The 288358-nt window shown below is 41.3% G+C and overlaps 3 protein-coding genes across 6 annotated transcripts in view; 2 read left to right on the forward strand and 1 right to left on the reverse strand.

The window, feature by feature from the left end:
* The first annotated feature begins 23371 nt into the window (after positions 1–23371).
* On the forward strand, positions 23372–170144 carry LHFPL2 (LHFPL tetraspan subfamily member 2). The gene is made up of 3 exons (XM_054987520.1): positions 23372–23422; positions 144091–144852; positions 169516–170144. Exons 2-3 carry the CDS (start codon positions 144423–144425, stop codon positions 169770–169772), a joined length of 687 nt encoding a protein of 228 aa, XP_054843495.1. The 5' UTR covers positions 23372–23422; positions 144091–144422; the 3' UTR covers positions 169773–170144.
* Positions 170145–176228: 6084 nt separating this feature from the next.
* Positions 176229–222160, reverse strand: SCAMP1 (secretory carrier membrane protein 1). Of its 2 annotated transcripts, XM_054986531.1 has the most exons (10): positions 221978–222160; positions 214914–215009; positions 210368–210445; positions 201731–201829; positions 201495–201606; positions 200407–200535; positions 196042–196201; positions 194514–194615; positions 185649–185766; positions 176229–182642 (listed from the first exon to the last, which is right to left on the reverse strand). In XM_054986531.1, the coding sequence occupies exons 1-10, from the start codon at positions 222032–222034 to the stop codon at positions 182478–182480; spliced, it is 1116 nt and encodes a 371-aa protein (XP_054842506.1). In that variant the 5' UTR covers positions 222035–222160; the 3' UTR covers positions 176229–182477. The 2 variants fall into 2 exon arrangements, with proteins under 2 accessions (XP_054842506.1, XP_054842507.1); XM_054986532.1 differs by lacking the exon at positions 214914–215009.
* A 54091-nt stretch (positions 222161–276251) lies between these two features.
* The window catches only part of AP3B1 (adaptor related protein complex 3 subunit beta 1), a 306280-nt gene continuing 294173 nt past the window's right edge, over positions 276252–288358 (forward strand). For all 3 annotated transcript variants that reach the window (XR_008597515.1, XM_054986527.1, XM_054986528.1), the window contains exon 1: positions 276252–276460. Coding sequence is in view for 2 of the 3 variants with exons in the window: in XM_054986527.1 (XP_054842502.1) it covers positions 276330–276460 (131 nt within the window). In the remaining variant the exon portion in view is untranslated. The remainder of the gene's footprint in view (positions 276461–288358) is intronic.

Raw genomic sequence — 288358 nt, forward strand, 5'->3', positions numbered from 1 at the left:
CTGGGCCCTTTAATTTCTTCTTAAACCTCATAGGAGAGGTTTGATGCAGGTCTGAGCCTTACCCCAAGAGGGTAATTATCCAAGATTAAACCTACTGTTCAGCAAGCTAACGATGGCTGTAGAAACTGAGCATGGCATTGTGCTACTTCTTCCATTAGCTAATAGATCATCCAGCCAAAGCTTCTAAGTTCCTCTATAATCTTTGAAAGTGTTTTCTGATTCAAGAATCTTGCTAAGTGTGTTTTGTACTGATGCAACAGTAGCGGTCTTTTACAGCATCTTAAAACTTTGAAATTAAAAATCAAGCCTTAGATCCCATTTTGTTATCCCTCCTTTGCTTTTAGAAATATTAAATTCAAACTTTTGGGAAGGGAGGAAGGACCAAAGATTCTCTAAATGTAATCAGGCAGGTTCCCCCCCCCATGCTTTTACATAGCAGGTTCAATGAGAAAATGGCATTCTGTAAGAGACACCTGCCATAATCCAGCTGTAGTGAGGCTTATAAACAGTATTTATATGAGACTGGTTGTGTGAAGCAGAGCAGATGTCTCCAAATCTATTGAGAGCAAAGAAGGGCAGATCAACACTTGGTTGTACTTCAGATTTACATCTGCAGCTTCCTAATCCAGCAAGCATAAGCATACTAAATGATTTCCCTTTGGTGGACTCTGCTCCTCATGTGTTCCTTACCCTTTAGTAAACTTTTTATATCAGTTGCTAGCCTTTTCAAGCATGAATGTGATGGTGATACCACATCAGAAACAGATAGAGGTGAGAAGGTGGTCAGAACTATTATAGATTTTTGCAGGGGCCATTTCGTAGAACAAGAGTGGCAGGAACTCATTAGCATAACTCATTAGCATATGCCATGCCCCTTGACATCGCTGGAAGTATGGCATTAGCATAACTGGTTTGCATATACCACACCCCCTGACATCACCTATCCTGGCTGATTTGGCCCCAATCCAGATGCAATGGGCCCAAAATGGCTGAAAATCAGGTGGGCTTTGCCACCTGACATGTGAACTCTTTGGAGAACTACCAGAGCTGCGTTCCTGTGCATTCCCCCTCAAAATGAGCCCTGGATTTTCGCCAGCAGCTTTAAATGAAAACAACTAGCTGTCCATGTTTGTTCTTTTTTCTACGCCATAGCTTTTAATAAGCATTGCTTGTTCTTAACTATGAGGCAAATTGCAACAACAGGTCACATTTTTTCAAGGCACCTACATATTCAGGTACTACAGTTCCATGTGACATCACAAAGAGCTTTTGCGATGTCCCAGGTCTAAAAAGCACTGGTGATAATAAGACAAGCAGAGATGATAGTAGGTTGTTGTTCCTTTGAAAGTACAGAAGGATCATCTTCAGGAAATGCAAAATTTTCAGCTCCAAAAGCTTCCCCTCACATAATATGCATGACCAAAGGACTTCACAGAAGTTATGCATACATTTTGGAGATTGTAAATTTCCTACTGCAGCCGCTTTTTCTTTGCCACTCTGAAAACTGCTCCTCAGAGCTACTCCACAGCAACCTTTAATGCAGCATTTGCTGGAACTAGAGGAAATTACCAGTATGCACACACAAACCCTTGATGTATATATGCTGATCTTTTCATAGTGCTTAAGCTGTGAGCTGTTTCTACAAGCCACCCTTGTATCTAAAAAAGTAACAAGGCACTAAGAGCACACTGTCCAACAGTTGTCATTGCAGAATCACCAACAGAATAACATCAGGCTGAGAAGGACCTGGTTCCTCCTCGCTCTTTTCCAGGGAGGGACTGTTGCTGCTACTGCTGGTGGTCCAAGAAACAAACCCAACTCAAAAGGCGCAGTACCCTCAGATATATACAACAAGTAGCCAGGAGGAGGCTACACTTGGCTACGGGACCCTTTCCCAGCACTTGCAGAAGGAAACAGTCTACAGGAGGAGTAGACCAGCATGTGGGGAAGGAACAAGCTCTATCTTCAGCTGCAGGGTACCTTTTTCTTACATTATTTTCTTCTCACCTGCCCTTCTTCTCTTCCGCTACTAGGAATGAGTGCATTTCTGAGTGCTGAAACAAAGATAGGCAGTCTCCTCCCAATACAGAGTCACTTTACACATTACTTCTTTTATGAGTTCTCCATGGAGCCAACCCATGCTCTGCTCAGTCACATCAACTCTGGGGAATGGCTTCTATTTTAAAAGTGCAAGTGGGGAGGGAGGGGGTAGAGCAACATGCAGTGGCAACAGACGCACAGAACTGAAGCTCTGGAACCCTTTTCTCTCCTTAAAAGCATTTTGAAGCGTCTGCCAGCCGAATTCCCCCCCCCCCAAAGGGAAAGACTGCTGGAGTTAAAGCAAGCAAAATGCGCCAGAATCCTCGTTAGTGAAGGCTTTCTTTCCTCCCGGTGAGTCAAATGCAAAGCAGGGACCCAGGAAGCAAAGGGAAGATAAAATGGCAGCTGCGCAGACAGAAAGCCCTGAACAGCAAGCTACTGTAACAAAGAGTGACTTAGCTGAGTTTATGGCGACCTTGGAACAAAAAATAATAATCTTGCCCAACTCATTGATCCACTATCTCAGCAGCTAAAAGAAATAAGAGATGTTTTAAGGTAGCCAGGTCTGCAGTCACTGCCCTGGAGTTGGCAATCACATTGCAGGAAGATTATTAAAAACTTGCAGTCCTCAGAAGAAAGTATGCAGAACAAAATATTAGAGCATGAACTAAAATTGAGACAAAATAATTTGAAATTCAGAGGGATTGGAGAAGCAGCAGAAGAAAACACAGACCTTTCAACCTTTATCTCCTCACGGGTAGCAACGGTCCTAGACTTAGAAGAAGTAGCACCAGTAATAATAAAATTCTTTTGCCAAGACCCACCATCAATTAAAAGCAAATCAAGACTCCCACGAAACGTTAATGTGTAATTTCTTCATTCAAGAACTAAAGAAAATTCTCAATATAGCAGAACATAAAGGTGAAATGAATCAGAAAAAAATGATGTCTTTCAAGATCTTCCACCAGAGATCTTGCAAAAGTGCAGAGAATTAAAAGCAATCACCAAAACTCTGATGGAGGCAAGTGGTGTCGTACTTCGAAGCTACTGGTTCATCACAAAGAAACTTTACATCAAGCCTATAATGAGGAATCAGGAAGAGACCTTCTGCATCAGCTCAACCTACATTCTCCAGCAAAATGAGGGACATCTCCTTCCCACTGCCACCTTCTATACTGCTGTGAGTGTCCGTACAATGAACAATCCTTTCAACCCACCAAGCAAGAACGGGACCTTCTGTCTTGTTCCATACAACTTGGTTAAGCACAGACTAACAAAGAAAGCACAGAATAACAAAGAAGAATAGACATACTATTCCAATGTTCATGACAATAATACTAGAATAGATTTTATTTTGGATTCAAAACCATTGGTTACACAAATTCATAATTCAGAAATAGGCAATAGAGTTATTTCTGATCATTCATGGGTAACATTATTTGGAAAATAGAGTTTTGATAGTAAGGGCCCAAACTGGATCCTTAATAAGTTAACATTGTTGAATGATACTATATGTAAAGAAATGCCTAAAGAAATAGACTATTTTGATATTAATGCAAACTGATACGGTTTGGGATACTTTTAAAGCTGTTATTAGCGGTAAGCTGATCTCTATAGTTACTGCTTATAAGAAATTTAAACCAAATATGGTACTAGAGTTAAAACAAAAAATTGACCAACTGGAAAACAACATATGAAATTTGGAGGGGGGAAATCCTCTTACAAAATTGAATGTTAAACATAAAAAATTAGATATACTTGAATCTTCTAAAATCATCAGAGGAGCTTGGGGCCTCAGCTTGGCAGTCCAAGATGGCTGAGGATGAGGAGGTAGAGATGTGGGCTCCTCCACCACCGTCTCTTCCTCCAGCACCCTCTCACATAGCCATGAGAGACACCTCCTGTGAGGTGCTCGGGACAGACACAGCATGCCTCAGCTTGGCAGTCGAAGATGGCTGAGGATGAAGGGATAGAGATGTGGGCTCCCCCACCACAGTCTCTTCCTCTTCCTCCAGCACCCTCTCCTCCTGTATAGCTATGAGAGGCCTGCTGCTGGCCTCAGAGAACACCGGAGAAGTCCCACCGATGGCAGGGCTCTCTGCCATTTCCTCCAACATCCTCCGGGTCCCTGGGGTGAGCGTGAGGGGTGGAAAAATCACATTCCCCACCTCCACCCCAAAAGATTCCTCATGCTACCCCTCCTGCTGCTGCTGGGTTTCAACAGCTGGAGGAGGGGGAGCCTCGGCAGCAGGCCTCCATCCAATGCAAGCTCCTGCCTCAGACACCTAATTTGGGAATGGTGCTCCAGCAGCTGCCTCAGCAAAGAGAGCCTTGTGAACCCCGTTGCTGTCACCAGAAGCCAGGCTGGTGAATGGCAGCAGTGCTGGGGAGGACCTTCTCTGCTCAAGTGAGGGGATAGCTGCAGCACTCCCCCTCCCCTCCTCTAGTCTTAGCTCTGGCCTTTCCCCTGCGGCCCCTCTCAGGTTTCCTATCGCTCATTCTTATGCCCCCTGGTACCTATACTAACTACCAGCTGGTAACTTTTTTAAACACCCCCACCAAGCACCTAGCCAAAAGGTAGAGTTTGTTTAGTTTCAAAACCTACCTACACACTAGAACTTTACTTTTTATGGCTCTGTTCCTGGAGATGGTCACAGAAATCTCTTTTTAAAAGGCCCTATTTCGTGTACCTACACAATCAAACAGCTGAATTCCTCTTCGGGAATCAAGCTGGCCCTAAACCCCAATATACAGGTAAGCCTATAACAAAAAATGTGCCCGGCCTGGCTCCCAAGGGTGCCAGAGGTGGGCAGGGAAACCCTAGTTAAGTGAGTACTAATGGGCAGCCTATTTATGAATATAATTTGACCAGAACCTGAACTCTCACTAAATCCTTTCCTACACAAGCCTATTAAACAAGGAAAAGTAGCCTTTGGCCCCTAACAATTTAGTTTAAAGGGCAAATGTACAATGACCCAGGCCTACAACTAGCCTACCTTATAAAAACGCTATTTAAAACTAAGTAAGAACAGTACCCTCAGAAACCCAAAGAACACTACCCAAACACCACTATACCTGCAAACACCAGCCCCAACCAACAAAACAACAATTAAAAACAACCTCAAACTGTAAAATACCAACTGTAAACTGAACAACACCAAGTCTTCTCCAAAGTCCAAACTCCAACTTCAAAACTAGCCCACAGCAGCCCCCCAAGAACTTCAAAATCAGCCAACAGCCCCCCCAACAAGAACTTCAAAACTAGCCCACAGCAGTCCCCCCAGAAGACAACTCGCCAAAAAAAAAGCCCCAAAGGAAACAGGAACAATCAAAGCAAGCAGAGTAAATGGCAAAGCCCTCCCCCTCAAACACACAGGCCCAGAATCCTACTCCAAACAACCCAGAGACACAGAAAACTTAAAAAGCAGATACCCAAAAACATCAGTTTTCAACCAAATTAACACACTCTAGACAAGCACAGACAAATAAAGGCCCAGAACGCCCCCCCGAAAACTCAGAGACACAGAAAACTTTAAAAAGCACAGATATCAAAAAACCCACCAGTTTTCAAGCAAATTCATACATTCTAGACAAGCACGGACAAATACAGGCCCAGAAAGCACCCCCCAAACAATCCAGAGACACAGAAAACTTAAAAAGCACAGACAGCAAAAAAACAGTAAACACCAATTTAAAACCAAATTCACACACACTATAGCCAAGCAAAAGCACTGGACCTCAGCAAGCCAAGCCACTCCCCCCAAAAACAAATGCCCCAGCCAGCAGCCACTCAAACCAAAGGCCACCACATACATACACTCACTCAAGGCAGCAACAAACAACTCAATCAGAAAAAAATTAAAGAATAATTAAAATTCAAGCTTTAAAACATTTCCCTTCCCCCTCCCACCAACTCTCTCCCCCCAAAGAGAAAACCCAGTGAGTCAGTGACTTTCCTACCAGTCTCCAGCTGCAGGTCCACTCGGGTCCAGAAGCACAGGTCCAGCGGGGAGTCACCAGAATCCACACAGTCAGCCAGTCAGTCCAGATGCAGGCAGGCAGGCCAACCTAGAGTCCCAGACCACCACAGAGACAGAGAATCCAACAGGAAGTCTCAATGGCTCTCTCTAGGCCAGGAAAAAATGGAAGCTGACCAAAGGCCAAGCCTCCAATTTAAATCCCTGCAGCATTTCAAAAAAGACACTCTCCTTCCAGAGAATCCCCACTGGCTGGAAGGAGAAAAACTGCAAGGATTGGACACTCCTTAACTCCCCCCTCAGATCCCCCTCCCTCCTCCCCCTGGTACTGTTCACCCCTCCTTCCCCCTCCCATCAAGTAAATTCAGGAGGGAATCTCCTAAAAGCAGCACTTTTCTTGCTGCTTCTAACTTTTCAGACAGCAAGGCAAACTTCTGCTTTCAAGTTTCCCACCTTTTTTTTTTACCAGACGGGAGGGGGAAAGAGGAGGTAGTGAGTCACTTACTCCTCCTCCCCCTCCCCTCTGGTAAAAAAAAGGTGGGAAGCTTGAAATCAGAAGCACTTTGCTGGCTGTTTGCAAATGCAAACAGCCTGCAGAGTGCTGCTGGCTGCTTACGAAGCTTTCCGAAGCGACCCAAATTGTTTTGTAAAGCTTTGCTTCGGCATTTCCAAATTGGGCCCGGCATGCTGAGCCTGCTTCGGAAATCCTGAATCTTTCCAAATCGGATCAGATTCGGGTATTTAACCCAAATCTAAAACCCGCATTGTACACCCCTAATCAGGGATTCTTTTACTGGAGGTGCCAGAGACTGATCATGATACCTTCTGCCTAAAAAGAATATTCTCCATCCTTCCGCTGCCTCTCCCACTGTTACAAGGACATAAAATAACATTGGATGCTTCTGAGGAGGTACTACCACCGCAGCTTCAATGCATAATCTCCAGAAAATACTATGTTCGTTGTTGTAAGATCAAAGTTGCATTTTTAAGCCACTGTGAGATCATATGGCAGTACTAGTCTTCATTTTCTCTTGTCTCTCATCTCATCTTTAACTACTAAAGCTGCAAGGCTGCAAGCATAAGCAAGAACTTACTAGGGACAATATTTCTGAATAAACATATATAATATTAGCTGCATGAAATGCACCAAGGTTTCGTCGGACTAGTTGTACCTTTTGTGAACATTGGTTGGGGAGGGGAGCAGAGGTGAGAGATATTGGAAAGATCAATACAAAATCTGCTGGTGCTGTGAAAACTGAACATCTGCTGCAGTCATCAAAGAAACTTCCAGCTGTTAGTTACCCTTTCTTCCGTCTGGGCCCCGTGGTGTAGGGAGCTGCTGTGTTTTGTCTGCAGAGCTATAGTTAGAATTAAGTACAGTCGAACCGAAACTCTTGATTTAGATGCAGAGAACGTACTCTTCAAAAACCACAACAAACTACGCTAGCAAAGCCACAGTTCACTGTGGACAAATGTTGGCATGCAAGGCTATGATAAAAATATGGGCTTGTGTGCCTTTCATTCTTAAAATATCTGGATTCTCTTTATAGAACTATAGGGCAGTCCCCTGTAAAAGACCAATTAGGCATGCTGCAGTTGGGCACAGATTTTTGTCCTTGACAGACATAATTTTTCCTTCCTGTGTCCTGTTTCAGCAACCAGTTCTGAAGATCATCTCAATTGTAAGAAAGTTGTATTGCCTTATGGGAAGATGCGAAGCTAACAGAATATAAAATGGATAAATAGAACTGAGAATAATTTATTGTGATATAAAGATAAGAACTTTACATAGTTTAGAGAGCAATCCTAAGCGGGTCTACTCTGAATCCTACTCAGGTCTGTTCAATGGGGCTTACTCCCAGGAAAGGATTGTACTATTAGAGGCACCCTGCCTACAAGCTCACCATTGGAAAGTACTTAAGGAAGGGGAATCGGACACGTCAGGGTATGGAAACTGACAATAGTTATCTATGACAGAACAGATTGCACATTTATTTGGGTATAATGTCTTCATGAAGTTGGGTATATTTAATAAATATACATAGGCAGAAAGCATGCAAAATATTTTGAGCCCATGGACTTGCGTGGTATAAAAACAACTCAACTGAGTCTAGCCCAGATAATGACAAGTCTAGAATTACACTTAAGGATCTTAATTTTTAATCCTCACAAATCCAGTTGCTAAAGAAATATATCACGCACCCAAATATGGCTGCATTCAGTTCAGACTCATTGTCTAGCATCTTTTCATCCATCTCTTGCAGCAACTACTGGATTCCAAGTTACATTTGGAGATAAAATCCTTTACAAATCAAATGCTAATGGAAATGTAATTTGTGCCTCTCTGATGCTTAACAATTTCATCTAATGAAGATATTGTGAATTATTAAATTAAGTATCTCTCCTAAACAGCTTTTTTGAGTGCTCTCTCTTTTGCTACTTATATATCTCTTTCCTGTTGTTTGCTCTTGAATTAAAAACCATAATTGTCACTGCCCCAATGCTCTGAATGTTATTCATTTGTCTCTCCATGTTCTGCTTCCTAAATATTCTCATTCCTTAAGCTGTATGTATAATAGAGCTACTCAGGTTAAGCCAAATAAATTCTGGGACAGACTTGTGTGCATTGCTAACACTATCCACATAATTACTATTCATCTGAAGCTGCATCACCCAAACAAATGTCCTCCCAAACACCATTTATTTTGTATAGTGTTTCTTAAAAAATTGTTTTGAATTCATTTTGATGGATATACTGTTACATCAATGCTGCTGCCATGTGCTTCCCCCAAACAAGTAGTAATCCCCTGGAGAAATCCATCAGAACTTTAGGTAGGCACAGTATCTCAGCCAGATCAATATAATCACTTTGTTTTGATATAAGAGATAATTTGTGTTAGGGCTGTTTACTGCAGACAGAGGATCAATCAGCAATACATAATTCAGTATTGCTGAGATCTTGATTGCATTGCAATTTTGGCATGCTTCAGAGACAGGACAGAGTAAAACTAAATGTGAGAGCAAAAGGTAATCTTTGTTTATTTAGATACAAATACGCTTTTATAGGCATATGGCTATCATTCAAAACAAACTGCTGGCTATTCCTTTCTGATGAAAGGCTCCAAAACAGCTCAAATAAAGCGTCTTTCGAAATTCTATGGTGTACTGCCACAGATACAATTTCACAAAGGATGCTAATGGAAGTTGGATTCAGAATCTAATTTATCCAGTAAGTTTCTAGGCATTTCGTTCTCTAGGCTATGGTTAGCTGGGCCCTCTGTAGCATCACAATTGCCAGAGTAGCCATATAAGGATAACATTACATATTGCCAGCTAACTAGTGTATGCAGCTGTCTGCCACTTCACCCAGAGTGATTTGCGATCAGGAGGAGGGCGGCTCAGCCCTTTCCTCCATCCTCTGTTTTTAACATGCATCTCCCTCTCCTTAGCTGTTACGTTCCAAATTCCCTGAGTGGATTAAGATACTATAGAGAAGAGGTACCAGCCAAATGTACATTTACTTCCATATCTAGCTGTTGGCAGTTGTCCACAACAACAAAAAGGACACTTGATGTGGAGAAAAACCACCAGCTGGATGCATGAGCTTCAGCTACTGTTCTGCTTTTGCCCAGATGCCCCTGCTGCCTTTCCGTGTAGTTTATATCTGCATTGCCATCCATACTCAGAGGTGCATCCACTGAGTTCAGTTGGCCCTGGATTAACATTGCAATTGCATCCTCACGCACTGACCTGCATGGAGATCTCCCCTCTGGAATTGCGGCTAATGTTTATATTTAAATATATGGAAATCATTGAAGGTCGTTATCATAATTAGTGGTTTGTACAGCCATCACTCAGACAGATATTTAGTATTTTATTAGTTTTCATTAATTGATTAAATTTGCACATATTTGCATATCAACACGAGAAATTATGAGGATAATTTTTTTTCTAAATGATGCAGACATATATTACAACAGAAACCCCCTCAGAAAAGACATTTTCTCCTGTATCAAAGAGAAGGAAGCCTTTTCTAACCAGGGATCCAACGCCACAGATTTATAAAGACTAACAGTAAAAATTATGGACTATTTTTTTTAGAGTCTGCTGCCCAATGAATCAGAATAATATATTTAATCCATCAAAATACTTTGAATTGATTAATCTAGTGATTCCTAAATGTTGCTCTCCCTACTTTATAGGAAACATGTCCCATTGCTATCAGTGTGGTATATTTCTAAGTAAATATATATTTTCATTTTCTTTGAAGTAAAAGCTGGTTTAACTAGTCTTTGGAATCCTGCTTTGTAGAAATAAAGTTTGACGTAGACCAGAATGGTTCATTCATACTAAATGGAGAATAAAAATGAAAGCTTCCATTGTCCCAAAGAGTAGATTAAGGTTTTGTGAATTGTCCTGAAATACATAATTGGGCATCTGTCTGCATGTTACCATAAAAGTTTGTTGTTTCACAGCCAGAGGTTGCATATTAGCAGTTGTTACAGTGCCCATTCTCATAGCATATGTGCTCAAAGCAGCTGTCGGGAACTGTCAACCCAACATTCTAAATGGGTAGCCAGGTCTGTAACTGATTCAGTACTTGTTTCTAAAGCCTTCCAGCACATGGTAGAGTGTTGGTTTATTATTACAAAATTTAAACCCTGTCTTTCTGCCCTCATAGCAACCAGATTAGCCCAGTTTGGCCAAAGGGCTTGGAAGCTCAGCAGGGTCAGCCAGGGTTAGTATTTGGATGAGAGACTACCAAGGAAGACTGGAGATGCTAAGCAGAGGAAGGCAATGGCAACCCACACCTGCTCATCTCATGCCTAGAACACCCTGTAGAAGGAGCCACCATGAGTCAGTTGCAACATGACAGCATGTTCTTCTTTCTGCCCTCAGAAGGCAGCTAAGAAATTTAAAAAATACATAATAAAACCACATCTTAAAAAACATTAGGCCCAACAAGAAACACATAATTAAAACAATTAAAACCAGAGCTAAAATACATACTGAAACATAAAAACAACAATTAAAACATTGGGCAAGAAGGAGAAGGGATCACTAAAGCAATGCCAGATGAAAAATGTCTTCATCTGCTGGCAGAAGATGGTAACAGAAAGGGACAGACAAGCCTCCCTGGGGAGAGAGAATTCCAGAGTTCAGGTGCCATGACTGAGGAGATCTTCTCTCAGATTGCCACTTGCCTAATCTCAGAAGGTGGGGGCATCTAAATGAGGGCCAGTTTGGTGTAGTGGTTAAGAGCATGGACTCTAATCTGGAAAGCCAGGTTTGATTCCCTACTCCTCCACTTGAAGCCAGCTGGGTGACCTTGGGCTAGTCACAGCTCTCTCAGAGCTCTCTCACCCCCACCTACCTCACAGGGTGTTTTGTTGTGGGGATAATAATAGCATGCTTTGTAAACCGCTCTGAGTGGGCATTAAGTTGTCCTGAAGGGCGGTATATAAATCAAATGTTGTTGTTGTCATCACTCCCAGGAGATTGGGGCCCAAATTAGCTCAGTGTGAAGTGTGGGACAGCTACCAGGGCCTGAGTAAGGATGTCACTCCTGCAAGGAAAAGATACAAGGTGAGTGCCGGGCCCCCCTCCACTGCTGCTGGGAGGGTATCTGGCAGTCCTAGGGAGTCAGCAATATACAGTTCACACAAATAAAACAGGTAAGTGTTCTTGAGGTATAGCTCTACCTGAAGTTCTATGCAAGTGGAAATAAATGGAGTGTTGATTGATATCAGGGCCTCTTGTGGCATAAGGTAATGTAAGGAAGAGCTGAAATAAAGGTACAAAGGAAAAGGCTATAAAACAGCAAATCGGTGCAATAACCATATCAACCCACCAGGCTATAAAATCCTGTTGCTAAATTCTAGGTCAGTCACAGGAAAATCAGCAGCCATCTAGGATTGAATACTGGATGACAAGGCTGACCTAGGGTTGCCAGATGGAATCCGGAACCTGGGGAGAAAAGGGACGGGGTTTATGTCTCATGTGCACTCCATTGTAGGAAGTGATGCCATTATGCTGACCTCTCACATTTCCTGGTGGCACTGCTCTGCCTGGGCCCCTGGAGTGGCTGGGTACTTGCACAGCCCAGCAGAAATGCTGTGAAGCTGCCGGAGATTGGATGCTAGTCTGGGCACTGATGGAGGAGGGGTCAGCTCAGGTGTCCAGTATTTGGGGGGATGTTTTTCCTGGACTGTCTGGGCCAAAACAGGGCACCTAGCAACCCTAGGTTGACCTGACATGTATCGCTGAGACACGGCTGGTGGAAACTCTGTCCCCCAGGGTACTCAGTAATACATTGGCATAGTCCGGCTGGTGGTGTAATCTATAAGGACTCTATCCTTGTAGCACTGTGTTCAGCCAGTTATCTTCAAGGCCCTCCTTCAGATGCCCCCACCTTCTGAGATTAGACAAGTGGCGATCTTCTCCTTACCTGGCCTGTTCTTCTTTCACCACCATATCTCCCTGTACCCCACACACTATGAATAGGGTTGCCAGGTATCTGGTTTCCACCCAGACAGTCCAGAATTTCCTTGGACTGTCCAGGGAAAATGTCCTAAAAATACTGGACAGCTGGACTGTCTGGTATTTCCCCAGAGCCCATACGGAAACCCTAACTATGAATAGTGGTGCCCTCTCTCACTTCATTCCACCTCCCAAGCACATCTTTCCCAGCAGCAGGCAAAAGAACCAATAGACATCAGAGTAAACACACACTCTCCACTAATATTCACTATACAAAAATCTAGACCCGCCTCTCACCTCTCATGGAAAACATGGAACATAAAACTAAAGAATTTAGTCTCAACCACAAGATTTTGAGTTTATTTCTCCCCTACATGGATTAAAGATGTTTATGATATTTTTGTTTGTTTGAACTCTCTGTTATGAACAACACTTCAGGTCACAATCCTCCTCTCTTTGTGAAAAGAAACATGTCTACAAGGTGTTAATGTAACTTCCCTTCCCAAATTCAGGACATCATTTTGCCTGGTGTACTCTTAATGGCACAGTGTGGCAAGGACTCTGATTTCTAGATGTAGCTGTCCTAGAATCCTGTACCTCACCTATCAGATAAAGCTCTAAAAAAAGTTGGGCTTAATCATAGCTGTTATTTTGGCTCAGTTTGTCTGCACAAGTAGTGAAAGTTTTGGGTTGATAGGATTATTTTTATTAAAAGGACATTACTAGGTTATCTTTAGCTCAATAATTTTAATAGCATTTAGTGCAGAGAATGTCTAAAACTTTAAAAACAATTTCAGTGCTTATGAAAAGAGCCTAGCATTTTAGGCCAAGCCTTCGATTTATACAATGAGCAGGTGCAACATGAATAGTAGAAGAACTACATTACAACTAAGCTTCCACCTTGAACTTGCCCAGATGGACTCCCAGTGGACCTCTAATGTGTAATTTAAGGTCTGTTTTACAAGGAATCTTCTGCCTGAGCTCTTGGAATAAATGTCTGAGATTGTAGTAAAGTAATGGAAAGGTGGCTCATCTACAACTTTGTACATTAAAAAAGTCATAGGGGGATGCATTTTGTATTTATCTGTCCTATTAACACAGTTCTAAATTAATGTTTATTTAGGCATTGCCTTTCAGTTTACATAATGTTATACAACATGTTATGTATATCCTACCTTTCTTCCATCAAAATGGCATTTGTGACGGACTGCACTTAACAACAGGTTTCCTCATTGCAGCTGGTAGGGGAAGGGTTAACTGTTTCCTAGAATGGAGAGCTTGAGTGGCAGGCTGCTCCTTCTTTTCTGATTGGTCAGTGCCAGCTGAAAAAAACCTATATGATCAACCAAGTGCTGAGAAGTGGGTTGTTGTTGTTGTTGTTGTTGTTGTTGTTGTTGTTGTTGTTGTTGTTGTTGTTGTTGTTGTTGTTGTTTGAGACCAGAGTTTCTGTCAGTTAGAACCAGTCTTAAGGCAGTCAGTTGGTTTCTAACAGAATTTGGAGTCAGAGAGTCTAACAAGAAAAGTCAGATACACCTCTAGAGTGAAGAACGAAGACTCCTTTGGTTGTTGTGGGTTTTCCGGGCTGTATTGCCGTGGTCTTGGCATTGTAGTTCCTGACGTTTCACCAGCAGCTGTGGCTGGCATCTTCAGAGGTGTAGCACCAAAAGACAGAGATCTCTCAGTGTCACAGGGAGACTGTGACACTGAGAGATCTCTGTCTTTTGGTGCTACACCTCTGAAGATGCCAGCCACAGCTGCTGGCGAAATGTCAGGAACTACAATGCCAAGACCACGGCAATATAGCCCGGAAAACCCACAACAACCATTGTTCTCCGGCCGTGAAAGCCTTCGACAATACATCAAAGACTCCTTTGCCTTAACTGTAGTATTACTGTCCTGAGAAACACTTCTATCTAAGAATTCAAAGTAAGTGTCAGCATAAGCTGAAATACACTTTATGCAGGCTCCAGAGAACTGGGAGTGTCTTTTTGGCAAGAGCAATTGGGTAGTGGGTTGAGACTCCCTTTCAAGCCAAAAAGATTATATCTTCTGAGGAAAAAAAGATTAATTCCAGCCCAGGTTTGAAGGGGGTTTAGCTCTGAGGAAGACTCGGGTCTGTTGTGAAGGGAAAATGGTTTTAGACTATTAAGGAGATGGAAATAACCTCTAGATTCAAGAAAGGAAAGGAGTTAGGTACACAAAGAAAGTGACTAACTCCAGAAAACTTGAACTGTCATAGAAAACTTCCTGAAGAAACATTGTTGCTGTACCTAAATTACTAAGTAAAACACCTCTCACAGTTAAGAACCAAGAATATATGAAAATAAGTTTCAAGGATACTATTTTACCTGTTACACAAAGTGTATTCTGTAACACCAACAAAATTTTACCTCCGCATTTCCATCTCCTGACTACACTTACTCAATCCCTGCCTGTTAAATAAAGTTATTTCTTTTTGAATTTTATACAGTCCCTAGTGCCATTTCCAAGCACAAAAGGAAGAGGGCTCCTGTTTTTCCCCATCAAGTTCCCAAGCTGTGCTAAAAGCCAAAATTATATCCATGTGTCAGGGTGGGACAAACAGTTCATTAAATTTAAACCCATTGAACAAGCACTTCTGTTTTTATCAGTTTTGCATCTGTTCTCAAGGGAGGCCCAGCAATCCCTTTTCTGAACCCTAATAGAATCTAACATAGTGCCTTCTCACACAAGGAGCATCAAACCCTTCCCCTTAAATACTCCAATCGCAGAGGGGAAGTAGCCTTATGTGATGCTCCCTTGGCTACTGGTTTTATAGCAGTACTAGGAGGAAATTATTTCACCTTGATTGATTTAGGCCCCAAAGCCTTTCACCCTTCTCCCCACATAATAAAGCACTGTTCCTGGTGATACTTGCTTGGGAGGAGCCTTGGTAGTCACCAGACCTGTGTCATTCCTCCTAAGCCCTATGCAGACTTGGACGGGTGTATCTGCGGGACCGCCTCTCCCTATATGTGCCCCAGAGGACACTTCGATCTGGTGAGAAACATCTCCCTGGGTCCCTGGCCCCGGGGGGCCTGCTTGGCCTCAACCAGAGCCAGGGCCTTTCTGGTCCTGACTCCAACCTAGTGGAATACTCTATCTAATGAGACCAGGGCCCAGTAGGATCTACTATCCACCGGGCCTGTAAGACGGAGCTATTCTGCCAGGCATATGGTTTGGGCTGAGTCGGGTCCCGCCAGCCAGCTTGGAGAAGAACATGACCCTCCCTATCAGAAATATTCACCGCCTGATTGTGCTTTTATTTGGTTACTTGTTCATCTGTTTAAAAAATCAGTGACGGTTGGGTGAGAGATTTATGGATCTCTGTGCTGCTCTTGAAATCTTGTCAATTTGTAACTTTAAATATTTATATTGTATTTTTGTGGTTATAAACTTGTTTTAAATGTAAATTTTATTGGAAGTGTAATCCTCCCTGAGCCTGCTGGCACAGGGAGGTTGGAATATAAATTGAAATAAATAAAATAAATAGTTGTTGTTCAAGTATCATGCAAATAGGCTCTATGTAAGCAGCCGTCCACTTTTAACCAAACATCTTGCAATGTAAACATTTTATGCGCTGCATGACAGTCAGATAAATGAGATTGATCCATAAAACACTTCAGTCTGAAATGTTGACAGTGCCCTTTAGATTTATATACTCACTTGTAAAGTGATGCTTCTGTCATTGTATAGTGAAAATATCTGTACATCAAAGAGAAAGCATAATTGTCTGAACAATGTCATGACCTATTTGTGCACAGTAATATGAATTCGAAGTATGCCATCATCTAATGTACACGGTCCAAATTTCAACCCCAATATGTTCTCCAGCTACTAGCTTATTTTTCATGAATTAGTCATTTCCTAGGAATAAGTCCAAACTGTCTTCTATCTTATTGGCTCTGTTATTAAATGTATAAAAGGAAATAATCTAGTACTATTTCTAGGAATTGTTTACCTTAGAATTATTCCATTTTATGCTGCCCTCAATGTTCACACTCTTAAAGATGGGAAAACTTCTAAAGCTCTTAAGTATTATAGGGGCTGTCATTTTAATTTAGTACTAAAAACTTCAGCAGTTTATAAAATAATAAAAGCTGGCTTGTGTATAAGAAATATAAAAAGTTAAATATTATTTTAGTTGTAATGGATTATTTTTTCCTGAGCTGAAAGAATGAGTTATTGTATACAAAGAAATGCAGGATTCTGAAACAATTGCTTATGTTAATTTTACACATTCAGGATCATCCAACAAGTCTATCCTGTACAGTATAAATGAAAATGGTAAGCCAGCTTGGACTGTATGATATCCTGCTTAGACCATGATTAATCACCTCAGGAGAATTAACTGTCACAAAATTAAGTACTGCAGATAGACTACTGGATATTCTAACAGTTCACTATATAGTGTGTATGTTTATGTTAGGTATATATGTTAAGGATTTGAAACACATTAGCTCATATGATCCTTTCCTGTGTTCTGAAAGATATGTCACTATTATTATTAACAAACACTGTAGGGGAAGGGCTCGGTGACTTACAGTGCCATCCTAAACAGAATTATACCTTTCTAAGTCTATGGCCTTAGAAGGGGGTAACTCTGCTTAGGATTCCAGTGTAAACAAATAGTGGCTTGCCACCAACGTTTTTCAACTGGGGGCTTCTTGCTTCTCAGCTAAATAACCTTATCTATTGTACTATATCAGCTCATAGAACAACAGTATTTCAAAATGCATACATACTGGCATTTATGGCAGCATCAGGTCCCAGGCCCATGCATTTTTGTGGCTAAATGGTGTATTACTTTATAGTCCTCTCTCAATAATATATACTGTTAAAGTGATCCAATGGCTGCATCATCTCCTAGTAACATATACTTTATAGCGCTCTCTCATCAGTATCTTTCACTGACGTGAAATGGATTGTTAGCCAAATAGCCTACACATTTGCCCATTGACTATTGGAGTGTCCCCCTTCAAGCACAAGCATGTGTAACTGGCAAATTATGGAATCCTGCCTATGTATTCCAAGGGTCTCTGATCTGGGAAGTGCCTCATATCAGAGTGGGGAGATTCCCAGAAACTAGCAGGCAGAAGACTGAATAAAATTAAAATCTTTATTGAGAAACTAATATAACACAGAAATATAGAGAGGCACACAAGAACGCAAACACACTTCCAAGTGCGCACATACACACAGTAAAAATGCTAAATGTAACACCGAAACAATAAACAAAGGCGGGGGGGGGGAATGAGAGCATACAACCTGTCCTGTAGAATTTGGAAATCTATAGAGTCCTGATGCAGAGAGCAGAAGAGAGGAGTGTAGAGAGATACCAAGTAGTCTATGCCAAGTCACACAAAGGCAATAACCGGACAATCTGGGAAAACTGCTGCCAAATATTGGGGATCTGGGGGCTATATTTATAATATGCTTTTTTAGCTATTAGTGCTAAAAATCAGCATGACAGAACAGCAGTAACAGTTATAATGCACTAGAACATTTTATGCCAATCCATGCTTTTGATACAGTTTCTATGTGACTATTCTCCTTTGCATGTGGCTTTTTCTGCTTTTATAGTTCTGTATTTATTGTTTTTAATTGGTTTTATCATACATCATTTTTCTGGAAACAACCTTTGACATTTTTTGCAAAGTGTGGAGTATAAATAAATATATTAAAATGCATGTTATTGATGCTAAGATCATGTTGCTCCATGCTCAAGAATTGGTCAGAGCCAAAAAGTTTGAATTCTATTGGATGGGCAGGAATTCTAATGGTTAGGGAGGAGAATGTTCAGGATGGGTCTGTCAACTAGTACAAATGTTCATAATCTTATGCTGGTCATAAGGTGAGGCAGTGATAAGTGAACAAAAGACCAGGAGTGACAAATGGCTGTCTTCAGGAAGATGGAAAACATGATGATATATTAAAGAACTCACAAGAAAACTGAAAGATCAAACAAAACAAGAAAAATTAACCCTTCCCGAGGTGGAGCTTTAAAAAATGTGCTCACCGAAGCTACACTAGACAAAATTAAGCCCAAGGTTTAAAAAAATTAGGGAATTCCATTCTAAGTAGCTTACACTTGCATCCTAAGTACTCAAAGTATTTTCCACTCTTACTTCTTTCCCCCTTTCTCTGCTGCTGATGGTGGCTCTAGTGCTGTCTTGTGATCATATTTTACACCCTAGATCAGCCACTCAGACTTTAGCAACCCCAAACCCCTCATTTTGATCAAAAATTTCACAGAATCCCAAGCCCTTCAATTCTCCTTCATTGGCAACTGCTGTATGCTAGACATGGGCCCAGATACTGATCCAACATGTGAACAGTCACAAAGTCATGCATGACTCGTGTGTTGTCCTCAGTACCTGTGCATGCAGATCCTGCAGAAAAATGACATGTGCAGAAGGAGCTTCATCCTCCCTCTCCCCTGCTATTACCCTGAAAAGAATAGTCTTGGTAGCCACAACTTGAGCTTCCACAACAGGCCAACTAGTTCCTTCCATGGAGCACTTCAGTTCAGGGTAACAGCTCAGGAGGAAGGCTGAAGATCTTTCTGCAAATGGACTATAGCACTAAGTCTGAGGGTGAACGGGTCCACAGTTCCCACTCTTAGAACTCTGTCTTGTGGAAAGTTGCCCTTAGATCCTGCAACTAATCAGAACTTTTCCTGACTAGTGCTCTGGTCTAGAAAATAGGAGACTTCAGGTGGTGGGGGATATATGAGTTCCTGTAGTTTGAAATAGGGGGAAGCCAATTTCATCCCCTTCTCTTAAAGCAGATAATTCCTATTCCCATTCCTAAAAAACTAAGACTGTCCTGTTTTTATGTTAGTTGGATGAGTGTGAGAGACTGTCTTTAGATTGGACTCACATACCTCTAGAATACCTTCATAGATTATTGGATTGCCAGGTGTCCCTACACTCCAGTTTGAGAAATGCTTTTAAATAGATCATGTCTGAAATAGGCCTTCATCGTCTTAATCAATAGAGAGTCAGATTGGGAGTCAGATTACTTCCAAATAACATCTTTAGGACTATCATACAAACCTTTGGCAAGCATTTATAGGCTTTGTACTCATTTTGTACCTTCTCCAAGAAGTCTGAAATAGTTTCCAATAATTGTTCTTTTTCTGTTTCAGACCTTCATTCTGAGCCAAGTAATTTAAAATCAGCCTGAGAAACTGTACATTGTTTTATTATTGAAATATGACAGGCGTTTTGGTTCTAATTTCCAATATCTTATTTTGTCTGCCCTGGTCTACCTTTGGCTACATGCCAATGATTATTTTCTTAGGAATAAGGCTAAATAACACTATAAGGCTTACTTCTGACTAAACATGCATGAGATTGGGATACACATTCTGGATAAACCACAAAGGTAACATGAGTTTACTAACATTCAGTATTTGACTATGTGTTGTAATTTTCACCATTCTGCCAAGTGATGCTAATTTTCTATTGAAGTGAAAATGTATATATATATATATATATTAGTGCCCAACTATTAATTTAATTTCTAGATTGTAGTGTTTTAGATCAGTGCAAAATAAATTTTACTGCTTAAAGTAAATTTCACAAACAAGGGAACTATAAAGTCTCCCTGTTTATCTTCATGTCAAATTTTTCTCCCTTTTCTTTGATGTCTCCAAGTTTAGATGTCAAGGTCCTAGGGGCAGGGAGCCATATTCTTGTTATATTCTTCCACTAGTCCTCATAAGTTGCACTTCCCCAGGCTCCCAACTCTGTTCCTATAGAATGCTGTTCAATTTATATAAAATACTATAGGTAAAAGCATTTACCAACAGCAGCAATCCTCTTTTCCTGTGTTCTCATGATACTTATGTGTGGTGGGGTCCAGAAAGGGAAATATCCTAGAATGTTGAGCTCCCCCAATAAAGACACTCACAATGAAGGATTATCAACTAAGATATAGGGTGGATGGCTAGTAAAATTTCTGCAACAGCCCCACTTTCAACCATGACAAAAATTGTACTGGGCATCTTCTGTTTTGGGCATCTTATCCTCATGCTATCTGCTTAATCCCAGAAGGGAATTTTCAGAAATTGTGAATTGCTTTTATTCTCAATTCTAGATCTTCAAAAACCAAAGAGACCTGCTAAATTACTTTGTTTATTAGAGATCTGTGCTGTTAGATTTAATTTGTTTTTCATATTTTGTAATCCACTTTGAGTGAGGAAGGCAGAATTAAGAACAATAACAAATGAAATTAATAACAATAAGTGGCAGTTCTGCCCCACTCTTCTCCAGCAGGGTCTCTAGCACCTAGAATGCAGCCCTTCTATTTGAGCTGGGCTTTCCCCAAAGGCCTCCTGATCATTTCCCTGCTAGATTTTAACAATGTGCTCTGCTCTGCTTGGGGCTAGCATTGTTTTGGATCTTGACATTTCCCCAGATATAAAAGTTTTAAAGAAGAGAGCATGGCCCTTTCCAGTTAGCTGGAAAGTGTCCTCATTCAACGTATGTAGCAGACACTGGGGAAATGGACTCTTGTAGTGTGGCAAGAGACACTGATGGTCAGGAGATATCTAATCGAACTAAATGTTTGGGGTAGAGGGGAAGAGAGATACTATGATCATAGTATGTGTAGATCTGGATTCAGTAAACAAAGCAATGCAGAGCTGGAGGCCAAACTGCCCAGCTCAGCCAGGCACATAAGTCACAGAGAGAGACTGTGGAATCAGAAAGGGTGGCCAAAAAGGCAGGCACTTTTAGATCCTTACAAAACAGTAACTGGGATCCCATCAAAAGAGGTTGGGGGCCAGCCAGATGCTCTGAAATCACACTTCAAAGCACTTGAAAAGCAGTAACAGCCAGCATTGTGAATGGTTAGAGTACTGGACTAGGATCTGCGAGACCCAGATTCAAATCCCCTCTCTAACATGGAAGTTTTCTGAATTACCTTGGGCCAGTCATACTCTCTCAGCCTAACCTATGTGGCAGAGTTGTTGTGAGGAGGAATTAGAGAATTATGTAAGCCACCTTGAGTCTTCATTGGGGAAATAAAGAAATAAATAGAAGTTGAACCATGCTTTCATTGTTAGCTTCCAACACCAAGTGCCACGTGGTCCTGAGTATGTTTAGATGGAAGTAATTGTCACAAGGTCGATGTGGGTTTTTCCTTTCCAGGGAAATGCTTTGGGGGATGCCGGCTAATTATATTTACTGCAGCAAAGTCTCCAGGAAAGTCACAAGCTTCTTTTACCACCCACGCCCAGCCACAGACTGTGTATCCGGATTCCCTCTATCTGACAGTACTACTTTTGAACACTGTATTCCGTTTTGCATTCTATTTCAAGAAATTATCTTCTTTTAGTACTTAACAGTGTTTTTGGCAGTGAGGCACCTAGTACCATTAACATCGCCCCCCTCCCTTCCTCTCCATCTCTCACACAGACAGCCAAAAAGTAGCTGGGCTTGGCGGGAACTCCCCAGCTACTGCGGCCGCCTTTTCTTCTACCCAGTTTCGGGTTTCCTCAGGGCAGCTTTTTGTCGTGATTCCTCAGCTGCTTTTAGGCTCAGCCTATTCGGCCTCTCTCCCAACGTGCTCCTAATGAGCTGCAGAGACTGAGTCTGGGAGTCCCGTCACTCCCCAAGGGGGAGGCTCTGCTTCCTTTCCCTCCGTGCTCCATCCATGAACCCTTTATTGTGTCTGCCGCGCTCGCTCCTCCCGCCCGTTCGCCGCCCGCTGCTGGGAGCCATGGGGCCTCCCTCCTATCCACACATAGCGGCTGAACTCGTCCTCTGCCCCTCGGGACGTTCCGCCTTGGCTGGAGCGCGGGCCGGCCTGGCTGCGGCCAGCCTCCTCCCCACTGCAAGGCGGAAGCCGAAGGGCTGCCCTCCGACAGTCCTCTTCCGATACACGACTTCTCCTTTCGCATGGGAGGGCAAGAGGGACTACCCCCCACCTCTTAACAGAACCTGCCGCCACCGGCCCCATTCCTTCCTACTTCTTTCCTTTCTCCCGCCCCTTTATGAAATCCCTCAGAAAGAAATCCTGCCCGTTACTGTGCTGCACGTCCATATATCAGTGCTCCTGTCTCCTCTTCCATCAAGATTGTTCTTTTTTTCCATAGAGAAAAACCAAAGCCAAACACCTTCATCTCCGGAGGGAGGGATATATACAGCGTGTATATATCCTATTCTCCACCCCCCCGCCACGTCCTCCTTAATCTCTTGTTCGTGCCTCTAACTCAAAACACACGTCCATCTCAGAACTGCCCGCCCGGTAAACTCTAGGGTGCCCACTGCCTTCCCCGACTCTCCTCCCCGCCCCAAACCCTTTTATTTGTTCCCTTCAGGATATTTCCTATGCAATTCTGCCCTTGCAGTGTGGGACTCGTGCATTACTCCTCCGCCTACCGGCCAAGGAAACCCCCAGACTGCTTGTACGTATCCTTTGGCATTTGTTGTTACCCATTCCCTCCTGCGTGGCCCCCCGCGCAACCACGCACTCCCCTTCCTGCCTCGTGGGTACCACCACATCCCGCCTCCGTTCCTGTCCCCTCGCCATCATCTCTGCCTCTGGGGCTGCTCCCGGCCCCTTGGTTCGGGCGGGAGGAAGGGGGGAGGCAGGCGAGAGGGGAACGTCAGTGTGAGTGGGCTGGTCCAGGGCAGGGCAGGACAGAGCCGGAGAGCCTCCCCGCTCGTCCGCGCCTTCCCTCCCGCGGGAAGTAACAGGCAGGGAAGGTCCCTGTGTGAGGAGCCACTGAGTACTCCTCCTGGACGGGCCACGGGGAGGGGCTGCTGTGGCCGAAGCGGGGGAGATTCCGACCGCGCGCGCTCCAGGGCCGCTTCCTTCCTGGCACGGGGGATTTGCCAGTCCCGGGGAAATCCGCAAAGCAGCAGCGCTGAGGGAGCAGCGCGCTTAGAAGGCGGGTAAGAGAGAGAGAGAGAGAGAGAGTGTGTGTGTTTTTAACAGTTGTGGGGATTCGTTTCCATTCATTGCATATGATAGTGAGGTAAGGAAGGACTGGGAACGAGCGGCGGCGTTTGCATGGCAGACTTCCCTCCAGGTGTTTATCCCGATTCATAACGTTGGATGCGCTGAATCAAGGGGGTGACCCTGTCTGCCTAGGGAAACCTCAGACGAGCCCCAGTGAAGTTAACGTGCGTGCGTATTGTTACGTCTCGTGCAGCGGGAGCCTGCTCACGTTTACTCGGAAGTAAGTCGATAAAGTGTGCTTAGGCTTTCCAATAAAGCTTTAGAGTCACAAGTTCTAGACTCTTGGGGTACTTTACAGGGTTTGGTGTGTATGTTGGTGGGAAAGACAGCACGTATCTTGGGCTCTTTACTTGCTTGTAAAAGCTCCACAAACAGGTTTTGCCGCGGGCGATCAAAAGAGTATCTGGCGCTTTTACAATAAGGGAAAATGTAGGATTTGAGCCCAGTGGCACCTTAGAGACCAAAAAGATTTTCAGGGTATGTACGCTTTCGAGAGTCAAAGCTCCCTTTTTCAGATAACAGGGAAATGTGTACCTTTTCAGACAACGAGAAAACACCCAAACCTGAGTTTTCTGCCGTTAACTGGGAAGATCAAGCCTAGGGAGAAGAAACCCAGAGCACAAAACTTTGTAGTTGATGCATATAGGAGCCACCGAGTATTGTGCAAACCCTGCCTCCTGCGGCCGTTTCGCTCCCATCTTTCTGTGCACGGCCCTTGCGAGCAGATAAATCTGCCACTCGTTTTATTGCTCTGCAGCCTGCTGTGTCTTTCCAATGTGGAAAATGAACGCCGGAATGAGTGCATTGTTCGGTCCTGAGACTCTTAATGGTTGGGGTCGCTGGGAAGGAGCCGTTAGCGTCTCGCATATGCACTCCTTGTTGGGAGGGCAGCGCCTCTTTCTACAGACCTGATAACCTTTCCTCCCGTTCCCCCTTGTGTTGTATGAGAGAAGAATCCTTGCATTCTTTTCGCGCATTCTTGCACACACAAATTATAATGCTTTTAGGATTCTTTTTTAACAAATATCTTTGCCTTCACATAACCCACAAGAAAACCTTTTAAAACGGCTTTTTGTTGCTGTTGAGCCTGTTGCATTTTTGTGGAAAGCCCTGTGATGACATGAGAAGGAAAAACCGCAGATCAGATGGTTGTTCCACTAATTGAGCTTTCCTGAAGGTATCCCGCCCCCTGCACTGCATTCTTAATGTTTGGATTTACTTCCTTGAGGCCTTTGTACTTCTGTTTTGTGGTCTAGCCTTTATTGGTTTTGGAAAAGTGAAAGGCCTCCCCCCCCCCCATTAATAAACAGATAATTATTTCAGGGAGATTATAGGCATTAAACCTAAAAGCTGGTTTTAGGGAAGTAGTGTAGTTCACTAGGCAAACTTAAGAATTGCAGAACAAGAGCAAGAATGTTATCTGTTCTACCTTCAGCATTTTTGTGTGTGCAATCTGATCCTGTATGTGTTTACTCAGAAGTAAGCCTTGCTGAATCCCATGGAACAGTGCCCCTCTAAATGAGCCTAGGAATGCAGCCACAGATACATGGCATTAAGTTATTCACATATTTATTGGCCATTAGACAGGCTGGTCTGTACCTGGGTATGCTGGCAGAGCTATAATTAATAGACTGGACCTGGTCAGTGTTGGATTTTATTATACTGAGATGTACCAGCATTGGTTTGAATTGTTTGTTTGCTTTCTAGGCTTTGCTTTTAAAAAAGGCACCAGTGGTGTTAGGAAGGAAAAAGGAAATGGGTAAAATAGAAGAACAATAAAGGAGCTTTAACAATTGTGGTTGTTCAGAGAAAAATAGGAAGAGCACTTTGACACAGCAAATTTTTGTATTCCCAAGGAAATTGAAAATTGGACCAGTATCAAATAAAACAGTGGTATGAATGCATTCTTTTTATAAGTGCCAACATTGAAATAATGCCATAGTCTGTAAAGTGCTACATAGAGCTACTTAAGAAGGTTAGTGCAATGGCTGGCCATGAGTTCTTCCCAGACACTTTCCAATTACTTTTTGTGTGCATCCCTATTGAACTGGGAAGAGGAATAAATGAACCTACTCCAACATTGCTTTCATATTTTCCTGTATGTTAGGTGGCATGATGTGCATGCACACACTGCTGAGGAAATTCTCTTTTTAATCAGATTGTTCATCTCCAGGATGCCCTTAGGGTCTCCATGAGCAATACAGGGAGGGCAAAGTTCCTGTGCCTTTAGTTGTACACAGAAGAGAGTTCTTCTAACAGGTGCAGCTGCTTTGCAGACATGAGAAAGGTTTACATTGCTGAATGGCTTTCCTGTATAAAAAAGGGACATAATCCCTGTTTTGGTCATCCTTTATGTCCTTAGAGTATGTGTCCCTATACAAGAATTAAACTTAATAGACTGCCATTCTACTTGCATGAGCCGTTGGTGAGATAGAAGCTGGTTTTTATTGATTGAAGAATGGTCATTGTTAAATAATCTTAGGAAGATCTCACCTGCACTGGACTTCTGGAGCTAGCAATTTTGGCTGTTACTTCTACCTTGTTGACTTGAGTAAAGAATCTGATCCCCACAAGACACAGTTTGCTCTGAACTAAGTCTCTAATAGTGCCTTGTCCATCTTCAAAACAGACAAGGGTGAAAGAAGGATCATTATCTGTGTACTCAGCACTTAAAGTTCTGGATCCCACTTTCCAGGCAATTCCAATTCTGCACCAAGAAAATATGTATTCTGTGCCTTGTAGTCATTACATGAAGAGGATTTGCAGCATTTTCTTATTTTGCATTTTTCTTCAGTTTTTATTATTTTGTCAAATTCTGGTTTTGCTAAAGCCCTTGAGGATAGGCAGAGAATGAAATAAGCAGAGCACTCAAATACTTTTGCCAGTGACTAGAAATCACTTTAATTACTTGTTTGACTTCTAAGATTTCAACACTTGTTGCCAACATACTTTCAAGTGATCTCCATGTTTATAAGGGCTAGAAACTTGAGTTTTTTAAAATGAAGATTTAGAGTTTTCAGGAAAATGAATGCTGCCCCCAGTTTTACATTGTGTAAGCCCCCCCACCCCAACTTTCTGAAGAAACAGAAACTTCTGGCTTATTCACACAATCTTGTTCATTATGATCCTCTTTGACCAAACAGCTCATGGTGTAGTTATGGTATAAATTCATTCTGCACATGTTAAGTCAGCTTTTTCAGGTGATTTTTTAAAAAATTACTTGCTTATTTCATTTATATCCTGCCTTTCTCCCCAGTGGGCAAGCAAAGTAACTTACCTCATTTTCCTCTCCTCCATTTTATCCTGACAACAACCAGATTAGGATGAGAGTGTGTGACTGGCTCATGGTCACCAGGTAAGCTTCCATGGCAGAGCAGGGGTTTGAACCTGGATCTTCATTATTCTAGTGTGAATATCTAACCTCTATACCATGCTGGCTTTTGTGGGATGGCTGCTGCTGAACAGTAGCAGGCTGCCAGGCTTGGATGAGTCATGCAAGTTGGGTGGTGGCAGGTTGCCCTGTGGTTGCTGTCGGGCCTTATGAGTCTTCCCTCAAAGGCCAAAACAGCTCTGGTTAAGTCCCCCCCCTTTTTTTTTTAGATTTCTGATTTTTCTGCATACCTGGGGCATTTTTCAAATTTGTAGAAATATCTGTCTTGTCTGTTCATTGCACCAGTCTTCATATTTAAGTATCCACAGAATTGTTGAGAATTAGATATACTGAAATTAAATGTCTAATCAAGACATTTTTAATTACTAGAGTACCTCTAGGCATATATGGTTGTCTCTCTCCACTGCTGTTGATGCTGTCTAAGCTACGTGTTGTATATCTGGAGTGAGGATGCACTCCCCTTTCTGTCTTCTCACTCTCCTCAGCATGAGCCACAGTAGCTCAAGCAAGAGGGTTTGCCAAGATGCCCAGAGGACAGCAGGCTGGCTGTGGAGAAAGTGGAATAAAATCATGCCTCCCATCCAAGCTGCTGTCGTGGTGGTTGGTTTTACTCTCTTTTCTACAGCCAGCTTGTTCTCCTGGCAGCTGCTCAAGTGCTAGGATGAAAATGTGGATGCAGATAAAGGCGGGGTGGGGTGGGGAGGGGGTCAAGAGGATGGGTCCCTTACTTCCATCCCTGGCACTCACCCATCCTCCAGTCCTTCCAACATTTCAAGGTAGGACCCATACTGGAGAATGGAGCTCAGAAGAGCCATAAGTGGCATGTCAAAGAGCCACATGTGGTTCCTAAACTCTAAGTATCACTGCTCGAGGTATGGTGTCTACAGATACTTCTGTGATTGTTACTGGGGAGAATGTGGAGTAGTTGTGTTCAGTTAAAACTCTTGAAACAGAAAGAAGACCCAAACTGGTCGCAGATGTTCTATCTGGTGTTAAATGTGGGTATTATTTTTTATGTATTCTGTATACTGGCATCCTCTTCTTAAAGTCTACAGGTAGCTGATTTGAACTTAATGGCATCTGTACTCTACAAATAAACATGTTTAGAGTTTTGAGATGTTAAGTATGTAATGTTTGTTGAGTCTTCCTTTCTTATAGGTACATATTGAAAACTGAGTTTGTGGAAACCTGTTATGCTCTAATGCAGATTTTTATATTGCTATGTGTTTTGGATTGTATCTCATTGTCCTTGTGCTACTGTTCACTCATCTGCTATATACCCACACTTCTTTCTCCTGGGATTGTGTGTGTTTTTTTTAAAAATCTAAACATATGCAAATAGAGCTATGCTGTGTTTATGTGTGCCTTTTATGTGTCAGTAATACAAAACATGGGGGGCGTTGGGAAGTTTGAGCCTTGGAGTTGAAAAATACATCTTTCCTCAGTAAATTAGTGGTAGAAATTATTAAGGTGTCAGTGTTGACCAGGTGAATAGAAGTGGGGAGGCATGTGAGGAAGACTGACATCCTGAAAAATGCAATCAAGGAGCATTGTGAGACAGTTAGCTTTTTAAAAAGGAGGCAAAGCAAGCACATTTATGCTACTGTCATAAACTAGTTTAATAGAAAACTGTAGCTAAACTTTCAATATTCTTCAGTGTTTTTTGGGGGTGGGGGGCATGATAAACTGTTAGAAAATAGAAAAGCGTACTTGCACTATAAGCATATATTTTTCTAGGAAAGAAATCCCAAACTGGAATAATCATTTGCACAGTTTCATGATGGACTGTGCAAGCCATTTGCAGTGTTTTCCAGTAGCTGATATGGAAACACCCTAACATTATTTTCATTCATTCTGCTAAAATCTCTCATTGAATGTACACAGAAAAATGAAATCATTTATTTCCAGCTATAGGAAATACCAATGAAGGCAATTTTTCTGACTTTCCCCATAAGCTATTCTCCAAAAGCTATCAGTGTATTTTTCTTCTTTTTAGATATGCAGTAAGTAACAGTGGAACCTTTTCCACACCAGTTAATTTTGCCGCTTCATTCCCCAAACTGCATTGATTTATTTGCAACCCCCTGCATCCTATATTGTGCCATCAGTATTTGGTCCTGTTTTTCTGTGGCTTTTCTCCGGATTTTCTGGGAGCATGATTTTCTTGACTTTTTAAAAAGCCGTCTTCCATTTGGTGCTTTCCCCTGTGTATAATCTTTCTGCCCCTCTCCTGCCCTCTGCCAGCTCACTTCTTTATGATTGGCCACTCACATCTATCTAGCCACTCCCTCTTCCCTCCTTTCCACCCCTCCCCTTTCCCCTCTCCCTCCTCCTCTTCCCCCCCCCCGAAATCCAGTGTTAGATCAATGCACCAAAGGTGTGCAAGGGCTGGCACTGTGATGCCATCAATGATGCCATTGGTGACGACAGCACCAGCACTCTTCAATTCCAATTTATTTGGGTACAAAGCAGAAGAAATAAACCATTACATGGAAGAGGTGCAGAGGGAACATGGCCAAGCTGATTGCATTGGTTTCAGCGACTTTTGGAAAAATAGGAGTAAGTCTGGTGTGCAGAAGGTGCTTATATCTTTATGACTTGCAGGTTTATTTATATACTTGCAAGTTGCAAATTAATTTATATATGATTAGAATATCAAATCTCACTGTTACGAACACAACAAAAGTTCATGGTCTCTTGTTATCTCTTGTTTTGAGTTTACAACTTTAGCATGGCTAGACATGACTAGGCCTTATTTAATCTTATTGTGCTGAACAAGAATCTGGAATACTCAGGCGTGAATCACCACTCTGCCAAAGAAGTGTGCTGGGTGACCTTAGGCCAGCCTAACCTACTTCACAAGCTGTTATGAGGATGAAAAGCAGAGCAGCATGCTGCAAGTTGCTTTGGGTCCCCAGTGAGTAGGAGGAGAAAGGCGAGGTATAAATGAAACAAACAAAGAATGAAAAGCCAAGTCCCCCTCACCTGCATTTTGGATACCTACAGGGCTACAGCATAGATTAGGATACAAAGTAACAGCACAGTCCTCTGAGGGTTTACTCAGAAATAGTCACTGTAGTAAGTGGATCTAACTTCCAGGTAAGTGCGTAGGATTGCACTGTAATTCTGCAGCCATTCACAGCTCTTCTATGCACTGTGCAAATCCCAGGCAGGACACCCATATCTCAGATTAACATGAAAAAGCAGCCGGGAAAGTGCAGTACTCCCATGAGCGCTATTACACAGCAGAGCTTAAATGACCTGTTGTACGTATGATGTGCAGTCACTCAAGATTAATGTTCCTGGCAACTAGTAAGTAAAATCTGAGAGTGAGATGTTGGTTCTTATCAATTAGACTCTAGGGAAGAGTTCTCTACGAAAGCTAGCTACAAAAGAATCTCTACAAGAGTCAAATCAGATGAGATGCTGGGAGTTCTGTCTATAAAGTTTGAAAGGTGTCCCCCCCCCCCCAAAAAACACGTCATACAACCTAAGTTTGATATGAGACTATGCATCACAGTGCCTGTGCCATTTACCCAGCCCTAAACAGCTCTACACAACTACTGAATGGCTGCACTGCTAAGGTCATTTCAGGTTGGGAGAGTAATGGGGGAGAAGGCTTTAATCACTCCCCTAGTCCCCTCTTGCTGTAGTTATAGTACCAAATTGAGATCTCACATACCTGCTCATAAAGCCAGTTTGGTGAAGTGGTTAGGAACGGCAGGACTCTAATCTGGAGAGCCGGCTTTGATTCCCCACTCCTCCACTTGAAGCCAGCTAGGTGACCTTGGGTCAGTCACAGCTTCTCTCAGCCCCACCCACCTCACAGAGTGATTGTTGTAGGGATAATAATAACATACTTTGTAAACTGCTCTGAGTGGATGTGAAGTTGTCCTGAAGGCCGGTATATAAATCGAATGTTGTTGTTATGTTATTAAAAGAATCTTCTTGGGAATACTGTACATGAGATTTCCACTTGTACTATCTTGTTCCTAACAGTGTTAGTCCACTGTTTGCAGAATTTGATAAGTGTGGATCCCAAACTGAGAAACCAGAATTCAAAGAGCATGCAAGGCAAACTGCAGAACTGGGACGTAGTTACCTGGATTCCATCTTCACAGTTATTACTTGCCACAGGTAAGACTGGAGCATGAAGTGATAGCCTGAGCTTCAGTATTCAAGAGGTCCTTACAGAGTCCCAACATGATTCTGAAATGTTTGAAAGGTTTTATTAATAAAATGATTCTATTAGTGTTGAGGGAAAGTGACGTCTGAATCCACTTCTAGAGTTTTAATCTGTACGTTTACCTCTTTGACAGAGCCATGTGCCACTATGACATTCCCTCCTTCTCTTTCTCTCTTCTTTGTCTGTAAACAGCAGAAATGGCAGCAGAGGCATTTTTTAAATTCAAAAACAACTAATTGTTTTATTTATTATGGAGGGAAAAGGTTAGGTGAAATCAGGTGTTGAAAATTTCTGAGGTAATTCAGCATAGAAATTTCTGAGGTAAAATCAGAAGATGCACAGACTTTAGTTCTTATGCTCTTCACAGATATTAAATTGTTGTATTTAGAAGCTTTTGTTCCCATGTTTTCCCCAAACACTCTAGTACACTGTCTTTTAGTATTCTCTTTCTCTTTTGTATTTAAGAATGCTGGTACCCCCATTTCTAGTACCCCAAACCCCTTCTCTTTCAACACCAGGGCTTTCCTTCAGTTTTTTTGTTAACTGAATCTTAAGGTCTCCAAGGGCAGTTTCTAACCACATCCAACCAGAGATCTCTTAACTCTCCAAAGCTACCTCCCTGTTTAACTGGGTAGGAAAGTCTCTCCTTAGAAGAGCTATCTCCTTTCTTTGACATGAGTGGGAGTCTGCATCTACATTTCAAACTTCCTTGCCAACTTTTCCCCAGTTCTCCTGCCGTTGTTAAACTGCTCTCAGTTAGGACTCCATCTCCCAACTGTTCACACTGGATTTTTCTCAGCTAGGACAGAAAACAGACCCTCCTCTTTCCAGCTCATGCTACCCAATCAGATTATTTATTTTTATTTATTTGTTGGATTCCTTGGAGTAGCCTGTCACTCAAAGCTCTCTGTGTCTGTGAGGGATTAATGCTTAACAGTCCTTCAGCTGTTTGTACGGCACTTCCAGGCTTTTAAAAAGTATAGTCCATCATAACCACACATTCATAGAGAGGAACCTTGGAATCTAGTCACTGAAAATGGGAATCCTTGCAGTTGTCCAAGGGTCTGTCAGCATGACTCTTTTTAGGAACATAAACTGCATGTGAAGATTTGTAGCCCAGAACATGGGCTAAATCTCTATTGGCCCACATTTTGTTCTGGCAGCATAATGAGTTCACTGTGTTATGTCTGATCACATAGTAGAGCTATGATGTGCACCTATATTGATTTTTAAGTGCACAATGAAGAGTGTGGAAAAAGTAATTCACTTTATTGCAGGCTGAAAACTGATATGATACATTACAAATCAGATTGTTTTTGTCATGCAGCCTTTGATAATGCACATGGAACTCTATGTGACATGTAGTAGAAAGAGGAAAAAACAAATTTGTGTTTCAAGTGAAAATTTGTATATTTGTGGTCAGGTGAATTGGATTATAAATTATGAGAAAAGAGCATATAGTAGCCACTTCTAGTTACAATTATTTCTGCTAGATTGATGGCTGAAGGATGCCAGTAGGATGTGCTTTTTCTTATCAAGAATACATTGTTAATGGGTAATATGGTATGACCTGGATGGTCCAGGCTAGGTCTCAGAAGCTAAGAAGAGTCAGCCCTGGTTAGTACTTGGCTGGAAGACCCCTAAGGAAATCCAGGGTTGTTATGCAGAGGCAGGCAATGGCAAACCACTTCTATCCATCTCTTGCCTTGAACACCCTCCAGGGCCTCTATAAGTCAGCTGTGCCTTGATGGTACTTTATACATACGTAATATCGTAAAATCAGAAATGTGGTAATCTCTACCTGTGAGATTATTTTATTTGGGAAGTTCTGTACGTATTCAGATTCAGCACACAGGATGTCTCCTTTACAGTTTAAAATACATTGCTTAATGCTGCAGTAATAGTTAACTGTGTTTAAGACTTTCTTATCCACTAATATCTAATCCTTGTACAGTTTCATAGAAGAGTATGTCATATAGCATAACCCCAAACATAGTTTGTTGTTATGCTCTTATAAACTCATAGAAGGGTTTAGAAGGGTGTAACTTGTTTAGGATTGCACTGTAACAGTTTTTGTTAATCACATGTTTAGATCAGCATATTTTAGCTGTTGCTTGGGTGCACATTTATAAAATGCAAATTGTACTGAAAAAAACCCCAGTTTCTTTTTGTGTATCTAAATTGTAGAGATGTCTCCAAAGAATTAGTTGTTTGATTCAACATAAACCCAGATATTTAGGTCTACCAAGCCAGAAGCCTTCAATTCATTTTCTTTATAATTTAAGACAGAAAATTCATGCTAGTTGGTGTCTGCTGAAAATTACAGTGTTTTCTTTTTAGCCATCCCAAGCAACTGAATTAGGTTATGCAAGTTGTCTTGTTTAGAGATTCTTTGAGTCTTGATTATTGTTATCTTGATGTGATTGCATCTTCTATTTTCTCTCTTCCTTAAAGGATTACTACTTACCAAAAAGAATTTTTGTTATGACCCTTTTCTTCTCTTGCGTGGATTTTGCCTTTAATCTTTCCCTTACACCCTCTGGGTAGATTGCTGCCACCAGGAATATTATATTCCAAGATATTTTACATTTTCCCTTTAGTAACGGGCCCCAGCGTCAGGCTCCTTCGTGGTTTTATGTGGCCCTGAGGATAGGAATGGGATATAGCAATGACAGATACTCTGGGATATAACAAAAACAAAGTAAACTTTTATTTTTTCAAGAAGCATAACAATTTCATAAGAGTAGTTCTCAATTCTTAAAGTTAGTTCACTTAAACTCATTCACACAGATCTCTTCTAAGGCTTCACACACAGTTTGCCTGCTTTTACCTGACTGAATGTTCTTTCACAAACATACTCAGATCAGGTTTCCACATAGGTTATATTTCTCTCAGTAATACTTAAACATGCTAAGGCAGCACACAGCTAGCCTCTCTTTTCCTCATTCAATATTTCTCTCAGAGGTGCTTAAATTTACACAGGCTGCACACAGCTTTCCTGCTTTCCCTTGACTGAATATTTTTCACAGAAATGCTTAAACCTGCTCAGGCAGCACATAGCTAGTCTCTCCCTGACTGAATGTTCTTTCACAGACATACTCAGTTCAGGTTTCCACACAGGTTATATTTCTCTCAATAATACTTAAACATGCTCAGGCAGCACACAGCTAGCCTCTCTTTCCCTGACTCAATATTTTTCACAGAAATGCTTAAAACTGCTCAGGTAGCACACAGCTTATTCTGCTTTCTCCTGACTGAAACTTTTGCTCTCCACTCTCAGTCTAAAACTGCATTCACTGCGCCCGTACGCTCAGCCATCAACCAATCATATCACTCACTCATCCCTCTCTTTCACCCCCACTCTTCATCTATACCACACCAAGCATTTAAAGACACATGCACACATTTACTTAAAATAATTACAATTTTCTTCTCATTATTTGTTTCCTTCTTCATGGTGAGCACTACTGATGTTGAAGGGAGAATTAAACAAGGTGGGAAAAGTCAGTACTTTAATTTGGGGTGAAGATTAGTGTGGAGGAAGACAAGGCAATAGTATAATTTATTTGTTTACTTCTTTTATACCCTGCCTTTCCCCCCAGTGGGGCCTTATAGCAGCTTACATAATTCTCCTCACCTCCATTTTATCTTCACAACAACTTTGTAAGATAGGTTAGGCTGAAAGTGTGTGAATGGTCCTGGGTAACTAAGTAAACTTCCATGGCCATAATGCTACAGAATGTACATCATTCAATTTTGTACATGAATAAACTATGAATTTATATTATATTTTAATGGATTCCAGTTTCCTTAATATTAAGCTTGTTTCAGGTAGACAGCTGTTTTGGTTTGCAGTAGAACAGCAGGATTAGAAACCAACAAGATCTTCAGGGTATCTGAAGAAGGGAGCTTTGACTCTTGAAAACTTAGGCCCTAAAAATGTTATTGGTCTCTAAGGTGCCACTGGATCCATATCCTGCTGTTAATATTAAGTTAATATTGACAGAAACTATGTTTTATATAACATTTACAATGTAAAAATTAAAACCTATTATAGCCAGCATTCCTGCTGTGGCACATGACAGTCATATCTTTTCATACAAGAAAAAGCTTGAATTATTTCACATGGTGTTGCAACCCTGTTAGTATTTGAACACCCTATATAACAGGAAAGGATAGGCTTATTGCAGACCTTTTGTTCTTTATATACCAATCAGATTAGACCTGTATCTGCTAGAAAGAGAAGTAGACTGTTTGCCTAAACATGGCAATAGTATATTATTTTTATCCGACAAAATCAACAAATGTCCATTACTCAATATATTTTCTGCGCTGGGAGCCAAAGAAATAAGCTCATGTTAAATCACTCATACAGATATATACAGACTCTAGATGGATAAAGGTTAAGACAAATTTTTGTTCTGCTTGATAATAACTGTTAAGGCTATTACCGATGTTAATAGTACATCTACATCTTTCTTGCATCTAACCATGTGCTTTATCTGGATTGTATGATATTCCTTACAAATAAATTCTTATATCAGGCAATATATGACCAAAGACCTGGACAGTTTGTCTTGTACTCTCCCTTTCACCAGTTGTCTTACTGCTTTATGGAGAATGAGCACGATAATACGGGGAAACTTAAGTAGATTGCCATTTGGCACTATGGAAAAATGGTGGGTTGAGTATGATGCAATGTGTTAGATAGTGGCTGCACAAAAAGGGTGTTCAGATAAGATTATTACTTAATTCCAGTTAATGATGATTCATAGGGAAGGGGGATGATGATTGCATTTTCTCCAGGGTAGCAAGTTCTTTTGTTAGCTGTCAGACCCTTCCTCATGCTGAGAGGGCACTTTATAGATGAAATACCATAACCCCCTTCCTCATATTCCATAAGCACAAGGCGCTGCCTGGCCCAAGGCAGAATGGGAGTCTGGAAAATTGCCAGGAGGTGAGTCAGAGAAGGTGGCTGATCAACAGCCCCCCTTCTTGCCCTGGAGAAATGCATAACTTAGAACAATGACACTCCAAGGAGGTCCATGACTCATCCCATTCACACCCAACTGTGCTTTCCCTCACCTGTCCACCCTAATCAAGCAACACCCAAGCTATTCACCAGACTGGGGAGCTTTCCTACCCAGTGTTTACCAGGTCATTGAGCAATATTTGCACCTATAGTCTATCCCAGATAGGAACCATCTAACATCTCCCCATTTATTGTTCTATCTCCGGACAAACCATTAAGCCATTGTTTTTGAGAGCAAGTTGTAAAGCTTGCCCTAGGGAACTTTTTGCTCTCTAATTAGGCTCCTCAGATATGTGCTGTTCTGGGACCCACCCCAAGCACCCCAAAATGCGTCCTTCCCTCTTCTTCTTTCTGTGAAATGTTGGGTGTTTTGCTGCCTTTGTGGACCTCTGCTCTTCAAGACGGGTAACTATTGCCCTCTCTGAAACTGCTTTCTCCAATTTACCTCCCTGATTTTTTTAATGAGCCTTGTATGTGCGCTGTGTATATTTACATTATTGCTTTTTTATTTCTCTTTAATAAAAAACCCCTTTCTGGTTGAATATCTGCCTGACATATTTGAGAGTTCTCTAAGGTAGTAATCCCTGTAAACATTAGTGGAGATTCCTAGTTACCCCCTCTCATTCACCTCCTTAGCAATTTAGTTATATACAATATATTCAACTTTTGTAATAGTTACTAATTTAGCATTAATTTCCTGAAGATGGCAGTAGCTCCCTTCAATTAATATGAAGTGGGGGGTTTTTGGAATTTCTGCTTCAAAGTATAATTCGGCAGTGAAAATTTAAAGAAATTTAAAGAATCTCGTCCTCCTTCAAAATTCTTTCTTTATCCTTAATTTTCCATAGTATAGTCTTAGATAACTGAAATGGAAAGTGTGTAAGATAAGTTTTATTACAACTTTTACATACATTTTATTAATTTTATTTAATCTATACATACACTTTTCATTTTTCAATGAAAATAATATGCAGTTGCAACTGCAGTTTTCACCATGAAAGTGAATGATATCAACCATCAGGCATATTATTTCATTTCTTTCTCTTGCCTTACAGTATCACACTAAGTAATACAATGTAGGAATACAATAAAATGTAGTATGATTTAGCATTACAATAGACAGTTAAAATTTTACATTAAAACAGTCATATGATACAGAATAAATAACAGCAAATATTGTCTATACCTGTTCATCAAAACAGTATTTTAAAAATTGTGTCCTACACTTTCCCCTAAAGTTAGTACAAATACTGTGCTGTGCATTTTCAGGAAGCTAATTCCAAAAATTCACGGTTACAGTAGAAAAGTTTCTGCTCCTACCCACAACTGATCATTCTTATTTGGCATGGAAGGACACACACCTCAGTCCTATCTGGTATCTGCTCTTAACCTGATTTGAAGAGAGGTGTGAGATGGAGGTGGGACCTCCCCGCACACCCCAGTAACGTGGTGCTGCCTCTGCCATATTTCTGGGAATTGGGGTTGGCCAGTCCCTGTGAGTTATAGGCAGGAGCCCAGGCCAGTCTCAGTCACAGTAATTTGCATTCCTCAGCCTCAGTAGTGACTTGATCCAGCTCCAGCAGTGAAGACACACCTCATCTGGCTTATCCTAAAAAGGGCCCACCTATACCCCACTGGGAGCCAAGATGGATAAAAATCAATGATTTTTTTTAAAAAAAAATATTTTTTTAAAATTTAAATTGGATTGTTTTGATTTAAATTGGATTTGTTAATAAAATGTTTTTGAGGAAAAATCTTTCTAAAGATAGTTTTCTATTTAAGATACATTCTAGTTCAAAGTAGAGATGGGCACGATTGGCATTATGATAGAAAAATACCCACGATAATGGCATTCGCGTGATCGGGACCTGGAAGATCGGTGCCGTCCATGGCGACCGATCCAGCGGTGGGGGGGGGGGGCTTGATCAGGCGATCGGTATCTGATCAGGGATCCAGTCACTCCGGCGCCAGCAATCTATTCCCCTGGCAACGGAGCCAGGGGAATGCCTGAGCTGAGTTTCCCCTCCTTCTGTCGCCCTGGAAACCCAAATGGAAGTCCAGCTTTCCTTGATCAGCAGGGCTTCCTTCCAACCACGGAGCAGCAACGCACTCACCAGTTGGGAGAAGACAGCCAGGGGAGGGAGGGGGAAGGGAGTGTTCTGTAGCCATGGGCACTCCAAACTTTTTTGCTTTTTAAAAAAATGGGGCTTTGTAGGAGGAATGGGTGTTTTTCTGTCTGTCACTCTCTGTTTTTAATCTGCTTTTAAAACACTGTATTTTGTGGGAAAACCTCATTCACGGCTCTGTGTGTGTGTTTAAAATATGCTTTTGGAAGACTGGCTGCTTGCTTTTAAAATCGGGTGGGGAGGAATGGAGGATTCTGTCCCTGCTTTTTTTAAAAAGCTGGCTGAAACATGTTGACGGGGTGTCTCTCTCTCTCTCTATTTGGAGAGGCAGGGACGGGTTAAAAACTTCCCCCCCACTCTCCTCTAAGTGTGTGTGAACGTCCCCTCCCTGAGGGGAGGCAGCTCGTCGTCAGGTTAAAAACTTTCCCCCCCTCTGCTCTAAGTGTGTGTGTGTGTGTGCGTGTGCGTGTGTGAATGTGAACGTCCCCTCCCTGTGCCCACCGAGCCCGGCACTCGCCACCACCCATCTTCCACCATATTTGGGGACAGCGGGGCGCCCCACCGCTTTGGCCTCCCCAATCCCCGGATCGGAAATGGGAGATGATCGGTGTGGATCGGTGATGTGGGGTCGTCGCCAGCGCCGATCCCTGATCAGCTTGATCGGTAACTTTTTTTGGATCATGCCCACCTCTAGTCCAAAGGTTATCCTCATGAAATAAGGATTAATTTTTAATTATGTAGCATGAGGCTGTATATTCATGCAATGTTTAAAATTTTTGGTAAATGAATTACATTAATCCTTTCACAATGTCATGCTCTTCCAGAGGTTTCTGTAAGATTACTGGGCGGTTTTTCTATCTAGAAGATATTATCACAGATGCTTGGTTTTACAGTTCTCAAAACTGTGAATTTGTGTCTGCAGAGATCATGTCTCTTCTTCACAGCAAAAAGGTTATAAAATAAACATACACAGTTAAGAAAAGGGCCTTAATCCCATTGTTCCTTGGCAAATCTTTGTACACAGAACCAACCCTTTACACCTCTTAAGTGCTAAGTTTCAAAAAATTCAATGAATAGATTGTTGGGAGTAGACTAGATCTGCACAAGAAGCTAAGCGTGAGGAGTCTTTATGCAGAAAAGAATGAATATTTAGAAAACCATGATTTAAATCTAGTCTTACTGACCTGTGATTTAAATCATGATTTAAATAGATTTGATTTAAATCAAACCCATCAGGGTTTGATGGTAGCATTCTGACATGCTCAGCTCACCTGGAAATAGAAACACGTGGAGAGAGGCAAGGAGCCAATGTTGGTGGGGCAGGGTTCAGCACCTTGTTGGGGAGTGAGGAATATCAGGAGAAGCAGTTGATGGGTGTAGCTGTCTTTCTGTGCCTGCAAGAACCCAAACCCAACATTTTATATTGGGTGTGACTGGAAGCCAGTCCAGTTGCCATAACTGTGAAAAGTAGCTGTTTTCTTTACCAGGATCTTTAGCTAAAGAAGTGAAAGACCTTGGAAACTAAAGCTGGTTCTTGTTTCCTGAGCCACATTTCTCCTTTAAGAAGACACAGTTATCTTGTATCTGCACCAACAGCTTTCTGCCTTTTTCTGCCTCTCTTATGTATGCTAAGTGGGTCTGTCTTTTTCCTGCCAGCAGTGAGGGAACACCGCACAAAACAGAAAGGTTTTCACCCACTGCCAGAAAATGATAAAGGGGGACCGATGAATCTTCTTACAAAGGGAATTCTGTAATTTTGGTGCCACTATTGAGAAGGCCCTTTCTTGGGTTGCCACTCATGTGGCCTCAGACAACAGGCACCCAAAGAATAACAACACACTTTGTAATAATAATAACAACATACTTTGTAAACTTCTCTTAATGTGTCATTAAGTTGTCCTGAAGGGTGGTATATAAATCAAATGTTGTTATTAAGAGCTCCTGAAGATAATCAGAGCAGTTTGGTAGGTTCATATGAAAGTTAGGTAGTCCTTAAGCCCTAAGTCGTCTAGGGCTTTAAAGGTCAATGCCAGCAACTTTAGTAGGGTCTGGAAGCTGACTGGGAGCCAGTGTAAATGGAACAGGACTGTAGTGATATGGTCCCTGTGACCTAATCCAGTCAGCATTCTAGCAGCAGCGTTCTGCACAAATTTATGGACACTCTTCAAAGGCGACCCTATGTACAGCACTTTGCAGTAGTCTAATCTAAAATACAAAATTCTGCCTGTTCTGTTTTATACTCTTCCTGAGGAGGAGCCCCTGTTTTTGGGATCAATGATAACCATTAATCTAGAGTCCAGTAGCACATATAAGATTAACAAAATTTGTGGTAGGGTATGAGCTTTTGTGAGTCACAGCTTACTTCTTCACATAACAATTAACCTATTTATTCTAAGAAAAGTTTCAAAGCATATTTTTAGTTTGAGTAAGTTAACAGTTGATATGAGAGTTGTTTCTTTATGCTGTGGGAATTATCTCTTTTGTTTCTGTATTGCATAGTTGTAGAATTGTACAGATATACTGTTCCATCTGCTAGGATTGTCTCCTGCAAAAATGGCCGAAGGTTGGTTCAGACATTTCTAAACAGATAAATGGTGGGTGACACTATCTTTGTTGATCTAAGAATGCCTTTGATACATTTGATGATGTTGCTGTTTGATACTTTTCCTTTTCTTTCAAGCTTCTTTGATCCAATGATCTTGAGTAGTGGATAAGGAGTCCTTATTTCTTTAAGGAAAATATAGTGGAGAGATACTTGGCCCAGCCAACGAAGTCCATGGGTCTACGTTGAGACAGAAAGGTGAGATAATTTGTCAAAGTGTCTAGAGGAGGGCCAGCTGGCCAAGAAGAAAGGGGAGTAACATCCCCACTGAGGCCACCTGCCATAGTAATGGTGATGATGATTTCTCTCTCCCTTCTCTACAGCCAGCTTCCTCTCCTCCCAGAAGCTGTCTGGGTGCTGGGATAAGAGTGCAGAAGCTCTGAAAAATGGTGCTGGTAGAGTAGTTGTTGAAGGGGATGAGTCCTTTACTTCTTTCCCTGGCAGAAGGACTCACAGCTTACCTGTCCTCTAGCACGGGTTGGCTCAAGTTATGAAGCACCTGCCTACCACAAGCTCTGCTGGCTTGCCCACGACTCAGAAGAGCCACAGGTAGCATGGCAGAGAACCACATGTGGCTCCTGAGCCCTTCAGTGAATATCACTCGAATAAACGTACAAGTATGAGCTTGGGCCATATGTTTTTGCTGCTATTACTCCACTATAGTACAATTAGAATAATTAGAATATGAGAAGAAAGGCTGCATACATGTTTGATTCTTGTTTAATTTTGTCATAAATTATATTGTTTCAAATGGAGCCATGACATGCTATTTCCTCCCACCACAGAGAGACTGTAATTATGTACATTATTATAGGCTGATGATATAGTTCTTCTCTTCCAAAACACAATGCAGTCTTGCTCAAATTATTAATGGCTTTAGAACCTTTTTTGGTAAAAGGGATTTGTTGAGAATTAAATGAAGGTTTGATATGATTCATAAACATAAACAAGTGACATCTTAACAGTGATAGTTTATTTTCTTCCAGTTGAATTTTATTATGGTAAAGCTGAAGTCAGCATCAGCAACAGGGATACTAAAAGTTTAGACAAACTATGGCAGTAAGTAAGTTGCTCATTTTTACAAACTGTAGTATTTAAATTCTGAGACACTGCATGGGAGCAGAGGTACCAATGTTTATATATATATATATTTTCAAAACAGAATTTTGAAGTCTACCTGAGGCTTATCCAAAGGTGGTACTTCAGTTTAATAGTAACAATAAGGAATTTGTGCTTAAAATGAAAGTTCAAATGTGTGTGTGTGTTTTTTTAAGATGATCAAATTAGTGAGAGCCACCATAGATTGCTAAATATCTGTTTAATAAAACAAATACAGTCTGCTTTGGCCAATTGTATTCCATGGTTTCAGACAGTAGAACAAATGATTCATTCTTTTGGCTTCTTAGTTAATTATTTCTGGAGGGTAAGGAAGTCTAGCGCCAAATTGGAATTCAAATGTACAGTAAGTGATGTTTGCATACTGCCTTATCCCTTCTGGCTAAGCCTAAAATCATGTGTTAATTAACTGTGTTAAAATAGGAACTTGCTTCTGATAACTGTTTAACCAACATGATTAATTTAAGTGACAAGGACAGTTGCTTTCCAGAACATATCCTTCCTATAATTTAAGGCAGCAAATAGAAACAGTCATTGTTAGTTTTATAACCCTATAACTGAGGGCCAGCTCAGACACTAAAAATTCCCTGTGTTTGCCATATACCCTGTTTATAGGCATGTTCTGTGCTGGCAGCTTAATTCCAAGGTGTATGGGTGACCCAATTCAATTTGGGACTGTGGTGTGCAGGGAGAGGAGATGAAGCCCACCCCCCACCCCCATTATGTTTTGCTGACTTGAAACAGCTCCTGGGTGCTATTTGCCCCATGGGGGAAACTTACATAAACTGAAGAGTCACATGTACCATTCCCAAAGAGGGCATTGTGCTTTGATGGTTCTATTACCTGATTAGCAAGTTACAGAAAGTGGTGAAGAGGATTTTAGCTCTTCTTCATGGCAGTTATGCTATGGAGTGTCTCAGGGATATATTGCTTCTTCTAAGGTGTTGTAATATTATATTCATATATGCTGAACAAGTGTCTGGAATTGGTAATGGGGTTGATAAGGGCTAAGAACTAGTTTAGTTTTTAGAAGATGGAGGTGTAGGTTTCTTATCCACTAAGAACTAATCCTTGTACAGTTTCCACAGTGTATGTCATATAGCATAACCCCAAACATAGTTTGTCGTTACACCCTCATAAACTCATACACAGAATTTAGAAGGGTGTAGGATTGCACTGTAAAAGTTTTTGTTAATTCCATATTTAGATTAGCATATTTTAGCTGTTGCTGTAGGAAAGTTGTGTTCAGCCAATGTTGATGGGCTTGTAATTGCCCTTAGGGGAGTAGATTCACTTCTTAGGGGTAAGACACAGCCGAGTATTGGTGCCTGAGTTACATCTAGGTCATTCCTTAGCAGTTATGGTAGAAAAAATGTAGTAATAGTTTTTAATTAGTATTCATATTTATGAGTAGAAAACAAGTGGAGGACCCACAAGGACTTGTGGGGGGCATCTCATTTTCCCCTTCTCCTACCATGTCTTCTTTCCCTTCCTGCCCCTCCATAGCCTCTCCTCCCTTTTCCTGCTGCTTTCTTTCCTTCCCACCCAGCTTTGTCTGTCTCTCCTGTTTTCACCTTTCCCCCTCCCCACCAGCAACCTCCGTTGTGGCCCTGTTTCATAGTGCCTTCTGAGTTGGGCCCAGTTGCATGGTGGGGCGCCTTCAAGGACTTGCAGGGGATACTTCATTTTTCCCTGTATCCTTTCCTCACACTATTTTCTCTTCTCCTGGCAGCCTCCATATGCTCATCTTTCTTCTTCAAACTCATCAAACAACTTACCTTTTATCTGCCCCCATGTTCATTTATATTTATTACCTTACTTTATATCTATACTGTCTTTCTCCACAATTGGCACCAAAGCAGCTTACATCACTTTCCTTGCCTCCATATTATCCTCACAACAACCCTGAGAAATAGGTGAGACTGAGAGTGTGTGCCTGATGAAATTCACCCAGTGAACTTTCACAGCTGAGTGGTGATTCAAACCTTGGTCTAACTACTACACAACACTGGCTTTTGGGGGTGGGCCTGCTGTTGAAGAGTAGCAAGCAGCTAGGCCTGAATGAGTCATAAAAGTCATGTGGTATCAGGTTGCCCAGTGATTGCTTTTGGGCCTGCCCCCAGTGAATCCTTCCTCAAAGGCCAAAACAGCCTTAGAAAAGGCCCTGCCTCCTCCCTCTGCCTTTTACTGACCCAAACCAAGCCTGGAATACTGCCTAACTGTTACATTGCGACAACAGCTGCTGAGGGCATCTGGTTAAAGCTCCTTTTATTGTTTTGGGTTTTCATGGGAAGGGACTAACAGAAGTGGTTTGCCATGGCCTGCCTCTGCAACCCTTATCTTTGTTGGAAGTCTCCCATCCAATTACTAACTAAGGCTGACCCTGCTTAGCTTCCAAGATCGTGCTTGCCTAGGCTATCCAGGTCAGGGTATCACAGTACTAAGCCACATAAAAATACTTGTCTGTGAGCAATGAATAAATGTGATGATATAGTGTTTTTCCCCCTTCTTTCTTTGCAACCTCTACTTTCTCTCACCTACAGTGTTCTCTGTCAGCATACATTTCTGATGCGTGGATTGCTTCATATTCTGTGTTGAGAGTGAATTCATGGCATGATATATCTACTGGATTTGGATTATGACTTGTGCCACCAGCTCTACAGTTTCCTGCTGTCCTGTTAAATTGGGCATAAAACATAATCAATGGAAAAGGGTGTTCACTGGGGACAATTGCTGGGGAGAGGCATGTTGAGACTAATGTTGATTACTGTTGATGAGATCTGGCTGCGAAATACAGCCATTCTATTGATGCATTATTGTGTCAAAAGCAGTTTGCAGTACAGCTGCTTCTGTGGAACCATTGATTTAGTCAGCTTTGGAGATGCGTAATCTTCATGAAGTAGAGCTTTCTTTCTACTATATAGTAAGAAAGAGCTTTCTTTCTGTTATAGTAAAACAATGATTAATCTGTATGTTGAATGTTACTATAATATAATTAAATATAACAATTATACTGATTTTTATGGTTCACTTACAATAGACTGATTTTTCACATAGGCTGTGAAATATCTTCTAATAAGGAACAGATTGTATTTGAAAAGGAGTCTCTAAGATCTATAGAGAAAAGAGATTAGTTCTCACATAGTGTATACTGAAACTTGGGAAATCATCTGTATATAGAAGAGCATGTGTTGGCTCTTGTACATCAGTCCTGTTTCTTCTTGAGTAAATACTATTGATTTCAGGTAAACAAGCTTAGGATCTGAGATGGGATGGGAGAATATTAACACAAACACATGCAATAATCCAGATTAAATTATCAAAATGGTAATTTACCTGTGCCGGTCAAATAAAAAACACAGTTAAAGTTCTTATTTATATATCATCTTTCTTAGTCAAAGAGAGGAACTGATCTCATGTGGAACTAACAAGTAATGCAAGTGATGCTACAAGGGGTGACAATGAAACTTGAGGTGAGCCCTTGTAACTTTCATGGAAGAGAGAAATTCTGTTGAAACAGGTACATGGACAACCACTTAAAACTGAATTTAAGTATCTCATTTAAACCACATTTAATTTATTTCTTCCTAATCAAATATTTCAGTTCAGGTATTTAGCTGTGGGGGTATACTAAATACAAATCAAAATAAATATCCTAAACCAACATTGCTTGTAGAAAATGGCACCAAAATGACCTAAGGCAGGAGTCCCCAACCTTTTCGAGCCTGTGGGCATGTTTGGAATTCTGACACATGGTGGTAGGCACAAATACAGAATGGCTGCCAAGGGAGAAAATTGTAGAGAGATAGTTTATGCATAACTCTGATAATAGCTTTTCAGCGTTTCAGGCATAAACCCTGTTTAATGGGATACCTTTTAATCTGCACTACCATTCAGATCTCCAGAAGCCAATCAGAAACCCTGCTGGGCAAAGCCTCACCTGATCCCACCCACTTTCTAAAAACACTTGTGGGTGCCAGGAAAGATGATGCCACATTGGAGACCCCTAACCAAGGGACTGGAGCAGCTTTCCTACATGGCAGTACTTGAGAATTTTTTAGCTTAGAAAAATTACAGCTGAAGGGTATTATGGTTTGAAGAAATAGATGGAGAGGGAAAAAAATCACTTCCTTTCTTACAATACTATAATTTAAAGTTTAAAGTTAACCTTTGAAGTTGACTAGTGGTAAATTAAGGAAGTCCAAAGAAAATACTTTTCATACAATGCATCTTTTAAACATCCCTGCATATTTCCCTCCTAAGCAATGGAAGGAAAAATGTTGAAAATGTGCTAACCTAAGCCTTCAGACAATGCTAGATGTTAGACCCACTTAGAGAAGTGAGGGCCTGAAAAAAAATGGAAACATTAGGGGGGGGATTTTACTTGCCATTTTCCCCGCAAGTCCATTTTTTCAATTTTACCAGAATTGGAAAATTTGGAGGACTAAAATAAACTCTTAAGAAATATTTTATCTTTCAAAATGTGTAAAATGCTTCTTCAGGCAGAGTTTTTTATACTCAGCAGGTATAACATAAAAGAGTTTGAGGACTTTTTCAATTTTTCCAGTGAAAATATTGGGAAATTTGGGGATGCATTGGGAAAAGACCTCCTATAAAATCTTTTCTCTTTTTGAGTGATAAAAACATTGTCTTACAAAACATTTCACTCAATCCAGATGTATAGATGAAAAAAGTCTCAGGACTTTGTGGAGCATTAAAAAAACTCTAATAGTGTAGGCATATGCAGTATTTTCAAGATTGTTTTTGCTTAAATATAAATAATTTTGGCAACAATTCATATGCTATAATGAGTTTAATCATCATACATTATTAAATGTTCATATTCTTCAGTGTTAGAAAGTTTAATTTAATATCCAGGCACTCTGCGAGTCTTACCTATTGTGCCTCTGTGAGAAAGTTGCTTCCCAAATAATAAACTTTCTTTTGTTTCCTAGAGACTGTTTTCTATTTTCAACTTTTATTTTTTTCTTTCTCTCAAGTGGCAAACATTAAAGATACATATGCTGTAGTAGCAAGGGATATGTATTGAATATACTTCCTATTTTTCTTTTAGAAAAAGAATATTATATCCAGATAGGTTTGATAGGGGAGTAAATATTGTATATATTTCAGTTTTTCTTGGTATCCTCCCCCCCAAAACCCTGGAAAAATGTTTTGTTTCTCCTATGACTTCAATATCTCTAAACTCACTGGGAAAAATTTCCTTCTTATTATTAGAAATTCTCCCATTCCAAACTGGGCTTCCTACCTTAGTTTAATTTTACAGTGTGGTTTCCCAGCTATAGCAGAACCAGGTGTACAAAAAGATTATATGTCTCCCCTAGTACATAATATTCTTCTCTATAGATGCTTCTTCTAGTTGCCTGGAAGTGAAAGTTAACAAATCCAGACCTGGTAGATCAAAGGAAAAACTAATTCCACTGAATGAATCTTCCAATCTCATCGCTCCTCCTTTCTGTCTTTGCCCTGACCTACTCCATCCTCTTGTCCATCCTCTTGTATAGAAAAAATAATTCAGCTTCTAGTGAGGTGAACTGCAATTAAAGGGGAAGAAAAAGAGATAATAACCAAAAGTAGAAGAAAAATAGTCTGCTTGGAAGTTCTCTGAATTCCATCTTAAGCTATTGGCCAATTAACAATCCTGATTGTAAGGAAAGCCATAGCTTTTAAAATTAAATTGTACAATCCTCACATTTCAAGATGCCCATGGATTTCTCCAGCTTTAATTAAAGTCCCCGAGGGGGCAAACAAACATTAAAACAGTGTTTAATAAACAGATAAACACACACAATCTTTAAAACAAATAACACATGTAAACAGATAAACATAAATACAGGGATGAGAGCCAATAAAAGTTAGTGAGGGAATGCCAAACAAAACAAGTCTTCACACACTGGCGGAAACCAACATTAGAGGGAGACAAATGAATATCCTTGGGGAGAGAGTTCCAGAGTTTTGGTGCCATAACTGAGAAGACTCTTATCTTGAGTTGCCACATATCTAGCTTTGGATGGTGGGGGCACTCAAAGCAGGGCCTCTGGCGATGACTGGAGGGGTTGGGTAGGTTCATATGGGAGGAGGCAGTCCTTAAGTTATACTGGCCCCAAGCTGTATAAGGCTTTAAATACGTTGAATTGGGAGCCAGAGTAGGTGGAATAAGACAGGAGTGGTATTGTCCCTATAACCTACTCCCGTCACCATTCTGGGTGCAGAATTCTGTATCAATTGTAGCTTGCAGACAGCCTTCAAGGGCAGCCCCATGCAGAGCAAGTTTCAATAGTCTAATGTAGAAGTTACCAGGGCATGCATCACAACCGCAAGATTTTTTTTTCCCCATGTCAAGCCCAGCCATGTCCACCTTGCTGCCCCATTGTTCCTCCATGCTGTCTTCAAACCTGGGGTGTGTGTGGAAGAGTTGTGGTGGGGAAGGGGTTATTTCACCCTCTTCCTCCTTTTACGAGGTTGCACGTGCTCTCTTTCACTCTCTAGCAAAGCCAGCCAACCTCTCCTCCCTGGCCTCACGGGAAGGAAACCCTTTCATCCCCCTCCCAGTTCCCTCCCCCCTTTCCCTTTCCCAATCATCCTCTGTCCCTGGCTTGTCTGTCTCCCTTCCCCTTCCTGGTCCCTGCATGATGGGCCTTCTGGCCTGCCACTCCCCTCTGGTTGGCCTTTCCCTCTGGAACGAGCCTGCCTCCTGAGTTGTGCTCAGCATGCCAAGATTACAGCCACCACCCTTCACCCTCGCCCCCGCTCCCAGACAATGTCCAGGTCTCACTCTGCCCGTCCCTGCCGCTGCTGTGTGCTGGGGTGTTCCTTCTCTCGGTCTCTGCCCAGCTCCTGTTGCTGCCTGGGTAGGTGGGGAAGGCTCTTTGTGCATTGGTCGCTTCATCCTGCTCCTCCTCCACAGCTCCTGCTGAGCTCTGACCTCTGCTGGCTGTCTCTGCTCGAGTAAGAGCTTAGCTGCATTGGGGAGGGGTGGGCCGGGGCTGAGTCCAGTGGAGAGGGCAGCACCAGACAGCCCAAGAAGTACTGCAGCTGTCAGTAAAAGCTGGTAAAAGGTGCCCCTAGCCACTGCTGCCACCTATTTATTCAACAGGAGGCCTGGGTCCAGAAGGACCCCCCAAACTATGAACCTGCTGCGTTAGGGGGAGTGCAACCCCAACCAAAACAGGAGACATCCCAGTTCCCTGGTCAAACTTCTTCCCCAGCATTAGCATCTCATTTTTGTTGGGATTAAGTTTTAGCTTTTTAGCTCTCATCTATCCCAAAACTGTCTTCAGGTACCAGTTCATGGATTCAACAGCCTCTCTGGGACCTGCTGAAAGTGGGAAGTAGAGTTGATCAGCATATTGGTGGTAACTCAGCCTAAATCTCTGGTTGACCTTTCCCATTGGCTTCATGTAGAATAGATGCTGAAAACTGTGGGGGACAAGATGGAGCCTTGCAGAACTCTGCCATTCAGAATTTGTAGGATCCAACCCATTATCAACAATGATATCACTTCCAAAATTCCTGCTAAGAAGTATGCAGGAAGCATATGTCAAACAGAACTTAGAAATAAATGGAAAAGTTCTTCTTAATGGAAATAAAGAAATCAAGCCCCTTGCAGCAGATAGAACTTAAAGATTATCACATTATGATAGATCCTTCTTTCAAGAGGACCAGATAAAATCTCTCAATTGTTTCTAACTGGTAAAATGTTTAAACAGCCTGAAAAAATGGGTGGCAGTTCCCAGCATGTGGCTTAATCAGTTACATTTTCAGACTCTAGCAATTTAAGTTAAACATTTTGGTACTTTAGCTGATTTCCATTTATTTTGATGATAAATGTTCTACTAAATTTTTTTTTAAACTACAATTCAGTTCAACAGAAAAGACAAGTACTTCGTTCTCATCCTGAGGCAGATCGTTTTAAAAATGGTTGAATGATAAAATGGTGATCAATAATTTGTAATTTGTAAATAATTTGTAATTTGTAAACAGTGAGGTATGTATATTCTGTTGCCAGAAGTCCAACAAATCTCTTCAAAGGGCAGCCTGCACAAGGTCTTAGAACTGATCCATTCATCTTCAAAGCCTGCTTTGGACTTGTTTGTTAGAGGTATTCCAGACCAAACGGTAAACCTCTGTTAAGTATTAAGTAAACAGAAAAAGTGCCCATAATGGAAAATGGGATTACTGCAGTAAAAGGAGATAGCACAAATAGCCTCCATTTGGCCCCTAGACATCCTCAATTGCCCTCAGTGAAGAAATAAACTAATATACTTGTATTCTTGATTGATTTTTATATGCTTCCAGAAAAGCATCCTATGGAATTAAGCCCTGCTCAAGAGTAGGCCAGGCAAGCTAGAAGCGGGGGGGGGGGACGTGGCAGGGAAGAGGTGGGTGAAAGACCAAATCAGGAGAAAATGGGGAGAGAAGAGACAGCTAGCTGGTAAGGGCAGAAAGTCTGGAAGTAGGGTAGCCAGCAAGGCCTGGAGTCTGCAGCCTAAAGTGACCTGACCCAGACATGAGGGAGGCGGCATCCCTGGCTGGGAGTGTAACATGCTGCCAGGGATATAGGAGACATAGTTGCCTCAGAGTTTAACCCCAGAGTAAAGGTGCAGGGGCCACTGGCAGTGACTTTGGACCTTGGCCAGACATCCATACATAGGGGCAGACTTGGAGTCTTGGCTGAGGCAGGTAGATGAGGTGATTGGCAAGAGGCTGTAGGGTGGCTATAAGTCCAGGACAATTAAATCAAAATCTCAGCTATCTCCTCATGTCTGGTTATTACTGGTTAGGCTGAAGGAACATCCTGGTGTAGTGGCTCCTCACACTGAGATCTTGATATCTTCCCTGACATTGTTTTAAGAATAAAAAATAATGAACACTGTTGACAGGCTAAATTTAATACACTGTGTAAGGTATGTCATGAACATGTTTTCCAACAGAATTTAATTCTAGTTCTTGTCATTGGGGCATCTCAGTTTCAGTGTCACTTTCTGCAATGTCATTTGTGTTACTTGTTTGTTCCATATTAGATTGGTGCCTTCCAGCAAGTAAAAGAAAACATATAAATAAGAATTTTAGCCTTGGCTGTGCAGATGAAATCGAAACCGATCAGGTGAATTCACCAAATAACTTGGATTTTTAATTTGGTTTATTATACTTATTTGTGCTTTTGTCCTCCCCCTTCCAGTCAGTTTACACATCAATAAAACATACATATACTCCTTTATCCAATTTTAATGGATAACCACCTGAAAAACATTAATTACAACTTTGGAACTGCCAAGTTTGTCTCGTGTTGTATTGGCAATGGTGCCCATTCATTGTTACTAAATTCATGAAACAATGAATCTTCAGGAGCTGAAAATTTCCTGCAGAAAAATAAAGCTCTGGAAAACTTTTCACCCTGCATCTGTTTTCTACACCTTTTTCAGTTTTGTAATATTCTTTCTGAGATGGGGGGAAGCCGGAACTGTAGGCAGTATTCCTACTAAGCTTAAACCATAGATTTATATGTATCTATTTGTTTGCTTCATTTATAATCCATCTTTCTTGCTGACACTCAAGGTGAAATACAAGTATAAAAAATTCAGTCGGACACCATAAAACAGCCAGTAAACAATACAGCAGAACTAGGATTGCAGAAATGGAAAACAAAGCGAACAAAACAAAAAGAAACTTGTCTAAGGAGTGACAAACTATAATGCAGGAAGTGGTTTACAGAGGTTGAAGACCATGCAATAAAAGCCTGGTGATACATACACTAAGCCGTGAAATAGATTACAATCCTATTCCCTTATAAAAGTAACCTCCTGAACTGTTCTATTATACAACAGTTCCAGTCCCTTTATAGAAGTGCCTTCCTGAACATTTCTGTTCTCACTTTCTGTGAAATGATAGAAGGGTGAATTTGCCTTACCTCAAGCAGGCCATTCCACAAGGTGAAGCCATCCCCGAAAATACATGTGAACGGGCAGTTGCCGATCTTGCCCATTTGCTGGATGGTGCCTCCAAAAGGCTTTGCTCAAATGAGTGAAGCAGTCTTGGTGGAACGTAGCAGGAGAAGCAGTCCTGCAACTATGTGGGTCCAAGACAATGAAGAGCTTTGTAGGTGATAACAGAACCTCGAAATGAACCTCGTAACTGATCTGTAACCAGCGGAGTGGCTGTGGAATGCTTGTGAAATGCATGTTCTGCCTAGCACCTGATACTGACCAGACTGCAATATAAAAACAATATGAAACTCACCATTTTATTTTCAGACACTTTCTTAGTATTCTAGCATGGCATTTGCCTTTCTTGTTGCTGCACACAGAGGGTTGATTCACACATTATGAAGTACATTTTCAGCAGACGTGCTCTGAAAGTTCTGCACTGGAACCCAAAAAGCCGCCTTTCCGGCACCACTTCCCTGACCTGAAATATCCCTGAGGAAGTAATGTTTACCCATTTGAGTAAACTTTGCATAGCCAACAGGACAAATAACACTACAAGACCCTTTATTTTATTTATTTTATTGCTGAAGGGGGAATTACAGGATATAAGAACTACAATTGGACATAACAGACCAATCAAAGGACAATGCAGTAGGATTACACAATTAGAGAACAATATGAACAACAAACTCAGGCCAAGTATACTATAAACAATACAGAAAGTAGATTACAAAATGGGAAATGGCAATGGGGGAGGGGAAGGTTTCAGTCCATCCTCATGTGCCTTGGGTGAATGTATGCCTTGAAGTTTGGTTGCCAGTGAAGCAAACATGTCTGATCTAAATTCTGCATGGCCAGCCACTTGTGACTGCCATGTAGACTTATAATGTATAACTCAGCCCTGCGTTGATGTTTTCATCGATCCAGTAATCATGACTACCTCCTTTTGGCCTAATTTCCTTTGCATCTCCTTTTCTTGTTGTGTATATGTGTGTGATATACAAACTGTTAACCATATGACACATAAAGTAAAAGATATTTATTTATTTACTTTATTTATACCCAGGCTTTTCCCCCAGTGGGACCCTAAGTGGCTTACATAATTTTCCTCTCCTCTATTTTATCCTCACAACAGCCCTGTGAGGTAGGTTTAAGCTGACAGAGTGTGGCTAGCCCAGTCACCCAGCATGCTTTCCATGACAGAGTGAGGATTTGAACCCACATCTCTCAAGATCCTAATCCAGCACTGTAACTTCTACACCACACTGGGTATGTGTGTGTGTATGATAAGCATTAATTACTTAGCAGGTCCTTCTAGATAATTATTACAAGCATTGCATTCTTAAAAAGATGGCTGTTAAGGAAGTTCTGGATGCAAAGATACCAAAAACTACAGAATGACATTTCAGACTGCACAAATCAGTTTTTTGACTAATTATTTGGTTATTTCTTTGCATGTGTCTGTTTAACCTCAAGCAAGCGTTTTAATCATTTTCTACTTTAAAAAACAACGTAATATGCACAGTGCTGACTCTGAAGGCAAGGTAAATGACAGAGATAGCTTGATGATGATGATCAAATCCCTTTAAGAGTGTTCTGAATTTATAAACTATTCTTAGATGCTTGAGATCTGTAAAGAGTTGAAATTCTGTTTGCATTCTTCAAACATAAAATTGATTTATAGAAATTAACAGTAATGTTTTAAAAGTTGAGTATTGAGAATACAGAGTCTGATCTAATCCATCAATTGGAATGTTTGCCTGTGGGGTGTAGTTCACAAGACAAAATTTCTGTTTATTGCAGGAGGTGTGTGATAAGTGTTTTGTTTGTGCTGTGGCTAGTATTGTACTCCTACTGGGAAAAAGGCAGATGGAAGTGTTCTTTCTGAAAGAGCAATGGTAAACATTCACCCTTTGCCCAGCTTGTGTTTTTAGAATTCATGATAAGAGACAGCTCTAGTAATTAAACAGGATGCACAAAAAGTGTTGGAGAAAGCTGAATATTGAGAACAGATACAGTGATTCTTTTAATAAATGACTTATTGTAAATATTAAATTGGCTGCTTAAATGAAATAATACAGAATGACAACCTTGTTATTTTAAAACTTTTGGAGTATGTATTTTTCCCCAGAACGAGAAGTTAACAGTAGATAGCGTAACAGTAGATATTAGAGGTAAACCAAGTTAGGTGGTTCTTCAAGACAGTTGGATAAGATATAATGTATGCCTCACACTCTTACAGATGAACCAAAGCCTTTGAACCAGAACTTAAAAAGCCTGCTCATACAGAGTTCCCAGAGAAATCTTGTAGGACATTTGTTTGACAAAGACATGGTGGGATGAGATTGTTTCCTTGAAGCAGTGGGAACAACTCTTTGATACACGATGGAATTTATTTTCCGTGGATATGGAAGTTTTGCTGAATATACTAGTTGATTTTGAGGCTGGCTTATTTTACCCAGCTGTTGGTAGTTAACCAGGCTTCTCTCCTTAGGCTTGTTGTTATTGTCCTAAAGTTGTCGTTCTGTTTTTTGGTTATCCTTGAAATTGTTAATATTCTTCCAAATAAGTCCTTTGTTTGTTTATTCACTTCATTTAAACTCTGCCTCTTTTCCCAGCAAAGACCCAAAGTGGCTTACATCATTCTCCTCTCCTCCCTTTTTACAGTTCATTGCTGCCCTTAGAGTGTCCAGATATATGTCCAAATCACAAAGCCTTATTTCATACTTAAATACAGGACATTTGTTATAACAGAAGTGGGTGGTGAGTTAAAAAGTGATTGTATGTGGTGAGAAATTTGTAGAGAAAGCTATCAAGTTATATCAGCTAACGCCTGTATGTTTGTAGATACTCAGGAACTGCTGTTCTCTTGAATGTAAAAGAAAAGGGGATTATGGTAGCAACTAGAAATACGTTCTGAAGAAAAATATGATTCACTTGGTCCAGCTCTGTTATAAACTATCTCACGGTTCTGAATAGGAGAAACTTGTTGGTGTCACCAAAACAGCTGATGGTTCATGAAGCTTGTCATAGAACAGGGTTCCCCAGTGTGGTGCCCATGGGTGTGCCTGACCCTTTTCCTGGCACCTGCTGAGTGTTTTGAGAAAATGGGTATGGCCAGGTGGGCTTTTGCCCAGCAGGGCTTCTGATTGGCCATTGGAGGTTTGATACACAGATTTTTAATAAGTTGCTTCAGCAGCAGCTACCACCACAGTACAAGGATCTTCACTGTATGACTGAAGATAAACTGTGGGTAAAGGTAAAGGTAGTCCCCTGTACAAGCACCAAGTCATTACTGACCCATGGGGGAATGTCGCATCACGACGTTTTCTTGGCAGACCTTTTATGGGGTGGTTTGCCATTGCCTTCCCCAGTCATCTACACTTTACCCCCAGGAAACTTGGAAGGATGGAAGGCTGAGTCAACCTTGAGCTGGCTATCTGAACCCAGCTTCCGTCAGGATCGAACTCAGGTCGTGAGCAGAACTTGGACTGCAGTACTGCAGCTTACCACTCTGTGCCACGGGGCTCCTGTGGGTATGCAAGAAAATATTCTAAAACAATATGTTCATTTCAAAAGGCATCCTGTTAGAGTGTCTGCCTGAAATGTTGAAGAGTTACTGTTAATGCATGGTTAAGATGTATGTACTAAACAAAATACTATATTACCTCATCCAATAAAAACTTTATATTAAAAAAAAAGAGTTACTGTTAATGCATGATGTCACTCTCTGAGATTTTGTGGTTGGCTCTGCCTCTGTGGCAGCCATTTTGTGGCTGTGCCCACCGTCTAGTGTTAGAATTCCAAAGGTGTCCACAGGCCCTGAAAGGTTGGGAATTCTGTCATAGAGCATGAAAGTAACAACCGTATGTATGTATGTATGTATGTATGTATGTATGTATGTATGTATGTATGTATGTAATTTATAGTCCACCTTTCTTACTGAGACTCATGGCCGACTACATAATGTGAGATTAGTACAATCAGTATCAAGGACATTTCCATACAGTATCAAGGACATTTCCACAAACAATGTCATAGGATTTTACAAAGACATAGCATTAGCAAGGAACCAATACAGAGTTGAAGAATTGCTGAAACAGAACATAATCAGTTCTGGGACTGACATTAGTTAACATGAATCACAGCTAGTATATAGGAGTAAATATTCAAAGCAACATATAATATGCAAGGCAAGCAGTTTTTATTAACAGCTGAGCACTCTAGTATTTCATATTTTTCTTTAATAATGCATAATACTGTTTTACCTCAAAAAGCTAAGGAAATGAAGTGTGATTTTTTTAAAAAAAGTGAAACTAAAAGAAAAAGACCTCATGAGTAATAGAATGTTTGACTCATGTCATTTATTGTTGCTGGACTTGGCTGGACAAAGGCACATACAGAACTCTCAGTTGTACTCTGAATAATATGCTTTGTACTCAAAAGCATTCCTAATTAACTCTTTATTTTAGAAACAATGTTTTGTGTGTAATATGATGACAGGAAAGGATGGTCACAGCTGAGGAGCCTGATTTAAGATTCTGTCAAACAGCAATAAGTGGTTCATCTTAAGTTCTAATGAAGCCTCTGTGGACAGTATGCAACAATGGCTTGACTTCATTGTCTAACATTAAGGCTCAGTTCAAATGTGATGGTTGGTATGCTTTTAAGAGGCTTTTTAAAAGGCTGATATTGAGTCTAAACAGGGCTGTATCACATGCACCTATTTATTGCTTGTCCCTGTAAAACTGGAGATTCTCCAGAAATTTGTAGGCTGGGTTGGTGGTTGTGTGCTAGCTAATGCAACATATGCATCAACTGGTGACCCATTTTAGATGTGATGCTAAGTGCATGGGACTCTTGATTGATAATTTTTTACATGTACCAAAACTGCATTTAAATCAAGCATAATTAATCTTTTAAATTTTATCTGACATGTACAAAAATGAATGCTTTTTAAGACAACATTTTACTATTCCAAATGCTTTCTAAGAACTCTGTAGTATGCTTGTGTTTACATATAACAAATATATAGGATTAGATAATAATTATTACAGTTTAACTAACTTGGCTCCCCTCCTGGTGCAGCACACTGAGCCCCCGATTCATTCCCTGGGGATCAGCGTACTCTCAGTAACAACAAATGAGGCAAAACTGGGGTTTGAGAAATCAGCAGAAATCTCTGCCCTGTCTTCTGAACACTTTTGTGCCTTTAAGACTTTGCAGCTCTGTAGTTGGATGTGTGACACTGCATACATGAAAATGAAAGCAGTAGTTCATTTTTGGTCTTCTGTGCAGTCCCACATGGGACTGCGCATGCACGGGCCTGGTGAGCGGAGGGTTTTTTAAAAACCTTTTTGACCACTAGAGGGCGCCCTTACCTCCCAATGCGCATGCACAGCTGCTTTCCTGCCGAAACAGCCCCTAGGGAGGTGCAGCACCCTTTGGTCCTCAGTTCCTCTTTTCCCACTGGTTAGAGAGGTTCTTAGCGAGATCATGCTTGGAGATAGAGGGAATTTTGTTCATCGCTTTCTTCTTTGAGGAAATTCGTGAGTTAAGATGGCTGAGAAAGCCCTTTTCAAGCGCTGCACACAGTGCAACACTAAAGTCACTAAGATGGACAGGCATGCCCTGTGTCTGATCTGCTTAGGAGAAGGGCATAACACCCAAATTTGCAAGCACTGCCTCAGCTTCACATCCAAAGCCCATGCAGAGAGGACCACCTGACTGAAGGCATCACTATGAGAATGGGCCCTGGGGGTAGCAGAACCCACTACGAAGGCAACTAAGTCAGCATGGCCTGATGACGCCAAGCCATCAGATCCAAGACCGACTTCAACACTGCAACCCAGCTCATTGGGTTCGAGAACACCTTGGAGTCATACCCACTCTGTCTTGCATGAGGCGCCGAGTCTGCCAGATCCAACTCGAAGTCAATCATGTCTGTCAGAACCGAGAGTTCCCACTCAATTGGATTTGATGACCCCTCGGATCCAGCAATTGAAGTCAAGGGATTCGACTAAAATGACATCACCATCATCTCAGGTACTTCAATCAGAACCGAGCAGTAAGGGGCTGCAGAAGGGGAACCCCCTAGAAAAGGGCAAAAAAGTCCAAGTACCTATCTTCAAAGAAGGATGCACTCAGAGCTTCCTCTGATGGGGAATGGATCAACCAAGAGGTATCCATTACTACTGATGCATCCACTAAAGGATGGGGAGCACACTGGGGGGATTTCTATGCCCATGAAACATGTTCAAGTTAAGAGCAATTCATTACTCCTTAATTTCATTCACAGATGTGGCGAGGGGCAGAAACATTCAGATTCTGACTGACAATTGTACTGCCATATTTTACCTCAACAAACAGGGAGGTACCACCTCTAGGGCTCTATGCAAAGAGGCCATGTTGTTATGGAACTGGGCCATCGGACATGGAGTAAACATGAGTACAGTACGCATAGCTGGTACAGACGCCATTGCGGACCAACTCAGCAGGTTAGGGGTGAATTCCCATGAATGGACCATTCAAGATGCATATATAATACCTGTGTTACAAAGGTGGGGAGTTTCCAGACATAGACTTGTTTGCTACAAGAGCAAACCAAAAGACCAACTTGTTTTGCTCAAGAGGTATCTAAGGGCAAGATTCTGTGGGGGATACATTCCAATTAACCTGGTCGGACCACCTCTTATATACTTTCCCACCAATTCCTCTACTAACCAGGGTAGTGAGTAAAATACAATCAGAGGGCACGAGGGTGATTGTGGTGGCCCCATTTTGGCCCAGACAACCCTGGTTCCATAGCCTTCTGAGGTTAGCCAACAACCAAATTCTTCACCTACCCAACGAACCGGATCTCCTGTTACAGCAAGGGATCCTCCATCACAATGTAACCAAACTCAGACTGACGGCGTGGCTGATAACCCTACTGCAATGCTCCCAGATGGTGTAGCACAGGTGATCTTGAATGCCACAATCATATGGATTAAAATGGGACAGATTCGCTGCTTGGGCGATGGAAAAGAATATAAACGCAACTGACTGTACATTGGCCAAAATTCTGGAGTTCCTGTTGGAATTAAAGGGGAAGGGACTATCGAACTCCTCAGTTAAAAGTTTACCTAGCGTCTGTTTCAGCTTTTCATGTATCAATTGTCAATAAAACAGTGTTTTCGCACTACACTTCCAAATTGTTTATGAAAGGACTGAACAATATGTTCCCGCCTTCTAAAAGAATTGTACCCCAGTGGTCCCTACAATTAGTTATGGCTAAGTCATTAACCAAACTGTTTGAGCCAATGGCCACCTGTCATTTAAGATTACTGTCTATGAAAGTGGCACTGTTGGTGGTGATTACAGTTACAGGTCAGTGCAACCCTGTTTTGCGTAGTGAAACCATGACTGCTTCTTCAGCTTAAATAATGTGCTCTTGCTACAGCAGGAGCAGCAAGTGGGTCAATCAGGACTTCATGCAGCTGCTGTTTCTAGTTTTAAAGCCCTGAGAAGAGCCAGTTTTGTACTGTATCTTGGGTCTCATCTAAGTAGACCCTGTGAAAGGTGCGAAAAGTATATTCAATTAAGTTACCTTGGGTTTTCAACACCGCTGTAAAATTTCCTCATTTTTAAAATTGTGGCAACTTTTAAATATTCTTTCAAAGTACATAAATGTTTGATCATGTTTCTTCAAATAGCTGTGTTTCTCTCATTTTGCTTTGTTTTACTGCATTTAAGATTAATACTCCATTTTTGCAGCAGATAGAAATTAATTTAAAAGTTTAATTCTTTATCCTTTTTGCAAATTTTCTGTAGACAGCAGATTCATTGTTCTGCCTGCTTTGTGCTGCAGACCATACTGCTGCAAAGAACAAAGAGAACTTAAGTCTGCTCTCCACCCCATAAAGAGTGGGAGGACTCAACAGATTTGCTATTTCTGCCCGAATGAGACTTCTGCAATGTAGATGGTGAAGACCCCTTCTTACTACCCTCTTACAAACTTCTGCAGCTCCCTCTTCTCTACATAAGATGCATAAGATCCCGTTCTAGTGTGTTTTTCTTAGGTATTGCGTGGTTATCGGTTTTACATTTTTATGTGTTAACGTTTCAAACAATTAGGAATTCCATTTTTGTTTATATGAAAAAAAACATTTTTTTTAAAAAAAAGGAAACACGAGCATCAAGATGCACTGTGTATAGATAGTTGTTTTTCCTTGACATTCATATGAAAACCAATACAAGAAATTACAGATATTGATACAGCAAGAAGAATACTCACTGAGCAAGGGCTTTGCTTTATGATTTTAATCTTGAAACCATAAACTCATTGTATTTCTCTTTTATGAGAAAAAATATTTTAGTTGTTCATTAGTGAGCTTGTTTTAAGTGAGATTATTCATAGAAGGATAAAAGAGTTGAAAATAATAGTTGGTCATATTGTGAGTAAAAAAAAATCCAGTCTGCTTAGAAACAACTGGAAATTGCTCATATATGTGCAGCTGTATAATAACAGTGCATTGTTACTGAGCTATCTCAGAATAGGAAGCTGGAGCCAACAAAGGAAAAATATGAGGAAAACAGAACATCTGGAAAAGATGTTTAAAGCCAAGGCAGTGTAGTTGTTGAAAAAAATAAATTAACTTCTATAAAATAATTGTTGCTTTTGTTTTGTTTTTAAATAAATTGGTATTGTGAGAGCAGACATTAATAATACTGTATTTGTCACTCAATATCCCAAATACACTTATTTGGCATCAATCCCTAGTAAACCCAGCAGCTACTTGCTTCCAAGTCAATATGTAGGGGGTTATCTGTTACCTTGTATCCTAAGAAAATTGAGTGTTTGGGTTGCCTTTCTTTGTGTCACTTATGCCTTGTGAGTAGAGATGGGCACAAAACGAACCACGGAACAAAATTCTGTACAGAATGGCTGGTTCATTTGCACTGAAACACGCATTCCATGGGAACGCTTGTTTACAGAACAAACGAATTTTCCCAGCCGTTCTGTGGCCGGGTTTGGAGTTTCACAGACCCCGCGCCAGTTTTAGCCCATCAGCTGAACCCAGCGCAGGGTCTGAGAAACTGACAGCCCCTGCGCAGGAGAAAGAGGCTGTCAGTTTCACAGACCCCGCACCAGTTCCAGCTTGGGGTCTGTGAAATGACAGCTTTCTTCTGCTGCCAGGTAGCAGAAGAAAGGGGCTGTCTGTTTCAAATGCCCCGCACCGGCTTCAGCAGCCGGTGCAGGTGATTGAAATGCCACGGGACAATGAACCATGAACTGGGAAACGGTGAGAAGTTCATGGTTCGATGTTCCGTGGAATACCACAAATCACGTGGTTCTGGGGGTTTTTTGTTCCATGCCCATCTCTACTTGTGATTCCCTGAAAAGATTCTCCTCAGAGGATCCATGGAATAGTTATGATTTTTGTGTGTGTGTGTGTGTGTGTGTGTGTGTGTGTGTGTGTGTGTGTGTGTGTGTGTGTGTGTGTGTGTGGATGCCACTGAAGCCTCTGCAGCATTCATGCAAGAATTCGAACAAGAGTGGAGGGAAAGCGAGTTTCACTGTGTCTGTCTCCCAGCTCTCCACAATGCTGCTGTGTTTTATGATGTTCTCAAGGGACCCCCAACCAGTGGGAAGAGGAAGGTGGCTGTGTTTACAGTTCTTGGACAACAATTTTATTTTATAATGCAGACTGACAAAGAAGCTACAGTTTCCTCTGTTTTCTTATGTATGTATGTGTGTGTGAGTGAGAGAGAGAGAGAGGAAGAACGAGCTATTCATTTAAGTTTGTTTATTTAGTATATTTCTTTGTTGCCTGCCCAGAACAAAGATGCTGGAGACTCTGAAGTGGCTACTAGTAGTTGTACTACCTTAGATATATGAGATCTGTGTTGAGAAGTTTAATATGTTTGCTCCTTTTTTTAGGCTTTGCTTTTACTACCTCTTTAGGAAGTTTTGTTGCACTTATATTTAAGTAATCAGTCCTATGGCCATGGGCATGCTACGCTTTACCCACATGATTGGTGATGATCATATGATAGGTTTATCTTGAGCAAACTTTCTTTCCATGAACGATAAGGCCCTATGATAGCTGACTTATGACGATAGCCTTTTCTATCATCTGGATTGTGATGCTTGCGGTTATTGCAAGGAAAATATGGTTGTGGAAATCAATCTTAAATCACTACAATCCCTGGATTCTGCGCCCCCCCCCCCCCCCGTCCCCTCATGTACCACCCAAGTAGTTAATTTCAGTTTAAACAGCCTTGTTAAATAAAGAATAATTACTTGGTGCTGTAAAATCACTATAGAACAATAAACCAAAAGTCCCTGCCTGCAGATTTACAATGTAACAATAAAATGGTTGATTAAAAACGGTGTGCCTACCCCATAACACACTCCTCGTTGTCACCGCAAGTCTACCTGCTCCATCTCTCCTGCCATTTTCCATTTCCTGCTTCCTCCTCACAGTCCTTACCCCTGCGGCAATGTTTCCTGGACAAGGCAAGTTAAAAAGGTTGTTGTTTGTAGCCTGGATGGAGCAGGATGTACTCACTGACCCTGCTTCTGATTTTGTGCATTCAGCTGACCTTCTATAATGAGCCATAGCCCTTCCTGATAGCTGGGATACGCAGAGTTCACTTCAGATGTCTGGCTTGAACCTGTGGATGTTGGGGGCTGTGGTTGATCCTTGCTGCCCAGATAGGCACAGCAGCCACACTTGGCACTGGAGGTGGTGAATGTCTGCCAGGCAGAAATAGCACAGGGTGAAAGGAAGCCTGGAGCTGGGGCACTGAGGAAGTGCCAGGAATAAGCAGACTGGATGGTGGTTGATTAGCCCCAGGTGAGGAAGCCAGCATGTTGGGAAGAAGGTTCCAGCTGGAGAGAGATGGGAAGAGAACTGCAGCAATGTGGGTGACTGGCCAGCATACATCATGGTGGGATTTATAAAGAGCCTGGCTGTGCAGCACAGCATAGCTGGAGTACATTTTATCATTACAATAGTCATGTGAGATAGTTTAGGATGAGAGCGAATCACTGTTTCCCTCTCTAAGCACACAGTAATGTATTTAGAATAGATTTACCAGAGTTGTAAGGCTATTGATTTTGAATGATTTTAGTTTTATTACGTTGCTTTATATGCCAAATTTGAAAGCATCTTTCATGTAGGCAAGATATAATTTCAGCTCAAAATTCAAAGACATCTCTAGGCATCTTGTGTTTTGTTTTTGATGCATGCAGCCAAATTCTCTGAGGGTTAACTGTTCAATGGAGAAGCCAGGATGTATTAAAACACCATTATTCATTAGGTCTCTGGTTGTTCACACAGTTAAGTACACATGTCTCATTGATTTTTCAGTGTATGAGAATGTAATTATGTGCAAGATGGCTTAAATAGCCTTCCGTTTAGCTGAATAATTTATACATAGCGCCAAGATTGGAACTTGCTGTATTTCTTCAACATACAACTCATAAATAGTGCTTCTTGCTAAACAGAGTTTAACAACAACAAATCCTTGACCTTTCTTTGCTCTTTCTATTCCTGTACACACAGAGGGAAGGTTTATCAGAAAACTCATTCTTAAAATTAAAACAGGAAAGAAATGGAAATCCCATTTGCATTGTGCTGATCCAGGAAAATTGCACATATCCTTTCTGCTGAATACTGTAATGTGTTTGTTTTGCAAAATTGGAGTTTGTCGCTGAACTTAAAAAGCTGTTTATACTGTGCCAAATACTTAAGTTAAGGAAGTGTGTGTTCTCACTCTGTGTGTGTATGTATATATTTTTTACCTCTAGGGAATTCAATACTGTAGTTATGTGGAGCTAATTTATCTAATAAAACTGCTAAGTTGCATAAACTAGAGAGGGTGAATGGTATTTCTCCCTTATTTCTTCATTGACTTTTATAATATGGCAGTTTTTTGTGTAAGTTACTTACTCTAATCAAACTTGAAAATTGCTTATTTACCATTATTTTTCTAATTGCTGTGATATCCCATATCACTTAGAATCTACTGTGCACAACAAAGTTGCATTTTTAAATTGATACCCATTTGGCGGAAATGTTTTTTCACTGTTGAAGCAAAGTTTAATGTCTGTATAAATTGGCATCAATTCTGATATCAACCATATAGAAGATTTTCCTGTAACTAATATTGGTGGTGGAGAGTGTTGTGAAGTCATAGCTGACTTATGGTGACCCCTGGTGGGGTTTTCATGGCAAGAGACTAACAGGTGGTTTGCCCTTGCCTGCTCCTGCAATGCTGGTCTTCGTTGGAGGTCTCCCATCCAGTTACTAACCCGCTTAGCTTCTAAGATCTGACAAAATCGGGCTTTCCTGGGCTATCCTCGTCAGGGTGTAACTACTATTAAGAAATTTATAGTGAGGATATCAAAAGAATTATCAAAAGAGTGACAGGTTGAGATTGCTTGAACGTTAGTTGCATTGCTAAATTTCAGTGTATGCAGTAAACTATATCTGGGCCAAAAGGGACAAGATGCTGGAAAATCCAAGAAGGGATAACCAGTGCATTTTTTTATTACTGAATAGCAGCCTCAGAGGCCCCTGGTTTGAGTCAGTGATGCAGCATGGAGAGATTGGGAAGGGGGCTGTTAGAGATCAGGACAAACTTTTGCTGATTCTAGGTGTACTGTGTTCATGCCTGAAGTTAGATGCATAGGCTGAGCTCTAGCAAACCCACTTGTGCATACGCACTGAAACTTTTAAACTTGTTTCTGGATAGACCAGTCCAATGTATTTTAAATGTGATATTTAAGAAGTGAGTTAGGATGTTGCAGAGGAGGATGCACATAGAACAACAAATTATATACCACACTGTTCACCCAGACTGGGTAAAGAGTCCCTGGATATTCTCTTGATTACAGGATGCAGTGTCTTTAATCTGAGCATGGTGGCCTGGCAGATGTACAGCACAAGTGTCTAATTGGAATGATGTCAAATGTATTACTGAAATCTTAGTACAGTGTATCAGTTGCACTCCATTGTCTACTTTATCTAACAAGGAAACAAGTGTTTCAATAAGTCCCCCCCCCCCTTTATAAACTATACTAAGTGCTGATACTCATTCTCTTTTCCTCTAGGTACTTGTAAGTTAGTTTTATTATTGGCATTTACTAGGTATTGATGTCTAAGAAAGTCTATAGTTCTCTGGATCATCCATTTTTTGCAAAGGTAGGCATTCTCTCTGTTTTCTAGTCTTCTGGCACTGTATTAATTTTTCATTTGTAATTTTGAAGTGGTAGCGTCTGTAGAATTTACTCATTCATATTCTCTGAGAAATACATGTACCTTCATTATCTTGTTACCCTAACATGGCCTTTCTCCAATTGTTAAATGTCTCTTCATAACTTTCCTCATGCAAAGACTGAAGCTTAGTAGGTACAGAGTTCAGGCCCAGTTTCTCAGCACAGTGTCAGCAGGGTTATGGTTATGGTTCCCAAAAAGTCAATGGGCTTAGAAGGATGTAACTCTGTTTAGGATCACACATCTAGTCTGTTACAGCAAAATTACAAGAGAGCCCAGGTGCATGTTAAGATTATATCTAGGCCTAAACAGTGAGGAATGGACAAAGAACTATCTAGCTGTCCCCTGATTTTGCTTCCTTACAATTGAATTGGAAAGCAGCAAGTATTTTATTTTCATAGGAGTGCTGAGTAGGGCCATAGTTTTAGTAGTACATTAGTATTTTTACTGGACATAAATATTTCACTGTTTCTAAACTAAAACACCCTTCACAATTATTTCAGGTTAATGCTGTCGGCATGAAAAAAAATTACTATAGACTGTCTTTATCCATTACATGCTAGATTACCAATAAAGAGACATGTTGCAAAGGACTGAATTTGCCAGTCTACATGGAAGACAATTGTCTTCAGAGAGATTGCAAAGCAAATGGACTTCTAGCACTGATATCTACAATATTAGTGTGGCCAGTATCTGATTAATAAAACTGTAAGTTGGCACAATTGAATATGAGTGAACCTAAGTTCCACCAAACGATAAACCTACAAAACATTTTAAAGGTAGAATTGAATTTGCCTAAGGTTGACAGTAGTGAAGAGAGCTTGTGCTCTCAACTATTTGTTTTAAATTAAAGATATAATCTTTCTTGCCTCATCAGCTTTCCCAGTTTCCCCTACTTTCTCAATTTCTTTTGATCCTCACTCTGTCTTATCTTCAGACTTACCACATAGCTGCCCTGAGCACTCAGAAGTCAGAATACACCAGCTGCAACAATAACTTCAAAAGGCGTGTTAAACCAGTTTGGGAGAATCACTCATTCATGCACAAACCTCTGCATGTTGCATTTTTTCCTCTTTCTCTGAAGAAAGCTCATAAGATGTGTACAACTAAACTATAACTTTTCATCCTCGAGGTGACTTGTTGCCATCCTATGCAGATTGCACTGTCAATCACCTTTAAATGAGTATCTGAAATATGTTTCAATACAGGCGATATCAGTTAGTTTGAGGTGTTACAGTTACGACTTCGAAACGCAGCTTTGCCCATGATTGGAATATATACTCAATTCAAACAACATTTAGATAATCACTATCAGCTGTTTGCAAAATGTCACGTTGAGGTGGAAAAGAACTTTGTATAAATATACCCCAAAACTTGTTTCTTTTAAGAAGTTCCCTTCTTCTACTTAGAAAGCTTATGTCTGTGAATCATTTTGTGAAAATGTTGGATTGAGTTTCAGACTTCGGGTCCCTCGTGGTGCATTAAATCTTTTCTTGCATTGGCAAGGAAGAAAGGGGGATCCTTTGTTTAGCTAGACAAATGCTCAAACTGTTAAAACACCAGATGTTCTGAGAGAGACTCCAGACAGGACTCACTACAGAGTGGACAATGCCTTTGGGACAATTATGTATGTTGAGTTTTATTTAGTTTTTCAGTGTCATAGTAGCACCTGGAAGGAAAGGTGACAAAGAATCAGTTGAACATGTTGCAGCGATGAGAGATTGCTAGTGAAATATGTTTAGATATCGTTTCTAAATGTACTGATCCAAGGCTCAGTAGCTTTGAAAACCCGTTTCCTTATTAATTGGGCATGAACAACTTGTTTCCATTTCTTCATAGAGAGAGAAGTTATTGAATTAAGATAATGTAATTCTTACACAGCTTGCTTTTGCTTGGGGGCAATTCCACTTGTCCCTGTCATTGTCTCAGGGAATGCAAAGATATTTGCAGTGCGAATGGGGGTCCTGCAAAGGAGACTTGCTTTCCTCTCCTGCCAATCATTCCCTTTCACCACCGGTTTTTTAAAATTAATAGTAGATATATCACTGCTCTGAGCTGGATAGCCCAGGCAAGCCCGATCTCGGAAGATCTCAGAAGCTAAGCAGGGTCACCCCTGGTTAGTAATTGGATGAGAGACCTCCAAAGAAGACCAGGGCTATGAAAAACTGCGAGTGTTAGTCTCTTGTCTTGAAAACCCCAGCAGGGGTCACTGTAAATCAGCTGTGACTTGACAGCACTTTATATATATAAAGTGCAGGCAAGGTAGGCGGTTGCTGTCTTGGGAGGGGCGACCGCACCTTGCCTGGCTGGCCCTGCACTTTTCATTAGAATTATCACTTATATGTGCATAAAATTTGATTTGATTTGATTTGATTTGATTTGATTTGATTTATACCCCGCCCTCCCCACAGATGGGCTCAGGGTGGCTAACAACATTCAAATAATAATAATAATAATAATAATAATAATAACATTCGATTTATATACCGCCCTTCAGGACAACTTAATGCCCACTCAGAGCGGTTTACAAAGTATGCTATTATTACCCCCACAACAATCACCCTGTGAGGTGGGTGGGGCTGAGAGAGCTCCAGAGAACTGTGACTCGCCCAAGGTCACCCAGCTGGCTTCAAGTGGAGGAGTGGGGAATCAAACCCGGCTCTCCAGATTAGAGTCCCATGCTCTTAACCACTACACCACTTAACCACTACACCAAACTGGCTCTCTACATTAAAAGTCACAAAAACATAAAATCAATAATAATTTTTTTAAAGTCATTAAAATAGTCCAGGAGCAGGCTATTTAAACAAAATCTGCAGGAGAAGTGGAGAGAGTGTGGCAGTTGGTGCCAGATGGGGCACCGAGAGTAGAAAGAAGGGGAAATGTGCATTAAAGCACATCTCCCCTGGTTTGGTGGGGCAGTGCAGAGTGGGGACTGTGCAGAAACAAGCACATTCTATCATAAGCTGGAATGTATAAACATTATGTGGGAAAAGCATATTTTGGATGATACTTGTTTTATCTCTGATGCACGTCGGAGAATATCTTAATTAGCAGTACATTCTTGCCCCTGGCTATAGGGTTAGCTGTCCCAAGTTTCATCACTTGGATGTCTTAACATGCTACTTTTACACACTAGCAGGCATAAAACACTCCATAGCCTTGACACAATTTCTGAAAATATAGACAGAGCAGAATATTGTACTCAAAACTGATCTTCTTAAATATTGTTGTCCATGTTAGGATTGATTTCATTAAACTCAGTTTGGTCCCTACTTTTTGTACAAAATAACTATAGTTACAGTGGTTCCAAAACTGCTTAAGAACAACTGATTCATTTCAGTGCATGTTCTTTAGGAACATTGTTTGGCAAAGTGTGAGTTATCATGAAAACTGTGTCTATTATATATTTGCAAGCATCTATAACAGTGTAAGGAAAGGACAGTAGCTCTGCCAGAGGATTCTATTCAGTTACTACAAGTACACTGTTACCAACAGTCGTTGAACACCTTTTTGTGAAGTACTAGAAATATCTATGTTGGAATAATAACAACTGTGCTTCTATTCCACTCTTCTAGACAGATTACAGCCCCATTCAGAGCAGTGAACAAAGTCAGTGTTGTTATTATAATCCTCACAATACATCTGGGGATCTGGGGCTGAGAGGAATGGCTTACCCAAGGCTACCCGCTGAGCTCCTGGCAGTCATAGGATTCAGACCAGCAGATTTGCAATCCAATCACTTAACCAATATGCTACAACAGCTCTCTGTGAACTAAATATACTACTTTTTAGAAAATGGTTTGTCCCCCCACTAACTGTTACTGGGCCTCCTCCCTAATTGTGTTGTGTGATCGTGTGTTAATATGTTTTATTGAATTGTTTGAATATTTTATGTACACTTATATTTTCAATGCTATTTTCATGTCTTGATGTTTTAATATTGAGATGTTCTGATGTTCTCGATTTGGGGAAGGCACGTAGAAATGTTTTAAATAAAATAAATAAAATAATTTTTCATTATACTGCGAAGTGCTGAACCATATTATTATCCTTTGGTCATCTGGAGGTTTTTGCTTTGGAAGCATGTTTTGATTGGATTCATTTGTTCATATTCCTTCTCTGATTGTGACATTCTGTGTGGGCTGCTTCTCAAGAGGCAGGATTCTACTCCACTGAGGCTTATGGGAGCAGATGGAGGCTCTTGGGATTGGGAATGACTGGAAGTCAAACAAGATAATACATATACATGAAGCTGTCTTATAATGATTCAGACCTTTTGGTCCATCAAGTTTAGTTTTGTGTACTCTGACTGGCAGCAGCTGTCCAGGTTATTAGGCTGAGATCTTTCACATCAACTACTACCTAATAATTTTAACTGGAGGTGCTGGAGATTGAACCAAACAACTTCTGCATGCCAAACAGATGTCCCAACATGAAGCCATAGCCTGAATAGGGCAGAGCAGGCCTGCTGAGAGTCTCCAAAGAAAGGACTTCCGGTTTGGGATTCATGGAGGTCTAACGCAGCTCCATTTGCGGAGCTGACCGGACTGCCGTTTTAAGCGGCCGGCGAGGTGAAAATAGCCCACGGCCGACTGCTCTCAGGCGGAGAGCAGGCAAAGAACGCTCAAGACCCTAGGGTGAGTTAGATCTCGGACGAGGGGGGGCTCTATGCAACGGGCCCCCTCCCGATCCTTGAGGTCCCACCTTGTGACGGGTCGGCTACAATCTCTGCGGCAGTTTTGGGGCCAATTCGGCTGGCATAAGACCTACATACCCAAGCTTCGATTGGGGGAAGAAGTGGAAAGGAGAATTTGAAATCGAAACAGTGATTACAACCCGTGGAAAGTGAAGGGAAGGTAAAGATCACTATCTTCCGATACGGGACAGATTGATAAAAACAGAGAGAAAAAAAAGTAGATTTTTAAACTGCAACAGACTAGCGAAAAGGAGGGGAAGCTCCGGCGGGAGTTGTATTTGAAAAGAGACTAAGTTTAAAGAAGTTATTAAAGAAATTGGACTATTGTTTTGAATACCTGTGGCTTTGGAGCTGTGAGAAAAAGATACCATCGCGAGATCTGCTGTGGGAAGACGGGAGACAGGAAGTGCGTAACAACAATAGAGCGGCTGGAGAGAAGCGGCCCTTGCTGGAGGGCAGGAAGAAGGGAATCGCCATCTTTGAGAGGGGAAGGGTCGCGGCCTCAGCGGAAAAGGAAGTAGGCCATATTGGATTATAAAATCATAGAGAGACCATAGAGAAAAGACGCCCGACATTTTGGACCCTTTAAAATTAATTTATGCAAGAAGACCGGGACATTTGAAATAAAAAAGGTACCAAATTTAACGCCACGGAGTTAAGGAAGAGAGCGGACTCGTGGGAGCGAGCCAAAGCAAGCCCCACGATGTCAAAGAAAGAGTGGCAATCGGCAATAGAAAACTTGGATAAAAAACTTTTGGAGGTGATTAAAGAATTTAAAGACATGAAATTGGAGCTGATCAAAGAGGTTAAACAGACAGTAAAATCGGAGCTGTCTGAAGTAAAATCGGAGCTGTCAGAGGTGAAGAAAGGTATGGAAACAATACAAAGTGAATTACAAGGGACGCAGCAGAGAGTTAAAACAGTAGAAGGAGCGATGGAGAACTTAGCAGATACGCAACAAACAGAGATGAGGCTGATGAGGGGAAGGATGGCTGTTGCGGAAAGTAGACATATGGAGAAGCAGCTGAGATTTCGCGGTCTGCCGGAATTGGAAGGAAAGACAGCGCAAGAACAGATGACGGAGGTGTTAGCTGAATACCTGGGGAAGGAGGAGGAGGATGTTGTGGCTATCCTAGATGTGGCATATCGTGTGAACTCGAGAATTGCAACCCAGAGGAAAGTACCAAGGGACGTGATTGTACAATTTACAACAAGAAACATGAAAGAGAAGATTGTGACTAAACAATTTCAAGATCCATTGGAGATCGATGGCAAGACAATCATTATAATGAAGGAACTACCCAGATCAGTGTTACTAGATCGGAAAAAATATAAAGCGCTAATCCAGATGTTGAAGGACATGAAAATCAGGTACAGATGGGAGCTCCCAGAGGGTTTGTCCTTCGAATTTGGAGGTGCCAAAAAGCGTATCAGATCTGAGAGGGAGATGGAGCGATTTATAAGGGACAATGAAAAAGACTTACCAACAAGTTTATGAATATGGAGTGTAAAGTATTATCTTGGAATGTAAATGGACTAAACTCACCGAATAAGAGAAAAAATATTTTTCACTGGCTATTAAAACAAAAATGTGATATTGTTTGTTTGCAAGAGACTCATATTCGAAAACAGGATGTAAAATATTTAAAATTGGGAAAATTGGGCAAGGACTTTGTAGCGGCCTCAAGTAAGAAAAAAAGAGGAGTGGTGTTGTATGTAAAAGAGGAGCTACAACCAAAATTTATAATGAAAGATGTGGAAGCCAGATTTGTAGCAGTGGAATGTACTTGGAACTTAAAGAGAGTGTTGGTAGTCGGAATCTATGCACCTAACGGTGCAAAAGAGAGCTTCTTTGAAGATTTGAGGAAGCATTTAGACGATCTTTCATATGATCAGATAATTCTTGCTGGAGACTTCAATGGAGTGACAGACTTGGAACTGGATAAAAAGACTACAATGGCACAAAAGAAAAGAGGACTATTACCAAAGCTCTTTTTTGAGTTGATTCAACAAGAGACTCTTGAAGATGTATGGAGGAGAGAATATCCTAAAAGTAGACAGTTTACTTTTTATTCTGCAAGGCACTCCACACTATCAAGAATTGACATGATCTGGGCCTCAAAAGATTTGGCGTTATGGACTAAGGATGCAGAAATAATGCCGATGGTAGGCTCAGATCACAACCCAATTATGTGGAAATTAGGGAAAAGGAGAAAAAGGAAAGCATGGAGAATAAATGAGGACTTGCTACAGGAAAAAGAGAATATGGAAATATTGAGAAGAGAGACCAAGTTTTTCATACAATACAACGTGAATAAAGAAGTACCAACTGATAAAGTTTGGGATGCTTATAAGGCGGTTATAAGGGGCATACTAATGGACTTAAATGGTAGAGCAAGAAAGAAGAAAGAGGAGAAGAGACAAGAGATTGAGGAGAAAATAAAAGCTAAGGAAACACAGTTAAAAAAGAGACCAGGGAAAAAGAAATTATATCAGGAAATTAAAATATTGCAAGAACAGCTAACAGCAATGAGTAACAAAGAATTGGAGTGGAATCTCAAAAGGCTGAATCAGAAAGCGTTTGAGGGTGCAAATAAACCTGGGAAGTACCTGGCATGGCAACTGAAGAAGAGAAGGGAAAAGAAAACAATAAACAGAATTTGTGAAGATGACAAAACGTATCTGGAACAGACTACCATTAGTAGAGCCTTTTATAAATTCTACGCTAAATTGTACAACAAGAGAGAAGTAAATAAAGACTCAATAGCGTCATATCTGGAGAAAATGACACTTCCAGAAATTTCGGACGCTTGGAGAAGTAAATTGAACAGTGAGGTAACGGACGAGGAAATAAGTAAGGCAATACAATCTGCAAATCTAGGAAAGGCGCCAGGGCCAGATGGACTTACAGCTAAATTTTATAAGACTATGGCCAATGAGCTGGCACCATTCCTAAAGGAAGTGATCAATGGAGTTCTAAGGGACCAAAGGATCCCAGACACTTGGTCTGAAGCGAACATATCATTGATCCCAAAAGAGGGCCAAGATTTGACTAATGTGAAAAATTACAGACCTATATCGTTACTCAACAATGACTATAAAATTTTTGCGAAGATACTGGCGGAGAGACTGAAGGGGTGGCTTTTGGAAGTTATAGAGGAGGAACAAGCAGGCTTTCTGCCAGACAGAAAAATAAGAGACAATTTAAGGACAGTGATTGATGCTATTGAATATTATGATAAGCGTTGTGATAAAGAGGTTGGTTTCTTCTTTGTTGACGCTGAAAAGGCATTTGACAATTTAAACTGGGACTTTATGTTTGCCACTATGGAAAAGCTACAATTAGGAGAAAGATTCATCAGAGCAATTAAGGAAATTTACAGAGACCAGACTGCAGCAATTGTGGTGAACGATGAACTGACTAAGAAACTGATTATAAGTAAAGGAACAAGACAAGGTTGCCTGTTGTCTCCACTGTTGTTCATTTTAGTATTGGAGATCCTGATGATACAAATACGACAAGACGAGGAAATTCGAGGAATAAAAATAAAGGACTATTCATACAAGGTCAGAGCATTTGCGGACGATATAATGTTAATCGTAGAGGACCCATTGGAGAACATGCCAAAAGTGATAGACAAGATCAAGGAGTTTGGAGACTTGGCAGGTTTCTATATTAACAAAAAGAAGTCAAAGATATTATGTAAAAATATGACTAAGCAGAAACAACAATTGTTAATGGAAACAACGGACTGTGAAGTAACAAGTAAGGTGAAATACTTGGGAATTGAACTGACTGCTAAGAATATTGATTTATTCAAGAATAATTATGAAAAACTATGGACTCAGATAGAGAGAGACTTGATTAAATGGAATAGGCTCAATCTGTCATGGTTGGGTAGGATTGCAGCAGTTAAAATGAATGTGTTACCAAGAGTGATGTTTTTGCTACAGACAATACCAATCATCAGAGACTCTAAACAATTTGAAAAATGGCAGAGGAAAATTTCAGACTTTGTATGGGCAGGCAAGAAGCCTCGAGTGAAAATGAAAGTTTTACAAGATGCAAAGGAAAGAGGCGGAATGACACTGCCCAATCTGAGACTTTACCACGATGCAATCTGCCTAGTTTGGTTGAAAGAGTGGATGACACTAAAGAACAAGAAATTATTAGCCCTAGAGGGATACAAAAAAATATTTGGATGGCACGCATACCTATGGTACGACAAAGTAAAGGTCAACTCGATGTTCCTGCACCATTTTGTACGGAGAAGTCTATACACAATCTGGAAGAAGTATAGAAATTATCTACAAGAAGGAACTCCGTGGTGGGTGGTTCCATATGAGGTGATAGACCCGAGAGCTGTTGATAACGAACGACAATGTTTAACTTACAAAGAAATAACTAAAACTGAAGCAGCTAAACTTAAAATAAAGACGCAAGAGGAACTATCACCTAATTACGATTGGTTCCAGTATAGACAGGTTAGAGACTTGTATAACTCGGACTCTGTAAAGGGAGGTATACGAACAGAGAATTCGGAACTAGAGCAGACCCTTCTTAAAGAGGACAAGAAAAGAATATCCAAGGTATACCAGGTACTGTTGAAATGGTATACCGAGGATGAGACAGTTAAAACACAAATGGTGAAATGGGCTATAAATTTTAATAAAGAAATAACAATGGAGGCATGGGAATACTTGTGGAAGACTACAATGAAGACAACGACATGTACAAATATCAAAGAGAACATCTACAAAATGATCTATCGTTGGTACATGACACCAAAGAAGATTGCGCTAGGGAATTTGAACACTTCTAATAAATGCTGGAAATGTAGGAAGCATGAGGGCTCCCTCTATCATATGTGGTGGTCGTGTGAGGTAGCTAGGCAGTACTGGGGGGTAATAATAAGAGAAATGAGTGAAATTTTACAATTTCAAATCAATAAGAACCCAGAACTCCTGCTACTGAACTTGGGAATGGAGGGAATTCCAGCTCATCACAGGACACTGATATTTTACATGACGGCAGCAGCTAGACTTTTGTATGCGCAAAAATGGAAAGTACAAGAAGTGCCAACTATCGAAGATTGGATCTACAAATTGCTGTATATGGCTGAAATGGACAAGATGACAAGAAAACTGAGAAATCTGGACTCAGGGCAGTTTAACACAGACTGGGAGAAGCTGAAACAATATCTGGAGAAGAAATGGGAGGTGGGAGGAAAACTGTGGCAGTTTGAGAACTACTGAAGTATAATAAAATGTAGAGGGGGGTGACTTTACCGGGGGGGGAGAAGAGATAAATGTGAATTTATAAGCAGTTAGATTAACAGATTGACATATATATAGATATATATAGGCTAATAAACAGAATATTGATAGAAAATAATTAACTATAAGGATTAAATATAAGGATTGAGTAACCAATAATATTTTCTTTCTTTGACAAGATTTGTACAATGCACCAAACTGAATGTCTGAAGGTATAGAGGAGTCAAATTGATTGACTATGTGATGAGAGTTACAGAGAATTATTATAAAAAGACAGAATGAGTAATATATAGAGCATAAGTCAAATTGTTTGATTTAAATGAATGTAAGATTTATATGGTTTATGATATATAGAAATACTTAAAAAATGGAAAATGGGATAAATTGTTTATCTAAGATGGAAACAAAGACTTACAGTTTGGGTATATAATATTAAAAATAGTTAAGGATGTACTGCTTAGAATAATGGAGAATATATATCTGTTCTAGATAGAGGAATCTAATAGAAGTAAGGGAAAAGGGACAAAGGGTTGGAAAACTGTTGGAAGTCAAAAAAGGGGGGGAAAGGGAGGGGGTTAGAAATTGAAAATTGGGGAAAATTGAATGTAAATGTAAAAATAATGGACTCTAACCCAATAAAAAATTTTTCAAAAAAAAAAGAGAGTCTCCAAAGAAAGATTCTCTCTAGGCCCCTTTCATTCCACCTAGCACAACCCAGCTTTGTAGCTCTGTACATCCCACCCCCCGCCATTTTCTTCTTCATCTATAAATAATTCTTTTAACAAAAAACTTCACTTTGTAAAGGTACAGAGACATTCTGCCCAGAAATGAGGCTAGCTTCACTTCTTATGTAATAAGATGCAGTGTGCAATAAATGACATGTCGGGTGGAAGGAAGTGGGGTGGTCTCTCGTGTTCCCTGCAACCCCTTCTGTTGGCTTCAGTTCTGTAGACACTTGGGTTCCCTGGCCTTAGTTGGGGAGAGCAGATAAAGCTGTGCACACCCTGCTCAGTAGAGATCTGAATCTGTAGGAGGTAGAAATACAAATGATGTCATCTATGTGGCTGCTGCTGCAGCAGGCCAGTTTCTTTATGTGTTATCTTCCAAAACAGCGGTAGGGACTTTGCAGATGAATGTTATCATAGAGTTTGTTTATTCCGCCTTGATTTCAGACTTCTTAGCTAGTAGCAGCTGGGTAAAGAGGGTTCCCTCTGGTATAGAGCAAAATCTTCTTCCAGGCTTCCTTCACCTCCATATCTCTCCTGAAAGCCCCAACTTGCTGGATCACATCTCAGGCTGTGTATCGGTAGTGAATGAAAAAGTCTGTGTTTTTAAATCTTTTAAAATTTTAATTAATTTAAAATTTGTATTCTGCTTTCTTTCTGTTTTGGAAACTTTCTCCGTGTGAACTGGTAATTACTTTTTAAAAAGAAAATCTTGTAAATTTTGGCTTGATGACTAATTATCTTAATCTGAGTAATCTAAAACCAACTGCAACTGACTGGGGACCCCTACCTCATATTGTTTGACTTTCTTGTTCTTGCACTTTAGGGCACTGTTAACAGATGCTTATGATTATAATCTTTGTGAAGAATTGTCGGACTCAAAATAACCTAGCTCTGTAAGGACTTCCCAGCGTCACATGTGGAATTAAGTATCAAACAATGTAGCCTTAATTGTTTACATGTGCATACAAACACATGGTGGTAGGTGATTGGCTGCTTCAGAAAACTAAAGTAAATATCTGCCTTTTTCCTTTGGCCTTCTCAGTGTCTTTAAAAGAACAAATAAAATGGGTTTCAGATTATTTGAATCTGTCTGGGAAAATACTGCTTATGTCAAAATTGTGAAGATTGAGGGGTCATGTAATTTGTTGCATATAGAAAGTGCTATTTAACTTTTTGGACATTTATGCAAAAATAATGTCACAGGGAGCATACCTGTGGATTCATATTTACAGAATGGGTCTTTTCTGTCTGTCAACACTCCCTTGTGTCTGCCTACCCCACCACTCCTGAAGTCAGAAGATGGTTTGGAATTATTGTAATACAGCATTGGTGTTTGAAATAGGAAGAAGGAATCAGCAAACACTTGTGGGCCTTTTCCACACATTTGACCCAAGTTTGATGCTGCTAGGAAGATGGATTTTTCCCATGCTTCTCCACAACGTTGTGGTGCATTCACATACCTTCCAGGAGTTCCTTTGCTATTTCTGTAATCTTTCTCAGATCTGCTTTGCTGCAAAGTTTTGGGAATGACTGCAGCAAAATCTAGAGGGCTACAGTGTGGGCGGAAAAGTTTGGATTTTCCTGCTCCTGCCCACACTGCAGTTATTTTCCCTATCCATCCCATTGGTGGCCATTTCCTTCCCTTGCCAACTTGGGGACTTTTTTGTTTCTTTAATTAGTAACTGAATATCATTATATTGTTATAGCTACGTGTCTCTCAGGTTCTCTGAATTCCCAGCTTTCGTTTTTAAAAAGTAAGTCTCCAGCTTCTTTCATTGCAGAGATATAAGAGAAAGATATAACAAAAGGGGATAACTCTAGACGTAATACGTTTTTTAAATATTAAAGCTGGGAATTCAGAGAACCTGAAAGACACACTGTTATAATGCCATGATATTCTACTGCTGATTTATTAAAAAATGAAAAAGCCCTGGGCTGTTTCCACACTACTCACCTTCATCCGGAATGGAGCACAACGTTGCAAAAAAACTGCGGAAGATAGTGTCTTCTCACGTGAGTTTTGTGCGACGTTGCTCAAAACTTGTGCGAGAAGATGCTGTCTTCTGCGGTTTTTTGTGACGTTGTGCCCTGTTCCGGATGAAGGTGAGTAGTGTGGAAACGGTACTGGTGGCCTTTGAGTGGCAAAATCTGCCAGTGAAAGCCCTGTTGCTGCTATGTTGTATTGGCAGCCCTAACAATGGGGAAACCACACAAGCCTGTCTCTGTATAGAGAACACAGTGCAGAAATAGAAATGCCCTTCAGCCATTGAAGAGGGTCTTTGGATCCGGTTCAGTGTGTGCATAATTTAGAGCAGGCTTGCATAGCTTGTAACCATCTGGTCCTGTATCTACAACTTTCAAACATTTGATAATCAGCTGATTTTTGCAGTCCCAAGCAGGCAGCAAGACCACAAATTATATTAAGACCATTGTGGTTCATGGATTACATTCAGCTTGATGGATCATTAACTCTGCAACATTTTCTAAGGGATGTACACATTATGAGTATCATTTAAGCTGATACATTTAGAGACCTGTCTGGGATTGGAGGCTGCCCTGTACCTGGCACCAGGGAGTGCAGTGTTAGCAGCTCACCCTACCCCTCGCAAAGCCACATGTGCCAGACAGGGCCCCAAGAACCTCCACTTACCAGCCCCAGCAGCAGCAGGAGCTGCCACTGAGCTCTGGAGGCAAGCAATGGGGGAGAGTAGGCTTGGTGGCTGGCAGCAGGCCTCTTCTGCTGCCGAGACTGCAGTGCTAGGGAGCGATACCATCATCCAGTACTGCAGTGATGAGGGAAGCTTTGGGCTGGAAAGTGGCCCTGCAGAAAGCATATGGCATATGGTAAATAGCACTGGCAGGAGGGCTTGCAGGGGGCAATGTGGCCTGGCTGCCGGGCATCAGAGCCACAGGGCGCCATGCCAGATCCAGCGCTGGACAAGGCGTTGCACACAGCCCTGGCCAGCCTGACTTAGGTGTTGGAAGTTTCATTGGGGATAGGAAGGTGGGAGACAGGGAGTGGCTGGCCCTGGGAGGGAGGGAATAAAAGGCCTAACTGGGGAGGAGGAGAGAGAGCTGTACCTGCTGCTGTGCTGAGAGCAGCTTCTCTGGTGGAGCAGGGAGATGAGGGGCTTACTACCCCAATCCCATTCACCATTCTGAGGTCAACAGGGCAGGACCTTGATTGGAATGGCAGTCCCCCAGGGGATAGAGGGCACTATGGGTGTTGCAACCTGACCCCTGAATCTGAGAACTGGGGAAACCCCTGTGGGTAACCCAGCAAGATAGCAAAAGACTGGGAGGTGACCCTCAGCTGGGAGGAACCTCTCAAGATCGCTTGTGACTTAGACCTCTGTCTACATGAAGCACAGAGAAGTTATTATACCTGACTGTGCTTAAGATAGGTTAGTTGAAGGCAAACCAAAAGCTGCATTTTTCATTTACTTCCCACAGGCAATTAAAAAAGGAGATTTCAGATAATTAAAAATCACCATTTTCAGTATTGTCATAAAGCTCTTAGGGTCAGATAAACATCCCCTTTTGAATTTTCAGTGAAACTTTCCAGGAAGCCAAGGGTAACTTCCTATATAGAGTGTGTGTAGGAGGGGGGAGGGTGTCTTTTGGAAATTCTTTCTAAAAAGAAAATATTAATCTTCCCATACAAAAAGTAATGTTTTAGTAAAGTGTGTTGGTGTCATGAGTCAGCCAGGGCTGAGTGATAGGGAGGACTCCTCTGGGGAAGAGGTGCCCCATGCAGCCAGCCTTGAACAGCCAGAAGCTAAGGACTCCTCAGAGGAAGGGGAGCTAACAGAAGCTGCTGATCAGCCTGCACCATCAACAGCTGAGGCAGGACCAACGCCCTCTAGCTCTGCTCCAGCAGGTGAAACCAAGTTAGCCAACCCCAGCCCTCCAGATTCACCTCCACCCTTTGAGCACCGCAGTCAGAAGATGAGAACTGAATTGCAGGCAAGGAGGCAAAGTGCACGCCTCCTGGCCAGACGCCAGCTGCTTGTTGAGAGTGATGAGGAGTGAGCACAGGATAGCTCCCAAGCAGCTGGCTGCAAGCCCAGTCTATCTATAAAAGCCTGCCATAGACAACCAGGGAACGTGGAAGCAACACGTCAGCATTCTGTTCTGACTGTGACCACTCTCTGTGCCCTGCCCTGCCCTGCCCTGCCCTGCCCTGCCCTGCCCTGCCCTGCCCTGCCCTGCCCCTGCCCCTGCCCCTGCCCCTGCCCCTGCCCCTGCCCCTGCCCCTGCCCCTGCCCCTGCCCTGCCCCTGCCCTGCCCCTGCCCCTGCCCTGCCCTGCGACCTCTGGACCGTGCCTTGACTCAGCTTTTGGATTCTGGACATTGGACTTGGAACTCCCACTGGGCTTTGAACTTGTGCACTGACCTCGGACCAGGCCAAGACTATCCTGCCTGTGCTGACCCAGCCCATGACAGTTGGGCCTTGAATATTACATTTTTGTAGTAGAACTGAAATATGTAGTTGCTTACAATAGGACTGCATTTCATTTTTGATATAGAAGTGGAATGTATGAACAAAACAGTTGAATCCACAGAGCTAAAACAGCACTCTATTGGATCAGGCTCCATTTGATTTTCTGAAAGTTAAGTGAGAAAGTGCTGTGTTTCCAGATGGATCACAGTTCAGGGTATATACCTTTTTACAAAGACCCGATCTTATTTTGAAATCCTTAGCTTGCCTTTTTTAAAAGAACATTCTATTTCTACTCTGCAGATTGTTACCCAAGAAGATTTACAAACCACCATTAAATCTTGTTTTTGAAGATGATTTTCTAAAATAATTTGACATAAAAAATAGGCTAGTTTTTCTTCTCTAATGTGTCATATTTTCACTGATATTGTGCACATATATGATGACTCGCTCTTTTTAAAATAAACTGTCAGAGTTTCTGGAACAAGAGGCTAGGCAGCAGAAGAACAAAACCTAGAAAAGAATTGCATGTCCTCTGGAGTTCTTCATGCAGCATATTAATTCATACAGAATTACCTTAACTAGCCAAGATGCCCAAACAAATCTATTTCAGAGAATAAGATTTAGCTTGGCAGAATGTCCTGCCACAGCTTTTTAATAAGAATATTTATCTTTACCACCTTTCTAAAGCTGATGACAACGAGCCAATGAAACCATAAAGGTTCTGTTTATTTTATTTCAAGAACAGGCTGCATTTTTTGTGTGAAAATACTGGACAGTGTCTAGCAGTACTTAAAAACTCTAGAGTGATTCTGGAATGACCAAAAAAAAAATTTTAAGTAAAGAAAAGATTCTTTGTAGTGAACTCTAAACCACATTTAACATTTCGTAGTGTTTTTTTTAATTCCCACTTGCCCTGTGGTTGGGTATTTCTCCATCTACCCAAAGTGACTGTAATTTTAACTCATTCTAAACAATGGCAAAATCATCTCCCCTTTCTTTCACAATTTTACAGACTTTTTTTCTGGAAGGATGAAATGAACTCTCTGCTCATCCTGAAAACTGGGGGAAGTTCTCTAGAAGCAGAAGAACCAAAAAGGTAGAAACAGAGAAAATTGCTTTCTTTGTTAAATCTAATTATAACAATAAGAAATTGAGATGTATTTAGAAATTGGTCATTTGAAAGGAAAAAAGACTAAAATGTATATGCAGATTAAAGCGCACTTATGTACTTAATATATAATTTACAGTGTAAATTCTAAACAAAGTTACATGCTTCAAGGTTCATTGATTGAAAAGGGATTTATTTTTAAAATTATTAAGTATATCTATACTCTACCTTTTTCCCCAATGAAGACCCAAGATGGCTTACATCATTCTCCTCTCCTTCATTTTTCTACACAACAGCCCTGTGAAGTAGGTTAGGCTGAGAGTGCGTGACTGGCCCAAGATCACCTAGCACGCTTCCATGGCAGAGCAGGGAATCAAACCTGGGTTGCCTAGATCCTAGTCTGACACTACTAACCACTACACCACACTGACTCTCTTAGAGGGATATAGCTTTGTTTAGGGTTGGCCTGTGAATCCTGTTGCATTGGTATGGTTAAAGTTCAGAAATTTCTGTGTCCTAGGAGATGTGAAAAGGTGTTCAACCCCTCTTGGCCTTTCAGGACGTGTGTGTCAAGGGGGACCTGGAAGACGGCAAGAATAACAAAACCATCACTGGATTTACTAGAACAATTATGGGGATAAAATGGTGATGGTGAAGAAAGGATTCTCATGCATTTTGGCTTCAGGAATCCTGGGGCTGCCTCTTAGGCTGTATGCAAAACTGTAATTTGGCAACCAAGGCACAGTGCACAATGATGTTGCCCTGTCTGTACTTCATAGCATGGATAGGCAGAAATTTAGCTGTGATCATCAGGGTATTTCCTTGCAGGCAGCTCTGATGTACTCTCATGCTTTATATATGTAACAATACCACATAAAGAAATGTTCAGCTGATCGCTAAGTAGCTTTTATATTCTTTTTTTAAATTGTAGCTGGGTTCTGCAAAGGTTACAGAAAGTTCAGTGCACTTTCCTTGCTTGTGAAGTTCTGCATCAGTTGCCTTGCTATATCTCATGGTAGTTCGAGTGAATATGTTTAGTCTGAGGTCCATAGGTAACATTTTCAGACAGATGTTTCCTGTAAACATAGAAACTGAATATTGCTCTTGCTCCTTACTGTGCAGCATGAGGCATAGGTTGTGAAATGATTACCCATGCAAATGGATACTTGTTTAACATTGTCTTTGCTTGTTAGGTGATTGTTTCTTTGCATTATCTACTGCATTGCAATGTCTTATGTTTTATCATATGACTCCTACTTTATTTTGTAAATGGTAGGATGCAAAACAAACAACAGAGAGAAAGGAAAGGAAAGTAAGAAAAGGGGCCCATTTCCCTTATACTTCATTTGGTTGTATTTGTAATGTTTTCTGAATAATAAAAACATATGATCACTTGACGCCTCAGCTGTGTTGTATATCCAAAGATTTTTGAGGTAAAAGTTAAATCTGGCAGTCTGAACTGCCCTTTGGGTTTTCAATTTACTTGTTAACTGGTGTTAAAGTAACAGATACACAGTTAATTTTGATATGGCTCTAAAGGTAAAATGTATGTGTGTGTGTACCAACACCCCCACACACTCACCAGCTGTTTTTCTTCCATTACTGGCATATACTATGTGCTTTTTCAAAGCATGTGCAACAAGCTGTGCATGCCCTGATGAGACTTTCGTCTTCTTGTATACTCAAAATGTTGTCTTTTTCTGTTAAAGGATAATGATACAGCAATTTCTAAAGTGGTTGCAGAGGTTTTAGTGGGTGTGCTTAAGATTCATACAAGTTTTGTATAAATATATTGACTTCTGATATTTTATGTAATTTTATAATGACCTGTTTGCTGTCTTAGATCTCTGTATGCCATTAAAGGTAATTGAATTGTATACTCAAAATGCCTGAAGGTACCCCTGAAGGCCCTGACCAAGCCAATCTCACCCTGTCATTGGAAGGGTGCCAGAGGTGCAACCGATGCCAGTCTTCTGAGTTGGGGAAGCTCATTCGATGGACAGAGGATATGGGCTCCAACTCTAGAGAAATGGAACATCAGTCACTTAGAGCTCTGGTAGATCTTTCTCGGCCTCCTCGCCTTCCAAGACTTGCTGGAAGGAAAACACATGATGGCACAAACAGCGTGACAGCCAAAGGCGACATCAGCAGCCAAGGGTGCACCAAATCAAAGTCTCTAAACTCCTTGGCAAGTCAGTTTCTAAACTGAATGGAGAATCATCTGGCCTCCATCAAAGAAGTCTATATGTCTAGGGTGGACAATATGGTGATCAGCTGGCTAAACTGAAGAAAGCAAGATCAGACAGAGTAGAAGTATCCACAGGAAAGAGAATGGCATTGCTTGGACATAAAGGAAGCCCCTAAGCTATAACATAAATAGAACAAGAACCGTGAAAAAATCGGATTCTCTTGTTTCTTTTAGGAAGTCCTCTGTGGGGTCCAGGGTCTCAGTGTTCACCTTGGGAAAATGAATCTGAGGCTGCATTGATCTGGCATACAAAGCTAGAAGACTGGAAATCCTAGTGGGAGTGACACCTCCCTCTCTGCCTTAGTTATCTGCAGCCTATAGGGCTTTCCCTTCCTTAGTAACAGGGTGGGGCAGTCAGTCCCTCCCTACTGTCAATGGCCTGAAAGGAGAACCTAGGTGCGTGGCCGGTTGCTGTTTCTCCTGTTCTTTATTGGTCTATCTGTTCTAATCTTTGGCTGTTAATATGTTTTTGTGATTACGAGAGTGACATGGCTTCTGCACTGGGCTGGAAGACTGAGGGAGAAGCCCCTCCCACTAGGAATCAGCAAAAGATTACAACTCTGCCTGCCTCTAGGGAGGAGCTTCTTTGCATTGGTTGTCACTGCCCCACCCTAGGACCACTGAGAAAGCAGCTTCACAACAAGTGAACAAACTTTCTGTTCACCATCCCCCCATACATCCTTTGTAGTGAAAATAGAAAATTTCATTTATACTGTAACTAACCATGATAACTGTATTAGGATTGTACTTCCTGGGTGCTACTCAACCAATTAGAGTTCCAAGGACTGAGCTACTTCCCAGCAATCAGTCACTGCTGTTTTCTAACTAGTAGGTTTGGTGATATGGAAGCTAGATTACTGTGGATGACAGCAGCTGTATGAGAGTCCCACACTGCAAAGTAGAGGGAAATGGATTCTGTTCTCTTTCCTTGGAGAGTCCTTGCTCCTATTCTTAGAAATCCAACAAATCTGTTTTTACATACAGATCCGAGAGAGCTCTGTTTTTGCACGATGGGATAGCATGAGAAACTCTCACCTCCCTCTATCCTGACAAAGGTCTTATGGAGCCTCAAGGACCCCCAGGCTGCAGTTGGAGCCTAACATAGGCTATTTGGAAAATCTTATAAAGTTCAAGTACTTTAAAGGGAAGAACCAAGGCATAATTGTGGATTTCACACATGCTGTGAATGGTTCACATTCCCATGTGAAATGGTAATTTTCATTGATATAAACATGATGTGCTGATAAAATATTTAGTTTTATAGCCTGGACTGTAATATTTGACTATTCCAGTTGTCTGGAATTATGAGATTCCTTTGATTACTCTATATGTTTCTTACATTATACTGAAATTATTTCTCCTGGTATAGCCTGAATTCTTCAACAGGTGCCCCAGTTTTCTACATAACTTTGAGCATAATTTATGATTTACCAACTCCAGTGCTAAAGATGTGTAATAAAACATCAGAAATAACAGTTTATGACATGAATGCTGTTGATGTTAGACAAAAAACTGCATCAGGAAATCACTTCACTCTGTATCTCCTTCCCCACACTATTTCCTCTTTCTCTTCCCCTGGCAGCCTACGTATCCTTTCCCTTTTCCTTGCTTCCTTCTCTTCTTCCCACTCACCAACCAATCTTTCTTTTATCTTCCCCACCCCAAGTCTTCAGCTTTATTTATTTACTTCATTTATACTCCACTTTTCTCCCCAGTGGGGACATAAAGAAGCTTACATCATCCATCTCTTTTTCATTTTATCCTCACAACAACCCTGTGAGGTAGATTAGGCTGAGAGTTACTGGTCTGATATCGTCCAGCAAACTTGCATAGAATACTGGGAATTTGAACCTGCTTCTCCTAGAACTTAGTCTGAGGTCTCTTCTGCATGCTTAACTTTACAGAAGGGTTTTCAGGATTGGATACACTTGTTTGTTGATTCTGGCCATCAACAAACTTCAGGTCTTCAGTTCTACTCTTGAGGGAGTCAAACCAAAGTTTTTCATTTCTGCACTAGAAAAATGGGGCTCTGCAGGGTTTCTGCAGTTTTTATGTTAGCCATTGCAGCATTTCTCCCCTTAACATGTCACCCCTCTTTTTTGTTAAAACAATAGTACTGCAACGTTGTTGCTTTAACAAAATAAAGAAATAAAAAAACAGGAGGAACAAACGACTTTTTTGCATGAGGCTTCTTTTGCCTGATTGCTTCTTGTGTTGCGAGAAGACAATTTACTGCCAAGGTTAGCATGCACACACAACACAAAACAAACATTGACAATGTTTTTAAAAAAATGGATGATGGCTGAGAGTAGCAGGGGAAAAGTCATAGCCACCACACCAGAGGAGTGTGCGTGTACTCAGATTGCACAGTAGCAGGTTGCCTAGTGTTGCTACTGGACTTGGTCCTAATGAGTCCTCCCTCCAGGGCAGGAGGGAGGAGAGCAGAGGTACACTGGGAGGCCATGATAGCATTGGAATGGTTGGTCTCCCTCCTCTTCCCTTTTTCATTCCTCTTCTCATTTACAAGTAGACAGTCTTTTTCTTCCATTTCTGCTTGCAGAATTGCTTGCACTGGATCCAGCCCAATGTATTTCTGATACTCTTATATGTAATTCTCTGTATGTAATTCTCTATATATTGGGACAAGGAGGCAGGACATAGAGAGGATGGAAGCTGCAGAAGAATAGTTTAGAAATGTATATGCTGTCTCTCCAGAGACCTGCCTGAGGCTGCTTCTAATTAAAACAAAACCACAGCCATTAAAAAAAACTAAGCCTTTAAAACAAGCCCTTATAAACATGCCAGGACATAAAAACAGTATAATACTCACATCAAACAGCCTATAATGGTATTGATAAAACAGTCCTCTGTCCAGAAGCAAACCATAAGACACTAAAAGATATAAAACATAAAACCCCTTAGTTAAAACATTGTGTAAAAAGGAATGTTTGAGTGTGGCATCTAAAGGAAGGCAATGTAGACACCAGGTGAGCCTCATGGGAGAAGGCATTCCAAAGATGAGGGGTCACCAGTGAAAAAGCCCTGTCTGACATAAATGGGAAAAGCCCTCTAGAGGGCGGGACTCTAATCTGGAGAGCCAGGTTTGATTTCCCCCCTCCTCCGCTTGAAGCCAGCTAGGTGACTTTGGGCTAGTCATGGCTCTTTGGAGCTCTCTCAGCCCCACCAACCTCACAGGGTGTTTTGTTGTGGGGATAATAATGACATACTTTGTAAACCACTCTGAGAGGGCATTAAGTTGTCCTGAAGGGTGGTATATAAATCAAATGTTGTTGTTGTTGTTGTTATGGAAACCTAGAAATGTATTGCCTAATCTGTGACGCCATCCAGCAGCTAGTGTAGACATGCCAGGACACAGCCAGAGAAAAACATCTAGTATAAACACAATCTCAATATAGACAAGGACAAAACTGAAATGAAATCAATTAGACAATTTTACAAAGACTGCCCTAATATGATAGGAACTAAACCATTTTTTCCAGACAACCTTCCTCATAATTTTTGTAAAAGTGTATGTTTTGGCGATATTATTGTTAGCAAATGAAGCAAGAAAATGTAACACTCTGACCCTAAGAATAGTTAAGCTGAAAATAAGTTGCACCGATTTCAGTCAATATGCTTATCATTTGCTTGTAAGTTAGGTGCCTTTTTTTTAAACAAAGAGCACAATAAAATTTTCATATATAATTTCTTTTGTCCTTTTTCTGTTACGTATTTTGATTTCAGTGGAGGAATTTGCTGTTTTCTTGTGTTTATGCTTGCTTTCTTTTGAATATTTATAAAAACATATATCTCACATTGTAAGAACAAATGTTTTGATATTTGGAAAGGACTGACCAGAGCAGTGCACAACGGAGTTGATCTCATCCCTGGACTTTAACCAATCTTTTATGGCTCTAATATTTCAAGCACCCTCCTCCCAAGAGTATATTTCAGGATATGGTCATATGAGATGAGATCAGCATCTTTCAACCAGCAGAAAATTACTGCTTAATTATCTACAATAAATCAGTGTATCTTTTCTTTAAAAAAAACACTCTAAATCATGTTGCCAAAAGCATGCAGAAGGCTTGGGTGATTGATTATTCAATGGCAAATACTGGCTGGTTATTTAATCCATTTGGTGTGCACTGTTGATGCAAGTGATCTATGAAAAGAGTGTACTATTGTGCTGTACACTAGAGATTGTGTGAGGTTTATATTAGGACCAGAACACAGTAATTTTTTATTGTTGTACATCACTGGATTCCAGCATTTGTGCTGACAGGGAACCAGTTTTAAAATGATGTCTCTGCAAAGGAACTTTTGCATGCTACAAATAACATTAGGAATGGGGGTCCGGGGGATATGTGATGAAATATAGTATTAGGACCTTTTAGCACAGGCTTTTTAACTTGGTTGTCATCTGTTGCTGCTCTGACTCCATGTAAAGCAATGTGGGGATGGCAATTTCATACAGCATTAACAACCGTTTAGGAATCATACGTGCATTGCTGTGGCCATTTCAATCAGCACCACTTTTGTTTTGGTGCTGCATCACTTTTTTAATGGTTCAAAGTTTAGTGCAATAGCACAATACTACTGTAACTAGGGATGTGCAATCTGGATCCAGAATTTGTGAAAAAAGTTGGGGGTTTGCCAATGTGGCTAAATCCAGCTTTTCTGAATCAAGTCAGAGAATCTGGGATTCAATTCGATAACCCAGATCCAGACCAGATAAATCCAGGAAACGTGGCTTCAGCTTCTGTCTGGCTCCTCCTGGGCTTCTCTTGCTTTTTTTCCAAGAGGGGAGGAAGAGGGAGTGAAGCAGGGAGGGGGGCAATGAGTGGCTAATTTGTGCAGGAACTCTCCTTGTCTGCCTGGTTTCTGTGGGTGACACTGGTTCAGTTGGGCCAAGTTGCCACAGTGTCCTGTGTTTCATTATGGTTTGGGTGGGATTATCTGTTTTAACATGATTCTCTTGTTTGATGTTGGTCTCCTTGATTCACTTTGGTTCTGGGGGGCGGATTCTATCCATTTCCTTGATTCACTTTGGTTCTGTTGGGCTTTCTCTGGCATTTGAGAGTGTGCCTTTGACCACTGGCAGCTTTGCCCCTGTTTGTTCCTGCCTGAGAGAGTGGCTGGAGACACCATTGTCAGGGGCCCATAGAATTGGACCCCAGGGTCCAATCTTCCAGAAACTTGGGGAGTCTTTAAAGGACAGTCAGGAGAAGTTTCCCTGTAAATGTGGTGGAGTTTCCTTGAAAAATGCCACCCTCTCAGCCCCCTGGATAGGCCTCAGATAGTTTTCCCCATAGGAAATAATAGCCAAATAAATATAGGTTTCTCTGATCTATCTTAAACAAATCAGTGAATCATTCTGAGATTTCAGAAATCCTGGATTTTTTTGAGACCACTGAACCCCCATCTGGATATTCTGGATTTTTTTTTGGTGTATGCCTTTAACAGTTGCTTCAACGCACTAATAGTGTGATACTATAACATAGGTGCAATGCCAGTGTTCACCACTGTAGCGCTTTAGTGCAAATCACTATATGTTCACAAAAAAGGAAAAAGAACGCTCTGGAAATGGACGAGAAATAAATAAGGAGGCTAAAAATGGGCGAGAAAGAAATAAGCACTGCAGACATTTCAAAAAGTGAACTGCAGTGATTCAGAAGCACATAAAACACTTGAGAACAGGAGAAAGGGATTTTCAAAACGGCTCAACCTCACATTGCAGATGGGTCACAAGTGACTGTGTCGGAAAAGGTTAAAAAAAAAACCGTTCGCAACTAGCAGCCAAACTGGTTGTGTCTGAAATGGCACCAAAAATCCACTAGCAACCAGCAGCCAAAACAGTTTACAAAGGCTGTGTGAAAAGGGGTGTAATCAAGTGTGCTATGCAGTTCACCTATGTTTGATATGCAAAGTTTGACTGATTGACTGACGTGTATTTATACAGGATTGATTTCTACGGGGTATGCCAGTGTTCTGTGTATCTATTAACAATGTTTTGTTTAATCAGATCTAGTGTAACCAGATTATTTTAAAATAAAAATTGACTTATTGGCTGGGGAATAATGGGCTTCACTTAGACCCTGGATCAGGTAAATAAACCTCAGTGTCTCCTTTAGAGATTAAGGGCTGTGCCCTGCAAAGACTGAATGTTTTAAGGGAGCATTCAGTTACCAAGTAGCACTGTGATTTAGTAGTTAATGTTTTGCTTTAATTTAGTCGAAGAGGTTTTAATCTCCATTCAACTGTTTAAAGTAATGCCCCTTCATAATTAGGTGAAAGCAACTGCCATCATTCTTCAGATCATCATTTATTTTTCCCTGCTCCATCTGGCAGCAATATACTGAAATATAATAACTTTTCTGGGAACCTTAAATAAAAAATAGGTTGGTAATTAGTTCATTAAATGATTTATTTTCATAACCTTTGCCTTTGGACCTTCAATTCAGCTCCTCCTTACATTACTTTAAACTTATACCTCAGGAGGGCTCTGGTCACAACCAACACTCTTTTTTATTTCCACTCACACACAGCTTCAGATATTCTGTGTTTTACCCAGGCTTTTACCTCAGGAACACCTTCCCTTTTATGTTTGTGTGACCTATATATTGCTGTCACCAAATGCTTTTGCCTTAGACTTCCTAGGTTTAACTGGTAATAAAAGAAGGCTTGTTATAGATGGTGTGACAGAATGGTCAGCATGTAAGGGTGGTTGTGAATTTAAAAAATATCTTAAATAAAATTAGCATTTACAAGTCCATCAGTGTGATGTTTGCAATGTATTGATAAATAAATTGGATTAAGAAAAGTTCTTAAGCTTGATAGTTTAAAAAACAATTATATTTTCTTAAAGGTATATTCTCAGACTTGGTCACACAGACTAATTTTCCACACAGATCTTCACTAACAGAATAAATGTTCATCTCATCCACACAGACATTTTGCCTGACTTAGACAGAATTATTCTCTCAGGCTTCCCCACAGTTTGTCTGTTTTAGCCAGAATATCCTCTTTCTGAGATATACAAAGACTGTCTGAAAACGTGGCCCTCAATGGAGACTGAAAACTGCAGTTCACTCCACCCCTAAGGTACAGCAACTACCCAGTCAGATCACTCTTCATTCATCTATGCATCCCCTCCACCCACTGCCCCTGCTTACCTGGCCAGTGGAGAGGCATGGGCCACCCGGGGGCACAGCGTGCTCCGGCGGGCCCCTGGCCCAGATTGGGCTGCTGTGGAGCACCGGGAGCATTCCCATGCTCCACAGTGGCCCATTCCAGGCAGATTTGGGCCATTGCGGAGCGTGGGAGTGCTCCTGTGCTTTGCAGCTACCTGAACCAGGCTGAATTGGCCCGAATCCGGCCCAATTCGGCCTCCCCACGGAGCATGGGAGCACTCCCGAGGCAGCGGCACCCTGCACAATGATATCACTTCCCAGAAGTGATGTCATCACATGGGCCCAGGAGAGCGTGCGCGAGGAAAAGAAGATAAGGTAGATGCCAGGTTCCCCGCCTCCCACTTGAGAGGACAGGGAAACCTGGCAACCCTAGGTCTGTGTGCATAGAAAGGTGTTAGGAAAATAACTGCCATCTAATAATCTTTGGAGATTAAACATTCATTAAACAAGGGAATAATTTTTTCCAGAAAACACAGTATTGGGACTTTTTTTTGTTTATTTAGAAATGTCAGTGCTGGAAAGAACAAAAGGAAATTCTTGACTTCGAAGTTGACAACATCTTCTGAAATTAACTAGTTTTCCAGATCAAGTTAAGAGGTTTTCTACCTGGAGATTGGATGCACTTCAAATTATTTCTTGAGGCTGTCAAACTCATTATCAATGTGTTAGTAGAAGATTATGGTGGGGGTGGGACACAGATGCTGAGACAACATTTTGTTAAGGAGAAATGTTCAAGAAATTTACTTCAGTAACTTTCTCTCAAGTCTGTCCCCTGATGACTGTGGTTGGTTTGCCTTTCTACAAGACACTGCATTTTAAATTAGTTACTTTTATTTCAGTGAGGAATGAAGGTGTACTCTTTTTCAGTATTTCGGAAAGCTAATACTATCTAAAATGTTAGCTAATTTTGTGAAAGTTTTTGCTTGCTAAAGTGGCATTTTCTGTGAAGCAACATGGTGAAATGGTTGCATTTGGCTCCCTCCTTAAAGCATTGAAGTATCCCTGGTATATATATGCAGAAAAATGTTAGCTTCTCCCTCTGAAGCGGAGGACGTCTTGGGTAATTCCCTTTGCCCAATTAGGGAGGCAGGAAGTCAAACTTTCTTCCTCTTCCTGTTGGAGCTGGAACACCCCTTTCTCTCACTTCTTTCCTGCCTCCAGGGAGAGCAGTGGCTTTGGCAGTTAGCTCTGCCTCACTAACCTTCTTTCTTTGAGCAAGACTTGTTCTTTCCTATTTTTTCTTCTTTCTTCCTAGATTCTACCTAGCCCTTTTCTTGTTCTCTTGCCTCTTTATCCTTCCTCTTCCATCTATCCTATCCCCAAGCTGGGCAGATTATGGAGTCTAGGGACTCCGATAGCAGTTTTATGGAAGAGGAGCAAGAGAGCGTCACTGCTGCCACTTCTGTGGCCAAAGATGGCACCAATGGCGTACAAACCCCAAGAAACGACGTGGGAAGCTGCAAGAACCAGGATCGGTGGCACGACTCCCTCTAGAGGCAGAGATGTGCGTCGATACAGAGCCTGCAAAAAAGGAAGGAAAAGGCAGCAGAGCCCGCACTAAGACCCACGCCACTGGCAACAATGTGCTTGCCAATCTCCTGGTGAGAGATGACACTGCTGATGCTTCAACCTTGGAAGGGTCCTTCCACTTCAACCTTGGAAGGGTCCTTCCAGACATCTGATGGTGACTTATAATAACATAACATTCGATTTATATACCACCCTTCAGGACAACTTAATGCTCACTCAGAGCGGTTTACAAAGTGTTATTATTACCCCACAACAATCACCCTGTGAGGTGGGTGGGGCTAAGAGAGTTCCAGAGAACTGTGACTCACCCAAGGTCACCCAGCTGGCTTCAAGTGGAGGAGTGGGGAATCAAACCCGGCTCTCCAGATTAGAGTCCCGTGCTCTTAACCACTACACCAAACTGGCAGATAGGAACTGGCTATCTGCGACTGGTAACGTACCCAGCGTCACCGAGCTCCCTTTACAGGGTAACCTCCTTTCCCTACTCAGACAGACTATGAGGGAAGAGTTTGCCAGACTGTGCCAACTGCAGCCTGGGGTTGTAAGCGACTCATCCTCTGCCCCCCCTCCCCACAGAAAGCAACGCAGAGCAGAGGGGCAATGGCCCACTAAGGCTGCCAGAAAGACCGTCCCAGATAAGTTCAAGGGTAGAGGACGGCTCTGGGAAGGGGATACATCCTCAGACAGTGAGGGCAGAGAGGAGGGTAAGTTCCTCTCTGAGGAGGAGGAAGAGGAAGAGGAAGAGGTCATCATTCCTGACCAAGCGGATAGACTATTTAAAGCCAAAGATTACCAGTATTTGCTATCCAAAGCTCTAGCTGCCTTAGATCTACAGGAGGCCCCAAAGGGGGAGGAGGAGGAAGCTACGGCAGGCAAAGCCCCCAGGCTCAAAGGGTGTAGATAATTTTTTACCAAGAGCTGATACCCCAGAGAGAATCTTTCTGTTCCCGGAGTATTTCAAAAGGCAAACGAAGGCCAAATGGGCCATCCCTGCAACCAGTAAACCGTACTCCAGTACAGTCAAGAAGTTATATGCCTTACCTTCTTTTGCTAATGAGCTCTTGCAGGTCCCTCAGATTGACGCCCCCGTGGCAGCGCTACAGTCCACTGGACTGCTGGCTAAGGACTGTCAAGGAACAGTGAAAGACAATTTGGACAGAAAGGCTGAATCTGCTCTTATAAGGGCCCATGAAGCTTCTGCTGTGGCCATAAGGGCCTCTGCTACCGCTTCTATCGTTTCAAGGGCTGCGGTGGTGTGGGCCTGCAAATTTATTCAGTTACTTCCAGGAAATCACAAGCGTCTCTTGATGGGGCCAACAGAATTCTGAAGGCTAACACCTTCACAGCAGACTCCACTCTGGATGCCTTGACCTTTTCTTCCAGGACCATAGCTTCGGCAGCGGTGGCTAGGAGGCTCCTGTGGTTGAGCTTGCCAGGCAGATCTTCGCTCCAAGTTCATTCTGATGGCCTATCCTTTCCAAGGAGACAAATTATTCGATGACATTCTGGATAAGGTGCTGGTAGAGACACGTGACAAGAAGAAGGCTCTTCCTGAGACACTCAAGAGGTTGGACAGATGGTTTTCCAATACCTAGTCCTTTCGTACCCACCACTCACTGGCAAGGCCTTGCCAGGAATCCAAACGTCCATCCTGAAACAATGGCAGGCAAAAGAGAGGCTCCTTCGGAAGGTCCAATTGACAGACGCAATCCAGAGGGGACAGACAGGACTTCGAGTCTGAGCCCCCAAAATCCTGACTCTTTTCAGCATCTGGTGGGAGGGAGACTACTTCACTTTCAACAAGCGTTGTCAGACTCAAGGGCAGATGCCTGGACCCTGGAAGTAGTCTCCAAAGGATACTCCATCAAATTCAAGTCCTACCCACTGGATCGATTCGTCATCTCCCCTCTGCACAAGAATCTTCAAAGGTGGCTAATGACGTTAAAGGCCCTCCAACATCTTCTACACATTGAAGCCATAGAAAGTGTTCAGTGAACTTCAGTGAACAAGCCATCCTCCACACTCGAGAGACGATCCTCTTCCTTCAACAACACTGCTTCTTGATAAATCTAAACAAATGCTCTCTGCTTCCTTCTCAAAAGCAAATCCATCGGGCTTACTAATAGACACCAAGGAGGGCTGCCTTTTCCTGCCACAGGAAAAGATTCAGAGAACCAAGGATCTAGTCATGTCGGTGCTTCTAAATGATTTAGCCTCACTCATGACCCTCTCCAAGTTGCTGGGGATGCTGGTGGCAAACAGCGAAGCAGTTTATTGGGGATGCTTCCACACTCGGAAGTGTGCTTCCACACACCTCTCCTTTCTACATCCCTTTCAAGCTCAGATCATATCCAGATCCGACAGACTGGTACATGTCCCCGGGAAGATCAAAGAAGGCCTCAAGTGGTGGACGCAGGGTGCCAATCTGTGTCAGGGGAAGTCCTTCTTCAAGCCCCACAGATTACAACTGTTTACAAACGCCAGCCTGGCAGGATGGGGAGCGACATTGTAGGAAATCTTGTTCCAAGGTCACTGGTTGGAGGAGGAGTCTCAGCTCCCCATCAATCTACTGGAAATGAGAGCAGTCCACCTAACTTTCTCTCATTTTGCCAAGACCGTCGTAGGCCAAAATATTTTAATTTGGACAGACAACACTTCCATCAAAGCCTATGTTAACAAGCAAGGGGGTACCTGATCTTCCAGACTACACAAGGAAGTAGTCAAGATCATATCGTGGGCAGAATCTCTCCTGTCATCCATCCAAGCAGAACATATCAAAGGCACGGACAACTGCCAAGCCGACCGACTGGCTGAGCAGACACACCATACAGCCAGGGAGGTGGGCCCTGAATTGGGACGTATTCTTCCAGGTGATGGCTCACTTTGGGATACCGATAGTGGACCTGTTTGCATCTCACTTGAATCATCAGGTGCTCAGATTCTTCACCAGGTACCATCACCATATAGCGGAGGGGACAGATGCACTGGCCTCGTCCTGGCCGAAGGGTCTCCTCTATGCCTTCCCAACAATTCCAGTCACCCCCAAACTACTAAAGAAAATAGTGGAACAAAATGCAGAGGTCATCATGATCGCCCCATGGTGGCCAAGGAGACTGAGGGAAATGGACTGAGGGACCATGGCTCTCCACCCTACGGTCAATGTCGTCGCTAGCCCCCTTCCATCTCCTGTCCTCTCTGGACCTGCTCCAACAGGGGCCGGTCTGGCATCCACTCCCGGACTGGATGTGTCTGACCGTGTGGAAATTGAGAGGAACTCCTTGACTAATCTGGGTTGCATTCCTTGAGTGATCTGCACACTCTTAGTGTCCAGGAGGAAATCAACAGTCAGGATCTACAATACGGCCTGGAAAGCCTTCATCAGATGGTCCAAAAGAAATAAAACATAGTCTCCATCCATCCATCTCCACGATCTTGAGCTTTCTCCAAGATGGTCTGGACTCAGGTCTCAAGCCTGCTACTCTACTCAAGCAAGTGGCAGCCCTTACTTCGGACACTCAAGGACATGAACTTATCCAGACATCCTCATATACATCAGTTCCTGAGAGGCGCCGCCTTATTAAGCCCCCCAGTTGTTCATAGATTCCCTACTTGGAGACTACACATTGTTCTCTCAGCTCTCACCAGGACACTCTTTGAACCCCTGAGGGACATTTCCTTGAAATGGCTACAGTTGAAGATCATCTTCTTGGTGGCCATCACTTCCACTAGGAGGATCTCTGAAATTGGGGCATTATCAATCAAGCCTAATCTCTGTGTTTTCCATAAGGAGAAGGTTGTTCTCTGAACTGACCCAACCTTCATACCGAAAGCCATTTTCAAGTTCCACAGAACACAGAAGATTAATCCCCTCTCCTTCTGACCCAATCCAAACCACCCCAAAGAAAACGACTGGCATAATTTAGACGTGAGAAGAGCCCTCAAAGCTTATCTGACTAGAACAGCTTCGATTAGGAAATCAGACTCTTTTCATCAAGACAGCTCCAACTAATGCAGGGAAGGGGATGTCGGCAGCGACCATTGGCAAGAACATCAGATCCTGCATAGTAGAAGCCTACAAGTTGTGCAATAGGGAGATTCCCAGTGGGATCACTGCCCACTCGGTAAGCTGCAACCAACACAGCACTGCTCAACAATGCATCTGTAGAGGAAGTTTGTAAAGCAGTCACGTGGTCCTCGGTGTCCATCTTCGTGAAGCACTACGAATGGAATGTATTTGATTCTGCAGATGCAGCCTTCGGGAGGAGAGTTCTCCAACAAGTGGTACTGGACGAGGAACATGACCCACCCTCTAATGAGTAACTGCTTTGAGAGCACCCAAGATGTCCTCCGCTTCAGAGGGAGAACGAACCTTTGGATACTTACCGAGAAGGGTCCTTCTCCTCTGAAGAGCAGAGGACATCTTGCCCCTCCCAGGTTCCTCGTCACCTTCTCCTTCCTCCTTTTGAGATGTTAACTCTTTTTTGTCTGTAAATAACTTTCCTCTGCTGCAAGTTTTCCTCTTAGTTTTTCTCTGTATAGAGCTTAGTTATTATTGTTCTTAACTAGTGTTGATAACAGCGAAACAACTGCTGTTTGGAGTCACCTGAACTGAGAGAAGGGGGGTGTTCCAGCTCCAACAGGAAGAGGAAGAAAGTTTGACTTCCTGCCTCCCTGATTGGGCAAAGGGAATCACCTAAGATGTCCTCCGCTCTTCAGAGGAGAAGGACCCTTCTCGGTAAGTGACCAAAGGTACGTTTTAATTAAAAACTAGTAGGAGAAAATCACCTAAACAGCCTTTCTTACACTGAACATGCTCATCTCCCCCCCACCCCCCAATCCCATAAAGATCAGTTAAAGAAAAATTAGAGAGATGGGAAAACAAGGAAATGGCCTACATGAGTCACTTAGATCCTGGAAAGGGGTGTGTATCTCAGGGCCAAGCTAGACATGCAGGTTTTTAAAGAACTGGGTCTGGGTTCCCTGAACCCAAGTCGACTTTCTTGCAGCCATTCAGCACCTTTGGGGAATGGCTGTTAAAAAATAAAGAGAGCCCAAATAGCCTCGGAATGCCTCCGTGCGAGAAGGAGGGGCTCCTCCCTCCTCCTCAAGCTGTTTCCCCGTGTCAAAATAGCAGGGGAGGAAGGTTTCCCACCTGTTTTTTCTGTTCCATGTGGAGTATCTGTGCACGTGCAACTGTAAAAACAGAGGGGAGGATTCCCCCCTGCTATTGTGACATGGGGAAATGGCTGGGGGGAAGGAGGAGCCTCTCCTAACCCCGCAGAAGAATTCTGAGGCCGCTTAGGCTTTCCTTTAACACCAATTTACTATTTAACTGCTGTATGGCTGCGGAAACCCCAGACCCAACCCTTTAAAAACCTTCACATCTAGAGAGACCCTGACAAAGTGGGCTCTAGTTTACGAAATTGTACGCTAGCATAAAGAGTCTCTAAGATGCAAAAGAATCCCTCCCTGTTAATTTTCTGCAACAAACTGCATGATAAAACACACTGCGCCATTGAAGAGACCTTTGCCTCAACCATAGTCTATGATCCAGCAGTGCCCCCAAGCTATAAACATGCTTAATGGTGGGGGGGGGATCCTCTCCAGGATAGATTGACTGCACAGTTCTTAAGGAGTTTTGTCATTGACCTAAGCACCTCCATCTTGTCTGAATTGAATTGCAGTTTATTGGCCCTCTGCTGTCCTGTGACCTTCTCCAGGCATCTGTTCAGGATTTCCACAGACCCACCCAACTCAGCTGGGTGTCATCTGCATATTGGTGGCACCTCACTCCAGACCATAGATAACCTCTCACAACAGTTTCATGTGGATGTAAAATAGCGTGTTGGATCCCTATGGGACACTGTAGCATAAAATCCAATGAGACCAAGCAGAAGCCCCCTCCCCCCATATCCTCATCTGGAATTTAACAGCAAATGAGGCCGGTGTGTCCATTGAGGCCGGGCCAGCAGCCGCCTTGAGCACTAAGGCGCCGGGGGGGGGGGGGCGTGTGCCACGGAGCTCAATTGCCCCATGCTGCTGCCGCCGCCACTAGCACACAGCTACGGGCCAGGCTCGGCAGGCGGCTGGGGCGGCACGCGGAGCAACTGAGCTGGAAGGCTGGGAGGACACATACGCGCCGCCTTGGCTGCCTGCTGCGCCTGGCTCACAGCTGCTGCGCCCGGCCAGGAGCACATGCTGGCGGCGGCAGTGCGGGCCAATTGAGCAGGCAGCCTCCCAGCCCTCCCATTCAGTTGCCCTGTGCTGCTGCTGCCGCTGCCGGCAGCATACAGCTGCAAGCCAGGCGCAGCAAGCGGCTGGGGCGGCAAGTAGAGAAACTGAGCCAGAGGACTGGGAGGACGCATGCACGCTGTCCCAGCGGCATGCCCTGTGTGTGACATCACATGAAGTGACATCATCTGCCTCAGGCGCCAGAAACCCTGGCACCGGCCCTCACAGCAAAGTAAAAGGAGAACCACCAAAGTATGGTGTCCCCACTGTCAACCCGGTCAGTGTTTCCAGAAGGATCTGGTGGGATATTGAAAGCTGCCAAGAGATCTAGAACACTCAGGACACATGCCTCCTGTCATTCTTTTCTAGCACTCTATTTTTTAGGCTAAGGACTAGATGCTCTCCTAGCTCCAATCCTCAGTAGTCAGAGAGATTGCTGTAGCAGTAGCCTGCTAAATGAGCAGGAAGCTAGTCACAGTACTCAGAAGAATTCTGCTTGTGGCTCTAAGATTGTGTGGTGGGAATTTCCTAATTATTTACCTTGATTCCTCACGGTGTACCAACTTGTTCTCTCTTAATTATAGCAACTAGAATTTCCAAATCTTATTGCTTGTTCCAGATGCTGTAGGAGCTGCTGATGAATCAGTAGCACAGCTCCTACTTTCCAGCCGCTTCATTTAGGCCTCATTCCCACTGTTTAATAATTGGATTTCAAAGAGAGTCATTGCTTCAGATACAGTCCATCTGTTTTGTTAAATGTTTTGTTAAATGGCCAGCTGTAGACATGTGACATCCCCCTTCTTCCCACATTGCTCCCTTCAATAACAGGTTTAATTGTCACAGGTTCCTAAGAAGCAATCTGATTAGCAGATGTTAAAAGGGGGCATTTTCATCAGGTTCTTGGTGTGAAGTGGTAATTTGAGAGACCTTGTGTATGGGTTTGCTGAGATCTGATTGATGGGTTTGCCTCTCTTTGACTCTGCTAGAGCTTTGGAAATTACATCATTTCCTCCACAACCCCCCCCCCCTGTGAGGCCAGGTGGAAATGTTTATGTGGAGAGCAGCCAGAGGGCCATTTGTTCAGCTGGACGGCTGCTGCTTCCCATAGCAAATCAAGACAAACTATAATAACTCCGCCCTTATAAAGCACACCAGCTGCATTTATAGTCAGCTCATCTTAGAAACTGAAGTGGACAAGGGCTATACATTTTATCTGTTAGAATTCTTGCTAAACCTTCATTGTTCCTTTCAGCAAATTATCCAAGAAACTATTGATTTATAATTTATAATAACTATTGATTATTGAACTATTGAACCCCAAAGAAATACTAGATCTCTGTTTTTATTTGTTCTGTTTAACATGGTCCTGCAGTAAAGTTGATTATAAGACAAAGTCTATCTTTTGTGTTTCATTCAACACCTATGTTGAATGTTATGTTAGGAACTTCACAATATTATTAATATTAGGACAGTTTATAAAATTACAGTGAATCGGCTTCAGTCATTTAATTTTGTAAACCTACTAGCAATTAAATTAAAAGAAAGCTTTTAACAATAATGGTATCTCAGAGCCCAAGAACACATATACTCTAGGATTTCTCAGATGAAAATAAGTACACACTTGTACAATAGACATTTCTGTTCTGCTGTACTCTCCTTCACTTTTCAGTACACCAAGTTTTTAAAAAAAGAATGTCCAAGGCCCATCCAAATAGTGATCCAGCCAAATAGGGATAAAGTAGAAACAGTGATTTACCAGGTACAACAACCAGAAAATATTATCAGTCCTGGTTATTTGGGAAAATTGGAATGTACCTAGTGGCGGGCTCAGCTGTGATGCCAGAAGTTTGGTGAATGGAGCTTCCAGCTTTTCTTTAAACAGCAGGCAGATGAGAGCTCAGTTTGGATCAAGACCATGAGGAGGCTGGAGAGGAGATTGAAGCCTTGCTGTCCTGTGCTGTTTTTCTAGTGTGAAGCAGCCCCAGTTTACTCAGATATTGGGGAGGTATTGTTTGCACATGTGGCAGCAGAAATGGGGGGGGCACAGTTTTTGCACAGGTAAAATTGCTTGGGGGAAAGGCAAACGCTTTCCCTCCCCCCGTGGCAGCTTTCCAAGCCCATTTGAGCTCTCTTTTTTAAAAAACAAGCCATTCCCCAAGCTGCTGTGTGTCCGTGCAGTTGGCTCCATGGTGTACTCATGAAGGAAGTAATGTTTAGAGTTGACTTAAGCCTACCTTTTCACTGCAGTTCCAGACCAAACTGGGCCCCTGCGTGCTTGCTGGGTGCTCTGTTTATTGGCATGTCCGGTTTAGCTGTAAGAATAACTAGACAGGTTGAATTTTAAGTTTGCATTTTTAAGGTATTCCAGTTAAATAATAGGGTTATTTTAAAGTGGAGGTAACTTACTATAATCTAGCGAGCAGAATGGTAGTACACTGTGACACTGAGAGATCTCTGTCTTTTGGTGCTACACCTCTGAAGATGCCAGTCACAGCTGCTGGCAAAACATCAGGAACTACAATGCCAAGACCACGGCTATACAGCCTGGAAAACCCACAACCATCGTTCTCCGGCCGTGAAAGCCTTCGACAATACATAGAATGGTAGTATTTTGCATATTTTAAAATAGGCTGCTATAGTAAAAATAGAATAGATACTTAAAATTACAGACTTAAAAGGATAGTCCTTATAAAGATTATTTCATTTGCATAAATGGTTTCACAATTAAGCCAAAGCTTTAAATGGTTTATTCCCTGAAGTCATTGGTTTAGTTTAACTTGAATGATTTGCTTACCTATATGTAACTATTTGTTAAATTGTTACTGGGAAGTGTATCATTGCTGTACAGGATTAACTTTTGGTTTTATGCCAACAGATGTCATATGTATAAATGGTTAGCTAATCATATATATATTTTGGGAAGAAGGTTTTATAATTGAAACAGTATATTTGAAGACAAGTGATGTACAAGATTTCTTAACTAATGTTAGATTTAAGAACAAAAGAAGAGCACCCACTAGTAAGACCAAGAACATCCTTGTTCCACCAGTGGCCATTGGCCAACTAGAAGTTTCTGGGAATTCCGTAAGCAAGACATGAAGGCAACAGCTTTCCTTCTAGTTTGCTCTCCAGCAACTGGTTTTCAGAGGTACACTGCCTCTGAATGTGGAGGGTCATTGCAAATATCCACTGACAGATGTGTTCTTCAGGTATTTGTGTAACTCCCTTTTAAATATGTGTGTCAGTTATCACATCTTTTGTCAGCAAGGTCTATATGTTAATTACACCTTGTGTGAGTAATTACTTTGTTTTGCTTGCCCTGAATCTATTACAGTTATCTTCATTGTGTGATCACTGAAGAACTAGAAATAAGACCAAAGGAGAAAAATGTCTTTCTGTGTATTTTGTCAACAATGTGCATAATGTTATGGACTTCTGTCATCTTTTCTTTTAATAATTTTTTTCTAAATTAAAAAAACTTTAAAGGCTTTAGCTTTTTTCATAAATGTTTTAACCCCTTTATAATTCCATTTGACTTTTTCTGCACAGTTTGCATTTCTGTTATCACAACACCATGGGTTTATATAAAGTCATTACAGTACTGCGAATTCTATTTTCAGTAATTCCAATAACTTGTAACATGGAATTTAGAGAATAATTCACTGTAAAATCTTGTTTATAAAGAGATGTGAGAGAGGAACTCAGTTTTCAACAACTCCCAAAACATCTGTATGTTAAATTGATCTGTTGTTATCCAGGCATCTGTTTCCATTGGAGCCCCTGAGAAACATTAGTGAGTGGGAATAATTTAAAAAGCAGATAAAGCAGAACTTTCCAGGTGGAGTTGCTATATTCAGTTATTTTTTAAATGCTTTGCTTCAATGTTGTCCTAATCAATGTCCGATTATTTATCCTAGCAAAACAGTTTTAGAGCCCTCTGTGAACATGGTTTTACTGCTTATTCTTGAGAGTTGCCAACAAGTGTTTCCGATTGGGGGTCCCAGTTGCTATGCTAATGCCCTATACTTTGAAAGCCTATTATAGCATGCCTGCCTGCTTACTTTCCCACTGTGAGGTAGATTTCCCCTCCAAAACTGACTAAGCTTCCTGACTAACATTGCGTCTCCCTACACTTGAATGTCCTTGTATAAGAGGTCTCGTGTAGAGAGGCTCTTAGTCTGGCCCTCCCTGGTCAGATTCCAAGCTTGGACTGTCCCCTGACCATCCTGTCAGCTCCAATTCGTTACCTTCTTGCTGGCCAATCACAGAGAGGGGAAGCAGCATCTCAATCATCCCCCCTTCAGACAGTTGTTTTAACCCTTTACCTTCCACTTTTCTGGATACAACATTTGGTAATTCTTGCATTTAAAACCCATTCCATCACACCTGTCTATAGGGCACTGTTTTCTTTTAGATCAGTGAGCTCTAGTTAGGTTAGATCTAAAGGCAATGCATGGGACAACAGCAAAAGCTAGTCTTTATCAGTGACTGTATGGAACCAAAAGTTAGCCCTTGTGTATTCTGAAGGAAGAACAAGGGGTGAATGTGTTAAGCAGTCATTGTGTAAGCAGTTGCAAAAGCAAATCTATCTGTATAAGAGCATGTGAACCCATGTTACCACAAGCCTGTGGCTAGAAGTCCTGCAGGATGAAGATACCAGAGTTATCAGCAAAGCTGAATTGTAACTGTAGTCAACTTGAAAAAAAATAAAGTATGTTTGTGTGCAACACATTTTTTTATCCTGTGTCAAAAGGTCTTATCAGACCAAGATAGTGATCTTAACAAAGGGGAACTGATACAAGAAAGAGCAGAAGGCACAGCTGGTCCTACTTCCAAAAAGAATTTTTGAAAACAGTTGTGGTTTCCAGGTGAGGACCTAGAAATCCTATGTGATATACTCTTGGGTAGACTGTAACACTTCAGAAAATACATGGGGACCATTTGATTGAGTGCTATCTCACAAACAGAACTAGTTCAGGGGGCGGTAACTGGAACCTTCAGTAAGGTTTTCCTCAGTCAGGGAGTTTACATTCAGTGGCATTCTATTGTATACTTGTTTGTTAATAGCATTCTGAAGAGATGTGGTATAGTTCAAAAAGAAGTTCAAGTTATTCTTCAGAACACGTTCTTCAGAACATGCTCTGATTAGATCTTTACTGAAGCTTCCCATGTATGAAAGGCACATGGACATGTATTTTCTGATACTTTTTACCAGCTGAAGGGTGTAGGAAAGCAGAATTGGTTTTCTGAGAACTTTGGCTTTTTGAAATGTTTCTTGCTGTTACAACTGCGAAGAAAAAATTAAGCAACACCTGCCAGAACCTCAGCCACAAGCATGGCTAAATTCAAGTTCCCAATAGTCAGAGAGTAGCTTTGATGCTCATTGCAAATTGGCTTCCTAGTTCCTCCCAATTTAAAGCTCCGTGACTAACAGAAGAGAAATAAATTGGCATTTTGCAGTGAGAAAAAATGCTTAAATCATAAAACTTGTTTTGAACAGGTGGCTTAAATGTACTTTGTAAGTGTGAATAGCATTGCAGTAGTCATTGCATGTGTTGAGTATGCAGTATACATGAATATTGGTGTATGCAGCATAGCCTCCTTTCAACTAAGAGTTGTCATGCACCCGCCTTCTTGTCACCCAGCCCAGTATTTACAACCATTTCCCTTTGATCTAGGAACTCAAGAGAAACAACAGTGAAGATACTGATTTCACTGCATACCAGCAGTTCCAACAGCTAGTTCGCATAACCCAACCAGTCAGTGTATTAAATCAAAGGAAACTATATAAATTTCTAATTTGCTCAACAAACTTTAATTTTAGTTGGTAGAATGTGCCAAATGCAGCTATGGATAATGGTATCACCTGTTCAGTCAAGGCACCACCTCCAGCTTTATGGAGAAACGCTGGTCTTCTCACTTCTCTGCTCCTAGAAGCTAACAGTTCAGTAGTGCAATGCTGTCAGAAAAGGACCTTCACATTCCTGGAAGGTTCACCATCAACTTGCCTGTTTCCCAGCAGACAGCTCCATGTTAATGAACTTAGGGACAATTTGCCTAATCGAATTTTACTGTATTATAGAATGAGTAATGAATCTACTAAAACTGAAATGTTTGAAGTGCTTGCATATCTTACACCTTGTATACACTGTATGAAATTTGAAGAAGCCATTGTTAACCCCTGGCACTTTGACAGTATTCATATGAAGGGTGAGGTGGCGAGAGAGATAAATGCTTCAGATGTTATAGTTTCAGTGGACAAACAGTAGGTCTCTAATAAGAACCTGTTAAAATCCTGGGATATAGTCCAGACTAGAATTAGGCTTCTTTAAAAACTTAATTTCACTGATTTTAAGATTATTTTACAGTGTGTGGGATTATGACTGTAGCATTATAGTGATCCTAAGAAGTTATATTTTACCAGAAAGACAACAAAGTTGAGCAATATAGCACAAATATTACTTTTTGTTTAGAGTTACCAGTTGCTTCATAAGAATGCCCAGTGGGTGGGAAGAAATTTACTCAGTGTCTCTCCAAAGCAAATAGACTAGACTGGAAACTTGCAAGGCAGATACTGAAATATGCATAAAAAACAAGGAAACAGAGAATTCTCTGAGATCCTCATTCCGGAAAACTTTTACAATTTTTCATGCTTAAAAAAGATTAGAAATAATGCATTACTACAGGTTCCAATATTCACAATTTGTCCGTTTGACAGTGTGTGTGTGTGTATTAAATCGGGTGCAACCTAAAACTGTTACTTCTTTTTTAGCCTGTGCTTTAGTATAGTGCCTTTCTTCATTCTTGGGGATTGCTTTTATCCCTTTTTTAGTCAAACTCTGGAATTGGAGGCAAGGAGACAGCATGTCTCTGATACACTGCCTCCCTCATTGCCTCCCTGGAAACTGTTTCCCTAGTGTCAAGCTCAGAACATAATAAAGAAAAAAGGTTAAGAATTGGTTATTAAATATATTGCAAGAGAGAGACTGTTAGCTAGTCCATTTCACTATATAAATGGTAAAGTTGCAGGTTGAATATACATTTTCAAACCAATTCAGTACTGTTGGAAATATTGATGTTTTTTTTATGGCATAACTTGCATACAGACATAATTGAACTGGAATGATTCAGTGTGATTCACTCAGTTTAAGCTTATTCTGGGAACTGTAAGTACTGAATGCATTGGGGAATTCTAGCTTTATTGGCTTCAGTCCACAAGTCCTGTTAAACTGGAATACTTCAATGAGATTGGCACACATCTACTAAATTATCTTAGCTGCTGTCTGCCTGAGATGCTTGCCATGTCAATATAACATACTTTGTGAAATTATCCTGGTGTAGTGGTTGGTATACACCCAACCCTAAGCACTTGTTGGCTGTACAAATTTTAGGATCAGGGAGTAAATCCACTTAAATCCATAATTTTATCTGGGTTGCTGATCATAGTTATTAGTTGTTACCTGGAGTTTTGCAGTGTTTTGGGAAAGGGATAGATTTCTTGGTTCCTCTCTGAAAGAAAGTGCTTTTACTCAGAGCCATAATGTTTTACATCCAAAATATTAAACTTTCTACTTTTTTGTTTGCTGGACATTAAGTGAAATCATGGCATTACTGAAGTCATTCTCTTTTTTTTTAACGTGCATAACAGAAACCAGGACACAATGAAATCTGTATCAAATTTCTGGATTTTATATTAGGAAAGGCAAACTTTTTTCCAGAGTGTAAAATAGCCCAAGCACTGCAGGGCAAGCAAGCTTTGCATACATAGATATTAGTGCAGTGTTCTTCAGAGTGGTTCTTTCTAGACTGATGCTTACCTGCATAGTAGGCCTGCCGGCAGTAGGATTGTATGCTGTTGGCCTATTAGTGTGGCAGACTTTGTGTTACTTTGACAGATTCCTTTTAAGGAATGGTAGAGTGGTGCAATGTCCTCAGGCAGCTGCTAGACTTCACACTAGTGTGTAAACCATTACAGTGAAAAATATGTGGGTTCTTGTGTGCTGTTGTAATGCCCCTCCCCCAATCTCTGTGAAGCCTTTTTTATTTGGAAAGGCAAGTTAAATGGTTCTGCACAAGTATAATGTTTTGCATGTTAGGTATTTAATTTGGATTTTATGTCTGCTTGTTAATGTGAGGTTTTTAATACATGTTACTTTGAGTTTAACTGCATGCCTTTGAGGAAAGAAGGAGAGAGGCTAGATAGGTGAATGTAGTGTGATCAGATTGAATGGTAGGTAGAGTGAACTGGAGTTTTTAATCAGTGCGCTGAAAGAAAATGTTCATTCTGGTCAAAACAGGAGAACTGCATGGAGCCCGAGTCTGTGTGTTTCTTAGAGAAAATATTTATTCCCGTTGATTCAGGCAAACTGTATGGAAGCTTAAAAGTCTAATTCTAAATCAGACAGACTGTGCGCGCACCAGAGTTAGTTTGTATATCTGAGAGAAAGAGATTATTCTATCTAGGTCAGGCAAAATGTTTGGAAAGGCCTGAGTGAATCTGTGGCTGCTTCCAGGCACACATTGGATAATGCACTTTCAATGCACTTTATCAGTCGTTTAAGGTGGATTTTTTGTTCCGCACACAAAAAAATCCGTTCCAAATTATCTATAAAGAGGATTGGAAGTGAATTATCCAACGTGTGCGGAATCACTCCCACACACGTTGGATAATCCACTTTCAATACACTTTAGTGAACATTTGGAACGGCTTTTCCGCGTGTGGAACAAAAAATCCACTTCCAAAGGATTGCTAAAGTGCATTGAAAGTGCATTATTCAACGTGTGTGGAAATAGCCTGTGTCTGTGTGGAGTTTATTCTGTTAGTGAAGACCTGTGTAAAAAATTACTCTGTGTGACCGAGTCTGTGAATATAGCTTAAGAATATATAATTACTTTTGAAACCATGAAGTTTAAGAACAATTCTGAAAACAACACAGTTCTCAAAACTCTGCAACCATCATACTTATTTTCTTATAAATAAATTCTACTTTTGTTTAAGCAAGAAAGATCCTTCCCCCCCCCACCCCTCATGGGCTGACTGTTCTGTCAGACTACCATCTAAAACAGGTCTTCCTAGGGTTACCAGCTCCAAGTTGGGAAATTCCTGGAGATCTGGGGGGTGAAACCTGGAGAAACTTGGAGAAAGTGGGGTTTGGAGGGAGAAAGGACCTTGGCATGGTGTAATTCAATAGAGTTAACGCCTAAATGTAGTCATTTTCTCCAGGTGAACTGATCTCTGTGGCCTGGAGACCAGTTGTAATACCGGGAGATCTCCAGCCACTACCTGGAGGCTGGCAACCCTAGGTCTTCCTATATTAAATCGAGGTCTGAAGCAAAAGCATTGGTAGCAGTGAAAACTTTTTAAAGGAGTCAGAAAGACAGCAATAAATTAGTCACACAAACGTGTTCTTGATGTAAAAGCTTGGGTAAGGTAGAGAACACCTGAAGCTCTGTGTGGAGGAAAGAAGAGCATTGAGTGAGACCAGAAACCTCCTGAGGTATAAGTTTAAGGTAAAGTAAGGAGGAGCTGGATTAAAGGTCCAAACTCCAAAGGCAAAAGTTTAAAAGGTTTTTATAAGTTTAAGAACAAATAAAAACTAGCAAATCATTACAACAAGCTTTCTGCATCTTGAGCTACAATTGCTGATGCAGGCACATGGTAACTTGAACCTAGAATGAAGGAACAAAGGAAGATTAAACTTCTTTTCCTTGAGTGCCTTTTTCTTGAGCTTATTAATATTTTTGATAGTTATATTCTTTTTAAGCGCATAGCTTATTAATATTTTTGATAGTTTTTCTTTTTAAGTGCATAGCTGTAATTCATAATTGTCCTTCTGAAATAGTGGGTGGTGAGGTAGGACATCAAAAAGAACTAGTAATGAAATCATAGAAAAGAAGTGAGCATCAAACAGGGAAGTATCAGTTTTATTGTACTCATATTCTATGCATTGCCTTTTCAAGACAAGTAATGTGTTTCACATGGTTGTATTTATATTACTTGTTTTACCCAAATTTTTAAAGCATATTTACAGTTGAGTGGGCTATGCCCTGTTCTTTTTAAATCTATCTTTCAGTTTATAAATTGGATGGATATATATCACTTGTTTCTTCAGCCTTTCTTAAATTATTGTATTAACGGTATTAATTATTGTATTGCTGTATTAACTTGCTACTAATTCAGGCAAAAAGGAAACTGTTTTCTGGCTTTTCTAGAGTTTTTGAAGAGTCCTCTTTTCTCCTGCTGAGCGAAAGAAGGTTTCTCCCAATTTGAAGGGCTCTGTGTTGTATAAGGTCATGTGTACTTTTACTTTTTACTTACTTCATTTATACCCCACCTTTCTCCTCAGTGGGGACCCAAAGCAGCTACTTCATTCTCCTCTTCTTCATTTTATCCTCAAACAATCCTGCGAGGTAGGGTAGGCTAAGAGTGCGTGACTGGACCCAAAGTCACCCACCAGGCTTTCTTGGCAGAGCAGAGATTCTTACCTGGTCTCTCAGATCCTAGTCTGACAGTAACTACTACACAACATCGGTGCTGGAAAAATCCCTACTAGATTACAACTCTCATATTCCTGGAGGTGAATGAAGATGCTTCAGGAAGAAATGGACTAGCAAGGATTTAAAAAAACAAATCAAAACTATTCTAGGATGTACGCTGGGTGGGGGAATCATCTGGTGACACATTTGTACGCTGGAGAATTTTCTAATTGACATTAGCAGTGTGTTTTAACACAGTGGTTAACATTTAACCCACTCTTGCCCACTAAGTACACAACATTGTTACCAAAGTACCCCCTGTATGTAAAAATTGGGACCTCAGAACTGCGTATCTGGACAAGACAACTTTATGTAGGTATATTTATAATATATATGCAGATCTTGGGCATACATTCACTGAGATTCTTGTGGGTCATAGCTAACAGCCAACTAATTAAAGTTTGATTTCTGTTTATAGTGTGCCTTTTTTTTAAGGGTCTGGGAGAGAAATCTGGGATTGTATCCTCAGTGTAGGTTGAGCAATATAAAACAATCCTGCTTTGCTGGCTGTCAGAATCCACAGTAGGTGAGGAAAGGGGGCTTCCTAAAAACCGAGATTGCCCCCATTTGCTCCCCAAAGGCCAAGATGCTCCCCTAGATGTCTAGATTGCCTCCTGCAGCGAATATATGATGGATAGGATCTGACTTTCGTTTTCTTTATTTTACTTCTTTATTTTATCCTACTGAGTGCTAATGAGAATCAGTACTTTTAATTAATGTTTTACTTGATTGTTGATGTTTTAATTTTATCTTATTTGCTGTTGCATATTTCTGGATCTAAAACTGAGTCATGGGATATGTCTCTTTCAATTAATTAGTTAATCAGTTAAGTTATACATTCATATCACTTAAGTTAGACATGCAGAAACTTAAGGAAAACACTACCAGTAGATCTAACCTATACATGCACATTAGGTTGTTATTCTGACTGGGTAATGCAAACTGCAAAAATTTGGACACCTAGAAAGTCTCACTGTTGCAATGCTCATTTCTGGCCTATTTCCCATTAACTTATCTTTTGTTTTAGTATGAGTTGTTTTCCAGGATGACTTAAAAAAAATACCATCTTAAGTACTTTTTCAGAGGACTTCTAATCAGAGGCTCACTTCCTGAATACCAGACAACTTAAGAAAAGACCTTAGTAACAGAGTGGTTTTGTTTTGTTTCCAAGACACATTCGTAATATCTTCATGCTAATCCTTAAGAAAGGAGGCTTTCAGTACTGTGAACAGATTACTCAGACTTAACAGTGAGAACAACCTCATGGGAATGAAAACTTGATAAATGCTGGCTTTGAAGATGGATTGTGGGATTTTGTTTTCTACAGATTGTACTGGCTTTAATAGTAGTATTTTTCTGACATCTTCCAGCTTAAGGTATACTCATATCCACAAAGGTTTAAGAAAAGTTAAGGTTTCCTAACATTGGCATTTATTTATTAAAGGTGTAGACTTTCCAACATCTAATTTAGCTAATACATTAAAGGGCTCTAAGCTTCTATAATAAGTTTCTTAAGCTCTCCAGTTTGTATCTGTTGCATGAAGTAGCTTATTGGGAATATCTTGGAGAAAAGGGAAGAAGTTCTCTAATAGGAGATAATTTTATATGACAGCATATCACTACAAGGAGTCTATGTCCATCATGGCTTCCTCCATTGAGCACTTACAATGAGTTTTATGAAGGTACTCAAAACTCTGTTCAGAGATTTGAACCAACCAGGCAGTCCTTGGGGCTTGTACACGCCAGTTCCCCCTTATCCTACCATTTTGCATGAAGTGGAAAGTGAAAAATTCCTGGTTTGGAACTAACTCAACTTTATGTTCAAATTGGGTGAAACAACTGTGGTTTGTTCAATTGCGTACACACTCTAAACCAAGTTTAAATGTTACGGTAAACTGTAACTTTTCCAAACTGGGAAATCTGACATCTCTGCACTTGTAAGTAAAGGAAGGAACGGAATACTGAATTAAAAGTACTTCTGGCTAGTTCTCATTGTGAAGAAACTGAGTTTGTTCATGATGCTTAAATAGAGCTCCTGCAAAAGATCCTTAGACAGAATTTGTGTTTCCAAGGATTGTTAGGGAAGGATAGCTTCCACAGTTCAATGTAACACTTTCAAAATCTGGGAACTAGTTTAATTGATTCATAGAAACTGCTACAAGGATATGATGATGGATACCTATTTGCTTAATTAGACGTATTGTAAAAAAAGGAGATTAGACAATTTTTTGAAGAGTAGATCTTTCGACAGCTTTTAGACATCTCCGGATGCTAGTTGCGTTATTGCATTGTTTTTATTATATAATCTGCCTTGAGTCATCTGCCTTGAATCTCAGTAAATAAGATGGACTATAAATGAAATAAATAAATAAATCTAAATATCCAGGGGGATGTTGTGGTTGACTGCTGCTAGAATTAGAAACAGAATGCTGAACTAAATGAAATGTTTGGAGTGGTAGTTCTTACGTTAGTATATAATTTGTATTTTTGGAAAGTGTCCACTGTTGTTAATTTATCTTTGTGAGAATCTGTAGTGTGTTTGTGGCTGATTCCTCATCCTGGCAAATTACAAAATGGCATCATTGTACATGTTTGGATGTTGGATAAACGTTTCAGCAATAAAGGATCTTCCAAATGTGTTGTAATGACTTTTCTATAAACTGTGATGTTCTTCTGATAAGGAACATGCGTGAAATATTGATGGGATCCCTCATTTGGCTTGCTTACTCTACTGTGAATCCCTTGTTCACTCAGCATACTTAAATTTATAAGTGTTTCTGCCTAAAAAGATACATATGTGTACAAAAAATTATGTTCAGAAAAGTTTAAAGACTCAAAGTGAAAAACTTTTGATTACTATCTATTATATATAAAATAGAATATCTTTCCCCCTGTTCTACAATAGGCAGCATGCAGATTGCAGCAGAGCTCTCTAACCGGTCTGCTTTGTGTTTTTTCTCTCCCTATATGCTTAATATCATAATGATATGCGGTTGCAGCAGTTCTCCTGGGCTGGGTGCATCTATTCAGTTATATTTTGGATGACCTATGTCAAGAACTGGCATGTGGAAGTGTGTTGCTGTTAACTCTTTTGAACTTCTCAGCAGCTTTTGGTACTATTGATTGTGGACTTTTTCAGCACTGCCTTGAGGTAACAGGATTAGTGGGTAGCGGTGGCTTTGTTTCTTTTTTAATGGCAGGACCCAGAAGGCGGTTTATGGGGTTCCATTATATTGCATCATGTCATCTGTGGTATTTAACATCAATGTAAACTTCTGAGAGAGGCTATCTACAGATTTGGGATGTAGTGTCACCAAAATGGAGATGACACCCAGTTCTATTTCTTAATCAAAAAGTTCTGAGGAGGCTATGCAGGTGCTGAAACAATGTTCAGAGATTGTAAAGGACTGGATGAGAGTAAACAAAGTAAAGCTTAATTCTGACAAGACAGAGACAGAGAGATTCACAAGATAAATATATTCTCTGTTGGTTGGTGGCATAGATCATCCTGGAAATGTAATGCTGTGTCTGAGATGAATGAGGTTGCACTCCTTCTGAAGATATCAGTAAACAGTTTGAATGTTCTTCTGGATCTTTGCTGTAGGATAGGGTCAGGTGGTAATTGTGCCCTGGAATGTCCATACTAGTTCTGGATGATGCACTGGACTCTTTTTGGTAAAGTCTGATCTAACTAACCTGATGAAAATCGATGAAAAGAAAGGGGATACAGCAAGTAGAAAAGTGGTGGGGGCCTTGCTGGAGGCAAACAGCCTGCTCATTCTATATGGCGCTGCTTTTATTTATTTAAGTTCTATTTATGTTATTTATAGTCTGCCTTCTCACTGAGACTCAAGGTAGATTACACAGTATAAATTAATATGATCAACAGCTGGGACAATCAATAAACAATGCAGTAGAGTACAGAAATGCAAAATCTGCAGAAATTTGAAAACAAGCAGAAATCCAATACAGAGCTGAAACAAAGCATAAGTAATAGAACACGACAGAACTGAAATTACCCAGTGGGAACATACTTACAGTGACAGACAATAAACAGTCCCTGTTTCTTTGAGCCATTCCCTTACAACATAGCCTTCCTATCATGTAAAAAGCCCTCCTGGATAATTTACTTCTGCATAGTTTGTGGAAAGCCCTCCTAAACTCATCAGGCAGGCCATTCCGTAAGGAGGGGGCCACAACAGAGAATGTGCATGTATGGGCGGTTGTTGGTTTTGCTCATTTGCACTGTAGCACCTGCAGAAGGCCCTGTTCTGGTAAGCAAAGCTACATAGGGAAAGAAAAGGTTCTCAAAAACTTCAGCTGCTCAGAAATAAAATAGAACTTGAATCCCAGTGAGAAAGGAAAACTAAACATGATGTAATTAAAACTTTTCTAAACATGTTACAGCTGTTTTATTTAGTTTGGCTTCCAGTTTGTGTCGGACCCAAATTTAGAGTGCTGGTGTTGACTTTTAAAATAAAGGTTTTAAGCTGAGGTATATCAAAGATTGCTCTCTCCCACAACCTGCACACTGAGATCCTCTGGAAAGCCCCTAGTCCATGTTCTACCACCTTTGGAGGGACACAGCAGGGTTTTCTTGGCAGCAGCACCAATTGTATGGCACTTTCCCTTTCCATTAAGCTCATTTGGCACTATCTTTTGTTAGCGTTCTGCAAACCGGCAAATACCTCTTGTCTGCAACAGCTTCTAATCTGGCCTAATTAACTTTCTCTAGTGTGGGTATCTGCTGATACGTTCCGGTCTGATCCTCCTAGTCTTTTTTATTTTGTACTTTAGTACAGTTTTGAATAGTAATGTTTTTAGATGATGCCATGTGATGTTTGTAGCTTTAAAATTAATGTATTGGTGCTGCTTTTGGGTAGGGGATCAGTCATACCAGAAATAAGGGTACACATATAAATATTTTGATTCTCAAATAGTGAGTGCAAGAACTTGGTTGGTGGATTGCTGGAAAATTAGCAGATGGGGGGTTACTGGGGAAAATGCAGCACAAATTTCAAGGGGAGAAGAAGCAGTTCAATTTAAAAGACTGGTAACCAACAAGTAACTCCATAGCCTAGTTCCCTGTTCTGTTACTACCGTAATTAAATGTACCAACAAGCTATCCTGTTGTAAAGAGTGTTCTGTGTAAAAGCCAAAAACAAAACTGGGAATCAAAAAGAGGTCAACCTGCTTTCCATTCATAGTGAAATAATGAAGACTTTTTTCTGATTCAGATTGATTGGACAATACTGATGCTTGACTAATGGGAGTAGATGTTTCTGCTACATTTTTTCCCCTTCTGGCTACTGTGCCCTGACTTTGATGGCCCAGGGAAGTCCAGTCTCATCAGATTTTGGAAGCTACATACAGTCGGCCCTAGTTAGGAGACCAAGGAAGTCTATGCAGAGGCAGACCATAGAAATCACCTCTGAATGGTCCTTGTCTTGAAAACCCTGTGGAGTCTCCATATGTCAGCTGCAATCAGAGGAGCACACGTGCTATTGTTTTTAGAAAGCTACAGGGTGCAATGTTAGGGGTTAGGCTTGCAGATTTTCCCTTCATACTTGTATTGAACAATATATGCTGTTGTTTAGCAATACTATAATGCTTCTATGTGAGCATGCATTTAGTTAGGAACAGATGAAACTGAATACATATGTAACAGTATTGTATGTTGTTTTAATTTGGTATACAGTATGCTTTACTTTAGCAGCATCTCCCCTCCCAACATCTGTACAATAAATATATGTTTTAGAGTAAAACCCTTTATAACATAAAGTGAGTTCATGGTGAATTTTTAAAATTACAATAGGGAATAGCGCACACAACATCTAGTGTAACTGCATTATTAGGGTAACTGTGACTTAGATCTACAGAGAGAAACAAGGAAGGTAGAGCTTTTTAAACTAATTCTTTCCAGACCTGGAGTAACTTGCAGAATACTCTGGTTCTTCCACCAGATTATTGATTTATGAATTGAGGGCAATATAATATCCATAAATCTGATGTAATGTTTGACATTTTCCTGGCTTGGATAGGCCCCTTTCCTCAAATCATGACAGATACATTGCTTTCTAAAAGATAGGAAGAGTCACCTTTCTGCAGACACACCAGGCAGAATTAAAGATTGCATTTTAACATAATTAGTTATTTGAAATCTACAATTATAAATTCTGTAATAGAGTTCATCGTGTATCCAAATTAACCCCTTCCACAAGTAGAAGTGCACTTCCGTTTCCACTGATCCCTCTTTCCACCTGCACAGCTCCAGGCTGCTTCCCATTCTCAGATTTAATCCTTTCACTTAGCTCAGCTAATGGAAGTGTGCTGTTCTCACACAAAGGGCCTTCTGCCAGTACCAGTGGAAGGCTGAAAGAATGTGCTGCATTAGCTGAACAGGACCCATTGTATTTATTATTATGGACTTGATGCTGAGTGCCCGAGATCTGGCTCATAGAATCTATGAGGATATAACTGTGTATTTCCCCAGAATAATTCATGCAACCCACCTGAGTAATTTCATACTGCTCCTTGCCAACTTGTATTAAATTCTTCGGAAAACACCAGTGTTTACTTCCAAGTAAAGGAAATAATGTCCTTAGAAGTCCTCACCCCTTTGTCCCACACACCTTCTTTGGTTATTTATTTAATTCATGTTGATACGTTTATTGTTCCTATCTCTCAGTAGAGATTCAAGACCACTTTCCCACAAGTAAAATTATTTGGAATGTAGATGCTAGTATCTTATCTAGCTTCTCCATTCTTCTTACATACACTGCATTTCTCTTGGTTTTTAAAATTTTTGCATAAGCAGAAACAATAGTTTCTCAGTTAATTACTTTGCAAACATATCATTAATGTGTTCTGCTATCAGACACATCCAGATGGTAATATTCTCAGACTACTAGTAATTATTGTCATGTTTCTTTTGAGATCTATGTGTTTTTGTGCTTCTTTTTAGGGAAGTGGTGTCTTTTTACCTTCATTTTCAATCTCCCTCTCAACTGTGGTGTTCTAGGATTCATTTTGTTTCCTCTTTGAACCACCACTGCAGTTAGTTGAAGCCCTATGACAATTTCTGACTTACAGCAGTGATAGTACTGCTTGTGTTCAGAGCTTCATACACATATTGTTGCAATCTTTACAATAGTTAGGCCAATATTATTACCCCCATATTGCAAATACTGAACAGAGGCTGAGAGTGATGCGACTAAGATCAGAGAGGACCTAACTACACACTATGTAGTAGTTGTATCTGCATGTGCTCATGTTGTATCTGCATGTGCTATGAGGTCTCTTAGTTAGATATGTGCTGTAAGGCTCCACTGAGAATTCAGAGTCTCTCTACACAAGACATCTTACACCGGGTTGCTCAAGTGAAAGATCTGACACTTGTTCTCCCATATACATGCTCTGCTAGGGAGACAGAGTACACACAGAAAGTAAGTCACTTGAGCACCCTCATGTAAGATGTCTTGTGTAGAGAGACTCTAATTTTCCAGGGATACAAGGCGCAGGAGGCCACTATTTGCCCGAATGGACACTGTATATGTACTGGTGTTCACATAAGTTTCCCCAACAGGCCAAATACCATATCCCCAGGGCCATGACAGGCTGGAAAAACATCATGGTGGAGGCTAAAACCCCTGTGCCCTGCATGCCACAGGCCCAGCCTGAATCACACTCCCACATGCCTGGGAATTAAGTTCCATGTGAGGAGTTTCAGAACACCCTTGTGGAAGACTCAAGTCATGATGTGGGGGACTCTGTAGCATGTAGTTAGGCCCCTCTTGAACTTGTGATAGAGGTAAGATTTTAACTGGGGACCTCACAGATCACAGTTTGTACCACCCCCACTTCCAGCTACATAGTAGTTACTTGTTTATTGAAATACTTACACACCACCTTTCCCACTGAATGTGGTGGCTTAAGGTGACTTACAAAAAACTCTGTATCTCAGAGAGTTAATTTTAAATAAGGATTAGAAAAGTACAGCTATACAACTTTCCCACATAAAAATAACAGCATACGGAACCTTTGCTCCTTCTGCATCTGAGGAAGAGAGCTGTAGTTCTGAAAAGCTCATGCTACAATAAAGTTGGTTAGTCTTAAAGGTGCTACTTGACTCTACTATTTTGCAACTACAGACTAACACGGCTAACTCTTCTGGATCTTTGCTCCTTCTGTGGCAGGGTGTTTCATAATGCTAGAACTGCTTCAGAGAAGGAGGGGGCTTTGCTGGGGCTGAATGGACATACCAACAAAACTGTGTGAAAACTGGCTAATAAATACTACTGTTTACACAAAGTGCTGTATAATATAACTTTTTGAACAATGAAAAATAATTAGTACAACTTACAAAATGTCTACAATTGGTTATAAAGTACTCTTACATCCAATATTATAGTTGCCAATACAATGAAGTGTGAAGTCCACAAGAGAGTAGATAGCAGATAGCTTTAATAATAAATTCCAACATAGAACAGATTGTGTCTTCTGTGTTGAGCTTCTATTTCAGCTGGCTGATGGGTAGCCCCGGGTTCATTCCTTGTTTCAGTATTAGCTTTTATCAAAACCACGATTACCACATAAGATAATTAGCTTATTCATAAGGCACAACAATACCAGCTCTTATTCAATAATGTTTCTAAACTGTATTAGCCATCAGACCATTTTCCTCAGGAACAGTGTCCTCCAGTGCTTTCTTCTGGCCATAATATGTTAAGAATAAACTACATCTGAGAGCTGAATGGACAGCATGAAGAGAGGGCTCCCCCAGGAGAAGGATCTGGGAGGATTTGAGTTAGTGAAAGGAAAGCAAAAAAGTATATGTTTAGTACACAAAGACATCACTCCATGTAAGGCAATATTTGTAAGATATATATATGATCACAGATCAGATTCAATGTGATTCTTACACTTGATGGAATTTTCTGCGTGCTCCCTTTTACTTATGAGACAAATGTGGAAATTTATCCTCAGGGTGTAGTGAGCGATATGAAACAATCCTGCTTTGCTGGCTGTGAGATGCCTTTGCAGTTGGAGAGAAGGGGCTACCTGTAATCAGAAATGTTATATGTCCCCCATTTACCCCTAAGAATTTTGAATTCCCCCTCCCCAAGTTTTGTAGATGTCCCCCTTTGACTCCTGGTTACACTACCTTTCCCACTGTGTAACACTAGAACCAATTTCAATTTTTCATTTCTTATTGTATTTTTTCTTTCCCTGTGCCGTTTTGTGCATATTGCTACACTATCCCCCCCGCCCTTTACTTCTGACCATTCCTTGGGTGTTCTATTAACTTTTTCTCTGGAATAACTGCATTAGACTGGCTTCACCTCCATTTCTGCTTTGTAGAAGGACAACATTCCTCCAGTGCTTTATAACAATGCTGTAGGTGGTACTTCCTTATCATTAGTCCACGTTGGATCCGTTAATCTGACTCAATATCCATTAGTCTGATCTCAATATGAGAAATCTTCAAAGTGGGATGCACTTGTGCTCCTGAGCTTTTATGATCAGCCCTTCCTAGCTTAAATTTAAACCAGTTTTTAATAGCCTGACACTGAATTCCACTCTTTGGGAAAACGTTCTCAAGCAAACCACAGTTTTGTTAAAAATGTAGTTTATGCAATTTTTCCAAGTAACACTTTCCTGTTATTAGTAGTAAGTGATAATTTCCTTTTAATACTTCAGCAGTTCAGTGATATTTTGTGTATTGTATCTTCCTCTCATTCATGTCTTGTCAAAACTTGATGTTTTGAATTACAATAGGTTCAGAGGTTCTACTGGTTTTGAGCACCCCATAGTAGAAAGGTAACAGTAGCTGTCAGTGGATACAGTATATGCAGGACAGTTCAAATTATCTCAAATGGTTTTTGGTATCATAGACTGCTTTTAAGGGCAGAATTCTGTTGAAGTAACACTGCCCTCATGTGGTAGAGGGTGATGAGCAGATGGACCTGCTCTGACCTCCCTTGATGGAAAATCTGTTTCTTTTCTACTCTTCAGAGTCTTTCTCTCATTTCTTTCCATTTAAGGAAGAAGTTTTGCATTTAAATAATCTTTGTTACTTGAGTATTAATTAAATTATGTACATTCCTGTGCATTTTATTGTAACATTGGCTAAAATTCAGTTTGTCTTTTATTCGGAATTTCTTCCTCCCACCTGCCAAACTTGATTTTTGCATGTATATGTCTTGTATTGACCACAGAATCATTTCATTGCTCCTCTACTGACAGTGCAGCTAATTTAGTTTTTAATTTTCTTTGGAAACTCATTTGCACTTCAGTTGATTTCTAAATATTGTGTCCTTTGAGCAATCCTTTAATCAAACGAACTCTTAAGCCACATTGATGATTTCAAGGGAGAAAGGCCAGGGTTTAGATCCAACATTTTCTGTTGGCAGAGGGTGCTTCTGCCAGTGAAAAAGGAGGGTTATTTTTACCAACAACCTGCTTCCACTGCAACCCCTCCCCCCAGGCTTGTGTACTGTATTTTTATGCTGTCCTTCCTTCCAAGGAGTTCAGGGTAACTTGCGTGGCTCCACTCTTCCATTTTATCCTTACAGTAACCCTTTGAGAGAAACCAGCCGACCCAAGGTCATCCTCCAGTGAACATCCATGGCTGAACAGGAATTCGGAACAGGTTTCCCTAGTCCCATATATACCCACTGCACTATACATTCTCCCCCTCCGCCCCCAGCTGTTTGTGAGAGCTCACTGACCTTTGGGAACACAATTTTGAGGACACTGAGGACTGCATGGACAGTAGGAAATTTCACATCTGGAAGCACTGCTTCACTTACATTAGATAGGATCTACGTTCAAGTTTGTGTTCCAACTAAATGGAAATCTCTGTGTTCTGATGTTTGAGAGTCTTTTGCATTCTTTCTTGCTCTTCTTCCCCCCTCCTTTAAAGTTTGTTACAAACAACAATCCCAAAGATGTATTAAAATATTATCCTATTTTCTTCTCAGTCTAAAGTTGCCTTTTAGCATTCTAGGGACTGAATCAACTGCTCAACTAGAGATGGCTTTATGGTTATTTTCTCAGTTGTCGAAGTATGAGCTAGCTGGCAATGTACAGCAAGCTGGCAAGGGGTGCTTTAATGAGCCTGGGCTTCTTGGCCTGCAGCTTCCCGGTGCCATAGCGGTGCCCTAGCAAAGGCTTTATCAGAGGTTCTGATGCAATTATTTCTTCCACAGTTCTCTTCCTTTTGGAGGATATTTTAAAAGCTGTAACCCCAAAGTCTCTCACAGCATGGACAATAATGTGAAAGTTTTCAATAAGCTTTGCAGTGATTTTACATTACTTGTTATATAAACCTTTGTCACCAAATAATTTGCAGTTCTTTAATGTTTAAACACAATGAGCAATCCACTTATGAAAGCATTTGAGCAGTCTTGCACTTGCTTTGAACTAGCTGTAAAGGGAAATTGCTTCGGCACCTTGAGGGACCAGATATTTTGTTCCTTGCATAGGCAGCAAACGCCCCCACCCACCAGCTCAGTTTCTTTCAGATGCCTTCCAAAGCCAGTGAGGTTGCTACAGACTTGGACCAGACAACTTTGGTATAAATCACTACTCAGATAAAGCTGTGTTCCAGTCATTTTCTCACAGCTGACTCCACCATATGATCATGAGGATAAAATGTAAGAAGAGAATCCTGTGTAATCTCCAGAGCATCCTGCTATACATTAAGATTTGGTTTCCCACAACCTGATTTTGATTCAGATTGACTTCAGAATCTGTCAGAGACCTGTGGATTTCCAAAATCAAACTAGCAAGTAAGGTGTGTGTGTGTGTGTGTACAGTCCAGTATTTCTCTTATTCCCACATGCTTCATCAAAACCCAGTTCTGAACCTCAACATGTTGCTTATTGGTGGAAGCCAAGGCACCAAGTGTGGACATTGGTGGCCATCTCCTCCTAACTACATGTGCAATGCTTTTTTTTTTATTTTTGATCTCCAGTACAGTAGAAAACTTGCTGATGGAACACTCACTTGAGCAATAACCTTACACCCATGGGAGTAGATGGCTGTAGTAGGGCTCTGACAAAGCTATTGAATTGGAAGGATCTGGGAGGCCATCTAGTCTGGAGCCCCCAACATGGCACCTGCTGACGCCTTTCCTGATACCTGCCAGATATTTTTGGAAAGTCGGTGGAAACAGGTGGGGGTTTTGCCAGCAGAGATTCTGACTGTTCATTAGAGGCCTGATCAAGAGCCAGTGTGGTGTAATGTCAGACTGTGATCTGGGAGACCCAGGTTCGAATCACCACTCTGCCATGGCTGGAATGGGTGTGCACCAGGAAAAAAAATCTGAGAAATCCAGATCTGTTTCAAGAATCTCAAAAAAAAAAATATCTGGGATGCCTGAAAGATTCTCTGATTTGTTTAAGACAAATCAGAAAATCTCAGATTTATTCAGCCATTATTCCCTGTAGGGAAAACTATCGAGGGGTGGAGGAGTCCCATTTTTCAAGCAAACTCCACCAAATTTGCAGGGAACCTACTGCTGACTGTCCTCTAAAGACTCCCCCAAGTTTCAGGAGCATTGGGCCCCAAGGTCCAATTCTGTGGGTCCCTGGTGCCCCCAGCCACGCTCCATTGTTTCCTATGGGGGAAACATTTCTAAGCAGGCTGGCAGGAAGAAACACATAGGGGCAAAACTGTCAGTGGCCAAAGACACACTCCCAAATGCATTCTCAACCCAGAGAAAGCCCAACAGAACCAAACTGAAGCCCCCCCACCCAGACCCAAGTGCTCCCTGGACAAGCTGCCCAACCACACTCCAAGCTCTCAAGCAGAAACACAGAGGGGCAAGTCTGCCAGTGGCCAAAGGTACACTCCCAAATGCCCACCAGAACTGAAGCGAATCAAGGCAACCAACACTGAACCAAAGAATCATGTCAAAACAGGGAATTTCCCTCTTGCCTCTGTCTCACTCCCCTCATTTTGTGGATAGGGGAGCAAGAGAAGGAGACCATGTTTCTTGGGTTTACCCAGAGATCTGGATCCAGACTCCCAGATTGGATCCTGGATTCTCTGATTTGATCTGGGAAAGCCGGATTTAGCTAGATCAGCAAAAATCCCCCCCCCCCACCAATCTTGCATTGCCACCCCTGCTTGCTTTGGCCAGCTGTTCACTTTCAGCCTAACATACCTCATAGGGTTGTTTTGAAGATACAGTGGTGGAGAAAAGAATAGTATAAACTGCTTTGGCTTCCCATTGGGTATAAATAAAGAAAAATAATCTGTGCTGATTTTTAAAAAGTTGCTTTGGCAGCAGCTGCCACTACAACCCCAAAAATATTTACTGTGTGATTGAAGGTAAGCTATGTGTATGCAAGAGAATATTTTTAAACCATATGTTCATTTAAAATGGCATCCTGTTAAACAGAGTTTCTGCCTGAAATGTTGAAGAGTTACTACCAGAGTTACACATGACCTCAATCCTTGACATTTTGTGGTTTGCTCTGCCTTCTGCAGCAGCCATTTTGTGGTTGTGTCCATTACTTGTGTCAGATTTCTAAAAGTGCCCACAGGCTCAGAAAAGTTGGGGACCCCTGATTGAGTCTGATTACATGCCCAATGTAGGAAATTCATAGCTAAAGCATTTCTGACATCTGGTTGTCCAACCTCTGCTAGAAGATCTCCAGCAAGGGAAAGCTTCCGCCCCCACCGCCTCTGGTTCCATTGTAGACATTGTTATACTAAGTGAGTCACAGCATTTTTATTACATATTTTACAATCTTACAGTTCCGAACTGAGGAACTTCTGCCCCTAGTAGTTCTAAACTGAAGAACTTCTGTCACAGGATGGCTGTTAAGCAGATTTCATTTCCTCATAGATATGTCTTGTGATCTTTCTTCAAAATGCTGATGTTCCATTTTCTTTGTACTGAACTAAAATGCTGAATATGTAAATGGCTCAAATTCAACAGCACCATCTCTCATTCATACAAGGCAATCGCTTCAAAACTTACAACTTCTCTAAACAAAGAGCACTTTGGGGGGTGAAGGTAGCCTGAAACTACATATAGAATAGATTTTCAGGGGTGAGAATGAGAGAATCAGACGACCAGATTTTTCTGTTTCTGGTAGCTGTGATTGGTTCATGCTAATCAGTGCCTTGAAAGCAGCATATCAGAACCAAGCCATTCATTTATTCTTCAGGTGGAAAGATTTAGTTAACATTCCCATTATAATATGGTACTGCAACTATGATAAGGAAGTTTATAATATTGTGTTTTCTGTTGCCCACCTCAAAGGGTCTGAAGCAGCAGAGTATAGAGGCCTGAACAAACCCAAGATATATTTTAAAAAACTCCTCTGATATAATGGTTCTATGCATTAATTCTGTCTGGGACCAATGTGTATCTCAGAAAGTCAGTTCACACATGCACATTCAACACATGAAGACTACAGAATGGCATGTTTGAATGACAATCACAGGCAGAACTTTCATAGCACCTGAAACATGATATTCTTCATTGGAGTCGGTTCACATATTCCGGTGCAATATTTAATAATGAGAAATGAAGTGGCGAGACTAGTGATGTGCATGCAAGAATGAACAAACCCCAGTTTTACTTTTTAAAGTCAGACTTGTACTTTTGAACTGGTAACCAGAATTTTGTGATGAAAGAGCAAGTCCTCTTTTATTTGAGATAAACTGAGGGCTTAATTACACAAAATGATGGAGCAGATCTCCCACTGTTTTTAAACTACAAGTAGCCACAAAGAACCCCTCTTTAAATTGTTGCTAAATTGAAGCTTGTCGTTAAATGGAAGCTTAGGTCTTTCTCTTATGCTTTTTCTTAGTCTCTAATCCCCTCTCCCCTCCCCTCCACTGTGCATGGCACTTGAAGCACTGCCATTTTGGCAGAGCGCTATCCACTCCAGATATTCATTTTAGCATATATTTTCCAGTATCTCCCATTCTTAAATAGAAGCTTTCATGTCACACTATGAAAACCTATTTAAATAAAAATTAGATGGGATGAACCAGTGACTCAGGTGAGATTGTGTACCCACTGACCCCACCTCGATTATGGCTCTGTAGATTTTCGATTTACAGTTCTAAGCTAGTTTCTTAATTCACAAAAGCACTGTAAAACATGAAGTGTTTAAGAGACTCTGAAATGAGGCAAGAAAGGTGGACAATTGTGAGGTAATCCATTTCATAACTCTGAAGCCAACACAGGCTTTGTTCCTAGTCAGTGGCCAAAAAAATAATGGGGCTTGATGGGGATCATACCAGTGAAGATGGAGATGCTCAGCCCACAGACTATTCATGGCTTTGAAACCAAAACCAAAGCCTTGAATTGAATTCAGAAACAAACTGATAAACACACTATATTCAGTGATAGACTGACACATTCTGAGCTAGTCAAAATGTCCATATCATCTTCAATGGCAGGTTCTCATAGAGCACATTACAGAAAACTAATCTAGAAATCATCAAGGCTTACGTAACAGTAGTCAGACCTCTGTTTTCTATCGGCAGCTGCACCTAGTGCACAGAAGTAGATAAAAAAGCAATCCCAGACAACTTGTTTCTCTTCAGCACGGGTTTAACACATGGGAAGCTACAAACTGAGAGCCAGTTTGTTGTAGTAGTTAAGAGCGGCAGGACTCTAATCTGGAGAGCTGGGTTTGATTCCCCACTCCTCTGCTTGAAGCCAGCTGGGTGACCTTGGGTCAGTCACAGGTCTTCCAGAGCTCTCTTAGCCCCACCCACCTCAAAGGGTGATTGTCGTGAGGATAATAATAACACACTTTGTACACCGCTCTGAACGAGCATTAAGTTGTCCTGAAGGGTGGTATATAAATTACATGAATACAAATTACTGTGTTCATATTTTGTTCTGTCTATAAAATCAGAATTCTGAAACTCCTCTTTCCATGACACACTTCATTTATTAAATGAGCCTAGATTTTAAGGCAAAGGGCACAGTCCTTTATCTTGCAAAGGGCCCTTTGGATGGACTTGGGCAGTAGAAATTCTTGATGGGCTATGACCTGATCATTATTAATGTTCATGATAATCCATACAGCATTTAGCCATTTCCCCCCCTTAGAACTCATGATTTACAATACAAGGACATCCCAAGGTTTTGCTAATTACAGGACAATGGGAGTTTGGCTCTGTATGGAGGGCTGATGTATGCATACAACAAAGAGGATTTCATCTAGGGATTTTGAACCTGGAATGATTTCATCTGGAATGATTTCATCTGGAACGAAACAGGAAAAATTCCTGGTTTCCCTCTCAGTTGATAAATTCTTCAACAGTTACATTATCCCAGTACTTGTGGCCAAGCTTGTTGCTTGTGTACACTTTTTTGTGTGACTTTGCAACTTTCTTTTTAGATACCACTCTGCTGTCTTCCATATAGAAGATTTAATAAATTTTGGAATGACAACAAATCTTCTGTAAGTTTTCAAAACATGCTGTTACGAATGTAGACACAAGGATTATGAAAATGCAATAGCCAAGGGAAATTGGAACAAATCCATAGGCCAGGAAATTGGAAGTTTAATGATGTTGAAAGTATCAGGAGTGTGACCTTTTTACCACTAAAAGGCAAAACATTGCCAAGTATTGAACTTGAATAATACAGATGAATCACCACCTTGTAATATCCTAATGAATGTTTACTTAAATTTCATTGTTGTTTCTCATCTAGGTTTTGATGAGATCCATGGAATGGTATATTTCCTTTCTAACATGAGAAATCCATATATTAATACAAAAAAGAGCTTTGCAAGGCTAGAAAAAAGATTGGTCTAGTCAAGCATCTTATTTTGTGCAGAAACCAGCGAGATGCTTCTGGGAAGCTGACGGGGAAGGCATAAAGATAACAACTGTCCCCTGATGCTGCCTCTTCCCACCCCATCCTGTAGGTTCTATTTAGCTGTCCATGACTTTGATAGATATTCTCCATGAATTGGGAGTAACATGTCACCCATACATACAATTGTTGCCGTGTTATGGGGAGTTAGGTGACTAAGAGTAATGTTACAGTCACTTACATGCTTAATTCCAGTTGCGTCATACTTCCTCAGCAGCCTAGAAATCTGGAGAAGCTGAAGTTACAGTAATGCTGGTCTCATCAAGCCATGAGCCTGGAGTGTTCAGATTTTCTTCTTGGTTTTTGAAGTGTTTGCCCAAGTCAGGGTGGATTTGATTTAAATCAAACTGATTTAAATCACGATTTAAATCACTAGTCAGTAAGGCTTGATTTAAATCATAGTTTTCTACATAAAGACTAATTCTTGCTGGTATAACTTTAATATGCAAGTAGATGAAGATTTTTAGAATTTTCATATTAGTTTTACAGTTGTATAAAATATTGATTTTAATACTATTAGAAACACATTATAGTTAATTTTTTGTGAGATGAATTATCCCCAGTTTAGGTTAATCATTCATATTTGGACAACTTTTCTGTTGTACTTTATTGGAAGGAGAAAAATAATCATTACCTTAATAATAACAATTTAAATAGTTTTATTTATTCAACTGAAACAATAACATTACAGCATATGTTATTTGCTTAAACAAACATCCATGTTTGTTAACTAATTTGGCTAAACAAAATATATATATTTTAAGAAACTTAGACTGTCAGCCCAGCCTACACATGAAAAACTTAAATACTGTCCTCTGTAGCTCACTCGTCATCTTCATCTTCTTCTTTGTTCATAATCTGGAAAAGAAAAACAAGCTTTCCTGCTTTATCAGGTCCCAAACGATTTCTCAATTTAGAATGAATGAGTCCAAAGGAAGAGAATATTCTTTCAACGCCTGCAGAAGAAGCTACTTCTGTTAAAAGTGAAATCATTACTTGAACAGTCTCTAAATCCAAGTGCTTAAGTGACTTCCACCAGTTCACTGGTGTGACTTTCTTTAAAATATCTTCAGCAAACATCTATTTCTTGAATGGTTCCCCCTTAGCTCTGAAGTTTATTATAGTTGGCATTACAGATGGATGATTTCTGGATACCCATGTCATAGCTAACTCCTCTTCCTCAGCACTTAAGTTTTGACCCTGGTACTGGATATTGACAATATTTGCCAAAAAATGAGCTGGAGACAGTGCTTGTCCCATTCGTTTTTTTAATGCTTGTAATTTAATTCTGTCCATGTGTAGTTCTGTTCTGTATTTGACCAGTCTCTGTATCAGGCATCTGACGAAGAGAACTTGATTCTCGAAAGCTTATGCTACAATAAAATTGGCTAGTCTTAAAGGTGCTACTGGACTCTTTTTGATTTTGCTACCACAGACTAACACGGCTAACTCCTCTGCATCTGTTTTTAAGTGTTCACTCAGTTCCTTCCAAATTTCAACAGCATCAGCAATAAAACAGCTATTTTTCTGTATTTTGTTTAAAGCTTCAGAGATGGGTTTCAGGATGCTCAGCATATGTTCAACATTTCTCTTAAGCCCAATGTTGAGGATTTTGGCCGTGACAGTGCCATCTATTTTATCTCAATTTTGTTCACAAACTGTCATCAGAATAGGCCAGTTCTTGATATGCTGCTCAAAACAGTTCACCACAGAGTTCCATCTAACATCTTGTGGGAGCGTTAGCTTGGTTCCACCCATCCTTTTCAGAGCTGCTGCAGCAAAATGATTGTTACGGAAGTATTTAGCAATTTCAACAACATTAGTCTTTATTTCTGGAACACTTAAGTCTTTGGCTAAGAGGTGCAGCAAATGAGCACTGCAACCATATGTTATTAGCTTTGTATTCCCTTCCTGCTCTTCTAAATTTCTTCTCATCTTGGATACATTTGCAGCATTGTCTGTGACCAAACTGCGTACTAGACACTTGAATTTTTGTTCACATGTTATTATAGCTTTTACTGCCACTTCTTGTAAGTATTCTGCTGTGTGTGCATTTCCTGACGTATCAGTTGTTTGTGCAAGGAAGACTTTCCCTTCTTCTGTTGTTATACAAGCACATACAACAGGATCATTGTGGACATTACTCCACCCATCAATAGTTAGGTTAACAATTCTACCCTCCAGAGCTGTTGCACATTGCTCCATTTCTCTGTCATACACTTTATCCAGCAGTTTCCCTGCAACATCTGCTCTGCAGGGTGGACTGTATCCTGGTCTCAGTGACTGAACCATATTAATGAAATGTGGGTTCTCAGTCAGATGGAAAGAAGAGTTCGTTGCATAAACAAACGGCAATTTTTTCATCAATAAACTCTTTTTCTAATCTGCTAGTTTTTATCACAAACTTATCTATGGTGGTTCCAGGAGGGAAGGGTTTTTTCTTTCTTTTAGGTGATATACTGTGGGTATCTGATGATGATGCAAATGAAGCACTATCCGGGATGGATAACTCTGAAACTGTAGAACAGGAGGATGGTGATCTTGAAGGTGGATAGTTTCCAGAATCTGTAATATTAACGATGAATTCCCCTAAACAAAAAAGTCAGTGCTGTTATTTTATTGTTTATACAATTTCTGCTTATTGTACAGCACTGCCCCAAAAGGAATATTTGCTTTTCTTCATAACTGTACCAAATGACAGTAATATGTAGTAATAATAAGAAATATAATTTTGCTCAAACATGACAGTTCAAGGCAGTCTTTAGAAATATGATTCAATAAAAATGTTTACCAACCTGAAGATCCTGCCTGTTCAAATGTGTTTCTTTGGTCATCTTAATCACAGCACTTCTCATGATGTTGCCTCATTCGGGCCACCAGGCCTTGCATTTCTTTGTTGCAGCGTTTGCATTTTGCACACATGCCTGCCTTACCGATAGGTAAAGGAACTTCATTAAAGTATTCCCAAACTGGGTCTCTTTTACGGCCTGCTGCCATTATAGATTTTTCCCTCCAAGGAAAGAATGTGATAAACCACAGGTCATACACACAAAAGATCCAAAGACTTGTGCAGTATTGTGCTCAAAAAGTTTCACTTTCATTTTGTACTGCTTGCCCCTCCCTCCTCACACTTAGTTTCTTCTTGTGCAGATCTATTCCACTCCAAAAAATCAGAAAAATATTGTTTCTATTCACTGAACTTCTTGAAACTTAGCACTGGAGGGGTTGATTCTGTCTTCATAGGTTTGTAGAACAATAGGATTAAGGTCTTTTTCTCAACTCTGTTCATGTTATAACATTTTTGCTGTGAAGAAGAGGCATGTGATCTCTGCTGAGCTGACACAAATTCAGTTTTGAGAACTGCAAAACCAAGCATCTGTGATAATATCTTGTAGGCAGAGAAACTGCCCAATAATCTTACAAAAACCTCTGGAAGAGCATGACATTGTGAATGGATTAATGGAATTTATTTACCAAAAAAATTAAACATATACAGCCTTATTCTACATAATTAAAAACTAATCTTTATTTCATGATGGAATAACCTTTGGATGGTAATATATTTTCCTCAAAAAGCATTTTATTTAAAAAAATCCAATTTAAATTTAAAATATACGATTTAAATCAAAAAAATCCGATTTAAATTTTAAAAATCTGATTTTTTTGATTTTTAAAAAAAAATCATTGATTTTTATCCACCCTGGCCCAAGTACAGCAAGCTAGAGGGAGGGCAACATAAAGACTCACGCCACTCCCTACTGTGCTCTGGTATAGTTCTGATTCTAAGGTTGTCCTTCTAGTTCTGCAAGCTGGCTGCCTTCTCTCATTCAAACTGAAGCACAGGCAAAAGGCTCTTTCATCCCCTTCCTATGGCAGGGAAGGCTCTGTAATAGTCCCGCAGGTGTTTTCAGGTGCCAGCTACTGAAACTGCACTGACAAACAAGGTATTTAAGTCTACACACGGACTGAGGCTCTTATAGCAGGAAGAGTTGAGAACATCTCTGCCAGCTGAGATGGGCTGAACTTCTGTTCCATCCTCTGTTACAGGTATTTAAGCCTGGGAGTGACCAAAGGACAAGAGCCAAAGGGTTCTTTGGCCTTTAGCTTATGGTTCACAGCCTTTGAGTGTGGCTTTGAGTGAGTTGAGCCAGTGGATCCAGGGCAAACTCAGGCTGTGGGAATTGTATATTTTTTGTTTGTTTCAATCACATTTCTGTTTCTTTGTAAGCTGCTCAGACTTCCCAGTGGGAGGAAAAACAGAGGTAGAAATACTTTAATAAATTAATAAAATAAATCTAAGTAGTACAAAGGAGAATTATTCTGACACAGCCATGTGTCTGTGGGGAGAGTGATTGAGCTGCACAAAAAGAAAGCCAAAGCCTCTGATAACATTCCCACAGAGAAGACGGGCTCTTTAGCCCTTTGCATGCGTCTCAATTCATGTAGAACTGAATCATCAAATGGGCCTGTATTTCTGAATCATCACTTCACGACCCATTAAAATTACTTACCAGACAGGTTTGTGCATTCTTTTAAGTGGTTGTGTAATTGTGCATTGGAACTAGAGAGTCAGTACAGTGCAAGGATTAGTGTGTTCAATTTGGAAGATCCCATAGAGTTATGATGTAATCCCATACAGTTATGAAGTTTTCTGTGGGACTTCGGGGCTGTCACAGTTAGGGTTCAACTATACATTAATCTTGCATCCACTGTGAAGACTTATGATCACATCAGCCCTTGTTTGTTTATATCATTTATAGTCTGCTTTTCTCACTGAGGATCAAGGCAAATTACACAGTGTGAGATTGGTACAGTCAATATCAAGGACATTTCAATAAGCAATGCCATAGGGTATATAAATGCAAATTTACAAAGATATGACACCAGCAAAAATCCCCGGTAGAGTTGAAAAAATTCATTTTCCATGTCTGGGATGCAATTCCTAGTCATGATTCAAATTGGGGTTGTGCTGTGCTGGGAGAGGGGGCTTAAGCCTCCTCCTCTGTGCTATTTTTTTCTTACAATGTCCCCAGGCGGCCGTTATGTGACCCATTAAGGACACTTAGTGGAGTCATGCAGTGGGGCAAATAGCTGCATCCCTGGCTTGTTTTAGTTCAGGTGGATAAAACCTGTTTGGGGGGGGGGAGGGCTAAACTACCTTATCTCTCCATGACTAGGGCCTCCTAGCTATTGAATCCCATGCACACAAAAACCCGTGCAGCATGTCTGATCTAAAGTCCTAGTGGTGGACCAAGGAAGGATGCAAGGATAATACGATGCATAGCTAGACACTCAGCCTAACCTACTTGCAGGATTGTTGTTATAATGAATAGGGGGAAACCACGTATGCTGCCCTGAGCAGCTTGAAGCAAATGCAGGATAATAATGTAGTGTAAATTCAATCTCAGAAAAAAGGCTTTTTTGAAAAAGGCAATGTGATACATTTAATTATAACAACTAGTATTGTTGGAGCATTTTGAGTTACACAGCATTTGGGGCATGTGTGTGAAGAGCAATTCAAAAGTTTAAGTTCTCCTACAACAGCAGTGGTTGATCCAAAGATCATGAGTTTAAATGATCACTCACATTCGTTGGAGTCATGAGAGCAGCAGCTGCTACTAGACACACAATGAGCTGGCAAAACAAGGGCTAAGATACAGTTTTAATGTTTCAGATAACAGGATTTTGATTCATACTCATTTATGCTTTTTCAGTATATATGGAAAAAGTCTTGGAAACAGATTGAAGGGAGTTAGGAAATAGCAGCGATGGGGCCTAAATCACCATTCACTAGTTTCCAACAACTTTCCCTTTCTGTATATAAGGAACAACAGAACACAAAGGCTATTAGAAAGAAGAAGGAAAAATTCAATCGAGTTAATCTAAACTGGCTGGAAGCCTGTTTTTTCATGTGTGAAAACATTCTGAGAGTTCATATGTGTGTCTGTAAATGGCAGTAATTTAAAATCGGCAACATCTAAATAGCAGCAACTTCTGATACGTATTGCTCAAAGCATTTTTCAGAATGTGGTAGATCCACTAATGAAGAACAGTTCAGAAAACTAGTGCCAAGACTCTGGTGAGCGTCCCTCATTTTAAACAGCAAGATGTTAACCTTCTGTTTGGTAAACAAAGAGATACACAAAACTCCTCTGCATGGTTTCTTTGCTATCTGTACAGAACATGAGAAGAAAAGGTCTTATTGTGCCTGCAGCTGCTTTATTTTGTTTTTCAAGCCAAGAAAGGACCATTTTCAGCTGTCTGTGTGGCCCTCATTTCAACTATTTATTTAAGTTGAGCCAAAAGGCACTTTTCTAACGATGATTTATTAGTTAACAAATGGAGAAAGTTGCAGAGCAAAGAAGTTTAAGAGGCTGTGATGTCATGATTTCAGACTTGCACTTGGGGATTTTTTTTTTATAGAAAGCCTGTGAGCCCTTTGCTTCCCCCTTCCCCTGTTCAAATATTTTAGTAAATTAGCTTACATCATCCTGATTTATTTTTATTATTGCAATTACTTCCTATCTTTCCTCTCTCATGGGTCCCTTAAGGTGGAATATAGGATTCTGTGGAGATGTCTATCCAGGTACTGGTGGCCGTACCCAAACTGGCTTAGTTTCAGCAAAGTCACTTTAGTAAGGTCCCTCCAAGCTTACCCCGGGAGCCATACTTGCCGGGAAATCAGGAATGATCTGGAAGTTCTACAGAGCAAGGAACTTTTTATAACTTTCAACCTGTTGGGAAAGAGATAGGGCTCCAGGATTACCAGGCAGCTTAACATGACGACAGTCCCAGGGGCTGATGTGCTTTGTATTGAAATAAAATTTTGTTGTGCTTTGTATTGAAATAAAATTTTGTATTGAAATAAAATTTCAATACAATGGAGAACAAAAATTGTTTTAATGGAGAACAAAATTAATTCCCTGACCAGTGTAAGGTAAATACATCTTCATGTGTTTATTTGCTGGTTTGTCTTCATTCTTCTGTGCAGCCCCATTGGGACTGCGCCTGCACAAGCCTGCCTCGGAGAGATTTTTAGCTCTAAGACTCCTGAGAGGCTGTCTTCGTCGGTCCACGTATGCATGGTGTTTTCCCGCCCGGCTGTTGTGCAGGAACGTGGAGCGCCCCCTCATCCCTAAGTTCTCTTTTTGCCGCTGGTGAAAAGAGAACCAGAGCAAACACACTGAGCAGACTTTTCAGGCCCCACCACAAGTGGTTGATCAACGACAAGTATATCCATCCAATCTTCACGAAGTGGGGATTTCCAGAGATTGATCTTTTTGCCACTTCAGAGAACACCAAGGCCAAGATGTTTTGTTCTCAGGTGGGATCAGATCACTGTTCTGTTGGGGACACGTTCCAGATACCGTGGGACAAGGGACTGTTTTATGCTTTCCCACCAATACCCTTACCACCTCACGTCTTGTGCAGATTCAAACATTACCACATACATTGCATCCTCATTGCACCTTTTTGGCCCCGCAGGGATTGGTTTCCGCTCCTCTGGGAGATGGCCAAGGGTCAATTCCATTGACTATTGGGGGCCCCATACCTACTGTCAAGGGGACAAATTATGCACCACGATGTCTCCACCCTTAGCCTTACAGCCTGGCTATTGTTCTCAGAACACCCACCTTCTCCAGGGACGTAACTCAGATCCTACTGAATGCTAGGAAGCCCTTTACCAGGGCATCATATGAATTTAAATGGAATAGCTTTAGAAAGTGGGTGATCGAAAGAGGACAATCCTTTTTCACTTGTCCCATACCTGTGGTATTTGATTACCTTCTCTCCCTCCTACATAGAGGTCTAACAACATCATCTATTAAGGTTCATCTTGCCGCTATTTCAGCATTCCACGAACAGGTGGATGGCAAGACCTTGTTTTCCCACCACGCATCCTAAAAGGAGCTCTTCACATCTTTACACCTAGGACTACCCTAGTCTCTCAATAGAGCGGCTCAGTTAATGCTACCACCTTTTGAACCATTAGCTAATTGCACATTAGCCCTTCTGTCTTGGAAGGTGGCCTTCCTAGTAGCCATCACCTCTCTAAAGAGAGTCAGGGAATTAGGTGTTCTTAGACCCCCATTTCTACAATTCTCACAAAAGGTCATACTACATCCTAGTTTCCAATTCATTCCAAAAGTAGTATCTACCTTTCACCTGAACCAGAAATTGTCATTACCAGTCTTTTTTCCAAATCCCACGTCAGATTCTGAACATACACTACACACCTTAGATGTGAAAGACACTTCAGAAGGTCAAAATCTCTTTATGTTTGTTACACAGGCCTGTATAAGGGCCTACCAGTCTAACCAGTCTCTTTCCAGGTGGTTAGTGGCGGCTATTAAACGATGCTACTTTACAGCAAAGACTCTGTGTCCAAGGATGGTCAGGGCACACTCAACATGGGCTCAGTCAAATGTCTGTGCTGGAGAAGTGAATCCAGGACCTTCTACATGCATGTTGGAGCTCAGTCATCCTCAGCAGCCTTCCTCTGGGGCACATCCCTCCGAGACATCTGCCAAGCCACCATGTGGTCATCCACTGATACATTCATCAGACACTGCGCAATTGATACACATTCCATATCGGTCGCAGCTGCGGGGAATGCAGTACTTCAGTCTTTGTTCGCTTAGATACACCTCGCACCTGCCCCTTTGGTGAGTAGCTTGTTATACTCCCAGTGTGGGGCTGCACAGAAGAAAGAAGATGAAAACTGTGTTGCACTTACTTGTAACTGTTGTTCGTTTAGTGTCTTCTGTTCAGACACATATTCCCTCCCTCCTACTCCGCTGTGAGGAGAAAGAAAGAAAGAAAGAAAGAAAGAAAGAAAGAAAGAAAGAAAGAAAGAAAGAAAGAAAGAAAGAAAGAAAGAAAGAAAGAAAGAAAGAAAGAAAATTGGACTCTTCCTCTGGCAGCTTGAGGGATGAGGGGGTGCTCCACGTTCCTGTGTAACAGCCGGGCAGGAAAACACCACACATGCACAGACCAACGGAGACGCCCCCTCAGGAGTCTTAGAGCTAAAAATCTCTCTCCGAGGCAGGCCTGCACAGGTGCAGTCCCAATATATGTTTGCACTGAAGACTCTCGACGAACAACAGTTACAGGTAAGTGCAACACTGTTTTTTGACTTTCTCTCCTGCCATGAACTCAGCAGGGGGCTTTGGGTAAGCCACCCTTCTCCCAGCTGTATTGTAGAGATAATAATAACACTTTGTTCACTGCTCTTAGTGTGGCACTAATCTGTCCAGAAGGGCCGTATATAAGCACGCTGTTGTTGTTGTTATTTTGAATAGTTCTGCTTGTCTCAGGATGGATGAAGGGGCTATGCAGGATATGCTCTTCATCTTTGGAAATCCTGTTATAGCTCCTCCCCCAGCTTCTGAGATTTCATATATTTACAAATCTTTTGCAGACATAAGGCTAGAGTCTTTCTGCCTGTTGTGCTCCTTGTGAAAGGTCTTCTCTTGCACGATAGCACCAGTACGTTTGTGTGGCACTATTGTTGGGTGCCGAGATCCAACAATCTTCAGAAAGAAAGTAATAGATTACTGTTAATGGGTTTTGCTGCACTAACTCCTGCAGTCAGATGTAACTGCTCCCCCCCTCCCCCAATAGAAAGTCTTTGGCATGTGATACACACATAGAATCAGAATGTTAACCTGAAATGCCAAAATATGAAAAAATGTACAATATAGACACCTTGATATTGAAGAAATAAAATCGAATTAACATTCATCAGGTGTGTTGGCTCAGTAGCAGATACGTTTTGTATATAGAAGGTCCTGGATTCACTTCTCTAGCACATACATTTGTATGTTAACTAAATCAGTATCATTATTTCCCCTGTTTTATAATATACTGTGAATATCATTGCTAAAAATGAATGAGGGTCATTAATTTTCAAAAACCTTCATAAATGACCATTACTCTGGCATCTCACTGCCTGTTTTTCACAGTTATACAGGACAAGGGAAGGGAAGCAGTCGGGGCACTGCACCACTAGCAACCATTTTAATTGTTTAATTAAAAATGTGGATGCTCTTTCCTGTCTGCTTGATATTTGGGAGGAAGGATCTCTTGATGAGCAGTATAGTCCCTAAATGTTTAAATCCAATTGTTTAGAAAAGGAAGAAATGTGTTTCTGTTAAAACCAATAAAGAATCTGTAATAACTATAGTTAGTTAGAACAAAGCAAATTGAATAAGACATTCCTAGAAGTGACTTTTCCCAACACCATATAGAATTATTGCATATCATCCAATCTCGATTAGCCCACTGGTCTGACTGGGAATAAATAGTTCTTTATATTTATTTTCTTTTGGGTACTTATTGTGCTCTATATGAATATACCTGGGACATGGATGGCAGTCATAAAAACTGAAAATAGGGTACAGCTAAAAGAATAATAAAGAGCAATTCAGTTTACATTGCATAAAATATCCAGCACATTGTTAATGATGTGCATTAGTAACTACATGCAGTTACTTCGATTTCTGAATTTATTCTGGATATGACATCATTTAATAGACTCTGTTCCAATTTGATTTGTTCTTAATGCAGTTGAGAACAGGAATAAAGGTCACATTATCTCTCAAATACAATTCAGCTAATGTTGTTTATTACTTATCTAGATGTTAACTGTTTTCCCACAATGGTTCCTCCTAATATTTATGTAATATAACTGTAATAGCTGATATAGATGGTCTTAAAAAGATGTAGAATTTTCAGTGAAAGGGAAAGCTTGTCCCTTCAATCTAGTGAACTGTTCTCAAGAATGTGCACAGTTGCTCAGATGAACTGCAATACTCATGAAATGGATAATGTAGAGAATGGATAATGATCTCGCATGAAGATTAATAATAATAATAATAATAATAATAATAATAATAATAATAATAACAAACAACAGTGTGCTTATATACTGCCCTTCTAGACAGATTAGTGCCCCATTCAGAGCGGTGAACAAAGTCAGTGTTATTATCAGGGGTCATTTTGTAGAAAAAGAACTGCAGGAACTCATTAGCATAACTCATTAGCATATGCCATGCCCCTTGATCGGGCCAAAATGGCCAGGATTCGGCTGCTGCCAGACGGGGGAGTGTTCCCCCACCTGGCAGTGGCCTGATCAGGGCCATTTTGCCCCCAGCCCAGGCCAAAATAGGCCTGAGCCTAGATCAGGCCCAAAATGTCCCAGATTGGGTCGGTGCCAGGCAGGAGAGGGGTCCCCCCCCAGGCACCCACCCAATCCTTTGGTTTTTGTTCCTGATCTCTGCCAAAAATAGCCGTTTGGGCCCGAATCACAGCGGAAACAGCCTGGAACAGATCAGTGCAGGGCAGGGGAGGGTTCCCCCACCTGACACCAACCAGATCCCGGCCGTTCTGGCCCCAATCCCAACAGAAAATGGCCCAAATGGCCGAAAGTGGCCATTTTGGGCCTTTTGGGCCAGGATTGGGGCCGAAAAGGGCTGGATCTGGTCAGAGCCGAGCGAGGGAACCCTTCCCTGCCCAGCACTGACTGGGTCTGAGCTGTTTCGGCCTAGATCCGGGCCCAAAGTTGCCCAAAATGGCCATTTTGGGCCCATTTCGGCCAGGATCGGTGCCAAAATGGCCAGGACCATGTCTGTGCCAGGCGTGGGAAGCTTCCCCCGCCCGGCACCAACCCGATCCGGGCCCAAAATGGCCATTTTAGGTCCATTGCGGCCCGGATTGGGGCCAAAAGGGCCAGGATCGGGTTGGTGCCAAGCTTGGAACAATTCCCCTGCCCACCATTGACCCAATCCTGGCCCTTTCGGCCCCAATTGTGGCTGTTTTGGCCCCAATCGAGGCCTAAATGGCCCCAAATGTTTTAAAGTCAGGTGGGCTGGGCCGCCTGACTTGGGGGAACTACTTGAACTGCGTTCCGGTGCGTTCCCCCTCGAAATGAGCCCTGGTTATTATCTCCACAATACAACTGGGGCTCACAGTGACAGGAGCTGCTCTTTCAGAGCTCTCTCAGCCCCACCCACCTTACAGGCTGATTGTTGTGGAGATAATAACATACTTTGTAAACTGCTCTGAGTGAGTGTTAAGAAAGGCAGGACAACTTAATGTTATTACTATTATCACCCAAGGCCACCTACTGAGCTCATGGCAGTTGTGGGATTTGAACCAGCAGAGTTCAAATTTAATAATGGTTATTTATTTAATTTAATGGTTTACTACAAAGCTAAATAGTAATGCAAATACTGTTATGAATTATTAATATTAAAAGGGCCTGCTCTCTCCAAATATAGCTTGATGAGAGGTAATCATGCTGAACATTAGTTGGAGGAGGAGGTGGAAGAAAGCTGTGGTGGATGAGGAGAAATGGCCTGCCCAGCCCATAAGCTTATATTTTAGTTACTGATTGATTAAAACATTTATATGCCCCCCTACCCTTTCCCATGGCCCAATGAAGCTGCCTTGAGTATCTTACAAGAGAAGATTTGGTTCAGGAGTAAATTTCTCGATTCGGTTTCGTTTTCCCGGCCATGTCGGATGCTTCTCTCCGCAGGTCCGGGAGAAAGCGACCGAGCAGCCTGACCGGGTGGTTGACCTGCGAGGGTTAACCCCCAGGACTCCCAGGTAGGGGGTCAGGGTCCGGAGCGTTGCAGGAAGAGCCCCCTGAAGTCGATCCAGGGGGTAAATAGCCCGTCTGCTCCTATGGAGGCTGGCAGACTTGCGCAGCACATCGCGTGCTGCCGGGCCATGGAGAACGGCAACAAGCAGATTTAAGGTGAAAGCCTGTAAGTAAGCGGATCCCTTCTGTTACTTTAAGCGTATGCGAAGGATTGGTGGGAGTTGAAGCTTAAGAAGGTTCGGATATCTTCCCCTTCATTGAGTTTTGGAACTTAGTTGGTGGACTCCCCCCTCCCTAAGATGGCGACGAAAAAGCAGAGCCCTGCTGTGGGCAAATCGGTTTCGGCTGCGTTGCAGGGGAAGGCTCTTGAAGAGGTGGTTAAACGGTCGGTCATTGAAGCTATGAAGCCCTTTGTTGATAGGCTAAATGAAATCGGACAAAGGGTTGGTTCAGTTGAAAACGAAGTGAAAACCACTAAAGATGTAGTGCTCAAGGCAGAGAAATCTGCTCGTGAAAATGCAACGCTCATGAGAGCTACAAACAAAGAAGTAAAGCTTTTGGAGAATCAATTGATAGGATTACAAGTGGATTGTGCTCAGACAGTATTGCATTTACAGAATGTGAAGGAGGAGGAAAGTGAAAATTTAAAGGATCTGGTGTTGGAACTTTTGGCGTCATTCACAAAGGCAACTAAAGAAGAGTTAAAAAGCGATATTCTGGAAGTCCATCGGACATCTTCAAAATATGCAACTAAGCGTCAGCTGCCTCGCGAGATTATTATTGACTTTTCATCTAAGAAGACTCGGGACACCATTTTATATAATTCGACTAACGTGGACTTGGACTTTCTTGGCAACAAGGCTAAGATATTGAAGGACGTTCCATTTCTAGCTCAGAAAAGAAGATTCAAATACAAAAGGTTTGCAGCTCTTCTGAGAAAGCGTGATATAAAATACAAATGGTTATTTCCGGAAGGCATCTGGTTTAGATATAAAGACCAAGCCTACAAGATAATATCGGAAGTACAGCTGAGGGATTTTGTGCTTAATCATCAAGAGTTCGAGCAAGAAGAAGATCCAGAATCTGAAGGGGGGAGTGGGGAGGAGGGAGTGAGCGCAGCTACTGTAGCTGTTCAAAGAGAACTGAGACCGAGACGCAGGGGGGGGGGGGGAAGAAGACCTGATCCTGACTGTAGTTCGTATCTTATAAGATCTACCAATCTAATAGCATATTAGAAAGTTTAACTTTAAATATATATATTATGAAGGGAATTCAATACTTGTAGTTGTAGTCTGTTCTTATGTTGTTTTTTCCCTCCCCCCTTGTTTCCTTTTTCCTTTTTCTGTTTGTAGTTTTGATGTTAGTAATTAAAATAAAAATTTATTAAAAAATTTTTTTTAAAAAAGGAGTAAATTTCTCAGTGATTCAGGGAGCCAATGAATATTGTGGTTAGAGTGCCAAACTAGAATCTGGCAATCCCAAGTTCAAATTCCCCACTCTGCCATGGAAGCTTGCTGGGTGACCTGGGACCATTCACACTCTCTCAGTCTAACCTTCCCCACAGTGTTGTTGTGTGAATAAAAGGGAGAAGAGGGGAATGAAGTAAGACACTTTAGGTCTCCGTCATAGAAAAAGCTGGGGCATAAATAAAACAAAATAAAAAAATAACTCTTTCCCTCTGCAGTTCTTTATAGACTACTAGGTTTTGGATAAACAGTTCTAACATAATCTTTCTATATTTTTTACTTTCACAGGAACAAAAACATGTTACTTAAAAAAAAATGTTTAAAGCCTTGCACCCCTAAGGGTGCCCCCAGGAAAAAAATAATAAAAAACCTGACAAACACTGTATCTGCATGGATTTCCATTCCTCAGCATGGCTTCAGCTGCACCCCATAATTAGATATTGTAATGGTTTGCTGTTTATTTTAACCTTAAACCTTTGCCTTTGGACCTTTAGTTTAGCTCCTCCTTACATTACCTGAAAACTTTACCTCAGGAAGGTTCTGTTCACAATCAACACTTCTTTTATTTCCATTCACACACAGCTTCAAGTGTTCTGTACCCAGACATAGAACAAGAGCACCCTCCCTTTGGGATGTGAATTCCACTGCTAACCCCACCTGTGGCATTTTGCCCTAAGTGTGATTGCTGCTTCCCAAAAGGGTTTGCTGCCACCAGATGCGTTCACCTTAGATCTCTTCAGTTTAACGGGGAATATAGGAAGGCCTGTTATAGATGGTAGTATGATAGGACAGTCAGCATGTAGGAGTGGTTGTGAAGTAAAGTGAAGCCTGAGCAACAGTAATCTGCATGGAAGGGCTGGCCTGGGCTTGGGCCATGGGATGCCCTTTCCAGAAGGCATAATGGCTCTACCATTCCTTGTTAAGGAATATTAAGGAAACTGCCTTAACATGGTTGTGATATAGGAGGGATGGGAGGGAGTTCTACGTGCATGCTGCTCCTGGGTGCTAGATTCAGGTGGTGGCAGCATTGTGTACCCAGCCTCCAGGATATTATGGAATTTGTATACCTTCCACACCCTATTCTTTGCAGTCTGTAGAGAGAATCTGACTCTTAGGCTGATTTCTCATTCACAGAAAACATCGCTCTTTCCATGTTTTCATCCCGTTCGCAGTGGTTTTGACTGTGCACCCTAGGGTTTTACACTACGCAGCTCCATTCCAGTTTAGCGTTCTTCTTTTCGTTTTACATTCAACCACTGTCTCCTTTTCTGCTGCGCACTTCGTGAGTTAATTTTTTTTAAAGTTTGTGCATGAGTTGTAAAGCTGTCACGTTGCAACTGTAAGCTTACAATGCCCCACCGTCTCCATTCGCATTTTCATCTTCATGTCCATTGCCCCTGTGAAGCACAGCATGTTTTGATATTGCGCTGCTGTTCTGAGTAGACGGCCACCGGATTTACAGTGCCCCATTGGTGTGATTCGGTCACATGATCCCTGAACTGGCTGAGCATGCTGATACAAGTGCATTGTGCGTTCGCCATTTTTAACATGCATCTCATGTAAATGAGCCAGTTTTATTCACTGAAAATATTCTGTGTGCAATTATACAACTGTCTCACGCTATTACTTATAGTCATGTAGAGAACAGTGCTTAAACGTTGGTCCTCAAGCATAGATTCAAAAAAAGCCAGCCTAAGGGAAAAGCCAAGGAGGAGCATGGAACAGCAAGTTTAGTTTTAAATGCTGTGACACCAGAGAAATGTAGCGTTCCCTGCTGCACCGAAATTATACTTGTTTTTAATTTTACAAAACAACGCTGAAATGCTGCTGTTTAGCAGTGACCCCCCCCCCCAAAAAAAAACGCAAGGGGAGGCATGGAACAGCGAGTGTACTCTTTTAAAGCTGCAAGACCGCAAAATGTAGCATTCGCTGCTAGGTGGCAATTGAGCAAGACAACGTTTAATCTCTGTTGTTTATTAGTTACCCAACAAACGAAAAAGGAGCAGTCGGTGCTTGGCGGAAATTTGACCAGCTTTTACAATTTTTAAACGCTGCTGTTTATTGGTGACCAAAAAAACCAACAACCCCAAACAACCAGGAAGTGGATGGTGGGAGTGTTTAGATGAGTCTGACCAATCAATGCTCAACAGGCAAGGGAAAGGGGGGGGGCAGATACCAAAACCATTCACACACCCAAAGCCTGGGGCAGCCACGACTGGGCAGCAGAAATAAAAACAAATCACCGTATCTCCACAGCGAGATACCGCGCAGGAAACAAGACAAACTCCGGATGTGCATCACATGACAGTCCCAGAAAAGTGAAAAGCATAATGACATGCGACGCGAAACAGGCTGTGAATGTGCAGAAAAGGCCGAATGCGAAATCAGCTCCTGTCTAAAACTTTAGTTTCTGAAATCTAGGGAGTAAGCTGGCACTTAGAGTAACATATACTTCTGGCTCTATTTTCAGGTACATTCCTTGCTGTCACTGAACTGCACTTGGTAAATGAGTCATGCTTTTACTACTTTTCCTTTCAGATGATTCTCCAAGACTTGTAGAATAAATATACCCTTTGCTGTCTCCTTTTTATCTGTGGATAGTTTCATTGCACTAAAGGAGCTGTATGTCAGTCACTGTTCTTCATTATTCTGCTCAAATCTTCTCCTCAAAATGAAGTTCTGAAGCTGCATTCATGTTTCTGTTCTGATCTAACAAACTAGTTTTGACCTCATTTTAAAAATATTAATTGTACTGCTTCCTAAGCAAGAATTGCTGTTAAACTCTTCACCTCCTTTACAGCATGGGCGACGTTAAAAGAAACTATTATTACAGTTCCTTCCTTCCTTCCGGTTTATTATTGAATTCAGTCCTGCTGAGAGGATTCGCTGTTTTGGCAAACCAACGTGTTATCTTTCAGCCTATGTTGTTTACAGAGGGTGTGTTTGCACCACATGCCCATCAGTCTGCTTGACAGTATCATGGTTTGCCTTTTAATTCCTGCCAGAAGTCAAGTTGGGAACTGAACTAGCTCTCCCTTATGCATTTTGAGTGCAACCAGGGGTTGGGGCATTTTATTGCCTTTTTAAATTAAAAAAACACACCAAGCATCCCCTTAATAAAATGTTAACGAAAACCTATCATCCAATATAAATTAACAGTGGCCTATTCCCCTCTTCAAAGGCACGGACCATCCGTCCTCTAAATCTCATTGCATTTCAAGTGGTTTGTAGGCACTGCGGTGAGCCACTGAGCATTAATGATCTGTTACACCTTCTGCATTGTGTTGTTTTATGCAGCCGCTACCACACATCTGATGTCTTTTATTATGTCTTTTATTTTATTCTTCATCCAAGGAGTGGTTTACATATGATTCCCAGGCATATTATGGAAAGTGATCTGCGAAGTTTCAGCATGAGAAAGAAAGATCTCATGCTCTCTCAAGAAAACGGACTGACTTGTTCATGTGTATCAGGCCTTATTGTTTCAGTATTATCACAGTTAATGCTTCCCTGCCAATACATAATTACACACAATTAAAATTATGGGTAATGTGTGACTTTGTTAAAGACACAGTGTGATGTTCTGGTTACCTTTTACCTCGGTCTTCAAAGTTGCTGCTTTTGTGCAGTGTGTTTTACATTTATTACCACAATGACTGCCGGCATTTTTCAAGCAAGAGTTTGAATGGATGGGTGTGGTTAAGAGTTTCTGTGAAACTTATAAAGCTTTTGACAAACAAGTGCTAAGTTGGGTGGTGCAGAACTGATACTGTAAGTACTGTGCTGCTGCAGGGGATTGATAACCTGGCTGAGGTTTAAAGTCCTGGAAAGTCTCCAGCAGACGGCATCTGACAAGCTCATGTTAGAACTATTAGATGTTGATTTAGATCTTCGCTTGAAAAAAACTTGGATTGTTCTCAAAAACTGTGGGGGTAGAGTTAAACATTCTTTTTTTTCTTTCCCTGCTAACATTCCTCCTTTTCCTTCTTCTTTTCTCTCTCTTAGGTATGTGATGTCAAGTCAGTAGGCTGTCCTCTGTAGCCTCCCACACACTATTATAACGTCATGTGCCAGTATGAATATTAACACAGACATGCATACATCAGTGCTCTGCAACCAAAGAAGAGAAAAAGAAAGAGTATGTTTGGAGAACAAATGACTGGGAAACATTGTCTGGTTAACTTCTGTTGAGAACAAACCATCTCATTTCTTCTGATGAACAGCTGAGCAGATTCAGGCTCTTTCAGAGATCTTTTAAATCTTTTTTTTTTTACACTTCCTTTTTACCTTGGATTTCAGGCTCTGAGCTGCACCAGCCACAAGCACTGGACAGCAATATGTGTCATGTCATTGTCACTTGCCGCTCAATGCTGTGGACACTCCTGAGTATTGTTGTGGCTTTCGCAGAGCTCATAGCCTTCATGAGTGCTGATTGGTTGATTGGCAAGGCAAAACTTGGCAGCTCTCACAGCAGAGACAATGGCACAGGAGGATCACTGGAACCGTATCGTCCAACCTTGGGGATCTATGAACGTTGCACCAGAATCCAGCATGTGCCGTATTCCAGACGAGACACACAGTGTGGCCCCTATGCGGAGAACTTCAGCGAGATTGCCAGTGGCTTCTGGCAGGCTACTGCTATTTTCCTAGCCGTGGGAATCTTGATACTTTGTGCTGTCGCATTAGTATCTGTCTTCACCATGTGTGTACAGAGCGTTATGAAGAAAAGTATTTTTAATGTCTGTGGGCTACTACAAGGGATTGCAGGTAGGTGTGATGAAGCAGAAACAAACTCCATTGATAACCTAGTGTTATGTGAATGATGGAGTATTCTCTTCAAGGTTTTCTTTTCTAGATCTTTCTCACATTGTCTGGAAAGTTAGACCTGTCAGAGTAGTTTACAGTCCTATCCTCAGCAGAGTTAATACCTTTCTAGCAGGGAAATCCTAAGCAGAGTTACTCCAGTCTAAGCTCATTGAAATCAGTGGGCTTAAACTGGAGTAACTGCTTAGATTTCACTGTATGTCCATTGACTTCAATTGACTTAGATGGAGGTAACACTTCTTAGGATAATACTGTTATTCTCCTGCAGACTGCATTTTATAAGCTCATGTTATGACTTCATATGTCCTAAAGCACAATATCATTTGATATTGGGCTGACCAATATCCTATTATGTTTCTGTTTGGAAAAGATAGCACAGTAAAACTCTTAGTGCTGACACACCATCCCCCTCTCTCAGTACTTTATATTATATTGAAAATAATGCTGTGTGTCATTACCAAGAATGTGGTCCCTTTTACCGCTGGCAAAAATGTTCAGTTCTCAATTTTCTGTCAGAGGGCAGAATATGATCCATTTTGCTGTACACTTAAAGTACTGTAACAAAGTTGTTTGGATTCATTTGGAGACAAATGTGTCTCCCTTTTGGCAGCCAAAGCAGTTCATTTTAGATGAACAAACGAATTATCTTCAGATCCTTATTTTTGTAAATATTACAGAGGTAATCAGATTTAAATTTCAAAGTGGAAGCTGATAAAGTGTTCTGTAACAAAAGATTTTAAAAAATAAGAAAATGGCAAATAAAGACCATTCAAAGGTTATAGCATTTCAGGTTATGTTTGTAGTAATAGAAACTGCAGGAAGACCAAAGGTTATATGCATAGTATTTCCATAAGGAAGGCCTGGAGAGAACACATGTATCTACCACCACCCTCTGGAACATAAGAAGTGCCATTACTCTTAACACTCACTGGATCTTATAGCAATTTCTCCAGAATACCATTATCTATAGAATGATGTAGTATTTAAAACATTTGGGTCCTACCTCTCCAGATTTTCTGATGGTGGCTAGCAAGCTTTAAAAATCCCAGATACATCATAAAATAAACAACCTACTGCAACAGATTGGTATTAGAAACAACTAGCATAAAATCAGCCTCTTTGTACTTGGACCAGTCTTGAATCTAGCCAAATGTCTTAGAAAAAGGATAAGCTTTACATAATTTCCCAAACTGAAGGAGAGAAAGAAACCCATCCCTTCTGAAAGAGGTTAATCCACAGAATCAAGGCAGGCACCAAAACAGACAACAGCACCTGCTGCAACGAAGGGGGGACCTGAAGGAGAACTCTTGAATAAGATCTGAACTTAAAGAAGGGTGTCCAAAAGTGAGGTCTAATGAGAAATGCAAGCCCAATGATACGAAGGTCGTTAAAGGCCAATATTACAAGAAGTGGCCAAGAAAATTGTATTGTTGTAGGTTTCTTATGAAGCTGGTAAACAATAACAAATTACTTTTGTTCCTCCTCTCGTTGGCTCATTGTCTTTCTCCTTCTCTTACTCTCCTCCCTCCCACACCTTGCTACTGCCTTTACTGATGCTGCTGTTCATGCTTTCAGCTGTACTACTAGGCTTAGCCTGCTTAGATAGGCAAGCTGTCCCCTGGTCAGACAACCAATGCATGGGTGGGTGAATTCCCCCTCCACCCATGTGTTGGACAATGTCTTTGAAATGTCTGAGGTGCTGTGCCTTGGTGTACCCTAGGGAATATCATCTTCCAGGTATCTGTCCTCAAGACACACCTCCTGCATTTTTGGGCATGTCTAGCTGAGCCAACATGTGAACAGAAGAAGAGCACCTATGTTGCCATGGAAGCTTGGTTGATGATCTTGTGCCAGTCACACACATGCAGCCTAACCTACCTTACAGGATTGTTGTGTGGATAAAATGATGAATGATGTAAGCAGTTTATTGGGGACTAACAGGAAGTATACATGAAGTAAAATAACTTAGTAAAACAAAAACGTTTGGTTCTGTCTTTAAAGTAGACACCTCTGTCTAGTTTTACATATAAAGTTGTATGCACAGCAGGTAGAAAACTAATTGCAGCAGATAATTGAATGGTTCACTCTCTGAGGTATGTCACCACTTAGAACAGCTTCACCATATATAGTGAAGGAGAAGTTGGGATGACCTTTAGATGCATCAATATGCCTACTTCATAAGCTTTAATTTCTCTGAAATGCCATTAGTGGGAGGGGAGAGAAGTCAAGTTCTAACATACAAGCTCTTGCACAAGTCATCCATTGAGTGTTGACTGAGTAGCTGTGAAGATTGGTGGGGAAAATCTCTCCCAAAGAAGTCTTGGAATCCTCTTGGTTCTGTGAATCTCTGGGTGGACCACCCTGACTGAAAAGTGGGATTTGTTGGAGAAGAAACAAGTCTTGTTCATCTTTGATGAGAAGACTTCTTAATGGCATCATTTAAAGAAGGTAGGGAAATAACTATCCAGAGAGATCTCATTCTCTCCCCACCTACAACTTCCTGGGGTTCTGTAAGACATTGTTTTCCCTAGCTAATGACATTCCTCTTTTGTACTGCTCCCAAAGAAAAACTTTTTTCCAAGAGTCAAAGGAGCCTTAAATTAACTCAATATGTATTTTTCTTAGAACTTCACCCTTGTGAGCCGCCTCCAAGTCAAGAGACAAATGCTTTGAGTCTTCCCTAATATAAAGAAGAATGTGCTGCTGTTCCACATTCATCAGTGGGAAAGGGAGGGCCCATGTTACGTGATCTTTTACATTCCTCAACAGAGTAACACTGGAGGAAAAACTCCATGTAATAAATGGGCATTACCCCATTGGTTCTCCCTGGTGTATGATCCGTCAGCATAAGAGAGGAGGGCACACAGCCGTCTCTGCTAAATGGATGAAGGAAACATGTACTGTCCCTAATGACACTGATAAAAAACACACAAATCTGGCTGGGAAAGTACAGAATTAGAAGATTCACACTCTATTTATTACAGTGGGATAGCTGTATTAGCACGTTGCAGCAAAAATAAATAGTTTTGCAGCATATTAATGCCCAACAGTTCCATCCTAAGCAGAGTTATACTATTTAAAGCCCATTACATTCACTGGACTTAAAAGGGTGTATCTCTGTTCAGGATAACATTGTTATCCTGAACATTGTTATCCTGAACATTGTTATCCTGAACATTGAGTGCAAAAACCAGACTCCTTGTTTTTGCACTCTGCTGTGTAGATACTTGTGCCAATTAAGGGGATTTCTTACTGTACCACAAGTTGTTTATTTAAGTCAGCAGACTTGTTAGGAACCACTTTTAATCTTAACTTACAACATAAGATCCACTTTTAAATTTTTTGTCTGCCTCTTTCTTTCCCTTGCTCTGTTCCTTCTCTGTCCCATATTTTTACTTTTTTTTTAATTGAAACATTAAGAAGAAAGAGATGTTGTTGGTGCAACTATAACTTTTGATTAGGACATGATCCACTTGTGGGTGTTGACCCACCCACCCAACTTTAAAAAGCATATTTGTACCTATGAAACACTCATTTCTGAAGATTGCAACTTTCCAGAGATGGAAAGCAACCCGCCCTGTATCTAAGATTTCAAAAATATACCTCTGTACACAAACTCTGTTTTGGCTAGAAAATCAGCAAGCTTGAGATGACGCCCTACTGAGTTCACTGATGGTCTGTAAGGGTAAGATGACCACATCTGGAGTGTTGCCCAGATGTATGCTGCTGCTAATGTTCCTGGGCTCTGATGCACAAGGTTCTGCTACTGATCTTGGAAACAGTTTCAGCAGATTGTTCATGTATCCTGGCAGCAGACAGAATTACAAAAATATTGCTTCGCATTTAGGCTGAAGCCCCAAAGTTTGCTGACAAATTTTGTTTTTTGATACTATTTCTAAGAACTGCAAATAATTCACAAAGGCTTTTTCATGTGTACTTGGAACACGGTACTCTTTTTGTCAGATCCGATCATCTTTTATTTCATTATTTTGATTCTTTTTTTGTGTGTATGTGCGTATTTCAATCTCTTTCTGGAATTTTTTATGAGGAAGAATTAAAAACTGCACCAGTTGTTTATGTTTCTCTCCAGTTTCTTAGGTTGTGACTAGAGATGGGCACGAACAGAAAAAAACCCAAGCATGATGTTCGCTGTTTGTTGCCATCCACGAACAGGGACTCATGAACACTTATGAACATGGCCCTGTTTACGAACATGTTCGTAGTTGGCTGTTCGTGGGGGCCAGCAGGCTCTCTTCCAGCCATCATCCAAGTTTGGTCAAGATCCCTACTGCACCACTCCCAGAAACCTGACCTGAGCAGGCACCAGGAAAGGTACCAATAATAAATAATAGCTTGGCCCCAGAGCCTGGCAGCAGCCCTGGAACTTAAAGGGGTAGATCCCCACCACACCACTCCCAGAAACCTTACCTGAGCAGGCAGCAGGAAAGGTACCAATAATAAATAATAGCTTGGCTCAGAGCCTGGCAGCAGCCCTGGAACTTGAAAGAGTAGATCCCTATCCCACCACACACACAGAAAATTCAAGCTCCAATGCACTCTATCAAAATGCCAACAGCAGCTGTCTCTCTCCCTCTCCACTGTCTGCAAAGCCAGAGCTGGGTGCCCCCCACCCCTGGTCTTTGCTCCCTTGTTGTAACAAATTTGGAGCTCCACACTCGATAGGAAGACCTGCCTATCAAGCTAAATTGGGCTTAGATTGGGGTTTCCAGGACAACAGCAGGAGTTCAGACAGAGTTCAGAGAATTCCTTCCTAAGCTGCCAAGGGAATTGATTGCAGGTGCCAGACAGTCTGGCTTGACGAACAGCAATGAACGAGGCTTGCAATGACCACCTGTTCGTTTAGAATGGAGCCTCACGAACAGCTTTTTCTCGAACAGCAGATTGGGCTGTTTGTGGCTTTTTTTTTGTTCGTATTGCTGTTCGTGCCCATCTCTAGTTGTGACCAGGGCATTATATAAGGCAATGCAAATAAAGGCAAGGCTTATAGAATGAATGCTGCATCTCTTCTTTTGAGTCTATATTCTAAGCCTTGTATTTGCAGGGGTATATATAACTAACAGGTCACTTGAGGGCCAAGCACAACTAGGGCCAAAGGGTTTAGTCTTTCTACAAATAATCAGACCAGGAGACCTAGATAATCCACCTTCTGATTCAAAAATTCCTCTTGAAATCTGAGTTTTCATGTCCTCTACTGTTTACCATTCTTTTGTGGGGAAGCAGCATTTTGTAAACATTTGGAAACCAGACTTCAGAAAAGAATAAGTCATCGTCTTCAAAGGGTCCAGCGAGCAACGGATCCATATAATTAGATCAGTAATTGCTTCTTAAAAGACAAAAGAGACTGGGCAGGCTGTTGTTTGAACATCATTGGGAAGTGTATAAGCTATTTTTAAGAAGGCTGTGAATCACGTGGAAGATCTGGGTGTGAGCAGTTTCGTTCTTAAAATATGGATGGGGAATTAATTCAGCTTGAATTGATCGTAATAATAGCTTCTTATTTTCAACCGATGAATATCAGTAGTCCAACTGTTTATATCTTTGGTACTCCCAGCTATTGGGCTGGATTCCAGAATAAAATTTCCTCTTGTGACAGAGTTCTTGTGTAAGCCGAAACGCAACAAAAAGACTGCAGTAGATTTCCTTGTGCAACTAATTTTTTGTGCGTTATAATATAGAGAGAGGAAAGCGCTAGGTTTTGCGCAAGATCTTGTACAAGAAGAACTGCGCTAAATCTGTTTATGTCTCTACTTGTTCATGATTGGTTCCAAGCCTTCATTTAATGTTTGATATACACTAAATGCCCGTTAAAGGAAATGAGTTGGAAGATGGGGGATTTGCACTCTATGAAAAGCTTGCCATGGAGGGATTTGAAATCTTTGGGCTAGAATTGCCTACGCAAACATGTCAAAAAGACTCCTTGCCAGTGCTTCAGTGACTGTGAAATAATATGATACATGGGAGATCCTTGAGTGCTTCTTTTAACTTTTTGTTTCTAGTGAAATGGAATTGTAAGGGTAGGTTGGTGTGTGTCAAAATGTGATTGAAATGGTGGCATTGGGAAAGGTTATTACCTCTTGCTCTATGCCATTATCCCACTGTAACACCCCCTCCCTGGAGCAACTGTAAGATTGGGGTGGTGGTGGAATAAGAACATATAACAGCCACTCTGGGGACTGGAAGTATAGAATAGGAAAAATGGTATGGGAGGGTAACATGCTCATCTGCATTTATCATATTTATACATACAATGTAGATACATGGATTTAAATACAAACAAGCTGGGAGATTCAGTCACTGATCTCCTGTATTGTGATACTCATGGATTTTGTATCCAAAGTTTCAGACTTTGCATGCGTTTGTAGAACTGAATGGTAGAAAATGAGGAAGCACCTTTGATCGTATGATTACACATGTCTGTAGTATGTATTTTTGTATCTGGTATATCAACATGGTTGGAGGGGGTCAGTTGTATGCATCTCTTGCACCTGTTCAGCAAAGACACACACACCTCAGCTGAGTGTCAGTTTGGTCACACTTACATGGTTATAATATTCACACGCATTGCTGCTCCATGAAACTTATTGTTTGTGTAGGAGCCTGAGTTTGTGAAGTGGACTGAAGACAGGAATAGGGAACGAATGTACCCAAAATTAAAGAGTTTGCATCTGGCCAATAGAAGTCTTCAACAACCTTAGCCAAAAGTCATAACAGTGGAAAGAGAACAGCAGCAGCAGTTGACATTACCTGAGACTAGCCAGCAAGTCTCTGCATATCTTATGGTATGGCACATTGCATTACTGACAGGGATAAAAAGAAGAGGAAGATGTTGCTTAGGTAGAGGAGTGAACTATCATACAGACCCACAAAATCAAGTCCTATCAATCAAGTATCAGGCTTCTCAAGAGGACCAGGATTATAAGAGAGGCTCTATTTTATTTAACAATTAAACTTATCGTCTGCAGCTTCATAACAGCTTGAGCATAAGCATTTTACCATTAAAATACCTGTCTGGGCTAGCATTAACGAGCCAGAGGCTGTCAACAGGGAACTATTTTAATTTGATCATATTTTATTTTGTGCCATGTTTATTTTATATCCCCATCCTAGCTTTTCAAATGTTACCTGCCCTAAGCTTTTGAGAGAGAACAGATTGCAATAGTTTGTAAGGCTTGCCAACTGGTGAGTTTTTTAGCCGTGCCTTTTGAATCCTGCTTCTGTGCCAGGACACCAATTAAACTGTACATAGATCAGCAGTCCCTTCTTTGGAATGTTTTTTTTCCTTTCTCACGTTGAGAGTAATTCCATATGTCTCTACTGCCCCCTTTCCTCTCCTTCTTGTTACAGTATATTGTTCCCTGTCCTCCATTCAACTCTCTTCAAGGCTTTGAGAACCTTTTTTCTTGGATTCCATTGCACTTTCATTCAATATTTACTACTCCAGCAGCTTCCTGCCATCTCTCCCAAACCTCTTCACTTGGCCTGGGACTCTGGACTGACTGCCATACTCACCACCAAGGCCATTTGGTTGACGAGGCATGCAGGCTTGGCTTTATCTTTGACTTTCACTTTTTTCTTTGACTCCTCATATCTTACATAATAACAGTGAAGTGGCTCTGATCTGCAGATATTTAAATCTGGAGACTGGAACAATGAACAGACAAGACAGATCTTCCTGCATGCCTGAAAAATGCCCCAGCATTGCAGAAAAATCCAAAATCTTTCAAAAAAATACATTGGGGTTTTTAAAAACTCCAAAATGATGAAAAGAGCTCCTGTAGCTTTAACCAGATGTCTTCAGTGGCTGTTGCTAGGCAACCAAGTAATAGGTCAGTATTCCAGGATTGGTTTCTATCAGGAAAGGGCAGGGGAGGGGGCAGAGCCTTTTCTAGTGCTGTTTTGGCCTTTGAGGGAGGACTCATTGCGGCACTGGAAGCAACCACCGGATGACTTGATACCACATAATTTGCATGACTCACCCACGCTCGGTTGCTCATTACTGTTCAGCTGCAAAAAAGAGAGGTACCCACTCAAAGCAAACAGTGCTGGGGTGAAAAACACGTGAGTAGGAAAAGCACAAATGGCAATAAATGTAGAAAGTCAAATCAATATATAATGGCTATAACAGGGCAAAACACTCCTACAAGTCAAAGAATCACAATTACAATGTACAAAGTAATTAATATACAAAGGTAAGTATGGTAAAGACCTTTGGAAGTTTACCTGAGGGATGTCTTCCTGCATGATATTTTGCCGCATCTCTGCAATTTATTACACCTGTTGAATGCCTTCCTATTAAGGATTCATTTTCATTACTTTCTTAATTGTAATTGTGATTCTTTCATTTGTAGGAGTGTTCTGCTCCATTATAGCTATTATATATTGATTTGACTTTCTACATTTATTGCCGTTTATTTGTGCTGTTTCTACTCGTGCATTACTGTTCAACAGCAGCCCCCCCCCAAGAAGACAGCATGGTCACACAGCTGATTGAGAAGGTAGAGATCATAAGGGACGTTGTCCCCCCCCCACTTTCAATGTAGTTCAGCTGACCCTTAAAGACTTAGAGGACCCAGGGGTATATTGGATCCAGCACTGGTGCTAGAAAGGCAAGTTAATGCAGCTGCGGAAAATGCCTTTTACATACTCGCTCTAGCTTGGAAGTTGGAAGTTGGTCTCTTACCTTGACACAGCTGATCTGGCCACCTGAATCCACGGCATGGTAACATTGAGGCTTGACTACTGTCATAGCTTTCACATACAAAGCCCTTCATAGCCTTGGGCTGCTCATGTCTTTGGGACTTCCTTTCCCTATACGCTGCCACGGTAGCTTCAGTCATCTGGACAGGGCCTTCCGTAGGTGCCACCCTGCAAATGGGCAAATGGGTATATGCACATTCTGTGTCCCGCCTTATGGAATGGCCTGCCTCAGGATTTATGTTTTTCACCTGACTACTGCATCCTCTTTTGTGCAAGCCTTCTTCCATCACACCTCAGTCCCTCCCCTCTACCTAAATTCATCCACTTCATTAATCACTTAAACTGTGACTTGGTTCCCACCGTAAATTTCCACTAAAGGAAGGGGAAGCACAGTTTCTTGTAGTTCCTGTTGCAGAGCCCCAAATACACCCTCATTCTGAAGGTCCCCTGTATCCAGTCAGCAGCATTTGGGGAGGGGAGATCTTTTGGACAGCAGAAAGAGGAGAGACGTGAGCCAGTCCCATTATGTTGATGGAAATATCTTCCATTTGTGAGTTACTCACTCTGGGATCCAAGGCCACATGATGCTCTTCAGAACTTTTTCTTGGGCTTCCCAACCCTTTTTCTATCCAGCACAATTCCTCATCTTTACCTCTAAAGTGTTCGAGGGCCTTGCCCCACTCTCTTTTTCAGCCCTTTTCTTATTATCTTTAATTTCCACTTCTGCATTGCTGCTGTTGGCAGCCCAGAGTTGTCTTAATGTCTCCAGCCATTCTTCCTTGCCGTGGTACCTTCTCTTTCTTTGGCTGCAATGCTCTACAGTAGCCCTTTGACCTACACTGCAGGCGGAAGCACAGTCACACCATTCTAAGTCAGTTGATGTCAATAAGCTTAGAAGGGTATAACTCTGTTTAGGACAGCACTTTTACCAGAATCCCTAACTTCAACCATGTTTTAAGTGGTTTGCACAGCTTCATTTGTCTCCATTCCCTGCTACCCTCATCTCTCCCTCAACTGCTTAGAGCCATGACTGCGGTCTTGATTTTTTTTTTCACTAGAAAACTCGGGAAGGCTCCACATCCACTCAAATTGTTTCCATGCTTATAATTTTAAAATTCTATTTTAAGCACAATTTGTGCTAAGTTTCTGCCTAAACTTTTTTATTTGTTTTCTACATTTCTAGGAAACCTCTGTGTGTTTTATAGTGGAAATCTTGACACAGTCTCGAGCACGTTAGCATGTTGAATGTTGCAGTACGTGAGTTCTTGTATTTAGGTGGCTGTATTCCAGTAGGACGGCTCATTATGTACTTGCCTGCTGAATGTTTAAAGTGTAGAAAAATACTGTATAGAGGAAAAAGGAAGGAGTGAGCCGATACAAAGGCTTGCTTCACACATGCAGGAGAATAACGTGACAAAGCCCTTAGGTGGTAGAATAGATTGTACCATATCAGGCTCAAGAGAGGGTTCTGGCTTTGAATATACCTCTGCTTACAATGCTCCATGCGAATCAAAGAGCTGTACCCCACAGAGGTTCTGTCCTTCACAATTTCTTTAATGGGCTGATTGTCTGTTTGCAGGAGAGTTTTAACATCCAGAAACATTCCAAAATGGGATCCTCCACCAGTAGATTAGTTCAGTCCATTCTACCATGTCAGTGATCTGCCACTTTTTTCTCTTGCATGTATGAATGGACATTGAAATAAATAGAACTAATTCCAAGTAGAAGAGGCAATAAATCATTTAAATATTCTAACTTGGTTGTAGCTGTTTACATTAAAAGTTCTCCTGCCTCTCTAGGGGAGAAAAAGGCAAAGCAGAACTTCCTAAGGCTGCCTTCTGCGATCTCAGAGGCTCCAGGCTGTGTTGTGTTCTGCATATATTATTTCCCCTGTTGATGAACATTAGATCAATGTACACCGAAAGGGTCTTGTAGGAAATGTAACAAAGGTGACATAAGGACTGAACCTTACATAGAGGAGGAGTTAAAAGGACAGCGAATTAGTGAAAGCTATCAGATTACCGAGAACAGACCGTGACATTGACTCTACTTTTGCTTTGGCTTACTGTCATTCAGTCCTAGCGCTTTTTCTGGGGCTATTATTTCCTCCCATGTGCTTTCACTGTTGATGTTGGCATGAGATAGTTTTACTATGTTCCCTTTTCATGTAGCAGAGATGGGGGTGAAGACTGAGGCTTGAAATAATCATATCTCCCAAGCCTACATCTCTATCATACTTTTCTAACAAACCGTACAGAGAAGGCTGGGTGGTAGACCATTCCCTCAAATGATAATAGAGGAATGTTATTTTGCAAGGTGAATTGAAATGTTCCTGAGGCCAGGTTTAAAATAATTTTACAGGAATACTACACAACACGGCATCAGTCAACAGGTATTATGAAAGTAAAACTTCAAAACCAGTGTGACCCATAGGGAGCCTGATAGTGATATGCTTTTTTCATTTTTAGACTGAGCAAGACTAAACTTGTGTAGAATGAGTCAAGAGGACAGCATGCCCCAAAGTCACCGTAGAAAGGGAAATTGTGTCAAAGATTGCGAAATGCCTTTTCAACTCTCCTTTGCTTCTTTACTATGACTACAGTGTAGTCCTGATCATAAACTCACACAAAAATCCCTCTGATTCCAGTGAGACTTCTGTAGTTTGAACTACAGCATCAGTATTGTTTAAAAATTGTACAATTTTGCTATAAATTCTTGTTCTACTATGAATCAACTTGCAGCAGTTAAGGAGGCATTAAGATATACCTTAACTATTTCCCATTCAAATGCATTCGAGTCTCTTGAAATTGGCATATTTTTGCTATCAGACTCTCATCTTAAAAGATTATATTCAAGCAGGGATTGCTGCTGTCATCAAATACCTTACTAGCTGTCTACCATCAGGGAACAACTGGTGCCAGTAGACCTGTATTCCTCACAGACCCATTTGAAATAAAGTGTGTTGCAAGTAAGTTATGTGTGTGGTCATAACCCATACACACATTTCCATGATCTTTCTACCTCAAACATGACAGAGGTCCAAGTCATCACTTGTGTCAGCTATATGTTAGATGTAGCAAAACCAAAAAGGAGCAGGTCCTAAAATACAAATATATTACATCCAAGTGGATGTAATATTGACCATGTATTTCATTCAGCTATTTCTGTACAGGAGCACAAAGCAGTTTAAAACTTTATTCTCCTGCATTTTATCTTCATAACAACCCTGCAAGGTAGATTATGCCAAGAGAGTAACTGGCCCAAGGTCACTCAGTAACCAGAGGGCCAGAGGGAAATTCATACTTGGGTTGCCTAGATGTTACTCCAACTCTTTAACCATGCTGGTTCTGTAATTAGACACCAGGTAGATTTTTGCTAATTTCATATGTCATCAGGCTATCATAGAACAACTTGGAGATAGCAAAATCTTTCATACATCAAAGACTGGAAATCAGCCACATCTCTATAAAGTTATGAATTTTTAAATATATTTTGTTATTTATGACATCTTTTAACATTATATAACAATCAAAATTAGAATGTCTGACCAGAACCATTCCAAAGCTGGAATGTGGATATGTTTCTTATATAATTCTAATAATTAGTTTATTAAAGAAGTAATTTTATTTTGCTGTATTTTCCCACTTCTGTGTTATTCTACTGTGCATTTCCTATAGCAGTGCTTTGTAAGTCCAGGGTGAAACTGTATGAATAATCAATGGCAAACAACAGAACTTTGTAATATTCTTAATCTCCCTGACTTCCCTTCTAAGTCTAGATTTAGTTCTAATATAACCAGCACAATTTTAAACCTGGATTCCCCCTCCCCCTGATCTTAGTATTCAAAAGGCTCTTTTAGGGCAGTCTGAATATAACATTGTACAATTAATCATGTCCTAACACCCGCTGATTTTTACCTTGAAAATGTTATATGGTCATGGTGTGGCATGGTATTTATTTATTTATGTCATTTATGGTCCGCCTTTCTCACTGAGACTCAAGGCAGATTACACAGTGTGAGAGTAGTACAGTCAGTATCAAGGACAATTTCATAAACAATGCCGTAGGGTAAATAAACACAAGTTTACAAAGACATAACATTAGCAAGAATCCAATACAGAGTTGAAGAAATGCTGAAACAGAACATAAGCAATTCTAGAACTGACATAGGAGCACATATTTAAAGCAACAGAGAATATGTAAGGCAATGTAGTGGTGAAGTCTGTGGGTGATGTCTATGGTCCCTAAATCATTAGCAGAACATCTGAGACCCCTTCCGTACAATACAAAAGCCTTTGTGAATAATTTGGTTTTGCATCGTTCGGGGAAAGCCAGGAGAGTGGAGCCTCTCCTGACCTCCTCAGGCATGCTGTTCCACAGGGTAGGGGCCACCACAGAGAAAGCCCGTGTACGGGCTGCTGTTGATTTTGCCCATGTGCAGGGTGGCACCTGCAGGAGACCCTGTTCAGATGAGTGAAGTTGCTGTGGAGGAACATAGGTATGTTTGCCACTGTAGTTTTCTACCAGATGGTTCCACATGGCTCTGTTGCTGTAGCATATAAAGTGGTGCACAGGTTACTATATGCCATCTCCCTTGTCATAAATCCGAGGTTGTCTGGGACTTAATTTATGACATGGGACGGAGCAGTGGCTTAGTGGTAGAAGGCATGTTTTGCATGTTGACAGTTCTGGGTTCTCAAGCAGCAGGTGTCAGAAAGGAGCCTTCCACGCCCAAGACTGTGGAGAGTCACGGCTGATCAGAGCAGGCATTACTGAGGCAGAGAAACTAATGACACAAGTAGTTCTTAAGACACTTCCTGGCATGAGGTTAAAAGAAGCCCTTAATAAACGGAAACTAGAAGGGCAAAAATAACAATCCAGTCGCTTCAGTTAATTTTTAGCTCTGTCTTATGATTTTAACTGGCCCTGACTCATAATAAATTAGTGCATTGTGGGTTGGTAAACTGTATCAGTTCAATATAAATACTACAAAAATGTAACTCAAGTTACAAAAGAGCCTGGAAACCCCTGATGTTTCCAACCAAATCTTGTGCTTTTTAGTTTCAGATCCTTCAGTGTTCCTTGTTGTTATCCTGCAAATTTGTGTTGCAGGAACTTTAAAAAAAACTGAAGTTATAGAAGATTTCCAATTGGTTCTGCTTTTGGCTTAGGATTCACAGAATGTAGCTAATGTATTCCAAATCTTTTTTCTAAATTAGATTGGAATTCCTAGGAATAAATTTATTACGTATGCACTTAAGCCTTAGCTTAGCCTTTAGAGTCCTACTCAGTGGTTATTCCACAACGAGGGGTGATCCAGTAAGAACTTATTCATGGTTGTGGTCACAGTGCAGTCCCACATGGGTACTGCACACATGTGCAGGCCTGCCACAAGAGAAATGTCTAGAGCTCTAAAGAAACCTGGGCACTCCCCAAACCAGTGGCATGCCTAACTTTCCCACCTTTTTTCTAGCTCACAGAGAGAAAGAGGGAGCATTTCGCCTCAGGTCTCTCTCTGCTGCTATAAGAATAGACACTTTATTTTAGTTCTCTTGTAGTTTTGTACAAGTTTTTGCTGAGTATATCATCTTTCTAGTAAAAATTGGAGATTTTTTTGGATACTTCAGTATTTAGGGGTAAAAAGTTCAATAGCCCCACAAGGATGGTTTTTTCCCCAGGTTCTGTCTCTCAGCTTTCAGCCTCCTCTGATTGCCTTTGCCATAGCTCAAACAGCTCTCTTTAAAAAATGCACTGATGGAGCCAAGATGCCACAGACAATCACCCATTTTGTTAAGTTAGGGAAAGAGGCATGATGTGGCAAAGTGTAAAGTTTGCCATCAATTTATGCCGAAGATCAGGCATGATAAGAGCATCAAGATGGAAAACAACACTCTGGGCGAATGCCCCGTCTGCCCTGCTCAGAAGGGTTCCCCGTTTCCTGTTCCACCAGCCTCTCCCAAATACTGACCTCAGGCAACCTCCGTTCCTCTGGATCCATCCTCAGTTCCAATCACTGTGGGGGAACCTTCGACTTTGCCCAAAGTCCAACACAGGTGTTCTGAACCTCCTGCTTAAAAAAGCTAAGCAAAAGTCAAATCATTTGGATCTGAATGCAGTGGCATCTGATTCAAAGCATAGGATCTCCTTCCAAGACTTCACAAAAGTCCAGACTGTCTTCTAAGTCCATGGCGCTAGTTCCGAGGACTCTGCCTCATTGCTTTACCTTAGCTCCATCTATGATTTCCTTTTCTACCGTGCCTAGTTCCAAGATAGTATATGTACTTCCAGACCTGTATCCAATGCTATATGCTACCATTCCCCAGAAAGTAGAAAGGGGTATGGGCACAGTTCAGATTTGAGTTAAGGCTCTCCAGCTTTGAGGTATGCTTCAAGGACTTTCTTTTGGTCCATGGATGGAAGGTCCATACCTTTTCCTTATTTATGGAGCATGCCTAACAGATGTGATGCAGATCTGTATAAAAGACAAGATCATGTTGGACAGATCCTCCAGTCACCATCCCACCACGGATCCATGGCAAAACTCTTTGGTTCTGGTGCCCCTGAAGAAGATTGAAAACCTCGATTGTACTTAATAGGACAGTTGTCCTTTTCTATTTACCCACCCAACTTCAGGCTCCATTGTGGTATTGTGGTGGAAACACTACAAGGCAAGCAAAGGGGTCCCAACATACTGCCCCTGTAGGCAGAAAATGCTGAAAACTAGATGCTTATGAAAATAAGATATACTCATCTTTGGCCTTGTCTTTTTAAATTTCTAATTATCAGTCTATTTATGGCTAGATGGAGTGGAGAGTGCCTTCAAGTCATAGCTGACTTACGGCAACCACTGGTGGTGTTTTTTCATGGCAAGAATCTAACAGAGGTGGTTTGCCATTGCCTGCCTCTGCAACCCTGGTCTTGTTGGAGGATTATGGCTAGATACCAACTTTTTTAATGGGAGAAAATTGGGCCTTAGAATTACTCCCTGAGTACAAACATAAGCTGGGAAGGGTTGCTTCAGTTGGAAGCCTCCAAATTATTCAAATATCAGATTAACTTCCAAACACGTTGTAGATTGTGCAGCACTTTATTTATTTATCATGTTTCTTGATGCTGCAACACTAAGTAGTTTAAGCAGGAGGTTCAGAACACCTGTGTTGGACTTTGGGCAAAGTCGAAGTAGTGCATCTACCCAAAGGATTCTCCCAGGAATATGGAAATGACTACTTTGAAACTGACCACGAGTACAAACAAAGAGATAATAGCAATGGGGATTCTTCGTCTGTCTTCTTGACCCTGAAAGAAAATCACCTGACCTATTGACCAATAAGTTTACAAACACATCTTAGTTTCTCCGGACTTCCAGGCTATTGGCTCTGTGCCAGGTTCTCTTCCAGGTCAATATAAACAATAGCACAGGGAGTAAATACATTAATCCCATAATGACTGAATGTCAGACATTGCAACATATATTCCAACAGATTGGTGGCAACCTGAGAAAGGGCCTTCTTGGTTGTGGTGCCAAAATTCTGGAATTCACTTCCTAGGGAGATTCATCTGTCTCCCACTATCATGGGTGCACTTGGGGGGGGGGCAGAGTTGACGTTCTGTCATTAACTCTCATTAGCCTTCCTGGCTGTGCGCGTGTATGCTTATATGTTCTATTAAACTATTTTATATGTATTTAACTATATATTAACAGTTTTAGTGTTTTGCTTGCTGCCTTGTGGAACCCTAAGTTGGGTAGAAAGGCAGCCGACAAATGTTTTAAATAGATAAAAATAATGCTTATATACAATATCCTGAGCTCCTCAGAGGAAGTGTAGGATATTCATGTGATAAAGAATAAAAATGTTCATATAAAAAAATACAATGCCTTTGTGAAAGGAGAAGTCCAGGTTCCTAGATTCTAAAATTTGGGCTGTAATGTCTAATAAATTAATTAGTATGATTAATGGAAATATAGACCGTCTTTTCTGGATTTAAATAATGCTAACCTATATACTGGTAGAATATCACTTATGTTTTCATGGTTATTTTCTGAAAGTCTCTCTACACAAGACATCTGACATAAGAAGAACACGTGTCGGGAGATGCAGTGTTAGCCGAGAAGGGTAGTTTGAAAAGACAGAGCCGGCAGCAGGCACTGCTATACAGTGGAGCTGTGTAAAGGGGCTGTGAAATGCCAGAAAGGAAAACTCAGTCCATTATAACCTCTCCAACTTCAAGCCCAGTTCTGGAAGGCAACTCCAGCCCATTTCCATTCCTTGCTGTCCTCTGGTTGAGATCCCAGAGAGTTTTAGACTGGGGAGATGAAATCGACAGAACCTTCCTGGAGACAAAGATGAAATTAACAAACCCTCTGAGGAGTGATCTCTGCCAGCTCTGTTTTTTTAAACTATGCTTCCCACCTACCATTGTGTCTCCCTACACTTGACGAACATGCGCCAAGGTGTCTCGTGTAGAGAAACTCTGACGTACATTTTTTTAGTCAAAAGGAAGTAAATTACTTTAACTGAATACCTTAAAAATATCAGTATGCTAAAATACTGTAAAAATTTTAGAGAGTTAACTGGTTGAAAGCAAAATAATAATTAGTGAATATTTGGGGGCTAAATTGTATAGGGATACATATGTATTCCAGCTAGAAGCACATTTTAAGGCTTATATTTTGATAGGCTAGGAGCAGGATAATAATGTTTATTTGTTATTTGGATTTGAAGGTGGCCTTTGATACTGTACCGTGCTAGATTGTGTCACAAGTTAAAATTAACATCTATTGACAAGAGACTTTTGGCTTTGACTGAGATTCTGATTTCTAACCCCATTGCACAAGTCTGCTATGGGGCAGACAGACAACTTTCCAACATTATAGCAGGGAGTGTATCTGGGGTGTGTGTGTGTGCTGGTCCTTTTATTGTTTAATTGTGTGTGTGTGTGTTTAATATTGTTTAATATATTGTTTAATATTCTTTAGTATGATTTTTGCTGTTTCCACCCAAGATTATTGCTCTCCATCTATTGCTAATGTTAAAGTTCCTATTTTACTTTTTGCTGATGATGCAGTTCTTCTATCAAAAACAACAGCAGGACTGTCTTCTTTGATAAAGGCTTTTGTCTCCTTCTGTCTAGAAGAAAGCATGATAGTTAACTATCAAAAATCCAAGGTTGTTGTCTTTTGCAAAAAGTCTTGTGTACCTTGAAAGTGGAAATCTCATGACACTAACATTGAGGTTTCCCATTTTAAATATCTAGGGGGTCTGGTTTGACCAGAGATTAACTTGGTTGGTGCAAACTGCTCATGTTAAAAGATTGGCCACAGTGGCAAAAAACATCATTTGTTGTTTCTTTTATTCATCTGATGCACAGTATATTCCAGCTACTATTAAACCCTTCAATGCCAAGGTAGCCATACAAAGTTTATATGGGACTGGTATCTGGACTGATAACATAGGAAAGTCCTTTGATTCAGTTCTCCTTAAATTCCTACATTCCATCTCTTGAATTCCAAACTGTGTAGTGGGGGTGGCTCCCCAAGCCAAATTGTGACAATCATCTCCTGAAGCTCGAGCTTGGTTGAAGTTTTTTCCCCTTAAAGTCAAAATTTTACAGTCTGACATCCAAGAGGGATATCTTGACTTACTCAGAGGGGTCTCTTAGGTTTCCCATTGGGATAACTTGTTGAGCAATGACTTCAGCTCCTTTACCTTCCTTTGGACTCCCTTCATATAGTCACCAGACAGGAAACTATGGGCATGATTAAGAAATGTTTATTTAAGTATGATTACAACAGCATTATTTGTAGAGCACGACATGTTTGCTCTACTCAGCTCGTTGGTATTTTTCCATCCTTCCAGCTTCCTGATTATTGCTCATATTTGATTGTTCCTTGATATAGATGTGCCTTTATGCTGGTGCACCTGGATGCCTTAACAATTAGAGTTTTGCAAGGGAGGTACTGTACGGTACCATATTTTAATATAGTATGTGACTGTGGTGTAGGTAGCATGGACACTATATCATGTGACTTTTGAATGCAGTCATTTTTATGAGGCTAGAAATCTTTTAATTCTCCCTTTACTCCAAAAAATAGATCATATGGAGACATTACCTCTTCTATTAGCAGTTAACAGTAGATCTATCCTTCTTTCACTTGTGAAATTTTATGTACTTGTGATTGATTTTCACAGGCATTTAAGTGTGGCCTAGTTTTTTAAATTTTAGTAGTCTGCTTAAAACTAAGACGTTAAGAAGCAGTATGAGGTAGGAAGACAGAGTTTATCTGTTATTTGAAGACACTAAGACGTGAAATCACACTATACTTTAAATCAGTAACAGCACAAGGCTTCTCAATCTGCTAGAAGCTATTTCCATTTTCTACCTTCTTCTTTTGTTTACACACAACACAACAGAATCATACACATCTCCTGCACTGAACACATTTCTGTTTTCTTCAGTAGCATTTTTGACAGGCCAGGGAAATATCTTTTGGTTTTGTTGGGAAATAAGATAGGTTTTGGATTTGCAACTGGAGAGAAGCTTTGCCAACATACTCCACTGTATAATGTGGCAGAACAGCAGCTGTACAGGAGACTCCTAGAACAAAATAGTATGCTTCAGCTTATCCAAATAAACAGCTGGGTAACTATGCTCCAAAGGGATTGTTTTCCTGAGCAGGCCAAGGGATCTGCTTTATGTCAGTGCGAAGCTGCTGCTGCTCTGGCACTGATCAAAGACAGGATAGCAAAGGCAGTCAAGTCTTTGGAGTGTTGATGGATTTTAGTGCGAACGTTCTTAATTGGGTTCTTGGCTTTCACCACAAGGGCCTTTCTTTGTGTTCAGTGACTATTAGCCAGTATAGCTGAAATGGAACCACAGTGCATCCCTGAGTATCCGATGCAAATGACAAAGGAGGATGTTTGTCTTCACGCTCTATCTATAAATGTTCCCCAGAAACTTCTGTAAACAGTATGCTGGACTAGATGAACCTCTGGTGCCATACACCTAGGCTTTGATGATGTTACTTGCATTTAGATATCAAATACCAAATAAAAGGCGCTTCACAGTTAGTTACTCAGCTATGACTTTAGCTCTTGCTCCTTTCAGAATAATAGGGAAGGCTTCTTCTGTTGCATGTACAGCTATGGATCTCACAAGTAATGTTGTAGGAGGAAAAGAAGGCCAGAGTATTTTATGTTCCAGAACTTAATAGATAAGTGACGTTTCCTAGTATATCTGAGTTAGCCATTTAATTCAATAAGAGCTGTAGGAGAAACTAGCTAGACAGTTATTAGATATGACTAAAGGAATTATCTATCAATAGTAGTAGTAACTGTACTTCAGGGTAAAATGGACATTTGGAGGAATGCCAAATTGTTTAGACAGTGCTGTCATAAAACTGTACAGCACAAGATGACCTTTGTCATCCAATAAAATGTTTTAATCTTTGGATTGTCTAATAAATCTATATAATGCAGATGAAATGCAGACATACTGAAGCCAAATTCAAAAATCAGATGATTAGGTGGGTTTAGTCTAAACATGAAGAGGCAGATTAACTCTCAGAAACCTAGATGATTACTTTGCAAAACAACCTGAGATTGCTATGTTGATTCTTGGGTGGGGGGGAGGAACTATTCCAAAACCCAGTAGTTTATTAAAAATGCAGTTACCAATGTAATTGATGCATTTCAAAGAGCTGTGTGTTTTTACAAAATATTGGATTGGCTATCTTTTCTTTTCCTGCTTTAAAAGAAGCATACTTCATTTGTTTTAAAATAACCTTGAACTTACCAGAAAAAAATTCTCCAGGATTTATTTGGATAAGTTTATTAATAGGAGAGTCCTAGTCATACTGTTCTAGTAAAGGAGGCTCTACAAATGCATTTTCAAAGTGATGGACTGAGGAGCAAGGAATAAAATGATTGTTTTTGCCCTTCCCACCTAGCAAAGCTGATACTTGCAGACTAGGCAAATAACTTTTGAATAGACACAAATTCCAGTAATGACAATCAAGTCTGGAAATTACCCATTCCTTGAGGAGAGAAAAACAACAGGCTTCAGATTTTCAAGTGATGGTGTTCCCACAAGTAATTTTATTGTTAATAACATGTTATTAATAACATGTTAAATAATATGTTAAATAATAATAAATACAACAATAAGTGTTGTATTTATTTGTTGCAACCTGATCCTATGCATGCTTACTTCTTAGTAAGTTTCAGAGTTCAGTGAGACTTACTGCCAAGTGCATACAGTTGTAGTACAGGCTATGTTTGGACTGCACCCTTTGTCCAAGGAAGTTGTCCAGCTTTACCATAACAATTACCCTGGGAAAGAGCTGAGGTTGAGAATGACTTGGCCAAGATTGGCTTGTGATTTCCTGACTCATGGTATTTGGACCCTGATCTAAGTACAACACAGAGTCTACTTATTGATTGTCTAAGATAAGATACAAAGTCAAACCGTTCCTAGGTTCAGCTTTTCAGAGCCATGTAATCTGTTGCCATTTAACAATTAGCAGTCTTGGCCTTGGGGAACATTATTTCCTGGCTAAAGGGAAGGGATTTTTATACAGCTAGAGAAGTTGTGCTCCTTTTCCAGTAGTAGGAAAGGATTTCCCAATCTTTCTTCAATGTCTATTCAATACAAACTCTGTTCCTTCTATTTTACTTGCTTATTGAAGACCTTTTTGCCCATAAGTAAATAGTCTTTAACATTTGGGGTTCATTATTAAATCTTGTATTATGTAATTTAAGCTCAAAATATAGTGGGTGGGTATGTTAAAGCTTGAGGGTGCAGCGTTTTAAAAATAAATCTCCCGTGTGTCATTTTGAGATGACCACACAAGCATCTGTTAGGCCTAAAAGATGGTGACACACATCCCCCCTCCTGCACCTCTGTCATGGAAATGACATGAAGGGCTGCCCTTTTCTTTGTAACAATCGACATTAGTACCATTTCATAATCCCCACTAGTGGCTTATCCATTAAATTACTAATACAAAACCATACTTCACACATACACAGTTGACTCCTGATGAAGAATATTCTAGCACATTACCTGAGATATAACCAAGAGAAGCCTAGGAATACTCCTGCAGCTCTGGGACAACTGTCCATCCAAGCAGTCAGCCAGTAGGACACCAAGGGGCCATGCCCATTGTCGAAACTTTTGGAGTTTGCCTATTATTGAGACCTCAGCTTACCAGCAGAGAGCTCTTCTCAGCTTCTTCAACAAAACCTTTTAGGACAAAAGCTCTGGCCAATCATTGCCTGACTACCTCAGCTGTCTTGAGTAACCACATGGTCTCAAATATGAATGGCTAGGTTAATAGGGGGAGAACAAGAAAGTTCCCTGTGGTTCTGCAGAAGCTTCATTGCCCCTAAAATTATTTAGCAAATTGTTCTTCCAGAGCCCCAGTGAGGGAACTGCAATCCCTTTCCTCCAGAGAATTCTCTGCATCCTCACCAAACTACAATTTCTAGAATTCTTTGGGGAGAAGTCTTGACAACTAAACTGGTATAAAATTGACATATTAGGTGTTTATGTGCCCCCAGAGGTCACATCTTTCCTTCCAAGCCTGCACATGAAATACTTTCTTATTGAAGACGGTACACTGTTTTGATAGATGTTTATAGTCTCCTGCATTGATAGGTGAATGCTACTTCAAATACAATTTGGGGATAAAATGGCAATTTTCAAAACTTTTTCTGTGCAGATGTAGAAACAGTTCCTCACATAATCAGAAGAATGCTGCTGTATCTCATTGACAAAGGAATTTCTGATGTTTAGTCTGTCACAGCTGGGGGCTCAGCAGGATGAAAGCCCAGTTTATCCTGATCTCTCCAGGATTAAGCAATACTTTATACTCTTATTCTAAGCAGCAGCACAAGACAGCGTCTCTCATCACTCCTTACCAAATACATAAAGAAATCCCCAAAGTAAAACTAGTTCTTCATTGAAATATGGATTTTTAGTAACCAATGTGATAACAACAGTTACCAATAATCTAGGTGATTTCTTCATTTAAGAAGCATCCGATAAATTTGTATCTCAGAACCTGTTCTGAACTGATTCAGATTTTAATTTTATACCATTGTTTTAGGATGTTTTGACACAGTTTGCTTTTAGGTTTTTGTGTAAATCTGCAAATGTGCATTTTCACTGTTCTAGTTTAAGAAGACTAACGTGAATCGATGGTTTTAAAATCAGAATAAATTCTAGACCGAATGGAACAGTTTGCAGCAATTATTCTTTTGAATGTTCAGAGGTGTCACACCTTCAGACAAAATATATTAGATGGTTTAATAAAGTCATGTGAGGTTCATGCAATAATTATGTGTATACAAGATAGCCAGTCAGTCAATCTTTATTACAGTCATAGACCACACAATAATAGCATAACAAGATAGCCATGCTCTAAATCTCCTGAATCTTTCACATCTGGGTTGCGGTAAGACTCATATTTTCTGAAAAGGCTTGGTGGGAATTTTAGAAATCGCATTTCATTTTTAAATGCACATTGAGTAGGAGAAGGGATTACATATATGCTTTTTTATTTATAATCTCATTTCCATATTCTAGTGTTTTCTGTATAATTGTGTTTTTTGTTTGTTTAATCTATTCAAGGATAACTAGCGGTATTTTAAATAGTTATTAAAATATTGAGTGATTATTGGCTGGAATACAAGGTTTTCACCAAGACCTATAACAATAAACTCCTGATCATTTCAGGCATTAAACAGGTACCTGCACAGCATGATCATTGAATTGACTGATCATTGTTCATAACAGCCTTGTGGTTTAGTGATTTACGCATCGCCTTAAAATATCCAGATACTTGGTTTCCATGTGTCTGTTTTAAGTAATGCCCCTGATAGGGGTGGAAGTAACATGTAACAAAACTGCAATTGATATTTGGTAACCTTATGGGTTTCTGCTCCCCCGCTGGCTACTCTTTCTATCCTAGCAATTAAGAAATCGCAAGGTAATGGAACATGTAAAATCTTAATTGTTTTGAATGAGACAGGAACTAAGTTTCACATCTGTTCATACCCTGAAGATTTGCTGAGAAATAAGCATATAGTGACTAATGATTTAAATGTAGTGGAAATTTTAGACTTAAGGAGAAAATAATAGTAATACATTTAATACTGGAAAAGGTACAGGTTTCAGTGTTGATTTTTATTAGTTTTATAGGGCACAATTAAAGGTGAGTTCAACTGACCACTCCCCTACAATTATTTTCTAACCGTACCGCACAGTGAAGGTACATGTGGAACCCAGTATTGTGTAGCTCACTTTTTTATATATTCAAGATTTTTTTTAAAGTCAGCTAGACCAGAGCAGCCTTATCCAGGACTATAGGCAATTCTGCTATTTCCCCATCTCCATAGTATTGGGACTCAGCTTTTGAAACTCCCATCTCTACCCACATTCCAGAGGCAGTTTGTCCTTCACAGAATTAACAACATTCACTCTTCGCCCAGCAGTCTAGTCCTGCTCCTCCTTGATCACTGAACAGTGAAATCCTAAGCAGAGTTACTTCAGACAAGCCCATTGAAATCAGTGAGCTTAGGGCCAAGCTAGAAGTGACGAATTACACTTGAATGGCAAGTGAACAGACTCACATGTATTCCTCCCTGTTCACTTGGAGCACAAGTGGAACAGGGACGAATACATGTCAGTCTGTTCAAGTGTAATTTGTCACTTCTAGCTTGGCCCTTAGACTGGAGTAATTCCGCTTAAAATTTTACCGGAAATGTCTCATTTTGGCCTGTGATGTGTCCCTCCCATTATGCTGAGAAGGATTTCCCTTTCTGTACGTTTGGTTTACCTAAAGCTTATTGCACTTTTGTTCTAACTGCTGTTTCTTAATCTTGGCAGGTCTCTTCCTTATCCTGGGCTTGATCTTGTACCCTGCTGGCTGGGGTTGCCAGAAGGCAATAAGCTATTGTGGACCTTATGCTTCTGCTTATAAACTTGGTGAATGTTCCTTGGGTTGGGCTTTCTACACTGCTATAGGTGGCACCATCCTGACCTTCATCTGCGCTGTTTTCTCTGCCCAAGCTGAAATTGCCACCTCCAGCGACAAAGTACAAGAGGAAATTGAAGAGGGAAAAAACCTTATTTGTCTTCTTTAATGACCCAAGAAAACCCTCAATGTCTTGAGAGTATTGGTTTCAAGTGGCTTAGCATATAGACTCCTCTGAGTGACGGAGACACAAGCTTCCTGAAGACCTGGCACTATGTTGCCACTTGATGGTCACAAAGGAGACTATGGGCAGAACAAGAAGAAAACGATGCCACAGGAATTCTGGCACCTGGCTGCACTGGGCAGGATGCTGAGAAACTCACGTTGGCTTCACATTTATACAAAAAGTGCCTGACAGTTGCAGAAACAATCCATTCTTTTTGACATTCAGCTCCACGAAGGAATCCTCAGAAGGATTTGTTTAAAAATGTCAGCATTTTCAAGTATCTACAGAACAAAATGCCCTAAACCAGGTTTCAGTTTCAAGGGCTTTAGTCACCTGGTCACTGGTAACAGTTTTTTAGGAAGCATTTTTTTCAAACAGCAGAGCAGGTCATGTTGCTTACAACGTGTGAAAAGAGTTGTGCTGAAGAAGCAAGCAAATATCCAAATTCAAGCTATTGAGGGAAAGATACTATCTAGGTTTTCATTTCAACAGGGACAATAAGCAATATATTGCCCAGAAAATATACTTGAGGCAAGGAGGGAACTACCACACAACCGCCCCCCCCCCCACCAGGGTAATATAGCAGCCAGAATCAAAGCTAAATTATGTTGGATCCATAGCAGAGGCACATAACATAGTTTATTATAGTTGTATATGAGTAGTCGGTAAAGCAAGTATTCTTACTTGTATGAAGTACTGAGCCCTTGAAGTTGTGCTTTCAAGAAGCAACTTAGGCTTCATCTGGCAGCAAGCTTTTTACTGCAATTGTCATTGAGACTGAGACTTCCAACAACTTCTGCCTCTTGCTGTCATTTCAACTAGACTGCCATCATAACTCATCCCGACAGGCACTGAAGAAGCCACACTATCCCATAATAACAGAAACCATGTTAAGCTGTAATACTTTTGAAAAGTTTCTTTTTTACATTCGTATTATGATGCTGATGAATGCAGCCAATAGACCTTCAATAATCATTCTGTCCCATGTCTTAAAAACACATTCAGGTGAAAGAAAGTGTGATGCAGTGGTGGAAACAGAAACAAAAAGGGCTACCTAATGGCTAACTTCTAAATTTGGGTATCACATTAGCCTTATTAACACTGATATTGGGCATCTTGATAAGCAGTGAAACACACACAGGTGGTGAAAGCAAGGCTGATAGAGTAAAACTACATCAACCACTAATGATGACCACTTATTTCTACCATATCTATTTTTTAATTAAATGTCCAATGGAAAAAAATGCCTGTCCCTATAACTCAGGATTGCTGCTGCTGCTTTTAACCACTGCTATATCATGCAAGTATTCCCAGAAAGCACTTGTGAAATAATGAGTCAGTAACTATACACATGTATTTTGTGGGCCATTACTGTGTCAATCGGTTCATCGAGAGTGCTTGCTGGTGAGGACAGTTGGCCAAGAGAAAAGAAGTTGCCCCTGCAAAGCTTGCACTGCTGCCATTTCTTAAAACCATGTATGTACCATCAACATGGGGACCTCAGGGCTGTACTAGCCGTGGGAAGCATGGTAAATGCAAGGATGTATTAGGACTAGGAAAGACTTAAGGTGTAGTAACGATGGTTTTACAATCCAGTAAACAAGCCTTCACACTATGATGCTAGGGTCTATCTAGCAAGCAAAACAACTAATTTTACCTAGTTTGCAAGCCCAGCAGACTAATCTTGTTCCAGTATTTGCAGAGGTATAGAGCACAAGTAACTTATGACCCAAGCCAAACACAGCCTGCTATTGTGATTTTCCAGGCAATTAATAACCTTTCCCATGCACCAACCCGTTGTTTTTAAAGACAGTCCCTGGATGCAGGTAGTGAGCTACATTTGGCTCAGTAGGTCAAGTTGCATAGAACTGGAGCAGGGGAAGCATGCTGGGATAACTCCAGTGGAAAGCTCTCCTTAATTCACACGAAGAGGTCATTCTGATGTTATGCAATTTGCCTTCTGTCCTGGTATTGCAAAAGAAAATGTTTTGATTAAAACATTTAATTACTGAAGTTGGATTAGAACCCAAATGTTTAGAACAAGAATCTTATTAATTCCAACACGCACCTAAGTTTATGCAAGCATTTTACTTGTCCAGGATAACTTTTTATGTTTCTTGTATGGGAAGATCCTGGTCTGAAATAGCTTCCACATAAATATCACTAAAATTACCATGGCCAGGATCCCAGTGTGTATTACTGTTCTCCTGAAGAGTTTCCTTTTCAAAAGATGCACACTAGAATAGCCATTTCATCTGATGCTAAAAAAGCAGCCTGGAGATTAGGTATACCAGCAATTTGAAGGAAACCCCCTGATTTCCAGCTTTCTCTCCAGCAAGCTATTGGGGTATTTCAGGCGAAGGCTTGGATCCTACTTAGAGTTCCAGAGGTGCAGGAGACATACAGCTCTCCAAACTGTTCTTTGGGGTTCCCTGTCCCTCAGGAGCAGCATTTCATGGTGTATTTTGGGTTGCCTGGAGAGGGAGGAATCAGTAAAAACTGCCCTTCTCGGAGAAACCTAGAGTGGATCTGAGTCAATCATCCTCCAGCCTGGGCGGTAAAACTTAACAGCTTTACTAAATGAGAACCTGAATGAACAAATTAGGATTAATAGATCAAGGTGAAGTGATAACTTTTTATGGAACAGCTGCTCTTGAGAAGGGCTTGTTTGAAAGAACAAGTTGATCCTGCCAAATATTGTTTTTATTTACATGGCCTCCCAAGTTTTCCACCTTCTATTTGTCAGGGTTCCAAAATAAATATATTCATTTTACATAACACATTGAAATCCAGTATGATAACAAATGTTTTCTGTGTTAGCATGTATTTGGTAAAATATTCTAACTTCTAACCACCATTGAAATGAAACTTGGTTCAGTAAGAAATTCCACATTCTAATATGCATCATCTTCAGAATGTTTTTACCTAGGACCACAAGGCTGTAGCATTTGTAATCTAAGCAAAGTTTACAGTAAACTAGTTTTTACGATAAAGCAGGTTACTAGTTAAGTAATTTGAAAAGCATGAATGCTCACCTGATGTAACAAGTGAGATTTGTTGCACAGTACGCACAGTGACTTGCCTGTAATTCAGTGGCTCATGGATCACAAAGGAGCTGAGGAAGACAGTGCTGGTCCTGACCCCATCTGCTGTAGCGGACACCAAATCTGCACTTGTAAAGCTTTCCAGAACAACCTGTCTTGGGAATGCGCAGGTGAAATTCGATACATATGGCAGTGTCTGAAGACAACATCCTAGAGAAAATATCTTCCTAACAAAATTCCCATTAACACAGTTTGGGATTTCAATCATTTGTAAATATTGAGAACTCTCATCTTTTGCAAACAAATGTTAGAACATAGACACAGTGAACCTTACTTGGGTCCCAAGTTTTTTTAATAAGTGCATGCTTTGTGCATTGAGTTGTGGTGTATCACGTTTCCAAAAGACTGCCAAATGATTTTATCCGTTTACACAAATTGAATGCAACGCAACTTCACTTGGAAACAAGTTCCACTGCCATCCACAAAGTTTACAAGTACATGTATTCAGAAGGACCAAACTGTTGGTACCTATCAAACATCCTGTGATTTAAAAAGCTGCCTGAATTTCACCTCCACAAAAATAAAATTTCAGCTTCACAAAAAAGCCAAATGTGACTGCTTCTTAATGTGTATCGCATTAACTCAAGAAACAGTTCGTGTTTTTAAACCTTTGTTCTAGATATTTTTTAGTACTTCACCAATTTTGAACTATTTCTTAAACATCTGTGGTTGAATCACTTTTGTAAATGTTATTGTATAATGTGCCATTGTTCTTTCCAGAGGGTAGTAAATTCAAAAGGTATACATAAAACGGTGTGTGATGTGCAATAACAAGAAATGAAATGGTGTGAAAGGGATAAAGATAGTAGCTATTCTGTGGACAAATAAAGCTACTATAATACTATTTAACATTTATTATGTGCCAATTGTGTGCTATGAACTCCCTCTTTGGAAAGAAAATACAGAATGATAATTGGGATGATAAATCTCCAGACTTTTAAAATATCTGGGTAATCTGGGCCTACTTATTTATAGCCTGAATTCTAAATGTGAAGGGTGTTTTGATATTTAGCAACCAATAAGCTCATCAGACAAAAGGAGTTGAGGGAAATAAATGTTTGATGTGTTCTAGTCTGCTAACACACAGTAAATCATTTCTGTTGAGCTGTACTGCTAATTTAATGTGTCTACAATATAGCGATTTATTTGCCTAATAAACAGTTATTAACCTCTGGAATTTTCTGATAGATCATTTCAAACTGTGCACTGATATTAATGGCAATCTCAACACTCACCTTTTTGCAAGACACACAAGCAGTTAACTTTGAAACAAGTTACAGGAACTACAAAAAATTGGCAGTGTTAATTGGTTTACTTGTTCCAGTTGCAAAAGGAAGTACAAATAACTTAGCAGCAGCTGTCTATTGAAACCCTTTAAGACAAAATTTGAACAAAGTATACATATGCAAGTACAAGAGTTGTAATTTTCTGTTCTGATTTAATATTTAAAAATACCAACAGAAGCTGTGCTAAGTAGCTAACACTAGGTGTCAGAAAAGCTAAGGGAAGGGCAGAATTTGATACAACTAAAATAGACAATGGTAATTAAAATGTTACCTTATTTTCCAGATGCCATTTTACAACATTTTAATACCTTTGATCTAGAGAAAATCATCTGTAATCACCACTTACCAAGTCCTCTTATGATATTTAACTGTGTAAGTGGATAAAGGTCAGTTGCATTATATACATGATTCATGGAAGATTTCAAACAAATGAACTGCCTTAGGCACTCAGAATTCATGCAAAGACAACTCTCATGTGAATTCCAAGCTCCAGGTAGATGTTTGGTGACCTCAGAATTAAACTGACTTGCTTCTCCAGTACCAAGAAAAGTAGCAATGGTGCAGTCCTATCTACTGTGACTGAATAATGAAGATACATTACACATTGCTCATGATGACATTTTAGACTTAAACAGAACTCGACGGTCACAGAAGATAATTTAACAACACATTTTAGTCTCATGTTTTCAAGTCACAGAAGAAGAAACAGTTCATTGTGGGAACAGCACTGCCACTGCTGCATACCTTAACATCAATGCATCAAAGAATGCAATCTGAAATCTGTACAATTATAAATTTGCAGATTTACACACGGCTCTGATATTGAATTTCAGTTATTTAGGTTATGCTTCTCCCCCAGTGTCAGCAACCAAGCCCCAACTACTTCTAGGCATACTTGGCTAGGATATTAACAGTGAAATCCTAAACAGAGTTAGTTACTCTGTTGATTTCAATGGGCTTAGACTGGAGTAACTGCTTAGAATTTCCTTGAAAATGGCTCAATGAATGTAACAAAAGTGATGAGTTATATGAAACTACTCCAGCCCTCTATAGGAGCCACTATGATGTGTCACTGTAGAAGTACAGTACTGGTATAAAGTGGATGACTCCTGGATCACAGATAATCTGGGCTCAGTCAAGCTCACTGGCATAGTGCAAAAAGGAAGCAAGATAGACCCTGTTCTTCATACGCTTACCAAACTTGCCTAAAAATCTAACATAAGGTGTTCAGAGAGCATATTTTTAAGTTTGTTAGAAATTATTTTTAGTGACCTATTTCTGAAAACTAAGGCAACACCATTTCGTTTGAGACATTCTTCTGGATAAAGAGGAAGGAGGAGATGCTATCTGCTGTGATACGTGCATGAATGATCTTAAAAAGTGTGGTCCTCTTTGGAATTACTGAGTTGTCATATGCAAATGTGTGCAGATTAATTCATAGCTCTCATGATTAACTAAGATTTCTTAACAAACCTGTTGAGATACCCTTTAAAACTGATAATATATCATACATTTTAATGCTGATGAATTATTGTGCCTGTTCAGACACAATGTGTAGTTATGGGAAGACCTCTGGTTCACATGATCCCCTCTTCTTTTCTCACACAGTTCAGAGACTGAAAACTTCCTGTTCCTGACAAAGCCAGTTTATCATGATATCCAAAGTGAGCAAAAAGGCAAATGGTGAATTGTTCCCTCGGCCACAAAACAGGAGCAAAAACAGAGTTGGTCTGAAAGACTTCCAATCCTCCTTCCCATAACAAACCATGGTTGTTTGTTATGGCCAGGTACATCACTTGTGTCCAAAGAACAGGTGACAGCTGCCAGATGTCTGAATTCTGGTTGTTCTTTCACAATTGTCTCGTGCACAATTTGTAACCCAGTCTATCAGCTAAGCACTGTGACCTGCCTAGCAGGTATACAAAACAAATTTTTGTGTACAAGTTGATGTGAAGGTTGACATTTCGCAAATGCTGTAGTGTCAGAAGTAACAAATACAAGGAAAAAAATGTTTTCACAAGTTTCATTTTACTTCCAACAAATTCCCAGACAAATTTAATACTTGCAGATTTCATAAGTACTAACAAATCATATTTTCTTTTCAAACTCTCCAATTAACATCACAAAACTAAACACTGTGCCTATAGCTTGATTCTTCCTTAAGACCATTTCTAATTCTAATTGTTGTTCTGATAATTGACATACTTTTTCCACTGCAGCAGAATTTATATACAGGTTACAAAAATTCAAATTCCCAATTCAGCTTTAGTTGCATTTATTTCTGTATTATTACTAATGCCAGAACACAGACGCAGACAGACATTAGAGTGACACTCACATATGAATGGCACTGCATTGCTTTCAATTCAATGTACATCCCTATCTCCGTTCTGACACTGTGTTGACAATGCTTGACTAGAGCTGGATCAGGTAAAATATGTGATCTCTTTTATACATAAACCTCTTGCATTTTATCTTACCTTTTACAAAAAAACCCTACTTCCTTGTTTTTAAAACTATACAGAGCAAACTGTCCAGAAACATTTTATTCTATGTGACTGAGTTAATACAATAAATATGCAGAACCTTTGAACTACTCGAACATGCAACATCAGAGGATCTGTGTGCATTTGTACAGAATTGTGACATTCACCAGGATGGCAAAGCATTGTTAATAATTTACAAAATATACAGGCATCCCTCAGATAAATAACTCCAATGCCTAAATAAGAGATCACAGCCTACTGACATTCCAGTGATGAAACTTTGTATTTTGAACAAAACTTGCCACGATTGGCTGCTACAACATGGCTTAAATAGGCATACATTTGTTAACTGACACACTACCTTTATTTTTGTTAAGAATTTTAACATACATCAGCCTTCTCCTAACACATTTCAAATCAGAAAAAGCTCAAGATTAACTTAGCTTCTCCTGACTTAATACAGAACTGTAATTGTACTAGGATGTTCTAGATGTTGGTCTGAGAGAGAATAACTAAACATAAAAATTTATATTTTATATTTCATTTCCTGGGACCAAAATTGGTACAAGATTACTGCAAACTCAGCCTGCTTCTACTTCAAATCTACACTACCCCTGAGAAAAACATGTATTGCAGAACCACCTTTTTAAAAATGCAAATACATTTTTTGCTATCTGATGTGATTCTGAGGATAACAACTGAGATTAGCAACAAACTGCTTGTTATTGATACAGAATAAAGGAGTAAAATAAAAGTAAAAATATGCAACAATATATACACATTTTTCCGGGGGTTTGCACAGGCAAAGATATTGGGTCTAGGACAGATCCGTGAGTGGTTTTCATACTCACCATTTGATGGTTCTTGCTTCTGTGTATCATTACCCCTAATGTTCAAAATTAAGCAACTGATAATAACTATAGAAGTCAAACCATTATATTCATATCTGCACAACTTAATTTGGTTTACAAAATGGGGATTATTCAAACTACAGAGTATAGTGGATAAAGGTTATGGTGTCAGGAACTCCTGCCTTCCTTTTGTGTGCCAGGGAGGAGGTGTGGCTACTGTCCTCCGTGAATACTTCAACTTCTGTAGACTTCCAGTGTAAACTATCACTGGATTGACCATATGTTCCTTATATTAGGGAGTATGGATAGATTAAGCATTCAGGTTCTTTACCAACCACTTAGTTCTCCAATGGGCACCCTCTCTGATTTGGCAGAGGTACTGTCAGCTGTGATGTTGGAGACACCTTGACTGATTGTTCTGGGGGTCTTTGACATTCATGCTGAAAATACCTTGCTGGGACTAGCCCAGGATTTCATAGTGTCTATGACTGCCTTGACCATCTCTCAAGTCATGACAGGCCAAACACATAAATGTGCTCACACCTTGGTCTTAATATTTTGCACTGAGCTTTTGAGGGAAGATTTGATTTCATGGTTGGATTCAGCCTGGAACATAGTCTGACCACTGCCTACTCAAGGCAAAAGTGAAGTGGCTCTGACACCCCACTGAAAAGGGGATCCAGTTAAAATGGTCCACCCACAGAGGCTCATGGATTCTACTGGATTCCACAACACTTGGAGGTATTTTAGGATTCCAAATACATATTTTGTTTAGGCTGTTGGGTGTGTGTGGGTGTGTGTATAACATGAAGCTCCTTGAAGCTATTGCCAAGATTACCCCTCATCAACATCTCCCATCCTTGGCGCAGAACCCAGCCTCCAGCTTTACCATGGAGATGAGACCTGAAGAAGGCCAGAAAACATCTAGAATGTTGCTCGCAGATAACTTGTACTAAATTTGTCAGATCATGCTATAAAGCGCTATGAAGTGGTGGTGACAGTGGTAAATAAACATTATTTCTCTTCTATTGTTCCATCAGCTAGTTCACAATTGTTCAAGATAGCTCAACATCTGCTGACTCTTAAATATGAGACTTTATTGTCTCAGGAACAGACAATTAGTTGCGATACTTTTTGCAATTTTTTGTTGATATTAAGAACACACTCTGATCTGGATTCCAGTTGTAACATAGATCCACCAGAAGAAATGCCCAATAGACCATCTGGTCTATTTAGAGACCATTCTGACCCAGTTTCCAGGATGGATAATAACAAGGTGCTGGGATCTGTGGATGCTGCTACTTGTGCCTGGACCCTTGTCCATCCTGGCTGCTAAAATTATGAAATGAAGGAACACATCAATGATCCCTTACTGTTTATTAGAAATTAGGCACTAACTCAGGCACCTTCCCTTGGTGTCTCAAAGCAGATCCACCCACTACTTAAAAAATTATCCCTAGAAAAAATAATTATCACCCAGTCGCTAATCTGCCCTTTCTGGACAATGTAATTGAGAGAGCAGGTCTTCTTGGATAATTCATCTCCTCTGCACAATTTTCAGTCTGGGCTATGAGACAGACATAGCCTTGATGGCTTTATAGTTGCTGACTTCCATCTGTAGACAAAGGCCATGCCTCTTTGTTGCTCCTATGGTATTTATCTGCAGCCTTTAATACAGGGGATCATACCATTTTGTTGAAGTGATTGGAGGCATAAGTGGGTATCAGAATGTGCATTAGACCGCTTCAAATCATTCCTTCTGGATGGTTTCAAATGGTTGCCACTGAAGACCATCACAGTGAGACCTATCCTGTGGGATTCCACAGGGTGCAATCTTATCCCCCTCTGCTTTCAATCTCTATTTCAAGCCCTTAGTTTTGAAGTTGGCTGTTATCAATATGCTGGTGATACCAAGCTCTATATATACTCATCCAAATCTCCTGGTGATGCAGTCGAGGCCCTGAATTGCCGTCTGGCTGCTAACTGGCTAAGAGTGAACAAACTGAAACTAAACCCTGGAAAGACAAAGGTAATTCTGGTTGAGAAGGTGGAGATATTTAAAGACACTGTGCTTCCAACCTTCAATGTGGTTCAGCTGACCCCTGCTGACTTAGTTAAGAGCAACATAACTGCTGGAGAAACAAGTTAATGCAGCTGCAAAAAGCACTTTCTTCCAACTCAGTCTAACCCAGAAGATGGCCCTCTACCTTGATAAAGCTGATTTGGCCACCCATGGCACAGTTAAATAGTAAAGCACTCTACAATGGTCTTTCCTCAAAGTCAACTCAGAGACTCCCGTTGGTGCAGAACATGGCAGCTTGACTATTATCAGGAGCTAGATGGAACATGCACATTACTTCCAATCTGCAGTCACTTCATTGGCTGCCCATCAGTTACCTGGCTCAACTTAAGGTACTGGCTGACAGAAAGCCCTTCAAGGTTTAGGTCCCTCATATCTGCTGCCTCTGCCCCTGTTCCACTACAACAGCTTCACTCATCTGAACAGGGCCTTCTGCAAATGCCACCCTGCAAATGGGAAAAAAAACTGCCCACATGTGCATTTTCTGTTGTGGCTCCCACCTTAAGGAATGGTGCTTGTTACACAAGGAATTGGTCTGTGTGGTAACAAAATGGCTCCCAAAGAGACCTGGGTAGAGGGTTAGGGACTGTCGTCTGTGCCACTGTGCATATTTCATATTGTCATTGCTGTAAGTACTATTCTACTATGTAATTTTCCCATCATTTAACATGTCACATTAATACTTATGCTTTGCTTCAGCTCCATTTCAGATGTCTGGTTGGTTCCAGATTTCTACAATCTAAATCCTTTTGGCATTGTTCATTGGCTGTCCTGTTCTGTTGATTGTATTGATTTACTCTGTGTAATCCATCTTGACTCACAGAAAGGTGGACTATAAATAATGTAAATAAGTTTAATAAATAAAACAAAACAAAGACTAACGTCTTTTACTAATCTGGAATACACTCAAGCTATTATGATTTTACTTGCCTTCTGTTTTACAAACAAGCTGAAAACAACCTGGTTTAAAATATAACTCCACATAGTTTATTTTACAGGATTTGTGATTGTGATGAAGTTACTAAATTTATCCTGATTATTTAAGGCCTATAAAGTAACAGTCATGATTTAAGGTATGAAAGCACACCCTATTTTAGGTATTAGACCTGCATGGATTGTTATTTTGCTAAGTAACTACTGTGTTAGAATGTACTGATATTAGGATCTATCTTGCAAAACCTTAAGCAGTATATAAAGTGCGACAGAACCTGAAGTGACAGAATCTGAAGTATTTGAAAAGGTAATCCAAGATATCTTCTAGGTGGTCATTCAACAATCCATCTTTCTTAGAACATCAAATTAAAACAACATGAACTGACAGACTATTAAATCTCAGAATATGATGTTCAACTAAAGCTACTAGACAATTACTAGCTCCGTAAAACACATACCCAGTTGACTGATACTGTGATAAACCAACTTCTGAATAAATGCATTTTATAAAATGCCAATTGATTACATTGCATGTGAAGGCCGAGGTATGTTAAAAATAATTCAAGAACATAATTAAATGCCAGTTTGAAAAACCTTGATTAGAGACTATGGGTTAGGTTAAAAATCTAAATAAGATAACTGTATATTCAGATGTTTGTACAACCAGTAAATAGAGTGATTGACAAGGCTAAGGATGTAGTACCATTGTTAAACACAAGTGCACACTTAAAAAAAACAATGCTTAAAATACAACAAAAATGTCACTGCATTTAACACCTCAGACAGATCCAGCTATATAGGAGCATTCAAGAGATAGGATAACATTGTTTTTAGGTGTTTCCCAAAGTTAGGAATATGAGAGCCAGTGTCGTATGGTAGTTAAGAGTGTTCGACTAGGGAGACCCAGGTTCAAATATCCATTCTGCCACCGTGCTTCCTGGGTGACCTTGGACCACTCTCACACTATCAGCCTAACCTACCTCACAGGGTAGTTGTGAGGACAAATGGAGGAGAGGAGAATGACGTAAGCCGCTTTTGGTCCCCATTGGGGAGAAAGGCGAGATATAAATGGCTAAAATAAATAAATAAAAGTAAAAACAGATGTAATCACTCAGGTCTTATTAAACTTAATTAACTTCTCTTCATTGCATTTTGCATTACATATTCTTTCAGTGAGAATATCTGTGTAACAAAACCATTCCAAGCTAGAAGACCATACACCATGAAAACAGATCCCAACAAATACTATAACCATAGTTATAGAGACAGATTCTGAACCAAAACACAAGCTCAACGTGGCCAAATAACTATTTCATGCAAACTCATATTTTTATCAAAAGACCTATTATCCTAAAAAAAGAATTTACATTATCTATCATACTTATTTTAAGCTTACATCTGTCCTTCATCAGCTGCTGAAGATGTACAGCAGCAGCTAAATTTCAAGTTCAAACCCATCAGCTGCCCTGTTTCTCACACAGAAAATAGGGAAGCAAACTGTTAGGAACAAAAGGAGTTGCTCCAAAGTGCTTGTCTCAAGTCAAAGTGAAAGGTCCCAGAAAGAACAATTGACCAGAAAACTCCTAAAATCGTTTAAGGTGACCCCAGAAGCTGCCATATCAATTTCAGATGCACTGTTGAAATTTTCACAGCACGCCTCCAAAAATATGGAGAAAAAATATACTTCAAACAATTTTAAGTTAGAGAGTATCCAGGAAGTACTTTTGAATAAATAAGTGTATAAAGGAATGAAACAATTAGGACCTTTCCCCCCGTTTTAGCCCATGCACAGCTGAAGAGGAGACATACATGCTGTGTGCATTTTGAACACAAGTCTGTAGGGACTATAAGTGACTGGAAAATAAAGTACAGCCAGAAAATTGTAGTGATTTTCATCTCTCTCTTTCTCTATATTTGGTTACCCTTGAAAGCATTCTGAGCAGCACTAGTTGCTGCTGTTGATGCTGCATTAGCTGCAGCAGTTTGTACAGTTTTGTTGGACATCACACCCGTTGCAAATTCTTGCTGGGCCTTCTCAAAACTTGCTCCAGTTGTGCGGTACAGCCCATGTACCTAAGGGAAAACCCAGAGAGAAAGGCTGAGAAACATTTTAAACTTGAGAGAAAAACATTCTCTTAAACTTGCTCATGACATGCCTCAGCATAGCAAGACAGGATAACAAGAACAATTTCAACAAAAATTAGAGTTACCTATATGCAGTGAAGATTTTTTAAGATTAAATAACAAAAAATGCCAATAACAATAACATAAGACAAACTTTTACTCAGGGCTGAATCCACATTACCTCAGCACATCCTGGTGTTGCACTATACGTTCGCTAAACACCCGGAAGTATAGCATCTTTCTAGCGTGATTCAGAAATCGCGCTTGAGACGCTATACTTCTGGGTGTTTAGTGATCATTTAGTGCAACACCGGGACACGCTGAGGTAATGTGGATTCAGCCCAGGTACCCTAAAAATATCCATATTCTTACCATGTTATTAACTTATGAAAAACATTTGCTAAGAATTCACTTCCATTAATTAAAGGATTTCATATTGATTCAAGCTGTTGTACGTATACTTAGTCCTCTTTGAAGAAAGGTTAATTTACATATATTTCTTCAGTTTTATCAACCATAAGTGTATCTTTGGAAATATATCTTGCTTCCAGATCTGGCAAAAACCATTCGAGCTGCCGTAATTAGATTTTAGAAGAAGAACTTGAAAATTTTTCAGAACCATTGGAACATAGTTATGAAATGATGTTTCTGTTCTTAGTGGAACATCAAAGCCAAAACTTCTTTCGACTTATTGACTATTATTTTCCAATATTATTTTGCTCGTGCACACAACCACCACATGTGTACAAAATCTGCATTCAGGCATTTGTATTTCCAGCACTGACTTAAAAATTATTTATTCATTTCCTCTAGTGTAAGATATCAATAATGTATTATCTTCATTATATTCTTTTTAAACAAAATACATACTGAAAAAGAGAATCTATACAAAAATAGGTATCTACAAATCTCTTCTGGAATTTCACTATTTAAGTCACTATTCCATTTAAGTTGAAAATTTTGTCTAGCGTTGGAATTAATATAAGTAGCATAACATTTATCTTGGACAAAATATATTTCCCATAATTAATCATTAATTGCTCAAATTCAGTACATTTGCTTAGATTTAAACCATTCCAAAAAAAATTTGACAGAAATTTTTTTAGTTGCAAATATTTGAAAACTGTTACCTGGCCATTATTTATTTTGGAGACAAAAATCAAATACCATTACATTATTGTTAACTATTAAACTCCTACAGGTGCCTTATTAAGGGGCCTTAGCTAAAAGTCTTGAAGGTTATCCAATTGTCTCACAGCTGATGCAAGAGGGGGAACACCAGTTGATATTTTTTTCATTTATTACAAAATTATTAAACATATACCTTTTTACTCTGATATCTTGAGCCATAAAAAGGGTTTAAATGGCATTTTTATATAAGTTTGCTCACCTGTAATTTCTGAAGAATCAGTATTGTCCAAAACTCACCTGGTATACCCTGTTAGTATTGTAGCATGATATAATTGAATGTATTATATTCCCAGATCTCTTTTATTCCACCTGTTTTGTGCAATAGACCATCTAACTCTAGGTTTCTTTTTTTCTTTTTGCCAATCAATGTTATCAGGAATTACTAGTGGAAGGTTAGCTAGTAGGTAAATAATTTGGGGAAGATTAGATACCTCACAGTGAAGTACAACTAGTCCCAGATTTAAAAGATGCATTGCACTGTACCTCCCAAACAGCCTCTAATTTATCTGAAAGGATAGCAAGTCTTTCTGAACCTAATTGAACCTCTAGGAAAGGTTTCCAGTGCATACACTGGAAACTATGAAAGGGGTTTAGTTGCTGATCATTTAGGCTCTGTTTCCAGACACCCCTATGTAAATATGTTCTCTGATGTGAGGACATGCAGTGGCAATGGCTAGATATCTTAACTCTTTTTATTTGTACTCTAAAATGGGTCTTTGAAGCTTGGTCTAATGAGACACCAGTGAGAAAAAATATAAAATATGTAAGTCTGTTTAAGGTTTTATTGTAGGTAAATGCCCAGAATCCATGAGTTCCCTTCATAAAAGTCAGAAAGCTAAAGCACTGGGTGGAAAGAGGACACAAGTTTGGAGGTACAGGATAAGGGCAAATTCAAAGTCAAGACGGAGGCTCCAGTTGCTACAAAATGCTGCAACATGATGATCAGGGGCTAGGTGGAGCATGCATATTACTCCCATTCTGCAGTCCCTCTACTGGCTGCTCATGAGTTCCAGAACTCAGTTCAAGGTTTTGGCCATCACATACAAATCTCTTCACAGCCTTGGTCCATCATATCTATGGGACTGCCTCTCTCCCTATGTTCTATTATGGCAGCTTCGCTCATCAGAACGGGTCCTTCTGCAGTTGCCAGCCTGCAAATGAGCAAAATCGACAGTAGCCCATACATGGGCATTCTCTATAGTGGCCTCCAACTTATGGAACAGGCTGCTTGAAGGGGGCAGGAAAGCACCCACTCTTCTGGCTTTCCACAAATTGTGCAAAACCAAATTATTCAGGGGAGCTTTCTTACACAGGTGATAGACAGTGCTGTAAGCTAATAGTTCAAGGAGATAGGAACTATACTACTAATGTGCACTGTCTGTAATTGTCATTAATTATGTCATGTCAAATTGCCTATGTTTTATTCAACATCATTTCAGCATGTTTTCAAACTTCTGCAATTCCTACTGTATTGTTTACTGAATGCCCCCCAACTGTTGATTATACTGAATTACACTGTGTAATCCACCTAGAGTCTCAGTGAGAAAGGAGGACTATAAATAACAAATTTTGTTTGCAAAAATTCTCTCTATATATTTTCCTGATCTGATTTGTTTTCACACCATTCCTATCCGGCTGGATACGAGTTAACAAATAAAAACAAACTACCTTGTTCAGCAAGCAAAATACTATTAGGGTTCTAGCATACATTATTTGAATTGTCTTTATCAAACAGCAAGGATCTCAAGTAGGAAAACCACGTACCTTCTTAAACATAACTAGCGAGATGACTGCAGATGCTGTGAAAAGTGCTGCTATGATTATCATCATAATACCTACTGGAATACTAAGGTTAAGTCCAGTAAGAGATGAAATCCATCCACTAGAGACAAAAAGAAAATACAACTCTTTGTAGATACATACATATGCCCCCAAACGTTACATCTTTTGGAACAATAGCTATTGTTCCTTTTTCCAAAATACTCAAGGAATACATAATTCTCTCTAACATTCACCTGACTATTTCTGATGAAATCAAGTAATAAACAAGATTTTTAAAGTATTTTATACAAAAGAATGCTCAGTGTTATGAACTGAAATGACATACATATTTCAGTTGTTTTTATACATAATGAACACAAATATACTTACAATCTTGTTGGATTCTTGTAATTCATTTGCTTAAGAAATGATAAATCGGATCAAAACTGCAAATTTACAGGACTATGAGGACATACAGAGCATTACATCAGATAAACAATTTGTTATTCTTCGACTCCAAATTCTGATTAATTCTGTTCAAATGCCTTCTTTCTCTCACTTTTGACAGTAATCAGATATAAATTTTTCAACCACCAAAAATTACTCCTAAAACAAGGGTCTGTCAAATGCCTACTGCAGCTGGTGGCATACCTAATTACTATGATCTTGACACACAAATTGGATTCCATGCTCAAATTCTTGTGGTTTTACACTAATCTAGGCCAATATGATTAGTCCCCTTTGCACCAATGTAGCACAAATTTGAAGTCTGTAGTTTTAAAAATATTCTGATCTTAAAAGATTGCCTTGAAGAAAATAAGCATCCTTACAACTATCTACAGTATGTAGAGTCTAACCTCATATATCGTCAGGTGCTGAACACTGTATGTGTACCATGCTGTGATTCCTACAAAAATGTGTTCTATGCATATGTTCTATAAATGTGCTCTACGAATTACTTGCCATCAAGAGAATTGATAAAAATTCCCTTACAATCCCATTTTCGTGGGATTCCCATCACAGGAATAATTCTGAAAACTGAACCAACATGTTGCATGAACAGTCCCTCTAGATTTCTAAAAGTATCACATACTACAATAAAAAACCAGCAGGATAAACCAAAGGTTCAATTGAATAGTGGTTAAAAAAGCTGGGCTATGAATCAAGAATTTCCTGGTTCTAACCTTGTTTTGGCTGTGAACTTAATAGTGGCCTTAAGAGCCACTCCGTGTCAGTCCAGTCCCAGCCTCCCCCCAACTTTTTAAGATGGAAATAATAAACTGACTCTCCTCATAAGATTGTTACAAGGACTGCAAATGAATAATGCATATAAAGTGCTTTGAACACTCCTGCTACATGGATGCCACATATAAGCAAGCTGGCATGTATTTTTAAATGGGTCTTGACAGTCATACCACTTCCAGTTATCTTATTATTATATTTACCAAAGAACAGAGGTGGCAGTTTGTTGCAACCATAATAATAAAAAGTCTCGTGGCATCACAAGAAGTCACGAATTTATTGTAGCACAAGCTTTTGTGAGTATTTGATAAAGTGGGCTCTAGCTCATAAAAGCTTATGCCATAGTTAATTTATTAGCCTGTAAGATGTTGCTGTAATTCATATATATGTTCCTACATCATGTCTACTGACTTTATTAATGAATATGAACAATCATCCATTCTCATAAGAGCCAGCTCAAACATGAATTAAATTCTCTGTCCTGATGCAAGAACTGAGAAACTGAGCCAGGTTTTCAGCTAGAGTCTGACAGACTCAACAGTCAATTTTTAGATGCTGTTCATAAGTATCCTGATTCAACTGAGAAACACAAACTGCTTAAAGAAGTTTGTATCATTTACAAATGACAAGAAGTGAGAAGCTGAGCATCAGAAGCATTTGGTGGAAATGCCAGGTGTAGGCTTCCATAAGACCAGGAATGTTTGAAGTGAATGGCAATGACCTTCACACAATGACTTGGGGCCAGGATAAAACAGTGTTGCACTTACCTGTAACTGCTGTTCATCTAGGTGTTCTGTGCAGGCACACATGGGACTGCGCATCCGCAGGCCTGCCAATTTTGGAGATTTCTATAGCTCAATACCACTAGGGGGCACCCTCACCTCTCTGTGCGCGTGCGCGGCTAAAAACAGCCCCCTAAGAGGCAGGGCGCCCCTGACATACCCTCAGTCCTCTTTTGCCGCCATACTACAAGGTAAGTCCCAAGAGTGTTAGCAGGGAAGGAGGGAGGGCATGTGTGCCTGCACGGAAGACCTAGATGAACAACAGTTACAGGTAAGTGCAACACTGTTTTCCATCGACGGTCTTCCTGTGCAGTCCCACATGGGAGATTATAAAGCTTAAATACCTGGATTGAGGCAGAAAGAAGCAGTTATGAGAAGATTGATTGCAAGAGCGCTGTGCCAACTGCTGTCTCTTTCCTGTCTAGGACGTCCAACGCATAGTGTTGGACAAACGTGTCAGCTGAAGCCCATGTTACCACTCTGCAGATGTCTTGGAGTGAAACACCCTTCAGGAGAGCTGCTGACGACACATAAGACCTAGTGGAATGAGCGTGAACTCCTAGCAGACATGGTAGGTTAGCAGTTTCATAGCACAATAGTATAGCCTGGACCACCCAACAAGCCAGGGTTTGAGGGGTCACCCTCTTACCCTTCTTTTGACCCAAAAAACATATAAACAGACCTCCTTCTGGAAAAGGATTGAGGACTCTGATAGGTTTGTTGACTTTGATAAGCGTACCCTTGATAAGGCTGAAAGTGTTGTTGTTGTCGGCCTCTTTGGAAAGAACTATAGTGCGATTGTGATGCACCTTGCTGTTGGTGTTGTGGAAATACACCAAATGAACGAGCAGTGAGCCTATCTTTCTGCTTCTTTGAAAGGTACTCATCCGTCTTGTCGGAGAATAAAGTGGAGCCTTCAAAGGAAAGATCCTCTACTCTGCTCCTTGTGTCTGTAGAAAGAGCTGTGGTTCTCAACCACGCATAACGGCAAAGGACAACAGCCGATAGCAAGGATCTAGCTGACGTGTCTGCCATATTACGGCTGGCATTGATCTGGTGGCAGGAAAGGCGAATTGCTTCCTCTTGAATAACTCTCTATCTTTTGATCATCTGGGAGTTTAGGTATAAAGGTGGCCACCTTGTTCCAAAGGAGGAGCTGACAGGCAGCCATCATTGCAAAATAATTAGCGATCTTCACTCCAAAGGCTGCAGAAGTGTAAAACTTGCATTCCATCACATCCAGTCATCTACTCTCCTTATCAGATGGAACTGACAAAGACCCTTGTTTGGCCTTCGCTTGCATCTCTTCAGTTACTAGAGATGAAGGCGGTGGATGGACAGAGAGGAAGGGACAGAGGTCATCTGTAAAGGTTCTCGACCTTCCTATTCGTAGCAGGAACAGAAGCTTGTTTCAAATCCAGGTCTTTCAGCAACTTTATAAACCCGTTGATAACAGGAAAGGAGATAGCCAGGGTAGACCCAGAGTAGATACATTGTAAGATTTTATCTGTGAACTTTGGTTCTGCGGAAGTTACATCAATTTCTAGGGCCTTTGCCATACATTGGAGCAGTTCGTTGTAAGCTCTAAAGTCATCTGTAGGAGATGCATCCTCCATAGAGCCAATCTCCCCATCCAGAGAATCTGATAGGGGAGAATCACTGGATCTACGTTGCTCAGTCCCAGTCTTCAACTCCAGGTCTGACAGGTGCAGAGTCCATCTGGAGCCAGCATAAGAATGGGCCCTTATGGAAGGAGATCTAGATTCTCTTCTATAAGGAAGATCCGAGCAGCAAGAGCCTTGTCTGTAGTGGCAATAAGGGACCTGTTCATCATGGAGATGACGCTCTCTCGAGTAGCTCCTATAGGAACAGGGGCTCACCCTGTGCCTGGAACGCCCCCTACGTTCTTGAGATGACCGCGAAGACCAAGAGCCATGGGATAGCGATCTTGGATGCCCCGTTGGGGTGGGGGGTTTCTCCACCAGAATGACATCCTCCTCATGGCTACTTTTGGAGTGAGGAGCACTGCGGGGTGATGATTGATCCCCTGATCCTCTATGTCTCTTGCTGGGGGGTTCAGAGCCGACATCCTCCGATTGTTCAGGAGGATCCTGAGCCAGAAGGACACTCTCTAAGATAGCTTTGTCCTGTTTCCATGACTGATGCTTTCTTTTCTTCTTTTTCTTTTCTAGGTTGGAATGGACCGATCTTGGAACCGATGTTGGATTCGAGGGTGTTGGAGCCGAGGCAGAATCTCTAGGCTGTGAAGGTCGGCTTGAGATGGGAATCAAGGTCAACGAGGTGCCACTTCAGGGAGTCTTCGGATCAGAAATCTTTGACAGAGCGCTATCCCGACAGCCCCGAGGGGATGAAACAACCGCAGTCAATGCTGAAGGAGTTCGACTCCAAAGAGTCGGAACCGTACCTGATACGGTGGGAGTCGGTTCCGATGCACTTCGGACCAAGGTCGGAGTCAAGTTCGGTGGCAGTCTAGGCTCCGAGTGGGTAGGAGAGGAGCGGGACGTTTTCGAGCTGGTCGAAGCAGGACCTGCTTGGGCAGTGGAGGAACCAGGCGAGGCAGAAGATCGTGCCTTAGCTGGTGAATCCATAGCCTCCATAGCAAGTTTCCACAAGGAAGCTTGTAACCGTCCTGCCCGCTCTGTTCTATTTATTTTTATTTATTTATATTTCAATTTATATACCGCCCATCCCAGGGGCTCTGGGCGGTGAACAGTTTAAAATCGATAAAAACAAAAAACAACAATACTAAAATCAATATACAAAACAATAATGAAATAAATTAACCAAGTGCAATGGTGGGGAGAACCCTCCCCCACCCCAAAGGTGGGAGGCCTGCTAGCCTTCGAGGTGAAGGCTCTACAATGTTTACACGCCTGCGTGTTGTGGGTCTCGCCCAAACAGTAGAGGCAGCTCGAATGCCCATTGGACTTGGTGATTTTTCTGTCGCAAGACACACATTGTTTGAGAAGCGCCGTTTCCAACATCGTTGAAGGACTTCAAACAAACAGAAGAGCTAAGAACCTCTCTCATCGGCGGCAAAAGAGGAACTGAGGGTATGTCGGGGGCACCCTGCCTCTTAGGGAGCTGTTTTTGGCAGGAAGAACAGCCATGCATGCATGCAGAAAGGCGAGGGCGCCCCCTAGTGGTACTGAGCTATAGAAATCTCCAAAATTGGCAGGCCTGCACACATGCAGTCCTATGTGGGACTGCACAGGAAGACTGTCGATGAACTTACATTAGAAAACAAAATATAAAGTGTGGTAAATGTCCCATTTAATTCAGAGGGAGTTCAGCAAGCTTAACTATGCTATAGACTGCACACAAATTTCACTGATGGAGACTGCCCCCCGCAATGGATGCATCTCCTGTTACACTACTTATATAGTACACTCTTGCATTGAAAGAGAGTAACACGATAATCAGAAGCTTTTATTAGTTACACAGCAAGGCTAGTAGAATTACTTGTTCATTCATTTTAAACTTCTTTCTACAGTTTACTAGGAAAGGGTCACCATAATCGAGGGCACTGTTTTCATTCTTCCATAAAATCTCCATTGTTTCATCTACATTGATCCATTTTATGTCTCCATCGGTCTGACTCTCATGGCTTGACTTCGCTAATTTGCTCTAATGGCTTGGCAAGCTCAAAGGCTTGGCAAGCTCCTCTTTCTATCAGTGATTCAGTTGTTGTGATACCCCACACTGCATGGACAGCCTAGGGTCAAAGTGTATTAGGGATGCCTTAAAATGTGGATTCAGAATCCAATAAAATGCATTATTATTATTTTCAACTTTCCATTGATTCACATCTTGCTAATGTAAATTAGTTCTGGAATTTTTACATGGAACAATGGGCCAAAAAAGGCAGAAGATACGGCTTATGGTATATATGCTAATTCATAGAATTGGAAGGGCCTTTACAGACTATCTAGACCAACCCCCTGCCCAATGCAGGAACACCCTAAAGCATCCCTGACAAGTATTCATCCAGCCACTCCTTGAAGACTGCCAATGAGGGGCAACCCATCACATCCCTAGGCAGTTGATTCCACTGTTGAATTACTCTTAATGTGAAGAAGTTTTTTCCTAATGTCCAGCTGGTACCTTCCTGCCTGCAGTTTAAACCATTATTTTGAGTCCTATCCTTTGTTGCCAACAGGAACAGGTCCCTTCCCTCCCCTAAGTGACAGCCTTTTAAATACCTTAAGAGAGAAATCATGTCTCCCCTCAACCTTCTCTTCTTGAACCTGAACATTCCTGACTGCCTTAGTCTTTCCTCATAGGGCTTGATCTTCAGGCCCTTGGTCATCCTGATTGCTCTCCTCTGCACCCATTCTAATTTGTCCACATCCTTTTTGAAATGAGGCCTCCGGAATTGCACACAATACTCCAGGTGGGGCCTCACTAACACAGTATAAAGTAGGACAATGTCATCCTGTGATTTGATGTTATGCCCAAAACTGCATTTGTCATTTTTGCTGCTGAATCACAGTGACTGCTCATATTTAGCTTCCCATCCACCCATATCCCAAGGTCTCGTTCACACACACTGCTACCCAGAAGTGCATCCCTCATCCAGTATGCATGCTTTGCATTTTTGTTACCCTGGTGGAAAACCCACCATCTTTTCCAGTGTGTTCAAATCTTGCTGAATTCTATCTGTATCTACAAGGGTGTTTCCTACTCCTCACAGTTTAGTATCATCTGCCAATTTAATGAGTAATCCCTTCACACTCTATTCAGGATCATTTATAAAAATACTGAAAAGCACTGGGCCCAGAACTGAGCCCGCTACTGGACACCTCCCTCCAATCATACGTGATGCCATTGTCAACTACTCTTTGGGTGCAATTATCCAGCCAGTTCCCTATCCACCTAATCCTCCTAGAGTCTAGTCCACAGTCCTCCAGTTTAGCCATCAGAGCATCGTAAGAAACCCTGTCAGAAGCTTTACTGAAATCCAGATAAACTACATTGACAGCATTCCTGCGATCCAGTAAACTTGTCACTTGATCATAGGAGATGAGGTTGGTCTGGCAGGACCCATTGGGGACAAATTTGTGCTCCCATATCATCATGTTGTCTGTCAGATACTTGCAGACTGACACTTCTAATATTTGTTCCAGTATCTCCCCGGGGACAGAGGTCAGGATGACTGGCCTGTAGTTCGCAGGATTGTCCTTTTTTCCTTTCTTGAACATTGGGATGATGTTTGCCCTCCTCCAGTTTTCTGGCACATCACCTGTCCTCCAAGAGGCCTGGAAGATGATTGACAAAGGGTCTGCAAGCTCTTTTGAAACTTCTTTAAGCACTCTTGTGTGCACCTCATCTGGCCCAGGGGATTTGTACACATCCAGTGCAGCGAGGTGCTTCTCCACAACTTCTCTGCCTATGTCGACCAACAGCCTCGAAGTACGCATTTCCTACTACCATCTCTAGATGTGCCTGTTCTCTCCTTCAGGGAGAAAATAGGCAAAATAGGCATTGAAACTTTCTGCCTTCTCTCTGCCTGTCAGAGTTCCTCCATTCTCACTCAGCAGTGGGGGTACTGTCCCCTTCACCTTGCATTTGCTCCTCACATATCTGAAGAATTTTTTGTTGTGGTAAGCCCCTCTAGCCAGTCTAAGTTCATTCTGAGCTTTGGCCTCTCTGACAGCTGCCCTGCAGTGCATTTCCTCCCTTCCATTTCTTGAACATCTCCATTTTCTTTCTTAGGTCACCACAGAGCTCTCTGTTCATCCACACTGGCTTCTTAGATCCCCTACTGCATTTCTGTCTCACTAGAATGGTTACAGCTTGAGCCAGCAAGAGCTCTTCTTTCAGGACAGCCCACCCTTCATTCACTGCTTTCCCTTCCAGCATTCTTGTCCACGGAATAACTCTGATCATATCTCTAAGTTTATTAAAGTTTGCCCTACTGAAATCTAACGTGTATTTGACTACAAACTCCCATGGTATCCCACAGCAAAAGGGAATCCTAGGATGACGTGATCACTTCTCCCTAAGGTTCCCATCAACTTTACCGTGTCAACCTACTCTTTTGTGTGAGTTAATATTGAGTATGGTCAATCTTCCACCATTTGAGAAAGGAAATTGTCAGCCAGAGAGGTTAGAAAGTTGCATGGTCCTGAATATGTAGCAGAGTTGCAGTGCAATCCTATGGAGAGTTACTCCAATCTAAGTCTACTGACTTGAATGGGCTTAGAGTAACTCATCATAGGATTGCACTGTTAGTCTCCCAGCACACATCTGGGAAGCTGAAGTCTCCCATAACTACAAGGTCATGTTTCTTGGATACTGTCAGGATGTCAGTTCTCTAGCCAGAGTTACGCCATATTAACTTGTGTTATAATCAGTAGTTGTATAGCTTTCCTCCCTCCAGGCCCAGGTGTCGTCCAGGCTGCTCATACCCATGGGAGCGAAGAGCCCTTATCTATCCAGACCAGCCAACGACCTTGATGTCTTCGTCTTCTCATGCCTTCGCAGACAGGACTGAGGGGGAGGCTGGGAATGGGTGTTTGAAGTATTGTAACTTTCGCTTTGCATGCCATTCTCAACAAAGCTTCTGTTCAGCCAAGGGCCTCAAAAGCCTTTGGATTATGGACACCTGTATCCTGAGCATAGTCTTTCAATAAACCTTTTGGAATCAAGAAACCTTGTGTTTCTTGCAAGAGGGGGGAAACGAACTCTGACAGATACCCTAGGAAGCTGCTCATGGAGGGCAGAATCCAACTCATTATGGTATATGATCCTACTTAACTGCAAAATTGTATTGGATTCTAAACACTAAGTTTAATGCTTATCAATGAAATGGGTTACTTACCAGTTGCCCCATCCTTGGAAACCTGCAGCTTGAAGGACATGAACTGCAAACTGACAAATGTACACAAAGAAGAAAACAAAGAATCTGAAAGAACTGTCACTCCTGAAAAAGAGAAGGGGTGGGGGGAGGACATTTCAAATGTCTTCACTATGTTTGCCAACGATTACCAGAGAAGATGGTGCCAGGACAGCACGATCATCAACAGAAACAACTAAAATTACACACAATATATATATAAACTGTGCTTTTGTGACTACATCCAATTGCTATGGAAACAGAGCTGTCAAATTAATGAAGCAGTATTCCCAAATGCTATCAATGCAAGCTACCCTAATTAAACATTGCACAAACAGCAGAGTAACAAAAGTCTCAGAAGCAAACAATTTAAAACAATGGGATCTCTGCAGTGTAACAAAAACGGACCTAATATATAGTCAACTGATACCTTCTTATGTCCAATCTTATTTTATTGGAGAGATGTCTTATTCCCTTGTCATTTTTGTAAAATCCCACCTATTGCACTATGCTTCCTAAGGAAAGATGAAAAACTGTAGCCCAAAAAATTCTATAGCTTTGATCCAAGTGCCTCTCCAACCCAGGCGCCCATGGAAGATGGGGAGGATGATTTCTGCTGATGCCGCACTCTCACTGCAGCCTTCTGCTTTGATTCCAATGATGTTACTGAGAATTCAGTGACCCACAGCATACAATTTCAAGGGGACAAGAAGACTAGAGTGGAACGGGGAGGCAGAAAAGTTTCAGCTTATGCAGTGCGGTTCTGCTTGCATTGTTAAGATCCCAACCTTTAATTCTTCCATTTCCCCGTGTTTTACTTTCGGGAAAAGAAAAAGTATAAAACCTAACTAAATGAGGGTATCAACAAAGCAACCACCAATCTCACATATATTAATGCAACAATATTAATTATTTTTTAAAGGCACACACATTTGTAAAGCGATAATATGATTTCATCTAACATGTTTAAACAGTTTAAACAGTTTAAACAGTTTAAACAGTTTCAGCAGTAGAACTATGGGATAAGTCCAAATTCCATCTCCTGCAAGCAGAGTCTGGGGGGGGGGGGGGTGTAGTGAGGAGAATCTGTTCCACTCACAGTCCTCTGAAGCTAATTTCACATTAACATAATTCAGTAAAATAGTGCAGAAGACACCCAAGGATTTACTTTAATAAAAATTTACTTTAATAAAAATTAGTAAAATTAAACTTATCATGAGTTAATATGATCTTTCATATGAAAAATAGAGTAGACTGGTGGGTTAGATAGATAAGTTTCACACAAACTTATTTAGTCAACCCCATGTCGTCACTGTTAAGGAAAAGCAGTAATGAAGCAATATTTGCAAAGGCTAGCAATTAGCTAACAGCAAATTACTTTGTTACCAAACTTTTACAAGAATTCACATGAAAAATTATAAAACTAAGTTAGGTGACAAGATAATAATTAAAAAGCAATTAAATAATGTACAGTCTTAATCACACTAATTCCATGCTAGATGGAAATGGTTACCTGAAGGCTCCATAAAGTGGTCTGTACCAGCAGACAAATGAACAAGGAGTGAAAAGCAAGAACCAGAGAATGCTCAATCCAAAGTCAACTCCTCGCTTCGGGTCCAAGCAAAACCAGGCCAGACATCCAAAGATGTTAAGAAATAGTGTTACTGCATGGACTAAAAAAACACAAGTATGTATAAAGTGAATGGTCATAATTTCAGAAATATCTATTAGACTAAAAATATGCCAGCTCAGCAGATCACATCAAAATTTGATCACTAGAATCAATTTGCATGTTTTTTAAAATAAACACCCTTCCATTTTGATGTTTATAAAAGCTATATTACAAGTAATCTAATTTAAATCTTAATACAAATAAACTAGCTACTATCTATACACCAAATCTCTTACAAGTGAATCCAAAGCTCTTGATTAAACGCCATTAATTCCGCCTGCTTATGAGGGCAGCTTCCTTCCAGTAACAGCCCCAGCACTCACGAGTCCCTCTGACATTTGCAGGTGAGAGCTCGAGAGGCTGCCACTAGAATGAAATGATAAAATGCTCTAATGTGCGACCTCAGCATTGTCCACTGCTTTGGAACCTGTCCATTGAGTTTAAAACTGTCTTCTATGTAACAGCTACAACCAGGGATAAAAACATGACTTTTTGAAATCAAGTATTATAAGTATGACCCAAAAGCTCTTGTATGCTCTTCTTCAATAATAGAATGTCAACCAAAGAGCAGGGCCATTTACTTGAAAGCATTCAAGGGGAAATATGTCCGCAATTTCTGCAGATTTCCCACGGGAACTGCAGCCTCCCACACCATGTTCAACACCATTCCCAAAGATCCCTCAGCCCAGTATCAAATTTCTAGAGGGTGCTAGAGGTCGTAACAACAACTGAAAGGCAGAACAAAACCATGATACAAGCAGAGAACTACTGATGGCTGGGTCTGTTTTTTGGTCTTCAGGTACATGCTTTTGCAAGTGTACACACAGCTAAACAGAAATCCTCACTTTCTTAATTGCTCCCTTTGTCTCTAAGCAAATTCTAGAATGCAAAAGGCGAAATATACAAATTGAAAAGTTGCTTTAAACCAATAATTGGACTTTTTAAATTGAAATTTAAATAATTTAAACCATGATTTGAAGTTGATCCAACCTGACTATAATGAGCTAGCCTCCTAGCCTGGTAATATACTTCATAAGCTTTATTTTCACCAATTTTTTTTAAATCAACCTTTTCATAGCAGCAAGTATTAAAATTAGATTAATTGTAGTGATGCTTAAATGATGAGTGAAAAATGCACAAAATGAGCTGGCATGGATAAAAATACATTATATATAAACTTGAGGAAAGAATTCCCAGCATAACTACATTTCTTGCTTTAGTAGCTGACATTTCTACAGTAATTACTGAATACACAGACTTTTGCAGATACTATTTAATTATCTGAGAGCCAGGCCAGAAAATATATACAGGAACACTACACTACCCTATAATTATATATATTCATAGACTATGCTGCTTAAGACATTTTTTATAATTTATAATTTTTTTAAAGTTATATATAAAGATTGTGAGCAGCTGCATGTGCACTTCTTCTAGAGACAACCTTCAGGACTGGAAAGGTCAATCAATATTATTATACTTTAAACTCTTCACATATTGAAGTACAACTTGGATGAGGAATTACCACATTAGCTGGAATACTTCTACCATGTGCTGGGAACATTCATAGGGAAGATTAAAGACTTAGATATATAGTAGGCATGCTCCAAAATGTCAGATTTTTAGAAGAATATATGCAAGAAACTTAGTATGATTGTGGGTTATCTTGTGGTAGCTGGCTGGCTTTTATGTCTGCTCAGTGTAGTTGACACCAAGCACCAGCATGTATCCTAAAATGAGCTTGGTATCTTTTTAATGGGCACTAACCTATAACCAAGCAAGCAGGTACACTGATTTTCCCACATTCATATAGATCTCTGCAGCCTCTTCTGATCCCTAGAAAAATCACTCCTTGGGTTATGGGACCAATATGGAAGAATAGCCACATGTGTCAGGACTCGGAGGCTGCAGTGAAGTTAAGGCATGATGTCACTCCTTTAGCTTTCCATAAGCACAGCTCTGCTGACAGAGAAAAGGGGACAATTTCACCTCCTTCCCTCTCTTTACTGGAGCCTCCTCAACCTTTGCAGCTATTTCCCCACACAGGTCCTCTGACTTTTCAAGGAATCGGAAGTGGCTGCAAGAACACAGAGGAATACAAGAAAACTCTGTTTACCTTCCACTCACGCATAGTAAATAAGCCATTTTCACATACATCTGGAATGAGTAGTCTATGATTGTTAAAGAAAAATCGAGAAGAGTCCAGTAGCACCTTTAAGACTAACCAACTTTACTGTAGCATAAGTATGATTGTTAAAGGGCACTTATCAAATGGTTAAGCACAGTCTGTAATGTGGAAAAGATATGCGAGTTAAGGCAAGCAGAAATCAAGGTAGAGAAGAGATTATTTTATTAATCTGGAAAATTTTTCTTAATTTTACTTAGCCCAAAACAAGATATGTCTCATTCTATTTAAACATGAAATGTTTTAAACTTATTAGACCAACTCTGTTTTGCCAAAATTATAAAGTCTTGACTAGATTGCTGAAGGGAGAGTGACTGCTAGTTGGGTGTTTTTTATTGTGTCTTTGTAGTTTTCTTTTTTGTGTGTTAACACTAAAGATTTCTAAAACAAAGTACGGTATGAGGACAAAACAGTAAACATAAAAGACCGCTGTGGGAAATTGATATAAAACTTTGAAGTGACCAATCTTCCAGTCAAATTTGTTTTAACACTGTTTCATATTTTATTTATTATTTAATTATGAATTGCCCTGACATCCAGGAATAGAGTGGTGAATGAATGTAAAAACACTTTTTTCCATTTTATGTTCAGTTACAGATATACACACATACCTATGTGCCATTACCTGAAGTTCAAACAAGTCTTACTTTGTATTTCAAGTGTAAACATATAAGTGAGTCCACTGGAAACTAATTCTCTGTAAGTTCACAATATAATAGCCTCATCACTTGAAATGCTAAGCAACTGAGTTGGATTTAAGGAACCTCCTATCAGCATCAGGCTTCAATAGCCAAATGATGCTGCAGTCTTAATCACTGCTGACCCTTCTAGGCATGGCACTGAGTTGTCCTAAGGCCATAAAAGTCAGTGTGTTGTAGTTTTCAGAGTGCTGGACTAGGATCTGGGAAACTCAAATCGCCATTGACCATGAAGGTCCCTAGATGACCTTGGACCAGTCACACACTCTCAGTCTGATCTATGTAACACAGTTGTTGTGAGGTTAAATAAAGGTAGGGAGAACCACATGCACAGCCTGAGCTCCTTGGAAGAAGAGTGGGACAAAAATGTGACAGACAGGCAGACAGAAAGACAGGGACAGCCATGAAACACAATATACTAAAAGCTTGGCTGATATTAAGGCACTGTACTGTGGGAGGAAAGGATCTGGGACAGCTAGAAGCTACCCTAGTTACCAAAGTGGGTTCTTCAGATCAGGCTACTAGCACGGCTTATGATGATAGATCTCAAACATTAAAAACAATGTGGCTTTTGGCCACTGGCATCCTTGCCTTTGTGTGTTTGTGCCCCGAGAACCAATTAAAACTTTCTCAATGTAAGGAATAATGGAGAGTGGGCCACTCAGGGGATACTTGGGGGGGGGGCATCAGTTTAGGGAGCTGGAAGGGGGATCCGTTTTCTATTGGGATTTTCCAGGGATGAGCTTGCATTGGGAGTGTGCCTTGGCCTCCGGCATCTGTGTTTGTGCCTCCAAGAACCAGCTTTCTGTGTGAGAAGCTTGCAATTTGGAGTGTGCCATGGCAGCCTTGCCCCAGCGTGTTTTTGCAGTGGGAGTCAGCTTTAACTTTTTCCTCATAACAAGAACAATGGGGGCACCTTTGGGGGGGGGGTCCATAGAATTGGACCCTAGGGTCCAATCTTCCTGAAACTTGGGAAATCTTTAGAGGATGTCGTGAGTAGGTTTCCTGAAAATTTGGTGACGCTTGCTTGAAAAATGACATGCACCCCTGACAGCCCCCAGATTGATTTCCCCATAGAGAATAATGGCCAAATTAACGTGTATTTCTCTGATTTACCTGAACTGAATCAGAGAATCAGCCTCAAATTTTGGGAATCCTAAATTTTTCTGGGACCCCTGAACCAAGATTTCCTGGAATTTTTGGGGTGTACAGCTCTCTTCCTGTCCACCCGAGATTTTCTATTAGCAAATGGGAACACTAGTACAAACATTATGTAAATGTAATACTGAAAAACTAAATGTACATAAATTAAAATTTACTTACACATCCACAAGTAGTACATAATTTTTACTGTCTTCTGAAACTCTACAGGGATGTCGACAGAGAAATCCTGATAAAAACAGGGACCTACTGGGAAATTTCCAGGAAGTGGAGGCCAATTGTTTTTCCTTCCTGCAAGAGCAAAGCTTTACTAAATACTGATGGCCACTTCATACATTACATTTCTGTAATACCTAAAGCAAGTTGCAGTTATCTTTCACTGCCCAACATACTATGGCAAACAAAACATACTCAGCACTTCAATCAATAAATATACACATATCTTGTTACAGAGAATATTTTCAAAATGATAAATGAAGCAAATGCAGCACCTTGAGATAAGCCAAAAAGTCCTCAATCCAGAATCCAAACCATAGTGGTGGTACTTCTTTTTGTAATGACTAGCTTGTTAGCAGTATCAAGAATGATATAAAAAATTCTAAGTAGTAGAGAAAATAAAATTCAGCTAGTTACCTTTTATTCTGTTATCTAGACTAATGAAGGACATATTACCATGAAATAAAAAATCCTATTATTTAACAAAGATATGAACAGTATGTGTGAAGTATGGGCAAACATTCTTGGTTTTTCTTAAACTTTATCTAACGGAACTTGTATCTTCTTGAAGTAATAGATCATCTTTCATTTAAGTCAAAATGCAATATATTATGGAGTTTTTCTGTTCACGTGCTGTTATTTGTCCAGCTAAAGTTTAATCAGGGGACACCTTAAATCAAATATAACTCAACATGAGCAAATGCTGCAATGGCTACTAGGTTCTCAAATCTTACAGAAAACAGTTCCATATTTTCAGTCTGAAGCTTCAAGTATAACCAGACAAGCACAATACAAGATATTCAAAATCATTTTTGTTTTAAGGAAAGACGGGTATATCCCCCTCAAAATCCAGATACTAAACCACTCATTCCTCTCAGCCTATCCTACCTTGCAAAGTTGCATGCCACCCCAGCCTCCTTGGAAGAACAAAGTACTAAATAAAAGTATGGTACGAAATTCAATGGTTTCCATGGATACAAGAATTATGAAAAATGCAGCCTATAATTTTTGTAGAAGGATTTTTCAAATCATACCTCCCTGCTGGTTGAGACTCTGCATTTCTCTTTCCCTGCGATCGAGTTCAGCAGCTTTCCTTTCCAATTCTTCCTGACGCTTAAGCAGTTCAGCCTGGGCCAAGGCATGTTCCTGAGAGGAACATGTATTAGGGCATAATAAAACATGTATCAGGACATAATAAAACAAAAAGCACATAACAAAGAATTAAATTCCATTTTTTCCACAAATTGTATTGAATAAATATTTGATATACCTTTGCAATTTGAGTATAAGCAGGTGGTTCTTCTGTTGGTTTCATTATAGCTGGTTGCGTACTGGGCACATTGGGAATTTTGACATTTCCTGGTTGTGGCTAGGGAAGGAAAAAAGAATTATTTTAGAAAAGATTTTGGAGACTAACAGAAGACTGCACAATTATTTTTGTATAATTTGCTGCATGTATAAACAGTCAACTTATTACATTTTACAGTGATGAAGACTGAAAAGTAAAATAGGAATATAAAAACTCTGCCTCTCTACATTAGTCTGATATTTGTTGAATCATTGATATTTATTAAAATTATGTTTCAATACAGGAAATTTTAAAACAGGGCTGCGTGTAATACAATATTTCAGCAAGGTTCTCAATTGATTAAAAGATCCTAAGAATGTTTACTTAGAAGTAAGTCCTATTGAACTCAATGAGACTCACTCCCTTAGAGCTGCAGTTGATTAAACCTGCCTATGAATAAGCAATAGTTTATGGGTAAAGTGTACACTCTTCATTTTTATATGCATATGATTTATCATCATAGATCAGACCTTCCTCCAGCGCAAAAAATTAAGAAAGTTTCTACAATCCGTAGCTTCTGTAAGTATTTCTATTAAAATTCATTCCTTATTTTTCTTCCCTGATTAATTAGGAGTACCTTTAAAAAAAAAGATTTTAATTGATTGATCTAGCCTTTCAGTTGACACAGTAGCTCTATTACAATCACTGAACACATTTTTGCTTAAGAAAAGATATATGTTGCAAAAGAACCAAACCTATTTGCCCACAAAACCCGACCCTACGCTGCATAACAAATCCTCCACTGATTCTTTTATTGATTCTTTTTATCCTGTTTCAGCAAACTCATGTGTATTAAGGGCAACTCAGTGTGTGTAGTTCCTTAAACCAGCTTTAAAATTTGGCTACAGCATGAAACAGAGAGAAAGAAACTTGCAATAAGTATGTCTTTCTGTAGAACTGCAACTTCAATTCATAAGCACACTTACTAGGGATTAAGTTACTTTGAACTCAGCTGTATTTCAAAGTAAACATATCCTGCGAGTAAAGCTTATTGTAGGTTTAATATCCAGACTTTTTGATGCAGGAGTGTCTTTGGCAGTAATATGGGTTTTCCAGTAAAATCTGAATCAGAAAGTTTTCAGAAAAATTATACAATGCCCTAAACATGTGATGTGGCATGCAGTAAACAAACTTTTTCAAAGTACCTTATGTTAATTTTATGTCACATTAGCAATAAATAGATAAACTGAAATATCTGATTAGGAAAAAATTAACTAAGTGTGGTTTAAATGTTACTTTTAAACAAATTCAAAGCTTTATAAGAAACTAATTTTATTAGAATAATACTTGTAATAATACAATGGCTGGATCTCACTGAAACTATCCACATGGGTGGGATGATTTTTGCCAGTTCCCCCTCCCATGGCTGCTCCTCAACCTCCCATGCTGCTCCTACAGGTCCCTCATCCCCAAGAGGCAGTACTGTGGGGAACATTTCAGCCTGCAAAAGAAAAACATTGACAACTACTGACACACGAATCTCAGTACACTCAAAACTGTGCATCAGATGCCATGGATGTGCCCAGTCATCAATTTCAACAAAATTTAATTTTGTTCCATGGAGTTGACTGAGACAGCTCTGCTTCACTTTCTCTCTCTGTAGTATCACTAATATTACCTTTTAGTTCTATATTAGATTGGTGGTTGCAACAGCCGTTCCACAATGTGAAAGGAAACGTATAATTAATAAACATAGTTTTGGTTTTGATTTGACTTGCACAGCCAATCAAATGAATTCATTAACTTTTTTAAAAATTTAAATTAACAATTAAATCTTTAAAAATGGGGAACAATTTCCAAGTTTTTTTGTCCCAACATCCCTGGTCATATTCAAAACAGCCAAACTCCTCATGCAACATGTATCTGAGGGCCATATTCAACTTTTTCATTCAAGTTTTGGCAGCCTAAATGGGAGGGGAGCAGCACAAAAAGGAAAGTATAATGTCTAAAGATATTCCTCAGCATCCAATCCCACCATGCCAGCCTTTCACTGCTTATCTCCACAGAGCATCACCGCTGCCTTTTATGGCCAGCTTTCCATATCTACCCAGGAGGACTCAGTATGTAAACATAAAACCTCCCAACTCCCCATGATCTGCACCACCTTTCCAAATGTCACTCTTTAACTTTCATAAACATCCCACATGCAAAACATCCATATATCCCAAGCTTGTCATCCAAAATATCCCTAAAATCAACACACCACTTTGTAGCTCTTTGAAACTGTGCTTTGTTCCAATGGAGTAAAATTTGCTGTCCTATACTTTCTGTACTTCTTACCATCTGTTGATGATGTTGATCAACAGCTGATTTGACAAGCAGGGGAGAGAGAAGATGGTGTAGAAGATTCCATACCAGCCACTGGTAAATTAGTTTCTTAGTCTATCAAAAGCATCAGCTTCCTGGTGACAGCTCAGTAATTTATGTTGAATGTGGTAGGGATATCACATGCAGAAGCCCATAGGACCTGGTAAGCTCCCTTTGATTTATGACTGACAACCCTGACTGATACAAATGTTACTGTACTGGCATACTGGCCAATTCTGTTAAAACACTAAGCTAAGGTTTACAATAATACTGCTATTTTAAATCTTCTCAGGAAACAAACATCTCAAAAGATACAAAGTAATAATCAGTAACAAAACGTACAAAAACAAATATTGCTAAAATTAAAATATAAGGGTTGCCAGCAGATGGTTTATAAACATGGAAGTTATTGTTCTGCCAATATTCAGTGTTTTTATGTAGCAAAATTCAATAAAACTGTGAAAATATATATATTTGGTCATAACTTCCAAAAAGCAAACGCTGCTATTGGGAGCCTAGAAAAATCATAGTTTTTGATTCATGTGCATAATAATTGATTGGCTTGCTACAGTAAGAAAACGTAGGTCAGCTAATTATGTATTAGTTCAGTGCAAGTATTCATGCAATACTGTATATGATATAAAAGCTGGAGATATTCTATACTGTACAACGACCTTCCTTCAGGGAAATTCAAAAGCAGTTTGTGATACGGCATATGTGTCTGCAATTCAAAGACGGGAAGTCAACATTCTTCAGTTAATGCTAGATCCTGCAGACCTAAAATAGCTTTCTGGATTCTGGCATGCATGAAAAACTAAACAATTCACTATTATGTTCTAGTGAAAAAAATCTGAATTCAATCCTTTAAACAGTTAAGATCAAGTATAGCAAAACAGTTTAAGCATGGAAAAGACAAGCTTAATATCCAGTATACAACTGCCTAGAGCCAAGAAGTATTAAGTATCAGAACCTGTTTGCCGGTGCTGACAATAGCTTAGTAGAGAGACTCCAAGAACAACTGAGATATTTTCTTGTTACTTACACAGATTAGCATGCTAAACAGATCACAATCCTGCTTTTGGTTTACTGCACTCTTGCACACAGTTTTAGAAAAATTCTATTCAAATTTAAGTTTAACTATAAAAATAAAGTTTCTAACTGCTAACTGCAGCAAGGAGCAAAGGATGCCTCTATCCTAGGAAGATGCTGACCCAATTAGTTGTAACTTGTGAAAGGCTTCTGTGTTTCTGTAATACAAGATCAAGGCAGCAAGGAGTGCACCATATACAAGCCAGTTCCTACCACAAAGTTTACAAATTTAACACACGCTGAGCCACTGGAGGGGAGAAACAGAATTTCTTCAGCAATTTCAACAAAACACAGCCAGAAATTTCCAAACTACTAAAAGCACACTGCTATATATGACCCATTTCTAAGAGCAAAGCACATTTCCACAGCTTTTTGATAACACTGTTGCTGTGACTTAAACAGCTTCCTTCTGCTTCCGCAGAAAATACAGTACTCTCCTTTATGGTGGTCTCAGCATCATTATTCTATCCAACTTTAAGATTGGGATAGGAACGTGCTGAATGTATTTTAACCTACAGTAACCTACAATTAAAAGTGATAAAGAAGGAGTGGGAGCAGGAGGTAGATAAGAATGAGAGATAAGGGGTGGGGGAGATGGGAACAAGAAAAGCCAACAGGAACGAGATTCCCCTCCCCGCAACTTCTCTTTCCCCCAACTATTGCCAAACCTTAGAAATGTAAGGAGGAGACCAGAATGGTTTCCAGCAATTCTCTCCTCCCGATTCTCATGGGCCCCACTTGTTTACACTAATTGTGCAAACATTCAATAAAGCTGGAGATATCAACTAGATTTAAGTGTATGGTCAGAGAGAGAAAGAGCTGATGATATAAAGTCCACACACTGTCACTTGCAGAGAGATTGTCACCTAAATTCTCACTGGTAGCACTCACAGGTTCTAGCTTGTAAATCAAGCAAAACCTGACAGTGATCATTACTGAGAAAACTTGCAAGGTAATGGCAATCATCAAAAGACTAGCACAGTTCTAATTTTAAAATGTATCATCCCAGTTTTGCTAGTCCACAGGAAGATAAAGTAAACCTTGGCTACAGAGACTGAGGAATGCCAGGTTCAAATCCCACGTCAACTAACTTGGTGTCCTTGTGTCAACTGCTGAATTCTCAGCATAACCCCTCGGCAATTAATAAGGGTGGGGGCACCATTTGCTGTATTTTCCTATATGCTGCCAAAATAAGAGATCCATCTAAGATAAAGATGCCCACCAACATTATTGTGCAGATAATAACCATTGCTCCAAGGTCACTTATGTGGTCCAGGATCCAAAAAATACTTCTGCATACATGTTATGGCATCGTCAGTTCTGAAATCCTCTTCTGATCACATACCATGCCAGATAGTCCTCTGGAGGTCTCTTTTTCTGTCAAGTGAGGACATGGCCGGCATGCCCATTGAGGCCAGGTAGGCGGTTGCCTCAGGGCGTGGGGCGCCGGAGGGGGTGCCGGAGGAGGCACTGGGGGTGGGAGTGCCCACCACGGAGCTGCAGCCTCCCAGCCCTCCCACCCTGCGCTGCTGACACCGCCAGCACACGCCCCCAGCTGGGTGCAGCAGCCATGGGCAGGCATCTGGGGCGGCGCAGGGCAACCAAGCAGGAGAGCTGGGAGGCTACCTGCACCCCGTCCCAGCTGCCCGCCACACCAATCGAGCCGACTCGCATGCGCGTCCCCATGATGATGTCACACGTGACATCATCATGCAGGCTGGTGTGCGCACACGTGCCTGGCCCGCTGGCCAGCTGTGGACGCCGAAAACCCTGGCGCCGCTCCTGAGTGAGGAGATACATAAAACATTTTTTGCAACTGCCTTAACTAGAAAAACAAGATAAGGTAGCAAAACTGAAAAAAGGCTTTTTACTCAGAGAGGAGGGCGGTATTGTAGGAAGGTGGTCTCAGATGCTTTGCTAATGAGTTAGGGACAACAGACTTCATCACTATGTTGCCTTATATATTATCTGCTGCTATAAATATGTACTCTTATATACTATCTGTGCTTTATGTTGTCTAATGTCAGTCCTAGAACTGATTATGTTCTGTTTCAGCATTTCTTCAGCTCTGTATTGGATCCTTGCTAATGCTATGTCTTTTTAAACTTGCATTTATCCTATGGCATTGTTTATGAAAATGTCCTTGACACTGTACAGAAATGTCTTTGATACTTGAGTCTGAGAGAGAAAGGTGGACTATAAATGACATAAACAAAGGACAAAAATGCATCTCAGAAAACATCTGTTGCACAGTACTTGGAATCCCAGTACTGCACTTGCATTCCGTGCCATATCTTTCTTAGGACATGCACCACATATATTTACAGCGCAATCGTAGCAAAACTTATACCCTTCTATGTCCACTAAAATGAATGGGCTTAGAAGGGTATATCTGCTCAGGAAGGCACTGTTAGAAGCTTACGTTTAAAATGATGACATCTGATCCCTGCCCCTGAAGGGACAACAAGATTAATGCAATGAAACATTTAAAGGTTTGAAATTGTAACAAACATATAGAAAATCTTTCCCCTCCATGAACCATTAATCATTTATCTGTGACAGACACTTTCCTAACACCCAACAGAAAATTCACTATTTCATGTATCTTATATAGTTATTTATTTAGACTTTTTTATGATGCCTCTTCAGAGTCCTGCTTGAGGAGACTTCCCATTAAAAAACACAATATTAAAACGCAAGTTATTGGACATAAGAAGTATAACAACTATCCACAAATAGAAGCAAACCATTAAAAAGCTGGTAAGATAAAACCCCTAAGACAGACTTTTTCTTCCAACTGAGGGAACCAACACAGCCTCCTATAATTTTGGGGAACTAGGTTTGTTTTGAAATGTAAACCTTCCCCTTGGTTTCTCTGCTGTGAGGCAAAATATGAGGTGAGTAAAAAAAGAGATCACTGAAGCAGCTGTATGGAAATAACAAAAAGATTTATTTATGTACAGGTTGTTTTTAAAGAACAGATCAGCAGCCCAGGTCTCCCCAAATTCAAGGGAGAAACCTGCTGAAGTGCATACATTTAAGTTAATTAGAGCTTAAGATTATGATTTTAATTCACTTTAAGGCTTTCAAGTACAAACATGCTTTCACTGACTAGCCATCAGGTTAGAAACTTTCACCCACACCAACCTGCCCTATCCTAAGAGACAGACTAAAGGATATGAGAGTTGCTCATCACTAGAGACAGTCGTCACAACTCTGTCCTCTCCCACAGGTAGAGTTAAACCCTTCTGCCACATCTTATTCCCCCTCTGGATGCTGGGGCCACACTCCCATAGGCTCAGGGATAAAACAGCTGAGAGGCTGTTCTATTGTTCAGAGCAAGAAAGCCTCCTGTCCATTACAGCCCCTAATTAAAAGTCTGAGGAAAAGATGTGTTTTAGCCTGGTGCCTAAAGCAGGCTTCATGGAAGCCTCAAGGGGGGTGTTCAAAAGGCGAGGTGCCACCACAGAAAATGCCCTGTCTCTAGTAGGGATGTGTGCTTCAGGTTTCTGATTCGGGTAAAATACCTGAATCAGACTCGATCCATAAAGATTCGGGATATCTAAATCGGGGCCAGATTCGGAAATCCCAAATCAAAACTTTCCAAAGCCTTTGTAATGCTTCGGAAAGCTTCGGGGCTGAGTTTAAAGGGCCCCAATGCTGCTTGCAAGCAGCGGCAGGGGCCTTTAAACATCAACCCACCCACCCCCCGTGGCCATCTGAGGGGCAGGAAGGGCCAGAGGAGGTGGCTCCGGCCTTCCCGATCGCCCTGCAGGATCAGGAGGCGGTGTGGCAGCAGAGGAGCCGGCTGGCTCCAGGCCGTCGCAGCCTCGTGCTGCCGCCGCCACCGCCCAGCTGATGACCCTCCCGCTCTCCTTCTGTCCAGGTAAGTGGGTGGGGGTGGAGGGGTTGCCCTGCCTCACTTCGGTATGCTCCGAATATTTACGGAGCATACCGAAGCAAGTAAAATACTACAATTCCGAGCGGCTTGCCACTTTGGAATTATGGTGTTTCCGAATTTTTTCCCCAAAGTGGGAAACCCAAATCTTTTAGGGCTGCACACCCCTAGTCTCTAGTCGCCACCTGTCTCGTCTGTAAAGGTGGGGACACAGAGGGCTCGAGAGACGGATCTTAACTGGTGAGCTGGATAGTATAGGAAAATATGGTCCTTCAGATACTGTGGCCCCAAAACATTTAGGGTCTGAAAGCCAAGAAAAGAAAGCTATCCTTCCAACTGATACATTAAATCCTGTTATTACCATTGCTGCTCTATTCCCAGAAATACTGTCCCTTGACCAACAGTACCCACACAATATACAGGATTTGTTTAATATCTCTCACATCCACCTCCTGGACAGTGTGCTATATGTAAGTGGATCATTTGCCAACCTTGGAAGTCATTCTTCGACAGCAGTCCACAGAGCACTGAGAAGTTACAATTAAGTTCTTCTGGCAGAGAGACTGCCAAGCACACACTTAGCTCTGCCATTATTTACCCAGGTTCTCCTCAAATCTTTTTTCTCTCCCTCTTTACAGTACTTCCATCATTGCAAAACTACCTTTATCAGAAAACTGAAATCTGAACACATCATCATGACAATGATTAATGAAGGATGCAGACGCAACAATTAACCATGATTTGTGTTTGTTTATTTATTTATTTACTTATTTAATTAGATTTTTAGTCTGCTCTTCCCGCAAACCTAGATAATCCTCAGACTTTCCCTCCTCTTCTCACATCCAGCCTATTCAATAACCAGAACAACCTGAAAATGAAAATTTGGACCATGTTTGTTTCAAAATAAAGGCCAGTATTCCAGCCAAACTGTACACAGGATGGAATTTTTGCACAAGCCAAAATGTACACAGGATGGAATTTTGGAGAGTGAGTATTCCATTGCCACCTCAACTCTTTGAGCAGACACTGATCTATGCTTAATGCAAACTTCTATAAAATAGCCTAGTTTTTTTTTAATGAAGGATGATTTCCTCATTATAGGTGACTTTAACAGGCTACTACAAACATAATTGGACAAAATTTATTTGTAAAATTATAATCAATTCAATGTTTAATTTTATAAGGCGTATATTATAATCAGTTCAACACTTCTTTTTAAAAGGTTTCCACAACAACAAAAATTTAACACATCAAGGAATACTTACTGTTCTAGAATCCGAGAAAGGATTGTATTCATCTAGTCCTGGAGGAACATTTCTTGTCACTTGTGTAACTGAAGGATCCTAAATAAAGAGAGAGTGAGTGGTTACATAAAGCAAGCATATGCACTGTACAAGTGGTAGCACCAATCCACATATTCACCAGTACAATTATTGTTAATACAGTCCCATACTAGATAATAACATTTTAATTCAGGTTATTTGCCAATATTCAAAACAGATCAGAATTCACAATATGACTGAATTATCAGTTCTGAAAATACTAATTGGGGAGAACCTACATTAATTATATCTAAGAAATATTACAGAAGTTCTACCTTCCAATTTTTTAGTACAAACTTAACTCAAACTACATAAAACAACCCTCAAAAGAAGTGTTATTTCTTTTCAATGTGGACAGCCTCATTTGATGAATGTTCACTCAGGAAAACATACTATTAAATTCCAAGAAAAATGCACTGGATTTTTAGTCTAAAGTTAATTTTTGACAGAAATACACCACTACTGATTGAGCCAATCACTGAAATCTATTTGGGAAACATTAGAATTACATTAGAAATAAATCTTTTAAATTCTTAAAATAGAAAAATTTATTGTGACATAAACATTTAAAAATAAAAAGCATAAAAAATCTTAATTGTCATAAAGTATATGATTTTTACATTTAGGTCTGACTTTATTTGCTGTAGAGAGAAAAATGCTTTCATACTCTATTCAGTATGACACTCATTGTATCCAGATCTTCTTATAAATCTAGATTAACACAATTTGTGAGATACCCCATCTGTCACGCAATTTATATGTGAAAAACAGCTTCTCCTTAGAATGATGGTGGAGAGTGCCCTCAAGTCATAGTTGACTTATGGCGACCCCTGGTAGGGTTTTCATGATAGGGCTCAATTTTCAGTTGAACAACTATCAAAGATAAGTTGAAAAATAGACACCCAATAAAATTTTGGAAGTCATGAATAAGCATATTTTATCCAGCAGAAATAAATATGCCCGTTATGAAATATGGGAGCTAATATAGAAACATGGAGTACATGAATTCAATAACTGGGGGCTTGTTAAAATAATTCAGGGAGGTGCCTCAGAGAAAGCCAATCCTACCCACCCCTACTTTCATATTTAAGCGTGCAAGCGTATATACACTCATACATACTCAAATATCTTTAAACTGGCTGGGAGATTCCTTATCACAAAGGATCCTTTGCACGGGGAGACTGGGCTCAGACAAGGCACATTTGCGGGTATGCCTCTTTCAAGCCCAAATCCCCCTCTCCTTTTTTCAGACAGGGTTAAACCAATTGTTTCCTTTTTAGCTAACTTTCAACACTGGCTAGCTTAAGACTCACGGCTGGACACTGCTCTCTATCAATATTTCCTGGGAATACACATGAGCATCCTTCTGCTCTGACACTTTTTTTGCATTTGAAACTCAAAAAACAGGGCTACAATCTATCTGAACATGAAGAGCTACTACCCAGTCAATTAACTTATGCTGGCCTCGATGTATCAAACATCTGAAGCAGCTCCTATATCTAATTGCTTTCTGTGAAAGGAACAACAAAGATATGCTCATTACCATGAGAATCATTTAAACATGTGTTTGGGATCTGAGGCCCAGCCCCCAGACTTACCAGGAGGTGGGGACAGGAGGCAGTTGGGGGACAGCCATCCAGCCACCCCAACGGGCACCCAGGACCAGAACAGACCAACACCTGAAGGGGGAAAGGAGGCATCCCAGCCACAGAAGGGCAGAGAAGCACCCAAGCCATCCCAGCCACAAGAGGGCAGAGAAGCACCCAAGCCTCAGAGAGTCAGGCGAGGCAGGTGGAAGCCAGCCAGCCCCACCCTCTGGTGGGGGGCCGGGGGGCCAGGCAGGGAGAGTGAGGACCCCCAGGGGGGAGCAGACCTGAGGGAGAAGGCGCAGGAAGCAAGGGCAGTCAGCCAGCAGCCTTACCAGTCAGGGAGGAGAGGCAGCCAAAGCAGCACAGAGCCATGCCCCAGCCTGCAGGCTAGCTAGAAGGCAGTAGCCTGGTCCAGGCGAAGCTGGGAGCAAAACAATCCCAGGTGGAGCTGCCTGAGGCACTCTACAGGAAAAAGAGTGCCTTGGCAGGCAGCCAAGGAGGCACAGGTGTGCCAGCCCCAAGTAGCCAGCTCAGTAGAGAAAGCTTGGCAGCCAGCCGAGGAGGAACAGGTGTGACTGCCCAGGGCAGCCTGCAGAGCAAACCCAGCTGCAGTTGTCTGAGTCAGCCAAGGCCATGGCTAGAGTGCTGGAGGGGGTCGTGGCTGACAGGTGGAGCAGGGAATTGGTGAAGGGATAAAAGGGAAGTCCACCCACAGGCCGTGGTGGGTTGTGGAGGAGTGTAGAAGAGAGAGCGAGAATGAGAGAGCAGCGAAGAGGTGGAGGAAAGAAGATAAAGAAGAGTAAGTCTGGAGGAGGGAAGAGTCCAGCTGTCATGGAAGTTGAGTGGACCTGCGAGAGGATTGAGAGGGTGCGAGGGTGAGGAATACCCCCCTCCTTTCACAGAGCAGGAGCCTGCAAAATCCCTAATGGTACCCCTGGTCCAAAGTCAGGCATGCTGGTGCCTCACAGGGTGATGCCCAAGGCAGAACCTGACACATTTATATCCTACCTTTCCTCATGGATCAAGGCAGCTTACAAATCATAATTAAAAACATTACAATATAAAATTGGCAGGTTAAAACTCCTCCTAACATGCAGTGGTATTGCATTAAAAGCCCAGAGGCTCTGGCTGAGGCCAGGCAGGCTACCTCAAGTGGAGGAACCGTCAGTAGGTAGCAACAGCACAAGAAAGAGGACTGAAAGTTAAATTTGTTAGACTGTTTTGCTTTTTATATGATGATTTCCATCCCTGAAAAATACATCTCACAAAATTAAATACCTAGAAAGTATAAAGACCATAACTAATAGTGTCAAAGTGTTGTACAGGTGCAAAGAAAGAAGCACAAACCTGACTGCTGTCGCGCATCAGATGCTAAGCTTTCTACCACACTTTCAGCTCTGTACCACACTTTCAGCTCAGACTGGAAGACACTAAGTGTCTTCCAAATTCAAACTGCAAGACATATGCACTCTTAGCTGCTAGTGTATTCTCAACTAACTGCTCCATCCTAACTCTGATGAGTCCTTGAACACGAGAGCTCTCTGGACACCATTTCCTGAAAAATGGCTCCCACCAAGGAAACATCAACCAAACCTTCTGAGCCTAGAAATGATAAGCCAGTAGCCATAAATTTAGCTTATGGCTCTTGTAAATAGGCTTAGAAGGAGATCTGGGATGGTTACTACTGGGATTCGTACCATCATTCCAAGTGCCTTGCAAATAAGCCTTTGTATGAAATTTTAAAATCACCTGGTTCTGGTTGGCACAGATATATATTTGCTTCTTGACACAGTCAATGCAAGAAGCCAACTGAGAACCACTTCATATTTAGTGAAAAGGCTGGCCTGCAGGATTCACACATATTCTCCTTTCATGCTTCTTTACCAGAACCATGAAGGAGAGTATGTGTGAATATCTCTAATGAAAGATGTGTATGCCTGCTACACTCATAATCCCGCTTCTTTCTAACAAGTGGTGAGTCCAAGGCACGTACAACGGCATATTCTAAAGATTTCAAAAGCTTCCCTAGCAGAAGAGTTTTGACATTGATTGTAGTCACTATGAAAGCACAGTAGCCTTCAAGTGTTATTTTTAGTGCACAAACCAAAAGATGGTTTTAAGCTCGTTTTGATGTTTTGGACTTCAGTCACAACTGGAAGATGCATTTCAACACTGAAGTGATCTAGCTGTGAATTATTGTTCTCTTGAAATTAACACAAAGCAGAAACCTAACACTTTTAAATCATTCAAGAAACCAACTCCACCCTCATTGTCCCATACACTTCCTTTTTAAATGCCATAAAGAAAAAGGAGGGACAGAATATTAAAACTGGCTGATCATATGGCAGGAAAACTCTCTCTCTCTCTCCATACTTATTTTATTTATGTCATTTATAGTCTGCCTTTCTCACTGAGACTGAAGGCAGATTACATAGTGTGACATTAGTACAATCAATATCAAGGACATTTCTATACAGTGTCAAAGACATTTCCATAAACAATGTCATAGGATTTTACAAAGATATAGCATTAGCAAGGATCCAATACAAAGTTGAAGAATTGCTGAAACAGAACATAATCAATTCTAGGACTGACATTAGATAACATGAAGCTCAGGTAGTATATAGGAGTACATATTCAAAGCAACAAATAATATGCAAGGCAACATAGCAGTGAAGTCTATGGTCCCTAACTCATTAGCAAATCATCTGAGATCCCCTCCCTATTGTTAATGACAGTAATCTTAAAAGTTATGTACTGGTTCTTTTAGAGTTAACACTATTATACAGGGGCAGCATGACTGTAGCATAACACTTCAGAAAAGAGAATTAATATAAACACTACCCAAAGAAATTGAACAATGGTGCCTTTCACATTGAGACTTTAAAGCGTTTCAATACCTGCTCCGTGTCCCATGTTTGCAGGGGTTTCACACTTGAAAGGTAGTTATGGGATGCAGTACCGCTCTTTGTCCGTGGCATCCCTGATTTTTCTCCCTGCGGACATACCACGGTGTTATTTTTGAAGCCACTGCCGAGTCGCAGCTGGCCCGATTTATGTCAGCGTGAACACTTTTGTCCCCTTTTTGCTTCCCCCCCGCCCCTCCTTTGCCTCGGGAGCTGACTGATGTGTGAGGAATTAACCACTCCCACCCTCCTCAGCTCTCTGAACTCCTTGTCTGCCATTTTTATCAGTAAAGCAAGGTAAGGGTCGTGAGGTTGCTTCTCCATTAGCTTCCTTCCTCCCGGTTTGCATGCACTCTCTTATTTTTTTTTCAAAGCCAGGAACCATTCCTAGCCTTGCTGCATATTCCCTCCTGGCTTTAGAAGGCAGGAAAGGGTTAAATGGCTTCTTTTCCCTTCCTCCCTAAGTACTATGAGTTCACTCTTTTATTTTTCTTTTCAAAGCTAGGAAAGTGTTGTAATGTTGCTGCATTGTAATGTTCCTGTCCTTTCCTCCTGGCTTTAAAAGCCAGGAAAGGATTAAATGGCTGCTTTTCCCTCCCTCCCAGTAAGCTTAAAAAAACAAGCCTTTTTGCACAACTCTTTGCAAAACAAAGCAGCAGGGAAGCTGCTAGGAAGGAATGAACTAGCAACATTTTAACCCTTTTATGGTTTAGCTTTAAAAAAAATAAATGAGAATGGAACAAGCAGGGAAAGTACATGTTTCCCCCCAGAACTCCGCCACGAATTGCCTCTCCAGTGGACGTGGGACAGCCCAATCAGCAAATACAGGTGGGGGATGGGTTCCAACATTGCAACATTACTACACATGCTCAAAAGTTTTTTAAAAAATGAGTGACATGAATTGCAAAGCCCCGAAAGCCTGAAACTGCACTGAGGCTTCAAAGCCAGTCTAAAATGAAAAACGAGCCCAAATGGAAACTGCCTTGGATAGTGTGGAACGTGGGAGTGCCATGCCAAAGCCATTGCAATGGGGGTGAATGCTCATAAATGGTGGTTTAAACCGTAAGTGCGAAAGGGGCCAATGTAAACAAGGATGGAAAATTTCTACAAATCAGTATCAAATTTTTAGATACTGAAACTGCTTAGAGATGGCAAAAAAGCCACAATTCCTGAGAAATAGCACCAATACTTTAGTCACCTGAAGAAATGAGTGTGTTTTCCATCTCTGAGGATTTTTAAGGACAAAGAAACAATAGTGCCTGTGGAAGTCAGAAGAGCCCCCACTCTCCCAGCTTTTCGTAAACGATGCAAAACTGAACTATTCAAAAAGGCTTTTTACTCAAATGGGAGGGCTGTATTGTAGGGAAGGGATCTCAGATGCTTCACTAATGCGCTAGGGACCATAGATTTCATCACTATACTGCCTTACATATTATCTGCTGCTTTAAATATGTATTCCTGTGTACCACCAGTGCTCCATGTTGTCTAATGTTAGTCCTAGAATTGATTTGCTTCAGTATTTTTTCGACTATGTACTGGATTCTTGCTAATACTATGTCTTTTAAACTTGTATCTATTTACCCTATGGTATTGTTTATGAAATGTCCTTGATACTGTATTGAAATGTACTTGATACTGATTGTACTAATCTCATACTGTGTAATCCGCCTTGAGTCTCAGTGAGAAAGGTGGACTATAAATGACATACATACATACATACATACATACATGCATGCATGCATGCATGCATAAAGCCTCCCTGTTCCGAATAATAAATGCAGTTTCCTGAAACTTGCCATTCACATGATCACCTAGAGCAAAGTTGTAGGTTATCTTCAGCTGATCCACCTGAGCATCCACATGGCAGAAGCCCCTTGTCATAGCAGTTAATATGCTACATTTATTATAGAATTTGCATTGTGGTGGCTAAATGTGCATCTTTTCCCCACCATCAGTATTCGAGTGTCAGCAGCTGTTTAACACTAAAAGAGGGAGATAGCATGCACATATAATGCTTCAAACAATAGGCCAGGCTACCTAATGCAACATTCTGTTATCATCAGAGGCCAGCCAGATACTAGGTGATAGCCATCCATTGTAGTTTATTTCCAGCTTCCAATACTCAAGTGCTGTTGCCACATTTTATGGTACCAAGTGATACATATAGACTGTAAAGAAGTACTTCATGTTGTCTACCCTGAACGTACTAAAAAAAATTGACAATTGGTTACCTCAAGTCCCAGTATTAATATCCTATAATATCCATATTGTGCTCAGATACTAAGATCACACATGACTGGCTCTAGCTCTCCCTCCCTTCCCAGTATTAAAGTATTAATACTTTAACACTGGTAGAAGATGGACACCCTCAAGCGTTCAGTTCCCATGGTAGAGCTCTATACCACTGGGTAGAGAAGCAGGTACTACCGATTATTTAGTGGAGAATTAAATGACCTATATGTTTTGAACAGTATGTTACAGGGCTCTCTATTTTACAAAATAGGAAATTCTTCTTTGCAATAGAATTTGGGCTCTTTATAATGCCTGAGCATCTGTGAAGTTAGTGTCATTAATCTCTAATCCCGTAAGAGGCATGTCATTGGAGCATGGTGTTGCTTCACATCTCACAACTTTTGAAAGCAGATTTGTTTTCTCAACAAGTTAAACTGTACATTAAAATCTTTAAGACTTTCCTGATTAATATTTAGGATATCTGCTAGGAGCCAGCTAAAATTATTTTATGGGTCAGGTTTAGCTCATCTTAGTCTAAGACTTCTTTGGAAGCATACATCTTAGGCCACAATTTTACATACCCATGACATTTCCTGAATAAGTGGTGGTAACAGAACTATTACTTAGAAGCAAGAAACAATGGATTACTTTCACAAGTTCACAGTACTTTTCACTATGTTTGCACTCCTAACGCAATTAGGAGTACAAACATAGTGAAAAGGCAATTACAAAACTGCCACACAGTAACCTGTTAGCAAGCTGGTATGCTGTAGTTAGTGTGATGTAGTGGCTAGAGTGGCAGACTAGGATCTGGGCAACTTGGGTTTGATTTCCCACTCTGACACGGGGTGACCTTAGGCCAGTCACACTCTCTCAGCCTAACCTACTTCACTGGGCTGTTGTGAGCATAAAATGCAGGAGAATGTGTAAACTGCTTTGGGTCCCCATTGGGGAGAAAGGCAGGGTATAAATGAAGTAAAATGAAATAAAAATAAAATGCAAAGACCATCAGTCTAAACTCAGCTCCATTCCTATTCAAAGATCTGCTACTAGTTTAATGTTTGTTCCCTTAAAATTAGAAGTTGCTTTATACTAAATTAAACACAACTGAGTCATCAATCACAGCATTACTTTCCTTGACTGGCAGTGGCTCTCTTAGCCAGCCTTGCTACATGAGATACTAAAACTAGAAAATTATATACATTGAACTTGGGACCTTATGTGCTATGCCATTGAACTATGGGGCCCCCTGCCTGAACCCCTGAGCTCTAGAAGTTCCATTGATTCCATTAATGATGTTATGAATTGATGCTATCTGACTTGAAGCTAAGATTCTATACGTGCTTTCTCAGAAGTAAATCTTGTTGAATTCCAGAAGACTCCCAGATAATAATAACAATAATAACATTCGACTGATATACCGCCCTTCAGGACAACTTAATGCCCACTCAGAGCGGTTTACAAAGTGTTATTATTACCCCACAACAATCACCCTGTGAGGTGGGTGGGGCTGAGAGAGCTCCAGAGAACTGTGACTCGCCCAAGGTCACCCAGCTGGCTTCGTGGAGGAGTGGGGAATCAAACCCGGCTCTCCAGAGTCCCACGCTCTTAGCCGCTACACCAAACTGGCTCTCTAAGTAACTGGCTCTCTAAGAGTACATAACTGGTTCTGCATACTTGGTTATATAGTTTAAATCAAAAGCAATATGCAAAAACAACATACAAAAACACAGAGGGAGTTTTCTATAACAATCCTTGTTTGTTACAGCTGTGTCACACATGCTGATAACAAAATACCTTATCTGCAATAAAGACTAGCACACACTGGATCAGTCCACGTGAGGCTTGCAGATATAGCATGCTCTGAATTAGGACTCCCAAGTCCCAACAACTGTAACATTCTCTATCTTAAAGTGCTCTGAGTTTGTGAATAATGCAAGGATAGGGACTTGCCCATCATTTACATACAAATGCCAATACCAGCACCTTATGACAGCTATAAATGTAAGCAAATAAATAACCAACATTATGGAGGCAGTGATCTGATAACTAGCTTTGTGCTACAGCAATGATTTTCAAATCTTCCACCACTGGAGAGTATCTCCATGTTGACTTGTCTGCTCTCAAAAACCTCTACCCAGTGCAGAATATACTGAAGAATGTTCCAGGGGACATGCTAGGGTACTAGCTAGGCCTTTGGGGCAGCACATGAACAGAGGACCTACTTTAATATGCACCCACATGACTGCACCCATATGCACTCCCTTGCTGCTGAGGAGTGTGCAGGAAGAACAACAGCAGTAAGCAACCTCTTTCTGGGAAGTCTGTCCTATAGCAGAGTCATTGAGGAACCCTGGAACAGTCTTAAAATAATTTCTAGAGTTAGACTCTTACATGGCTAGCTATTGAAAACATCCCTTGCTCTAGTACTATTTGCTCTCCAACCATTTCAGTATATTTTCATTTATTTTTTCTTGTAGTTAAAACACCAACTGTTTACCGATTAGAAGCTTTGAAACTTCTGTAATTTTTGACTGCTATTACTAAATTTTTAGTTCGCATCACTCTGCACCACATACTCTACAAAAACTGAAAATCAAGTCAGCAGAACAAATTACTCTTCCCCAATACAGTTACAGGCAGCTCCTTTAAGATTCTAGCCCTTTTTTACATTCCCATTTGTGATTAGTAGATAACACTGACTGAATTTCAAGACGATGAGTTAGAGTACAGCACTTGCATTAAGCATTTCATTCAAAGCCAAATTTAACATGGCTGGTCAGCTTTGAATATTTAATAGGCATTATGACTTATACAAGTTATATGGGATTCTTATTTCCATGGCTCTCTATTCTTCATGCCAACTAAGACAGGACAACACAGCATGCAAGAAGGCTACACTAAAATAAATTTCATTCTATTAAAAAAAACCTCAGCAAGTTCAGCCTTTCAAGTTCAGCCTTTGGGCAGGGGGTTGGACTAGAAGGTCTGTATGGCCCCTTCCCACTCTGTGATTCTGTAATAATTGGGGGGGGAGGAAGTTGTCCATTCCCAGTTCAGTTGCCTGAGTACTCTCCCCCTCCCCACAAGCCTCTTTCCTTTAAAAACAGAGGCAGGGAGTTGCTATTACACCCATACATATATCCTGTGTGATCACACTATTAGAAGACAGTGATAAGCCAGGAGTGACAGTGTAATGGATCTGGAAGATACTGATTCAAATCCTCACTGTGCCATTAAGTTTGCTGGGTGACCTCAGGCCAGTCACTCTCAGTTCAACCTACTTCACAGGGTTGATGTGTGGGATGGGATTTCCAAACTGTACCTTTTAACCACAATGTGTTTTTCTATGGCATACTTTCTTCCCCTATAACCATTTATTTTATTATGTACTGACTGTTGTTGTATACTGCATTTATACTGGCACTATAATGGTATTTATTTGATTTATAATCTGCTCTCCCTGCAAGCAAGATCAGAAGATTAGATTCCATATGATCCTTGGAAGAATTATTTATATAATATCAGGGTTTTTTTCTGGCTGTATGCAGTCGTACACAGTACCGGTACCTTTTCTGCTCAGCAGGCTTCGGCCACCAAGACAGTGAACATCATGAGTACTGGCACCTCTATCAATCTATCAATGCATATAGTGTTTTACAGAGTTCCTACTCCAAGACATGCAATTAAATCTGACATGAAAGACAAAAAGGGGAAGTGGTGCCGAAAATACAGAAATCTGTTGCATGTTTTAGGCTAAGGAGCTAAATTAAGCTACATCTCTGGTTACTTCAGTTTTTCTCCAATCTGGCTTTAAACTGAAGCTGTTAACACACATCTCACATTCCTAACATCACACTTTTAGGCAGCAAGAAATACAGCAACCGCTAAAAGAGAGTCAACCAGCTAAAAACAGAAAGCTTTACTCTTTGGGGAACATTTATAGATGGCCCCAAGAAGTGGCTCTCAGGAGCCTCTTCCAGACCCGATCATCCATTTCACACCCGTTTATTATCTTCAGAAACAACAGGGAATTTATTTCCTTTACAGATAGAGAGATGAGGAAGATGGTGCTCCTGGCTGGATCTATCACCTGGTGTCAGCTGAGCCTAACAAGAAAGCTTCTTTATCCATTGGGGATACACAGCCAAAAAATAGCAGGACTTGAATCCAATGGCACCATAGAGACCCAGAAGATTTTCAGAGTGTAAGGTTTCTAGGGTGAAAGCTGTAATCTGAAGAAGAGAGCTTTCACTCTCGAAAGCCCATAACCTGAAAATCTTGTTGGTCCCTAAGGTGCCACTGGACTCAAAGCCTGCCGTTCTACTGCCTACCTTGAAACAGCCGTAAAAGCCTGCAGCATCCACCAACTTTGGTCATCCCACGCCAAAGGGATGCAATTAACCCCTCGCTGGTGGAGAGGGGGAGGCAAGGAAGGCCGAGAGCCTGAAGTGGGGAGGAACCTTCGCCCCAGGAAGCCTCTCTGAGCGGCATCGAAGGAGCAAGGAGCCGCTGTGGGGCGGGGGACTAGGGCCAAGGCGGGCCAAGACCCGGGGAAAGCCTCCTTTCGCCCCGCTTCGTTTCACCAGCAAAACACAGCAGGGTTTGGGGGAGGGAAGAAGCCACGGGAAAGGGGGTGGGGCGGGACGGAGGCATCGCTTTCCAGCCTGCCTCGCAAGCCGGGTCCGCCAAGGGATGGCTGTCAAGATCCGACACGACGGGGGAGGATCCACATGCACCTTCACCAAGAAACTGGGGCCAACCCGCCCCCCCCCCCAGCCTCAGAAAGATCCACAGCCCCGCCCCCACCTCCGCCGCGCGTTTACCTTAAAGGGGTTGTTGAGGTCCGGGTCGGCGAAGGGATTACTGTCAAAATCGGACATGATGGGAGAGGGAGGCAGGAGCGGCGAGCGCTGCTGTGCGCGGGGTGGCGGCGGCGGCGACGACTCCGGTCGAGCGTCCCAAAGGTTGCCTGCCGCCCCTCCCCCGCCGATGTGGGCGCAAGCGGATCCGCTCCGAGTCCCGCCCGCTAAACCCCGGATAGGCCGGCCCGGCACCCCCCCCCTCCAAAATGGCCGCCCCGGAAATAACGTACGTATCGGCGACGGCTGCCTGAGGGAAAAATGGGAGTGGAGGGGGAAGGAAACCTCGTCGCGTGGATGGTGAAGGCGAAGGGAGGAAGGGAAGGTGCACTTTTGTCTTAGTCTCGTTGAGGGAGCCTTAGCTCCCCAAGAAAAGCTGACTTTTCCTTTCTCATATTAAACTGCTTTTGTTCGGGGGGGGGGCCTTTTATTAATATGGCTTTTCCCGTTCTCTGTCTTGTTAAGAGCTGTTGGGAGGGAGGGGGAGCAGTAGGAAAGGACTTTTTCTCTCTTAGTTTTTCCTGTGGAAAACTCGGGAAATTTCATGGAGTAATGAATTAAAAAACCCTTCGTAATATTGTTTCTGTTGGAATTAGTTTAAATACTTTTAGGACAAGGCCCGCCCCGCCCCCCAAAATGAAACATTTGCATGCAGAAAGACAATCTACAGTTTAATATAATAATTTTTATATAGATTGTAGAATATACAACATAGATTCGAGGCTGTGTTTGTTTATTCTTTAAACAATTTTGGCAACAAACGGATCCTTATGATGGTTGTTGTGGGTTTTCCGGGCTGTATTGCCGTGGTCTTGGCATTGTAGTTCCTGACGTTTCACCAGCAGCTATGGCTGGCATCGGATCCGACAATACATCGGATCCTTATGAATTCGTATGATTTATATTGAAACAAAACAAAAAGATTCATATTATAGATCATGGCCTAGTCTATAGACAGCATCAAAACAATCACGCACCCACCACTCCATGGTGCTGCCACCATGCAAAAATGTCATGAAAGCATGGATCCTCACAGATCCTTTGGATTTTTACATGTGGTCACTCAAAACTCACCATACAGTACTATATCATGTCAATTGCTACAGATTGCACCAAAAAAAATCAGGCACCCACCACTTTGTGACACTGCCACAGCACAAAAATGTGGTTAAAAAATGCATCCCTTGAATTTTTACATTGGGTCACCCAAAATTCACTGTACAATCTGATGTCAGGTCCATAGCCAAAGAGTAGACTACAAAAATCACAGACCCACCACTTCATGGCACTGCCATGCCTCAAAAACAGTTTCAAGGCACGGATCCTCACAGATCCTCTGGATTTTTGTTTGGGATCATCCAAAACTCACTATATAATCCGATGTCATGCCTAAAGCCATGCAGGGGAAAAAAACCATGCATCCATCACTTTGTGACACTACCACAATGCAAAAACGTGGTTCGAAAGCATGGATCCACATGGATCCTCTGGATTTTTACACGGGGTCACCAAAAAGTCACCATGCAATCCAATGCAAAGTCACCATGCAATCCAATCCAAACCCATAGCCATAGAATAAACTACAAAAATTACACATCTGCCACTTTGTGGTGCTGCCACGGCTCAAAAATGTGGTTGCAAGGCATGGATTCTCATGGATCCTCTGGAGTGTTACATGGGGCAAACCAAAACTTACCATGCAATCAAATATCATGAACCCACCACTTCATGGTGCCGCCACAGTGCAAAAACATGGTTTCAAGGCACAGATCCTAATGGATCCTCTGCATTTTTAAAAGGGGTCACTTAAAACTCACCATAGTATCCCATATCCTGTCTATAGGCACAGATTGCACCACAAAAAACCACACCTTTGCTGCTTCATAAGGATGCCACAGCTCAAAATTGTGGTTCCAAAGCGTGGATCCTCATAGATCCTAGGGATTTTTACATGGGGTCACTCAAAATGAACCATTCAATCCCATATCATGTCCATAACCACAGCCTGAACAACTAATATCACATACCCACTCCTTTGTGGCACCACAGCAGAAAAATGTGGATCCAAAGCACAGATAATGAGTCCTAGGGATTTTTACATGGGGTCAGTCAAATGTATCATTCAGTCACAGGTCATGTCCGTAGCCCCAGATTGAACCACAAATATCAGACAGCCACTGCTTTGTGGCACTGCTACAGAGGAAATCCAACACATGAATCCACATGGATTCTCAGGAATGCTGCATGCACTCACCCCAAACTCATTATACAATCATGTATCACACCCATAGCCATTGAATCACAGATATCAGGAATCTGCCACGTCAGAGGTGTTTCCACAGCACAAATAGGTGGATCCAAAGCATGGATCCTCAAAGATCCTCAGCATTAGCATTGTGCAGCAAAAAAAAAAAAGTATTTGGATCCAGTTATCTGGAATACCATAAACGTTCCATATTCCTGATATTTGGGTCCCATTCACTATTCAGATCCAGTTTTTTTCTGGGAATCTCAAATATAATTGGCTCTCTTAGTCCCTATGGGGCAAAATATTGGGGGGATTGAAGGAGGCATTTTTCAAGTGAGTTGCACTAAAAATGCAGAGATCCTAATCCTTCTTGTCCACTAAAGCCTCCCCAAGTTTCAAGAAGTTTGGAACCAGGGGTCCAATTCTATGCACCCTTTAACAAGCTGCCCCTGGCCACCCTCTATTTTTTCCTTGGGGTGGGGGTTATTCCAAGGCTGTCCAGGACTAAGATATCTTAACCAAACACACTGGGACAGCCCCTGACCAAAAGCCAGTCCCAATGCAAGCTAAACCAAGGAAGCCCAACAAAACTAGTGTCAAACCAGAGAATCCAAACAGAACCAAACTGAAGCAAGAGACACTGTTGCAAGCCCACTAGAACAGGTGTCACTCAAGGATGCCAGGAAGAACTCAGGGTTAATGTGAGAACACTATAGAACAGAACCAAGTACCAACATCAACCATCCAGCAGAACCACCAACCTGGCGCAAGCACTGGCAATGGCAAACAAACACACACTGTAGTGTAAGATCCCTCTCTCAGGGAAAGCCTCAGAAAGCGAGAGGGAGAGGGATAATTTTGGGTAATCCAAGTTCTTCACTCTATGCAGTCTGCACAGTGTACACTGTCAATCAATGGCTCAGAGGAGCCTGGACAGAGATGCAGAAGCTGCTCTCATCACTGGCCCTCCTGTTCCTTCTTACCCCTGCAAAGAAGTAAGTTAACAGTACACAAGAGCAACACAACAGTATTCACTAGCTTCTTTTTGGGTGTTTCTGTGGGTTTGCTTCTATTTATTTTAACTTAACATTTTGGCATGTCCAGTTCTCTACTTTTCCTAATATCTCTCTGAATCTTGCAGGTTAGCTACATGCAAGTTATATTTAATGAGACATAAAAAGGAACTAAGAGCTATAGCACCCCCCCCCCCGCAACTGAGTGTTTAGTTTTGCCACTCATCTTTTCCTTACTCCAGTCTCTAAGGCTCTTTGTCAGGTACCAGTGTTCCCAGTGGCATTGGTTCTCATCCATCTGCTACAATGAATTATAAATACTCTGCCAGTGGGAGGAGAAGATCATCCTTCTCTAATTTAGCTCCAAGAAGTTACTCTGAAAAATAATTTCATTCACTAAATTAGCACAAGGCACTGCTACACATAGGATTTCCAGCAAATCTGGAGATAAATGTCCTGTCCCTTTAATACGGGCGTAATATGCACAGCTTTTCATGGCATGCAGGTAAATAACATCACCTGGTACATAACATCCCTTTAAGCCCATAAAGGTATAGGACATTTTTTCTCCAGGCAGTTGGCAACTCTAGCTACTCATAATAGTCTGGTGATTTTTTAGCTATCTTGTTAATTGTTGGTACATCGGCCAAACTTTCTTTTCAGTGTACATGCAGTAAGATCCAGATACGTTTATATGGCATAAAAATCACCTTAAAAGAGTACTATTATAGGAAATAATTATATAAGCATCACACAGAAAAAGAATATATTTGTATGTTATCAATTCATATGTTATTTTTAGCTTTTGAAACATAAAAATACATGTTAACTCAAAAATAAGCCCCAGCTTGTTCAATGGACTTATTCCTAGGAAAAAACAAAAGCAGTATTGTGGCTCCTAAAAGACCAACAGACTTATTGAGGCATAACATTTCCTGGACCAGAGTCTGCTTTGTCAGATGGAACAAGTGGCTTTGTCAGAACAGAATGCAGATGGCCAACAATTCTGCTCAAAATCATGATGTTGCAATCTGTGATGTATTTTCCTCTCTGTTCCATAATTCAATAGTTTATAGTAATCTCATATCCCCCCTTCAGTGCACCTCTTCTGCAAAACCTTTGCCTTTACCCCTTAGTTTTTATCCCTAACCAAAACCAGATGCAAGTTCCAAATTAAATGTAACATACACCACATGATTGCCACCGGCACTTGCAGCCTGCAAAAGTTGCAAGTACCCCATGGGAACTCAATTCCGAAGCCCTGCAAGGGCTCGGTTTGGACCTGGCCACAGGGAGAAGGGGCTCCTGTCTTCCTCCCCAAGCTGTTTTCTTGACCGGAAATGGCCCGGGGGCATTATTCGCCCCATCGGAACTGCATGTGAAGCCCTCTCCATGAGGCAAATAATGGACTCCCTCGGCCATTTTAGGATGGGAAGATGGCATGGGCAGGAAGGCAAGAGCCCCACCTTCCCCATACATGACACATGGCTAAAATTCTTTTCTTGTTAAGCTTTTATGCTACACGATTGACACCAATTTATCAAAAATGCCTTTTCTTTATACTATCTTTTGCTTGATAGGACCCAATGAATGTTTTATTTATTTACATTACATTATTTATAATCTGCGTTTCTCACTAAGACTCAAGGCTGATTACACAGTCAATATCAAAGATTTCAATAAACATGCAAATATGCAAAGATATAAAAACCAGTAGAAATCCAATACAGAGCTGAGGAAATGTTGAAATTGAGCGTAAGCAAGTCTTCAACTGACATATTAAGCAACATAGGAACTACTCAGTAGGAGCATACTTACAGCAATAGTAATGCAGTCTATGGTCCCTCAATATTTACAGCTATAGTAATAAAGTCTGTGGTCCCTCCTTATCCCTTTACTGATAGATCTCTTGAGACCAAATCCTTACTGTACAGCCGTCCTCAGTAAAAAGCCTTCTTGAGTAATTCAGTTTTGCATTGTTTGTGGAAGACCAGGGCAGTGGGAACTTTCCTAACCTTCTCAGGTAGCCCATTTCATAAAGTGGGGGCCACCCCACAGAATTTACATGTACAGGCAGCTGTTGATTTTGCCATGTGCAAGGTGGCACCTGTAGAAGGCCATGAAGAGCCATGGACCAAGGCCATGAAGAGCTTTTAGGTGATAACCAAATAACCTAGGGAGCCATGGAGTTGTGAGTAATAGCTCCTGATAATCGCCAAGTTGCAGTGTTCTGCAACAACTGGAGTCTGCAAGTTAACTTAGTTAACATTTGTACATTGCATTACATTAGGCATGCCTCGATGTTACTATATGGCATGGATCCAGGTGACCAGATTGGCCTTGTCAAGATAGAGGGTCATTTCCTGGGTAGACTTGAGTTTGTGGGAAGCATTTTTTGCAGTTGCCTTAATTTGCTTTTCTAGCAATAGAGCTGGATCCAGTATAACCCCTACACTCTTAACTGAGTCTGCAAAGGTCAGATGAACATTAAAACTGGGGGGTATGATGTTCCTCAAGATCTTTGTCTTCTCAACCAGCATCACTTATGTTTTGTTTGAGTTCAGTTTTAATTTGTTTGCTTTCAGCTATTTGACTTCAGCAGATTATGTATTGACTTCCTAGACCATAGTATCACCCAGACAATAATGTTTATGGAAAGAGGTGGGATAGAATCCATTCACTCCTCGGAAAACCACTGATTTTATGCCTGCTGTTTTTACAGTTTTTAGAAGTGTTTTTTAATGCTTTGTTATTATTTGGGGCTTAATTTGAGTTGGGAAATGATCTGTTTTCCCTCTGCATACATTCAGATTTAAAACCATCCACTTGTAACTTTCTTTGATGCAGGAAGGGAGAAGGATAAAGACACCCTTTCAGTTAAGTAATTTTGGAAGAAGCATTCTCTGATCACAGAGATAATTACTAATTACTAATCAAGAACTGAACTACAAATCAATATGGTGTACAAATGATCATCCAGAGGATGGTGTGGATCTCTTCTGCTTCATCATATGGCTACTCTACAACAACATAAATCCTGTCCAGTCATGGTTTGTAATGGAGCTAGTTAGTGTCTAAACATATTTTTCTGCCATTCCAGCTCCACTTTGATTTGCTTTTAATACAAGCTGATTTTGCTAAGCATTGTCATTAATGACTTCAAAGTAGTGAAGGTAAGTGCTGGGCTACTGTCTTATTTATGGAAAAACAATTTGGGAAATGTTAACATGGCACTAAAGGTGATAGGCTAGTCAATGTTAGATGTTTTCTGTGAAAACAACTACCTCTGGTGTCCACATTTGGAATTACAGAAGATAAGGTAATTCAGCAGTGACACATCTCATAAAACTGGAAATCAGACTAGATGAGAGAGAAATAAGAATGTGATGTGAGGCATGCCTTAACTGACTACAGAGCTAACTATAGTTTACATTGGAGTTCAAATGGAAGTTCATTAACCCAGTGTTTTCCAATATTTTATTTAAGTAATTCACCAGTGTATTTGGCTTTTCCTTACCGTTTACTAATATAAATCATGTTTTGGGGAGGCAGGTGGAGGGACAAAGAGCGTCAGTCTTCCCAGTGTTCCAGCTTCCTTATCATCTCTCTTTAGTGATGGAACCTCTATTCTGCTTTTGTGAATATGATGTTGCATTATCCTCCTGTTCATCTGATTCATGCTTATGTCCCTCACTTTGAAATAATCCAGATATGTATGTTGCTTCAGATTACACTTGTTCCTCCTGGCAAGGATCAAAGCAGGATCCATACAGCATGTACAGTCTACGTGGCTGTCTCACCGCAGAATGTCTCAGAGAAAGAGGTTTCTGCCCCCACCCGGAATATATCCTGTGTCCCTGGTTAAACAATTCAACACTGAATCCTGCCCTGGGAAGCAGTTGGACAAATAAGATCCAAACAGCCTATACATCAACTAACCAGGCTCCTCAAATCCACAAGTGTGATAAGGATGTTGATGAGTCACTGGAAATAGCTTATGGTTTTGGAGTTCTGCCTGCAGTTATATGACTTTTGCAACAAAACACAAAAGGCTTTCCCCAGTAATAACCGTTCCAATACACAAACTATACACAGGGAAAAAAACCAACAGTCACCTGAAAAATTAGTAAGTACAAATGCAGTTCTTTTATAAATATTTTCACATAATTAAAGATGAAAAAACATTAAGATTGGTGCTCATTACACATAATAGAAGAAACAGCTCAGTCCACAGCGTTCTTAAAGGTAGAGTCTCTAATTTCCATGTTAATTTCACTTAGACGCTGAAGATATTGACAAATAACCACTTCTGGAATTGACCCTCTATGTCCAGAAATGGAAACAATGTGTCACAAGCTGTCCTCCACTGACCAGAAAAAATCAACAATCAAGGTAAGTATGTTGAATAGTGACCCTCAAATGGTCCTTTTTGAATTGTATTTTCTCTTTCTTTGCAGTGTAGGAATGACACGACACAGGGTTGCGATTCTGAACATCAGTCTGCGAAGGCTAGTCTTTTTTTAGCCAGGCAGTGGCTCCTTTATTTAAGCACAGCATGCATACACCAGGACTGATGACCAAGGAAATAATGTTTATCTGTGCTGGCATCCAGTTAACCAGTTACTGACCTGGACGGCTGGAACTGCACGTTGCCTTGTTAAGCATTTACGAGGAAAGGGGAGCAGAGTGCCCTTTCGATCAGGGTAGGCTTTCCTATCCGCTGACCTAAGGACCCACACTCCACTCTTTTTCTTTTTATTTATTAGGAGCAGGAATCAAGTTACAATAAGCAGTCCTGTTCAGTATCTGACTCTAGATTGGATCCAACATCAGATGCATGCAGTTGGTAATAATGCAGTTGTTTGGCTAAAGTTTTGGCCTGTGAGGCCATTAGCGGATACACGTGAGGTTGTTTTGCAAGCACCCTCGACCCCATAGATACAAGAGCAGGGAGACACTGTAACAGGCAACAAAGTAGAATTAAACATATTATAAATCCAATTCCATATTGGACAAGGAGACCGAACCACCCAGTAGGCAGCCAGGACCAGACTGAGGCCCACCAAGAGGGTAACAGATCTTGCTTAATACCAGAAGCTAGGTTATGTAAATTGTTCAATTGCACAGATATTTTTTGTGAATTATCAGACACATTAAAACAACACATATTTTTAACAGATTCGCACCCTAGATTATGCAATAACAGCAAATAATCAATAGCAGCGCGATTGTCCAAAGCAGCACGTCTGACCTCGATAAGCTCAGCATTCAGGGCAGCAATTGCGATAGAAGTTGCATTCATTGTCTTTGTCAGGCTGCAAGCTATTTTGCTAAGAGTTCGATGATTCACAATGGTGAGCGCTGGAACGCCAACTAGAGAGGCTGCGAGAGCCACAGCCTCAGCATCGCTGAGGAGATTCACTGTAGAGTCACAGCTGGAATCTAGCGGGGCTGCCCGGCGTCTTCGAGTGGGGATTAACAAATCGTCTTTGGCAGGGAGTACAACAGTAAGACGACTTAAGCAACAAACAGTATCAGACAAATTGGCAGGAAGATAGTTAAAGGTGCGGGAGCCACAAGAAAAAAACCACCCAGGGGGCAAACGAGTGTAAGCAAAGGCAAAAGTTACATTTTCAACAGTGAAACAATTAATAACATTCGGGCCAACTGACAGACAGTGAGGCTTTTTGGGGTTGGTTGAGCAATTCACAATGCGTGCGCATGTAGTCTGGTTGGCAGTGCTATTAGAAGCTATAAAAGGAGTATACAATGACACAGCATCAGAGGGTAATTGATAGGAAGTAGTTCCCCAATCATACATGTGCTGGTAACCCAATTTGTGTTTGGTCTATAAACATCTTAAGGTTAGTATCATTCAACAGATAGGACAAAGGGGTACATACTGGGATTAAACAAGAAGCTAAAAGCATGTGCATATCAGTGGATTCTTTCAGACAAAAGGAGGAAACGTTAACCTGCTTTGCGAGACGTTCCCAAAGATTATATTGCAGGCGGTCAGGCAACGAAGTTGCCTGGACAGGGGTCAGAAAACAAAACAGCACACACAGAATGAGAAGTGAATTGGCAGTTATAACCGCAAAGATGGCAGCACACAGATTCTCGGGCGTCTCCGGTTGATTGTTGGCCTGTAGGACCTGTAGGATAAGAAAAGAAGCAAAACCTCGACCCCAGGTTATTATAGGCATGGTTCCTGGGGTTTGAGAGGCATTTAATTGATTCAAAGTAAAAAGAACCTTATGGACTTGCTGTGTAATGTTTGCCAAATTGGGGGTTCTATATTTCCCCTGTTTTAATTGTTTTTGCAGCAGGGTTTTGAAGGAACGATTAGCCCGTTCAACAATAGCTTGACCCGTGGAGTTATATGGGATGCCATGAGAAAGACAAATATTCCATTGATCACAGAACTGCTGAAGGGTAGAAGAACAGTAAGCAGGGGCATTATCAGTTTTTAACCGCTGTGGACGGCCTAAAACAGTGATGGCAGCGAGGAGATGGGAAATAACATGAGAAGCAGTTTCTCCCCGCTGAGGAGTGGCCCAAAGCGCCCCAGAAAAGGTATCGATAGATACATGAACAAACTTCCATGGGGAGAGGTCAGGAACATGAGTCACATCCATTTGCCAAAGCGCATTGGGCCCTAGGCCACGAGGGTTGACCCCCCCCTTCAGGGATGTGAGAAAAGCCAGCACAGTGCGGGCACGCTGATACAATGGCTTGGGCTGCAGATAGAGGAATATTAAATAACTGAGCGAGGCCTTTGGCATTCTGGTGAAAAAATTGATGACTGGAGATGGGATCAGAAAACAGAGAATGGACAGCAGTATCAGCACGAGCATTGCCTTCTGATAAAGGTCCAGGCAAGGAGGTATGACTTCGAATATGGGCAACATGAAAGGGACAAGAACGCTGTTCAAGGAGAGATTTTAGAGTGAGGAACAGAGCCATAAGATTAGAATCGATGCGGGGAGCCAGATAAGCACCAGGAAGACAGCTGATTAGCTTACAAACATAGTGGGAGTCAGAGATGAGATTAAATGGCTGCTGGGCAAAGGTGTGAAATGCAAGGATAGCAGCAGCGAGCTCTGCTCGCTGGGGAGAGGCCTGGTTGGCAGAATATTTAGTAATCCAGCGACCTTCGCTCTGAAAAACGATAGCTCCGCGAGAGCGGCCACCATCAGAGAAAACCGTGGCAGCTGCGCGCAGCGGCTGAGGAGATTGTAAAGAGTGAAGGAAAATAGGTACTGATTGGAGGAGAGAGAAGCGAGGATCTTTAGGTAAATGAAAAAGGATTCCCCCCACAAAGTCTGCAAGAGCAATCTGAAATTGCAGAGAAGTACCCAGGAGGTGATTGAAATCATTTTTAGGAAAGGGCATAGTTATGGAAAGCAGATCAGAACCAGTCTGTTCAATAGCACGCTCTCGTGCCATAGCACAGAGATCAGCCGTGGCATGCAGATATGGAAGGATATTTTGATGAGAGCCATGAGAGAGATACAACCATTCTACAAGAAAGACTTTCCCATGATGAAGTACGCCCAGAACGCCAGTGGGAGTGTGGGGAGTGGGGAGGAGGAACAGGCGAAGGCCATCAAGCCCCGCAGGGACTCTGTTTACACACTGTTGAGCTAAAATCTCATTTACCTTTTGCAAAGCTGCCTGGGCCGGCGGGGGAACAGTAATAAGATCGCTGGGATGTTTCGCAGTAGTAAGTAAGGAAAACAATGGACTCAACAGACTGGTAGATAAGGCAAAATAAGGTCGCACCCAATTAAGGGCGCCTAGGAGTTGCTGCAAAGCAACGAGAGTAAGAGGAGACGGGAACTTTAAACAAGGAACCACCGGAGCAGCAAAAGAGTGCAGCATCCGATGACCAAGATGGGTATAAGGCTCCACAACTTGCACCTTTTCAGGGGCCACAATAAGGCCATAAGGGTGGAGAGACTGAGTAAGTTCTCCCAACCACCCGGGTAGAATCTGGGGGGCAGCAACCAGGATGTCATCCATAAAATGGTAGACAAGAGCCTGTGGATGTGTTTCCCGAAAAGGGCGTAACGCCTTGTCAACAAAATGTTGGCACAAAGTGGGGCTATTCAACATACCCTGGGGTAAGACCTCCCAGTGGTAACGTTGGGTGGGAGCCTGATGATTAACCACTGGCACTGTAAAGGCAAATTTCTCCCGATCTGCCTTACAGAGCGGGATTGTAAAAAAACAATCTTTAAGATCCACAATAAGTAATTGGAAATCATGAGGAATAAGATTAGGATTTGGAGTCCCACACTGCAGGGGACCCATAGGCTGAATGCAGGCGTTGACAGCACGGAGGTCATGCAACAGACGCCATTTGCCACTTTTCTTTTTGATGACAAAAACGGGTGTTCCATGGGCTAGTCGTTGGTTCAATGTGACCAGCGGCTAGCTGTTCAGAAACTAAAGAGTGCAGAGCAGAAAGCTTGTCCCAAGGGAGAGGCCACTGATCGATCCACACAGGCTCATTCGTGAGCCACTTGAGGGGGAGAGCAGTGAGAGACATTTCATTCACCCACCGTGACAACAGTGCCAAATTGGCTTAGCAAGTCCCGCCCCCACAGATTAACATGAATATCTAAAACATAAGGGCGAAACTGCACCCTTCTATCAGAATCAGGAAGAGAAGCAGAAAGAAAATGTGCACTTTGCTGAGCTCCCTGTTTACCCCCCACGCCCCAAACACTGGGACAGGCCTCTAAAGGCCACTCGGGGCCACTGCAAGCGGCTGAGAACGGTAACATCAGCTCCAGTATCAATAATACCTTTAAACTTACGACCCTGAATAAACATGTGCTGCTGAGGGCGTGCAGAAGAGATAGTGGTAGTCAGTCCTACCAGTGAATCAGTAGAGGTAGACCCAAAACCTCCCGTGCCACGCTCACGGTCGGCTCCCCCTGCGGGCAAGACATAGGGGACAAGAATTAACTGAGCAGGCGCAGAATTCTGAGGCAAAGTTTGAGGCAAATTAGTCCACAGTTGCATTTGTATGACTCCTTCATAATCAGAGTCAACAACCCCAGGGACTACAAAGATTCCCTTTTTCCCACTAGAGGAGCGAGGTAAGATCAGGCCCAGATGGCCAGGAAGCAAAGGACCGGAGAGCTGAGAAGGTGCGATTTGCACTTCTCCGGGGAACTGGAAAGTAAGATCAGCTTGTAGGAAAAGATCAATCCCTGCACTGCCTTTAGTGGCACTTGGGGAATTGAAAATAGTAGAAGCAGGCAAGGAGTCTAGCCCAGACTTGCCTCTGTTTGGACCGGGGCCAGAGACGGGCCCGTCCGGTAGTTTCCCGAGCGGCACTCACTAGCCCAATAAAATCCCTTGCCACATTTGGGACATTTAGTTCGAGGCTTCCCTTTCCCAGGTGGGCTGGTAGGCTTTCGTTTTACGCCTCCACCCCCCGGAGCCCGACATTCTGCTTTGAAATGGCCAGACCTGCCGCAATTAAAACACCTTCCCCCAGGTTTCCCCCCCTGACAGAGAGCGGCAGCCAGCAAAAAGGCTTGATGAGAGGAACTTCCTATATCTTGGCAAGCTCTAATCATGTCTGCCAACTCCGGGTTGTTCCCCAGACCGGTGATAACCCTTCGGCACTCAGAGGTAGCATTTTCTTTAGCTAACTTAAGTAACAGCTCCTCTTGAGCATCAGCGTTATCAACTTGACGCCTGAGGGCTTCCTGCAGGCGGTTAACAAAGTCTGTGTAAGGCTCTGTGGCTTTTTGGCGAACGCTGGAAAAGGTTTGCGAGGGTTTGCCAGAGGAGGGGACACGCTGAAAAGCGCGAAAGGCACAATTTGAAGAAACCTCCAGAGTGGCAGCAGGCAAGACTATCTGATGATTGGTGTCACTAAAATTTCCTGCCCCATAGAGTTGCTCAGCAGTGTAAGCGCCACCAGAATTGGCGCCTCTTAGTAAACACTGCTGGTGGAACTCACTTTCCCAAACCACATATTGTGCAGGAGTTAAAAGCATGCGAATCGTGGTTTTCCAATCCTCTGGGACTAGAGTATGATTACGCATGACAGCCTCAAGCATACCCTGTACATAACTGCTCTGCAATCCCATATCTCGAATCGCTTTCCTTAACTCAGTAAGAACAGGATAAGAGAGAGGCTTATACTCCACAATCTGGCGACCCTGAGCATCAACCTGGTCAGTAATGTGAACTGGGCAGATAGCAAGCATTTCAGTTAATTCTGCCACATCCTCAGCTTTCGCCTGCCTGAGTTCTCGTTCCAGTACCTCCCTCACCAGCCGCCCTGGGACCCCTCCCGCGGAAGGTGGAGGATTAAAATCCTTACCGGGAGGTGCAGAGGGTTTTGGAGGGGAGGGAGAGCTGAGCGGTGCTGGAGGAAGCAATTGCACCTCAGCATACTAAGGTGGACATTCCTTAGATAATTGAGCAATTGGAACAGGTGTAAACTTCTCCACTGCATTCCTGCATTGATACCAGGTATGCAACAATTCTACATGAGCTCGTGGCGGGGCATGGAGAACCCGGCCGATTTTCTCCCAGTCCTTGAGGCGGAGAGACCCCTCCTCAGGATACCAGGGGCAGAGCTTAGTAAGCTCCTGAACCAAGGAGCGAAGTTGACTAGAAGTCACGGACCCGCCGGACTTCTGAACCAGGAACTGGAGTTCCTCAATATGCCTGCGCTGGGCATGTGAAAATTGTCCTCCCATACTCACCAATGAAGGGGTCACTGAGACAGCGACGAAGGAGTGCACTCAAAGGGGCCTATGCCAGGCGTTGGTGAGCGGGTGTCCCTGTTCAGCTGCGCCACTTGTAGGAATGACACGACACAGGGTTGCGATTCTGAGCATCAGTCTGCGAAGGCTAGTCTTTTTTTAGCCAGGCAGTGGCTCCTTTATTTAAGCACAGCATGCATACACCAGGACTGATGACCAAGGAAATAATGTTTATCTGTGCTGGCATCCAGTTAACCAGTTACTGACCTGGACGGCTGGAACTGCACGTTGCCTTGTTAAGCATTTACGAGGAAAGGGGAGCAGAGTGCCCTTTCGATCAGGGTAGGCTTTCCTATCCGCTGACCTAAGGACCCACACTGCAGGTTGGTGGAACTATGAAGATGTAAAGGGTCCCCCAAAGGGGTCCCCCGGCCCTACAAGTCTTTTATGACTTTTAGCTGTTGAATTATTAAATCTTTAGTATCTGCGCCTATTACTGGGAAGTGACCTTAGAAGGCCACATTTGCTAAACTTGATTTGTTCTGAACAAAATTTCAAAGAAAAGTAGGTTTAGGAGACCAGCTGCATATGTTTAGAGCTAAGATATTTTTCTGCAATATTACTCCTTTTAGTTTTACTATAATTTTTTTTATAAGAGGTCACCAAATAAACTTACCTAGAGCATGATAAAGTGAACATGCTAACCTAAACAAGAGCAGTTCGCTGTCATGAAATGCACGTGAAATGAAATAGATTTCAAATGCTGCTTGAAATGTGTATGTATCAGGTATCTGCCATTCAGTTAAATCCTACTCTTCCTTGGCTATTTTAAAATTTCTTTGGTTTGTTAGGAGGGTGTAATTTTGTCCATTTATTTCCTGGCAATTTACAGTGCAATCTAAATCAGAGTTTCACTCTTCAGAGCTCAATTTCTGTTTAGGATTGCACAGACAGCCTAATTGATAGCATCACCATCAGATTTAAGATGATGATGATGATGATGATGATGATGATGATGATGATGATAATACCAACAACAACAACAATAATAACATTCAATTTATATACCACCCTTCAGGACAACTTAATGCCCACTCAGAGCAGTTTACAAAGTATGTCATTATTATCCCCACAACAAAACACCCTGTGAGGTGGGTGGGGCTGAGAGAGCTCCAGAGAGCCGTGACTAGCCCAAGGACACCCAGCTGGCTTCAGGTGGAGGGACGGGGATTCAAACCTGGCTCTCCAGATTAGAGTCCCGCACTCTTAACCACTACACCAAACTGGCTCCCATTCCCACTGCAAAAAGTAATCTTTTTGGGATCTTTTAAGATTAAAAAGTATGTGACTGTATTCTTTGTTATTTTTTCTGTTTGCTAGATGCTAATTTAAAAAAAGATAATTTGAATCTTGAAAGTTATTATATTTGACAGTGGAAATAAAATGAGAAGATGATTCATTAAAACTTTCTGAAAGTATTTTCTATGCTTTTTAGAAACAGCAGATATTAGTGGCATGAGTTTCACATATGATTCTTATTGCCATATGTTTTAGTGTTAGTAAATTTTATATATTGATTTTATATTTTTATGTGAGACTACCCAAACATTAAATTCTGCTTCTTTTTTGTGGTGGCACCCTAGTTATTGAACTGTGTGCCAGCCACTGCTTGCCTGCCATGCTATCTTCTGTTTAGATTTATCTGGAAAGTAAACATGTTTTTATTCACCCAAGAAAGTAACATGGACAGCTCAATCCTAAACCCCAAGGCAGCATCGATGTAAATGGGGCACTGTTCCATGGCTCCTATGGACTTTTGCAGAAGAGTCCTGCCGGCGCCCAAGCGCAGCAAGGTGAGGTCCAGCCTCCGCCAGGAGCACCAGCCTGCCGTTCCCCTGACAACCCCACTCACACCAGCCAATGGCCGCGACAGTCCCCTGTCAGGGTATGTAAATAAACCCAGGCAAGATTCAAGCCTGTTAGATCTTTCACATCTAGGTTGACAGTTAAGTCACATGATTATTCAAGGCTGGCAAGGTTGCATCAGCCAGATGTGTAGTGTGCAAAGCTAGATGCTGATTGGTTGAGTGATATCTGTATCTGTATAAAGGTGTTCACTGTAAAGTATGATGTGTGCCTGTAAAGGTATCAGTGCTATGCGAAGCACTTTGTCACTCAAAATGGCAAAGACTGATAGACTGTATGTATATAGCTATAAATAAACTGTAAATAGTTCACCTCAACTGGAGTGGTCTCTGCTGCCTCTGACCTGCTCAGTGTGGCTAGTCAGGTATACCGGGTACGTTGCGCATAAAACTTTGCGTCATCCCCTGACAGACAGGTGAGGAGCAAGCAGCAGCACAGCCAATGGGGAGGCCTCAATCCCCACTGCCACCAACAGGCCCTCCCTCGGAGAGCAGGCATCCCTGCCAGGGAGGGGGACAGGGGTAACAGTGAGGGTACAGATTGAACACCCACCCTCTCGCCCGACCAGACCCCATTTCTGATGAGGACCAGGCCGGTGGCCGCAGCTTGGTGCACTTGCAAATCCCTGCTGCTGCAGCTACTGCAAGAAACAGGTTCCCCCTCCCTGAAAAGTGGGACCAGAAAGCCTGCAGCACTTGGGAGCAGCCCCCAGGATCTAGAGAGGTGGGGAGGGGCAGGTTCTACAATGAATGACAGGAATGCCCATTGGGAACCACGTGAGAGGCCAGAAGGGAGTGCAAAGCGCCTACAGACTTGCAGTGGCGCCATTTGAAAAATCACTGCTTCACAATGATGCGAGAATGCGGGTTGGACCTTGAGAGCCACACCCCAGATCATGGACTGACAGCCCGCGGGAGCAGAGAAACTGCTCCGGGTACCACCATTCACCTCCCCATGCCAGATTTCCCTAGTCCATCCCTGCTTCTGCAAACAGCAAAATGGAGGGTGGTCCATCCTCCTGGAGTAGGAGGAGATCCAAAGATGTCACTCCACGTCCCCCATCTCCCGGCAGTAACTTCCACCTTCCTCTCTGCCTGGCTTATGAGACGCCAGCAGCTCAGTCTGTCAGAGAATGAACATCCTCAGTGGAGCCTCCCCCCTGCCCTGCCAGACATTCATGGGCCACACTTCAATTTCCACCCCACTGCCTGAACTTACATTGAGAGGAGAGAAGGGGGAAGGGAAGCTGGACAGGGCAACACTTAACACCTGCTCCTCCTGGCAGCAGAGCCCACCCCATCAATCCCAGCCCCAAGCCAGGAAAATTTGTGGGTATGTGTGAGAAGACGTCCCGATGGGGAGTTGGAGGAGGCGGCAGCTCAATGTCAGGGGACCAAGCAAACAGACAGCAGTTTCTTGTTTTTCAACACATATTTTATTAAACTGGAAAAGGTGCAGAGGATCTCTGGAAGTATTTCCTGCCAATGTGGCCGAGCCGTGGGCTGCCTTGGTAAACTGCTCCCTGGGCAGGACCTGAATGGCACTTGCAGAGGCTTACGCGGGGCTCAAACAGCCATGCCCCTTGGTGTCCTATATGAGTGGCGATCTGCCTGCAAGGAAAACAGGTACATGTTGCAAGTGATCCAGGCCAGTGTGCGGCCAAGCCCAAGCCCAATCTGCAACGTCTGGGAAGGTGTCCATTGGTTAAGAGCTGTGGCGGCAGCTCAACAACATGATGTATGACCCTCTGGCAAGACAGTGCTTTGCTGTGGGATCATCTTATCTTGTGAGGGAGAAAGTCAAGTGGCTGAGCACCCTCCAGCAACAGGGTGTCACAAACACCCAGTCAACCAAACTACTGGCCGCACTTCCTCCTCTGCCAGGATGGGCCCCACGCTGAGGGAGTCTGAACAGAGCTCCTACATGGGTAGCTTTCCCCCCCCCCCATTAGCTGTGTCAAGAGTAGTTTTCTGGGCCGCCGCCACCCCCTCCCCCGCAAAGCCTCACTTGAAGAGGCTAGTGGTCAGGTGAGTTAAGGTGAGGGGGCAGCTGGCACAAATCAGCAAGCTGGGTTAGCCACCCCCCCACCTCCTTCTTACCTGTCAATGCTCCCTTGCTCTTTACCAAGCTGGATCTTCAGAGTCAGATAACCTGCAAGGAGACTTAGGTGGTTATTGTTAGTTAGCCCGACATTCTGAACTTTGCCCTTCTTCCCTTTTGCAAGTGCAAAGTTCTCCCAGTTTTTCCACTAAGTCCCCAAGTGCATTCAGGGCCCATTACCATGAGTGCCCACTCTCCCGCCTCGCGCACAAAGTCCCCGTGGCAGGAGGCTGGTGGGCAGAGCCTCTGGCCACGTGCTCACCTACCTGAGGTCATGAGCAGTGCAGCCAGAGGTTTTGTAGGGTGCGTGGGCTGACCCACCCTGGAAGTGCACGCCAATTCGCCCCCGTGGTAGTCCCCACCCTATGCTCCTTCAGGCTGTGGGGGCAGGGCTGGGTGCAGGGAGGGGGGCTCACGCACCCCAGAAACACATGTGGATTGGCCCCTGTGGTAGTTCCCATCCTATGCTCCTTCGGGCTGTGGGGGCAGGGCTGGGTGCTGGGAGAGGGGCTCGAGTTTTCCCATTCAATGGGCGCCTATGGACTACACCTCCTTTTTTCATGGTGTAACTCTGGCACTGCAGGGGGCGTTCCTGGGCCTGGAGTGGCTTTGGAAGTGGACTAACCCACGGCCCCTCCCCTGCCCCACCCCGTCCCATGCTGGTGCAGAAACTTGCACCACACTAGCGCCTCCGCCTGGCTGCCAAGCATGCCCACCGGCAGCAACGCATCTGTGATAGTGCACCTTGGGCGGGAGCCAGCAAAGAGGGGTTTATGTCAACATAAGAGCCAGTTCCGCCTGTGTAAGCCTTAGTTCACTCCCTGAGCGCTTTTCACACACACACACACACCCCTTAGAACTGAGCTGTTAATTTGATGCTTTATTGTGTATTTTTAATGTGAACTGGCCCGTCTTTGATTTATTTTTATTTTTACTGCTAAAAGGTTTAAATTATTTTTATATTTATTTTGTTGACTTGATTTATATGTCAGTGCTGTTTAACTGGTTTGTTGCTCTGTTTGTATTGATTGTTAGATTTTTTTTTAGATTGTATAGATTTTTTAAATTATGTGGTGTTTTATTCTGTACTACATCTTTAAAATATTTTTCTTTCATCTTCAATAGATACCAAGAAGTGGAAAAATTTTAACCTAAAAATTAATGTAAAGTATTTGAAAAATTTATCCTAGAGGACAGAGAAAAAAAGATCTCATTCTAAAGCAGGAAACCAGAGAAATTGCATCACAAAGAGAAGACGTAAATGTCTGTCTCTTAGAACGCTGCAGCCTCTCACAGTTCAATGCTATATAGACACTGCACAGAGATAAACAGCAGGAGAAGTCTGTAACAAAAAAAGCCTGATTAATTTTCTGCTAGTCTGAAATTACCATCTGTGTATCTAGTGTTGTTTCCAAAATAGATCCTTCAAATTTCTCATCCTTGATCTGCCAAGAAAATAATTTATTGGCCTTTTCACCTCGTTCATATACAAGTGCACTTGAGTGTGGCAAATGCTTACAGATCCGATTCTCAGACAATTTGTTACATTCCATCCAGAAACCATTTATAAATTATCAAATATTAGAGAAGATTTTACACTAGGGCAAATAAGTGAAGTGTTTCACTCTTACCAAAAAGTCATTGTTTCCCAGACTGCTTCATTTTCACTCCCCCCCCCCCCCGCCCTCTGCATTATTGACCAGTGGCAGTTTTTCCTGGGTGACTGCTTGTAATCCAAAGGGCTGCTTGTAAACTCTCCATAGGGAAAACTGCATCCAAATGAACCATGAGTCAGAGGTACAGCATGGTGGTAGTATATCTACTTTGCATGAAGAAGGTCTCAATTTCAGTCTCTGGGAACTCCAGTTAAGAGGATCAGGTAGTAGGTGATGCAAGAGACCTGAAACCTTAGAGAGCTGCTGACAGTGATAGAAAATAACAATGACAGATGAGATCCAATGGTCTGATTCAGTATAAGGTATATAAGAGGAAAGCCTTCAAATTGCCAAAATGAAAATACAGAAGTAACAAAGGGTATAACTGCATCCTGACAAGACAAAGGTTAGCAGAAAGGCAGCCCAGGAACTTGAGATCTCTCCTGTCTTAGACAGGGTTATACTTCCCTTTGAAAGCCAGGTTCACAGCTTGGGACTATTGTTTAACACAACATTAACCTTAGAAAACCAGGTGGCTGTGATGCTTCAGAGTGCTTTTGCCCAACTTTAGCTGGTGCATCAGCTGTGCCAATTAGGGATCCCAGCCCCCCCCCCCCAGTGGGAGCGATGGATCCCCATTCCCACCCTCCGCCTCCACCACCACTTACCTGGCTGGCGGGTGAGAAAGGCAGGGGAGTAGTCCTCCTGGGCACACTCCCAGGGCGGTGCAACAATGTCACTCCCAGGAGTGACATCATCACATCACCCCGGGAGTACTTCTGCGCTTTATAGCAGGCTGATTTGGGCCCCAAATGGGCTGAATCAGGCCTGTTTAGGGCTCAAATTGGCCCACTGCAAAGCACAGGAGCACTTCTGGCCTCTGAATGATACTGTCACTCATCATGCAAGATCCAGGAGCAATCCTGCGCTTTGCAGCAAGCCGATTTGGGCCCCAAATGGGCTGGCCCCTGCACAATGACATCACTTCCTGGAAGTCATTGTGTCACCCTTGGGCCCAAATTGGCCCACTGCAAAGCACAGGAGCGCTCCCAGCCCCTGCACAATGACATCACTTCCTGGAAGTAGGGTTGCCAGGTCCCCTGACTCCCCTAGCAGGAGATCAGGAGCCTGGCACTCACCTTGTAGTGTTGTTGTATTCCTTCTCTCATGAGTGCATGAGAGCTCCCAGGATTGTGCGATGATGTCATTTCTAGGAAGTGACATCATCATGCGGGTCAAAAGGCGACCTGGGAGCACTCCCGCTCTCACAAGGGGGCCAAATTGGGCCCACTGCAGGGCATGATTCAGCCTGAATTGGGCCACTGTGGGTGCAGGGGTGCACCGCATGGCTCAGGGGGGCAGCCCAGGGAGCGTGCCCTCCACCAGCCAGGTAAGTTGGACCAGGGGGAGGGTGGGAGCAGGGGATCCCCCACCCTGGGCTGGGGAATGGCACCCGTATCTGGAAGTAATTCAGCCACCCCAGGAGTGCGTGTGCACAATAACATAAAGAAAGGTATCAGGTCCCCGCCCCAGCCAGGAGGTTAAGGGGACCTGGCAACCCTAGCACTCATTCCTGGCTCAGTCAAATCTAGCCATAGTGATCAATGCCTTCGTTAAATCTAGACTGGACTATTACAGTGCACTCTACTTAGGGATTAGAGATGGGCACGAACAGCAATACGAACAAAAAAAAAGCCATGAACAGCCCAATCTGCTGTTCGTGAACAAGCTGTTCTTGAGGCCCCATTCTAAATGAACAGGTGGTTGTTGCAAGCCTCATTCGTTGCTATTCGTCAAGCCAGACAGTCTGGCACCTGCAATCAGTTCCCTTGGCAACTTAGGCAGGGATTGTCTGAACTCTGTCTGAACTCCTTCTGTTGCCCTGGAAACCCCCAATCTAAGCCCAATTTAGCTTGATAGGTAGGTCTTCCTTTCAAGAGTGGAGCTCCAAATTTGTTACAAGGGAGCAAAGAGCAGGGGGGATGGGGGCTCCCAGCGCTGGCTTTGCAGACAGTGGAGAGACAGCTGCTGTTGGCATTTTAATAGAAAGAGAGCATTGGAGCTTGAATTTTCTTTGTGTGCGGTGGGATAGGGATCTACCCCTTCAAGTCCCAAGGCTAGTGCCAGGTTCTGGGCCAAGCTATTATTTATTACTGGTACCTGTTGTAGAAATTACTTACTCTGCAACTAGGGACCAGTCCACCGGTAGCTGTTGGTTCGTTGCTTGGGTTTGCCTCTTACCATAGGCATGTAGAGAGTACAACCTCACTTGATCTTTCTCTAATACTAAACTGATGTCTCTGCTAAGAATAATGCGCCAGCAGCAAAAAGGTCATAGCAAGACGAAGTTTTATTTTAAAAGACAAAAGAGGATACAGGCAGAGAAACAAGGCACCAGTTCAGGGCCTCATCTCTGCTGAACACTAGAACAGATACAGAGTACAAAATAATTAGCTAGACATAACAATAATACAAAACAACTAAGATATCTCCCCCCTCCATCCAAGAGCTCTTGAGACCCTCCCATTGCAGAGAGCAGAGATGGAAAATCAAAGGAATGCATAGTTTGACACCATCATCAATTACACAAACTTTGTTCTAATGACACAAATCTAATGAAGAATTTTACAGAAACATTAACCAGGACATCCTCTACATTTAAGATAGACTTCTTCTTTGATATGCAATTAGTTACATTGTAAATTATAAAGGAATGTTTGTAAATTATAAAGGAATCTAGCACTGTTGACCAGCCAGGTGCTTTCAAGAAGCCAACAAACAGCATGAAGGCAACAGCACTCACAGCAAAATTGTACTGCTACAGTTGAAGGCTCAGGTCTTTTCCATAGTATGCTGTACCACCTATCAGCTCCAACAGCTATAGCTGTTCCTTGAAAGGTGTGATTTGGCCATAATGAGCCATGTGCTCTGATCACATCCAGGTTAGATTACTGTTATGCACTTTACATGGAGCTTCCTTTGCAAACTATTTACAAACTTCAGTTGGTCCAAAATGTGGCAGCCAGGCTACTGTTTGGAAGTGGATATAAGGATCGTATCACCCTGTGCTGAGAGAGCTTCACTGGCTGCCCATCTGTTTCTGGACACAAGTCCAAGTGCTGGTTCTTAGCTATAAGTCTATACATGGTTGTGGAAGGCCTCCTCCCATATTTTCCAGCCCACCAGTTAAAATCCTTCTCACAAGCCCTGATCTCTGTGCTCTGCCTTTCAGAAGTGAGGCAGGAGGTGACTAAATACCGTGGTGGCAACTCACCTGTGGAATGCCTTCACCCCTTGAAGCTCACCTGGCACTTTCTCTGCTCTCTTTTTAGGTGCCAAGCCCAAACATTTCTTTTAAATCAGGCTTTTAACTAGGGGTTTGATATTTTTGATTGATTTTATTATGTGCTTCTGGCCTGAGGACTGTTAGAAGAATCATTTAGACTGCCAAATCTTTTATGCTTCTGGGCTTTATAGGCTGTTTTGTAATGGCTGTTAATTTTAAAGCTGTTATGTTTTTATTATTTGACTAGCAACAAAGCCCATTGTAGAAAAAAATACACCAGGCTCTAGAAAGGGGAGGGCAGGCAGGTGGGCATTGCCTTCTCCGTGATTGATACCGGCCGGATGAAGGCAAGGGCATTGCCACATCCTCTGCGTCTGATCCCTGCCAAGTGAAAGGGGCTGGCATTGCCTCCTCCTCTGCTCCTGATCCCAGATGGGTGAAGGGGGGCTGGACATGGATGAGGAAGGATGAGGAGGGGAAGGAGGGCTGGGCCAGGTGCTCATCATACCTGCTGTCGGTCAGATGAGGAGGAGAAGACCAGATGAGGAGGAGACCATGAGGAAGAGAAGTGGTGCTGAAAGAGGCTGGTTGGACTTTACCGTTGATGAGGCCTCCTTTTCGAAGGCTCTTCCAAAGTGGCTTTTACAGCCTGAAATGCAGACTCAGCCAAGAACTGGATCTGGCTGCCCTGTCTTGGCAAGCCGAGCATTTCCATCTCAAATGAAATCAATGGATGTAGACCAGAGTAACTCTGCATAGGATTGCGCTGTTGGGGGTTTATTTTAGCACAGCTGCTTTGGGGCTGGCTCCAGCTTGGCTCTCTCGTTTTCTTTTTTTAAGCTGCCTTCTTCTTTGCAGGCTCACAGCCCTTCTTTGCCCCCACCCCAAATCTGGATCTGAAGTTAAAGTGAGCCTCCGAGGGCAGCTGTGCCTGACTTGCCTTCTCTCCTGCAGCAGAAGCTGAAGGAAGGCCTCCTTGTTCATGGAGGAGTCTGTAGGTGCAGAACTAAACAGGAAACCTCAGATTTTGCAAGGTTTGAGTCCAGTGGCACCTTAGAGACCAAAAAGATTTTCAGGATATGAGCTTTCCAGAGTCAAAGCTCTCTTCTTCAGATATGAAGAAAAAGGGAACTTTTATTCTCAAAAGCTTATACCCAAGGTTCTCAAAATCTTGTTGGTCTTTAAGGTGCTACTGGACTCTGATCCTGCTGTTCTACTGCAGACCAAGACGGCTACCAAACTGAAACTTCTTTGGTGCCACAAAGTCTCCTCTTTCACTTTGTCCAAAACCTGTGGTTACTGGCCAATTCCAAGGGTTTAAGTTTTGATCCTGTTCATGTTAACTGGCTTGCAACCTGCGGATGGGCCCAGTTTTAGAGTATCTTAATGATGATAGATTGAAGCATTCCTCCTGTCATCCTGACTTCTTAAAAATTATGTTGTTTTCTGTTTGTGAGCCACCTGAAGCAGCTCTCTGTACATAAATATTCTAAAGAAAAATCAAAAGTTTGCAATTCTGTATTTGCACATCCTATCCCTCTGAGCTGCAACACTGTGCAGATCTTGTTTATTTGCCCTAGAAAACTGGCAAATGGACTTCAGGCTATTGAAGTTGCACGCACAATGTTACTAAGGCGCCATGTTTGCCATTCCTCAGCTTGTCTCAAATGAAAGGGGTAGATGAGTCACATTTTCTTTATGACATGCAGAAGAATAGAGAGATACTACATTTATGTATTTTGTAATTGTCTAAAGCACAATTGTTCCAAATGTTGTATGGTGTCAGATTTCCAGGTGCTTGTATATAGGGTAATGGCTAACTGCCTGAACTGAGAAATCCAAGTCAGAATCGCACCTGAACTGCAAGAAAGCCAGTCAGCATGAATGTAAAGCAAAAGTCCAGTGGCACCTTAAAGACTAATTGTTATTTCAGTATGAGCTTTTGTGAGTCACTGCTCACTTCTTCAGATGTGGAAATCAAATTTAGAATCCTTCTTATTGGGCGGGGTGGGGATTAAGATCTAGGATGAATTCTGTCGTGAGTCTTTCAAGTGCAGATTCATTATATGGAAAAAGAAAACATGAGAATGATTCTCAGGTTGACTTCCATACATATCTGAAGAAGTCAGCACTGGCTCACAAAAAGCTCATCTTGAAATAAATGTGCTAATCTTTAAGATGCCACTGGGTGTCTGCTCTATTTTGCAGCAATGGACTAACACAGCTACCCTTTTGCAATTAGCATGAACATACCCATTTTTATACAGAAGTATACTCTGATTTTTGTGGCCCTTTCACCGAATGGGACTAGATGGTCTTGGACAACTGGTTTTTATTGTTAATTTGTTTTGATTGTAATCAAAATGTTTTATATGGTTTTTGTTTTCGGATTCTACAGAAGCTAGAAATCAATGAGTTTAGACTGGAGTAACTTTGTACAGGATTATACTGTAAATCTCTCCATCTACCTGTTGCAGTCTTGTTGGAATAGAAAAGGCTAACATGTACTCAGGATGGGATGCAGACCCTAGCACATGTTCTCAGATATATTTATATTTGTATATCAAATAGTTGGGAAGGAGAAGTATTAATAACGTTACCTGCAAAGTAATTTAGTTCGATATTTAGAATCCATGTTTGAATGACTGCTTGAATTGTTGCTTCTAAGCGAGAAACAATACAAAATAGTTTGTAGTTTGTTTGTTTTGTATGTTTGTAGACTAAATTTTTTTTTAAAAAAAGGAGGCTTGCTCAAAACTTGAATAAAAGTTGTTTCGGCTCACAAAATAGATTTTTAGTTTACAACACTGCACAGCTTAGAGGGAACATTGCTCCTGATCCCAGCTGTATGAATGCGGGGGGTGGGCATTGCCACCTGCTCCCCTCCTGATCCCAGCTGGATGAAGGGCAGGTAGGCATTGCCACCTGTTCCACTCCTGATCCCTGCTGGGTGAAAGCAGGGGACAGGCATTGCCACCTGCTTTGCTCCTCATCCCAGCAGGTTGAAGGAGGAGGGCGGGCATTGTCACCTGTTCTTCTCCCGATCCCAGCTGGGTGAATGTGGAGGGTGGGCATTGCTACCTGCTTCACTCCTGATCCCAGCTGAGTGAAGGTGGGGGGTAGGTATTGCCACCTGCTTCACTCCTAATCCCAGCTGGGTGAAGGTGGGGGACAGGCATTGCTGTCTGTTCTGCACGTGATCCCGGCCTGGGCTTCCCGCCGTGCGCACTCTCTGGAGGTCTGGCTGCCTCATCTGGCCTTCCACAGCAGCACCCTCTGGTGGCGCACCAGGGTAGGAGGTGAGTAGTCTTGAATACGCTTAGCCTTTTATATAGTAGGATTTTGTGAGCTCCTTTGAGCAGGTTCTGAAGGGGGAGGCATAAATGTCTTAAATAAATATATATATATTTTTAAAAAAACTGGTATTCAGAATTGTACTGTCTCCAAATATGGAGACTCTCTTTAGCTATCATGCCTAATAACCTTTGATGGATCTGTCTAATAGTTTTATTTAAACAATTTTAGGTATTCCAAAATAATAAATTAAGTTCCTGTAACAGTATTTAAATATACAAGAAAGGTAGACAATAAAGAAACATGGGTCAGGGACAAAAGTTGTAAATGATTAAACATTCAGAGTAGATGCAAATAATGTGATTGCAATGTAAAAGTGAGGAAAGCCAGGGTCACCCACCAGAGAAAAATGGCACAAGCTCTTGTTTTGAGGTTCCTCTGTAGGAGTCTTAACCGTTTTTTATCAAAACTTTGGAATGGGCTGGAAGCTGGTTGACTGTGACTTGTCTGCCCCCCAGGGATAACCCTCCATTCTACTCCAGGTGGAGGTGAAGATATCCTCAGGCGCTGGGGGGCACATGGGTTCTGCAGTGGAGGGGGGAATCATCAGAAATTGCCATCCCCTTCTCTACCAACAGCAGTGCTATTCCACCAGTGGTAACTGCTTTTATTCCAGTGGAACAGTGCCTCTGGTTCCATCCAACTCATTACTTTGAATAGCTCTGTAGATCCACAAAAGAAATGCTATTTGCACCTGGCAGTATTCTATATAACAGTAGTTACTGGTCCATGTCCCATAGACATGGTTGTGGATATACAATACATTTAGTATGAGCATTCAGACCTAATACATTTTCCATCTTCTTTTTCCCAAAGGAAACTGACTCTGCTAAAGCTATTGAGAACTTTTCATGGATCAAAAGGAAATATAAAATGATATTTTAGTAAGCAGGGGTTAGCTTGGCTTCCCTTGTTCTGAGCCTGCTATGTGTTGACTAACTCTGGTTAGACCCAAACTTTCCTCCTGGTAGGTATATGATGATATTTTTTATTTTATTATTTATCATTATTGTTGTTGCTGCTGTTATTATATTATTTTATTATTTGACTATGCGATTTAGATCAAAGCTGAATCAAGATGGAAAGTGAAAACATGAAACCATAGTAAGAAATATTGGTATGTTTTCTTCAAGCATGCCAGCTAATCCTCAGTTTATTTCCGAGGCAGACAAGCCCCCATTGAGGATGGCATATTTTGCTGTTCTGTATTTTGTTGTGTCAAGATGTTGGCATCTGCCATCTGTCCCAAGGGTGGAGGATGGTGCCGCTGGGTTTCTCTTTCGAGGTTGTGCAGCTGGGAGCCTGGCCAAGTGGCCTTGAGTTCTCTAAGCCTGGAGTTCTCTAGTCCTGAATGCCCAACCCCCCAAAGGGAGGGGGAACTAGTTACCTGAAGTATATGTGTGACTGTTTTATGTGCCTTATTCTTAACAAAGCCTTCGTAATATCATGACACTAGGCCTTACAATGAAGCTTCAAAAAACCAACCAGTGGAGTCTTTTGTAATTCCTTGGCAGGATCCTTACAGTTTGTTAGGAATAAGTTTCTTGATAAAAATCTTCAGAGGTGTTTTATTCACCCAGTCAACTCCCTCCATGCAGCGCCAGTGTTGTTTTGCAAGAAAAAGGATGGAGGATTGAGGTTGTGCATGGATTACTGGGGGCTAAATGCAGTGTTAGTGTAAAATGCCTACCCTACCCATCCTAAGAGATCTGTTAGAGGGCTTGCCCAGGGAAAAATCTTCTCCAAACTGGACCTGCGAGATGCCTATTACAGATTGAGGATAAAAGAGAGAGATGAGTGGAAAACGACCTTTAATACTCCTCTGGGTCAATATGAGTATCTGGTGATGCCTTTTGGGTTGCAAGGTGCTCCAGGGGTCTTTATGGCTTTAATAAATGAAGTTCTGCATAAGCACCTATACCGAGGGGTAGTAGTTTTCATTGATGACGTGTTGATATACAGTCAGGATTATGATTCACATGTCTAGTTGGTCATAAACGTACTGACCACCCTGCATCAAAATAAGTTGTGGCGGGGCGTCGTGAGCGTGCATGCCACACGCGTGAAGTTCAGGCTCCTGACTCAAACTCCCTCCCGACTGATTTAATCAGCTTTTAACCCGAGCTCTTCATAACAAATCATGGGCAAAACAGGAGGTAATAAAAATAAGACTTCAGAATTGACCGTACAAACGGTTAAAACCTTTTTCTCACCATCTGAATCAAAGAACGGGGCTGAGATGGAGCTGTATGCTGCAACCAAGATGGCTGCTGCCCCTGCCAGTCAGAAGGCAGATTACAAAGAAATCCAGGTACTGGAAGCTCATATTAATCTTAAACTAGATCAACTTGAGGAGAAATTTGCTAATCGGATGGAAAAGTTGCTTAAGCCTATGAATGAGCAGCTAACCCTCATTAATGAAACTCTTCAGCAAGTTACTAAAACAGCTGACTCAGCGTTAGACCTCAGCCTGTCTTTGCAAAAAGACGCGCGCATAATGCAAGCAAATGAATACTGGCTGAAAAATAAAATCATGGATCTAGAGAATAAAATAAAATACAATAATTTGAAATTCCGCGGATTTACAGAGTCAGACGAAGGCACAGCAGATTTAACTGCGTTCTTATCAGGCTGGCTTGCTCATGAGCTGCAGTTGGAGAAGGGGGTGGCACCAACCATATTGTCTGCTTACAGGCTGGGTTCCCCTCGAAATCTGAGAGCAAATGCTAACAGAGACATTGTTGTCCGCTTTTTGGATTCCCGTACCAAAGAAAAAATCATTCAAGAAGCAAGGAAAAGAGGCACGTTTTCTTTTCAAGGGAAAAAAATACAAGTCTTCCAGGACCTGTCGAATGAAACGCTGCTGCATAGGAAAGAGCTTAAGCCTGTCACCTCAACGCTAACTAAAGCAAATATCAGATACAAGTGGGTGTCATCGACTAAGCTACAGGTTGCACATCAAGGCAGAGTTCTTCATGCAGTGGATATAGTCTCTGGCCTGAAACTTCTCACCGATTTGAACTTGCCAACCCAAGACTTGATCGTCAACCCAGCAGAAAACATCTCGGCTCAAAACCTTCCCACTCAAGAGAGATGGATCACAATCCCCACGAAATCATCTTCTTGAGCTAGAGATTGTTCACCAATGTCTCCTGTTTGACTCGGCTTTTGATGCGAAGAGCTTGCAAGGAATAAGGGGGGTGGGGGAGGGGGGGAAGGAAAAGAGGGGGGAAATTTTGGCTTGTTTCTTTTTTGTCTGAGAACTGACTGTTCTCTTCTGTCGCTACCCTTATCTTTTTTCTTTCTTTCTCTCGCTGCCCTTCACCCTTTCATCTCCAGCTATTTCATCTTTTTCTTGCCAATCTGTGGTCGGGGGGGGGGGAGTGGGAGTTACCTGTTTTTCATTCTAGTTCCCAAATTTCTTAGGGACCTCCAGATATAGGGAGGTAAAGATTTCTTTCCTCCCTATTAGTAGTACAGGAAATTTCTTTCTGTGCTTCTGGAGGGGTTAGCTCTTTGGTTTCAAGGAGCTATAGTTTAGGTTAGTTATGTCTAAGTTGTTACTGGTTGGGGGGTGTTTTGGGTTAGTTGGTACTGTTAATGTTTTCCCCTGGAAGGTCTGGTCATTCTTAGCTTCCTATGGTAAGCCGTGCAAGGTAAAGGAAGAAGCAATTCTTCATTCTAGAGCTGTATTTCTTTTGTCTGAGTTTATTACTTGTACTCTGCATCAGCTTAGCCTCTTCACAATGTTAGGTCATGACAGGGAAAATTAAAATTGTTACTTTCAACTGCAGAGGCTTAAATAACCCCATTAAGCTCAAACGTGTTTCCACAGCTTTAGCACAGCAGAATGCAGATATATTATTTTTACAGGAGACCCATTATAAAAAGGAAATGCCTCAGATACTGAAATCTAATAGATTTAATTTGCAGTTCCAAGCTCCTGGCTCCTCAAACGCAAGGGGGGTTGCAATTGTATTTTCGAAAAATATCAAATTTCAATGGGTAGACTCTGAAGTGGACCCTAGAGGAAGGTTCATATTTATCAAAGGGAACCTGGAGGGGACAAGGGTAACCCTAGCTTCGATTTATGCGCCTAATGATAAGCAACTTGATTTTTTGCATGAAACCTTTTCCAACCTATGTATGTTTGCTGAAGGTGAGATTCTGATTGGGGGGGACTTTAATTGTATAGCTGATTTAAATCTGGATCGGTCCCAGAGGGATGGGAGACGTTGCAAGAAAATACCACGTCAACTGAAACTACAAATGTTGTTCGATAAATTTGCTTTTAAGGATGTCTGGCGAGCTCACCATGGAGTAGAGAAAGATTTCACTTATTTTTCAGCCCGGCATCAAGTTCATACCAGAATCGATTTTATTCTGGCCTCCAGTAAACTTTATCAAAATTTAATTTCTTCTAATATTGGGAGTAAAATCTGGTCAGATCATGCCTGGGTGGAAAGTCACTTGAATTTAGATGATAAAATAAAACAAGAAACTCATTGGCTATTAAATAAATCTCTTTTATTAAACCCATCTATACATAAAGAAATAGAGAAAGTACTTGAAAATTATTTTAAAGAGAACGTTGCAGGGGAGGTCTCCCAGGCAACAATTTGGGATGCTATGAAGGCAGTGGTCAGAGGGAAAATCATCTCAGTAGCCTCCTTCTACAAGAAAGAAAGAGAGAAATTCAGATTGGACATTTTAAGCAAAATCCAAGCACTAGAAATTAAGCATAAAAAATTTAATAATAAAAAAGTTTACAAACAACTTCTGCTTGAAAGAAAGAAGTTGGAATCTCTAGAGTCCTCTAAAATCAAGAAGAACTTACTTTTCTTAAAACAGAAATTTTGGCACAGAGGTCCTGGAACACTTCGCTTGCTTGCTTGGAAAGTGAAAAAAAAGATCTCAGCCCGCCAAATTAATCTGATTAAAAAAGGCAATAAGGATTATACTTCCAATAACAGGGAAATGTTGGAAGTATTTTACAACTTCTACTCTAAGCTCTATAGAACCACAAACCCATTTATATCTGATATTGACAACTTCTTAGCATCCTGCACCTCCCTAAAAAGTCTTACGCCAGCGCATAGGGAATTCTTGGAGTTGCCCATTTCTCTCCAAGAAATCACAGAGATTATCAAGAAGCTTAAACTTAACAAAACTCCCGGCAGGGACGGTTTTCCTGCCGAATTTTATAAAAGCTTCACACATAGTTTAGCAGAACCACTCAGGCTGACTTGCAATGCAATTCTTACCCAGGGCATCTTCCCTCAGTCATGGAATGAAGCCTCGGTCATTGTGATCCCCAAAAAAGGTAAAGATGTCACCCTCCCATCATCCTATCGTCCGATTTCTTTGCTGAATCAGGATGCTAAAATCTTTACAGCTATATTGGCCAACAGATTAAACAAAATCATTAATCATTACGTTCACCCTGACCAAACCGGCTTCATTCCACACAGAAACATGGCAGACAATGTGCGTAAATCTCTTAATATAATCAATCATTGCATTACCTATCAAATGGAGGCTCTCTTGTTGTCACTTGATGCAGAAAAAGCGTTTGACAGCTTGGAAACTAATTACCTTCTGAGACTCCTGTCAAAAATGGGTTTTGGCCAAACTTTTATACGATCAATCAGCTTACTTTATGCCAACCCTACGGCCCGGTTAAAAATAAATGGTATAAATTCAAAGGATATTAAACTTACAAGAGGGACCAGGCAGGGCTGCCCCTTGTCACCACTACTGTTCGCCCTTGCTATAGAACCTCTGGCGGAATCCATAAGACAATCAGCTGAGATCAAAGGCATTAGAATAAAAAGTCATGAATATAAAGTTTCTCTCTTTGCTGATGATATGGTTCTGTATATCTCTCACCCTTCTGCTTCATTACCTCCCTTGGAAGACAAGTTACATACCTTTGGTCAACTATCAGGTCTTAAAATTAATAAATCTAAATCTGAAATTTATCCTATTAATTTATCCCCAGACACACAAGCTCAGATAGCCTCCAATTATGAATACCAATGGATCAGCAAGAACTGGGTCTATTTAGGAATCACGATCCCTGTCAACCTAGCAAATTTAAAGGAATCTAATTTTAAAACCCTAGAACTCAAAGTTATAGGTGAATTTAAAGAATGGAGCAAGTTGACTTTATCCTGGGCTGAAAGAATACAACTGGTCAAAACCATGATTTTACCACTTTTCTTATTTAATTTTCGTATGCTGCCTATTAATCTCACTGATCAAGATATCCGAAAGTGGCAAACTCTTATAAATAAATTTATTTGGGCTAATAAACGTCCTAGACTTAATTTTTCAACCATGAAACGTTCAACCAAAAAGGGTGGCTTGGCTATTCCAGACCTAAAATGTTATTATATGGCAGCACAGCTAGCAAACATAGTGCTTCTTTTGCATTCCTCAGATAGTTCAGACTGGACATATGCTGAAACTGCACATCTTCTTCCCCATGATATAAAGGATATAATTTGGACAGACCCTAAACACAGGCCTACCCAAACTCTTGCCAATCCATTTTTGAAATCTACTATATCTGTATGGGACAGGGTAAGAAACTATCTAGCTCCTACACCGTCACCACTATCATCCTTCCTGGACCAATCGTGGTTTCCACCAGGTCAGGATTTAATTTCATTTCAGCAATGGAAGGTAATTAAGAAATCTAGGATCATTGACATCACCAAACATGGGGCCATCCTAACTAAGGAGCAAATAGAAGGGGATACAGAGGTTGTGGTCCCTTGGTATCAATACTTACAATTATCTCACCTTATAGGCAGCCAATTATTTGTCGACTCCTGGAAACGGGAGTTAACAGATTTTGAACGTTTATTAAAAAAAATAGAACCTCATCGTAAAGGCCTCATAGCTAGCATCTATTCTAATTTAAACTCACAGAATGATCAATCCTCATTAAGGTACCAATTGAAATGGAATACGGACTGCAGTACCCCCTTAACAGAAGAGCAATGGTCCACAATATGGTCTGGCAAGCCCCTAAATTCGAACGCAATCAATATCAAAATGTCTTCTTTTAAATTGTTGTCGAGATGGTACATGACTCCTCAATTACTACACCAAATTAATCCCAATTTAACACCGCTCTGTTGGAAAAAGTGTGGTCAAATTGGTGACTATATCCATTTGTGGTGGTCTTGCCCCAAGATCCAATCATTCTGGGACTTAATTTCAAGGAAAATTAAGGCGATTACAGATTATGAACTGCTCATGACTCCAGAATCAATTTTGCTGGGTCTTTGGGAAGACCCTGTCATACCAAAGGTGCGGAAAAATTTAATATTTATGTTACTTGCTGCTGCAAAAATGCTTCTAGCAGCACACTGGAAATCAGACAAGCTTCCAAAGCTACAACAGTGGGTTCAGAAAGTATGGGATATTTTTATTATGGAAAAAATAGCAGACCACCTTCATTCTATTGATAAACCACAGTATCAGTCATCATTCTTTACGCAATGGTTGCCCTTTTTGAATTACTTATACAATACTAATCAACTGCCTAATGCTGACATCAATACTTTTAGCTTCTTAGCTATATTATGAGAATATCTCCTCACTGTTCCCCCTTGCACTGTTTTTGTAGTCTATTACATTGGCTTTGTTATTGTTATTGACCATTCCAAGGTTTGTTTCTTGTATTATTGTTATATGTATTTATGAATATTGTAAATTGTAAAATGAAAAATAAATAGTTTAAAAAAAAAAAATAAGTTGTATGCCAAGCTATCAAAGTGTGAATTCCACAAAACAAAGCTCGATTATTTGGGATATCGAGTGTCCAACAAAGGGTTAGGTATGGACCCAAGCAAGGTCCAAGCTGTCCAAGAGTGGGAGGCACTACAAACCAGACGTCAATTACAATTGTTCCTGGGTTTTACAAATTTTTACAGACCTTTCACTAAGCATTTTGCAACTATTGTCCTGCCTGTCACAGAGCTGTTAAAACCCAAAGGTAAAGAAGTGGCTGCTGCAAAACCAGATGCTAAACTGAATTGGAGTAAGGAGTGCCAACAAGCCTTTGAGAAACTGAAGGAACTATTTACTTCTGAGCCCATCTTAAGTTATCCTGACGAGAATAAAAAATTCATTGTCCAAGTTGATGCAAGTGATTGTACAATGGGAGGTGTGATTCTCCAAGAGGGTTCCGATGGGGAGCTACACACATGTGCCTATGTTTCAAAGAAGTTTTCAGAGGTGGAGCGCCGCTAGTCGGTCTAAGACAAAGAAATCATAGTGGTAAAGCTAGCACTCTCAACCTGGAAACATTTACTGGAAGGGGCCAAGATTACCTTTGAGGTATGGACAGATCATAAGAATTTGGAGTATTTACGAACGCCTGGGAAACTAGGAGCTAAGCAACTATGGTGGGCCAAGTTTTTTTCTAGGATTCGTTTTACACTTAAGCATCTTACTGGGAAATCAAATTGTTTGGCTGATGCTTTGTCTAGACTTCCACAGCATGACAGCAAAAAGGAGATCATTGATCAACTATTCACACCCAGCCAGTTGGGAGGAGTTGTAACCAGATCCCAGACCCATTTAGAATCATAGAATCATAGAATCATAGAGTTGGAAGGGGCCATACAGACCATCTAGTCCAACCCCCTGCCCAGTGCAGGATCAGCCTAAAGCATCTCTGACAAGTATTCATCCAGCCTCTTCTTGAAAACTGCCAGTGAGGGGGAGCTCACCACCTCCCTAGGCAGCTGATTCCACTTTTGAACTACTCTGACCGTGAAAAAGTTTTTCCTAATATCCAGCCGGTACCTTTGTGCATGTAGTTTTAGCCCATTGCTTCGCGTCCTACCCTCTGCTGCCAACTGGAACAGCTCCCTGCCCTCCTCCAAATGACAGCCTTTCAAATATTTAAAGAGAGCAATCATGTCCCCCCTCAACCTCCTCTTCTCCAAACTAAACATTCCCAAGGCCCTCAGTCTTTCCTCGTAGGGCTCAGTCTCCAGACCCCTGATCATCCTCGTCGCTCTCCTCTGCACCCTCTCGATTTTGTCCACATCCTTTTTGAAGTGAGGCCTCCAGAACTGCACACAATACTCCAGGTGTGGCCTGACCAAGGCAGTATAGAGAGGGGCTATGACCTCCTGCGATTTCGATGCTATGGCCCCTTTGATACAACCCAGGATTGAATTAGCCTTTTTTGCCACCGCATCACACTGACTGCTCATATTCAGTTTACAGTCCACTCTTACCCCAAGATCCCTTTCACATATACTACTGCCCAGAAGTGTATCCCCCATCCAGTATTTGTGCTTCTCATTTTTGTGGCCCAGATGTAATACTGTGCACTTGTCTTTGTTGAATTGCATCCTATTCACAGCTGCCCACTTCTCCAGAGTATTCAGGCCTTATTGAATTTTAATTCTATCTTCTTGGGTGTTTGCTACCCCTCCCAATTTGGTATCATCAGCAAATTTAATGAGCAGCCCTTCCACTCCTTCATCCAGATCATTGATAAAAATATTGAAAAGTACCGGGCCCAAAACCGAGCCCTGCGGCACCCCACTGGACACCTCCCTCCAATCTGATGAAACGTCGTTGACCACCACTCTTTGAGTGCGGTCCTCCAACCAGTTCCCTATCCACCGAACTGTCCTATAGTCTACTTCACAGTCTTCCAGTTTGCCCATCAGAATGTCATGGGGGACCTTATCAAAAGCTTTACTGAAATCCAGATAAATCACGTCAACAGAGTTCCCCCGATCCAGTAAGCTGGCCACTCGATCAAAGAAGGAAACCAGGTTGGTCTGGCAGGATCTGTTAGGAACAAAACCATGCTGACTTCCCCAGATCACTGAGCGGTCCTTCAGATGCTTACAGATTGATCCCTTTAAAATCTGTTCTAATATCTTCCCAGCAACAGAAGTCAGACTGACCGGCCTGTAGTTTCCCAGGTCATCCTTCCTCCCTTTCTTAAAGATTGGGATAACATTTGCTCTTCTCCAATCTTGTAGCACATCCCCAGTCCTCCAGGAGGACAACCCCCTTACCTGCAACCTGAGCCTTGGTTGGAGAAAGTTAGAGAGGAAACTGAGAAGGAGGCAGTGGGTACTTTACCAGACTGTTTGCAAAAAGGTGAGAATGGATGCTGGTACAAATAGAGAAGATTATATCTTCCAGAAACCGTATGGGGGGGCGGAGAGTATTGAAATGTTGCCATGATGATAAAACCGCTGGCCATTTTGGATTTGTTAAAATCCTCCACCTTACACAAAGGCCAGGAATGAGGAGGGATATCTCTCAATATGTGTCCACCTGTCAAGTTTGTGTGATGGGGAAAAAGAGGAGAGGAAAGTCGCCTGGATTACTGCAACCTTTACTAGCAGACCATGGGAAACTATTTCCATGGATTTCATCACAGACCTTCCCCCCTCCAAAGAGAAAACAGTGAATCTGGTGATAGTGGATCTATTTTTGAAGCAAGCCCATTTTGTTCCTTGCTCTAAAATTGCCACAGCTAAGAAGCTAGCAAACTTGTTTATGCAACATGTGGTACGTTTACATTCTTTTCTGACAAAAATAATCTCTGACAGGAGGCTCCAGTTCATTGCCACCTTTTGGTGGGAGCTGCTAAAAGTAACTGGAATTGATCAAGGTCTGAGTTTGAGTCACCATCCACAAATGGACAAAGTGAAAGAACAAATCAAGTGTTGGAGCAATTTTTAAGGTGTTACATCAATTACCCACAAGATAATTGGATGGACTATCTTGTTGTAATCTACAATTCGAACGATTATGTGATGCTTTAAACTGCTCTCATACTGGCTTGGAGGAGTGTTGTAATCTAAATGTCAAAAGCCAGTGTGCAGAGGCTCTAGATCAAAATGATCTGTGTGACAGTTAAACACATCAGGTGACTGAGAGTCAGGTGGTCAAGTTCCAAAGTCAGGAGAACGTAAGGGAATGACTCAGCTAAGTTCACTCATGCATCTGATTGGTTGTCTGCATGTATAAGTTGCTACTGTGTACATTATGGTTGGGGCTTCTTTCAAGTCCAGTTGTAGGCGAAGCACTTTGTCTCTCTGGACTATAACCTGTATATCTATTGCTCTTTATCCACCTGTAAATAAATTGTATGATACACCTTTACTGGACAAGCAAGGTGTGGACTCTTTCTGGGTTCTCCTCAAGCCGGTGCAGTCACACTAACTACGCGCTAATCAACAGGGTTATGGGCCCAGATAGACTGCGCCAAGCTGAGGAGGCTCTACTGAAGTGTGTCGAGAAGCAGCAGAGTCAGTGGTGGATGTTGGCACCTAACGGCCGCAGTCCCTTGGAGAAGGATTTATTGGCTGTGTAAAGTGCCAGTGACCAGGAGGAGGAGGAGGCAAACAAGCTCCCTCAGGCCGGTGCAGCAGAAGGTATGGCACAGAGCACGGTTGTGTTGGTGGAGAAGCTAACCTCCGCAAATTACTCCACTTGGTCATTACGTATGGAGCATTTTCTAAAAAGAGAGGGGCTGTGGAAATGTGTCAGCAATCCCCCTGAGGACCCCACTGATGCTGAAAAGATTGCAGATGAACGTGCTTTAGCTCATATCGTGCTGGCTGTGGGGGATGACCAATTGCTTCACATCAGGTTCTCAGTTACGAGTTCAAAGGCCTGGGAAGATTTAAAGCTGGTCCATGCCAGAACATCTGCAGGGTTATTAATCATGCTGACACGTCGCCTCTATAGACTTGCTCTCAAGCCGGGGGAGAGCATGCAGAAACATATAAACAGCTTGACTGAATGTTTCCAGCAACTGGCTGCTCGTGGGAAGCCCACGGAGGACTCAGATAAGGCATACATTCTGTTATCAAGTGTGCCTGATGTATATTTTCCTCTTATTGCAAGCCTTGAGAGCCTTGAACCGGATAAACTCACTTACTCATATGTTGGGTCCCGTCTTCTTGAGGAAGAAACTCGTGTTTCAACATACGGGAGCTGGCATTCAAGGACGGAGCAACGGTCAGATGGAGGGGCCCATCGAGGGGTTTCTGCCACTGACGGCGGAGGAGTTGCCAGCAAACAGTGGGAGATCACCCAGCTGACAGCAGCAACCGTAAGAAAATGTTACAGTTGCGGCTCCACTTCTCACCTTCGTCGCTTTTGCCCGGACAGGAGAAGAAAACAACAGAAGCAGAAGCAAGGACATGTGCAGGAGCCTCGAATTCCGGATGAACATGCGAGGCTGGTCACCGCTTCTGCTGCAGATACACGTTTTCAATGGATTCTGGATAGTGGCGCCTCGGAATGTTTTTCCCGGGCGGAGGAGGTGCTGTGTGATTTACAACAGAGCAATCTGCAGTCCGTTTTGTTGGCAGACGGGAGAGAATCTTCAGTGAGCACTATGGGGACTTTGCGGTTTACGGCTCTGGAGGAGGACTTTGCGCCTGTGTATTGTGTTCCCTCTTTGGACCATAATCTGTTATCTGTAAGTAAGTTGACCCAAAAGGGGTTTGAGGTCCGGTTTATAGAGGACAAATGTCTAATAAGCAAGGCTGGCAAGGTTCTAGCAAATGGGGAGCTGAAAAACAATGTCTATATTGTGGAAAATCGACAGGCAAAGGCCGACACGGTTACTAACAAATGTAGCCATGACAATTGTGTGCATTTATTGCACCGGCGCTTAGGGCATGCTAGCTTTGGGGTTATATGCAAAACTCTAACACTCCTGAAGGGAGAAAAGGTGTCAAGCTGCTCAGAGTTCCTAGACTGCACTGTTTGTAAAGCAGTCAAAACAAAGGCATTCCCTGTAGCTAAGAAAAGTGGTCGGGTGTCTACAAAGCCACTCGAGTTGATCCACATGGATCTGATTGGTCCGTTCCCCAAAAGCCATTCTCAAAACTGTTATGCCCTGGTCCTAACAGACGATTTTAGCCGGTACTCATGGGTTTATGTTATGGAACACAAGTCTCAAACTTTTGATTTGTTTAAGGTTTGGGCAAAAAAGGTACAAAAACAGTTGGGGCTGGAGATTAAGGCCATCCAGTCTGACCAAGGGGGAGAATTCATGTCTGTAAATTTCTCTCACTGGTGTGATCTAAATGGTGTCTTGCACAGGGTAGCGAATACAAGTGTGCCGCAAGAGAATGGTCTGGCAGAAAGGCATGGTGCCATTATACAAGAAAAAATGGCTGCTATGTTAACTGATGCCGGTTTGCCAAAAACTTACTGGGCTGAGGCAATTATCTGTGCCTGTTATGTGGTAAATCGTCTGTGGTCACGTGCTGTGAATGAAATACCTTTTCGGTTACTTTTCAACAGAGATCCTAATCTAAAGTTACTAAGGGTGTTTGGCATGAATTCTTGGGTGCACATCCCTTTGAGGCAGCGCAAAAAAGGGGGCCCAAAAGCCTCTAAGCTGATATTCGTTGGATACCAGTGGCATGAAGGCCTACAGGTTTACCAATGAAAACAAAAAGTTATCATATAACCGCTCAGCCAGTGTATGTGAACATGCAAATTGGAGAAGGCTTCACGGGTATGAGAGTGAAAGCCAGATTGCATTGCCAGTTACTGATGAAGTTCCTGAAATAAGTCCAGAGGGAGACGTGAGTGTGAAGCAGGAGATTAGTTCTCCAGCCAGGCAGGTAACACAGGACACACAGAGGTCTAGTCCTCCAATACGTGTGTCCAATCGTCCAAATAAGGGTGTCCCACCTCAAAGGTTTGGTTTTGAAGCTGCAGCAAACTGTGTACTGGTTAAAGAGCCAGCTAACTATTCAGAACTTCTCACTTATGAGGGGGAAGAGAAAAAGGCTTGGCTCGAGGCCATGAAGGCCGAGTATCAGTCTCTAACTGACCATGAAGTTTTTACAGTTGTACCTAAGCCAAAAGACACCAATATCATTGGCTGTAGGTGGCTGTATAAGATAAAACAACTTCCCTCAGGAGATGTGCAGAGGAAAGCGCGTTTGGTAGCCCGTGGTTTTTCTCAGGTACAATTCCAAGATTATGACCAGGTATTTTCTCCCACCATTAGGCCTGAAACAGTAAAGTTAGCCTTATGCAAGGCAGGGGTTCAACACAAAAACATAGATCATTTTGACGTCTGTACGGCTTACCTCCATGCTCCTTTACAGGAATGTTTATATATGGAGCAAATACCAGGATTTGAGGTGTCAAATAAACATATGATGCTCAAACTAAACCGAGCTTTGTATGGGTTATGTCAATCAGCACGAGCTTGGTTTCAATACCTGTCACAATCACTAAAAACAGCAGGCTTTGAGCAAGGCAAAGGTGATGCCTGCATTTTTACAAAAATGGTAGGAGGTTCAGAAGTCCAACTCCTTATTTTTGTAGATGATATATTGTGTATATACGAGACAGACGAACAATTATGATGGTTTAAACAAATAGCAAAGGATATTTGCAAGGTGAAACATTTAGGTCCTATCTCCAACTATTTGGGAGTGCAAGTGTCAAAAACCCAGGACGGATTTTACCAACTGAATCAGAGGGATAAAATTATAAAGTTGCTCACGGAGTATAGATTAACTGGAGCACATGGTGTGTCTACTCCAATGACGACAGGGTATATCAGGGAGCCAGATGACATTCCCTTGGAAGATGTACAGAGATATCAGTCGTTGGTGGGCAGTCTTTTGTATCTCTCATGTTGGGGCCGTCCAGATATAACACAAGCAGTAAACATGCTATGTCAAAGGTGTGCTAAGCCTTTCCGTAGGGATTGGATAGCAGCAAGACGCGTATTAAGATATCTTAAGGCTACTCTTAATTTCTCTTTGGTTCTGAAAGTTACTGAACCTATGCAAGTCACTATGTTTTGTGATGCTAGTTGGGCAGACCGCCCTGACGGAAAATCAACTACAGGACTAGCTATATTTGTTGGAGGTGCTCTCATTGCACATAAGACATCAAAGCAATCTTTGTTAGCTCATTCATCTTGTGAAGCCGAGTTTGCAGCCATAAGCCAAAGTATTTTAGAGCTGGAAGTAATACAACAGCTCATGTCTGACATGAAAATGCATTGTGCCGTACCAATTGATGTTTATGGGGATAATACAGCAGCACAGCATTTAGCCCAAGATGGTGGGGCTAAATCACGAAGTAAACACATCCTAATCAGGTATTTAAATGTAAAATGTGCTGTAGAACAAGGTTTCATAAAATTGTTAAGATGTACATCTGGTGACAATATAGCAGACATGTTTACTAAAAGTCTGTATACTGTACAATTCGAACGATTATGTGATGCTTTAAACTGCTCTCATACTGGCTTGGAGGAGTGTTGTAATCTAAATGTCAAAAGCCAGTGTGCAGAGGCTCTAGATCAAAATGATCTGTGTGACAGTTAAACACATCAGGTGACTGAGAGTCAGGTGGTCAAGTTCCAAAGTCAGGAGAACGTAAGGGAATGACTCAGCTAAGTTCACTCATGCATCTGATTGGTTGTCTGCATGTATAAATTGCTACTGTGTACATTATGGTTGGGGCTTCTTTCGAGTCCAGTAGTAGGCGAAGCACTTTGTCTCTCTGGACTATAACCTGTATATTTATTGCTCTTTATCCACCTGTAAATAAATTGTATGATACACCTTTACTGGACAAGCAAGGTGTGGACTCTTTCTGGGTTCTCCTCAAGCAGTCATGCTAACTATGCGCTAATCAACATATCTTTCTTTTTCTGAATACTGTTACAACAACAATTTACACAGTTCTATTGGAACCACCCCCTTTAAAGCAACTCAGGGGTTTGAAGGAAAACCCATGCCCTTACTGGACCAAGGTGCTACGGAAAAAGGAGGGGACTTACAGCAATGGTGGACTGACATTGTAAATCAGTGGGAGATTATAGAAAAGACATTGGAACAAGCTAAGATGGATTATAAAAAACAAGCAGATAAAAACAGATCTCCCTGGGATTTGAAAGTTGGGGATAGTGTATATGTGTCTACCAAGAATCTTAGAGGCACCGAGCCCAGTAAGAAATTAGGGTGGAAGTATGTAACCCTTTCAAAATAACAAAATTAATCAATGCTGTTACAGCGGAGCTAGACCTTCCTAAGAGTTTAAGAAACATCCATCTAGTTTTCCACCTCAGCTTGCTGAAAAGGGATCCAGGGGCAGACAAATGGCACTTTGAGCCAGCCCAGCCCCCACCTCTAATGATAGATGGACAACTGCATTATGAAGTTGAATTAATCTTGGATTCTAAACGGAAAAGGGGAGTACTGTATTATTTAGTTCAATGGAAGTTCTTCCCCAAGAGTCAAGCTGAATGAGTTAAGAGCCACAGACATTCAAGCACCTAGGCTCTTAAAAGACGTTCACAAAAAATATCCGCAGAAACCTGGGGGGAATTGATTTTCGGGGTTGCAGAAGATGTCAGGATGTTGGCATCTGCTATCTATCCCAAGGGTGGGGGATGGTGCCGCTGAGTTTCTCTTTCGAGGTTGTGCAGCTGGGACCCTGGCCGAGTGGCCTTGTGTTCTCTAAGCCTGGAGTTCTCTAGTCCTGAATGCCCAACCTCTGAAGTATATGTGTGACTGTTTGTTTTATATGCCTTATTCCTAAAAAAGCCTTCATAATATCATGACACTAGGTCTTACAATAAAGCTTCAAAAAACCAACCAGTGGAGTCTTTTGTAATTCCTTGGCAGGATCCTTACATGTTGTTTCTTTATCTAATTTTAAGCAAATGAATTATGCTACTCTTTATTAAAGCAGCAAAATCTTGTACGTAATTTCCCTCTCAGCAACAATTCCACAAGAGACAAATCACATTATAATTGCACTGCATAATAAACAAGTAAAACCAATTATGAATCTATGCTGCTGTCAAACTCTTGATCTATGTTCCTTTTGTGTATTGCCATTTCCTTGAGGACTCAGAATACTAGACGTGACAGTGGACTGACAGTCCTCTCCTATGAAGATTTAGGCATGTTGAAGCCCACTGATATCTTACTGCATAGCAGCAGGCTGCTGGTCAAATGTTTATAATTCATTCTACACAAACCGTTACCTGCAACTAGAATCTCAGTGAGTTTGTGCTTGGTTTATAATTATTTCATATTTGCTGTAATATTTGAAAGTGTTTCAGTCTACCTGAGACCTGAAGAGCTGCTGCCCGTCAGAGTAGACAATACTGACTTTGATAAACTAATAGCCTGACTCAGTGTAATGCATGTGTAAATGTGAAACAACTGATCAATAAATAGTCCTTTCTACTGTAATGAAATGAAACATTGAACACCTCTCTCATTTCAGAAATAGACAATATTTATCTGATGATTTATGAGGAAAAAATTGACCCTACTCCAATTAACTTAAATTTCTAGTTTAAGATTATTAAGATCTACTTATTTTGTTTCATGCAGATAACTTATCAAAAGAACAGTCATCTTTGTATAGTCGAAGGCTTTCACGGCCGAAGAGCAATCAAACCCAGGATGAATCAAACAACCAAGGAAAAACAGTCTCCTACAGGAAAAGTGTTTTTGCCATATATCAAAGGAATTACTGATCAGATGGGAAAGCTTATGAAAAAGCATAACCTTCAAGCAGTATTCAGACCCACCCGAAAAATACAACAGATGCTACGATCAGCAAAAGACAGTAGAGACCCCCTCACCTCTGCAGGAGTATACCGTATACCCTGCAGCTGTGGACAAGTTTACATCAGGACCACAAAGCGTAGCATCCAGACAAGAATAAAAGAACATGAAAGACACTGCAGACTTGGACAACCTGAAAAATCAGCAGTGGCTGAACATAGCCTAACTCAAACAGGGCACAGTATCTTATTCCAGGACACCAAAATACTGGACAACACTTCCAACTACTTTGTCAGACTGCACAGGGAAGCCATTGAAATTCACAAGCATAAGCAAAACTTCAACAGGAAAGAAGAAACCTTAAGAATGAACAGAGCATGGTTTCCAGTTCTGAAAAACACCAGGCTAACAAAACATTCTATCCCCGACAATAGCCCTGCAGAGAAGATTAGCACATCAAGTACCAATCCATATGCAAAAGAACCTCCTCAGGATACAGTGAAGCCTCCCGCCATTAGCATTCCACACCCTGGGAAACTCTTACAGGATGACTCAGCTCAACCCCACCCCTCCTGAGTAGATACAAATGACCTACATCTTTTCCACACTGTGACACTGAGAAATCCCTGTCTTTTGGTGCTACACCTCTGAAGATGCCAGCCACAGCTGCTGGCGAAACGTCAGGAACTACAATGCCAAGACCACGGCAATACAGCCCGGAAAACCCACAACAACCATCATCTTTGTATAAATGCTTAGTGCAACATTAGACCGATGAAATTATTATTTTTAATTATTCATGGGCTATCTTTCAAGTAAAACAGAGAAGTAAAGTCTGTGGATTCCTATATTAAGATTGCGTTCCTTCACACTGTTAGCCATAACTTTGGTGAATTATTGCACTCAAGTATATAATAAGGGTTTCCAGATTCAGGGCAAGCAGAGCTGCTGCACTTTTTTTGTCTTGTGTAAGAAATATAATGAACACCAGCTATTTCTATTACAAAATCAACAACATTTGCTTTACAGGCAAATTAGCTTTAGCTACTATAATAAAACTGCTTTGAGAAAGGGATGATCCAGGCAACATTTTCCAAGTATTAGGCTGGGTACTACTAGCTTTTTCACTCAATCTCACCACATTTTCTTCCTTATTGCAGCCCCATCTTACATAGCTGTTGTTTAAACAACTAGACATGGGCACGAACAGAAAAAAAACCCAAACACCCTGTTTGTCGTTTGTTGCCATCCATGAACCATGAACAAGAAACATGGACAAACATGAACTGTTCCCGAACATGTTTGTTGTTTGTGGGGGCCAGAAACCCCCACCCCAACCCCCCCCACTTAGCCCCCCCTCAAACCCACTTACCTGGCCCTTTAAAGATCCCTTTAAACTATCAGCTGACAGGCAGCAGAGGGGGATCCCGCCCTGCCACCTGCCAGCTGATAGTTTAAAGGGCCCTGTCCTGGCAAAAACAGCAGTGTCTGCTGGCAACTAGTTTGAGGTATTACCAACTGACCTTCCCAATGTCCAATACCCACCAAATTTGCAGGGGACATAGTCCTCACTGTTCTCTGAAGACCCCCCCCCCCCCAAGTTTCTGAGAGATTGTACCCCGGGAAAGGCATGATCCACAGGTCTCCCCCTTGGCTGTCATTTTCTCTTCACAGTGGCAAAAACGGGACTCTCTGCTGGAAGTACTTTGAAGGGTTAAAGCCAGAAGGAAAGCCAGAAGGAGTTCAGACAGAGTTCAGTCCCTGCCTCTGGTTGCCAAGGGAATTGATTGCAGGTGCCAGACTGTCTAGCTTGATGAACGGCTGAGGAAGGCAACGAACTAGGCTTGCAATGACCACTTGTTCGTTTAGAATGGGGCCTCATGAATGGCTTGTTTGTGAACAGACGAACGGACTGTTTGTGGGTTTTTTCCGTTCGTACTGTTTGTGCCCATGTCTATATACAACTCTCATAGTCTTTTTGGTAGTTGGGGTGAAGCCCTCCTCCTTTTTCATGGGAAAGCTGGTTGGATCTGATCCATTAATTTTCTTTAAACAGCATGATGATGTTTGGTAGGCAATAGGGAGTTTAATAAAAAGGTCATAATGAGAGTCTCTCTAGATGTACAGGTTTTTAAAGAGTTGGGTTTGGTTCCCCAGACCCAACTCGGATTCCCACAGCAGCTGTGTGGCTGTGGAGAATGGCTATTAAAAAATAAAGGAGAGCCAAAACAGCCTCAGAATGCCACTGGGGGCTCCAGCCATCCCCTTATGCTGTTTTCCAAAAAGTGTGTGGAGGGATGTCTCTGTTTTTGCTACTCCACTTGAAGTATTCTGTGCTCGTGGAACAGTAAAAACAGGGAAATGACCTCCCCCTGTGCTATTTTGACATGGGGAAACAGCTTGAGGGGGAGGGCGAGCTCTTCCTCTCCCATGGTGGTTTCTGGGCTGTCTGGGCTGTCCTTTATCTTTTAACAGCCATTTTCCTGTGTGGCTGTGGGAAACCTGTACTGGGTCTGGGGAACCAATTCTTTAAAAGCCTTCAAGTCTGGAGAGACCCTAAGTCTTCAGTATGCTTGCTATTATTGTTGTTCTTAAAATAATTTGTATGCCACCTTTCTATACTTTAAACACTTTAAATTTAATACAACAGTTAAAATAGTATAAAATTATGATTTTGGGGACCAGTCACGAATTCAGGAAGCAGAGTAAGGACCAACGCAAACATGGTTTTTTGAAAAAGTATCTCTGCATTTTATTTATTTATTTAACTTATAGTCCACATTTCTCACTGAGAATTAAGGCATATTACATAGTGTGATATTAGTACAGTCAATTTCAAGGACATTTCAAAAAATAATGCAGTTGGGTATATGCAAAGATGTAGCAGAAATCCAATACAGAGTTGACGAAATTCTACATAAGACATCCTAAGGCTGACATATTAAACAACATAAAACTACCCAGTAGGATCATACTTAAAGCAACAGATAGTACATAAGGCAACAGATAATACATTATAGCACATAGTGGTGAAGTCTATGGTCCCTATCTCTTTAGTGAAGCATATCCTTGAGACCACCCCTTACAGTACAGCCCTCCTATGTTACTAAAAAAGCCCTCTTGAATAATTCAGTTTTGCATCATTTGTGGAAAGCCAGAAGAGTGGAGACTTTCCTGATCTCGTCAGGTAGGAGGTGAAACCACAGAGAATGCCCATGTAAGGCTAGCTGTTGATTTTGTCCATGTGCAGGATGGTACCTGCAGGAGACCTTGTTCAGTTGAACAAAGCTGTCACGGAGGAACATAGTGTGGTCTTGTAATTGATATTCTACAATGTACATTAATTATCCATGGCTACCTTTTTTAATCCCAAGGAAAGTATACCATAATGAAGGCTGAAGATCACCTGTTTTGGCTTGGCAGCTTGCCTGAAAACTTTTGATCTCTATACACAAATGGAAAAGGTCTGAAGTCTTACCCTAAAGCATAAAAAAGACATAATCCAATGAAAGCATATAGTGCTTAAAAAAAACAGGTGCTGGTACTCATATATAACGTTGTACCGATTTCCACCAACTCCCCCCTCAGGAAGAACCCTCCCAAATGATGCCAGTACTCAGTACTTGTGAATTCCATTATTTTCCTTAGAACTTTCAAACAAATATAGCTAAAACTAGGTTGTAAAGAAGCCAACAGAAGTAGTACTAGCAAATATTTTTTAATGTCCAGGGCAGTATTTGTACAGCCAGTGTGAAAATTCATTATTTTTGGAGGGCAAGATTCAGATGATTGCTACTCACCAAGGGTAGAAATGACAAGGTTTTGCAACATTTACCCAGTGAAAAAGTTCACTTCAATGATAAATACTGCTAGAAAAGCAAGTTAAGGCAGAGGCAAAGAATGCTTCCTACAAAGTTAGTCTAGCATGGAAGATGGCCCCCTACCTTAACCCAGCTGATCTGTCCACCTGCTGTAATGCATTGGAGTTAACTGAGAAACTCCAGTTAGTGCAGAATGCTGCAACTCAATTATTATTGGGAGCTAGGAGGAACATGAATATTACTCCCATTCTGCAGTCACTCCATTGGCTACCTAACAGCTACTGGGCTTAATTCAAGGTATTGGCTGTCACCTACAAAGCTCTGCATGACCTTGGTCTATCTTATCTCTGGGATTGCCTCTCTCCCTATGTTCCACCATGACAGCTTCGCTCATCTGAACAGCACCTTCTGCAGGTACCGCTTTGCACATGGACAAAATCAACAGCTGTCCATTCAGGTGCATTCTCTGTGGTGCCCGCCTTATGGAATGGCTTGTTTGAAGAGGTCAGAAAAGCTCTTGGCTTTCCTCAGATATTGCAAAATTGAATTATTCAAGAGGGCTTTCTACTCAGATAGGAGGGATATACTGTATGGATGTGGTCTCAAAGAGAAGCATTAATAAAGGAATAGAGCTTATACACTTTACTACTCTGTACTGTCTGTTGCTGTTAGTATGATTCTAGTGGGTAATTTCTATTTGTTTAATATGGCAGTCCTAGAATTGCTAATGCTGTGTTTCAGTATTTCTTCAACTCTGTATTGGGTTCTTGCTAGTTTAAATCTGCACATTGCATTGACATACCCTAGGGCCTATTACATGGTTTATTGAAATGTCTTTGAAGTTGACTGTATTTATTCACATTCTGTAATCCACCTTGAGTCTCAGTAAGAAAGGTGGACTATAAATAACGTAAATAAATTTTAATGATGTATATCAATGTATCAACATGTGATGATTTCCAAGAATAAAACAAAATACTTTAAGAATAGCAATAACTAATGTAGTATGCATTTATATAAAGGCACAAAAGCTTTTATAGTGTATAGCCAAAGGCCTTTACAATCTAACACCAACCCCCCCCCCCCCCGCAAAGACATAAAGTGTGAATGCTGTTGTGAAAATAACCAAATCTTAACATATTCATCAGGTTAAAACATTTCACCCTTCAAATGGAAATATTGCATGTATTTTCTTAGCTGCCATAGCAAACAGAGACACTCTATATGAGATGAACAGGTTGGCATCCAAAAGAAAGATCAGCTGCTCTGTTTCCAAGGAAAGGTTTAAGTCCCCCAAAAGTGCTGTGAGAAATTTGATTCTAGACTCTGTGTAAAGAGAGCAAGATAGAATGTAATGGAGTAAATCTTCTGTAACTGGAGCACCGCACATACAGAAGCACAAAGCAAATGGTGTTTGGGAGAAGTGACCATCAAGCAAGCCTGTTGGCATGCTCTGAAACCAGACAGATGTAAATGCTATTCTGAAATTTTGGAGGGCAATGCTGGACAGATAGGGAGCTCTGACATGGTCCCTTTTGGACAGTTTAAACCAAGGTGAGAATTTGGAGCTGGAGATTGATTGTCTACCTAAAGTGGAATCATACTGGAACAGCAAGTTATGAATATTGGTGCACACCATAGGGATACACTCAATATTATCTGAGATGGATTAATGGTATAGAAGCTACTCAGGAAGCATATTTCTGCATCAAAATGAGACATGGCCTGCAGAGTATACTAGTGGCGTCATTCCTTCGTCTTTTCTAGAATTTAAGCATGATGTCATGTATGTGTTTTGTTTAGTTTGGTGACGACATTCACATTTTGTTTTGTTTTCTTTGGTGTTTGTTTGTAATGGTCTTAGGCTATATGCAGTACAAGTTTTTGTACCATTATTTGTACATATATTAACAGTTGCAATCTAATGCATACTTACCTAGAAATAAGTTTCTTTGAACTTAGTGGAGTTAACTTACAAGTTAACATGTATTAGGTTGGGTTGCCAGAATGCCATAATAATAATTACACCATAATAATTAATATACTATAATTAATAATTACCATAATAATTAATATGCCACAATAATTACAATTTATGTTAACTTTGCAATTCATAAGCTGACCCACAAGAGGGCAGCAAGCAAATGTGCAGTGACAATGCCACTCTATAGTCCAAAATAAGAATGTAAAAAACTGAGACTAAACATAGAAATAATATTCCAGTTAACAAACTAATGGTCTGTGTTATTTGGTTAATGCCCATTTGAAATTAGGTTATGATGCTGCTGTTGTTTTGGATTTAATATTTTGATTAATCGTTGGGTTGAAAATAGGTTTAATTTAGTATGGAGTAATACTGTCTGATTCTTAGAAAATCTGGATGTGAAAAGCCTGTATAAATACTTTAAAAGTTTGCCGGATATATAGTAATTAACATGAGAGAGTTTCTTGTTAACTAGCTCATTTATTAATTTGTTAACACTTTCAGTTTGTTAAAATAGTTATCAGAATTGCTTTACAGTTATCACAATTCTAGCTAATATTTCAAGGTTTGATTTCAACAGATCTTTCCACTAAATGAGGAGTCAGACTGTGGAGGAAGAAGTCTTTTCCTCCAGTGTAAGGCTCCTCATTTACCCTGTATGTTTTCAAAACTTTGCTCTGCTGGCAGGCTTTTGCAGAGAGGAAGGCTGCAAGATCATGTCAAGATCCCAAAGAATGATTTTCTAGGCTTTCCTTATTAGTCACTCACTAGCTGTCCATCTATCTACTTCCCCAGTACAAAACTCTTACACTGCTTCCTTTGCCAGCTCTTACTACCTTTTTATGGGCTGTAAGCTGCAGGGTACTATGCCAGCCATATTCTAATGGATGGACAGTTGTCTCATGTCCTTTGGCTTTCAGCCCATCCTGCTTGATCTTAGACATGGTCACACAGAGGAACGTTCTATTGATTTCAATTGTACTGATTCCCAGGTGAGTGTGTACAGATTTGCGTGATTGTGCCTCAGACTGTGTTTAGGATTGTCAACTGGCTTAGCAAAAAATATCCAGTCCATTTAATAGAGGTTTAAAGGGATGTTATTTACCAAGTGATTTTATTTATCTCCATGCCATGAAAACCTGCCCATTTCTACATAGCAAGACTCTTCAAGAGACACGGCATTTTCCTCCAGGACAGTTGGCAACCCAAACTGTGTGCCCACCAGTAGCACTTTTGAGTCTGACAGGATTATCTTCATCAAAAGTGGTGACACATACAAGATGTCCTTTGCCTGTTAATCGAAAACAGCAACCAGCTGCCTATTCTTTATTGCCTACATGGATTTGAATATCCTTTTCAGATATTTGTGTGCGTATCCAGAAGAAGTAGAAAAAATACACTTTTTTACCCTTTCTCATGCCTATATCGCAGGATAGTTAGAGAACTAAGCCACGCCAGGCTATCTTGCACAGTGGTGGTAAGAAGAATGTGTCATTGAGGCACAGTTGATTCATGGTGACCCCAACCGTGGGGTGTTCAAGGAAAGAGGAGCAGAGGTGATTTGTCTTTGCTTCATCTGCACAGTAACCCCAGTCTTGTTTAGTGGTCTCCCATCCAAGTGCTGAACATGGCCAATCCTGCTTAGCTCTCTAGTTAAAAATCTGTTACATGTGTTTATTTTAAATAAAAGCCAATACAGGCCTCCAGATAAAAGATCTCCTTTGAGAGTTGCTTCCACAGGGTGACAGTTCTCCTTGTGGTTCTTAATGCATTGACACATTTGCTGTGGCAACGGAACACCCACATGGTGGTTTTCCTTGCACTTTCCTTGTCTCAGCCCTCTGCAGCTCCCCCCACCCCCAGCTAAAAAGAAAAGTATGTTCTAGCAATATGTCAATTACTGTTTTTTTAAAAACAAAATCTGAAAAAGCTCGTTTGCTAGCAACAAACATGCTTTTCCTAAGTACTAGCAGTGCTCAGAAGTAGGGCTGCCACCTCCAAGTTGGGAAGTTCAGACTAGTGTGGTGTAGTAATTACAGTGTTGGGCTAGAAGCTAGGAGACAGCTGTTTGAATCCCCACTCTGTCATAGAAACTTGCTGGGTGACCTTGGGCCAGTAACATACTCTCAGCCTAAGCTATTTCACAGGGTTGTTGTGAGGACCAAATGGAGGAGAACAATGTAAGTCACTTTGGGTCCCCACAGGTGAAAAAGGCAGAGTATAAATGATATACACTAGTGGCCAAAATTGTGGAAACCTTTTGGAAAAAGTGTATTTTTGAGGTTTGATGGCTTATAACACTTTTTTTTGGAGTAATACCATAAAATTATGTATCAATGAAAAGATAATTTAATCAAGAATGTAATGCAATAACTTTTATGAAGGACATTTTTTTAGAACAGTAGTTATAAAGAAAAAAATGGAAACACACAGAAAAAATGAGTTATATAACAATTCTCACCATGTCAGTTAATACTTAGTTGGGTAACCTTTTGCTTTAATTACAGCCTTACAATGCCTTCCCATGGAGTGAACCAAGATTTTTTAGTTCTGCAGCTGTTATAATGTGAAACTACGATTGAGTTATTGCTTCTATTAATTGCATTTTATTGCTGGGTTGCTTCTCACTAACCAGTTTCTTTAGTCGGCTCCATAGATTTTCGATGGGGTTAAGGTCTGGGCTATTCCTAGGCCATTCCCAGGAATATGATTATCTTGAAACCACTTTTTTCACACAGCAGCGACATGACATGGAGCTGAATCTTGTTGAAATATAAATTCTTCCTTATCTTGGAAAAGATCACGTGTGATCTTTTGGGCTCAAGTTGGGTTTGAGTTTGGGCTCAAGTATTTCATTTATGTATTTTTGGGCATTTATATTGCCATTTATCACGCAAATTCTGCCTACACCTTTTGATGTCATACAACCCCATATCATAACTCTAACTAGGTGTTTCATGGTAGGTGTAATGCAATCAGGATGCAAATCTTCTCCGATTCTTCTTCTCACGTATTTTATGCCATCACTACCAAACAGGGAGATTTTGGTCTCATCACTCCTAATAACACTGTCCCATTGTTCTGCTGTCCAGTTAACATGGGTTTTAACCGTTTAATCTTTTCAACCTTTGTTTGAGAGATAATTTTTTTTTCGTGGAATGCTAGCATTAAGACCAAATTCCTCCAGTCTGCGCCGAACAGTCCTTGCACTCAACTTCACACTGAATTGTGCCATTTCGTTCTGTATACACCCCGATGATTTTCTTCTGTCACCTAGGCTCAGTCTCTCAATTCTTCTATCATCCCTTGCTTGTGTGCACCTTTCCCTGCCTTTACCAGTCTGGTTTTGTAGTGACTGAGTTGTCTTATACCTCTTCAAAAATTTGGAAATGCCACCTTTGGTTAAGTTTCCACCAATTTTTCTTCTAATTTCTTCATAACTGTAGCCTTGTTCACTTAATAGTGCTGTTTTACATGGCTTTCTGGGTGACCAGTCAACTCTTTGTGCCATTTCTTTAATTGTATTATGTTGAATGGCTACATTCAAATGAAGGAAAGCTACTTCATATCAACCTAAGCAAGTTGTGCTTCCTTTTCCTGGTTATTTGGCTATACCATTTAATAGAATACAGATAATTGAACAAACTTCATTGCTTTACATTCTTGATTAAATTATCTTTCCGTTGATATATAATTTTATGGTATTACTCCAAAGAAAAGTGGTGTTATGAGCCCTCAAACCTCGAAAATACACTTTTTCCAAAAGGTTTCCACAATTTTGGCCACTAGTGTAAATATCCTGTGAGGATGGAGTCTGAGGAGGGGTTTGGGGAAAGGGGTACCTAAGCAGAGTATAATGGTATTAAAGGAGGCATTTTCTCCTAGGAACTAATCTCTGTAGTCTGGAGATCACTTGTGATTTGTTACATTATCCCCAAGTGCAGCATTCACTTATAAACAAAAATGCAGGAAGACCAGTACGATGGAATCCAAGCTTTTCCGCCCCCAAAAGACGCGCTTTCCTTCTCTTCTGCCCCTTTTTAGAAGTTTGAGGCCCACTAATTTTGCCCCATACAGCTCCACCGGAAGAGTCGAGAGGTGTGCGTAACTGCTTCATTCGGGGTTTTATTTCTGTTACCGCAGGGGGTGACAGAATTTTTGGATAACACAAACCGTACTTTTATACGTGCCTCAGACACTGGATTGGACAGGGGTTTGCCTTTGCATACGTGGCGCCGTCGGCGGTGCCTATATGGCATAATGTTCTCCTGAAGACGCTCAGCTGGTGAAACTGCCTCACTCAACGCCAGTTCAGAGCGCTCGTGACCTCGAGGCATCCTCGTGACGGCGAGCTGCGACGTTGGGATGCGGCAGGGAGATAGAAAGCTGGGGAGAGGCCTGGCGTTTCCATGGCAACGGCGCTGCTAGCGCGTGGGCCGCGGAAAGTTCGTTGGGTCTGGCTCGGCCCCGCCCCTTCGAGCCGACCGTCACGTGACCGCTCTTTTCGCCGCCGTTCGCCGTTGGCAGCCTTCTTCCGGGAGCGAACAGGATTGTGAGCGAGCAGCGGGAGGGCAGGCGAGTTACGCTTCGGGCAAACGTGAAGGGAGCGCCATGTCGACCAACAACGTCGGTTACAACGAGCAGGCTGGGGACTCTCAGCCGGAAGTGGGGCAGGAGGCGGCGCCCACCACAGCCCCCTCCGCTCCGGCGGCCTTCGGTCTCTTCAGCAGCGACGGCAAAAAGTAAGTAAGGAGCTGCGAGGAGGTGTTTGCGGGCGGGGGGTGCGACGCGGGTTGACCCCAAGGCAGAGCTTCCTTCAAAGGGACCTTCTCTGCATATTTGATGACGGGAAGTGCAGCCTCTGGAGAGGCCAGAAACACCAGTTGAACTTTCGTTCCCTCACCCCGAGTTCTATGAAACAATTTCAAGAGGAGTTATTTGTGGAATATGCTTTAATTTAATTAAAATAAGTGGGAAAATGATGCAGTCCTATTACTCTGAGAGAAATTTTCGAACGGGTTTTGGTGTTTTTTTATGATTGCTCAACTTTTTAAATGGAACTGTCGACAGCCCTTTTTAAAAGAAAGCAAAAAGGGTTTGTGTGTGTGTGTGTGTGTGTGTGTGAGAGAGAGAGAGAGAGAGAGAGAGAGAGAAAAGGAATAAATGCAACAGAAAGGCTGAACTGCCCCATCGGGAGTAAACGGAGAGAGAGAGAGACTCACGTATCCCTTCTTTGCTTTCTTAAGCTTAAATCCTGGACGCGCTTACCCTGAACAAACTTAGTGTGACATGTCGAGTAAACATGCATAGGATCGTCCTGTTAGAGCCTCTAAGCTGTAAAAAGGCACTTTAGCAATACTTACTAGATTAGTGATGGGGTTGAATGTCTGAGGTTTTTAAAAAAAAATTGCTAGCTTTCGGATTCGCCAGTGGACTAATCTTCATTTGCACCCTGAATTTGATTTTTGATTGGAGGAGGGCATTTGTTGTTACTCTTGCAGTCTATGGGCTGTTATTGCCTTTTCCAAAGAGGAGGGGGGCAACTTTTCCCAAACTTGCTTATTTTTGGACATTGTTTAAGGAGAAGTTTCCTTCCCACAAAGTCTGGAGTGAGGGTATTTTTAAAATGTCTTTTAAAAATGTTTTAAATTTCTTTAACAACTTATTTCAGTATAGTGTGTCACTGTAGATAATACCAGTGGTCTTTTACTCATTTTTTCACTCATTTTAATAGAAGAAAACCTTAGTGCCACGTAAGCGTGTGATGTAGTTTTTTATTAGTTCATTCTTTTTAGTAATTACCTTGGAAAGATAGCACATTCAAATGTTTATAAAACTAAGTGACATGCTTAGAGTACTTGATTCTCCTGGTTATTGCTTAGTAAAATTTTCAGCGTTCTATGTGTGTGTTTGAATATTGTTAGGCCGTTCAGAAATAACTTGGACTAGTTTTTGTAAGTTATATTCAGTGTAAATGATTACATTGAGTATATTTTGTATAAAATTCCATCAATGATATGAGTGAAAGAAAAATATGATTGAGTCAATATTGAGCTCAGTCATGAACTTATCAAATGCCCTAGAAAAACAGTATTAATATTCAGCATTGCTTATGAGTATTATATATTTATATTGTGGAACTGTTTAGCAAATAATTCCATCTGTAAAGTTGTCATACGTAAAACATTGACCTTTAAAGAAAGAGAGTTGTCCCAGCTCAGTTGGTCCCTGGATTCCATATGAAGCAGTCTCTGGTCTGTCAGTGTGTGTTAAATGAAGTGGCCAAAATAGACACAATCATGGGGAGGTTGCGGAGTGAATCCTTGTGTATTTATATACTTGTTCACCTATTGTGATCTAAGGCAATTCTACTTAAAAAGAAAAACAGCATTGGGTGATAACAGAAGTGAGATGGACCAGAAGACAATTGCTGGAAGCAGAAGAGTACAGCTAGTTGAGGTGGTGGGCAGGGTTGCAGCTCACCTCACTCACATTCTGTTTTTGTTTTTAAAAGGAGGAGGGGGAACAATCACTCCTTAATGTATATGTAAATAGGTTGACATACATAGGAATATAAATACTCATGATGAATCCGTCTGTCATTCTAGTTTCAGTCTTGCGACATGTGATATGTATCGGCATTAGTATGTTGGCATATTTTGTTTCAGAGAATTTCTGTGGTATTGATAGCAGGATTTAAGTCCAGTGGCAAATTCAACAAGATTTTCACGGTATAAGCTCTCGAGAGTCAAAAACTCCTTCTTCAGTATCTGTCACTGGACTCAAATCCTGCTGTTCTACAGCAGACCAACACGAAACTATCTGCAGTATTGATGTTTAAGATACAAACATATCTTATAGCTTAACTCATAGGTTTGTGATTGGGATGTGATTTATGTCTGAGGAAGAGGGAAATTGACAACAAGGTTTAAAGGCCTGTATTGGAATATTTTCCAAATAAATAACAGTAAAGCAATTGTCTCTTTATATTTCATAATAACTATAGTAATGTTAGAAAAGAGCAAAAGTACAGCAGCACCTATAAGACCAACAAAATTTGTGGTAGGGTATGAGCTTTCGTGAGTCACAGCTCACTTCTTTTTAATCTATAGTAATGTTATCAACACTGGTTAAGGTTACCATATCCTCCTTTTAAAGGATTTGTATGCATAATTGGTGTAGACATATTGTTCATAATAACATCCCAGAAAGTTGAAATAAGCACAAATGATGTTAAACAGGAACGGGATACTTACTTTTGCCTCCCTACGGCTGCCAGTTTGCAATGAAATGAACGTCTCAATTATTTGTCCATGTAGACTTTTAATCAGTGTCCTGTGTCCAAATGGATGAAATGAACAGCGTAGCTGTTAAGTAAGGTCTAATTTCAGAGAAAACCTGGAAATATCAAATTGTTTGGCTGCACTCAGATTATGGGGTAGAGTGCATGGACCTGAAAATCCCCAAAGCTTGCTCATGTAGCAATGGTCTATTAGTCTGTTAGGTTTACTGTTGGATTTTAACATTGTGTGAATGTTAAATAACAGGCAGAGAAAATATTAACCTTTGAAAAATAAAGCAGGAGAAAATTTTGATGTGATCAATGAAAATAGAGACTTGCAGTTTCAAAGTCTATTTCTTGCAGGATCATTTGTAACATGACCAGGAGGGAAAAAATGACAAGCTTTTATGATTTTTCAAGCTGAACTTCAAAATCTTTCTTAGTGTTTATAGAGTAATAGGACAGGCTTACAAAAGATTAATTTGGACTGTATGGAGTTTGTTCCTATTAAATGGTAATACAGCAGAATGTCATGTTCTTTGCAGCTGATCTGTCAATACCTGATTTTACAAAAGTGGAAATTCAGGCCTGAAGTTCATGGTCTTATAAACCTGCCTTTTAAAACCAGCTTAGTGATTTACAGTGAAATCCTGAGCATAGCTACACCCTTCTAAATCCATTTAAGTCAGTAAACTTACAAGACTGTAACACTGTTTAGAATAGCACTCTTCATTGTTAACATGGTTCCCACCCCCACCTGAATCTTGTCTCCTGTGGTATAATGTTTCTGTGATGTAATTTCTTTTACCTTTCTGACATTGAGGGTACTTGCTGCCTTTGGTCTTCTCTAACATAACAACAACACAAACAACATATGATTTATATATTGTCCTTCAGGACAACAACAACACTCACTCAGAGCAGTTTACAGAGTATGTTATTATTATCTCTACACCCTATGAGGTGAGTGGAACTGAGAGAGCTCCTTGAAGCTGTGACTGACCCAAGGTCACCCAGCTGGCTTCAAGTTAAGGAGTGGGGAATCAGACCCGGTTCTCCAGATTAGAGTCCTGCTGCTCTTAACCACTACACCAAACTATCATACTGGCACCTCTAGTCTTGCATTTTGTTATTATGAGTTAATCAGTAGGCTGTAGTTACCAGTACTCTTTAAAAAATGTCCAGATTCGATCTAGGTCACATCTGCTGATGACAGTAACTCAGAAGTATTGGCTTTACTTTACATTTTATGTTCATTGATACTTAATTTTATGTTAATTTCATCTCATGAGTAAAATCTGGCAAGGCACTCTAGAACCACTCAGAATTGGTACTGGAAAAAGATAAAGGCTCTTGTAAAAAAAATGTCTGAAGTGATCATGTGGTGGTGGAAAGTGCTGTTAAGTTATCATTGATGTATGGTGATCCCTGCTTGTTTATTGTTTTCTAAAAAATATATAGTTCGCCACTGTAGAAAATTGAATGCTAGACTAGATGGGCACCAACGTTATACTTCACTTAGAGTGCCTCAGGCCAATGCTGGATGGGTCACTGTACCAAGTAAATTTGAACTTGTGGGTCACCATATCTAAAAGGTTGGGATCTGCTGTACTAGAGCTATAAAAACCTTGGGAAAAGCCCAGTTAAAATGGGCTGGGGGACGGGGCATTTTTTCCTTGAGGACTTTGAAAGAATTTAAGATGTTGGAGGGTGGATTGATAAAAAACTTGATATTTTTTCTTTTAGCATAATGACTGAAATACTTTTAAAGGTGAGGTTTTAAATGACAGTCACAGTTTTTATACTCTTAAATACTTTCTAATACTAGATAATAACTAAGACAATCTACGTTATTTGATAATTCTAATTCCTGTATATTTTAGTCATACACTGTCCTCAGATCCTCTTGCCTGGTTCAAATTTCTCCATGTGAAAGAATCTGGTCTGAATTTGGAAATATACACACCAAATCAAGATAATAAACTAATTTAAAAAGTCAAAAAGCTTGTTTCATTTCATTCAGATATTCAGTAAGGCAAAAATGAAAATTTAGAATCAGAAACTATTGATTTTTTCGTAACTGATTTTGATGAGAGAAATAACCGTGATTGTAATATTTTGCAGGATACAATACATTCATGATATCAATTACTTGTATGAATTCTGTCTGATGATATTGTGTGTGATGAGATTTTGTGTATGCTGTTTTGTTTCAGCAGTGTTTCATATCTGTATCACTATATTATAATTGTATGCTTCTTTTCAAATTTCTGCCATGCATACACTGTTGTATTGTTTATTGAATTTCCTAGCTGTCGATTGGATGGATTTACACTGTAATCTGCTGTGGGTCTCAGTGAGAAAGGTGGATTATAAATGAATAAATATCCATTACATAGTCGAACAGCAGGATTTAAGTCCAGTAGATCCTTAGTGACCAGCAAGATTTTCAGAGTGTAAGCTTTTGAGAGTCAGAGCTTTGGGTCCAGTAAGTATGAGCTGGAAATCTAGTTTGTCTTTAAGGTGCTACTGGACCCAAATCTTGCTCTTCTACTACAGACCAATCCTGCTACTTACATGAAACTGTATTGGGAGAAAGTGCCGCATGTGGCTCCTGAGGCACTAAGTTAATATTACTGCTTTAAAATTCCATAAATACACCAAGTAGTACAATGTTATACTTGAACTGTATAGAATGTATTTTATAAAAGGTTAACATTACATATGTTTCATTCCCTTCCCCCAAAGTAGAAGACACCTATTTTTTTCTTCATGGCTTCAGAATGCCCAGTACTTTTAAATCTCTAGGTTTTAATGTACTTGTAACAAACTGATATGACAGGAGTTGTTAGTTAATTTCATGGCACATATTGGAGATGTAGTATAGGCTAGAAAGTACCAAAAATACTATTCTGAGTCAGCAGATCTTTTGGGTAGAATCCTGACAAACTACCTGTAGATGTCAGTCTATGGAAAGCAGGATACTCTGATTTCATCTCCCACCCCTTGCATCAAGAAATCCAAGGTCTCCTGAGTCAAAGGTTATTTATTGAGAGAATATATATTCAGAAAGTACAAGTGTCCATAGATAATCCAAAGGCTAAAAGAAGCTTTGGCTGTACACAGATCTCTTGTTGAGAATGACGTGTTAAGTGCTTGCTACAGTATATCACCCTTTTCTTCCAGCCCCCACCCTCTGTGTCTACCCAACTAGTACAGAAGGTGGGAAAGCGAAAGGAGTTGTCTGTCAAGGTCTCTGTGGTGAGCCATCCTAGATAAGGCTGTCCCGGGAACCAGGCTGCTCCTGTGAACATAAACAGTACTGGAAAAATAAATCAGGCAAGCAATATGGAAGAGCTGTGGGTAACAGACCTGACAGTAGATCTTTGAAGCAGGAGGCAGTTTTGTAGAGTTTTAGAATTCATTTGTTCTGTAATCTGTATTGGCATTTCTTTTCATTCTGTAAATTGGAAAGTACTGTAAATACGCAATATTGTTACTTTCAGTGATCCTGATGATCATTTGTTTTTATTTATTGGCTATTTGATCAGTGTTTCATTGAGAAAAGCTAAATTTCAGCTAGTTCAGAATACATTTTCAGATGACATTTTTGATTGTTGTATTTGTCTTACATGCAGTATATTTTAAATGTTGCAATTTTTCTGCCAGATACAACACACTTTTTTCTTTGATTAACATTCTGTTTTAAAAAACAAACAAAAACTCTCCAGCCAGTTCTGTGACAAGAACTCCAATTGATTATTAGTAGAATATGTTATATGGTTGTTATACAGATAACAGAACTTCCTTGGAGGAAGAAGTGGGGGGTATGATAGGAAGGTAAGAAGAGTAATTTTGTAGAAACAGACTTTAAAAGCATTCTTCCTCATCAGTGAAAACAGTACTCATGAATGTCAAAACAATAGAGTGTAGAATAATAGCTTCCTGATAAGTGGCCTAGTTTTGAGAATGGAGTTAAGGTGAGGTTCATATACATTTTCAGGCATATTGTCCATTGTTGCTGAAAATATTAAATGTACCTCTCCTTTTGCCTGTATACTATTGTGTGTATACTGTTGCCTTAGTATTTTTAATGTTTTAAACTTACTTTTCCAGTTTTGTTTTTATAAGATATATATACATTATCAACAATAGCCCAAGTTATGCAGGAATTGAGAGGGGACATATGACAAGGGAAACACTTTGATTTACAAGTTATATTAACTAGTATAGCCTAAACCTAAAAGCCAGAGACAAATGAACAATGAAAAAATGGTTTCCAAGTAGATATTTGAATTGGTTCTTTTAGATTTCTTCCATTCACAAAATAACAGGCTGATTAAACATAATTGTCATGATGGTTGTTGGGGGTTTTCCGGGCTGTATTGCCATGGTCTTGGCATTGTAGTTCCTGATGTTTCGCCAGCAGCTGTGGCTGGCATCTTCAGAGGTGTAGCACCAAAAGACAGAGATCTCTCAGTGTCACGACAGAGATCTCTCAGTGGTGACACTGAGAGATCTCTGTCTTTTGGTGCTACACCTCTGAAGATGCCAGCCACAGCTGCTGGCGAAACGTCAGGAACTACAATGCCAAGACCACGGCAATACAGCCCGGAAAACCCCCAACAACCATCGTTCTCCGGCCGTGAAAGCCTTCGACAATACATAATTGTCATGGTATGGCTGTTTTTGAAAATTAATTTCAAAATGATTTTGAGTGGTTGGAGTAGTAATATTTGGCTAGGTTGTATGCTATGCTATGCTGCCACAAGATGAAGCCGATACGGAGGGTTGGCTGGCCCTTTCTATGCTGCACAACCTGGACACTGTGCCATGCACTCCTCAGCGGCCTGGTCCTGGCCATTTGTAGTGTTATTGCTCCAGGGAACATCTCAGATGCCCGCCTGCACTCGCAGCTCTCTGGAGAGAGGCTAGCAGGTTCCTCCTGCAGCAGTGACAGACTGTGGCTGGATGTGGCATGGCTACAGCACCCGAGGGTCCCTGTGCAAGCTGGTTTACCTGTTGTCCCTGGCTGCTGCTCTCGAATAGCACAGGTAATTCCAGGAGAAGAGGGCACTGCGACCCCGGGCAACTTCTTGAAAAATCTTTGGTTGCTGAAACTAGTCCTACTGTTTCAAAAACACTGGCTGAATATCAGGGCTTTGTTCACCTGAGGATAGAGTGACATGAAAAGTTATGGCTCAGAAAGAAAAATTGGTTTAATGACTGAGCTCTATTGATAAGCATTCCCTAAATCAAAGCTTAATGTAATCAGTTATCTCATCAAGAGCCACAAACTTTATAAAAGAGCCTGGTGCTATTAAAAGGATAAGGATCAGTTTGGACTAAGGATTATCTGACCATAAGAAAAAGGTACAATATTTTGACATTTTCTCGATAAAGCTGGTTTGTCTTTTTTATAATGGAATGTTTTCAGTGCAGGACAGTTGGTTTTCCTTCATGTTCTCAACTACTGTTGAAACACACAGATGGCTTTCTTCATTTCAAATAAACCTGTTTTGCCATATTTAGAAGCTCAGATTTTGCATGCCTACATTTCATAAAAACTTTAATGTGCTTTACCATTGGAAACTGCACATTAGCAGCAGTAAAATTGTTAATGAAATATTTAACCAAATGTCAAAATTTGGAGACAGGTCATATGGAAAAAATGTGCCCATGGGTAGGCAGAATGTATGAACATTTTAACAGATGGCAAAATTTACAGGAATAATGTTTAACTTCACCAGTTTGCATCCTTAGACTAGGTTTCTGCCAAACAAAATGTGTTTGTAATTTATTGGAGTCTCCCCCCGCCCACTTCTAGGATAGATGCATGTGGCTAAGAAATATGGCTAGAAAACAGATTGTGTTTGCTGAGACTGGCAAATGGTTCCTTTACTGAGAGCTGATCGAAGGTGGTATTTTCCTTACAATACTGGTTCTTGAGTTTTTTTGGAGACTATTCCAATTTAATCTAAAAATGTACGTCAGCTGCTGTGCACGGTGTTTTTAGAATTGTTCAATTAATTTTGTGTTTACTGAACATATCCTATTTAAAAGTCATGGAAAGATGTATAAATGAATGGATGAATTTCTTATGGAGTAGTCCTAATATTTAAACTTGGTGCATATACTGGTTCATTGGCATGTCTGCAGGCAAGGCCATCTGTTAGAGTGGCACTGTGCCTCCTGCTGTAGTGGTATGCCAGTTTCATTAGGCACATGAGCCAGAATAGATGAATGGTTTGGATAGAGGATCCTATAAAGTAAGCTCTTAATGAATTTTGAGCTAATAAATGTACATGGGGCAATCTGAGTTACAGAGTGTGATGCGTTGCAAACAAAAAAGGGGGGGGGATACTTAATTGTCACACGTTAGGGAGGGGAGTAGTTCATATAAAGGATTCATCTGGCTCAGAGTTACTGTGGTGGGGTAGTGAAATTGCACTCATCCCAGCACACAATAGCTGGAGGCTTGATGGAGTGTTTGCATGAGGCCTACAAGCATAGAGTCTAGTGGACATAGGCTTAAACAGAGCATTTGTTAACTTGAAAGAATTGGGAGAAAAGCACACTGTCACAGACAGGGGTGTGGGGTCTGCTGCTTCCACCCAAAACAGGAGGGAGAACATGTACAGAGCCCAGTGCCCCTGATAAACACAACTTTACAAAACTGCCAATGAGAGACTGCTTTCACATTAGCCTCAGCTGCACCAGTCTTTTTTGTCTGTCACAAGGCACAGGAGCCAAAGGACAATTCTTCCTCTGAGGCGGAGGACATATTGATGGATGATTCCCACCCTCCATTCAGGGAGGCAGGAACAAGTTTTCTATTTCCTGTCTTCCTAGTGGGAGTCACCCTTTCAGTTTCATTCCTGCCTCAACAGGGAGAGCAGCTTCATTCGAGTGCTGCCTTGCCTTTCAACTGTTTTTCTTCTTTTCCTTCACTTCTACTTCCCGGAACCTTGTTTATTCCTTTCTACTCTACCTCCTTGCTATTCTTCTCCCTGCGCATCTGCTAGAAGGCTTGCAGGGGAAGTGTTCTGGTTCCTTCCTTCGGCCGTGGTGGCCATTTCATGGCAAGACAGAACTGTGGACCAGCAGAGCATGCTATTCCATCATGTTAGGACGGAAATCACGGGGAATGCAATGGATTCCTCTCCGAAGGAGAGTTGGAAGCCCCCCTCACTGTCGCTTCCCAGCAGCAACCCCAGAGACAGTGGGGCAAACCGTGAAGAGGCCACTGCTGCGGCCACTCATATTGCGAAGAGACCGGAAGCACAAAAGGCACTATTCGTCCCTGAGCAGAGGAAACACGGCAGCCATTTCTGGCCTCGCCAATGAGGACAGCATTGCCAGCCAGCTGGGAGGCAGCTATGGAGTGGATTTCTCTACATCCTTAAGCCAGTCTAGTGGCGTAAGACCCAGTGGAGGGCAGCCAAGCTGGTCTGAGATTCAACAATCATTCGTGCCTCCAGAGCCCATGACGAACAAAGGAGGGCTACTCGTGAGTAATGTGATGGGATTTTGGGTCTGTGGTAGTATCCCAGAAATTCCTAAATATCATTAGACAGTTAAAAAAAGCCAGCTTATCTTAACCTCAGAAAGCCATGGCAGTCATTTCTGGCTTCGCGAAAGCTGGCAACCTTGCCAACAGACCAGGAGGCAGCTGCGGAGTGGTTTCCCACATCTAAAGCAAATCAATGGGTGCAGGACCCAGCAAGAGCACCAAATAGCAACAGCACCAGGGTCCAGTGCTGCTGATGCTCTACTTGTGAGTAATGCACTGTGATGCTATCCCCAGATTTCCTAAACTTTATTAAGTAAACTGAGACTGCCCATTTTTGTCAGGGTGCTGCTGGAAGAGACAGGCCTCCCTCTGGTTCTTCCTCCAAGCCCCCCCCCCCCCCGCCCAAACAGGGAACTGTGGAAGAGGCCATGTCTTACAAAGGGAATCCTAGCTGGCCCTCTGAGGCAGCTAGAAAGGAAACCTATTCCAGAAAAAGAAAGGGAAACTGAAACTTACGCAGATAGTGAAGTTTTTTTCTCCCTGTTGGTTCCATATATGCCTACACACCCTTTTTTTTTCCTCCAGGGAATGGGGCCTGCTCTTCCCAGGGTTCTCACTCTATTTTAATCAGCACAGAGTAACTTTATGCAGTAGAAACAAAGAAAAGAACACAAGACCTAGCAGGTCTTCAGCCAGCTTATGCAGATATGAGTAAACCCTGGACTGGAGTGGAACTGCTCCAGTTTTTAGTATTCTGGGACCAGCATAAAACATGAAACAGACTCCACAGCATTACAATTGCCTATGCTGAGAGAGAGCTATTGCTGCAATTGTGTTCATCCTGTCTCTGGAATCTTTCCTGTATGACGCCATTTTTAACAAGAGACAGGTTGGTGTAATGGCTGGAGTGTTGGGTTGGGATCTGGGAGATCCAGATGCTCATGCCATTCTCCCTGGGAAGCCTGCTTGTGGTCTTGGGGCCGTTGCATTCTCTAGGCCTGACCAGCCTTATGGGTTTGTTGTGTGGCTAGAATGGAAAGGTATGAAGTGTTATATAAATCTTGGAGCCTCCACTGGGGCTGAAAGTCGGGATTTAGATAAACATAACCATCTTTCTACTCAGAAAGGGTGCCCCGGGGCTAGAAGTCCTTGATGCACAAACTTTCATTGAATTGGCTACTGGAAGGGCCTCTTCTGTAACCCCTAGCAAATATGTTCTTTTTTCCAGTGGTCATAATTATTGTTGTTGAGGATCTACAGATTAAATAGCACCTTACCTCTATTTCACTCTCTGTCGACATCAAATGCTATAAATTGTTAGTCTATGTGGGAACCAGAATTCTCTGTTGCAGTTTTTCCTTTAAGCTACTGATGAACAGGTCATTATGACCTCTCTGCAGTCCCCTTGAAGGGAGTATGAAACGTGTTTAACCCTATCCTAGGACATAGTGCTATGAATTGAGGCCATTGATCATCTCTAATAGCAGATTGCATCCTTGTAGGGAAAGATAAAAGCCCAGTGGCTCCCTAAGAACTAACGTTTATTTGCTATGTGTTTTTGTGAGTTCAGTTTACTTTTTCAGATATCTGTGTGTTTCATAGTGACTGTTGCTGTGACTTCACAGAGACTCTGAATTCTTCGGTCCAAATAGACAGCAGTCTTGTTACAAGTAAGTGCATCCCTCCTTTCTTATGCCTCCACACCCCCAGGACAAGGGGAAAAGGAGTGTACACCATATTCTTCTCAGTGCCAAAAAGAATGGAGATTGGAGGGTGATACTAGACTTAAAATATTCAACAAGTTCATCAGACTTAGGCATCTCAGATTGGAGATGATGAGATCCA

The sequence above is a fragment of the Eublepharis macularius genome, chromosome 8 (assembly GCF_028583425.1).
Source record: "Eublepharis macularius isolate TG4126 chromosome 8, MPM_Emac_v1.0, whole genome shotgun sequence".
In the NCBI taxonomy this organism is placed as follows: domain Eukaryota; kingdom Metazoa; phylum Chordata; class Lepidosauria; order Squamata; family Eublepharidae; genus Eublepharis; species Eublepharis macularius.

Excerpts from the sequence above, each read along its gene's own strand:
- LHFPL2 (XM_054987520.1), top strand. The coding sequence starts at position 144,423 with ATGTGTCATGTCATTGTCACTTGCCGCTCAATGCTGTGGACACTCCTG. Across the intron at positions 144,853-169,515 it reads GCTACTACAAGGGATTGCAG|GTCTCTTCCTTATCCTGGGC; the intron begins GTAGGTGTGATG and ends TAATCTTGGCAG.
- SCAMP1 (XM_054986531.1), bottom strand. The coding sequence starts at position 222,034 with ATGTCCGATTTTGACAGTAATCCCTTCGCCGACCCGGACCTCAACAAC. Across the intron at positions 210,446-214,913 it reads AAACATGGGACACGGAGCAG|GATCCTTCAGTTACACAAGT; the intron begins GTATTGAAACGC and ends CTCTTTATTTAG. Across the intron at positions 182,643-185,648 it reads CGCTAGTTATGTTTAAGAAG|GTACATGGGCTGTACCGCAC; the intron begins GTACGTGGTTTT and ends GTTTTCCCTTAG.